The sequence below is a fragment of the Paroedura picta genome, chromosome 3, assembly GCF_049243985.1.
Source record: "Paroedura picta isolate Pp20150507F chromosome 3, Ppicta_v3.0, whole genome shotgun sequence".
In the NCBI taxonomy this organism is placed as follows: Eukaryota; Metazoa; Chordata; class Lepidosauria; order Squamata; family Gekkonidae; genus Paroedura; species Paroedura picta.
This window is the reverse complement of record NC_135371.1, coordinates 66613915-66833584: the sequence shown is the minus strand read 5'-3', so window position 1 is coordinate 66833584 and position 219670 is coordinate 66613915. Positions and strand designations below refer to the sequence as shown.

Below are 219670 nucleotides of genomic sequence, written 5' to 3'. Positions count from 1 at the left end.
TTGCTCGGACACAACTCACTTTCCCTAGAGCCACATAGCAGCTGCAGGGAACTGCTTTTTAGAGGACAATAGGAGTTGGGTTTGGCTTGAGCTGCCCCCTGGAAGGAGAGGCGTTTTCCAGAGATAAAATGGCCCTAGAATTGTTGTTTGCCCCAGTGCATATACAACCCATAAGAGGACAAATCATCTCAGGAGCCGTTTGGGGAAAGGGTGGGATGGAGGCAGGAATCCCTCCTTTTTCCAGACAGTAATCATGAGCTGAATTGGGACCCCATGGTCCTTCAGAAAGCAGTTCTCTGTAGCTGCTGTGTGGTGGCAAGGACAGCAAGTTGGTTCCAGAGATACCTGTATTTGACTAATTAAAAACGTAATGTGCTATTTGGCTTTCAGTCTCATGGGAATGATGGGAGGGTGACCGCAGTGAAACTAAAGGCCCCAAAATATCAACTAGTGTTCTATGAAAGTTATGATAGTCTTTACTAAGGGCAGAGCCACCTGCTAAGGAAGCATACAGTGGCCCAGGATTGGTTGGGAATGCCTCCCTGCCCTTGATACTATAAATTCAGTGACACAATTTTCTTGCCTAGCAATTATCATAAACACAGTCCCGCTTCCCCCATCTTCACTTACATTCAAACATTTCCTCCTTTTTTGTCTTAACAAATCACTGTGCAATTCTAGAATCTTAGTTTTCCACGTGCTTCCTCATTAAATATCTTAGAATATTAGATATAAATATATTAGAAATACCTACCTAATGCCACAACCTTTTAACACAGTTCCTCATGTTGTATTGACCTCCAACCATAACATTATGCACGTGTTCTTTCACAGAACTAAATCGAAACTGACCAATGGCATGAAGATCCATTGTTCATGATTGTAGATAAATTGTTTTTTTTCTGGGGTTTCTCAGTTCAATTCTGCCTCTTGTCCCACCATGCTGATCTCACTCTTTTCTGCTGCTCCAGTCAGACGAATGCTCTATCTCAATCCACCCTGCAAGGCTGTTGTGTAGACCCCCCCCCCCGGCAAAGCTGCTTGCCCTCCCACAACTCATGTGAAAGGGTCGTTCAACCCCCTAAGGGGTCCCGCCCCCCAGGTTGAGAACCACTGTCTTAGTGAATAGTGTGCTTGCAGTGGTGTACTTGGGGTGGCTGTTTTCTGTGCCTGGTATAGCCTTGTAGCTGCCAACTTAATTTACTTGAGCTGGTTGGTTAGTGCAGTAATGAGCATCTTATCAAGCTGGCTTCTTGCTGGCTTTGATTTGTGTCTTGCAGGGGTCCATATGTTGCTGTGGGGGGAGGGTCCAAACCACCCCTAGTGTCTTTGGGGCTGTCTGCTTGTTCTTTCAGCAAGAACAAATTTTCTTCTGCAGAGGATTAGGAGAGGGGGAGAGACAGATTTTTCTCAGGAGGTAATGCATCATCAAGGCTACGGACAAGATAAATGTTGTGGCCATAATCACAAGGAAAGTAATTAGTTGATAATCTATAAGCAGACCTCCGGACAGATGGAAGCCCCAGCCAAACTCATTCATAAATTCTTATTTTGGAGTAGGGAGGCCTTATGGCAACTCAATTCCAGGACTTCTCTTTTGTAAAAGACCAATATTGTGGATACTTAGCATAGGCCTGTCCCGATAGATTTTGTTTTGTTTAGAGTTGCCAGCTTCGGAAGCCCTGAGCAGAAACTGATAGTGTTGTAAGCAGGGGAGCTTGTCATTCAGTCAGGGCTCCTCCCCCCCAGCCCCCCCCCCCCCCAAGATGAGGCCACCTCCAGTTTCTCATGCTTAGAATGCTTTTTGGCTAGAAACTGCATGGGCTTTATCTGGAAGAGCCAGGTGACTGAGAAAAGAAATGCAGTGCTAAGAAAAACCTCACACTCGAAGAAGCTGTGTGTTGGCACCTACTACCCAAGGTGCCATGACAGTCCAGTTATTGCTCTCATATGGAATTGAGGCAGCATCTGACTTCAAGGTCTTCACTGAAAATGTTTTGGAGAAACGAAGCAGGAGGGCTAACAGCAAATGGTTGTGGGCTTATGCCAGCCATGATAGTATAATGGGTAGCCTGTCTTTTTGCTGACCTATAGGATCCTTGATAGAAATCTTAGTAGGGATTCCTAGATCCCTGATCATGACCAGATACCTTTTTCAGTATCAATTGGATGCTGCATGTCACTCGGTTTGCTTCTCATTGCTGTTAATCCACCTCATTAATATGTATTTATTAATTTATATACCGCCCCTCACTGTGATGTCTCGGGGCCTTCTTTGGCAGAGGAGGAAGTTGGGCAGATCCTGCTAGCCTTGCCATCGCAGACTTGAATACTAAATGAGCTAAATGTGTTTCTCCCTCTCCTTGCAGGTAGTTAAACCTGGGTGTGCCCAGTAGTACAAGCAGAAGGGTTCTTGGCTCTTAGCCAATGGCTTGCAGCCTGGGGCCTACATTCGCCATCCCACTGAATCAGGACCCACTCAGATTATTTAAATAATCTTTGCATCAGTGTCACAATGATTTGCTTTGTATTTTTGGAAACTTCTAGCATCCACTTTGAATCCCTTTGTAAAGAAAACAGACTGGATGTACTCTCAAAAATTCTGACTGGAGCTATAATGGAAAACTTGCCCTTCTGGGATCATTAGTGAAATTCAGCAAAAGGCAGAGTATTGCATTTCCCAGTTCCCTATGCATTGCGGACCTCACAACGTCCTGTGTGCTCTGTGGTGAACTAACAGGGTCCCACCAAGGACAGTGGGAGCTGAGCCATGTCTTGTGTATCTAACCAGAGACTACAGTGGAGCTTGTAGAGTGCCTTTCTTCCCCTCCAAGTAACAATCCACAACTGGGATAAGAGCGGAGTTCTTTTACATCCGCTGTCACCGTTTCCAAAAAGTTTGAAAGCCCTGTATCTACTTGCAAGGGAAAGCCCCCACCTCACGTGGATTCTTTTGAAGCCCCTCTCTCTGACTCCCCGAACGTGGTTCAGCCACCCCGCTAGCAGAGGGGTCCCCCGAGATGGCTGAAGCGCTTTGAGCCGGGAGGCGGAGGAGGTGAGTGGCTGGCGCTGGTGGGGAGACGGCCAAAGGGATGGGGTGGGCCGGCACTAGGACCGGGCGGGTTCGCAGGCGGAGCTTCCGTTCCTATCCCGCCCGGCTGGCTCTCGCTGCTCCTGCTGCAGTGTCTCCCAGGCAGGCAGGCGGGCCTGTCTCTCTGCGTCTCCTTCGCCGGACCCCCGACTAGTCCTCGGAGCAGCGTCCCCCTCGCCGGCGGCATGGCTGGCGTGAGCTTCGGCGCCAACCGCCTGGAGCTGCTGGCCTCGTACCAGGAGGTGATCGCGGAAGACAGCCCCACCGACTGGTGAGCGCCCCGGGGAGCCGGTTCTTTGTCCCCGCGGTGGGGACGGGGGGCGGTGGCTTCAGTCGCTTTGTGCAAGGGGGCGTGGGCGGTGTCTCCTGCCTGCTCGCCTGGCCGGGGGAAGTAAGCCGCCGGCGGCCCCCCCCCCACTCCCACTCCAATCATGCCCGCTGGTTGATCGTGGGGAATCCGCGCCCTCCCACTGGCAAGATGCCCCCGAAGCGGGGACAGGGCGGCGGGGGAAGCAGCCGGAGGGAGGGAAGAAGCCGTGAGCAACCCAAAATGGTGCATTGGTAGCGCGGCCAGGCCGGGAGCTGGGGCGAGGCCACTTTTGTGGGGCGCACGGCGGGCACCACTTGAGGATGCTCTCGTAGCCTTCTGTCTAGTTCGGGGGTGGAGGCAGGGGAGGCGTTGAGAACGGCATCCTGGCCCTGGAGCCCATGCTGCTCCTTTGGGAGGGGACCCTTGGAGGAGGCCCCCCCGGAGCGCCCCCCTCTCGCCCGGCTCCGTTTGGGGTTGGAAGCCGCGCCTTGGCACAGATCTCCCCCCCCCCCCCCGCCCCGGCCAAGACGCCTCCTTTCCACCCCCTCCCCCCGGCACAGCCTTTCGGATGCGGCGGGGGCGGGTCCCCGGAGCCTCTTCCACCTGCTCCTGCCTGCAGAGCTGTCCCGATCCCCCCGCCGCCGTCGCCGTGGCCCCCTCGCAAGGCAGACCGGGCCGTCCCGCTTGGCGCTTGGCCCTGATGCGCGCGGATCCCGCGGGCGCTACCTCGCTCCGGGCCCGGCTTCCCCTCCCTTTCGGGATGAAAGTTATCTGATAGAGGGAGACGCCACACAAAGGAAGGTGGGGCTGGTCGAGGAGGGAGGCGGGGGGCTGAAGACTTGAGGGGAGGGGCCGCCTGCTTGGAGGAGGATGGGAAGGAGGGGTTTAAGGGGCAGAAGGCGAGGGGGGGCCCTCCGCCGGCAGCCCTCCCAGCTCGATCAGAGTAGGGCTCGGCCCCTAACTGTCGCATCTTTCCATTGTCGCCGCCGAGGCCTGGATGTGCAAATCGCTGCTGCCTGCATCTCCCTTTCTCCTGGTTGCGGCGGCGGCGGCAGCAGCAGCAGCAGCAACAGCGTGAGGTCTGGCTCAGGGCCGTCCTTTTCACAGACCCTGAGCTCAGGCGCTTTGCAGAAACGACACTGGTTGTGTCAGCAGGCCACCACCCCATTCCTAGACACTCTTGGGCCTGTGCTATATAGGGAAACCTTGATCTGCAGGAGGAGTGAAGCAGAGCCTTGGATATGAAGCGCCCCCAAACAATAGGCATGTGCTCCATTTTTGCAGCTGCTTGAATGGCTGTGTAAGGCCTCTCTGTGTTCCTACTTGCAACCAAGAGAGCTTCTTACCTGGAGCTACACAGTATTAATAACAGCTGGAGACCTATAGCAAAGGATGAAGTCCAGTCAGTTTTCAGGATAACTCAGAGGTTTGTTCAGGATTGCTCAGGAGAAATTCAGGTAATGACCTAAAGGAACAGAACCTGACTTGCCACCTTGTTTTGAATGAAACTAATTCATGTTCCTGCTACAGAGCTATCAATCAGGCACCTGATATGCACCAGAAGGAAGAAATCTTTAGGGTTTAGCTTGGGTCCAAATTCGTGTCTGCTTGAGACCCTGGATAAGTTGCCTTCTTTCAGCTGTCACTTCCTCATTTTAAAAATAGTGACTGGTGGATAAATGTGCTAATAATACCCTGTGAATTTTGCTTTGTTTGGCTTAAGCAATATTGTTTGGCAGACAATATTTAATAGGAGACATGGAGCAAGCCTCACTGGACCAGTCATTTTTGTATTGTTAGAAGAATAGGAGTGGGTGAAAAAACACAGGTATGCTGGAGATGGTTGCTGGAATGGCTTTCCAAGAAACGTACTCAGCTTTTTCACAAGACTTACTAATTCAGAACTTAGTTTGAGTCCAGGGGCACCTTTAAGACCAACTCATTTTCCTTCTGAAGAAGTGCATTTGCACACAAAAGCTTATACCTTGAATAAAATTTTGTTGGCCTTAAAGGTGCCTTTGGACTCCAACTTTGTTCCACTGTTTCAGAGCAACATGGCTGAATCTAATTCAGAGCTTGATCACTGTCTTATACCAGTGTTTTAGCCTGCTTTACTTACTCTTGCTCTCAGTCTCAAGTGAAATGCAGGGGTTTTATTCCTTGCAACTGCTAGCTTGAGTCTCTTGGGTCCCTTTCATACTTTCCTTACCACACCCTGCCCTTGATATTACCCATCACTGTCTGCCAGGAGCTGTGCTCTCTATATCCCTGTTGTGGTTTTCTCTGTCCATTGCAAGCTCTTTGTCTCCGGAAGGCCAGATCCCTATAATAGTGCTGTGTGCTCAGCGATGCACCACTTCAGGGGCCATTTTTCACCACTCCTTCTTGACCAATGTGGCCTCTTTCCAGAGGAGAGCTTTCACATTATAGTGGCTCTGTTGGCAGGATATACCTTTTCATCCTAACTGGTTTCTTCTGACCTGATAAGCTGCCCCTTCACCTCTGCTGCCACATTAGCTCTGAAGATGCCTACATCAGCATTTCATGGCTTGTTGAGGGACAGAATAAGGCCTGGTTCTTGTCAGCTGCCACTGTTCCACACACTGTGCCAGCTTGTAGTAAGGCATACAGGTGGCCAGAGTTTGGCTGGTTATTCAAAACCGAGAGCAAGTTTGTGGTAGTGGTTAGGAGTGTGGACTTCTAATCGGGCATGCCGGGTTCTATTCTGCACTCCCCCACATGCAGCCAGCTGGGTGACCTTGGGCTCGCCATAGCCCTGATACAGTTGTTCTGACCAAGCAGTAATATCAGGGCGCTCTCAGCCTCACCCACTCCACAGGGTGTCTGTTGTGGGGAGAGGAAAGGGAAGGCGACTGTAAGCTGCTTTGAGACTCCTTCAGGTAGAGAAAAAGCAGCATATAACAACCAACTCCTCTTCTTCATTAGAATACTGCCCCTCCAGTTTGACAGCAATACATTTTGTTCTCTTGCTGGCTTCTTTTTAGACTGTTTCCCACCTCCTCCTCTGTCCAGAGCTGAAGGTCTCCAGCTGCTCATGCTTGCCTGATCCTTTCAAGCCTCAGACAGAAAGTTCATTCCTCCTGAGAGGCATCCCATGAAAGTCTCTCACATGTACCTGACGTCAATAAGGAGAGGTTAAAGCACATAATGTATGAACAATTTGTAGTGGGGGCTGGTAGTAAGAAGGATGGGGGGTACACAGGAAATAAAGCCAGCATTGGGTGGACTGCTGTTTGTGCTTGAAGTGGCTTAGGTCTGAGTATGCAAGGTCACTTCATGAAAATGAAGGGCAGGTAATGCCCAATCCCAGTAGTCTTCAGCCTTTCTAGACCTTTAGCCACTAGGTGGCAGTATGTGACCCTGGGATGGGTCATGTGACAGGAAAAGGTGGAGCAGGAGTGATGATCCTACTAGTGGGGGGTCATCAAACAGACATGGAGTATTGAGGGGCTTGCTGTTTGTCTGAGATGGTGGTGGGGGTTTCTTGATCAGCTGGTACGGCGGGGGGGGCAGCAGAAAATGCTAGGTCGAACTTCTGTAAGGAAGAAAGAAGTGTGTCATCAAATCTGCCTTCCTTCTTCCTTGTACAAATTCTACCTTGCATTTTCCTCTTCACTCTACTATACCCCTGTTCCCCTCAGTTTGTGTCCAAAGACAGGCACTAGTGACAGACCTTTCCAAATAACAGCAAAAAAAAAAAAAAAGAAAAAGCCAACTCTTGAATGTCTCATGACTCACCTGGCTGTAGCTCTTGTACCTCCTGAGGATCTCAACCCATGGGTTGAAGACTGCTGCCTTATCACTGCTTCCTTCAGTTCTGACAGAGTAGAGAAGCTGCGTTGACAGTGACAGGGTTCTTTTTAATGTTTTACTAACATTCTAAAAGAGTATAAATATCAGTAGTAAATAATTGCAAATATAAATAAAAATAACTGGGGAGAGCAGCTGAGCAAAATTCTTGAGGACCTAGTCTAAGGCAATTGGATTTCTCTGGCACTAACCCATTACTGAAGGATGCCAGGTAGTTGCAGCTGGGGCCCATGAGGAACCAGCATTGCTTTTCAGACAACTCCAGAAGAGCTTAGGAAAATGCCAGTGGAAGAAAATCCCGTCCCAGAAAACCAGGTCAGTTGCTAGGGTCATCTACAGCTGGAGGTGGGATGAACACTCTGTGTTAATGGATTTGTTTCTAAGGCAATGCTTGAAAAGAAGAGGGCCTGAGGGAATCTCGCTTTGGTAGAGTCAAAGCCCCCTTGGCAGACTGCTTTTGGGGACAAGGGCTGCCCTTAGCTCATTCTGATCATACAGAAGACCTTGTGTTTGTCTGGCGCTTGCCAAGATATCCCTAGGGTCCGAAGCTTGTTCTAGTGACCTTGTTGTGTTATAGTTGGAGTGAGCATTTTGTGAGTGGCTTGTGCCGGAGATGGCTGGGTCTCCCAAATAAGCAGGTAAGGCAACATTTAGCATATCATAGATCAGAAGAGGAAAATCCCTACCCTGGCATTAGTTTGGGGAGGGCTGTGGCACCACTCTGATTTGATTGCTGGGCTCTGGCCTGTGGCAGTTTGCAGAGGGAGGAGATTAACTTCCCTCTTCCAGCTGCAGGATGAAAATTGCTATGACGCTCCCCTGTAATCTGGCAAGAATCTGGATAGGGACTCTAGGCTCTGCCCAGCCTCCCTTGTCTATTCCTGCTAGAATAGCTGGCCTTGCACATTCTGAGCCTAGTGGCAACATTTTTAAAATCTAGTTCCTGAAACTGTCCCCTCCCTCTCTCCCTCCCCCCCTTTCCCACCATTCTTCCTCCCAGCTTTCATTACCACTTCAGTTTCCATTGACGTGCCAGCCCTATTCACAAGAATAGGAGTCTCTAGTAGCTCCCTCTCCCTTCCTTGCTCATGTTTTGTAACTCCCGGCACCTAGGCTGCTTTTCTCCTGCCATTGGCACTGGGATCGCTTGCCTGTTGGACGGCCTTTATTTGGCTCCCAATTGCATCAGACTCTCTGGCCTTCCTTTGTCGCTTCCTATTTCCTGAACAGCAGAAGTGCTCAAACCAAACTGGCCCTTGGAAAAGAAGTCCCTTTTGGCTGCTGCAGCAAAAGTATTTCCTCCTGTAATACGCCTGCCAGCTGCCTCAGGATGCCCATTACTGAGACGTTTCTTCATTTTGAGATCGTTCACTGCTTTTAGTACAGGGGGGCAGGCCTCTGGTGCCAGTCAGCATGGGGAAGAGAAGAACAGACTCATGCAAGATTAGAAAAACTGGGACACTGAGGCAGCTGACAAGGTTTGGGGGTAGCCAGTGCACAGAAGGGATATCTACGTGTTGGGGATTCCCCATTCTGCTTCCTCATTGGCCATGAAGCTTCCATGGGGGAGTTTTTTGCCCTAGCCTTTTCAGCAGCTATCTCCCCAGCATTTCCACCACCGCTGCCATACAGCTGAAGGTGATTTGGGAGGGGGCAATTAATATTGCATGGCGATTGCATTTACTGATCAACATTTAAAGAAAAAACTATGGTGACATAGCAACCAACATGGAGGCTGCAAGAGGCTGGCTCAAGGAAAATGACATCAGTGGGGGCAGGCGCTTGGAGAATGTGACCTTCCTGGCCAGACGGCACAGTAATGGTCTTGAACAGCTCTGTGCTTTGAAGATGGTAGGGAAGCAGGATGGGGAAAGAAGAGCTGGGGTGGGGGGTTGTACTCGCTTTTTACCACCTGAAGAAGTCTCAAAGCGGCTTGCCGTCGCCTACCTTTCCTCTCCATACTGAGCATGCTGGGAATAGAAAAAGGGCGCTTGGAGCATGATTAGTGTATGATGTCATGTGGTTACTCAGTTCCAGTTTGGATGCCAAAAAGAGGGGGGGAAGCCTCAGTGTGGAAGCCGCCTGAGAGACACTTGAAGGGGTAGGAAGAGGTGTTCTGGAGGGTGAGGGGCTTTGAAATAGATGAGGCCAGTGCCTGAGCTCAAAGCCATCTAGTTCTAGAAGTGGTTAGAAGCTGCATGGCTTGGAGCCTGAGGGGGGGGGGGGAGGAGTGTGGGTTTCAAAGGTAACAAAGATCAAAGTAGGATTTGCATTTCCAGCCTGTTCCTTTTATTGTTATAAATCTTCTAGTACCTAATCACTATCACTTTTATTTTGCAAGTATCAGTGGCTCCCTTCTCCTTTTAACTGAGTCTGTCTCTTAAGGCTTTCCCTATTTTAGGGACTTTTTCAGTTCTTCAGATGGATCTTGCATTCCCCATCGTGTGGGTGTGCTCTGTAGCTCCAGAGAGTGGTGTGAAAAGGGAACTGAAAGCGTTTTAGCTACCTCTCCCAGTTCTTGAGGAGGCAAATGAAAGATGAAACACCATGAAGACTTAGCCTCAAGGCACAAAAGCACCTATCAGAGGCACCCTGGAGACAGTGCTTAATTTCTGAAAGTTTAAGCCCTGTCAGGCAATCAAGTTGCTTAATCTCAAATACGTTGAGGCAGATTGTGGTTACTTGGTGCTGAAGTAAAAGCGCTTGGCATGTGCTCAGAGGCACTGCACCCTGAGTCTGAAGAGAAGGGGAGGGTAATAAATGCAATTAATAATAATGTTGCTGATGTTCTGGAGCTTTATCCTTAGTTCTGAAAACAGGGCAACAATCAAGTCCTTTTTGATACTTTTAGGAAGCAGGGCTAGGCAATTCTGCATTTACATTCTTCTTTTGGGGAAGAGTCCCTTGGAAGATGGCTGTGCAGTGGGGCTGAACAATCATTTCTTTATTCCATAAACCCCACCCTGGCAGCCCAGCAGCTGTCAGTGCACCAAAGCATATGGGGTCTGAGTAATTCCATCCCACAATGGAGTGGGAAAAGGAGGGGAGGGCACCTGACCAGCTCTTGGAGCTGAAGGTCATTGGGGTGAAATAGAGTATCTTGGGGAGGGGAGCCGTAAATCCCCAGGCAGTGCTTGACTGCTGCTGGGCTTTGGGGCATCAATTCAATTACCTGGTGAGAGTGAATCCTGATTGAGAGTCCATAAAAGTGCTTAGTGTGGCAGAAACTGCAGCTGGCTGAGAGAAGAGAATGGACAAAGACGGGACCTCTGTGCTGCTGGTTGGTTGGGGGGGGGGATGGCTCAACTTGGGTGATCTTTCCCCTGCCCACTTGTGGCACCCTAAGTGTTAACCTCCCGGGTGGTCTTTTGGTCCTGCAGGTCTGGAGTCACTCCTGGGACTCAGTGGGGACTGTACTTTGCTGAAATGCTCAACAGTCAAACCCACACACAAGTTGTAACGGGGAGCATGAATTGGGGGGGGGGGTGTATGTGAGGATGGGGCTTACTGTCAGACACTTCGGTTGTCCTGAGATTATGCTAGGATTCCCCTCCCAAATAGTGTACTGGCAGATGTGGGAATTTCATGTCTTTTTGAGCCAAAACACAAAAGTAATCTGGGGCAAGTTTCTGCAGCAGACTAACATGGCTACCCCATTGGACTCTGTTAGAGCATAGCTGGGGGGGGGGGGGCAGAGAGCTGTAGGACGGCATAGGCAATGCAGAACACTTTGCTAAAAGGTGAAACAGCTATGGGCTGCAGTGTCATAGCATTGGTGTTGCGTTGCTTTAAAGATGCCTGGAATGGCCTTGTCCCATTCACTGCTTTCCCTATCTCAAGGCCACAAAAGGGGAGCTTTAGTTTGTTGTGTCTCCTCCTTGCATAAGGTCTGGCAGGCCAGGCTGCCCTCCCCCCCCCCCCTTTGCGGAGGCTGCTGGGGCCCATTACTTGATCAGAAAGGAATTTGGTGCCGTTTTTCCCCACGCCAGCTCCCTGGGGCTCATGGTGCATTAGAAACACATGTGGACGGACTAGGGGCTGCACAATAGTGGGGGGGGGAGGAAGCCTGCTCCTCTCCTCTTCCTTTGTGGGGGCAGGGACCTGTTCTTGCTCTGGCTGCGGAGACCTGGTGCTACACTCGGGTATGTAACTTATGCTTGCATTCAGTGGCTTTGGCTACAGAACACGAGACGCTGGCCACCAGGAGTCTCTTAAAGGAGACTGCCTTCCTCCCCCCTCCTAATCCCATTTTAGGTAAGGTTTGCAGTCCTGTGCACCAGGGTTTCCTTTCTGAATGTGGGCCTGGCTCACTGGCAAAGATGTGGTGGTCTATTAGGCTTACTGTTTTAAAGGGGAATGTGTATGATAACAGAGTGGACAGACAGGAGGGATGTGGGGTTGATGAAGGGGAGCAGCTTTGCTTCATCCTCTTCAGAAGGACAATTCTGCTGTTAGGAGAAACACAGGCATGCTCTTAAAACTGAGTCAGCAAGAGTCCAGCTGCACTTGGGCGGGATCATGGTGAGGGATTTCCCCCTCTCTCTGAATGTTCTGGCTGCCGGGGCAGAACACCATTTTGTGCCTTTGTTTTGGGCATTCCTCTTGGAAGAGCCAGAATCCATGCCCCCAAGCCCTACAGCCTTTTTGAGTGCTAAGCAGCATGTACCTCAGAGAAGGTAAAAAGCACTGCCTGTATGGCACTGCTCTAGGGTGAGAATGAGGACAACCAGGCAGGGATTCTCCTTTGCACAGCTCACCCACAAAATTGCCTGCTGCTCAAGCTGGCCCTTGTTGTATGGCTGGGAAGACCTAGTTGACTCCACTTATTGGAGAGCAGCTGCTGCTGGTCTGCTACCATCCCCACCCACAGGGACCAGTTCTATTCCCGAGTGAAGTTACTTTTTGCCCTGCCAGCAGCCTGACATGATGGCCTTTGTGACATTACAAGTTGGTACACCTTAAATTGGGGAGTGGGGGCTGCCTCCTTCTGTTTTAGTCCTTCCACTCTGCTTCAGATACTTTCACTGAAATGCTAGTGTAGGACTACCTAAATGAGATGCCTCTTGTTGCACACAGGGAAGTGTGGGTGGCTGTGATTGTGCTAGGCTGGATCGCTTCACAAAGTCACCTGCAAAAAGGACATCTTACCTTAGCAGCGCCTCTGTGGATTCCCTGTACCCATCTCATCCATTCTTCCAGGGTATAGCAGGACAGCAAGACTCCTCATGAGCTGCTCTCTGCTTTTTAATGCATCATGATCCTTCATGTTCAAAATTAGAGCTCCAGCATTTCCAAGTATAATGTTTTGTCAACTGTATATGCTAAAGTTGGAGATGAACTATTATTTCCTCTCTCCTTCATCCCTATCTTGTTTTTGTACTAAGTCTTGGAAACCTTTCAGACATTTTTTAAAAGGTTCTCTGTGGGAAAGTGTGGCAGCCCCTACAGCATATACTTCTTTTCCATGATACACAATTTTTTTGCAACAGGGAATAAGGGCTAGTGACTTTTCATTTCCCTGATGTAGATGGAGCATGTTTGTGTTTTGCTCTATTTCAACCTTTTGACCATGAATGTTCAGGCTTCAAGGACCCCCACAAGTTCCAGATGGCCACACCTTACTTCCACACCCTCCAGAAGTGGCATAACCACCTACACCCTTCACCCTTCTTCCATTGCCTCCCCCCACTACTTCGAGAGGGGAGAACCCCCCCATGGACCCCCCCATACCAAGCCACAACAGACTCCCCTCCCTTTGGTTTTTACACCCACAGCCTATCCACCGAGTCCTCCAGGTGGCAGCAGCCAGTTCCCTAGCTTGTGGCCAAGTCCATTTAGGTGGGGGGGAATAGTCGTGGACCCCGTCCTTAGCTCCCATGGACCCCTGGTTGGGAATCCCTGCTCTAGATAAGGGGTAGCACACAGTTCTGGTTTAAAATGAAGGTGGGGAAAAAGACATGCATTGACTGAAAGAGGTGGGTGGTTTTTGCAGTGGGTGGGGGAGAGTAAAGTTGACTTGCTGTGATTTGTTGCGAAGTTGTAAAAGATTAGCAAGCTGTCTTGCTATATTGGCACAGCAGGACACTTGCCATCTATATCTATAACAGTTAATATAAAAAGTAACTTTTAAAGAAGGGAATGCAAAGTGGTTCAAGCACATCCCCTGGCCCTTTGCCTGCCTGGGTTGAGTCAAACTCTTCTGCTCCCCCCAGCTCCCTCTGGAAAGTTTCTATTCGCTCCCCTTAGAAGGTCTGGACACCACCTCCAACAAAGGGATATTCAAGATAGCTCTTTCCCAGTCTTTACTTCTTAGGAGTCATAGCAGGATTGTTGTTGTTGTTGTTAGGTGCAAAGTCGTGTCCGACCCATCGCGACCCCATGGACAATGATCCTCCAGGCCTCCCTGTCCTCTACCATTCCCCGGAGTCCATTTAAGTTCGCAACGACTGCTTCAGTGACTCCATCCAGCCACCTCATTCTCTGTCGTCCCCTTCTTCTGTCGCCCTCAATCGCTCCCAGCATTAGGCTCTTCTCCAGGGAGTCCTTGCTTCTCATGAGGTGGCCAAAGCATTTGAGTTTCATCTTCAGGATCTGGCCTTATAAGGAGCAGTCAGGGCTGATCTCCTCTAGGACTGACCGGTTTGTTTGCCTTGCAGTCCAAGGGACTCGCAAGAGTCTTCTCCAGCACCAGAGTTCAAAAGCCTCAATTCTTTGACGCTCAGCCTTCCTTATGGTCCAACTTTTGCAGCCATACAATAGCCTTGACTAGACGCACTTTTGTTGGCAGGGTGATGTCTTTGCTTTTTAGGATGCTGTCTAGATTTGCCATAGCTTTCCTCCCCAGGAGCAAGCGTCTTTTAATTTCTTTGCTGCAGTCCCCATCTGCAGTGATCTTGGAGCCCAGGAAAATAAAATCTGTCACTATCTCCATTTCTTCCGCATCTATTTGCCAGGAATTGAGAGGGCCGGATGCCATGATCTTTGTTTTCTTGATGTTGAGTTTCAAGCCAACTTCTGCACTCTCCTCCTTCACCTGCATCAACAGGCTCTTTAGTTCCTCTTCACTTTCTGCCATTAGAGTGGTATCATCTGCACATCTGAGGTTGTTGATATTTCTCCCTGCAATCTTGATCCCAATTTGTGACTCATCTAACCCCGCCTTTCTCATGATGTGCTCCGCATACAAGTTAAATAGGCAAGGCGACAGTATACAGCCTTGCCGAACTCCTTTCTCAATTTTGAACCAATCAGTTATTCCATGCTCGGTTCTCACTGTTGCTTCTTGACCTGCATATAGGTTTCTCAAGAGACAGATAAGATGCTCTGGTATTCCCATCTCTTTAAGAACTTGCCACAATTTGTTGTGCTCCACACAATCAAAGGCTTTAGCATAGTCAATGAAGCAGAAGTAGATGTTCTTCTGGAACTCCCTAGCTTTCTCCATGATCCAGCGTATGTTGGCAATTTGATCTCTAGTTCCTCTGCCTCTTCGAAATCCTGCCTGTACTTCTGGAAGTTCTCGGTCCACATATTGCTGGAGCCTAGCTTGTAAAATTTTGAGCATAACTTTGTTAGCATGAGAAATGAGCACAATGGTGCGGTAGTTTGAACATTCTTTGGCATTGCCCTTCTTTGGGATTGGAATATAAACTGGCCTTTTCCAATCCTGTGGCCATTGTTGAGTTTTCCAAATTTGCTGGCATATTAAGTATAGCCCCTTTACTGCATTATATTTTAAGATTTTGAATAGTAGCAGGATAACATGTCCCAAATCTAGGATGAACACTAGAAGAAGAATAGGAACATTGCCTTTGTAGAAAATGGGACCCCCTAAAGTTGACCTGCCCACATTACTCCTTATCTGTAGTTCACCTGTAATCAAAAGAAAGCTCTCTTTTGAAAAGAACAGTTCCATGTAAAAGGAGAGGGAGCAAGTTGTGAGAGGAAACATAATGAAACCACAGGCTGCTTCTAGATTACATTGAACCAGAGAGTCCAGTCTCCTGATGTACCCAGTTATTGAAAGCTGGTGTGTGCCTCTTGAGCCACCTGTGCTGGTCTGAGACAAACAGAACCCCCAAGCCTTTCCGTGGGTGTATTCCAGCAGAAGCCAACCATTGTATCCCATTCTCGGTTGAAGCATCCATCTATTCTTCCAATCAATTTCACGTCTAAAGTGAGTTGTATTATTCAGTACCTTTCTTCACAGGGGCCCAGTGCAGAGCACATATGCCATTAGTACTCTCCCAGCTGCATTGGCCCCAGATTGGAGGCAGGATCAGGTTCAAGGTTTTAGTATTAACCTTTAAAGCCCTAAATAGTCTGGGACCAGTATATCTGTGGGACCACCTCTTCAACTATACCCCCCCAAGAGCACTGTGGTCATCAAACGAAAACCTACTAAGGATCCCTGGCCCCAAAGAGGTGAGTTTGGCCTCAACCCGGTCCAGGGTCTTTTAACCCTTGGCCCAGCCTGGTGGAACACTCTGCCAAAGGAGATCAGGGTCCTGTGGGACCTCAACCAGTTCTGCAGGGCCTGCAATATAGCTGTTCCACCAGGCATATGGTTGAAGCTAGGTGGAACAACAAAAATGCTCACTGCTAAAATAGGAGAAGGACTGGCCCTTCGAGAAGATCTGAAATCCCCCCTCCCACGTTTTACAGTATAGGGCAAATAGAATGTATGTGAAGGTTTTAATGAACTTACTGTTTTTTAAACACATTGATTGTTTCAACTCGTGTTGTCACCCGCCCTGAGCTACCAGGAAGGACGGGATACAAGAATAAAGATTATTATTATTCCAGTTCTTCAGATTCAGTATGTGATTTTAAGGCCAAATCACAAAGGCTGTTAGCCTAGAACTGCCTTTATTAACTTTTTTACCATCTGCCTTTATTTACCATTTTACTCTGACACATTCTTTGGGCTTCAAGAAATCCCAGAAATGGTGCAATCGTACAGAATATAGGTTGGAAGCATAGCTGTGTTCATGCCCACCCAGGGCTCCTCCCTCTCCCACCCTCTCCAAGCCCATCAATGGTCATTTTTGGAGGGGCAGGTGGTTTAATATGACCATATATGGTCATATCACCCAATAAATGTTTGAACAAATTTGAAATACACATTAAAATGAATTAACTCTCACCCACGAAGGAGGAGGAGGAGGAGGAGGAGGAGAATTATACCCCATAATTTGCAAAATTCTTGGTTGGCAACTCCCCTACAAAGAAAGATTAAAGCATTTGGAAATTTCTAATTTTGAAAGAATAACTGGGCAATGGTGGGGGTGAACATAACACTGTTTTATAAGATTATGCTTGAACTAAGGAAAGTAGATAGCAGACTTCTCAATCTCACACAAAGCAGGACTCTGGGGTTAGACAACACAAGTAATGAGCAGTTAACTTCAGAAAAGCTGAAAAGAAATACTTCCTTCATGCAATGCATGCTGATGCATGATGGGGCAATGATTATTAGCTATTAGATGGCTTTTAAAATGGGATTAGGCAGAAGAAGAAGAAGAGTTGGTTCTTATATGCCGCTTTTCCCTACCCGAAGGAGGCTCAAAGCGGCTTACAGTCACCTTCCCTTTCCTCTCCCCACAACAGACACCCTGTGGGGTGGATGAGGCTGAGAGAGCCCTGATATCACTGCCCGGTCAGAACAGCTTCATCAGTGCCGTGGCAAGCCCAAGGTCACCCAGCCGGCTGCATGTGGGGGAGCGCAGACTCAAACCCGGCATGCCAGATTAGAAGTCCGCACTCCTAACCAGTACACCAAACTTAGGAAAGCCTTCCATTGCTGTCATGAAACCCTGGTTGAGAAAGTCTGTCCTAGCTTCTGAGAATGCTTGACTTTGTTGGCATGGTTTCTGAGACCAGGAAAGATCCCAGCTATAGGCCATGGTTGGTTTGTGTGTGACAGAGGCATGATAGGGAAGCAGGCATTCCTTGAGGTGTGTGACAGAGGATGTCATGGCTAAGGTCATGGGCAGTAGCTGCTTCCTCTATTACCCCATCAGCTACCTTCCAGGTGGTGCTCACTGTTCAGTGGGCTGAATGCTGGGGAGCTGTTTCTCCAGTGTTCCTAGTCATTTGCTTGGGCAATATCATTTGGAAGGTGCTCAGCAAATTAGTCAGTGGAACACATTTCCTCTCTTCCCTCCCTCTATCAAAGTACATTGTCTGGAAAGCCCCTAACTCCCTTTGCTTTCTGGTAGACCCATATTCACAGCTGCTCTGTCAGACCATCGCCTGTTTTATCTTCATTTTGGGGAAATATGTGTGCTAGTTTAGCTCCTTTGTTAGACCAAAATTCTAGTGACTGCGGCAACACCATCCTTCTATTTCTGATTTTAAATTTATTTTATTTATATGTGCTGCTCAAGGCCACCTAGACTGCTAATATTTGAAACAACATCATACAAGTATACCATAAAACCAGTTTAAAACCCATAACTAAAAGTACATATATAAACCAAATATTCAGCAAAGTAAAATGTCAGGCAAAGAGGAGGGATCATTGCAGAAAGGCCTGACAAAACAAAGTCACCTGTTGGCAGAAGGTATTTATTTTTTTAATTTAATTTGTTTATTATACTTACTAGCTTCAAAGCCCATTTGTAAGCATGGGCTTTTGCCCCCCCCCCCCGGCTGCTTCCCCAAGGGCCGCAGAGTATACCTGGCGCTTCTGCGACCCGCAGGGAAGGCCCCCCTGGTACCCGCCGAGGCTGCAGCTTCCCCCGCAGCCCGCACAGTATGAGGCACCTTGCCTCCTGATCGGAGGGCTGCCATGATGTGCCGGTGGGGTGCGCGGCTCCTAGAGGCGGCCAGCTGACCCGGACACCACCCACCACCCAGACAGGGCTACCTACAAGGCACTTTTTCTTTTATATATAAGACGTATGGTTAAGATAGAATTAGAGAGCTCTAGGGAGGGAGTTGTAGACTTTTGGCACAGTGGTCAAGAAGGCTCTATCTCAGATTGTTCCCTGTCAAACCAAGAAAGCTATGGGCCCTGAAGGAGGGCCTCAGAGGACAAGAATATCAAATAAGCCATGTTGGGTGAGGCTAATAGCCCACCCAGTCCTGTGTCATAGTGGCCAAAAACAAGGTTCCCTAAGGAGACTCAGCAGCGAGGCCAGAGCTCCTGAAGCTCTCCCATTGTTGCCCCCCAAGCACTGACTACAAAGCATCATTTCCCTAGACATAGTGCTCCATCTATACCTTCTGGATAAGAGCCACTGATAGACGTCTGATCTATATGTTTATCTCTTGAAGCTCTCTATGCTTGTAGCAGCCACCACTTCCTATGGCAGTGAATTCCAAGAATTACTCTTTCGATAACCATAACGGTCAGGCAGGTTAGTACAGGGATATGCAGTCCTTAAGGTAAGTTGATCCCAAAGTGCTTAAGGCTTTAGAGGAGTGGTCCCCAACCTTTTTATCACCGGGGACCGGTCAACACTTAACAATTTTACTGAGTCCCAGGGGGGTAGTCTTTTGCCGAGGGATATCACTGCCGCCTGAGCCCCTGCTCCACTTGCTTTCCCGCTGGCACCCCTGACTTCCCGCCACTCGCTGGGGGGCTCTACCAGCAGCAGCTGCACAGTGCCACGCCAAGGGGGAGCCCCAGTCATGGCAGCCGCTGGAAAGCACCAAAGGTGAGCCAGCGGCAGAGTGGCAGGGCAGCCCCTGAGGCAGCAGCTGGGGAGGAGGAGGAGCTGCGGCCCAGTACTGACTGATCTGTGGCCCGCTACTGGTCTCCGAACCGGTGGTTGGGGACCACTGCTTTAGAGGTCCAAACAGCACCATGAATTGGGCCTGGAAATAAATAGGGAGCCAGAGTAGATGAACTAAGACTCAATTGATACTGTCTCTACAAGTGTGTTTGTGAAGAGATGAGGAAGGACCCCATGGTGGCAGTGGGCCTTCATTGCCATGGTCATTATTGAGCTTCTGAGAACCTTGGGCACAATCAAACAATTCCTGACAGCAGAGGCTTTCTAGAGCGGTGGTATCTCAAGGCCATCTCATCGATCTGCGGAATGTCCCCCAGAGCCAGCATTATAGAATCATAGAGTTGGGAAGGGCCATATAAGCCATCTAGTCCAACTCCCTGCTCAATGCAATATCATCCTAAAGTGTCCAGGATAAGTATCTGTCCAGCTGCTGCTTAAAGACTACCAGTGAGGGGAAGCTCACCACCTCCTTAGGCAGCTTATTTCATTGCTAAACTACTCTGACTCTGGGAATTTATTTCTTGATATCTATCCGATATCATTCTATGTGTAGCTTAAACCAATTTCTGCATGCCCTATCCTTTGCTGCCAATCTTTTCCTGCCCTCTTCTAAGTGACAGTCTTTCAAAGACAGTGGTCATGTCACCTCTCAACCTCCTCATCTCGAGACTGAACATTCCCAAATCTCTCAGCCTTTCCTCATAGTGCTCAGTCTCTAGGCCCCGGATCATCCTTGTCGCTGTCTTCTGAGCCCCCTCAATTTGGACCATGTCCTTTTTGAAGTGCGGCCTCCAGAACTGCACACATTACTCCAGGTGGGGTCTGACATGATATACAGCGGGACTATGGCATCTTGTGTTTTTTTAAAAAATTTTTATTAGTAACTTTATTAATAATACATTTCCATAATAACATAAAGAGCCTCTTGTGGCGCAGAGTGGTAAGGCAGCCGCCTGAAAGCTTTGCTCATGAGGTTGGGAGTTCGATCCCAGCAGCCGGCTCAAGGTTGACTCAGCCTTCCATCCTTCCGAGGTCGGTAAAATGAGTACCCAGCTTGCTGCTGGGGGGTAAACGGTCATGACTGGGGAAGGCACTGGCAAACCACCCCGTATTGAGTCTGCCATGAAAACGCTAGAGGGCGTCACCCCAAGGGTCAGACATGACTCGGTGCTTGCACAGGGGATACCTTTACCTTTACCTTTACCTTATAATAACATAAATCTTGTAGACTTCCAATATAACATGATTAAACTTCCAGTAACACTTTATACAATATATTGTATAATTTTTGTACACTGAGACAAATGCAAATAAACAAATTCTGAACCTCCTATTTAAATCTCAACTGAGGATTCCCACTCCAAATTTATATATGTTTTCCCCATATAATTCCAAAATATAATTCCATTGATTTTTATACTTTTCTAGGTTTGTGTCCTTAAACAATGCTGTGAGTCTAGCCATTTTTGAAAAATCCAATAATTTCATTTTCCAATCCTCCAGCGATGGGGTCTCCTTTGTTTTCCAAACTTTTGCTACCACCATTCTGGCTGCTGTTAAGGCATACAATAACAATATATTCAATTCTTTAGGTATTTCACCCCTCGTTATACCTAATAGAAATAGTTCTGGTTTCTTTTTGAAAACACCCAGCATTTTCTTAAGTTCTGCATATATTTTGTTCCAAAATTTAGCCATCCCTGGGCAGCTCCACCACATATGGAAAAAGTGGCCCTCATTTATCTTACATTTCCAACATCTCTTGTCAGTATCCTGAGACCATTTTGCCAATTTTGACGGAGTTAAAGTACCACCTAAAGTACATTTTATAAAAATTTTCCCTCAAATCATAACTATCTGAGAACTTAATTTGTTTCTTCCATAAATGTTCCCAAGTCTCCATATCTATGGGATAGCCTAGATCCTTGGCCCACTTAACCATGACTAATTTAACACTTTCCGTTTCAGTGTCCCACTCTAATAGCATTTTATAAGCCTTTGATATAAGTTTCTCATCCTTGTCTATTATCTCTATCTCAAATCTGGATTTCTTAAAACTAAAGCCCGTTGCTTTGTCTCTCTTAAAACATTCATATAGCTGGTGGTACTGAAACCATCCATCCACTGCCTCAGACATTTCTTCCCACCTCAACATTTTAGTGCCTTCTTTAGAGTTAGTCAAAATATCTCTATCTAATCCACTGATCTCTCATATTCTTTTCTGGTCTTTTAACTATCTCTTTAGGAGAAATCCAAAGTGGGGTACACCTCTCTAACCTAACTTTATATCTATTCCATGTCTGCAGTAAGGCTCTTCTTACAAAATGATTCTTAAAATCTTTATGTATCCTCTCTTTATCATGCCACATGTAAGCATGCCATCCAAATCGTCTATCAAAACCCTCAAGATCTAATAGTCTGGTATCCTGCAATGTCACCCATTCTTTAATCCAAACTAATTTAACAGCCTCATGATAGATACAGGTTTGGAAGAGATAACCCACCTCTTTCCTTTGAATCTGATAAGATTCTATAACTAATTCTTGGTCTTTTCCCTGCCCAAACAAAATTTTGAATATCTTTCTGCCATTTTAAAAATCAATTTTTCTTAATTATAATCGGGATTGATTGAAATAGATACATCATCCTTGGCAACACATTCATTTTTATAGCTGAAATCCTTCCTAAAAAAGAGAGGTTAAGTTTATTCCATAAAATTAGATCTTTCTTAATATCCTCCCATATTTTCTCATAATTATTACGGAATAATGTTATGTTTTGATTAGTCAACCAGATACCCAAATATTGTACCTTTTTTCACATCTCAAATCACTCATCTCCTGTAAATTTACCACTTCTTCATGCTTCATATTTTTAATCAATAATTTCGTTTTACTTTTATTAAATCCTGCTACCTGACCAAAGTCCTTAATAACTTCCAACATTTCATTCATATTGTTTAGGGGATCCTCTAAGAAGAAGACGTCATCAGCAAATGCTCTCAATTTATATTCCTGCTGACCAATTTTAGTGCCCTTAATCCCTTGTTCAGATCTAACTTTATTACATAATACCTCAAGAACTAATATAAAAAGTAGGGGTGAGAGTGGACACCCTTGCCTCATCCCTCTATATATTCTAAATTCTTCTGATAAATCACTATTTACTATAATTCTTGCCTTTTGATCTAAATAAATTGATCTTATACTCCTTAAAAAATGTTCCCCCATCTGCATCTTTTCACAAACTTGCAACATAAAATACCAAGAAATATTGTCAAATGCTTTTTCAGCATCAACAAAAATTAAAGCCACCTTCTTTTCGCAGTGTTTCTCATAATATTCAAGGATATCTAGTACTACTCTCATATTATCTTTAACATTTCTCTTTGGTAAGAAGCCCGCCTGATCTTTGTGGATATACTCGGCCAAAACCCTTTTCAGTCTTTGTGCCAGTATACTCATAAAAATGTTGTAGTCATTATTTAAAAGTGATATGGGCCTAAAATTGGCTATTTCCTCTTGGTCCACATTCCCTTTAGGTATGAGTGTTATATTTGCCTCTTTCCATGAGTTTGGAATTTCACCAAATTTCAGTACCTGGTTCATCATTTCAAGTAGAGGTTTTACCAATTCTTGTTTAAACATTTTATAATAAACCGCTGACAAGCCATCAGGTCCTGGCGATTTATTTAGTTTTTGCTTACTAATGGTTGTCTCAAACTCTTCTAAACTAATTTCACTATTTAATATTTCCCTCTGTTCTTCAGTTAAACTTCTTATTTTTTGTTGTTCGATGTAATTTCTAATTTGATCTATTTTTGGTTCTTCCTGTTTATAAAGATTGGGAAAAAAATTTACAAACTCACTCTTAATTTTACTTGGATCAAATATTAATTCATGTCCCGACCTAATTCTGTTAATAATTCTGCTTTCTTTATGTTTTTTCAATTTCCAGGCTAATAATTTCCCAGGTCGATTTGAGGTTTCAAATGTTCTTTGTTTGAGACACTCCCGATTCCATTCTAATTCTTTGTCCATAATTGCTTCCCATTCCTTTTTAATAATATTAATCTCCTTAACAATAGATCTAGTTTTCTGTATTTGAAGTTGTTTTTCCTTATGTTGAATTAGTTCTAATAATTCTTTTTGTCTTTTTTCCCTCTTCTTTCTAATAATTGCACTTTGGTTGATGAAGAAACCCCTCATAAATGCTTTCCCCGCATCCCATGCATTGCCTATACTTGTATCGTTAATCCAGTTAATTTCCATATATTCTCTAATTTTTTCTTTACCTTTTTCTATCACCTCCATATTTTTTAATAATCTCTCATTCAATCTCCATCCCCTCTTTTTCCTTCTACTTTCTTTATAGGTCATTCCTATTGCTTTATGATCTGAAAGGAACCTAGGGTGAAATTCCATATCAATGGCTTCGTTCGTAACTCTCTTTGTTGCCCAAATCATATTGGAGTTGGAGTTAAATCTATTTGAGTAGTATGTATACTCTCTCTGTCTTGGATTTCGCTCTCTCCATATATCCTTCAAACCTTACCATCTTGTGAAAATTTTGGGGAAGTGATCCATCCCTTTTGTCTTTTGTATTAACTTTTTTTGGTACTATCTCTATCTAGTCCTTTATCTATTACTCCATTAAAGTCACCCATCAAGATCATATCCTCATTGGGTAACTCTAGTAATTTCTTTTCCAATTTTTTATAAAAACACGCTTTCTTATCATTCGGTGCATATATACCAACACAAGTCGTCTTAACTCCGTCTACCACAATCTCAATTATTAAAATCCTACCAATCTTATTTCTCTATAAATCAATTTTGGGCTTAGTTTCTCTTTAACATAAAAAAATAATTACTCCTCTCTTTTTCTTCCCATAACAAGAAGCAAATTCAAGACCTAAATTTCTCCTTATCAACAACCTTCTATCGTTATTACGTATATGTGTCTCCTGTAAGCAAATTAAATCAACTTTTTGTTTATACAAAAAATGGAAGACCCTTCCATGTTTGCTTTTCCCATTCAACCCATTAGGCATCTTGTGGTTTTAATGTGATGCCTTTATTGATACAGCCCAAGATCACATTTGCATTCTTTACTGCTGCATTGCACTCTCTGCTCATATTTAGCTTACAGTCCACAAGTACGCCAAGATCTTGTTCATATACACTGTTACCCAACCTTCCTGTATGTATGCTTCTCAGTTGTGTGAACCAGATGTAGAACTCTGAACTTATCCATATTGAATTGCATCTTGTTCTCATTTGTCCACTTTCCCAGTGTGTTTAGATCTTATTGAACTCTATAACTTCTGGTGTGTTCACTACTCCTCCCAATTTGGTGTCCTCTGCAAATGTAATGAGGTGTCCCTCTACCACCTCATCTAGATTATTGATAAAAATGTTAAAAAGTACCGGCCCCAGTACTGAGTCCTGTACACCCCACTGCTCACCTCCCTCTAATCCAACCCTTCTCAACTTTTTTATTGTTGAGAAACCCCGGAAACATTCTTCAGGCTTTGAGAAACCCCAGAAGTGGGTTTATTTATCTCCCAATAAATGTTTAATGCATTTTAGAAATATAGTAAATATTAAATAACTCCCAACCCAGAAACCCTTCCAGGGCCATCAAGAAACCCTGGTTGAGAAATCCTGCTCTAATTTGATGAAATAATATTGACAACCACTTTTTGGGTACAGTTTTCTAGCTAGTTCCCGATCCACCTAGCCATCCAAAAACCCAGTCTACAGCCTTCCAGCTTACCCATCAGAACATCTCCTGTAGTCTTCTGGCACCTCTCCAGTCCTCCAAGAGGTCCTAAAAATGATGGACAAGGATTCCCGAAACTCTCCTGAATGCGCTTTGAACACTCTTGGGTGCACACTATTCAGCCCACGGAATTTGAACTCACCCAGTGTGGCCAGGTGGTTCTCAACACCCACTCTGTCCACCCAGACACTATACCTTGCCTAGTGCCATCCCTAGATGTGTCCATATTTTTCTGGGAAAACACAGAGGCAAAATAAGTACTCAGCCTTTCTGTTCTCCTAGCTCAGGTAGGGCAATTGAAATGCAAATTTTTTGAAGGGGCCCATCTGAGCCCAGGAGCTTGACTCTCCAGTCTCGATTGCCCTATTGCTTAGGTAGGAGCACCCGAGCCCTGCTCCGGAGCAAGATAGCACACAATTAAGAAAAATTAAATTAAAAAAATTAAAAAGGAAAGAAAAAGAAGAGGAAGAAACCAGCGCAATTCTCAAGAGGCTGAGAGCAGAAGGCAACAATCCTGAGGAAAATTTGAGCTATTTATAAATACCACACCCGGGACCCTTTCTTCTCAGTGGCTTCCTCAAGCAAATCTGGCGGAGCCGCGCCTGGTTATCCGGCTTCAGAAGTGCTGGCTCCCACTGAGGAGTTTAACTGCCAGCAGAGAACCATGACCCTGGAGGAGCGGTCCAGGGTTCCAGAGTCCCGCTCCTCCGAGCAGTGAGCGGAGCAGCAAGGCGGCACAACAAAGAGAAGCGAGCCGGCAGGTAAAAGGAGACTGCACCGAGAGAGGGCGCGGCTGAGACGGCACTCCAGCCTCCAGCCAAGAAGAAGCAAGCCCAGCCGCCGCCAGAGAGTTGAGCAGCTCTCGGATCATGTGAGCGGCCGCAGTTCCCTGAAGCGCACGCTCCAGAGCCCTGAAGCGTTTTGCATTCTGTTTTGAATGCAAAACGCTTCAGGGCTCTGGAGCGTGCGCTTCAGGGAACTGCGGCCGCTCACATGATCCGTGAGCCCAATCACGGCACTCCAGAGCGTACGCTTCACGCAGCCGCAGACTTTGCTACAGCTCGGGAGACCAAGCCGATGGAGCATCGCAGGAGTCATCCGGGGATGGCGAGCCCCGTTGGTGAGAGACAAGCCCCAAACGTGCAGCCCGATTTGCATGCTAGAGCCATTACCCCCACTAGGAACAGCCCAGAAACCCGGGCAGAAGGCCTGTCCAGGCCCTCCCAAAATTGCTGGGCCCGAGCTTCCAAGATGGTGCCGCCCATGCAGACTGCCGCCATGTCGTCCTGTTCACCCGGGCCACTCAGTTCAGTTGCGGCAGTGAGTGACTATGAGTGGGAGGAGCACACCCGGGCATCAGAGGAGACAAGCGCAGCAGACCCCGTTCCATATAAGGAGAGGGGGAGGGGGCAAAGCAGCTGCCCAGCGCCACATCAGCAGGAATTTGAGAGGGATTTTAACGAGGAGGAACAGGTGTTCCTTGACTTCCTTCAGTGGAGGCATTTCCAAGCCGGAAGGGCTAGGATCCAGAATAGACCTGCACATCACAAGGGGACACCATTCACAGTGCCCACCATCAGGCACGCAGCCATGCGCCAAGATGAAAGGGATGGGCACTCCTCAGATGAGGAGGAGGCAAGACTGGAAACAGTCGGCACCTATCCCCAGACAGCGATTTTCCAGTGACCGCAGACGGCAAGCCAGCAGCCCCTCAATTGCCAGTGAGGCTCAATCTTCAGCTTCCCTCCTTGAAGATATGGCAGAAGGAGAAGAGGGAATCAGGAGAGGAGGTTGCTGATGCAGCAGAAACTTCTACTAGATTGTTTTCAGGCAGAGTACCTGCAGCACATCCTCTCTAAGGTGATTTCCACGCTCAAATATGAGATGGAATTCCAACAAAAACCAAGCTCCATGCCCTCCACTAATCTGGATGCTAGAGGTTTCAAAAGACCAACACCTATTCAGACAATGCATCCTTTTTTCCAGATAACTTTGAAGACATTTTAAAGGCAGAATGGGCCATCCCTGGACTTGGTAACTCACTTGCATCGGTGGCCAAGCGACTTTACACTCTCACAGAGAACACAATGGAGGACCTCAAGGTGCCACTTGTGGATGCAGCCATAGTAGCGCTACACTGACGCCATACTGCCAAAGGATGGAGATAATCCCATCAAAGACTCAGTGGACAAGAAGAATGAGCATGTATTCAAGAAAAATTAGGAGGCTTCTTCTATGGCAATCAGGGCCTCCACTGCACTGTCGAATTTCACCAGAGCTATTGTCATCTGGACCGACGACATGCTCAAATCACCTGAAATTGCCACTTCTTCCACCAGACATGCAATTACCAAGATTAAATGGGAGGCGGAATTCACTACAGATGCCTCACAGGATGCTATCCAATACTGTGCCAGGGCACAGGCGGCCAATGTCACTGTACGTCACAACATCTGGCTCAAGCACTGGAGAGTAGACCAGAACACTCTGTCAACCTCTAGGTTCTCTGGTCGTTTGCTGTTTGGTGAGTCTAATCTAGACAAGGTCTTGGTGGAGACCAAGGAAAAGAAGAGGGTGATGCCAACCTCCTATGCCACCAACAAGGGGCGCGATTTTCAGTACACCAGTCCTTTCGTCCTTACCGCTCCTTGGGAAGACCAAGGGATTCCAGTGAGTTCAGGAGCTCCCGGTCTTCCAAGATCAGGCCAGAATTCAACCAGCGACCCAGTCAACCTTTCCACCAAAACAAAGGTCAACAATCAAGAAAACACACCACCTGACTCCCTGGTGGGGGGCAGGCTCCGATTCTTCCACAAGGAGTGGAGTTGCTCCACCATCAATCTGTAGGTTCTGGACATCATCTCTGGGGGGTATCAGATAGAACTCATGGCCAGGCCTTCAGACCATTTGTCCAGTCCCCTGCCCCCAAACTAAAAGGAAGGAAAAGACTGTTAGCGCAAGCCATTCAGTATCTGGCTGACATCTCCGCCATCGAGGAGATTCTACATTCTCAGCGTTTCTCAGGATTGTATTCTGTGCTTTTTGTAGTGCCAAAGAAGTCTGGTGACTGGCACGCTGTACTCCATCTCAGAGGCCTCAACAGGTGGGTCAGGATGCGAAGATTCCGGATGGAGTCTCTTCGCCACATTCTCCAGGTCTTACAACGGGGAGACCTACTTACCTCCCTGGATCTCCAAGAAGCATATCTGCACATTCCAATACATCCCAATTCCAGGAAATACCTTTGCTTCTGTCACCACGGCAGACATTTCCAGTACATGGCGCTCCCTTTCGGCCTCTCCTCTGCACCCAGGGTGTTCACGAAGGTCATGGCCACTCACATTTACTCGTATGTGAACGATCTGCTTCTCAGACAAGGATCAGAGATCAGTGGAGGCCAGCACTGCCCACACCCGTCAAGTTCTACAGCAGCATGGCTTCCTGGTCAACGAGGACAAAAGTCACCTGACCCCGACATCAGACATAGTACATCTGGGAGCAAGGATCTGCACTCGCCTGGCACAGGTCTTCCTCCCAGAAGACAAGCGGGCCAAACTTCAGAGTCTTGGGGCCAACATGGTGAGCAACAGATCCTCTGACCTCATGCACCTGGCCACCATACACGGCCTCATGATTTCAACCATAGACATGGTTCCCTGGGCACGATTCCATTCTCAGCCCCTACAGTAGCTGCTATTACCTTATCATTGTCACATAGCCAAATGACAGAACAAGTCCCTGACCGTGCCCGATCACATAAAGAGAGCGCTTCAGTGGTGGCTATTACCACAACATCTGCAGGGAACGTCCTTTTCCCTTTAAAAGCAGATAATAGTTATGACGGATGCCAGCCAAAGGGGCTTGGGAGCTCATTGCTGGAACCAGTCAGCCCAGGGATGCTGGTCCCAGGAAGAGAGGGGATGGAGCTCCGGGCAGTCTGCTGAGCTCTCCAACATTTTCAGCCTTTGCTACAGGGTGCACACGTTCTGGTGCACATAGACAACATGACCACAAAGGCTCACATCAACAGACAAGGAGGTACTCTGTCACACTCCCTGTATCTCAAGGCATGCCTGCTCCTGAGGTGGGCAGAGCGGCACTTGACCAGTCTTAGAGCTGAGCAGCTGAAGGGACTCGTCAACCAACAAGCAGATTGGCTGAGCCACCAGGACTTAGACCCAGGAGAGTGGAGCCTGAACTGAGAAGTGTTTCAACAGGTAGTGGCCAGGTTCGGCCAGCCCATCATTGAACTCATGGCAATGCCACTCAACACCCAAACACAGTGATTCCTCGCCTGCTTCTACCACACGGCAGCAGAAGGGGAGGATGCCCTAACTTGCCCTTGGCCACGGTGCTTCCTATATGCCTTTCCACCGCTTCCGGTTGTAGGCAGGCTACTACACAGGATACGAACAGAGAAGGCTCTCATGATTGTGGTAGCACCGCACTGGCCAAGATGCCCGTGGTTTTTTGGAACTAGTCCAGATGTCACAGGCAACATCCTGGCTGCTTCCAGCTCGCAAGGATCTTCTACTGCAGGGCCCAGTTCAGCACCCGGACCCCAAATGGCTACAACTAACGGCCTGGAAGTTGAGAGGCGTTCTTTACAACACTTAGACCTTCTAGCAGTGGTTATCAACATAATAATAAACGCCAGAAGGCCATGAAGAATATACGATCATACTTGGAAAACCTTTTCCAGATGGGGCATCAATCAAGGGGTGGTCCCAAACCCTCTGTCAAGAATTTGCTCACATCCTATAGGAGGGCAGGAAATGGCCTGCATGTGGGAATGCTGCAACAAGTGGCGGCCCTGAATGCAATACTGGGTCTAGATTGTGCTCACTCCATCTCTACCAACACATATGTTCGTTGTTTCCTAAAAGGGGCACAACAATTGGACCCACCAGTCCAACATCGGTTTCCTATGTGGAGCATTCCTCTTGTTCTCTGGGCCTTGACTGGACCACCATTCGAACCTCTAAGACAAGCAGAACATTCCTCACACCTTCCTCACATGGAAGGTGGCATGCCTAGTCACCATCACCTCGGCCAGACATGTATCAGAGCTAGCCGCATTTTTATCTAGTAACTTTGCTGCTTCAAAAAGAATGCAGTAATACTTCGCACTGACCCTAGTTTTATCCCTAAGGTCTCTTCCCAATTCCACCTGGAACAACCAGTGGTACTTCCAACATACCACAACAACCCTGGCAACCAAACCGAAAAGAAACGTCACAAGCTGGACGTGTGCAGGGTCTTGCGCATCTATCTGAAGAAGACAACAGAGTTCAGGAAATCCGATGCCCTCTTCGTGTCGTATGGTGTGGGCAGCAGGGGCAAGAAGGCATCCCCATCCTCTATTGCCTACTGGGTCAAACGGTGCATCATCAAGGCCTACATGATACAAGGAAAGAGTCCTCCAGGAAGGATCATGGTGAACTCTACTAGGGCAGCAGCATAATCTGCAGCCTTTTCTAACAGGACTTCGGTAGCAGAAATATGCAGAGCAGCAATGTGGTCTTCCTTTCATCTGGCATTATCACATTGACCAGACGGATTCCCTGGAGGCGAATTTCGGGCGCTGAGTCCTGCAACACGCCACACAAGGCGAAGATGAAGGACTGTTCCCACGCAAGGGATAGCTTTGGCGCAGCTAACCAGTCTGGATGACTTCAGCCACACTGAAGGAGAACAAAACATTGGACTCACCTGAAGGTGTCTTCTCTTCAGTGGGGCGAAGTCATCCACATCCCACCTTTGGGATACTTGCTCGTTTAATCTTGGAATTAGACACAGAATTTAGCAGACGGACAACTGTGAATACGATACTTACTTGACATATTCAAAAACACAACAGGGCTTGGGAGAACTGGAGAGTCAAGCTCCTGGGCTCAGATGGGCCCCCCTGCAAAAAATTTGCATTTCAATTGCCCTACCTGAGCGAGCAGAGGCATGACCTAACCAGTCTGGATGACTTCGACCCACTAAAGAGAAGAAACCTTCAGGTGAGTCCAATGTTTTGTTTTCTCTCCGTCAAAGTCTCTCCATCTTCACCCAACAGCGAGCCTATTGCCTTGTTTACTTTACATTTGCTCCTCACATATCCGAAGAAGCTTTTCTTGTGATAGTGGGCTTCCCTGGCCAGCCTCAGCTCACTCCCAACTTTGGCCTCTCTGATGGCTGACCTGCAGTGCCCTGTAACCTGCAGATACTCTTCTTTAGAGGTCCGTCCTTCCCTCCATTTCTTGAACATATCGTTTTCCTTCCTTAGCTCCTCTTGAAGTTCTCTGTTCATCCAGATAGGCTTCTTGCATTGCCTACCATGTTTCCATCTTGCTAGAATAGTCATGGCTTGAGCAAGCAACAGCTCTTTCTTAAAGAGAGCCTACCCTTCAATTGCTCCTTCCTCTTCCAGCATTCTTATCCACGGGTTGACTCTCATCATGGCTCTGTTTATTAAAGTCTGCCCTATGAAAGTCTAACATGTACATCTGCCAATGAACTTAGGATCGAGGTAAAGCATCCTGTGCTTGAGATCACAACTGATGAGCTCTTTAGTTAGCAAGTTGTAACCACAGGACAGCTCTATGAAAAATATTGCCCTTATTTAAAGTGTTCCCCCAGCATCCTCAGACTGTCTCAGAGCCCTGGCATCTGTCCCAGCTTGCGTCCCTCTGGAGCTAGTTGTGAATGTCCTGGCATATTTACCAACTCTGTCAAGGCTTCTGTGGTGCACGCTGAGCAAGACTGTGGGTTCATGTACCACCTCTCTCTCACAGTTGCCCTTGTCGCTGGGCCCAGAGGTGTATCTGATTGCCGTCTTCTCCAAGAGCAGCTGCAGCCCTATTCTAGGAAAGAGCCTTGTCCTGAGCTTCCAATTAGGGGATTTGGCTTTTTGGATTAGAATCAATCTTGTTTGTACCATTATCTGTGTCTGGCTCCCTGCAGCGTGGCTGCTCTCCCATCCAACCCTGCCTAGGGAATGGCACAACCAACCTGGCATGGAGAGTATTGGGGGGGGGGAGAGAAGGAGGTCTTCTATTGGGGCTTTGCAGTGTGAGCCAGGTGTGGCATAGGCCAGAAACATTGCAGCCCATCTTTACTCTGTTTCCTTGTTACACTTCTGCTTCAACCCTCAGCTCTCTCTTCTGTTCAAACAGCTTTGTTGACAGTTTTCAGTGCCAGTCTATGCCACCTTCAGCTTCTCGACAGCCAGGAGTTTGCAGAGGCTGAGAATGGTAGTGGGGAATCTTCTCCATCTGTGGGCAACCTAGCCCCCCCCCCCTTGAATCTGTCTGTCTTCACATGAGTCCTCTGAAGGGAATGCTCCTCACTAATGTTCCTACAATCCTGGCTGTGGCAATGTGCAGCACCCACCTACACAGACATGCTTAGCAGACACATTCCCTGCACTCTGAGCCTGGTGGGGCTGCTGCTGAAGCTCTTCTGTAGTGTTCACAGGAGCAGAGCATAGGAGCCTCCCATAACTGGGGGTTTCTGCCAAGTGAGGCATGGTTTGCCTGGCTGGAAAAAGAGGAAGAAGGCAATGATCCATGAAAAAGCAAAAGCCACTGTAAGGCTTTAAGGTGCGTGCTGGAGGGAAGTATTCTTTGTCTCTTCCTCTCCCTCCCATCTGCTTTTTTGGGAAGGTCTGGGTATTTACAGCTTTGGGCGGAATTTTCTATGCACAGCTCTCAGCTGGGTATCCAGTGGCTGGGTACTTTGTTCACCCTGTGAAACAGCAAGAATGGTTTGGGGTAAGTTATTCTAGAGGTGGAACTCTAAAATGCCTTTACTAAAGTCATGTAGAAGGGTATGTTTGGTAGGCATTCATAGCATTTGAAAAAGAGAAAGAGTCTAGTAGCACCTTAAGCACAATTTGTGGAAGGAGAAGAGCTTTGGTGAGTCACTGCTCACTTCTTCAGATACTTCAAACTCACAAAAGCTCCTTCCCTAACACAAGTTGTGTCAGTCTTTGAGATGCTGTTGGACCCTTGGACTTTTCTTCTGCTGCACACTGAGTAACACAACTAATATCTTGATCTAAATGGAAGGCATTTATAGGTGAGAATAAACAGGTGGGCATATATAATTTCCTGCTTCATCGATCCCTGTAAAGCCCGTGTGTGTGTGTGTGTGTGTGTGTGTGTGTGTGTGTGTGAGAGGTCCCCACTCCTCCTCCACATGCAGCCAGTTGGGTGACCTTGGGCCAGTCACAGTTCTCTCATAGCTCAGCCCCACCTATCACACAGGGTACCTGTTGTGGGGAGTGAAAGGGCAGGCGATTGTAAGCCGCATTGAGACTCCTTTGAATGGTGAAAAATGAGGTATCAAAAAAACTCCTTTGTGTGATACTCACCTCCCCTGGTTTCCCCCTGAAACTGCCTCCATTCCCAGTTCAACATAATGAGGGAGAGAGATGGTTGGGGACCTATGTAGTGATGCCCAGCGCTGCGTGTTCTTAATATGAAATAAGTACCAATTATGTGTTTAGAATAAATTATTTTGAATAGTTCTGTATCTTCTGTTGTTATTGAAAGAAATTGAAGTCTTTAGGCACAAGCTGGGGTGGTAATGAACAAAGAGTGGAAGGAACAGCTCTAAAGAGTACCTACAGGTTACTAGGCAGTGTAGATCAATCATCAGAAAGGCCAAAGCTGAGAGTGAGCTAAGATTGGCCAGGGAAGCCCATTGTAACAAGAAAAGATTTTTCAGTTATGTGAGAAGCAAACGTAAAGTAAAGGAGGCAATAGGCCCACTGTTGGGTGCGGATGGACAAACTCTAACGGAGGTTGCAGAGAAAGCAGAAAGGCTTAGTGCCTATTTTACATCTGTTTTTTTCCACAGGTCAAAGGGTTTAGGCACATCTAGAGATAGCAGTAGCCAAAGGATAGTGTCTGGGTGGCAGGTAGACAGGGATGGAGAGGTTGTCGAGAGGCATTTAGCTGCACTGGATGAGTTCAAATCCCCTGGGCCGGATGAAATGCACCTGAGAGTGCTCAAAGAACTGTCCGGAGAACTTGCAGAACCCTTTTCCATCATCTTCGGGACCTCTTTAAGGACTGGAGATGTCCCGGAGGACTGGAAGAGAGCAAACGTTATTCTGATCTTCAAAAAAGGGAGGAAGGATGACCCGGGAAACTACAGACCAGTGAGTCTGACTGCTGTTGTGGGGAAGATAATGGAGCAGATATTAAAGGGAGTGATCTGCAAACATCTGGAGGAGAATTTGGTGATCCAAGGAAGTCAGCATGGATTTGTCTCCAACAGGTCCTGTCAGACCATCCTGGTTTCCTTTTTTGACCAAGTAAGAAGTTTGCTGGATCGGGGAAATTCGGTTGATGTTGTTTACTTGGATTTTAGTAAAGCTTTGATAAGGTTCCCCATGATGTTCTGATGGATAAATTGAAGGACAACAATCTGGATTTTCAGATAGTTAAGTGGATAGGGAATTGGTTAGAGAACCGCACTCAAAGAGTTGTTGTCAATGGTGTTTCATCAGACTGGAGGGAGGTGAGTAGTGGGGTACCTGAATAAAGATAAGTGTAAAGTTCTTCATCTGGGTCAGAAAAATGAAAAGCATGCCTACTGGCTGGGGGATATGCTTCTAGGTAACACTGTGTGTGAACAAGACCTTGGGGTACTTGTGGATTGTAAACTAAACATGAGCAGGCAGTGTGATGCAGCGGTAAAAAAGGCAAATGCCATTTTGGGCTGCATCAACAGGGGCATCACATCAAAATCACAAGATGTCATAGTCCCATTGTATATGGCACTGGTCAGACCACACCTGGAGTACTGTGTGCAGTTCTGGAGGCCTCACTTCAAGAAGGACGTAGATAAAATTGAAAGGGTACAGAGGAGAGCGACAAGGATGATCTGGGGGCCAAGGGACCAGTTCCTTTGAAGATAGGTTGAGGGACTTGGGAATGTTCAGCCTGGAGAAAAGGAGGTTAAGAGGGAACATGACAGCCCTCTTTAAGTATTTGAAAGGTTGTCACTTGGAGGAGGGCAGGATGCTGTTTCCGTTGGCTGCAGAGGAAAGGACATGCAGTAATGGGTTTAAACTACAAGTACAACGATATAGGCTAGATATCAGGAAAAACTTTTTCACAGTCAGAGTAGTTCATCAGTGGAATAGGCTGCCTAAGGAGGTGGTGAGCTCCCCCTCACTGGCAGTCTTCAAGCAAAGGTTGGATACACACTTTTCTTGGATGCTTTAGGATGCTTAGGGCTGATCCTGCGTAGAGCAGAGGGTTGGACTAGATGACCTGTATGGCCACTTCCAGCTCTGTGATTCTATGATTCTATGAACTTGAGGCGAGGTAAGAGGGAGGACTTCAGAATATATGGGCAGCAGTCAGGGAGTAGCCACTGTTTGGGTAACAATGGTGTGAGTGCAGGATAAACAGATTTCATCAGTCAGCAGCATTTTTCATGGCCATGAGTCTAACCATCATCAGATTCTGCTGATAGGTATCCACATTCCTTACAACAATGAGAGATAGAATCTTTACTTTGAAAAAGGCCATGATCCTCAAGAGCTCAAATTCTGTGACAGATGGCATATTTTGCATGGATAGAATAGCAGATGACATCCAGCTATTTCTGTTGATGGGTGGCCATCCATCTGCTCCCCCAGATTCCTTAGATAGGTGTCCAGAGGCCATGGTGAGACAGCTTAAGAGGAGTAGGCTGAAGATGAAGATCCTCTGGCTGGGTCAACATGCTGAAGGAGATGTGTTGCAACTCCTGGCTCTTGATGGGGTCTGTTAATACCTATGACCACTGTCAGGATTCTGGTTACCTCTCTATCTATGGAAGTCTAGGTCACAAATGTTTGGTGTAGTGGTTAGGAGTGCGGACTTCTAATCTGGCATGCTGGGTTCGATTCTGCACTCTCCCACATGCAGCCAGCTGGGTGACCTTGGGCTCGCCACAGCACTGATAAAACTGTTCTGACCGAGCAGTGATATCAGGGTTCTCTCAGCCTCACCCACCTCACAGGGTGTCTGTTGTGGGGAAAGTTATGGGAAGGCGACTGTAAGCCGCTTTGAGCCTCCTTCGGGTAGGGAAAAGCGGCATATAAGAACCAACTCTTCTTCGCCAGATGTTCTACCACCTTCACCAGGCAAGACAGTTTGTGCTATATTTGTTGGCACCCAGCCTAGCCACCAAGATCCATACCATGGTCACTTCCAGGCTAGACTTCTGCAACTTACTATATGCAGGGCTGCCCTTGAAGCTGATCTGGCAACTTCAAGTGAATGCAGCAGCTTGAGTCCTTACCAGGACTCAATGGAGAGCACCTATTACACCAGTGCTCTCCCAGCTGCATTGGCTGCAGTTTAAAAAAAATAAGTTTATTATGCTTATATAAACATCTACAAGTAACAACATCACCACTGAACAAAAAAACCCAACATAAAACACATACAAATAAAGAAAACATACAAACATCACAAAATTTGACTTCCCACCCAGCTCACCCTCCTGGACAAATATACCTTCCTCCTGTGCTTAGAGAAATTAATTAGCATTATCTGCTGCTTCACTTTCTTTATGTTTTGTAAAGTTTTGACTCCTAAATGGTCTGAGATCTCTGTATTTATGGGAACATCTGTTGAGGTTTCCCCTCCCAAAGAGCTCTATGCCCCCCGCAGGGCCTTACGCTCTGCGGGTGAGAACCTGTTGGTCATCCCCGGCCCGAAGGAAGCGCGCCTAGCCTCGACCAGGGCCAGGGCTTTTTCAGTCCTGGCCCCTACCTGGTGGAATGAGCTCCCGGGTGATCTGTGGGCCCTGCGGGATTCGTCAGCTTTCCACAGGGCCTGTAAAACGGAGCTCTTCCACCAGGTCTATGGTTGAGGCTGGGGTCAGCAAATCAGGGACATCGCTCCCCCCCTAGGAGTTGGAGTGTACGCTACTCCCCTATCCTTTCCTCTTCACCTCTTAATAATTGGGGGAGGGATGGGATTTTTAGCCGCCATGTTAGTAGATTGATATTTTAATGGGAATTTTAATGGGATTAGTTGTTGTGACCCGCCTCGAGCCTATCGGGAGAGGCGGGGAATAAATCTAATAATAATAATAATAATAATAATAATAATAATAATAATAATAATAATAATAATAAAGATCAAGTGATTAGTACTTGCTCAGGGTCCCCAGGCAAAAGAAGTAAATTTGGCCTCAGCCAGGGCCAAGACTTTTTTGGCATCGGCCCCAGCTTGGTAGAATGCTCTCCTTGAGGAAATCAGGGCCCTCTGGGACCTCAAACAGTTCTGGGAGGCCTGCAAGACAGAGCTGTTCCACCTGACCTGTGGCTGAGGCCAGGAAACTAGCATCAAGCAAACTGTTGACCTCCCTGCCTGGGAACCCCACTCATGAAACATCAATTCACCCGTTAAACCCACCCATCCTCTGTAATAGTTTTTAGGAGGTGGCTTTTAATCATTTAATTTTAATTTTAAATTCATATATTAATTATTTTAATTATGTGAACTGTATTATTGTATATTTTATATTGTTGTCACCCACCCTTAGCCTATGGGGAAGGGTAGGCTACAAAATTATTATTATAGTCCTCAGTCTCACAGTTCATGTGCCAAAGTATCATTCTCTGGTTGTGTATTTGGGTACATGATGAAGATCGAGCCTCAGGACTCTTACTCCATGGTCCAGTTCTGAATTCAAGTTGGCATCAGTCCTGAGGAAGGGGAAAATGCAAGAGACATTGTCAAAAGCATTTGAACTAGCAAATGAGCTACTGAAACTGGACAGGGAGTTTCTGCTTTCCATGTTCCCATCAGAGAAATTAAAGGACATTTCAGTGGAGTAGGAGAATTCTATATTATTCATACAATCACAAAACAGATTCTATAGAATTTAGGGCACTTTCTGGTCAGAAATTAATTAAGAAAGGATGTTAATGATCGCTATTTATCATCTTTTTGTCTTGGTCCCAGGAACTTATGTCATATCCTTTGTTGTCTTTACAATAATGATTTGAGTGGGTTGGTCTGATGGATAGTGAACAACTGGTCCAAGATCATCATCCAGTTTCTAAATTCCAGTTATCTCAAGCTCTGAACTGGGAATGAGTGTGGTTTAGGTGTTAGAAATGGTAGGTGTGGCTTTGAAGCCCACATCAGCTATACAGTTCATTAGGAGACCTTGAGCCTGTCATCATTTCTCAGCCGAACGTACCTCCACGGTTTAACTGGGAGAAGAAAATGGAATACCCCCCACTTACGCATCCTGTGTTTGGGAAAAGAGTGAGATGCAAATGTGATAGATAAATAAATGCAGGCAGTGCTCTGCAAAACTTCATGCTTCCCAATTGTCCTTTGTTTCAAGGGATGACCTTTATTTCAGAACATCATAGCTCTGTTGAGCGCCATAATATTGATGCTACAGTACTTGGGCTTCCTTTCCCCCACATGCTTTTAAAATTTTTCCTCTGGCAAATCAACGACAATACCGCTTTAGCATCATTCTTGTTTATGTTACATAAACATTGGAGTGGCCCTCCAGGATGTTTGGATACAAACATGCTGTTCTAAGAACCAACTGGCAGCCACCTTCTAGCTGAAGAAAATGCTTTGAGCACATAGGTTACCTGTGGAGTTGGTTGCATTAGAAGGCCGTGGGACATCCTGTAATATAAATGGGCTCTCTGATGCTCGGAACTGCTGTGAGGCTTATAAAACATAGATAGAGAGATAGATAGAGAGATAGATAGAGAGATAGAGAGATAGATAGAGAGATAGATACAAAAAGCCTTTATTGGCATAAAAAACAATACAGGTAAGGAGATACAAAATGGTACAATTATAAGAGTCAGGCAGAGTTACTCAATTTTGTTAAAAACAGGGAGTTAATACTAAAAACCTTTGCTAAAAATTTTGCAATGCAGGCGGTCCGCTCGGGATCCTTGCTATCAAGTAGTTTATTGATCGCTGCCGTTTCGTTACTATGGAGTTGAAGGGAAGATAGAATATCGGATATCCCCTGACGGTATAAAGAAAACTTAGGGCAAAACATAATAATATGCGGAAGGAGATCAGGGACCATACAGCCGTGGAAACATAGTCTCTCCGCTAAATGAATGCGGTTAAGCCTTCCTAAAAGAACATTAGAGGGGAAAGAGTTCAGCTGAGCAAATAAGAGTGCTTTCCTGTCAGAGAAAGCTTCGATACTAGTCAGATAGGGGGGGATAACTTTGTATAGCAGGACAATATTCCATACACGGGGAGAGCAAGATGGAGATGTGAATGACAGTAAGGATTGATATTCAATGTCTTCTAGTCTCCTTACTATACACTTATATATACCTTTCTCCTCGTGATGCATCAAAGAATGTATGTCTAAGCCCAATGAGAGGAGTTCGTTAGAGAGTCTATGAGACCAATTGGAGTTATGGGGATCGCTTAGCAGGGCAGCTAAAAGGTTATTTGAATGAGCCCTAAAATGAAGACTGATCCAGTACCTAAAGGTAAGAGACCAGGCTCTGGTTTCAAGTCTCTGTTGGCCCAGTTCAGCAATTAAGATGTCATTAGCCACATTTCTAGGGACTTGGAATAATGACCTGAGGAAGGAGGCATGAAGTGTTTCTAGATCGTGATTAAATGCTTCGATCCAGATTGGTATCCCGTAGAGCAGCTGTGGAACCATTTTAGCCTTATATATTTTCAGCGCTGCATAGAGGTTGTGATTGCCCTTTTGAGAGTAAAATTTTGTTAATAGAGCCAACGGGCCTTTCATGGAACTCCTAACTTTCTTCTTGTGCATGAGCCATTTGTTATTGAAATTTAAAGTGATTCCAAGGTATTTAAAATGATAAACCTGTTCGATGTTATTTCCGCCAATTACCCATGAGTATTTATAGTGCCTTTTTGCAAAAAACATTATTTTGGTCTTTTCAAAGTTAATTTTTAAATTGTTTTCCCGACAGTACTCAGTAAATTTATTAAGATAACGCTTAAGACCAATTCTTGTTCTGGATAATAACACTGTGTCATCAGCATACAGTAGTAGGGGGGTAGGTCTTGACCCTAACATAGGCGGATGACCATTCACCTCCTCCAAATACCCAGGGAGGTCATGTAGGAATAGGTTAAATAACTGAGGAGCCAAAATACAGCCCCGCTTAACACCCATCTTTACAGGTATTTTGTTTGTTAGATTCCCCTGCTGGGAAAATTTTATTTGACAAAAGTTATTGGAGTGCAAACTTTTTAGCAAGGATAAGAGGCGAAGGTCAATATTGAGACTGGCTAGTTTGCTCCATAGAGACGATCTAAGGATAGAGTCAAAAGCCATCTTCAAATCTATGAATGCTACAAATAGTTTACCTCTTGGAGGCTTTATATACTTGTCACATAGGAAGGAAAGAATGGCGCAATGGTCTAATGTTGAACAGCCTTTTTTAAAGCCAATTTGCTCGGGCCCTATAATGTTCTTGCTGAGTACCCAGTTAGATAGTTTCAAGGACAGGTGCGTACTGTAGAGTTTACCAATTATAGAGAGTAAGCTTATAGGGCGGTAATTCATAGGCCGGGTAACTTCTCCTTTTTTGTAAAACTGCAAAATGATGGAGTTTAACCATGCTTCGGGAATTTGACCAGTAGAGTCAGTTGCAGAAAATACCTTTGCCAGGATAGGGGCCCACCAGTGAGCATTATCAATAATGAGCTCTGGAGGGATGCTATCAGGCCCTGTGATTTATGGGGCTTTAGAGATCTTATCAACTCATAGGTCTCTTCCACTTCAACCGGTGCCCAGTGAGGTAGAGAAGAAAAATCGATAGAACAGGACTGGTTATCGAGCTGGAGGGGAGGAGAAAATACATTTAGAAAATGCTCTTCCCAGATATGAGGTGGAATCGGTGGGGCTGAGGGGGATTTGTTGCCCAAAAACTTGGCTATCGTTTTCCAAAACAGTCTACTATTAGGAGAGTTCAGTGCATTATGAAGTGTTGTCCAACGTTTTTGAAAGAAAGATTCTTTTTTTGTTTTAAGTAAAGATTGGTATGTAGTTTTGTTAGTGGAGAACTGAGCAAAGTCTTTCTTTAGCCCTGAGTTGACCGCTACTTTGAAAAGAGCCCTTAATTCTCTTTTTTTCAATAGACATTCTTTGTCAAACCATGAGGAAGGATAATTTGAAGACTTTCCCAAATTGGGCCAATGAATCTATTATATCATCATAGAAATGAATAGAGAAGTCGGAGACGTTTGTTTTACATATCTGATCTCTTATTGAACTAATAGATGGATTCTTTAAAAAGGATTTGATCTGTAAGGCAACCTTTGGAGACCAGGAAATTTTTTTCAGCAGACTGTAGTCTTTAGCACTGGATGGTATAGCGATGAGTGGCACTAGGGAAAGCTTAGCCCGGAAAGATAACAAGGGCATGTGATCACTTTCTGTCCTATAACCGACTTCTAAGTTGCATATATTATTTACAAATTCCTTAGAAAAGTGACACATGTTTTACTTTCCCAATATTGTTTTTGTATTGGACAGCATTTTAAGGAAGCATGGCTTCCCTTTGTACACCACTGTGGTTTGGTTTTTAGCATACACCATATATAGCCCTGACTTTATTTTCCATAAATGTGTTTCCCAGGGCTATATACAACCATAGGAATGACTCTGACAAGCTGGCTCCCAATTTTAAGTATCCTTTAATATTCAATTTTTGAGGGTTTAATATCTAATAAAGTCTCCCATCCATGGTGCTGAAGGAATTGACAATAAATTTTTTTTTAGATATTTGTATTTTGCTTTCTCTCTAATGGGGGCTCAGAGCAACTTACAATATCATTCCCTCCATTTTATTCTTACTACAGGTAGGTTAGGCGGAGAAAAAGAGACTGGCCCAAGGTCACCCCGCAGGCTTTCATGGCAGAACGGGGATTTGAATCTGGGTCTCTCAGATCCTAGTCTGACACAAGAACCACTCCACTGGCTCCCATGTGTTGTCGTAGCTTCCTGTGTCAATAAACAAATGTGCCAAACTTTTCTAAGTGTAAGGGTGACAAAAGAAAAACCAGCTGGCATTCTTATTCCAGACACAGGATTAGGCAAATTAATGGAAGAAAACTGGGCACAAAGCCAAGGATCTGAAGGAGCCAAAAGTACAAAACTTTACTTCTGGCCACCATCAGTCAGCATATGGGAAGACATCAAGCTGTTTGTAGAGAATGGGAGGAAACAGGCAGGGCTGATCCAGTCAAGATGCACATACATTTTAGGTGGGAAGAAAGAGTTCACGCCTTCCCTGGAAACTGTTCCTATTCCTGTAGAGGACAGCCTTGCACTGAGAAGCCCAAACACAAGTGAGTGCAACCGGGTCACTGGCATTTATCCAGTTTTTTGTGCCTAACTAGCCTTGCTCCAAATTAAGTGGCTCTTCTACCACACAGGGAGACTCTTGGCCTGAAGGAGGTTTTCAGACATAACTCAGTGATATGGGAGAATACATGCCATGGCTGGCAAGTCAATCTGTATCCTACAGGCAGATAAAACAGAAATCAAGGGGCACCAAGTGCCCCAAAGTGAGATAAGGAATGCTTCTTCTTATTGGGACCTAACGTCCTGCAAAAGCAGAGGTTGAGTTCCTTGTGCTGCCATCCATCAGGGGTCATGGCTAGAATGAAAAGTTGTGAACTTGGTTGTTTTTCCTGGTTTTCAGGCTTATTCCACCTCCTTTCCCAACAGCAAAATACTAGAAATGTCTATAAGATTGAAGAAGAAGAAGAGTTGCTTCTTATATGCCACTTTTCTCTACCTGAAGGAGTCTCAAAGCGGCTTACAGTCGCCTTCCCTTTCCTCTCCCCACAACAAACACCCTGTGAGGTGGGCGAGGCTGAGAGAGCCCTGATATCACAGCTTTATCAGTGCCGTGGCAAGCCCAAGGTCACCCAGCTGGATGCATGTGGGGGCGTGCAGAATCTAACCCGGCTCGCCAGATTAGAAGTCTGCGCTCCTAACCACTATACCAAACTGGCTTGAGAAAGTAAAGAAAGGGTTGGCGGTGGATAAGATTATTCAGGCACATAAAAGCCAATATGTTCACGAGATGCATCTATACAGCGGATGGAGTCATGGAGGAAGTGCATCCCCTCTGTGTTGGAGTCCTTCCCCTGACTTCAGCAGGGCTCTGGACCAAGGATATGAGGGCATATGGAGCCCTGATCTGTACTAGAATGTGAACCACAGAAGAATTTGGCAACTCAGCAAGCTGAGCACATGATGGCCATAAAGAGACACAGCTCAGCAAACTCCCACTAATGCCCCAGAATGGCACAATGGGGAGGGTGCCTCCCGACCTGTGATGTGATGGCAGAACGCATGGTAGGAACAGCGTATGGCCAAGTGCCAGTGAACACCCCCTCGCACACACTGCCACCTCCCCTGCAAATCACCTCATCATCAAAGAAGCCATGTCGCGGGATGGCAGTGCTGTTGCCATGGTGACAGAGAGATGCTGGTTGCCTCCATAAGCTGAAATTTTAGTCTCTCCACCCACACATCCTGGACTAATTTTCCCTGCTCCCTCCTCCCCCTTCACATGAGGTCTCAAAAGGAGGTTGCGGAGAGAACAGAATCCTGTGCACTTGGGTCAGGCGTAAAAGCGTTCAGAGCCCTTCTGGCTGATGGGCAAGGGGGGAGGGAGGGGACTTTCCTGAGCTGATATGGAAAAGAAGGTGGTATCTTGGAGACTGTCTCCATGGAAGCCCCATCCCACAAATTGTGAAGGTTCATTGATATGCTGCTACTGCTGCTTTAATTTCACTTTCTCCTTTGCGCACTTCTCCCTTCCCACCTCCATGCCTGTTGGGCAGGCAGTTCAATCTTGGAAACATGCGTGGGCCTTGCTCCCTGGGTAGGCAAGCATTACACTGTCTCCGAGGGGAAATGCCTCTCCCCGTCATTAATTTGTCCCTGTTCAATGGAAGCCCCCTTCCCTGCCTCACAGCTTTGCACATGATCTGCCAAACTGTTCCTGTTAATGAAGCAACATTAATGAGGGCAAGCAGTTGGACTGGATTCATAGGGCAACAAGATGGCTTCTTTCAGCATAGGAAAAGATGGGCAGGGCATGGACAAAGCCAACATTTTAGTTCCCCTTCCCAAACTGGTTGCTTATCAGAAAGCAGAGTTGGGAACTGTCACTTGGAACCTTGTGGAACCTCTCTTTTCCTCCTGGTATATGGGGCACATTCTGGGAAACTGGGAGAGCAGTGGTGCTTTGAACCATTAAAGCTGACCTTGTGACAATGAGACCAGGCTCAGAGGGGGAGCATATAGTAAGACTCTAGTGGAGTGCCCCTGGCACTGGAGACTCAGGGGACTAGTCACACATTGCAAAGCCCATGTGTCCTCCGTGGACTAGGAATTCCATGCTCAAAACTTAATTGTGGGCCCAATTTGGATTGGGACTCTGGGGACATGGGACTTACTCCTCCCCTTCACATCATTTTCCCAACCTGCAAGAGCCCCAGAGACCCTTTTTTCACTCACTGGAGAAATCAAAGTAATCAATGAATATTTTTAAGTTTCTCCCACAGGATGCATAGCGGCCCCTCGGGGCTGTTTTGGGTCAGGAAAGTGGATGGGGAGGAGCATAAGCCTCTTCTCCCTGCAGGTCCAGTTTGAATTGGGCTCCGGCATGCCCAGAAATTAAGTCCCAAGCCCAGAACTCCCAGACTATGCCTGTCAACAGTACCTGTGGGAGATAGGAGGACTTTGTAATATGTCTGGAGGTCGGGAAGGCACCTTTCACCTTTGTCCACTAGATCCTGATTGGCAACGGTTTACTTTGTCACATAGAACTCAGTTGAGGCCACCGAATGTTGACCTGGCTCCCAAATATGTTGTGTGCCCCGCATGCCATTTAGAGTGGGATAAAGAATGGAAGCTTGGGACTGGTGGGGGGGGGGTGATGTCATGACGCTAATGTGTTCTGAAACACATTGAATTCTTTTGACAATGCCTTGTTGTCCTTGAAATGAACATAGAAGGCCTTTGGCCTCTACTTTCAGGGCTTTGTGTATGCGGCATTCTGCATAAGCATCACCAGAGCAGTATTTTTCTTGAGACATCACCTTTCTTTTGTGAAATAGACAGTGTAAAGTTGTGGACTGCCAGGACAAGGCCTGAATGGCTAGCTGTCTCAGAGATATCTGGAAGAGGTGGTAAGGGAGACGGATTTCTAGCAACTGGAGATGGCGCTTCCCTTGTTACGGCAGAAGCATAATGGTTGGTGAGAATGAGCCAGCCTAAGCATATCTGCCTACTATACCTATAATATATATAGGTAGCCTGGCTTGGCTTTTCTTAGCATGTAACCTGGCTTCCCTTTTTGCACCACTGTGGTTTGGTTTTTAGCATACACCATGTATAGCCCTGACTTTACTTTTCATAAATGTGTTTCCCAGGGCTATATACACCTATGAGGATGACTCTGACAACCTGAAACTGGCTGCCTCAGGAAGTGAGTATTCTCTCACACACATTCTCTCTCTCTCTCTCTCTCTCTCTCTCTCTCTCTCTCTCTCTCTCTCTCTCTCTCTCTTCCTGCCCTTGCCTCATCTTTCTCCTCCTGTGAAAAATAATACTCTTTTGCTTCTGTAGCCTTGGTGGTTTTCAGTCCCAGCAGCTATGTCCCCCCCCCCCAAAAAAAAACACCCCTCTGTCTCCTTTCTTCAGTAAGGAGTCAAACCTAGTATGGTGTTTCATTAGGAAATTAGGTGGCCATGCTCTATGGCCATGTCCAGAAGGCTGAGGGAGCATTTTCAACCTTCTAATACATTCCTTTCCCATACAGAAAAAGCAAAAAGGGTCAGATATTAATGTGTCCCACTTGTGTGTTTCTGTCTTTCCCCAGCTGGTGGCTTGCAAGAGCTCTCCAGCCATTTTGAGAACCAGAAGGTGATGTATGGATTCTGCAGTGTCAAGGACCCACAGGCCACCCTACCAAAATACGTTCTTGTCAATTGGGTAAGGCTCTTTCCAAAAGGAATACAGACAGGAATTGTATAGTAGTGGTCCCCTCCCCCAAAGTAGCTTTTCCTGTCAGTGTAGTCCTTTGATGGGGGAGGGAGCCACCAGATGGAAATTTTCTCTTCTGAACAGTTTTTACAGCAACAGGAATGGACTATTTTAGAAGGCTAGTTTTGAAAATGTGCTCAAGTTGAATTTGTTGGTACTCAAGGCTGATATGATATGTAAGGCTGGAGGTTGTGTCTGAACTTGAAGGTCAAATCACACATGTCTTTTTCTCACATGAAGATAATCTTAGTGTAGGGAAGGATATGTACACAGCTCTTTATTTGAGAAGGAGGGCATAGGTATTTACGGTGCTGTGGGAACACAGGCACATAAAATGTAGGGCTTGGGGAGAGACCCTAGAGAACTCTTTCATTGGACCTTCATGCATTTGACTGTACTGCCCTCTAGTGGAATTAGTTTTGTTCTAGTTATTGATTGTGTTCATGCCATAAATAACCATTGGCTGTTCTCCTTTGCTCGAACAATAACTGCTTTTCTTTGGCTTGGCCCAACTCCCATTTTAGCTAGTGAGAATCTTTAAACATTTGTTTTGTTTTTAAAGGGCTCTTTTGCCAGGAGTTTTCATTCCCCCCCCCTTAAATTGCACTATAGAAGTGTGCCCAAGATGCATTACAGCATAAAAGAACGCAACAAAGTATTACATAGTAAAAACAAAATGAGAAGGAGAAATTTTAAAAGATAGGTACTTTAAAAAATACAGAATAAAAGTTCAAGTCTGGTATCTAAGAATTGGGGGGGGAGCACTGTAAATGGCTGTTTCCTTGTTTCTAGATCTCAGATCCAGAGTGTTACATTTAAGATGGATTTCAATGAGATTGCATTGTGTGGGTCACCTATAAATTAAGTTTGGGGGGGGTGGCTACAACACTGTGGTTAATTTACCATTGGTCAAAACTGTCCATGCTCCCCCACATGTCTGTTTGGTTATGGAGGGTGGAAGCTGGCATTAGCCAAGATGTAACAGAGAAGGGAAATGCGTTTGTAAGGGATCAGAGCTTCACAGATCTCTGTATCTTCCCTTGAAAGGGAGGAGCTGGTGGCCCTAGCAAGAACCTGCTTGCTTCCCTTAGACAGAAGGACCTGCTGTAGAGAAGTAGTAGAAGACGTATGGTTCTGGTTCACACTCCTTCCAGGGGAAGATTGGGTATTAATGCTCTGGATCTTGGGGTAAAGCAGTGGACACTTGGTGGGAGGGAGCTGTACTTCTGCTTTGCATCGGCATCACCAAAGTTATTGCTGCATTTACTCTCCATTGTGGATTTCCTGTGTGCTGATGCCACCTAGCACTGTCATGCTGCAGTTGCTGCTACTGCTGTTGCAAAGTGCTAACCATTTCTGTTTCTCATTATCCTTAAACTTGACAGGTAGGGGAGGATGTAGCTGATGCCCGCAAATGTGCCTGTGCCAGTCATGTGGCCAAGGTTGCTGAATTCTTCCAGGTCAGTGACAGAATTTGTGGGAAGGGATGTGTGGATGCAAAGGGAAGGAGGGGGGTCGGAGGCTGCTGCTATTACATACAAATGTCAGAGCAGGAGTGGAGCTCTATCATTTGGAAAGGGTGCTTGGGCTTTGTAAAAGAAGAGGCATTGTTTCATGACTGGCATACTGATAAGGAGCTCTTGGGGTCTGTGCTAGTCTGAACGAGCCTGTTCCTGGGCGGCTAGCTCAGCCCCTTGCACCAGAGGACCCCTGCCTCAGTTTCTGTAATTTTAATGCTTGACCCAGCAGGGCGTGGATGTCATTGTCAATGCTAGCAGTGTGGAAGACATCGATCCGGGAGCCATTGGACAGCGGCTCTCCAATGGCCTGGCCCGCATCGCCAGCCCGGTGCTGCACCGTCTTCGCTTGCGCGAGGATGAAAACACCCAACCTGTGGTAAGACTCCTTGCTTCCTCTCCATGAAGCCACCCTCAGGTTCCCTTTGCCCTGGTTGGAGAAGGGAAAGGAAGACCAGGACATGAACAGCTTGTGGATTTTGGCAGTAATCAAGTTTTGTATTTAGAACAAGAAGGGCAGCATGAGGTTGCAGATGTTACTGCATGGTCACAGGAGAACAGAATAATTTTTCTGCAAGAAGCTGTAGACTTCCATGAAGATTTCTTGCCCATCCCTCACACACATCTTTATCTTTCCATTTATTTAGTTACTTCATTTAGACCAGTGGTCCCCAACCCCCGGTCCGCAACTCCCCCCACCCTGCCCCGTAGCGAGAAATTCGCCAGGCTGCAAGCAAATCGGCCGCCAAAGCAGCAGATTAGCTTGCAGCCTGGCAAGCTTCTTGCTGCGGGAGGGGGGGAGAGGGAAGCGTGGCCGCTGGCACGCCGGCGGCACACATGGGCATGCACGGACCTGCCGCGCATGTGCATTTGTGCCCGATGGGGCAGTTTCGCACATACACACATGTGCAGAGCCGCCACGCAAATGAGCATGTGTGGCAGGTCTGCACATGCATGCATAAAACTGCCATGTGTGCGCGTTTGTGGCCCCGCCGGACGCAAACGCGCATTGTGGGGGAGATCCGCGCGGGCCCCGGATCACCCTCTCCCCCCACCCCTTGGCAGCAGTCCGCAACCGGAAAAAGGTTCTGGACCGTTGATTTAGACCACGGTTATCCAAACTGTGGCTCTCCCGATGTCCATTGACTACAGTTACCATGAGTCCCTGCTAGTATGCTGACAAGGGCTCATGATCATTGTAATCCACGGGCATCTAGAGTGCCACAGTTTGGACACTCCTGATTTAGATCCTGCCATTCTCCCCAGTGGGGTCTAAAAGTGGCTAACATAATTATCTCCCCCTCTGTTTTATGCTCGCAACAACCTTGTGAAGTAGGTTAGGCTGAAAGAGAGTGACTGGCTCAAGGTCGTCCAGCCATCTTCTGAGGCAGACTGGGATTCAAACCTGGGTCTCCCAGATCCTAGTCCAACACTACTGCAACTACACTACACTAGCTGAGAACACCAGTGAAAACCAGAAACTAGGCTATTCAAAAGAGGCAACAAATATCTGTTGTCTGTAAGATGGGCACCTGCACAGGCCCTGACCTGACATCTTCATTCCAGGGCACAACCTATCAGAAAACTGATGCAGCTGTGGAGATGAAACGACTCAACCGGGAACAATTCTGGGAGCAAGCCAAGGTAGGTGGACTGTAGAAAGCACGGCCTGGAGAGCAAGACATTCAGGCACAAGGCACTGTTGGGCTGCATCCACACACGTGTCGCTGGTTACTGCCCCTGTAGTTGTATTACAGCATTTACAGTGGGGTCATTTTGCCTGCATCAGAAAATCTGGTTGTGACTGATGGCTATAGGGCAGTGTCTGGAGACAGAGATGCACAGAGGATCCTGGCTTTTGCTATCCGCATGGCCTGGACTGTGGTAGCGTGCTGCTAGGTAGGACAGGCATCAATGCTGTTTCTTTGTCTCTTGTAGAAAGAGGAGGAGCTGCGCAAAGAGGAGGAGCGGAAGAAAGCCCTGGATGAGCGGCTGCGCTTTGAGCAAGAACGCATGGAGCAAGAGAGGCAGGAGCAGGAAGAACGAGAGAAGCGCTACCGGGAGCGTGAGGAACAGATCGAGGAGCACAGGCAAGGGGGCCCTCTCAGTGTCTGGCAGGGGGTGGTGGTGAATGGGACTTAGGAAACAGAGTTGAGACCAAGTGCAATTCAAGCAGTAAGTTATGGGCAAGTCAAGAAAAACAAGTTTTTTTTCTGATGCACATGAGATGCACTCTGTATGCAGAGTAAAACAATAGCTGAGAGTGGTGTTCCTAGATATTACATATCTTAGAAGGTGGAGCTCCAAAAAGAAACACTATGCCAGTATTAGTTGGGGCTACACCTAACAGATTTCTTTTGACCACCCAGCTATACTTCATAATTGGTTTTAGATAAGAGTGCATTATTTAATATTATTGACTACTAAGAAAGACCCAGTAGGGTCAAAATGCATTTGGTCTGTTCGTGTGCAGTTAGATATGTACAGTTTTTTTATATCGTTTTTACTTTGTTTTTAACCTAATATTGGTGCACTTTAATAAATAATTGTTAAAATGTTATATTGTTTTATAGCTCAACTTTTGCATTCCTGTCCTTGCTAAGAATGCTTGCCAATTTCCTTGGGTTAGGCAGGTCCTAGGATCCCGCTTCTGTGTTAGAGGTTGCACGGCTCTCCTGGTCAATACAAAAGTGCCCTTCTGCACTGGAAGACCCTTGGGGACTTTGTTGGCCCTGCTGTCCTCCTGGTTATCTGGCCTATGCAAAGGACTACTCTTACTACAAAATACTGTGTCTCCAGGCCCAAGGCCAACCAGCAAGCTTCCATGGCAGACTGGGGATTACATTCTGGATCTCTCAGATCCTAATCTCACACTCTAACCACTACTCCACACTGGCTACTAGTCATTTCCTGCAGTGTGTAGATGGCAAGAGTTTGTACATTTGATGGTATACTCTTACAATAATGAGACCCCAGGAACTGGATAAATGCTCTGAGCACATGTGAAAACACATCTTAGAATCCTCTGCATCATACAGGTGTGCCAGGGTTCCTGGGCAGACAAGTTGGTTTAGAAAGGATTCCCTGGAGCTATCAAGTTAGACAACATTCTCGGTCAGTGGTATGACTCGGCTTGGTCTTAGCATCCTTTCCCATTTAGATTTGCTCTCCTAGTAAAAAGATTCTGTCTCGTTTTCTGCGTCATTGCTGACTCAACATTATAATTTACAGTAAGGGTTTTTTATGATGGGAAAGTTGGCTCCTTTAACCAAAGTAGAAGTAGTTTTCAAATGGCCGCTAAAAATTGGTTTGAAGGACTATCAAAAGGAGAAACCAGCGAGGTCCCATGCCATTTACATCATACTTCTTTGCATGCAGGCAAGGTGATGTGTATGTGTAATTATCTGCAGGTTGCCATTGCAGCTTTCATGGTTTTGATCTTGTTTTGCATAATGTTGTCTATTTTTATTGCTTCTTAGGATTAAAGGAACTGTTTTAGATCATGGGGATCTGCATGTGCGTGTGTGTTTATGTGATAGCCGGTGCTAATTATTAAAAGATTACAATATTTATTAAGTGAACCATTTAAAGAAAACAGTAGTGGGGAAAAAATAAGTAGGCTGAACCCAGCACAGATGGGGCATTTAAATATATATGTGCATTTCGTTGCCCGCTAGATATCTAAGGGAATCAGGTAGGCCAGAAAGAAGTGCCATTTTCGGATGCAACAGTGGATTCTGATTGAATTTGAAGTGAGCACTAAATTAGGGCAGGATGCCAATATTGAATGCTAGGCTCAGAAAGGAGAATAGCCTTGGTGAACCAGGCATAACTGGAATGCACAGAACGAAGTAACAGTGCTATAAAAATTGGCATGTGAAGTGTCACACAAAGGAAAGGAAAATCAAAATGTAACGATCTAAAAACCAGAGATAGAGATGGGATACAATTCAAAAAGTGATGATCTTACAAAACTACGCAGGGATTTTGGGGGGACATTTGAAAATAATTTTTTCAAAGTGGAGATACCATGGTTCTTGGATCACTGGTGAAGCTGTAGCAGGAATGCTGCTCAGTTCGGAACCCCTAGAAAAAGAGATTTGGAGCAAGCTTTAGAAAGGGCTTGAAGGAGGACCCATGAAAGTAATATCTGGGTGAGGAAATGAGATCTACAGGGGAAGGAGGGAACAAAACTCATCTAGACTTGTTCACGAATGTTGGTAGAGAATGCAAAAGGGATATCCAGGCACATAAACATTTGGAATAAAGAAGCCAGGGGTTAGATTGTTCCTGAGTCGCATAGCAGACAGATAGCAGGAGGCAGCCAAGGCGGCCTACAGGTCTGCTTAAGCCTCAAGAGTTTAGAACATCGAAACCTCAAGTCCTCTTCTTTGCCTCCCTCTCAGGCGAAAGCAGCAGAGCCTGGAAGCGGAGGAGGCCAAGCAGCGGTTGAAGGAACAGTCCATCTTTGTAAGTGATGCTTCTGGAGCTGGGGGAGGGTGGCCCAGTTGTGCCACCGGCTCCCCCAGCGTGATTGTGGCCGAGGTAGGAATGAAGCACCAAGGCTGGCCGGTGATGTTGTGAGCCCATCCTGCAGCTTCCCAGAGAGCTCTTCCTTGCTGCAGCTGTGTGCTAGGTTAGGAAGGAGTAGGGCCTTCTGGCGTGGTCGAGGTGCCCTGGGGCTGACGCTGACCTCTCTCCCTAGGGGGAGCAGGAGGACGACGAAGACAGGCAGCAGCCCAAAAAGTCTGAGTCGGAGGTGGAGGTGAGTGCGGCCCCGGGGCACAGCATGCGTTGTGTAGGCAGCAGACCACCATGCACCCTACAGGGCTATTGCTGCATGAGGATTGTCATTGTTGCGCAGAGTTTTGACGGAGGGGGAGGGGAGAGGCTTCAGTCTGGTCCCTGTTGTCCTGTGAATGAGCTGGCGTGTGATGTTGAGAAGGAAGACCCTGCTTAAAGGAGGGCTGGTTGTCAGTTGTACCTCTCAGAAGCAAGGTGGAGTCTGGGCTGTGTTTGTCTCTTCTCCTTTGCTGTGTGTTTGTTTTGTCGGAAGCCAGTTTTGTGCTGCTGTCTCCATTGTGTGCCATTGTCAGTGGTGGGCCAGGGGGGAGGGCACACCGCTTATGTGTGTGGCAAATACTGTCTTTGGTCACTGTTGCTCTGGAAACTGCATGGGGAGGGCTTGGGCTCCGTTCCCGGCTGGGTCTCTGTATGCTGAGTGACTGTGCTGTGCTTCACAAAGCTCCCTCACCTCTTCCCCTCCTGTATCCCGGCAGGAGGCGGCTGCCATCATTGCCCAGCGGCCCGAGAACCCCCGTGAGTTCTTCAGGCAGCAAGAGCGGGTGGCTTCGGCCGGTTCCGAGACAGCCCCACCCTTCAGCAGAACAGGTAGGGGAGACACGTCATCACAGACTGGGGCAGGAGGAGGAGGAGGCGTTTTGCCACAAAGGGAAGGGTTGCAGGAAGCAATTGTTAAGTTATATGGAACCAGAACTGATTTGGGGGGTGGGAGGCAAGGATCTGGGAGGAGGGAGGTGGGATCCAGAAACCCATACATGAAAGGAAGTATGGACAGTTTTCTTACTGGGACTAGTTTTCTTAGAATAGGAAAGCAGCAAGGAAAAACAACTAATCAAAAGCACATTTTACTATTTATTTTGTTAATATAAATACAAGGCAGCAAGTGCAGAATGTGCCTAGAGATTCTGCTTGGCTACCTTTGCTGTCTTTCATCTATTTCACAATTGACCTTTGGGATCCACTGCAGCTGGATGGGGCTTGGAATTTAGTCTGGGGAGTGGGTATAAAGGTTTTTGGAATCAGTTTTAAGAATGCCACCAAATCCTGGAGAATGATCCTGCCCTTACCTTTGGGCTTCCATTACGTTGTTCTCTAACTTGGATTGGTTAGAAACTGGAGGCAGGTTATTCCTCCATTCTCATGGGACCAGGGTCATAGTGTTTTTCTTGGGCATTGGATGCTGCTACTTCCACAGGAGGGCTGGGGGCCTTTGCTACAGATGAAGCTTAATAAAAGTGTGGTTTTTCAAAGGTGGCACATCTGTCTGTAGGGAAGGGAAGAGCTGCTGCACTGCATTTCATCATTTGATAATGTTGGGGGCAAGCAGATGGCTATTGGTCACACAGTCACTGCTTGAAAATGTTCCAGTCTTGGTTAAAAGTGTTGTGGAGCCATGTTCACAGCCAGCTTCATATCAGGAGGGGGTGACAGAAGGTTTTTTAAAAATTAAGGCACTAACTAATAGAATGGAAAACCGTGAAATACAAGAATTAAAGTAGCTCTCTGTTTCTATCCCTCTGTTTGTTTGTTTATTTGTATTTATAAACCACCCTCTCCTCCCTAGCAAACTCAGGGCGGACACACACACACACACAGAGGGATCTACTATTTTAATTCTTGTATTTCTCTGTTTTCAATTCTGTTAAAAATTAGGCCTTTTTGGTACAATTTTTCTTGCTGTTTGGCTTGGTTTTTCTCAACCCCTTAGTAACTTAATTTGCTTTGGGATTGGTTGCCCCCCTCCTTCACCCCCCCTCTTGGTGCCAGAGCTTACAGATCATTGGCTCCCCAGGAGGGTTGTCCTCAACTAGTGACCCCATGGCAAATGGTCATCCATTTTTGGTTTTCATTTGTAGGCAGTTCTGTTACCATTGCAGTGGAAGCCCGCTGTGTTCTCCTCTCCTCTCCTTTGGCCATCATTGGAGAGGGAAGGATGTAACAGCATTCTGTTTGTACCACAGGACACACACATCCTTCTGCTGTTTAGGGAAGGGTGGAATCAAGACTGAGTTTCTCCTCTTGGCAGGAGACGAGATAGGTGCAATTGGGCAGCAGGAACTGGGCAATAAAAGAAGGGCAGATATACTACTGGGGCCCGAATTGTGTCAGTTGGGCCTGTGACCATGTAGGAGCTCCTGTATCAAATGCACAGGCAGAACAGAGGCAGTGCAAGGCAGTGAGACCCTTCGACTTGTAGTTGCTGTGCCACATGGAGGAGAGAGTTTTGATATATCCCAGCAGCTTCTTGGGTTGGTGAGAAGGATGGGGACTCTCACAGGCTCCTTAAGAGGCTGCTGTTCTACAAGGGTGGGATGTGGAAACAGCACCGGCTGTGTTCTCCCCCCTCCCCTTTGGTTAGAAAACTCCCTGGGACCTGTATTCCTGCTTATTTTTGTCCCTTGGGCCAGTGATCCCCAACCTTTTTATCACCGGAGACCGGTCAACGCTTGACAATTTTACTGAGGCCGGGGGGGGGGGGGGTGTTAGTCTTTTGTTGAGGGACGTTGCCGCTGCCTGAGCCCCTGCTCCACTTGCTTTCCTGCCGGAGCCCCTGACTTCCCGCTACCAGCAGCAGCTGTGCAGTGCCATGCCGAGGGGGAGCCAGTGGCAGAGAGGCAGGGCAGTCCCTGAGGCAACAGCCAGGGAGGAGGACGAGGAGGAGCTGCGGCCCGGTAGCGACCGATCCACGGACCGGTGCTGGTCCCCGGACCGGGGGTTGGGGACCACTGCCTTGGGCTGTTCACTACTTCTCTCTCTGCCTTGGATAAGGGCTGGGCATGGTGTTATTTGGGTTTGGGTTTCTGTAATATAGCTTGGGTTGGCCCTCTTGAGGACCAAATTGTCAATACTGAACCAAAGTCCAGCATGAGCCTGTTCCCCAGCACCAAGTATGTCTCCTTCTGCCTCTTAGCTTCCTCTTCCCCTTTGACTTTCTTGCACTCCCCAGCCTGTCATGTGCCACTCGAGCCCTGGGCACTGATGCACTCCAGCCCTTGCAGCCCCTGGACACCGTGCCTATGATCCCCCTGCACCGGCCTCCCTGCCGTGGCATCCTCCAGTTATCCTGCTCTTCCTCGTGACCCACACCCCTCACATTCTTTCCCTGCCTCCCCAGCCCCCAGAGTGGGCAATGAATGCCCAGTGGCATGAGAGGGGGGCGGGTGATGGAGTGGGCAGCTGGAGGGGAGACTGACCATTCTCTTCTGCTTTCTCTGTCTCCGTCCGTCTGTCTGTCTTTCTCTCAGCAGGTCGTCAGTACTGTCCTTTCATAAAGACACCTGACAGTGGGCTGCCTTCCTCCTCCTCCTCCCCTCCACGGATTCCCTTCCCCTATATCACTTGCCACCGTACACCAAACCTCTCCTCCTTTTTCCCATGTAGGTAGCCAGGCCCAGACTGGCCTCGGGGGAGTTGGTTCGGGGAGGCAGCTGCTTACAGGGCCTTGCCCCTCCGCCCTGTGCCTTTCGGCCATGCCCCACCCACCCTCGCTCCACAAGCCCTCTGAAAGGGGGAGCTGAAGCCCAAGAAGCTGGCCACAGACTGGGCCAGGGAGAATTCAGGGCTCTGATATCTTCCAGGCCTCCTGCATGACAGGGAGTAGCCCCGGCTGAGAGCAGTGGAGCTGGTGAGAGCAGGCACCTTCCATTGTGCATCAGCAGCCATGATTCTCAGGAGGGCTTGCATGGTCTAATAAAGACGCTTGTCTTCCTTCCTCACCTCCCCCACTCACTCAAAAATATCTGGACAGGTGGGCTGCTCTAGGAACCTCTCTGCATTAGGCAGCCAAACCCCAAATCTGAGCACTGGATTCAGGCAAGCTAGGGATGCCACAGTCAGGGTGCTTAATCTCCTTAGTGGAGCATATATTGCTCCTTACTAGAGAAGAGGGACAGGGCGCCTGGTCACACGCGGGCAGAAGGGGAACGACAGCTGAAAATACCCGGCAGCTGGGTCTGTGCTCAGCCAGGGGTGCGGCAGGAGTGAAATAGAGGTGCAGCTCTGAATAGGATGGGGTGCGGGTGGATGCACCAGTGTGGGGCAGGGACAGATCTGATTGGGCAAAGGCAACGAGGACTGGGCTGAGGTTTGGAGGGGCTATACAAAGGGAAGGCTATACACTAATTTCAAGGGCTGTTTGGTAAAGGGATAGAAGTACAGACTGCTACCTTGTATTTGCCACCTCTGTTTCTTGGGCTGTGGTGCCCCAAAGAGCACCCCAGGATGTTAGGCCCATCTCTCCAGAGGCAGTAGAAATGGGTTGAACTTGTTCCATTTTCCCAGCCTGTCTGTTGATAACAGCAAGGGAAGGTAACCTATGTGGTGCAGCCTGCTACAGTCTGTAGAGGGGCTTGATCCGGATGCGCAGACACATTGGAAGACCTCGGGCAAAAGAATAGCTGCTGATTTCAGATGAAGCGTCCGTGTCTTGTGTGCACATTCTGTGAGGGTGCAACATCGGGCTTCTCAGCTTCCTCTTGAGTATCTGCATGACTCATTCACAGGCAGCCAGACGGACACGCACAGAAAGGTCTCTGCCTCTGCCAGCAGCCCCTGCGACTCCAGTACAGCTTCAACGCCGGTCGGCGAGCAGATCGAACGTGCCCTGGATGAGGTAACGCAGCAGGATGCTTTGAAAGGTAGGTACAGTGTCTCCCGCCACCCACTTCTCAAACCTGTGGCCATCCTTGTCCCTTCTGAGAGGTCAGGGCTGAGTGATCAAACTAGCTCTTCTTGAATCCCCTTGGCGGTGTGTGAGGCCCGATGTCCACAGCCCTCTTCCTCCATGTTGCAGATTCCCCCAGCCCAAGCAGTGAGGAGACAGCAGTGGCACTGGCTACGAACTGGGCTCCTCCCAGTGTGGAGCAACCAGTGGAGAAGGCAGAAGAGCCACCCGGGGAGTCTACCTGGCCAGAAGCTGACTGGACGGAGCCTAAGCCAGGCAGGGCAGGCCCCCCAGAGGACCTGGTGTTGCCAGAGTCCAAGGAGGAGCCTCCATTCCCCGAAGCCCCGCCTCCCAAAGAAGAGCCTCTCTTCCCAGCAGCCCCACTGCCTATGCAGAACGAGGAGGCTCTGGATCTGGGGGAGGCCTTTGGGTTTTCTCAGCCACCTGCCCCCCCTTCAGAAAACCTCCTTGACCTGTGGCAGAATGACAGCAGTGTCCCAGAGCCTACTCTGCCTGGCGCCTGGCAGATCCAGGGTGGACCCCCCACTCCTGCACCGTGGGACCTTCACGATGGGCCTCCCGCAGCTGCCCCCATGCTGGTCGAGGTGGGTGTTCCTCCAGGGGCACCGGAGCCCCCAGCCTCCACAGGGCTTTCTGATGACAACCTGCTGAACTTCAATGACCTGCCCGAGCCTCCGGCCACCTTTTGCGATGCTGAGCAGGACGAAGAGCCCGCCAGCATGATTGCCATTGAAGGGCTGCACCAGATGACCCTCAGCTACCAGCATGCCCTGCAGGAAGCCTCTGGGGTGCACCAGGAGCCCCAATTGCTCACCAATGGAGAGACAGCCCAGAAGGAAAGCACGCAGGTGAGGAGGCTTCTCTAGAGTATGAGGATCCAGGACCCCCTGTGCCTGCCCCTTCTGGAGCAGAGTCCCCCCCCCCCCCCAGCTAGCCCTCTTGCTGTGCAGAGAAAATGCCCTTCTCCTCCTTCAGCATTGCTGGGATAGTAATGACTGCACTTCTTTCCCACCAAAAAAAGAACAGAAAAACATGCTCCCCAATGGCATTCCCAGGCTATGTTTATTTCATGTGGGTTAATTATCCCTCAGTGCATCTTAAGAATACAACAAGAATTCCAGCATAAGCTTCCAAGAATCCAAGCTCCCTTCTCTGGACACAAAGGGGGTTTTTGACTCTCAGACGTTTACGCCCTGAAACTTTTGTTGGTCTTTGGGGTACTATAGCCCAACATGGCTGCCCTCTGAAACTACTTTCAGTACCTGTTAACAGAGCAGAGATCATAAAAAAGGATAAGGCCTTTCCCCGCTCCTTGTATTTTTGTGTGTTCATGGGTAGTTGAAACAGGCTGACCTGTGCTAAGGAATGGGGTAACCATTGTTCCAGATTGCCTGGTGGGGAGCAAAAGGAAATGAGCATCTCCCAAAGGACAGCATGTGCCATGCCTTTGCTCTTGTGTTCTTTTCCAGACCAGTGAGGGTTATTTCAGCCAATCACAAGATGAAGACTTCAACCAGTCGGAAGAACCTTCTGCTAAAGCTCCTCCACCAGTGTTCTACAACAAGCCCCCAGGTGAGCCCATAGAGTAACAACCATTGGCTCCATGTTTGCCATGCTGGCCAAGGTGCTGGCACCTTGGCATCTGGCTCCAAAAGAGCATGGTCTTTTGGAAGGAAACTTTTCCGACCTCCAGTTTCTGAAAGCTGGCCCAGACACACTTACTGAGGGCTAATCTGTTTGGTCTCGCCCTCAGAAATCGATATCACCTGTTGGGATGCTGATCCAGTGCCAGAAGAGGAAGAGAGCTTCGGGGGCAACGTTTAAGAGCCGCTCCTGTGCCCAGCTCCTGTATCCTGCACCTCGCAAGCGCAGCGTGCGCAAGCCTGGGGCAACCGCAGTGAGGGCCTGGTGCCTGCTTGCTCTGTATTGTAGCCCTGCGGCCCAAGGCCTCAGTTGGTGCCCCAGGTAGCCAAATAGAATGTTCTCTGTGGTACTCCGGGGTAACTTTTCCAGCGCTCTCTCTCTCTCTCTCTCTCTCTCTCTCTCTCTTTTCTAATGTTGTCAATAGGAAACGTGTAAATCTGCCTGGTCCCCTCTTTGTTGGTAGCTTCCTTGCAGCCCCCTCACCACTTTCCAGTTGCCTCGGCCTGTTGCCCCCCCCCCAGGACTTCCCCTCTCTTCAATGCCATGGATGCCATGTGGGTTCATCTCCTGTGTGTGCTGCTCTTGGGGGAAGGGAGGGGCCCTTCCTCCTCACAGAAGACTCTGCCCAGAGCTTTAGATATTTTGCACGAATTTAAAATAAAATATGGCAATAAGATGGCCCTCTGTGGGCAAAGCTCTGGCGTCCAGCCCCTACCTTCTCCATTTGGCCCCAAACACAGCCAGTGCCCAGGGATGCAGCGAGGGCCCTGCAGAGCTCAGAGCTCCAACAGCAGTCAGCAGCAAAAAACTTGTTCCACCCCCCGTTTGGCTCCACAGCCCCCATGTTGGAGAGCAAGCCCATTCCAGACCCTTCTCCTTAGGCCTTTCTTTGCCCTGGGAGCCTGGGACAAAGGGAGACTCTGGATGGACCCCTCCTCTTCCCCAGCCCTCTTTCCTCTTCCATTCCATGCTTGGTTTCCTTTCTCTCACGTACCGTAACTGTTTTTTTGAAAGCACAAATTCTGTAACAGCAAATGTGCTTAATGTATGTTAATAAATAAACTGATTCCAAGCAGGGCAGCTGACTTTGCCTCACTGGTGCCTTTTTTTCAGAGGAGGACAGTCTATTCCCCCGCCCCCTCCCTCCATGGAGTTACAGTGGGACTGGTTTGTTCTCCTGCGGTGTTCCCCAAGTAAAGAACTCGAGGTCTTTGAATTGCTCCCAGCTCCAGGGATTGTGTGTTGCACTAGAATTCCAGTCCTGGGTTTCTTGACTGTCCTCAGAAGGAGATAATTATATTATCATATAGCCTACCTTTTCCCCTAATGAATACCCTTGTAAGGACTGCTTTGCTCTGAAGCCACAATAGTTAAGAAATGTGTTTCACAAGGGGGGAGGAGATATGAATTTTTCAGATTTTGTGTTTCAAGCAGAAAGGAACTCACATTTATGGCTGTGAACATCAACCTGTAGTCAGTGAGCTGAGGGCCCTGAATTAAGCCATAGCCCAAAGATAGAGAAAATGACACTAGGTGGCGCTAGGAACAAAGGAATGCATTTTAGGGACACAGCTGCCTTCAGGAGGCAATGGGAAGCACAGGACCCTCCATCCCTGGGCAGTGGTCTTGCCTCACTCCCTGCTGCCTTACACAAGAAAAAACAGGTCTTGCTCAAAAAAACTCACCAGCCACCCAGTACCAGGTTTGTAATAAATCAAGTTCCACAAACTTTTATTATTGTCAAAGTGTAACAAACAAAAAATAGGAAACAAAGTTTAGGCCAAGTCAGAGGCCCCCTTGCATTGCAGTCAGCACCAACAGAGCCTGTAGTGGGCCCAGAAAAAAAGGGGAGCAGGTGAGATGGGGAGACCAGCCCCAATCTCACCCCCATTGGGAGGTCATGAGCAACTGAGAAGGCCTGGGCATGGCTGGAAGGCTTGGGAGGAGGGGCATGCTGCTCCTCCAGCCCAAGGGGAGCGGGCTGCCAGGATCCAGCTTCTGTGCAGGCAGCCACAGTCCCACGAAGCTTGTGGCGTGCCTGGCGTATTAGACTGCCGTAGTCCTGCCAAACAAAGGCATTGAGACAGGCAGGTGCCAGGGTCCAGGCTCATAGCTGTCTCTGGTGCTGAGTTCTGAGTCTGTCCAGCTCGGGAAGATGCGCTGTGAGTGCTCAGATTCCAGGTAGATGTTGGTGCAGGTGGGGCCCCGGCTGGTTGAGCTTGGCAGGTGAAGGGCTGAGCCATAGCCCCGATCCAGGAAGAGCGGCTTGTAGCTGGGCGGCTGCTCCTGCTTCTCTGGCTGCTCATGGCTCAAGAAGGGAGTGTGGATCTTGCGGTACAGGCCACGGGTGTCCGTCAAGACTTCACTGTAAGGTGGCGGGGGCTCGGCCATCAGCACTGCTTCCTCATAGCAAGGGGGCTTGGATGGATCCGGCTCTGCAAGCAACACAATCACAAGTGATTTGAGTACAGGGAGCTGCTACACAGACCAAGAATTCCTACTCCAGGCCTCCTTTGGAGTCCAGGTAACCTTTGTCTCTATTTGGTGATATGCAATATCATATGCAAGGTGAGACTCACGTGCTTTTGTGTCCTTGGCCAAAGGACCAGCAGCCTCCAAAGAGACACATGCAGCAGGTCAAGGTAACACCACTGCAGGCTCGGGAAACGAGCTACACCCCACTGCAATAGGAGCTTGGAGGGCAAGCTAACCAGTCAACAGCTACCTTGCCTTCTTAGAGAAACATGTGGCCCCTCTGCCCATCACCAGGCGATGCAGTCCTTTAAGCAGTTAATGGGCACTTGTGCTAAAGAAGTTGGAGTGCCATAGGATCTAGAGGAATAATAGCTGCCCCAATATCCAGCAAAACAGCAGCAAATCTAGGTCCCTCCCCCAGCACAGCCCTCCCAACAACCGGGCAGTGCTAAAAGCTCCTCCTCCTTTGCCCTTACCATGCCTGCAGCTCCAAGGCCTTGGGGGTGGGAGGTGGGGGCGATGCGGCTCAATGCGGATTCGGTGGGGCACAGCAATGCCTGGTGGGTTTCTCATGTAACCGCCTCCATAGGCAGGGCCCCCATAGGCAGGGCCTCCACAGCCCTCGTAGTGCAGGGGCTCCATCTCCAGGGTGCGCAGATGCTGCTCCCGCAGCCGCTCCTCCTGCCGCCGCTTCATGCGCCGACGCAGATAGCTGCAGAAGCAACACAGCAACACGATGAGCCCCCAGATCAGCCAGAAGCCAGCAAAGCAGGTGAGGAAAGTGTAGGTGCCGTGGGACATCACCATCTTCACGCTTAGGGAAAGGTAATGGGCCCTTGGAAGTCTGGAGGCAAGAAGGATCTTCAGTTCCAGCCAGGTGGGTGGGGGGTGGGAGGGAAGCCTCTCTCGGGTCTTCTGCAACGGTCAAGGAAGGTTCAGTTCTGCAGATGGATTGGTCTCCGCTCCCCTTGCTGCCCAGGCATGTTGATTCGATCCAGAACCTCCCCTGTGCTCTCCTCAAATGGATTGTCTCACCTTTCTCTAGGGCCAGGGGCAGAGCCCGCTCTCAGCCACACTACAATTCGGGTGCCATCCTAGGCATTTTCCAAGCAAAGCAGTGGAACTGTGAGCTAAGGCCTGGATGCTGCAGCAGCTCAGCCCGTTCCAGTCACGCAGCCTCCTGCATGCTCTCCGCAGCCGTTGCCATGGAATCACGTAGCTGGAGGGAAGCAGGAACAAACTTGGGTCTTTCACAGAGAGGGGGGAGTTCTTGCCGCTAAAGGTGCCCAGTGGAGAACAGGAGGGTGCTGGGAAGGCTGGTGGACACGGCCTGCACTCTCTTCTTGCAGGGGCAGAGTTCTTGGGTACTTGGGGTGACACGACCAGTAACACCAGCACCCAGCCCAACTTCTTCCCATCGCTGGGTCAGGGCGCTTGGGGACCAGCAGCAGCACTGACAGGAATTCTCTCTCTGTAAACAGATGGACAATGCCATTCAGTGTAGGAGGGAAGCAGCCATGCTCTAACCCCTGATCTGAGGTTATGAACGCTCATGAAGGGGACCACGGTCACGCCTCGGCTGACAACAGTACGGCCACCCCTTGAACAGGGAAGCTCCTAGCATCACCACCACGAGTCACCTTCTGGCAGGCTAACCCAGCAGGAACTTCTGATTCATTGCTCAGCTTGGTGTGCAATTTTCATACAACCCTCTGGGCACCATAGTTGCCTTTGCAATGCAAGCCTCCACCTACCAGATGGGTGTGTGTCTACAGGCGTCCAAGGACACATGGGCAGTCTTGCTCCCACACCCATGCGCGCATGTAGTCATATGCGTGCATGCCTGGCACACACGGAGACCAGCATGTGGCCTTCCTGTTCTTCATGCAGATTTCAGCTAAGCGCAGGACCCCCACTAACCTAGCTATTTCCACCCAAACAACCAGTCCTGTATCTGTAGTGCATCAAGGTTCTAGAGATGCACCTGCCCTTCCAGGAAAGCAAGGCCCAATAAAAGACCACCTCAGTTCTATAGCAAGGGAGGCCGGCACAAAGCACTGCCTCACATTTCCTTTGGGTGGGCCTGGCAGCCCGTGGCACTCATCTGCTCCAGCAACCATCGCCACAGAAGTCTGCTACCCACACACCTCACAGCTTCACCCCTCCAGAGTCTGCTTTCCACATGGCATGTCAGAGAGTTGCCAAGCTGTGCTCAGTTTGTGCTTTGACTTCCAGTAGCCCCAAGCAGGGAACAAATCTCTGACCACCACCCCTTCTCACCACTAATGTTTTATTGCAGATGTATGAGTTATCCGCATAACCTAAACAGGATGAACCTGGAAAAGGCTGGGAGTCTCTGCAAGCCTTGGGAGGTCACAACCTTAGATCAACATTTGACTGCATAGCCTGAACTACCCAGCAGCTGACTGCATCAGTTGATAAGAATACCCTTCTGAGAAACTGGGAATTCAAACAACAGCTCTTACAAAACTGCTACCAGATCAATCATATCTAAAAGGAATTGCTCCCACTTTAAGAATCCTTTATGATTAAAAGAATGATAGAAAGAATTGGTTTTTATACCCCGCTTTTCACTACCAAGTCACTCCAAGTGACTTACCCTCCTGTCCCCACAACAGACACCCTGTGAGGTAGGTGAGGCTAAGAGAGCTCTGAACGAACGAAGACTGGTCCAAGGTCACCCAGCTGGCTGCATAGGGAGGAGGAGTGGGGACTCAAACCTGGTTCTCCAGATTAGAAGCCACTATACTTAACCACTGCACCACACTTAGGATAAGCACCCTCCTGTTCATCAGAGTGTAAACCAGTCACTGAAACTCCATGGTCGAGCCTTACTAGGATCTTGTGTGGTCTGCTAGAATCCCTGTGGAAAGAAAATACTTTGCCCTCAGCTACAGCATTTTGTTTGTGATGGGATGTGATCCTATTGCTTCTGAATGCAAAAAGGAAAGTCTTGTTGGACCAGACTAAGCTCTACCTCTTCAAGTATTGTTTGCATAAAGGAGGCACTGGGTCTGTTTTCTGCTCACCTGACATCTCGGGGGGAGAGACAAATCACAGAGGATGAGTCAGTCTATATCCAAATGGACTACAGCACAATCACAGCAACTGGTCCAATGAGTACATTTCCTGGCCCAACATGATCTCAGTCAGGCACATTTCGTTATCCACAGTGGCCCTATCATTCAAAAGAGGTGTGTTTGAATGGAATGTTTACTATCTACGTGGTTTTCCTCTGAGTCTTGGTGACGTGGTTAAGAGTGGCAACTTCTAATCTGGCAAGCCAGGTTTGATCCCCTACTCCTCCACATGCAGCCAGCTGGGGGACCTTGGGCTAGTCACAGTCCTGATGGTGCTGTTTTCACACAGCAGTTCTGTTAGAGCTCGCTCAGCCTCACCTACCTCACAAGGTGTCTGTTGTGGGGAGAGGAAGGGAAGGTGACTGAGTGCTTTGAGACTCAGGCCGTGAAAAATGGGGTATAAAAACAACTCTTCTTCCTTTTGATGAAATGGCAAATGTACTGCAGTCTGAACCACTGCTGGAGTTAAAATGAAGAACTGTATTGATCAGATGCTTTTATCAATGTAACCTTTCTCATCTACATTTATGCCTATTACAGAAACCTTTTGGAACAGTGAACATTAGACACAGTGGTTACAAACAACTGGGAAAGGAAATTGTCTGGGCGTGGGGTGGGCCATGTGGATCAGAATCTGCAGTGGAGCAGCTCATCCATCTCCATAACTAAGTCAATCCTGGTCATATTATTTGAACACACTTTGCAAAAACAGGTCCTATCCAGGAACTATCACTGAAGCAAAGCAAAGAAGAACATTTGATGCCAATATGGCAGGGGCAGGGGAATCACAACTGCAGATAGTCAAGATATCAGCAAAATGTTTTCTTCCCCAAATGTTTTCCTAAATAGATCCCTCTCCTACAAGAATCCTGAAAGAAAGAGGCCACCATGCACCTGCCATTAGATAAATGTTACTGCACTGACTGAAAGTCCTCTGTATTGCCACAAGTGTGGTGTAAGTAGTGGGCATGGAATCGACCCTTAAAAAACACAAAACAAAGCAAGTGACTAGCCCTCATGCTTAGAGCCAATCCCACAAAGATTTTCAGGGGAGAAAGACTTCAGAGCCCTACCCTGCATACAATGAGAAGAAATTATTTGGGATCAGCAAATAGTACAAATGCAGTAATAAGCTAAGCACTAGATAACTTGCTGCCCATTAAGATACCCCCAACAGCATGTTTCACCCTGCCTAACAGCAGGAATTTTCATAGCATACACACACACACAAATTAGCTTTTCTTGAACATAATCTGATTTTGCCCTGTAGTGCAGAGTACAGAATCAGGCAGTATTCATCCTTCTAGAAGCAGAGTACAGAGAATTCCAAGGCAAACACAAGGGTGCCATTTCAGTTCTCCATATGGAACAACTTTGACTCTGTAAGTTGGTTGGCTGCAACCCAAGAATAAAGGTAAAGGTATCCCCTGTGCAAAGCACCGAGTCATGTCTGACCCTTGGGGTGACGCCCTCTAGCGTTTTCATGGCAGACTCAATACGGGGTGGTTTGCCAGTGCCTTCCCCAGTCATTACCGTTTACCCCCCAGCAAGCTGGGTACTCATTTTACCGACCTCGGAAGGATGGAAGGCTGAGTCAACCTTGAGCCAGCTGCTGGGATTGAACTCCCAGCCTCATGGGCAAAGTTTTCAGACGGCTGCCTTACCACCCTGCGCCACAAGAGGCTCTTATTAACCCAAGAATAAGAGATCACAAAAGCTCTTTGAGTCTTCCTGAATACATTGTAGCACTTGGGAACAGTACAATTCAACTAACTGAGACTAGAAGAATATGAACTCCATGCTCCCCAGCAGGGCAAACACCAGCTACAGTCATTCCTAAGCCAACCACAGAATCCTGACTCACTATTTCAGAACATTGCTACTCTAAAATACTAATGGGACTAAGGCACCTTGGGGAGGCCAGTCTCCTCACATCTTAGAAGCTGAGCAAAGTGGGCCCTGCGTGGAATTTTGAGGGGAGACCATCAAGGAAAGAGCCTCTTGTGGCGCAGAGTGGTAAGGCAGCCGTCTGAAAGCTTTGCCCATAAGGCTGGGAGTTCAATCCCAGCAGCCGGCTCAAGGTTGACTCAGCCTTCCATCCTTCCGAGGTCGGTAAAATGAGTACCCAGCTTGCTGCTGGGGGGTAAACGGTCATGACTGGGGAAGGCACTGGCAAACCACCCCGTATTGAGTCTGCCATGAAAACGCTAGAGGGCGTCACCCCAAGGGTCAGACATGACTCGGTGCTTGCACAGGGGATACCTTTACCTTTACCTTTACATCAAGGAAGGCCAGGGTTCCTACGCAGAGAAAAACCACCTCTGGATGTCTCTTGCCTTGAAAACCCCTCCTGGGAAAACTTTCCATGACCCCCACAAGGCCAGGCATAGATTATGCCAACAGTTTCTACAGGAAAACCTTTCTCTTTCTCACTAGCACCAGTACACTGCTGGCAGGGGCTCATGGTAACTGTAGTCCATGGACATCAGGACAGCCATTGTTTGGCCACCCCTGCCTTCCAAAAAGTGAATAAAAGCACAATTCTTCTGAACACAACTTATATCCAGGCAGCAAGCTCTGGAGCCAATCCACTGTTCCACAGAATGTCCCAGTAACCTCTAGTACTTTACACTTAATGTCCTTGAGGTTTTCTTTAAATAAGAAAAAGAATATTTTCAAACTTGCGAGAAGTCTTTGCATACATCACAAATCCCAATGCTTTTGAGAGAGAGACCCAACAGGGGCCATGTGACACTTGCTGCCTGCCCTCCCTCCCCACCAACAATGGGAAACAGCAATCCTTGCGGTGGCCAGTGTGGATTCCAACACCCAAATCACGACCATAGATGTCAAAGCAAAACCTTAGCATCCTAGCAAGGATGACTCCTCAGCATAAATTTGGCCTAGTGTAAAGCATATGCAGCCATGAAAAGCGGAAAGGGGGGGGAAGAAGAAATGGGAAAGAAAGATCTAGCAGGTTGCATGGGGAGGCAGTGGCACTGCATTAAGGATAAATCCACCTTAACAGCCCACCTTAAGAAGCACAGGCTGTCAGTGGGCCCCACTGGTCTATCCAGGGGTTGAGGCCTTCTTTAACACCTTACAGCTGCAGCCTGTAATAATCTTCATGCCCCCTCCCAATGTAGGAATTGACCATGTGCTGCCAAAGCTTGGCTTCAGAGAACTGTTGAGAACATGGGTTAGCCGCAGACAGAGGCTTCTTTTACAGGTAATGTGTGAGAAGCAGGGCTGTTACATGCTGCCTTTGCAGTGCCTATAGCACACACACACTCAGCTTTTCCCTGTGTACACTGACTCTGCTCATCCATACATATGACACCAACAGCCCTTGTGCCACAGGTAAGCCAGTTTCATGCAAGGAGCACTGCAATGAATGAGAAACGAGCAAGACTTAGATGTACTACAACCTGCATCCTGACCCAAGAGCAGCTGATGCATGCATCAGCACAACAACCCTTGCATGTCTAGCTGCCACCAACACATGCGAGAGAGCGAGCACTCAGTTTTGAAGCATGTTCTGAAGAGCTGGAAGCTCCTGGCATGACTCTCTCTGGCTTCTGGCCATAGGCAGCCACCAGCTCCTTTAGAACACAGCTAGGGCCATTAGTGGGGCTTATTTCATTCCTTATTTGACAAAAAAATAGTGCTGGCATTCGTGCGCCTGACCATTCTGCCTGGAGGCAGGCAATGTTAAATTGTCAGGGGAGGACATGCCATTCCCTGAAGGAAACACACATACCCGGAGCACTTTGAGTTATGATGCACGATCCAAGCTCTGTTCCTGAAAACAGATTCCAAAGCTGCGCTGAACTCTGATACCAATGAAGCTCTGGTGGCCAGGGCCTCCCCGCTCAGGGTGTCAGTGGTTTAACACCAAAGGCTATCCGAGATCCAGACTAGGGTGTAAACTGCACAGAGCTTTTATTCCAGCCCCAGATCGATTCAGTCCCTGCCTACACAGAATGCGATTTCCGTTTGGATTTGGGGCGATTTTAATTTTCCTTCTGCAGCAAGAAGGATTGATTCGGAGTGACTCTACCTTTATTGTGCCATATTTCAGAGTGCTGAAAATCCTCAATATCCATTTGGAAAAGAAAGCTCTGTGGTAGAGAACCTCTGATAGGCCACACCTGGTCATGTGACACGCTTACCTTAAAGGAGAAGCCCCTAATTTCTCTCAACTTCTGTCGGTCCTGGATTTTTTCTCCCTCCTCTGCCTTTTTTGATCCTCTCCCCCCCCTCCAAGAAAAGAAAGAGGCTCCCTGCCTGGCTCCTCTCCCCCCCCCTTCAAGAAAAGAAAGAAAGAGGCTTGGCTCCCCCCCTTCTGAGCCTCCCTAACCACATGCAGAAGACTTTCCTGTTTCAATGGGGAGGGGGGGAAGGAAGAATCGAGTTCAAAGCGATCTGAATCCATAGGATTGACAATGGAATTAAAAAAGTAAGTGCAGACTCTGCCTAGGTCTTTCTCCCCCTCCCCCAGTTGTGCTGGAGAAAGAAGACCTAAGGACCCACCTCTCCTCTGTGCTCTGGTACCATGCCCCCCACCCTCCAACTGGTGTTTTACAGAGGGAGGAAACTTCGTTGATTCCCCCTAGATCAACCCCCTCCGCTCCCAAAGAGCCTCCTGAGAAGACAGCGCAGCTTAGCAGTCCTCTCCCCAACCCCCGCCTTCACTTCCACAACCATGCATGGAGACATGACATGCTCAGAGTCGTGCCTAGTTCTGGGATCGCGGCAGTGCCCGCAGCCGGGCCTGGGGAGAGTCCCTCCAGCGCTAGACACTGCCCCGCGAAGACGCTGCTGCCCCCCACCGCAGCAGGGATGACACCGATCTCTGACTAAGGGCCTGCACCGCGGGGGTTGGCGTTTGCACAGGAACTCCGGCCGCACACACACTTCCCCAACGCCAGGACGGGCGCGCGTTCACACAGACGCGCGAGCGCGCGCGAGTCTTTTCGCCTCCCTCCTCCCCCCCCCCCCGCATTTATTTCTTTCCTCTTCCCTGCTGCCAACCGCCTCCCACCGAGCCCGCCGCCAGCAACAATGCCACCTTCGCCGACCATGCGGAGTCCGGGTGCCCAGAGCAACAGGAGGCCATGAGGCGCCCATCCCACACCGCCTTCCCTGGCCTGGGCTCGGGGTGGCTGGGTGAGCGGAGCTCCCTGTTTCTAGCCTCAGATGGGACAGCCGTGGGGTGGGGTGGGGAGAGAGTGGAGTCGGGCACCTGAGCACGCAGCCCGGGCAGGTCGGTGGCGGCGCCTCCTCGTCGTGGCGTTGACGAGCCCAGGCTGCGACCGGGTCTCTCCTCCTCCTCCTCCTCCTCCTCCTCCTCCCCGTCTCCTCCAGCGCGGAGCTCAAGGCTCGCCCGTGGGAGCCCCATCCTCGGGAGCCGGCAGAGCCATCCCCCAGCCTGCGGTCCAGCGGCGCAGGGACACCGCCTCGGGGCGCTCGGTTGGCGATCAGAGAGCGCGCCGTGCGGCTGGCTGGCCCGCGCGCGCCTTGCCCATGGCCCAATGCCGCGGCCTCCACGCGGGCACTGCCCGGACGCCGCCGCTCCCTTTGTCTGTCCGCGGCGACAGCTCACGCGTCTCCCTCCTTCTGCCGCGCTCCTGCTTCCCTCGCCCGCCCCGCCACCCCGCCCCGCCCTCTGGCTCCTCCCTCCGCCGGCGGCGCCAGCCCCAGCCAGCCTCGTCCTGCCCTGCTCGGGAGCTCCGTGGGGTTCTCCTCCGAGCTATCCCTGAGCCGTCTGGAGCACAGACAGGCGGGGTCGTACTCTTGCGGGCTCCTTTCTGCTCCCGGGGCTGGAATTTCCTGCCGGGCTTAGCTTGGCTCTCTCGGCGGCTTTTGCGATCCGGCCGGGTCTCTCCCTCACTCGCTCGCCGTCACGGATGCAGCTTCGGCCCTGCCAGGCCAGGAGGGAGTGGGGAGTCGCCGGCAGATCCCAGGAGGTCTCGCCTCACACACACACGGGCGCGCGCGCGAAATCCGTGATCTCTCACTCCTCACTTTCCGAGCCAAGAATAGTCCCTCGAACGGAGGCCTTGATTCATAGCCTTCCCCCGCACATGCACACGCATGATGAGATCTATTCCTAGCCTCCTACCTTGTGCAACATAACAAAGCAAAAGACCTCCCGCTCCCCTCAAGGAAAGCTCGATCTGGAGCAAGAGGGGAATTGTTTAAACCTCCACCTTCTGGTTGCCAGTGGTGGGGACCTATAGTCCACATGACCACACAGGCCGCCTTGTACTTAATCACCCTCTTGGTCCATCAACAGTTGAGCTTTCTCTACTTAGCCTGGCAGCAGCTCTCCAAGGTCCCAGGCAGGCAGAGGTCTTTCACACCCAGTAACTGGAGACTGAACCTGTAACCCCTTGCATGCCAAGCAGATGCTCTACCACAGAGCTACAGTAGGTTCTAGATCTGATTGGGAGGCCTTGCCCTCTACCTTGATCAGGGGTAGTCAAACGGTGGCCCTCCAGATGTCCATGGACTACAATTCCCATGAGCACCTGCAAGCAAATGTGAATGCTGGCAGGGGCTCATGGGAATTGTAGTCTATGGACTTCTGGAGGGCCGCAGTTCAACTACCCCTGACCTTGATGGTGGGCAACTGAGCACTGCTCTAAGGGAGCACAAAGAATGCCAAAGGAGAGTAAGGAAGGGACCAGCAATTGAAAACTGTAGGGCCCAATCTATGCACCTCCTACTTCTGGTCACACAAACACACCAGAAGTACTAGCTGCACCACAGCTTGCCAAAGGCAAAGAATGTGGGTGGAAAGATTGATAGGTGACCCCTGGGATTTCACTCTGGGGTAAGGCTGGAAGCTGGCCGCCAAGTGCTTCCATTCTCTCCTCAAAAACTAGTCACGACAAGGGCTCCAGGTCTCCCTGTCGCCACCACCACCCTGGAGCAGATTCTGAGTGGCTTCTAACCGGCTTTACTCCATCATGGAGGGAGGATGAAAAGACAGAAATAACTTCACAGAGCTGACTGGGACGAGCGAGGCACTGCCATCTGTGCATTCTGTTCATTGCTGAAGCCAGCCTGGACGAGTGTGAGTTCCAGGCTCCTGCCGGTCTGCCACATTCCTCCCCAGAAACCAGGCAAATCCAGAGGAGAGACCCCAGGGGATTGCTTGGCTTTAAGCCTTGGGGTGAGGGATGGATTGCTGACTGAGCCAGGGGTGCTGGGACAGGTCCTCAGGGAGCTTCCCCTCAGCCATGTGCTCACCGCAGAGCTGGCAGTTGCCATTCCTGACTGCAGAGGAAAGGGGGGGGGGGTGGCAGCAATAATGCAGCCTGCAGGACTTTCTGTGCTGCTGTCATGGTGACAGAGCCTAGAGAAATACATGAAGCTTCCATTCATTAGGAGTTAATTAAAAATGTCATGCTTGCCTGGCAAAGTCTTAGGAAGTGGGGCTGGGGAGCTCCATCAGGGGGGTTTACATGGAGAGATAACCTTGTCACCTCGCCATTCTCTCTGTGTGGGTGGGGGGTTGCTATCCGGACTGAGTCTGAGAAGTTCATACCCTTAAAATAGAAGGAACCGAGACCAGCAATTGATGACAATGTGAACTTAACCATTGCGTAAGCCTCTCACAATATATCTGCTATACAACTAGTTTATCACACGTTCCACAACACAGACAGGCAAGTTACTAGAGGGACTCAGAAAGTGCGTTTCAAAGAAGGGCTTAGTCCCACACAATTTTCTGAAAGCAAAACCCCCATAAAATTCATATTAGCAATCCTATCCTAAACATAAATTCTCTGAGAGACAGCAAGCAGAGACAAGGCATGTCCAGGTACGTGCAAAACAGAATTTCAGAATGGTTTCATCCTATGCATAAGTTTAAACAGGCATTATATTAAAAGAATTCTGATTCTTCAAATGAAGTATGAATCAATGAGAGAAGTCTCTTCAGTTATGTTATTTAACCATCTCTATTATCCTGCATCTCCTGATCTAGATGGCCCAGGCTAGCTCAATCTTGTCAGGTCTCAGAAGCTAAGTAGGAAGTCCTGGAAGCCACATGTCACCAGAAATGACATCACCTAGACACTCCTACTGGATGTGACATCACTCAGCCATTCCCACAGCACAGGAAGTAACAGCATAGAAATATTTCCAGGTGATCTGTGAACAGAAGCATACAATCACTCTGGGATGGCTACCAGTTTGCTCTTCATCACCAAAGGAAGACTGCAGTGGAAGCCTTCAGAAATAGGGCCAGAGTAGGCCTATGCCACTCTGTTGCCTCCATCCCCACCCCAACACCAGAAACAGGGTCAAAGCAGGCTTATGCTACTTCATTCCTCCCACACGCCAGTTATGTTAAAATGCAAGTACTTATCTGTCTGGAGTACAGTTGCTACCATGTATGATGAGCCTCGGCCAGCAAGGATTTGTATGGCTGGGCCCCCTCCCTTCCCCAGTCCCTCCAGAACCATCATTGGCCATGGGACAGGGTGGGTTGACGTGACCATATATGGTCATACCACCTCATCATTTTTTAAAAGTTATTTGTGACTTGACAACACTTTTACACAAACAAACATTGTACTGTATATGGCTAATAATGGTGATGATTGCTGGAAACATTTCCCATACAATCTCGCAAAACCTGAAAGGAACCTTGTAAAGTTGGCTACCATTATCATTGCTGCATAACAGACAAAAGGACTGAGCAGCTGACGTAAAGCTGTTCAGTGAACTTATCACTGAGCTGAGGGGGCTTCTGGCCTATAGCTGAAGCTCCAAATTCTTGTGATATGTTTCATCAAACCAAAATCAATATATCTAATTGTTAACTTGGCACCGCCTGCAAATACTTAAATCCTCAGAGTGAGGCCAGGTGGAGAGATTTCCCACAAACTTAGGGGACACTCCAGGGTTGCAGAAAAATCTAAAAACTTACTCATAATGGATGGAGGAGGTTAATATTCCTAAATTAACTTCTGGGTTCTGCAGAACCATCAGCTGCCTTTGAGGCAATGAAGCTCCAGCTCTGTAATTGTCGGGGGGGGGGGGAGGATTTAACCATCACAAGCCCACCAGTGCTGTCTCTCTTCAGTGCCTCTGAGGCTGCAAAGTAGCAGTGCTGTGGGCAAGACAATCAGTGATGGAAATACAAGTCCTGCCATTACTGTTCTCTGATAGCAGTAGAAAAGGAACAAAGAGAGAAAAAGAGAGAAGGGGAGAAAGTAGGCATGGAGGCAAAGGAGAAAGAGAGAAAGTAAAACAAGGGAAGGGTGGAGGAGAAAGAGACTGAGAGAAGGAGAGGTGAGTGAGGAAAGGAAGCAAAAGCATAGGGAATGGGATGGCCAGTCCCCTTACATGCCCCTGCATGTCAGAATATCTAACATGGCCAAATCTGTGGATAGTTAAATATGGAAACTGGAGCCATGAACAGATATGGCAGAATTTTTATTTTTTAAATTGAAAATTTATTTTGTTGTTCCCTTAGGAATATTTTTAGAATGGGAATGAAAATAAAATCTAGAAACAAAAACAGAAATTACATCTATGAATCCTTGTAGACCCCATTGCTATCAGGAGTCAGTTGCCTATCTGCAGCCTTCTTTGGTCAGGCCTTTCTCCCTCTTCCACGCCCAACCCTTGCACTTTCCTTTGGAATACGGCAGATCTGTAGTGTGCACGATTCAACTGCTTATGGAGAATCTCCTACAGGGCCACCACCAAAGAGGGCAGGAGGAGGTGGCACAGCAAGCGGGGCTCACCTCCAGACCTGGCCAGCCGCTGCCCCTCCTATTATGTGGAATCCGCTTGTTGCTAGAATTTTACTATTTTACTAGAAATTAAGCCCGCTGTAGACAAAATACAGCAGATGTTAGTGGTTGGGGAGGAAGAATGTATTCCAGGAAGGTAGGAGAGGGAAGGAGGGATGGGAGTGAGAAAGGAGGGCAAGGGGTGGGTGAAGAGATGGGTAGAAGGCAGAAAGAAAGGCAGGAAGAAAGGTAGAAAGGCATAAGGCAGAAGACAGGAAGGGGTAAAGAGAGCAAGTGAAAGGGAGAGAGGCAGGAAGTAGATAAAGAATTAGAGGAAGTCCAGAAGGAAGGAAGAAGGAAGGAAGGCACGCAGGGAGGGAGGTGGAATGGGATGGGGAAGGGGAGAAGGAGGGTGGTGAGTGAAGGGTCCACGGGGCATTTGGGGTGGGGGAAGCATCCGCCAGTCGGGGGGCAAGAGGCGGAAGAGGGCGGTGTGTGTGTGGGGTGGGTGAATGTGTGGCAGAGGGGCATGGGAGCGGCTCATGGGTGGGTGGGTGTTGGAAGCATGCGGTGGGTGGGTGAATGTTCGGCAGAGGGGGGAGCGCAGCGTCAACCTGGGGGAGGTGGGTGGCGGAAGCGTGCAGTGGGTGGATGGCTCGGCGGTTGGGGGAGCGTCGTCGGAAGACTGGTGTGTGTGTGTGTGTGCGTGTGCAGAGCAGGGGGCAGGACCCCCTGAGGGTGAATGGCTGTGTAGGCCGTGCGGCGGCTTACCTGCTGTGCAGCCTCGTAGGTGGCTGTGGGTGTCGGCTTAGAGGCAGCTGGCGGCCTCTGTTGGTGGTAAAGGAACAGGGCCACGGCATCAGTGACTTGGCGTGGCTGTCCCTTCGCTGATTCAGCAGGGGCATGGGCATAAGGTGGCTCGGGAGGAGCGGCGCCTGTCAGCTCGTTCGGCCACCCCCGGAGCAGGTTGTGGCTTTGCCGCCGGGAAAGGAGCAGGGCTGCTGCATCCTTGACGCGGCGGCCCTGCGCCTTTCCAGGCAGTGAAGCATCTTCTCCTGTCCCCTGCACCGTGCAGTCCAGGGTGGGCCAAGTGGCCAATCAGGAGCCGTGCGTGGCTCCTAATTGGCTGCTTAGCCCCAGAGTGACACTCGGAGGAGCCAATTGGGAGCCACTTCGCTACTCTGAGTTTTTATCATGGACGCGCCCCACCTTTTTCTCTGCCCACAATGCCCTTATTGCTTTATTTAATCTGCTCCACAGGAACAGATTTGGGTATAAATCATAAGAACACAATGGCCTTTTCCTTTTGGCCTTTTCTATCCTAATCTGAGCGACTCCCTCTCCTCATTTAGAGGGTGCCTTCCTTGTATTTTCCGGACTTTCTGAAGCCCGCATGGAGAAGAATCATCTGCTCATCAGTGAAGGCTTGGCTTGAACTGCTTTGTTAATCACATCTCTACCAAATAAAAGAAGTAAGCCTTGGCATAGGCAGGAGGGAAAGGGAATATTAACTCACAAAATCACAGAGTAGAAAGGGACTTCCAGAGTCATCTAGTTCAACCCCCTATACAATCCAGGAACTCATAGCTACCTGCCCACGTACAGTGACCCCAGTTTCATGCCCAAGTGATCTCCATCGCCACCACCAAAAATCTCCAGAATCCAGCCAGGCGTGGAAGAAATTCACCTACCATCTTACAGTGATCGGCAAATTCCTGGGTATGCAAGGAAGGGCCACAAGAGACAAACACTGGCACAATCCCTTTTTGCCCACCCACTCACAATTTGCAGAAATTCACAGAATCAGCATCTCTGACAGATGCTATCTAGCCTCTGCTTAGAAACTTCCAAAGAAGAACTCACTACTTCCCAAGGAAGCCTGTTTCGCTGAGGAACCACACTAAGGCCATACGTGGTCTGAGCCTCCCTGCCTATACCCCTCAAAGAGTCTTACGCTCCGCCACCTCCAACTGGCTGCGGATCCCTGGCCACAGAGAATCATGTTGGACCTCAACAAGGGCCACAGCCTTCTTGGTCCTGGCCCCCACCTGGTGGAATGAGCTCCCTGAAGAATCAGGGCCCTGCCCGAACTCCCACAATTCTGCAGGGCCTGCAAAAGGGAGCTCCTCCACCAGGCATTCGACTGAGGTTAATCCGACCTAGAAACATCTGGTGGTCCCCCTTCAAATCATACCCTCCATAACCTGAACGTTTCTGACCTCCTTAGGGGCTTTGTTAAAGTTGTTCTATTGAAATTGTTCAATGAATTAATCATGATAACCTGTTAAACTTATTTTTATTTTATTTTATTTATTTAGATTTCTGTTGGATTATATTTACTGTTGGAATTGTTGATATATTGTTGTTACTGTTAAAGTATAACATTCTATGTACCCCACAATGTTCCCAGGTACACCGCCCTGGGCTGTATGGGAGGGCAGTATAAAATTTTAAAGAAAGAAAGAAAGAAAGAAACAAATAAATAAATCTGTAACTGCTCGGTGAGCGGTATCATATTTGGCTAAGGGCTAAGTGGGCGGAGAGTGGGTGGGGCCTTCCGATTGGGCCCTCACCAGGACAGGACAGAGTTCTAGCCAGTCGTGAGGCTTGAAGCCAGTCAGGAGGCCCAATCATTGGACCAAAGTTCTGACAGGGCCCGCCCACTCAGGGGCAATCTGGAGACATCACTGCCAGTCTGCTCCTGACCACCGCAGGGCCAGGAGATCAGTAGGGCTGCCAAGAGGGATGAGGCTTGGACAGGCTGCGCCAGCCCTTTTCACCTCAAGGCTGTCCTAATTGTCACGTCCAACTGTAACTTCCCTCTCTTTGCCTCAGAATACTGACAGAGCTGGGAGAAGGCTGGTGAGGGCGCTCCCTCCCCCTCCCTTCAGGCCTTCCAAGAAGGAGCCTCTGACAGCCCCTAACTGAGGAGAGGGAGGCATTTCCGAGAGCAACGCAGGGGAGTCTGAGGGCATTCCTTTGGGGGGGGGATTTCTCTTTCTGCAAAACAGTTGGCTGACAGGGAGGCTACAGAAAAGCCCATTCTCACTTAAAATACTGCTCAGGCTAGGGGTTAGACACAGCCAAGCCATGTGTATTTCTTCTTCACAACTCTCTGCATATTTGAGGCCTACTACATTGCGTTATTCTGCAGATGAAACTGGATGCTGTTGTGGAGGTTCTTTTGTCTCCTGTTTCATCTGCACAACAACCTTGTGTAGTGGGCCTCAAGTCTTTCAATTCAACAACAACCTGTGTGGGAGGCCTTACATATTTCTTCTCCACCACAACTCTGTCCAAAGTAGCCCTTTCTGACTGGGGAGCTGATCTTTATACTCTGCAGATGAGCTGTAATTCCAGGAGCTCTCCAGGCTCCACCTGGAGGTTGGCTTCCCCTGGGGTGGAAATATTCCTGGAGGTTTGGAGGTGGGACTTCAAAATCGTACAGTGCCTCAGAGTCCAGTCTTCAAAGGAGCCATTTTTGCCTGCAGTTGGGAGGGAGTGGTGCAGGTGTGTTCCTCCTGGGCTGTGGGCTATGGCCAGCCCTTACCAGCAACTGTTTGCATTTTGGGTCGCAGACAGACAGACCAACATCAGTCCTGTGAGTCTGGAAAGTGCAGGAAGATCTAAATAAAGAATATTTACAGCCTGAAACTGTAAATAGTGAACAAGTAAATGTCTGGAGAGACATTTACAGAGAATATTTACAGCCTGAAACTGTAAATAGTGAACAAGTAAATGTCTGGAGAGACATGGGAACTAAAGTGACTTTTTTCAACTTTGGCCTGGAAAATAAAAAAAAAAACAGTATAAAAAACCTTACTAAGGTCTTTGCTGTGCACAGAGAGACTTCCTCTTAGGGTTGCCAGCTTCCATGTGTGGCTCTCTACCCCACCTCCCTCATGGAGAGTCTGCTATGGGGAGAGGAAGGGAAGACGATTGGAAACTGCTTTGAGGCACCTGAGGCCTGCTGGGTCACTGCGGCCCATTCCCAGTTCTCTCAAACCCCTCACAGCCTCACATCCATCACAGGTTGTCTATTGTGAGGAGATGAAGGGAAAAGGTGTTTGTAAATCGCTTTGAGACTCCTTTGGGTAGTACACAACAGGGTACAAAAATCCAGTTCTTCTTCTAAGGAGCAACCATGAAAGACGCATATGGGCACATAACATTTTATCAACAGTGAGGAATTGCTTGCCATGTAATCTCCTGCTAAGAATAGTCTCCAGTCTGATTTTCCCTTCACATATCTGAAGACATGACTCTGGAAAGCTCATCTGTAACCACTATGCCACAGTTCCCAAAGGCTAGTCCTCTCCCATATTCAACGAACATTCCAAACCACAGGTTTGTGACACCCATATCTCCACACCCATGCCCTCATTTGCCACCACAACCTCCCACACAACACACATTCAACCCCATGCCCTTACAGACTGGACAACTCCTCCACTTCCTCTTCCCACCGCCAAGCTCTAGTGCCAGTTGTATTCCTGGATACAATGGGCTTTGCCCCTAGTAAATAAATAAATGAAATGTGGCATAGTGTTGGCTGGATTGATAGGGAGTGGCTATTCGTCATCTTTGTCATGAAAGAATGAACAAATGGCCTGGGGATGTCAAGATGAACCAAGGGTTGGAGCAAAGGGCTATTTTGCCATAAGTCAGCTAAGTTGTATTGAGGCCGTTGCCCCCTGAGGAATGTGACCAAGAGTAGCACTTCCTTTGTGTGGGAAGGAACTGGGGCTTACTCAGCATCACACAAGGAACACTGCATTCTTACTGGAATGTCTCGTGGAAGTCTATTCTTCAACAAAAAATGTCTCAGTGCTCAGTCCTTCCCCTGTGTTGTCCTAGGTGGACTAGTAGTATACAAAAAAGGGCATTTGTCCCTGTGGTGGATGATCTTTCCCTCCTGCTCTTTGCCATTTGCTTCCTGCAATAATTACTTCTGCCTCCTGCTGCACAAAACAGGGGCATTCACTTATCAGGAACCCTGCAGCATTCATATTCCATGTTCTTTGGTAGATGAGCCACAAGTGGGACATGGACAATAGCACCAATGGTAAATAAGGACATGGAAAACACGCAGGTCTTTTAATGGTATTGAATTGGGTTTGTTGATCCTACCATAGCACTACTACCTGATTCCCAACTTGTAGAGGCAGAATCAAATAACACAAGGACCTGTGCATGTGCTATAGTGTACATTAGAATAGCAGATTCTTAGCTAGCATGTGGCACATTTGCCAAAACCGTTCCCCCCCCATCATAATTCACTAGCAGGTGAGTTCTAACGCTATCATAAGCAGGTACTGCCACCTGAACTTCAAGAGAATAACTGGATGGGTAGATTCCAATGGCTTGAGTATCTACACTTCATTTTGAAAGAAAAAGAATGAATGCTGGCACTTCATAACTTGGAACTTGTGACTCCAACTGAAAGGGGTGGGGGGATACCAAATTTGCTGCTGGAGACTCAGTTGTACAGGCCAAGACTAGAACTAAGAGAAAGGAGGGAATATTAAAAAAGAAAAAAACAAAACCAAAAAACCCACAGCCATCAGCCATGTGCTGTGCTGGGTGAGGAGCTGTTTCTTAGCAACAGCTAAGAGCATCGCTCACCCCTGCCGAGGACCCTCCCACGGCTCATCCCAGGAAAGCAGAACATCAGGCTGCTGCAGGGATAGGAAAGGAGCAAAGAAGGCAAAGTCAAAATGCAGCCAGGGAAGGGGTGGCTTGGAAGTACAGGTAAATCATAGTCTCTGCAGGTCAGGTTAAGAAGACACAGAAGTCTGTGGAGCAGGCTCAGGGGAAGACAGAAATAAATCTGACCACATTTCCAGTTATAATATTTAAATATTTGTCCTCAGAATTCACCTTCTAACACACTGTAAGAGCTTTGGACTTGTAGGACAGCTACTCATCATGGTAACGTTAGACATTAACATTACTATCCTGAGTTACAGTGTTATAAGCTTAATGGCAGAGGCTCAGTTAATTACTCTTAGTGACCCACAATTAAGGACATACCTGCCCATCAAGCTCCAATTTTGACATACTTATTTCCTTCACTAAGTTCCCCCCTCAGAATTAAAACCAAACAAATAGTAACCATATACACTAAGCTAGTTATTCCTGTTTGGTCCTTGAATCTATTAAAATCTTTATTATATATGCTAATTCACTGCTCACCCTCTACCTATATGTATGGACTGGTAATTTCCATTTCACTGTATCTGAAGATGTCTGTGTGCACACAAAAGTTTCTACCTTTAATAAAACTTTGTTGGTCATAAAGGTGCCACAAACCTCATCATTAGCCAAGTTACTTTAATGGTTTTAGAAGGGTGTAACTTTGCTAAGGACTGTATTGTATGTATTTTTTTGTGTTCTTTATTGTCTGCCTCACTTTGGCCCATTATGCACGGCTGTCGAAACGGCGATTTTGGGTCACATGGAAAACGCGGAGGGGAAAGACGCGATGCACACCGGTTATGCACGGGGCGGGGCGCGGCGGCGACAAAACCCAGAGTAACCGATTATGCACGCACCGATCCGGGCGCCGCTTCTGGTTGCGCCCCGGTCACCTGGAAGCTGCGCTTTCTTCTGCGTTTCACTGACGGGGCTTTTTCGGCGGCATGCACCGAAGCTGCGGCCGGTTGCAGTCGGCTCCGTGCGTTATCGGTGATTTTAGTCGCCGCCATTCCACCCCGAATGTGCGTTATTTCCCCCGTGCATAATGGGTCTTTCTGAGACTCAAGGAAGATTCCATAGCATGTCAAATATGATCAACAGGATTGGACATCCAATAAATAATCCAATGGGATTTGGATTGCAGAAATCAGGATCAAAGTAGAAATTTGAACAAAGCTGAAATAAATGCATTAAAATGACATATTAAAGATGGGAAAAAATCAAATAATAGGATTCCACTTAAAGCAGCATTACACGGTTAACGCAGGCTTCTTGGATACGTAACCCCAACATTAGCTTGAATTTTCCAGGAAGTCTCCTGCTTTGTTAATTTTTCAAAGGCTTCATATAATAAATAGACCCTTTAAGGCAATGGTCCCCAACCCCAGTCCGGAGACCGGTACCGGTCCGTGGATCAGTTGGTACTGGGCTGCAGCTCCTCCTCGTCCTCCTCCCCAGCTGCTGCCTCGGGGGCTGCCCTGCCACTCTGCCACCAGCTCACCTTTGGTGCTCTCCAGCGGCTGCCATGGCTGGGGCTCCCCCTCTGTGTGGCACTGTGCAACTGCTGCTGGCAGTGCACCCCAGCGGGCGGCAGGAAGTCAGGGATGCCGGCAGGAAAGCAAGCGGAGCAGGGGCTCAGGTGGTGGCAGCGACGTCTCTCGGCAAATGAATACTCCCCCACGCCTCAGTAAAATTATGAAGTGTTGACCGGTCCCCGGTGATAAAAAGGTTGGTGATCACTGCTTTAATGGATTGGTTTGTATGCTGGTTTCCTGAAGTTGGTCTGTATTGTTGTTGTTTTAGATTAACACTGTAACTCACCTGGAGTCCCTTGTTGGGAGAAAGGCAGACAAAAAACAAAACAAAAAAAACACAAAGATATCCATGTAGGTTGCAGATATTTGTACTGAACTTCTGAATGAAATGTGTGCCTTCCTTTTCTGCTTCATTCAGCTCCTTTGATTATAATGGTGTGAGTCTTAGGCTTTGTACATTTACTATTGTCAGGCATCTTGCTAAAAAGAAATACCTCTGTGCAAGACTGATGGGGCAGGTAACTCAAATATGCTTTTATTTTTCACACTGCACATTTTTAGGAAAGAGGATATCTGGATGGGGCATCCTGAGAAAATTGCAGTGCAGGTATAGTGGTACAGTGGAGTAGCTGTTTGCAGGATAGATTCTTAGCATAGCCAGGATGGGTTAGTTATTAGAGTGGTAGACTATGACTGGGGAGACTCACATTCAAATAAACTTTCTGCCTTTAAGCCAAGGAAGCACCTTTATCCAGTTCACTCTCAGCCAGTTCACAGGGTTGTTGTGAGGAGAAAATTCAAGGCAGAGGGACCAAGAGCTCTTGTCAATCAGACAAGACAATCATGGGCCACATGGGCTAAATTAGGACAAGGCAGCTTCCACAGTGCATCTGATCAAGGCAAGTATGAGATTATGGTTTTCCTAGGAGCCCCAGAGATCCTTTAGATCACAGCTCTTTCCTTTTCTCTATTTCCTAGCCTTTCCACTGTTGCTGTGAATGCATTGTGCATCTCCGGGAGGGTACATGGTAAAAATCTGGACAGTACTATCAGGTCTCCAAGACTAAGACTGATGAAGCTTCACAGTAGAGATTATCCAAGGGATTCTAGCCTAAGGTGCCCCCTTTCCTGCTGGGGGAAAAAATCTTCCCACCTCCGCCTGTTTCTATAGCAACTGTTCCCAAGATAACAAACTGCACGCAAATCAGCAGTCTCCTGCAAGAGAGTGCAGAAAGTCTCTAGGACACAGTCCATAGCTTCAGGATTGCCCCCTTGAAAAAAGAAGTCCTGAGAAGAGCACTGGCTGTTTATGTTAGGCCGGGAGTCTTCCAGAATGACAACTTCCCACAGTCAGATAACTTGGTCGGCATCCTCAGGAGGCTCCCAGGTCAAGTCTCAGTTTGCGAGGGGAACAAAGGAATGAAGTAGACCTAGCATCTGCCATTGGTCCATCTCACTTGACTGGCAGCAGCTCTCCAAGTCTTGCCACCTCTGAGCTCTTGCATTTGGAAATAATTCCTGAGGTTTAGTCATTTTAGTCTGCTGCAGCAAAAGCCAACCAGCCCTCTAGCATCTTTAGCAACATCTTTCATGTATTAGAGGCCGCTTTGTCAAATACATGCTTTTATTGAGAGACTTGGGGACCTTCTAGAATCATAGAATCATAGAATAATAGAGTTGGAAGGGACCTCATGGGCCATCTAGTCCAACTTCCTGCACTATGCAGGACACTCACATCCCAATTGCTCATCCACTGTAATCTGCCACCCCTTTGCCTTCACAGAATCAGCCTCTCCGTCAGATGGCTATCCAGCCTCTGTTTAAAAATTTCCAAAGATGGAGAGCCCACCACCTCCCGAGGAAGCCTGTTCCACTGAGAAACGGCTCTATCTGTCAGGAACTTCTTCTGGATGTTGAGATCTTTTGAATTAACTTCATCCCATTGGTTCTATTCCATTCCTCCGGGGTAAGAGATAACAATTCTGCTCCATCCTCCATATGGCACCCTTTTAAATACTTGAAGATGGTTATCAGTCTCAGTCGTCTCCTCTCTAGACCAAGCAGACGAAGCTCCCCCAACCTTTCTTCATATGTCTTGGTCTCCAAACCCCTCACCATCTTTGTTGTTCTCCTCTGAACATACTCCAGTTTGTCTACATTTATTTGTTTGTTTATTTATTTATTTATACCGCCCTCCCCTACAGCTCTGGGCGGTTGACATAAAACATTTTTGAACATTCACATAGAACACTATCAAAATCAATATAACAGTATAATAATAACAACAACACATCAACTGGGAACAATTAGAATGGCACTTCAACAATAACTTGACAATCCCTCAGCAGGTTCGATCTCTCAGTCTGGGCGGGGGGGGGGGGTACCTGTAGATGTTATGGGTCAGTCGGCCCCACCAAATGCCTGGTGGAAGAACTCCTTTGTGCAGGCCCTGTGGAATTGTGGAAGTTCTGGCAGGGCACTGATCTCTTTGGGGAGCTTATTCCACCAGGTGGGGGCCAGGACTGAAAAGGCCCTGGCCCTTGTTGAGGCCCGACGTGCCTCTTTAGGGCCAGGGATCCGTAGCCAGTTGGAGGTGGCGGAGCGTAGAGCTCTTCTAGGGGTATAGGCAGGGAGGCGGTTTCTCAGATACACTGGGCCCAGACCACGTATGGCCTTAAAGGTGATTACTAAAAAACAGAGTTGCTTACCTGTAACTGTTGTTCATCTTCCGTCTTGTCTGCAGGCACACATTAGGACTGCGCACGCGCAGGCCTGACGCTCGGAACTTCCCTAGCTAAAAGTCTCCAATGAGGGCGCGCCGCACCGCAACTGCGCATGCGCAGGATTTCCTGTGCATCGGTCACGTGGAGATGGGGCGGAGCGCCCACCCTCCTCAGTTCTCTGCCGCCGCTCCTCAGTACCCAAGGCATCTTAAGGACTCAGCGGGGCAGGTGGGAGGGAATGTGTGCCTGCACACAAGACGTCGATGAACAACAGTTACAGGTAAGCAACTCTGTTTTCATCTTCCATCTTGTCGTGCAGTCCCTCATTGGGATTTTCATGACCTAAATATCTGTGGTGGAGGGTGAGTCCATCAGGAAAAAAGCGAATGCAGGACAGAAGTTCCAAATCGAGCCTCTGCTCTCGCTGACAAATCAATCGCATAATGTTTGATGAATGTGCTCTCATTAGACCATGTTGATGCCTTGCAGATGTCACGAAGAGGAACTTGTCTCAGGAACCCAGCAGAAGAAGCCTGAGCCCTCAGCGAATGCGCCTTCAGATGTAATGAGCAAGGGAGAGCTGCAGCTCTGTACGAGACACGAATCACGGACACCAGCCATCTAGAAAGAGTCTGGGCAGATGCCCTGTACCCCTTCTTAGGTCCCCAATAACAAACAAACAGGGATAATGACTTCCTGGTCCTATCCAGATAATAAAGAATTGCACGCTTAACGTCTAAATTGTGTAATTTCTGTTCACCAGGTGACTGTGGATTTGGGGGAAAAAACTGGTAGGGAAACCTCCTGTGAAGGGTGAAACTGTGAGACCACCTTAGGTAAGAACTGCCAATCCGGATGGAGGACTACCATAGAAGGGAAAACCTTCAGAAAGGGGGAATCTATCCTAAATGAAGCCAGTTCACTAACCCTTCTAGCAGATGTAATACCAACTAAGAAAACTACCTTCATAGATAGCAAAGCTAATGAGATGGAATCCATAGGCTCAAAGGGGGAACTCATTAAAGCCTGCAGTACCACCTCTAAAGACCATTGAGGGATTTGATGGGTGTCGGGGTGGAAACAAATTGGTAAGACCCTTAAGAAAACGCTTAGATAACTTATGGGCGAATAATGAGGTACCCTGTATCTCGACGTGGTAAGAAGCCAACGCCACCAAGTGAGTCTTAACAGAAGTAACTGACAGACCAGAGCTTGCCAGTTCCCATAAATATAACAGAACCTGAGGCAAGGGACAAGTAAGGGGACACAGGTGTTGCGACAAACACCATCACTCAAGTCTAACCCACTTATTCTGGTAACTGCGTCTGGCAGAAACCTTCTGGGAATGCAGTAAAACCTCCCTTACACTTGCAGGGAAGGACTCGATAACGGTAAAATCCTCCATGCTATGAGATGGGGCCTGAGTAAATCTAGTGTTGTCTGGGAACCAGTTGTCAGGAGGGTAGGATCCAACAGGAGTCGAATCCAAAGGCCGTTGGCCATCCAATTCAGCCTGGTAAACCAAGGTTGACGGGGCCAAAAAGGGGCGATTAGAATTGCATGTGTCTGCTGACATTTTCGCCAATACCCGTGGCTATAAGAGGTAATGGGGGGAAAGCGTAATGAAGAACCGCTGTCCACATAATCTGGAACGCATCTCCCAAAGACTGTGACTCTATTCCCCCTGGAGAACAAAAACTGCGGGCTTTCGCAGAATGTGCTCTGGCGAAAAGGTCTATTTGGGGGGTTCCCCAAAGGGAAAACAGTTCCGCTAAGACCTGGTTGCTCAGTGTCCAGTCGTGCTCTTGGGAAAAAACCCTGCTCAATCTGTCTGCCCTGGCATTCATGGAGCCTGCTATATGTATAGCTCTCATATCCGCCTGAATTCCGAAAAGAGTTTGCCACACTTCCAAAGCACAGGGCTATAGACCCGGTGCCCCCCTGCTTATTGATGTAGAACAGAGCCGAGGCATATTCGGTCCGAAGAAGAATCCTCTTGCTCCGGAACAAATCTGAGAAAGCGGTTAAGGCCAAAAGCACAGCTCGAAGTTCAAGTAAGTTAATATATAATGTACATTCCAAAGGGGACCAATGCCCCTGAGTCGAAAACTCCCCACAATAGGCACCCCAACCCTCTAAGGATACACCAGTGGTTAAAACCAAATCATGCGTCCATGGGCCAAAAGGTACACCCCTCAACAGAGCATCCTCAGAAAACCACCAGTCGAGGGATCGGACAACTGATCTTGGCACTGAAAAATGTTGAAACGGGGAATGTTGAAATGGGTTAAACCGTCGAAGAAACCAGGACTGAAGACTCCTCATATGCCACCTGGCATAAGGAACAACGGCTGTCATTGAGGCCATCAGACCAAGTGTCCGTTGAAATATATATGCAGGTTGCCTTCAGTTTCGTCTCAAGGAATCGAGAACCGTGACCAAGGAATGTATTCTATGGACTGGCAAGGAAGCAGTAGCGCTAGCAGAGTCCAAGAATGCCCCTATGAATTCCACCTGCTGCGAAGGAGTAAGGCGGGATTTCTCCCTATTCACTACGAGGCCTAGCTGGGTGCAGATAGACAAGGTAAAATGCACATGGTCTGCGAGTTCCAAGGCTGTGGTACCTACTAGGAGCCAATCATCCAGGTATGGGAAAACAGAGTTGCTTACCGGTTCCGGTAACTGTTGTTCATTGACGTCTTGTGTGCAGGCACACATTGGGGACTGCGCACGCGCAGGCCTGCCGCTCGGAACTTCCCTAGCTAAAAGTCTCCAAAGAGGGCGCTCCGCACCGCAACCATGCATGTGCCAGGTTTCCCACGCACCGATCATGAGGACACGGGGTGGAGCGCCCACCCTCCTCAGTTCTCTGCTGCCACTCCTTGAAACGAATCCGATACACTCTAAGACTCAGTGGGGCAGGCGGGAGGGAATGTGTGCCTGCACACAAGACGTCAATGAACAACAGTTACCGGAACTGGTAAGCAACTCTGTTTTCATTTTCCGTCTTGTCGTGCAGTCCCACATTGGGATTTTCACGAGCTAAATACCTGTGGAGGTGGGTGAGTCCTTTAAGAAAAAAGTGAATGCAGGACCGAAGTTCCAAACCGAGCCTCTGATCTTGCCGATAAATCGATTGCATAGTGCTTGATGAAAGTGCTCTCATTAGACCACATTGCTGCCTTGCAGATGTCACGAAGAGGAACCTGCCTGAGGAATGCAGCAGAAGTGACCTGAGCTCTCAACGAATGTGCCCTCAGGTGTAATGGGCACGGGAGTGCTGCAGCCCTGTATGAGGCACGAATTGCGGACACCAGCCAACGAGAGAGGGTCTGGGAAGACGCCCTGCATCCCTTCTTAGGCCCCCAATAACAAACGGACAGGGACAATGACTTCCTACAGTCCCTGGTCCTATCCAAATAATAAAGAATCGCACGTTTGACATCTGAATTGTGTAGTTCTTGTTCTCCCGGTGATTGCGGGTTTGGGGAAAAGACTGGAAGGGAAATCTCCTGTGAAAGATGAAACTGCGAGACCACCTTAGGTAAAAACTGCCAATCTGGATGGAGGACAACCCTGGAGGGGAAAACCTTCAGGAAAGGGGAATCTACCCTAAGCGAGGCTAGTTCACTGACTCTTCTTGTGGAGGTAACCCCGATCAAAAAAGCTACCTTCATGGATAGCAAAGCCAATGAGATGGAACCCATAGGCTCAAAGGGAGGATTCATTAAGGCCTGCAGGACCACCTCCAAAGACCATTGAAGGATTGGTGGTTGACGGGGAGGAAACAAATTGGTAAGACCCCGGAGAACACGTTTAGATAATTTATGGGCAAATAATGAAGTACCCTGCACGTCGACGTGGCAAGAAGCTAACGCCGCCAAGTGAGTCTTGACAGAAGTAACTGCCAGACCAGAGTTTGCTAATTCCCATAAGTACAACAGGACCTGTGGCAAGGGACAAGTAAATGGGCAAAGATGTCATGATAAACACCAACGTTCACACCTAGCCCACTTATTCCCATAACTACGCCTAGTAGAGCTTTTCCGGGACTGCAACAACACCTCCCTCATGCTAGCCGGGAGGGGCTCGTTAATGGTGTAATCCTCCATGCCATGAGGTGAAGTCTGGGCAAATCTGGCCATGGTTGGGAACCGGAAGTCAGGAGGGTAGGGTCCAACGGGAGTCGGATCCGAATGCCAGGAGGTCAGGAGGGTAGGGTCCAACGGGAGTCGGATCCGAATGCCGTTGGCCATCAAATTCAGCCTGGTAAACCATGGCTGACAGGGCCAAAAGGGGGCAATCAATATCGCGTCCGTATTGTCCGCCGACATTTTCGTCAACACCCTTGGGATAAGAGGTAACGGGGGAAACGCGTAATGAAGAACCCCTGTCCATGTGATCTGGAACGTATCCCCCAGAGACTGCGGGTCTATCCCCCCTGGCGAGCAAAAATTGCAGGCCTTCGCAGAATGTGCCCTGGCAAAAAGGTCGATTTGGGGGGTTCCCCATAGGGAAAACAAACGGCTCAGGAACAGGTCGTCTAGTGTCCAGTCGTATTCCTGAGAAAACACCCTGCTCAATCTGTCTGCTCTGGTATTCATGGAACCCGCTATGTGTATAGCCCTCATGTCTGCCTGAATCTCGAAAAGTATCTGCCACACTCTCACAGCCTCGGAGCATAGGGCTAAAGACCCGGTGCCCCCATGTTTGTTGATGTAGAATAGGGTCGCAGTATTGTCCGTCCGAAGAAGAATCTGCTTACTCCAGCATAAATCTGAAAAGGCAGTCAAGGCCATAACCACAGCTCGAATTTCCAGTAAGTTAATGTGTAACGTACATTCCAAAGGGGACCAACGAACCTGAGTTGACAGCTCGCCACAATATGCCCCCCAACCTTCTAAAGACGCATCAGTAGTAAGAACTAAATCATGCGTCCATGAGCCAAAGGGTACACCCCTCAATAGGTTATCCTCCGAAGACCAGTGTGAGTGTCTTAATGGATTAAAACGCCTAACGAACCAGGATTGAAGACCCCTCATGTGCCATCTGGCATAGGGGACCACAGCTGTCACTGAGGCCATAAGGCCGAGGACCTGTTGAAATCTGTATGCAGGTTGCCATCGGTTCCGTCTCAAGGAACCTAGAACCAAAAACAAGGGCCGTATTCTATGGACTGGCAAGGAGGCGGTAGCAGTAGCCGAATCTAGGAATGCTCCTATAAACTCTACCTCCTGCGATGGAACAAGGCGAGACTTTTCCCTGTTCACTGCCAAGCCCAGTCGGGCACAGACCGATAAAGCAAATTGGACTTGGTCCATGAGCTCCAAAGCATTAGGACCTACTAAAAGCCAATCATCTAGATATGGAAATATGGTAATGCCTCTGAGTCGAAGAAAAGTAATTACCACCGCCATACACTTTGTGAAAACACGCGGAGCAGTAGCTAATCCAAAAGGTAAAACGGCATACTGATAGATGTTGGATCTGTGTCGGAACCGAAGGAATTTTCTGTAGGACCTATGAATACCAATATGAAAGTATGCATCCTTGAGGTCCAAGACCGCAAACCAAACATTGCGTCGTAGAGATTTGATAATGGAAGGTAAAGAGACCATACGAAATCTGGAAATGTATAAGCATTTATTCAGCTGCTGATGATCTAGGATCGGGTGGACCCCGCCATCCCTCTTATCCACTAGGAAAAAACAGGAGAAAAAACCCAACTCCTGGGCACCTATTGGCACCAACTCTACAGCTCCCTTGGACAAGAGGTCAGAGAGCTGAACAGTAAGCTCTGGGAAGGGGTTGTCTGGGGCAGAGGAACCAAGACACAAACTGGGGAGGACTGAAACTCCAAGTGATAACCCTCAACAATGATGGACAAAACCCAAGTGTCCTGGGTAATATTGAACCAAGCCTCATGAAACCTGGCCAAACGATCCCCAAAACAAGGAACTGAGGGATCGGGCTGTTGGCACAGTCAGAATTTTTGTTGGGGGTGGTTACGACCAAAAGATTGACTCGAGGGGCGCTGACGCTGAGGTTACTTCCGTCCCTGGAATTGGAGTGGACCGGAACGAGGAGGATACTGAGATGGAGGACCTGCAGGACGTTGAAGATAATAGGGTGCAAAGAATGGAGCCTGCCTCTGGAAACGCTGTTGCTGAAAATTTTGTGAAGGTGGAGGAGGAAAGGAATTTAAGTACCTCGCCGACTGCCTAGTCTTCTTCAATGAAAAAAGAAAATCATCTGTTGTTTTAGCAAACAGGGAAGACTTCTCGAAGGGCATATCCTCCACCTTGATCCTAGTTTCAAGTGGAAGAGATGTATTCCGGAACCAGGAATGGCGACGAAGCACAATTGAAGAGGCCATAGAACATGCTGCGATGTCTGCAGCATGCTTTCCTGAGTTGATACCTTGCTTGGAAGTCTTAATTGCCTCAGCCTGGATCATATGGGCTAGGCTCCGTTGCTCCTTGGGGATCAACTCAATGTATTTCGAGAAACTCCCACAAACACAGTTGATAGGCACCAATGATCGCCTGATAATTGGCAATACGAAAGCTGAGTGCAGAGGAAGAATAGACCTTTCTTCCCAAAGTGTCCAAACGACTACTCTCCCTATCCACCAGAGAGGAATGTTGTCCAGGCTTACGCTTTAACTGCATATCATCTATGATGGATGATGTGGCAGACAGGTGAACAGATAAATATTCCGAAGAATCAGGCTTGACCTTGTATAGGGACTAAATTTTCTTCAGTGCTGGCTGAACTGAAGCAGGCTTGTCCCAAATGGGAACTGTTAGATCCTCAAAACCTTGAATAATAGGGAGGGCATTCGCTGACGGAGTGCTGGAGTACAGCCTACTCAGAATTGTGTCCTTAGGTCTCACATCAGAAGTTGAGACATCCAATTCAAGGGCCTTAGCCATTCTAAGGAGCTGCTCCTCATACATTCTATAGTCTTCACTAGGTGAAGCTGAGGTGGGGTCTGCCAATGCTTCATCAGGCGACGGATCAGATGCTGCCCGGAGTCGGAACCGACTGGAATCCAATAGAACCCGAAGGCACAGCCGAAACGTTAGCTGAGGCATTGTCTGGAAAATCCAAGGAAGGATCCTCATCATCAACCAGAGGACGATCCCATTGGCCAACATATATAGGAGAATGTTCCATTGGAACCTGGGTCATCGGTTTCCACGGCACAGGGGAAGCTGAACGTGAGCGAGGCAAAGCTACTGATGACAGATCATCTTGAATGTCTAAAGAATAAGCCTGGGTCAAAGGCTCCTTCAACGGAGGAGTGGCAGATTGCTGGTTGGAACCCATGGGTCCATGCTTTGGAACAGAAGGCTTGTCCTTATGCTTAGACTTCTTCACCTTCTTGAGGGGCGGGTCAGCTGACACACCCCGTTCCAACAGCGGTAGCGCCGGAACCTGAGCAATGTTTGAAACCTCAGACGCCACTGGAGGTCTCTTAGGAGGTTTTGGAGAGCTTCTCAACGGTTCCGTAGCGGAACGGACAGATGAAGGACCTGACCCAACGGCCAAAGGCACCTTAGATATTGATCTGGAAGGGGTTGGCTCTGATTGAGCTCGAACAGGAGGGTCTGCCGAAAGCGCCTTCTCCCAAAGTGCCACCTTCAATCTTGCGGCTCTATCTGAACGTGCCTTTGGAGTAAACTTCTGGCAGATAATACACGAAGGCACTGAGTGAATCTCACCCAAACAAGTAAGACAGCAGTCATGCTCGTCCGTCACAGGCATTTTCACAGTGCATTGACCACATTTCTTAAAAATCGCCCTAGAAGCCATTTCAAGAACAATCCAAACTGACGCAGCTAAAAATGGTGAGGAGACTAGCAAAGAGATGTCCACTATCCGTGGTGGCAAAAAGAGAACTGAGGAGGGTTGGCGCTCTGCTCCGTCTCCACGTGACCGGTGCATGGGAAATCCTGCGCATGCGAGGTTGCGGTGCGGAGCGCCCTCTTTGGAGACTTTTAGCTAGGGAAGTTCCGAGCGGCAGGCCTGCGTGTGCGCAGTCCCAATGTGGGACTGCACGACAAGATGGAAGATGAACCTTAAGCTTAACCTGGAATTCAACTGGGAGCCAACCGAGTTCTTGAAGTACCGGCCGGATATGAGATCTCCATGATGTCTTAGTGAGAATCCTGGCCGCGGCATTCTGCACCAGTTGTAGTTTCCGGATTGATAAGGGTAGGACTGTGTAGAGTGAGATGCAGAAGTCCAGTCTGGTGACCATCGCATGGATCACTGTGGCTAGGTGCTCTGGTTCCAGGTAGGGCGCTAGTAGTTTGGCTTGGCGGAGGTGGTAAAATGCCAGCCATGCTACCTTTGTGACCTGGGCATCCATTGTAAGAGAAGCATCCAGGATCACGCCCAGGTTCCTGGCGGAGTGAGTCCTTCTTCAACTGGGGTGCCCAAAACTGAACGCAGTACTCCAAGTGAGGCCGAACCCAAGCAAAGCGGTACCATCACCTCCTGTGATTTGGACACGATACTCCGTTTGATACAGGCCAAAATCCCATTTGCCTTTTTAGCCACCGAGTCACACTGTTGACTCATGTTCAATGTATGGTCTACTAAGACTCCTAGATCCTTTTCACACTTGCTACTGCCAAGACAAGTCTCCCCCATCCTATATTGGTGTATTAGGTTTTTCCTACCTAAATGTAGAACTTTACATTTGTCCCTATTGAACTTCATTTTATTCAGTTTAGCCCACTTCTCGAGCCTATCAAGATCTTCCTGTATTCTGATTCTGTCTTCGCTTGTGTTTGCTACCCTTCCAAGTTTAGTATCGTCTGCAAATTTAATAAGTATTCCCTCTAGTCCCTCATCCAAATCATTTATAAATATGTTGAACAACACAGGCCCCAGGACAGATCCTTGGGGTACTCCACTTGCCACTCTTTTCCAAGGAGATGCTGAACCATTAACAAGTACCCTTTGGTTATGATCTGTCAATCTAAAACATATGCTCAACTCTTAGGGCCATTCCGCACAGATTCTTTGTAGCAGGAGTGTGGCAAATTGTAATCGCTACAAAAATGCAGTTATGCACAAAGTCGTAGACAATCTGCCACACTCCTTAAACCGATCTGCAAAAAGCACTTCGTTGTAGCGCTTTCAGGGAAATCCCAAAAAGTGGATTCACCCTCCGGAAAGCGCTACACTCTTGCAACCAATCTGCAACACTAGCGGAAAAGTTCTGTGCATTATCATTGTTGCGGTTTCAGCAAAGTCCCTCCCCCTGGCTCTCTCCTCTGATCTTCTGGCGAAGCGATCGCCATTTTTTTTTCTTTCAATCCGGCGAGCCTTCATTCACCCAGCGAGGCTTCCCCGGCTGCAGTCCCTCTGTTTTAAGTCACCAAGCACCACACAGCCCCGTTTGCTGGTTTATTTTCCCTTTATTTTTCCCTTTATTTTCGACCGAAAATTGCTCCCGTGCACGGGGGGTGGTGGAGGATTTTTTTTCACTCAGGGGAGCGTGGCAACGATGAAACGGCAGCTCACACGCCACCTGCTAGCTAGATGGGTGGCAGATTTGTTGCAACGTGTTTGTTTGTTTGTTTTTAAACCTGCCTTAAAGGGAAAGGGGCTTTCGGGAGCATAATAATGGCCGCTCTTTGGTTGATGGCCAGGGGCAGGACAAAGCTGGGCAAATATCGCTTCCTGGATAGCAATTTTTGCCAAGACCGGAAACTGTGGGAAACGATAGAAATGCAACTGGATTCCACTACAAAGGCAGGTATACATAACGACGGATTCCACTGTTTAAAATGGCGTTTTTTCGTTCCAAAACCAATTTGCAACATTGATCCTGGTGCAGAATGGCCCAGAGCCACAACTTTTTTCCCAACACAGGAGCCTAGTTTAGCCCATCTATTGCAACCTTATTCTATTTTGACTGGCAGCTACTCCCGGAGGCCTCAAGCTGAGATGGGATCTTCCCCTGAGGAGTGTTGCTCCCCAAATGACTATGCAAAGTGCCCATGATTTAAGAAGTGACCTGTGCAAGGTTGAGCAAGTTGACTGAGAACTTCAAACATTCCAGGGATCTTGCTAGGAAAGACTGAAGGGAAAGTTTTTATCCTAAAGCACTTGAAACAAGGTCAGCCAGACATAGGGATGCCAGCCTCCAGGAAGGACCTGGGGATTCCCTGGAATTATGAGGATTTTATTGTTGGGAGATGTTCCTTTGTGAACTGCCGTGAGCCATTTGGAAGTGGCGGTATAGAAGTTGAAATATAAGTAAATAAAAATAAATTACAGCTCATCTCCAGGCTACACAGATCAGTTCCCCTGGAGAAAATGACTGCTTTGGAGAAAATGACTTTCTCAAGGCTGCCATTCATGGGGAGAAAAGACATGACTGATGAACTATTTTTTGCTGGGAGAGTTTTTATTTGAAACATTTGTCAGGGAAAAGATTGTACTACTACTTCCCCCGCATATGCACTGTTCCTCATGTGTAAGGTAGCATGGGAAATAGTGCTGCTGTTTGCACAGCCAAATAGAGGCCATGCCAAACCGGTCATAATCGCTCCCCCCTCCCCCCCTTCAACCACAGCGTTCAGATCTGAAGTCAGTGCAAATAATTCCTGAATTTCAGACGAGATCTCCCTGGGAAGACAGCAGAGTTGATCTGAAGCGTAGGCATGGAAGGTGTGTCGAAGCGACCCTCCTAAACTTTCCTTCCTCCCCCAAACCTCAGTTCACCTTCTTATGTCCTTATGAGGCCCTGTTGGCATCCCTGCCGGATAACGCGGAACAAGACACAATGGTTTCTAAACGACACAGGAAGCTAGATCGAGAGGGAAGATTAGGAAGAACTTCCGGAAGGAAAACAGCATTTCAACAATGGAAGCGACATTGCTTGGAAATTTCCAAGATCGGGAAAGGCAGCTTTGGGGCCAGCACGAAACACAAAATACTCTCTCTCAGGGCAAATGGTTGGACTAAAAGAAGGATCCGTTCTAGATCCGTCAGTCCGGAGTGCACGCTAGTAGTGCGGTGAAAAAAAGAATTAGACATTCTAACCGAAAGCTGTTGTCGCTTTTCAGTCAGGATATTCCCCCTCCCCTTCCGGGGACGGGTGTGTGAGGGGGGCGAAGTCAGTCGAAGGTGAGCATCTTGCCACAACTGGTCTTGTATCGAAGTCTCCTAGAACAGCGGTGTGGCCAATGCTTCCTCCTGGAGCACGCCTGGGCGTTGCAACAACAGTTTCACGGAACTCTGGCACCGCGGCCGCGAAAATTTCCCTTCTAGGTGTGGAATGGCGGGGTGCTGGCCCGGTCAGGGACTTCCCATCCTATCCCTTTCCCTCACGTAACATCCCCCCCCCCCCGGGCGATTGCCTACCCGCTGCTGCAGACGGAACCCGCCTTTCAAGGGAAGAGTCTAGCTGCAGACGCGCGCCAGGCGCCCCCTGCCGCGCATGCCTCCTGCTCCGCCTCACTCCGCTCCGTGGGCGCTGGCTCGTCTACTATTGCCTTGGAAACGTCAGCGGGAGAAAAGGCAGCGAGATCACGCCTCACTCTTTCCAGGCAGGATGAAAATATGAATTCCCAATGAATTTTTTGTTAAGGGGCAGTGGCGTGCCCTTAGCCATGCATGGCCGCGGAGAACAAAGAATATGATCTCTGAATCCGGGACAAGCTGGCACCTCCCAGGCCAAACCTGTTTGGTGGCAAAGGCCCTTAAGAGGTTCTTGGGACAAATCTTATCCAGGCAAGTTGGATTCAGCACTTCCCTCCGATCGCGGTCCCCCACCAAGCCCACCTTCACCAAAACAGATTTACTGTTTATGCCACCAAAATAGTACAATGACACTATGCAAATTAATTAGCTTCAGGAATGTGATTTCTTTAAGAGCAAAATGTAAGTTTCCTTGATACAGAATGTTGACTCTTATTTTTAGGATATAGTCAGCTCCAGAGACAGCAGTTACATGTTATCGCTTGATGGTGCTAGTTTAGCACAAAGTTTACTAGCACTGCCATGTAGAGCAGCAGATTAGGAAAGCCAGCAATCCTGTTCTCTTCAACTAAAAGGTCAAGGGTGGGCATATTGTTCAGAAAAGATGGGCTATGTGTTAGCTGTTAATTTCTGTGAGGCAGCTAAGCAGCCGTTATACCGTACCAAACGTAGATTCTTGATACAATTTACAACCCAAATTTATATATTGAAATGTGGCTTCAGGCACTTCTAATGCTGAAGAAGATCAGGATGTAGATCATAGTACAAGGGCATGCTTTGAACACAATGTAATCCAGTTAAATTATGTGAAGACTGCTGAAGGCTGAAAATTATGCTCATCAAGAACACAGACTAATCAAGTCTCACTTCAGAATATTAGAAATTATGTTGCTGCAGCTGGAGCAAGTGGGTGAGTAAACTGTCTTGGGCAGGAAGATTTAAAATGAAACCCAGTGCCTATCCATTGTGGGTGCTGTCAGAAAACAACAGGTTTGGAATTGGAACATCTTGCAAATCAGCTGGAGGCTCCTAAAATGGAAGATACTTCCTGGGTTGACTTGTTGAATGGCAGGATCATGGCAGAAAGTTTGGCCTCACCAATGCCTGATGCCTAATCTCACTGTAAGGACTATCTGAGGGTGCTGGCCAGCACAGCAGCTTGCTTTTGTACCATGAGTGACATGGACTGCTAGCTGGCTAGCCAGGTCAGACTCCTTCTAGCAAAGCAGCAGTCATTATCACTGCTGATATGTTGTTAGCGATCCTTAGTAGAACCACTTCTGACCTGTGTGAGTGCATACCTACCTTTTTCCTTTGCCAGGGAAGGTTCAGCTCTTGGTACACAAAGTGAAGACATGGCGGCCTAAAATGTCTTAATTTATTTTAACTACATGTCATATTTGTAGAGTTTTGATTTTCCGTTGAAAGAAAGCACATCTCACTATTAACAAAGAGAAGGCAAGCAATTCAATCTCTACACTGTGACATTCCCCTCCTTCCACATATACAGAATAAGATCAGAACTAGGGGCACAGTGGTCATAACCAGCCTGCAGGAGCCAAGGCCACATGGCAACTGCCACTTTATTGTAATCTGTAAAACACTGTAATGGCATGGTACGTTGTTAATACAGGTTCCAACCCAGTTTAATGTACTTTGGCTCCAACAGGACCAGGCACACACAAAGCTAGCTTGTAGTAAAACTAGCTTGTAGTAAACTTGACAGTTAAGTTCCTATGGGTTTCCCACACCCATGCATAGAAAATGTGCCTGAAGCTGTCTTGAAGATAAAAACTGGCAAAACACTAAGCAGTCATATGCAAGGCAGGATTTGGGAACTGGATACTTCACCCCACCAATTTAAGTATTTTAAATAAGAAAAATAAATATTTCATTTATAACCTGACAGTCAGAGTGGTTTCTCAGTGGAATAGGCTTCCTCGGGAGGTGGTGAGTTCTCCATCTGTGGAGATTTTTAAGCAGAGGCTGGATAGACATCTGACAGAGAGGCTGATTCGGTGAAGGCTCAAGGGGGTGGCAGGTAACAGTGGATGAGTGATAGGGATGTGAGTGTCCCGCATAGTGCAGGAGGTTGGACTAGATGGCCCAGGAGGTCCCTTCCAACTCTATGATTCTACCTTTCTCCCAATTGGGAACCCGAAGTGGCCTACAATATCAAAGTGGCCTTTGAGAGGATCAAAGTGGCCTTTGATCCGACTACCCTGTTTACAGAATGAACCAGCTTCCATGGCAGAGCGAATAATTTGAAGCTGGTTCACTCTGCTCCTAGATTGACACTAGAACCACTATACCACACTGTCTCTACTACAGATTTGGTATCACACTTCCATGCAATGCAAGACAGGTATGTCAGCCCCAGAATGCAACAAGCTTGAAACTGTAGAACTGAACTTTTAAACACAGCACACAATTGTTTAAGGAGGTCCTTTTATTCCAATAATAATCCCACTTGAAGGCATTGGTAAAAGAGGGAAAGAGAGAAAGTTCCAGGAAGAGTACAGCCTAGGCAGTAGTAGCCTGCCTCAGTTTCCAAATCATTTAGTGAGTACAGCTGTTATGGTCTATCTCATGGTGGCATCATTCTACATACAGCAGCCCACTGCTGCTAAGCAATGATAGCTGCAGAGGCATCAGAACAATGGAAGCTAGATGTAGCATACAGACGTCCATAGACATGCTAAAGAAAAGTTGGTTTTTATCCCCGGTTTTTCACTACCTGAAGGAGTCTCAAAGTAGCTTACAATCGCCTTCCCTCCCTCTCCCCACAACAGACACCCTATGAGGCAGGTGAGGCTGAGAGAGCTCTGACAGAACTGCTCTGCAAAAGCAGCTCTAAATGAACTGTGACTAGCCCAAGGTCACCCAGCTGGCTGATGTGGAGGAGTGGTGAATCAAACCCAGTTCTCTAGATTAAAGGCCACCACTCTTAACCATGACACCAAACTCGCCAGGCTCGGCTACTGGTGCCCTACCTGTCCCCTGACCACTTGGCCACAGTGATCCATGCGACAGTCACCTCCAGAATAGATTTCTGTAACTCGCTCTACCCAAGCCTACCCTTGTCCCTGACCCCAAAACTTCAGCTAGTGCAAAATGCAGCTGCTAGGGTCCTCACTGGTACACCTTGAAGGGTCCACATCCAGCCTGTGCTGAGGCAGCTGCAGTGGTTGCCAATTGCTGCCCGGATCCAGTTCAAGGTATTGGTTTTAACTTTTAAGGCCATACACCGGTTGGGACCTACATACCTGAGAGACCGCCTGCTGCCCTATGCTCTCCGCAGGGGTTTACGCTCTGAGGGTGAGAATTTATTGATCGTTCCCGGCCCCAAGGAAGTGCACCTAGCCTGGACCAGGGCCAGGGCCTTTTCGGTCCTGGCCCCTACATGGTGGAATGAGCTCCCGGGTGAGCTGCGGGCCCTGCGGGATTTGCCTGCTTTCCGCAGGGCCTGTAAAACGGAGCTCTTCCAATAGGCCTATGGTTGAGGCTGGGGTCAGCGATTTAGGGACATGCCCCCCCCCCCCCGGAGCCAGGGTTGGAAGTTACATCGTTCCCCTCCATTTTCTTGTATTGATAGGGGGGAGGGAGAAGGATGGGATTCTTTCTTTTTGCCACCATGCTAGTATTTTAAATGTCTTTTAATGGGGATTTTAATGGGATTGAGACTATTGTGATCCGCCTCAAGCCTAAAGGAAGAGGCGGGAAATAAATAAATCCAACAATAATAATAATAATAAAACTGTCTGTTCATCAGCCCAAAAGTCCATGAAGACAGAAGGACAGATTACTTTAAATGAGACGGGAGAACACATTGTACAGGCTAAGGAAAGTTGGACAGGAATGAAGACGTAGACCATGAAGAAGAAAGAAGAGACCGAGGGCAACAAGTCACATTGCCATTTTTTGCATTAACAAACCCTCCTAAGAATGGTAGACCAGGAGAGTTCCCGGCAGTCTCCTGCTTTGGAGAGCGGAACAAAGGCCCAGCAATTCGGCCCACCTGGCAGGGATCACACCGCTCAAACCCTTCAGCAGCATCAACAGCCATCAACTCATCCACTGCCTTTTTTTGGGCCACCGTCAATTGCAGTGGTGCAGGAGACAGTAAGAGGTGAGCTGATCCCCACTATTAGCACTGCTGGCCAGAGCTGAGCAGTCCCCTGGCCTGGCTTGCTCCGAGACCATTTTTACAAAGGAAAGCCACTTCCTTTCCACTACAAAACTGCAGCTTTAAGTCAAGTCAAGTTAATAATTATCGAGTTTGGTTCTAATTGACGGATGGGGCTGCCAACTTTGTAAAAAAGACTAGTTCTGTTTTCAATTTGTATTCAAAATTATAATATACAATTTGCCATTGGGAACATGACCCTTGTGCCTCTTGGCACTACAAAGAACCAGTCCTGTCTACCCGAATCTTTCATGTGCACTAATAGAATCTGAACATTTTAAAAATGACTGTTAAAATGCTTAGTTTTACTGTAGTACGAAATATTTTGTACTCCCAAAGCTGATGAAAGGGAATGTATTGAAGAACATGTCCTTCTAGCAACAAACTGTGGATTTTATTACATCAAACAGCTTTATGCTTAAAAGAAACTGTTTCTTCCATGAGTGTTCTGTAATATGTAAATTTTAAACAGTCTTAGGGATAACTCAAATTAAAGAAATTATCAAAAGGACTATAGTTTAAATGACAAAATGCATGCCATCATCTATTGTGTATGGTTCACAGATATTTCTTCACCTTTATTCATTACATTACAATCAGCCTATAGGTCTCACTGTTGGCCTCACTTTATATTTTTCCACTTTAAAAAATTTCAGCTTTTTATCCTAAAGCTTAAAAATTAACCAAAAAGCACGAATCAGCTCTTTGATAGAAATATAATCCATACATGTTCTCAGCAAAGTCCTCAAATCTTAAAATGGTTAGAAACATATAAAGTAGTTAAAGAAATGAAGAGAAGAAAAACTGAGCCAAAAAAGGTGGTGGGATGGGATGCACACACTGAGGAAATATAAATAGCTTTTGTTTGGCTAGTTCCACCAAGAAAAAAGGTCGGTGATAGCAATGTGGAAGCTATCAAGAGCTGTCTAAGAGATAAGGCAATATCCCAGTGACAAAGGCTCTTTCAGACACAAAAGCACTGGAAATAACCTGTTCTCTCTAATTTAAGGGCAAGGCAGGCAGATAACCCCACATTGAAGGGGAGCACCAGGAGGAAACTGCTCAGCACCAGATGATAAAATTGACTGCATTCACCATGTACCACAGCAGTATGCAGGTAGAATTTACAGGTAAAAACATAAAAAACAGTTTCAATAATCCAAACAACAGTGCATGATACACCACAGGTTAACTGAGAGATGAGAATGATTGCCTAGCTGTAAGACGGTGTGTCTACACATGCACACATCCTGAAGATTAGAAATGACCAGGCACCTGAAGTAGAAACACACAAGACATCAGTAGGAGACAGTAAGGCTGAAACTTTTCATATAGGCAATGAGCAGGATCAGTCAGCCAAGCTTTGTGAATGCTCTGCATGGGCCCTAACCATGAAGAACAATGAAAGATTAAAAGGAAACAGGACCAGGACTTTGGCAAAGAACCCAGAGGGCTCAAGGCTCCAGGTTTGAATTTGTGCATGTTCCTACGCTGGCAGGGGTGGCAGGATCCCTTGAGTCACCCTTGTGGAAAACATGACTACAGCATACAGTAGAATTGCTTCAATTCTTGGGGGGAGGAAAGAGAAAAAGGCCTGTGAACTATGTATGCTAGTAAGCTGCCCTGTTCCGTTGTCTCCCACCATCCACCTCTACCAGTGCACGAGACAGATAACCTGCATGGGGAACAGAGCTCCCCTGATGTTTCCCAGATGTTATGGGTATATGGTGACTGCAGTGAGAAGGGGGGAGGGCAGGAAAGGAGAGGGGCAGAGGGACCCCCTCCCTGACAATTAAAAATGTATTTTTATGTACATACATTCATAGATATATCAGTATTCAATATATAAATATATAAAACAAACTCCAACAGATGAGCAGACGGGATGCCAGGGCCAGCCCTGGAATGTTTCACTGGCTCCTGCCATCTTCTCTCGGCGGTGGAAGAGGTGCTATGGCAGGGTGATCCTTTGGTGGTACCCCAAAGGCCTCTGCGGAGGGGCCTGCTCTCCCCAGTCCTGGAGCGCTTCCTCTGTAGAGCAAGGGTCTGCTGCCACCCTGAAATGATGAGCCTGTATCTGTCCCACTAGCATGTGCTGGACTGTCCGCCAAGCCAGTACCACCTCCTGTGTGGTCAGCTTGCTGTCTGGCCAGGCTCTTAGAATGCACTGGCTGCACCTATAGGTGAGTGGGTTCCTCTTCACTTTCACTGCAGTTCCCACAACAGTCCTGGAGAAAGGAGGGAGATGGGGTAGGGAAGGAGGCAGGAGAGGCCAGGGGGAAAGGAAAAGCACACAGCAAGCACAGAATGAATAGTTATTTTCCTACAGGCAGACAGACACAGGATTTTATTCTGTCTCCTAGAGACATACACAATTGCTTAGAAAGGACAATTGCAGCCCTACAACAAAACAAACCAAGTCAGCCGGTGGCATTATTCCCAAGACTAAAGCCCTCTGGCAGCCCACCCACAAGACCTGTGAAAACAATCTTGCTGGGGCCCTTGCCAGAGTCAGAGTAGGATCTGTAGTTCCAGGAACGCATTTTCACTATTAAAAATTTGGTGAGCTCTTATTTAGGTTCACGGCAGCTGGAAGAAGTGGCAAGATTGTCTTTGTTCATTCCAGTGGCACAACTACAATAACAGAAAGAGTACAGACTAGAGGCAGAGAGCACATCAGCAAGTCCTCAGAAAGTATTTAAGGCTTCTGGGTATCAAGCTGGAGAGGGAAAACTCAAACATTTCCTAGGAGCAGGAAGTAGGGCAGCTTCAGGTGCTGGAGAAGAGGGTGGGAAAGACACACCTGTTGCATCCATGGAAAAGGACAAGGTACTCTATGCAATTCAGGGTGCTTTCCAGGAAACATGGTTAGTGGCTTGAGGGGCTATTAATGCACATGTAATCTGGGGGGAGAAGGAAGGGGGAGAGAAAGGGTGGTGCTGAAGACGTAGAATCCACATCCCCATGTCTTGTCTTGTCCACAAGGGAGCTTAGGGTACCAGGGGATATTCCTGAGCAGAGCAGCTGTGAGAGAAGGGGTTGCTCACCTCTGGAAAGAGAAAACATGCTAGTGAGGCCCGGTCAGAGACAGCCATGCTCTCTCCTGAGCCCTCCTCCAGGTTTCACAAGTCCCCCTTGTCAAGCAGAGACAACTGAGCAGGAGCTAGCAGGATGAGGGAAAGTGGAGTCCACAGAGGGTGAGCTGCCAGCACAAACTGACTGTTACTCACGGCATGCTGGAGGAAGGGCAGATCTCGAGCACTGGGTGCAGAACACCTGTTTCTCCAAAAAAGCTACAAGCACATATGATGTGAACTGGGCTATGTTTCCAAATTGCCAAAGTGTCATGGAGCTTCCTGAAGTTACCCTAGCCTAATCCATGCTGCTGGCTTAAAGTTTTAACAACATTTGTACTCTGCCTTTCAGCCCCCATAAGGGCCACCAGGGCAGCTAACAAATGAAAACATAGGTTTTTAAAAAAATCTTTTAAAATCATTTAAACCAACAAACAATGCATCATTAAAACTAGCTAAAATATATAAAAAATAAAGCAATTAAAACATTGATCAAGAAGGAGGAATCACTGAAGCAATGCCACACAAAATCTTCACATCCACTAGTGGGCGATGGCAACAGAAGGGAAAAGGCCAATTTCCCCGGGGGGAGAGTTCCCTTGCCACCAACAAGAAGGCTCTCTCAGGCTGCCACCCTCTGAATGTCAGGAGGTGGGGAAGCCAAAAGCATGGCCTCTGGAAATGCCTGTAGTGACTGGGAGGGCTCATAGGTGGTCTTCCAGGGCCATGGGTTCCAAATCATGCAGGGCTTTCAATCTGGCCACACACAGATTGGGAGCTGGTGTAGATGGGTCAAGACTGTCATGATGTGCTTTGCAACTGTGAAAGAGACTAGTCAGTTTGAGCTGATCGTAACATGAGGCCTATGGATCGGCGGTGACAGGGAAAGGGGCAGAGCACTACAGGCTTTTCCAGGGACTGGTGGAACCGAAACAGCCTATCACCCAGAATCTCAGGATTGCTTATGCTATGCTGCCAGCTAGATAAAATCAGTGGCAGAACACCTGCTTTGTATGCAGAAGGCCCCAGGTTCAGTCCTCAGCACCACCAGTTACGGGATCAAATAGCAGATAACATCAAAGACCTCATGCCAAGACCCTGTAGAGTTGATACTCGTCAGAGTAGACAATACAGACTATAAGCAATTCATGTATTCAATGTTGAGTATTTAAACACACAAGCATGGTGCCTTGTGGGTACCAAACCCAAGACAAGCATTATATTATTCAGGGAGAAAGCTCCCTAAATGCTGTCATCTAGGAACTAGAATCTATACGTAGTTTATGTCAATGAGTTGAACAAGGCTGAGATCCAGCAATATAAAAGAGGGTGTGAGCTAAGGAGTTTGGTTATAGATCAGCAAGAAGACAGAGTATCCCAATACAATAGTGTTGTTTTCCACACCAAATTCCAGATCTTAAGACATACCTGCTTACCACTCCTCAAGAAATTACCTGTCGGCTAAAGAGACGTTGCAGCAGGCCCTTTTTGGGCTGGGGAGGTTGCTGCCCCTTCCAGTCCAGGTCAGGAGGAACAGCACCATCTGGACCAAAGACATTCAGCTCCTTGAAGCACTCAGTCTCTATCATCTAGAGAGGAGGGGAAATATGTGCAATTTGCTACCATTCAGGGACCCATTAACTTTCCATAACTCTGTGATACCAACTCCCAGTTAGCGTTGTTAGACTGCCTCAGCCAGCCAGCCTTTGAACCGCTGTGCATCCACCCTCTGGCAATAACAGCTGACCACGCAGAAGCATCAAGCTGCCTACCTCATTCTGCCAGGGGATGGAGACACTCCCCGTCGCAAATTTATGGTAGAAGTCATGGTCTGTAGGCTCCAGCTCAACACCCTTGACAGTGGAGAATTGCTCAATGTCCAACACATCCTTGCAATAAATTGCTTGAGGCTAGGAAGAATTGGGGGGGGGGGGGAAATTCTATTCAAGAGCTTATTCTCCTGCACAAAGTGAGCAAATTGGCATGAAAACAAGATGCTCTCAGGAAACCAGGCAAACATTCTGAACTCACATCAGGCTTGAATGGTGGGTCCAGCATCCCTGCTTCCAACCGCTTGAAATTCAAGTGTTTAAAGAGAGGGTGCTCTTTCACTTCCTGGGCACCTTCACCTCCACACCCCAGCCGCTCCACTGGGTCTTTGCAGAGGAGCTAGAACACAGAACGGTATGGTCCAAAGGAAGGCCGCAGCACTGCCAGGGAGCCTCAGCTACAAAAAGCAGCAGTCCAGCTTCCAGGGAAGCCAGCAGTAACCATCTCAGACCATTACATTTTGCTTTTAACTAGAACTGAACTCAACCCTTCTCTCCCCTCCTCTGAGACCAAACACAGTTTAGCTTGCTAGCTTGCATATAAGAACCAACTCTTTTTCTTCTAGTTTAAAACATTATGAGTTACAGTGCAATCCTCTATAGAGCTGTTCCAGTCTAAACCCACCAGTTTCAGACTCTGCATAGGATTGTGCCAAAAAGGCTGCTCCCTCAAATCCCTACGCCTACCAAGCCTACAGAAAAAGGCCCCACACATCATGGTTTGCTGGTTGTGCATGTTCCTAGTCCGAGGAGTGGGGCTGAGCCACATTTATACACATGCCCACTTGTCTAACTTTTGTTTGAAATGCAGATAAGAGGTTCTTTGACTATTGCTGTGTGACTACTGGTTAATTAACCAGAGACCTAGATACCTTCAATGAAACTATGGGCTATGAGATTTACTTCCAAGTGCCTTAATCCTGTAAATTGAGACAGAATGAGTCAATGTAACAACATGACACAAGATCCTAGGCAGATTTTCCGAAGCCAGGCTGAACTGGTGTGGGTGGGAAAGTCAGTGATGTCAGGTGAGATTAGTTGGAGTTTAAGGTTTAAGTCACATCTGAGTTCATTGACCGTAGACTGTTTTTACAATGGAATTTGAGCTGGTGCAGAGCCAAAGTGGTGGCTCCATTTCCGGGCTGCACCCCACACATAAATGTCAACTTCAGCATCCTCCTCCAGATAGCTTTATCAAGAAGCAAGATGCAGCTGAGTGAAAGGCAGCGGCACATCCAGGGTGAGGCAACCAGGGCACATGCCTTCTCCTCCCACCCACCTACCCACTACAGCTCTCCACATGAAGGCCAGGCCCAGAGAGAGGGAGACAGAGACACAGAGAGAGACAGAGACAGAGGAGCAGGGAGTGTGCCCAGCCCAACAACCTGCTGCACCAAGAACCAGACCAGCCCCAGTAGCCAGGCCAGGCAACGGGCCAGCTGGCCTCCCCTTACTCACTGGCCCCCTCACATACTACTCAGCTCCTGCCCTGCCTTGGTCTCTGCATGGTGATAGCGCTAGGGTTTTTTTTTTCTTTTTGGCGGGAGGGAACCGGCAAGCCAAGCACAGAACCTGTTGCCGCTCGGTGCTGGCAGGAGGGAGCAAGGCCCAGGCTATGGAAAAGGAACTCAGGCACAGCTGGGGGAGGGGTGTATGAGGAAGCGGGCAACTTTCTCTGAGACTCTTCCCTAGATGGAGGAGGGGGTGGGGGGTGGGGGATTGGCCAGGGTTTGCCTGCCTCCATGTCACCAAGCCCTACCTGTCTGCCTGCCCTGGGTGCTAAAAAGGCTAGATATGCCAGTGCCGAAAGGATCCACCCTGCATCCCTTTGCAATGGCATCAGAAGGCAGCTTGCCAACGGCCAATGAAACAACATTCATACCAAGGAACACAAGGAGCGAGAAGCAGGTGAGAACTTTTCTGAATACTCCTCCTGCACATCCTTCACAAGGCGTTCCACCTCTTCACGCTTGATCTTTTTCTTGCGCTGCTGGAAGGGAGACTGCCCCTCAATCATCTCATATAGCAGGCATCCCAGGGCCCACCAATCAGGGCTGAATGTGTACCGCTCATTCTTCACTACCTCAGGAGCTGAAAAAATAGTAAGGTCTGCATGAGTAAGGCCATGCAGACTCTTCAAAGACACAGAACTGGGATGTGGCATCAAACTCAGGATCCTGAGGCCAAAATGACTCATTTAGCAATGAATATGATCCCCTACTTGAATTTCATCACATCAGATGTGTATTTGCACATGTAGCTAACCCATACTCAGGAATTGTGCCCCACAGCTGGGCTTCTGAGACTGTTCACAAAGAAAAGCCAGTTCAACCATCTAAGACCTTATACATTCTGCCCTAACACTTATTGCAAACTATGTACAGGAAATCTCATCCTTTGTCTCCACTGGAATATCTGCAGAATATTTACTAAAATGCATAAATTAATGCAGTCTAACGTGCATCATCTTAATATTTTATGAAAATCACAGGTTTGCTGACTGCAGAAATTGCATGGCATTGATATAGTTCTTGTTCACTCTTATATGTTGCCAGAGTAACTCTTATATACTGCCAGATTCCTGCACAATGTTGGCTCAGGACACAAATGGCCCCTCTATTACCCAAAATGCAACTTCCTCTGCTCTTTCTCCAAGCAACAGAAAAATGCTTAGGCCAAACTCTCCTAGCAATCATGCCTCAACTTCTACTCTAGCAGGAAGCAAACTAAGATTCCAGTGTTAAATTTGCTTACTCGGAAGTCAGGCCCTCTGAATATCTCTACAAGTGTATGTGCATGCAAAAACACACATACACACATAGTTCTTTACAAAAAAAACATGCTGAGAACGGCACTGCTACAAATTCACAAGGATTTGTTCTTTTCCCTAAAGCCAAGGAATTCAAGAGGAATTGAATTCCTCTTGGCATCTCAGGCATCCAAGAAAGCAACTAGTACTGGGGTCAGAGGAAGGAATGGGGGGGGGGGGATGAGATACTGACTCAGTTGAAGCAAGTAAGCTGGACTGCATAATACTGTAAGTTTGACCTCTCTTTCTTAGGTCAAAAGAAGACGTGATGGCACCCACATATTGGACCCATGAATGACACCACCATTTGAAAGTGGAAAGAGGCGATTTTAAAAATTTGACTTTAAAATGACAGCAACATCCAAAAGTCTTAGTTTGGCCTTAATTCAAACACTTCTTAAAAGACTAATATCTTATAATGCTAATTTTAATGGCTTACCTCTCACTAAGTTCTCTGTTCATCCCTACAGATTTGGGGGAAAGACTGCTTTCCGCACTGTCTTTGCAAGATGCACTTCCTGGCTTCTGTGTTGATCCCAGTCAACTCACCAGAACATGTCTTGGATACTCACCCATGTAGCCAACTGTTCCCACCCGACCTTTTATCGTCTGGCCCTCCGGAACATAAACAGCAAGCCCCAAGTCAGAAATGCGGATGTGACCTTATCAAAGGAAAGCAAATCATGTAAGTGTCCAGTTTGCAAATTCCCCTCAACCCAGAACTAATCCTGTTACAAAAACGGCATCTACTTGCCCATCTGTGAGGATGTTTACTCACCATGATCATCCAGCAAGATGTTCTCAGGCTTCAAGTCCCTAGAATGAAAATAAAATTTGTAAGATATAGAACAACGCTGGGTTTTGACTTCTCAACTAGCATGTGAGGAACACCAGGACTCAACAACTAGAACAGAGGATTCCCAGAAAACTGTCATTCTCTCAAAGCCCTGTTTCATTAGAAATATAAACTATAGTCATATCTCATATCTATGTGGTCTGCATCAAAGAGGACTGTTTTTCTAGCGCTTACTAGCAAAGCTATTCTCATTCTCTGCAGCTTTTTGACAAAGTCCTTTGCAATGTTGTACCAATACATAAAAACCTGAGAAGAGCCATGCTAGATGGGACCAGAGGTCCATTTAATCCACCACCCAGTTTCACACAGCAATCAGCCAGTTGCCCTGGGAGGCCAAACAGGGCACAATGGCCAAGGCTCGCCCTGATGATAAATCCTAGCACAGTGTTTCAGAGGTTTAGCACCTCTGAATATTGATGCTCCTTTCATTAATCATGGCTAGCAGCTAGTGGTGCACCTATCCTTCATGAAGCACTACCCCCACTGGCAGTGGATTCCATAATTAAATATACTCACTGAGTAAAGAAGTGTTTCCTTTTGTCTGCTCTATACTTATTGTCCATTGGCTGCTCCTGAGTTCTAATACTATGGGAGAAGGAGATAATCCCCCTCTTTCTATGTCTTCCGCCTCACACATGATTTCATAAAATTCCCATTCCCACTATGGTTAGTTCTTCTCTTTTCTAGACTAAGGTGTCCTAGACTCTCCAGTCTTTCCCTATAGGAAAGGTGGTCCAGTTCCTGGACCACCTCAGTTGCCTCTTCTCTACTTTACCCAGCTCTGCAGAATCCTTTCTGAGATACAGTGACCATAACTGTACACAGTATTCCAAACGAGGCTGCACAATGGCTTTGTGCAAGGGTATTATACTAATTGCCATTTGATTCTCAATCCTTTTCCTAATAATCCCCAAGGTGGAATTTGCCTTTTTAAACTGCTGCTGCAAACTGGGATGACGTTTTCAGCAAGCTTTCAATCTTGGTCTCACAGAGTTCAGAGTCCAGCTGAAGATTGCACGAATTCGTGCTGGCACTGAAGTTCCCCGAACGCCACTGATGACTGTGAGAAACACTTGTTTTCATCACCTGTATACTATTCTCTCATGGTGAAGGTCTTCCAAGCCACAGCAGATTTCAGCTGCGTAGAAAGTGGCCCGTGGCTCCTCAAAGCCTGCTTCTCCCATGTGATAGATATGGAACTTCAGGTCCCCTCCATTCATCAGGGTCAAGACCAAGCACAGAGCATCTTTTGTTTCATATGCATAGGCCAAACTCACCTACAATACAAGCCAGGTTAGTCAGCTACTGGGAAAAGAAGCAAAAGAACCTCATCCAGGCACAGCAGCCACAAACTAAACACAAAGTATATATAAAATACAGAGGGCTCAAAGTAACAGGCTGCTGGATACTATGCAGCATCCCTACCAATAGAAGGACTTCCATCTGCGTGCAACTGTCACCTGCTGCAGCCCAAATATCTCCTCTCAAATGGGGTGATCAGAGACTATAGATGATCCACAAACAGAAGTTTCTCGATGATAAAGAACTTTCTTGACCCATTACAATTCAGCTCATTTAAAAATGAAATACCCAGGTATCCTATTAGTTGGAATGGACATGTTGAGAACTCCTTGATGATAACAAAGCCAAGGAATGCAAAGCCTACTCATGTTAAGGAAATCTCAGCAGGCACTAAATAGAAAGAGTGGATCCATCTTGCAGGCATGTTGCTACTCCTGTCCCTTAAACCAGTGGTCCCCAACCTGCGGGCCGCGGCCCGGCGCCGGGCCGCAAAGGCCATGGCACCGGGCCGCGGCTCCCTCTCCCCGCCCCCCCCCCGCAGTAAAAAACTTCCCAGGGAATCAGGGCCGGGCCGCGCCCGTGCAGGCCGTGCCCGCTCGGCCCGATCCGTGGGTGCGGCCCGCGGGTGCGGCCGGGTGCGGCCGGGTGCGGCTCGCGGGCGCGGCCCGATCCGCGGGTGCGGCTCGCGGGCACGGCCGGGCGCGGCTCGCGGGCGCGGCCCAAAGCGTGGGCGTGGCCCGCGCGGGCGCGGTCCCTGCGGGCGCGACCCAATGCCCTGCCGGTCCCCAGCCTAATAAAGGTTGGGGACCACTGCCTTAAACCAATCAACCTCATTTAAGAAATCAAGGATTATACTTTATTCTTTAAGAGAAGTTTGGCTTACCTTCTAACCCCCCTCCCAAGTTAGAAGTGAAAAAACATGGCTTGAACACCAAGAAAACTGGAACTGTTTTTAAACGATAAGCAAAATCACGCTTTTCTCAGCTTCCTACCAGTGAAAAAGGAAATTCAGTCACCTGTCAAATGGTGGGACCTTTTTATTTATACCATGTTTTCCTTTCCAACAGGGACCCAAAGCAGCTTACAACATTGTTCTCCCCTTCCATTTTATCTTCGTAACACTCCTGTGACGTAGTTTAGGCTGAGAGAGTGACTACCTCAAGGTTACCATGCAAACTTCCACAGCACAGTGAGGAACTGAACCTGAATTGCCCAAATGCTATCCTGATACTCTAATCCAGGAGTCCCCAACATAGTGCTGCAGATGCTATGGTACCTGCAGCCACCTTTCCTGGCACTTACTAGGAAGGCGGGCAGGGCCAGGTAGGGCTTTTTCCAATGAGGCTTCTGACAGGCCACTGGAAAGTTGATTGACTGTGCAGATAGTTTAAAATGTTGCTTTGACAACATTTGCCATAAGGATCCACTCTGTGTCCGAACGTAAGCAACGGCAGCCATTTTGTGGCTGGCTCTGCCTCTGGTGGTTGCCATTCTACAGTGGCCATTTTGTGGTGGTGCCCATCACACTGTATCAGAATTCTAATGGTGCTCATGGGTTCCAGAAGGTTGGGGACCCCTGCTCTAACCACTACCCCACATTAGCTTTGTCATCTGCTTCTATAGTTTCAAACCACACACTCAGAGATGGAAAGCCCAGTGCCACCAGCAGCAAAAATCTCGATTGCTACCTAGTTGAGAAAAGTGGATGGCAATTGGGTGGGAAAGGCCATGACAATTAAAATATGGTTCTTAAATATTATAGCCACAGGAGAGCACCTCCCGTTTGTCAGGAACTAGGCAGAAGAAACCCTGTAGGAAACCCGTCAAGCCAGGCTTTGAGACCACCGGCTGGTGAAGTCTAAAAGGAAGCTTTATTCAGAGTTCTACTGCAGGGCACTACAGGCAGAGTTCATAGAAGCAAATGTCTTGGCAGACACACAGAACAATGATCCAGAAAGGTCTTTATACAGTTGTCCAAATAGGGGAGGGGGAACGAAGGGAACCTAGGCGGGAAGGTGCAAGGCGAGAAGGTGCGAAAGCGGGATGGACCGTTGGTTCCCAGCAGGACCGTGCTTTGAAGTAGAGAGGTTAGAAGCCTTGATACACTGCAGACACTACAAGGCCATTCGAGGCTGGATGAGAGCAAGCAGAGATAACTCCCAGACGCTTTGGTATGCAAAGGGCGGGGGGTGGGGAGGTGCCAGAGGAGTTTTATGGCTTTATGGCCACAGGCCGGGAGACTCCCAGGATGCTGAGGTCAGGAATCAGGATTCATGACACTCTGCCCCTTCAAAGCCCCCCACCCCCCATTTCAACCTTCGGCAGCCAGGAGAGCGGGCCTGGGCTTGTCAGGAAACTGGTCAGGAAATTTGCGCATCAGATTGGGCACACAGACGTCTTCGATGTCCACTCACTCATTGTTTGAATCCAGAACCCCCTTCTAGGCAACCAGGTACTGCAACCGTTTATGGGACAGCCTGGAGTCCACAATATTGGAGAGCTCATAGTGAGTGTCCTCCCCCACCATCACGGAAGGGGGAGGTGGGAGGAGGGGGGAGGGGAGGAGGGGGAGGGAGTTGTCGGGAGGAGGGGCCCGTTTCACCAGACTAACATGAAAGACAGGATTATTATTATTATTATTATTATTATTATTATTATTATTATTATTATTATTATTATTATTATTATCATTCGATTTATTCCCCGCCACTCCCTTGCGGCTCGTGGCGGGTTACAACATCTTAAAACCCCATTAAAATCCATTAAAACCACGACTACAATTCGACATTATTAGTTAACTAACTAGCTAGCATGGCAAGATTGGCTAATCACTTCCCCTCCCACTACTGACAGGTGGAGGGGGGGGGATAGCAGTCCCAATCCCGATCCCAGATCCCGGGGGGGGCATAGGTGTTAGCCTTGGCCTCAACCGTAGACCTGGCGGAAGAGCTCCATCTTGCAGGCCCTGCGGAACGATGGAAGATCCCGCAGGGCCCGCAGCTCTCCCGGGAGCTCATTCCACCAGGCAGGGGCCAGGACCGAAAAAGCCCTGGCCCTGGTCGAGGTCAGGCGTGCTTCCCTAGGGCCGGGAACAACCAACAGATTTTCACCTGCAGAACGTAAGGCTCTGCGGGGGGCATAGGGCGATAGGCGGTCCCTCAGGTATGTGGGTCCCAACTCGCGTAAAGCCTTGAAGGTTAGAACCAGAACCTTGAACCTGATCCGGGCAGCAATTGGCAACCAGTGCAGCTGCCTCCGGACTGGCTGGATATGGGCCCTCCAAGGTGTACCAGTGAGGACCCTAGCAGCTGCATTTTGCACTAGCTGAAGTTTCCAGATCAAGGACAAGGGAAGGCCCGCATACAGCAAGTTACAGAAATCTATTCTGGAGGTGACCATTGCATGGATCACTGTGGCTAAGTGTTCGGGGGACAGGTAGGGTGCTAGTAGTCGGGCCTGGTGGAGGTGGAAAAATGCCTGGCCTGCTACTTTTTTGACCTGCGCCTCCAAAGTCAGGGAGGCGTCAATGATCACACCCAGGTTCCTGGCCTGGGACGCAATGGTAAGGTGCGTCCCTCCCAGGGTGGGTAAGCACGCTTCCTGATCCCGCCCCCTACGTCCCAGCCATAGGACCTCCCGTCTTGGAGGGTTTGAGTTTCAGGCGACTCTGCTCGAACCATTCTGTCACCGCTTCCAAACATCTGGCAAATGGTTCCGGGGGAGAGTCCGGGCGGCCGTCCATAAGGAGACAGAGCTGGGTGTCATCAGCGTACTGGTGGCAGCCCAGCCCAAAACTCCGCACCAGCTGGGGCAGAGGGCGTATGAAGATGTTAAATAGTGTGGGGGAGAGGACCGCGCCCTGTGGGACTCCGCAAGGAAGTCCGTAGGAGCGCGAGAGCTCATCCCCCACTGCTACCCTCTGGGTCCGGTCCTGGAGAAAGGAGCGTATCCAGCGTAAAGCTGTGCCTCTTATCCCCGTGCCGGCGAGGCAGTGGACCAACAGTTCGTGATCCACGGTGTCAAAAGCGGCCGACAGGTCCAGAAGAACCAGCACTGCCGACCCGCCCCTATCCAGCTGGCGACAGAGGTCATCCAACAGGGCGACCAACATCGTCTCCACCCCGTGGCCAGGTCGGAAGCCAGACTGATATGGATCGAGTGCCAAAGTTTCTTCCAAGAATGCCAGGAGCTGGTCTGCTGCGGCCCTTTCAATCACCTTGCCCAGGAACGCTAAATGCGACACCGGGCGGTAGCTGTCTGGGTCCCGTGGGTCCAGCATGGATCTTTTCAGGAGAGGGTGAACCACAGCCCCCTTCAGCTGCTCCGGGAACTCCCCGGAATCCAGGGAGAGGTTGATGATGTCCCGGAGCTGGCCTCCTATCCTCTGGCCACCTCCCTTGAGGAGACATGACAGACAGGGATCAAGGGGGCAAGTGGTCGCCCTAACCGAACCTAGCAACTTGTCCTCTTCGGGTAAAGGGAGCCGTTTGAAGCCATCGAACGTCGCCCCCAAAGGCGGCCAACAGGTCTCCAGTTCGTTTACTGTATTAACTGTGGTGGGAAGATCACGGTGGAGTAACGAGACTTTGTCCGCAAAGTGGCTCGCTAAAGCCTCGCAGCCTAGTTCCAATTTACTACTATTTTGGCGCCCCTCAAAGGCAGTAAGAGATCTAACTATCCTAAATAGTTGGGCCGGGTGAGAGCTTGCGGACGTGATTTCCGCGGCAAAAAACTCACGTTTTGCCACTTTCACCGCCATCTCATACGCCCTCATAAGCGTGCGATGAGATGTTCTCGTAGCTTCGTCGCGAGTCTTCCGCCACACTCGCTCCAGTTGTCTTACTTCCCTTTTCCTCTCCCGAAGCTCCCCGGTGTACCAGGGTGCCCGTTTGAGTCGAGGGCAGAGAGGACGTTTAGGGGCAATCTCATCTATAGCAGCCGATAGGCGGGACTGCCAGTCCGCCACCTAGGCCGCTAGTGAGTCGCCAGGAGTCATCGGGTCCCGCAGAGCATTCCGGAATCCAGTTGGATCCATGAGTCTCCGCGGGCAGGCTAAAATACGCCCGCCGCCCAACTGGGGAGGGGGTGGTATCTTGATCCGGGCCCACAGGGCATAGTGGTCTGACCACGGCACAGCTAGGGCTGTATCCAGATGCACTCCTATCCCGGCGCCAAAAATCAAGTCGAGTGTGTGGCCGACGTGATGGGTGGGCCCAGCAACAAAATTGTGAGAGTCCTAGTGTCGCCATGGATGACACCAAGTCTCTGTCATGGACTGAAGAGGGCACGTCCGCATGGATGTTGAAGTCGCCCAGGACCAGAAGCCTGGGGTACTGCAACGCCCAGGCAGCCGCCACCTCCAGCAGGCGGGGCAGGATATCTGGCGGTGCGTTGGGCGGACGGTATACCAACCAGATAGCCACACTCTCGACCAAGTCCCATCCAATACCGACACACTCCACCCCCTCGATTTCCGGCGCCGGGAGAGCCCTGTAGGTGAGGACCTCCTGGACCACGATAGCCACCCCCCCTCCCATTTTATGGGTCCGAGATTGGTGGAGGACCGAGTAACCTGGTGGGGCTAGTTCTTTCAGGGCCACTGACTCGCCTTCCCTCACCCAGGTCTCGGTCACGCAAGCAAGGTCCGCCTTCGACTCCGCGATGAAATGTTGCAGAGTCGAGGCCTTGTTCTTAATCGACCTTGCATTGCACAAGACCAATGTTGGACCCTGTACCCTAGCCTCCACCCTCACATTCCTAGGGATGGGCCGGAGGTTAGAAGGGGATCGAGCACACCCAGGACGCTGGCTGTGTCTCCATAGCCGGGCCCTATGCGGGACACCAGTGCTCTCACCCCTTCTCTTGTCCAACCTCCTCCCCCAGCCATAATGCCCCTGGCCAGTGATTGTAGGAATCCCGGCCCCGGTACAAGCCCCCCCTCCTGGTTGGGCCTCCCTCTCCATAATCCTGCTCCCAGAGAGGACAACCCGGTAATCTCCTGTCTTCTCCCCTCACCTAGCTGCACTAACCCACCCTAACCCCCCTGCCCTAATTAAACTATCACCACCCAGCCCCCCCTCCCCCCACCCTAATCTAACTAGCAGCTGTACGGGCTATGCTGCAAGGGTGAGATCCCGCCTATAAGGGGTTCTCTCAACCCTCCCAGTTCGCCCCCCCGCACCACTGAGTTTGTCCTAATGACTAATCCTCTCTGGGTTAAAATCCCTATCCCTATCCCACCTTAATGCCAAGGAGGCTAATCCAAACAGCTACAGGAGAAATAAGAAAAAAAAAATGGTAGCTATTCTCCACTTGGCCACCAGATGGAACTAGAGGGCGCTTTTCAAGCAAGGCCAGGTCCTTGCAGTTCTTCCGGTCGCCACTAGATGGTGTTCAAGGCCAGTTCTTCATTCTGAGTCTGGATCTTAAAGAGGAAGCATCATTGTCTTCGCTCTCCTCGAGGCAGCAACTCCTCCGGTGATGGAAGGCTGAGAGCAGGCCTCGGAGCGCTGCCGGCAGTGAAGTCCCTGGGAACCACCAGCCGCCAGCCGATGGACTTCAGGACACAAGACCGGTGCATTGCTCCAGGACCTCGCGGCAGGGGCCAGGCCTCGGCGGAGCCTCCTGCTGCCGTCGTGCCCCGCTGCCGCTCGCTACGTCGACTGGGCCAACAGCCGCCAGACCAGAAGAGCCCCGCGAGCCCAGGGGAAACCCACAGAACGCGAGCCCCCAGCGAGCCGAGCCCAAGGACCGGCGGAGGACCAGGAAGGCTGAACAAAGGACCAGGAGAGCTGAACGAGGAACAAGCCAGCTCCAACGCCCCACGCCACCGAGCCGGATCTCCCGGTAGGCCGTCGATCTTTTTCGTTCCCTTGTCGGGGGATGTGTTGGGGGCGTGTGAGCATCCAGCAGAGAAGAGCCGTCCGAGGGGGGGGGTAGGTCTTCTGCGGGTATCCCTGGCGTGGCCTCTCTCTGTTGCGCCTCGGGACTCGCGTTGGTCCCCTTTCCCCAGCCGTGATGTTTTCTGCTGGGAGGCATCCAAACGCGAGTCCGGTGGTAATCCGGCGTCTTGAGCCGCTGTCCCCCCCCCCTCTTTCTGTTACCTGCTCTTTCGTCCTGTTGTGGTGCTGGGGGACCAGTCCTGTGGTGGAAAAGGGGGGAGGGGGATGGAACTAACTCCCAGTCCCCTAAAACTGCGTCAGGATGGCAACCCCAAACCTCAGGGGCTCTCATAGCCAAGGCCAGGCAGGAGCTCTAATCCCCAGCGTCCGACCGCGCTGCCATCTTGCCATGATTTGTTTCTTTCAAATGGATGGACCTTCTTGTAGGCAGCGGGGAGTTGGACCCTGACAGCCACCTCATTTACCAGCTCGGTGATTAGGAAAGGGCTCACAAATTGGTAGCTGAGCTTTTTACAGGGTTGTCTATTTTTTGATGCTTTGAGGAGATGAAGACCATGTCCCCTACTGCGTAAGGAGGGGAAGACTGTCATTTCTTGTCCACCCAAGCTTTGTAGTCCTCTTTGGCCTTCCCCAGGGATTTGGAAACCTTGCCCCAAGCCTCCTGTACCCATTCCTCTACCCGGGGGGCAAAGCAATGGCATCTCCTGGGGGCTAGGTGAATGCTGGGAAGGGACGCGCCGCAAAGCCATGGACCACTTCAAAGGGCGGTTTACAGATGCTCACATGCTGCGCATTGTTGTATGCATACTCTGCAAGAGTGAGCAACTGGGTCCAATCATCCTGGAGATAGTTTAGGAAGCACCGCAAATACTGCTCCAGGATTTGATTCACCCTTTCGGTTTGACCATTTGTGGCCGGGTGGTAGGTGGTGCTCAGCCCCCGGGTCACTCCTGCCAGGTCCAGGAGGGCCCCCCCAGAAGCGGGCCAAGAATTGGCTCCTGTGGTCTCTAATCACCTTACGGGGGAGCCCGTGGAGTCTCACAACATGTACAAGGAGCAGTTCAAACAGTTTCTGTGCAGAGGGCAGGCCGGCGAAGGGGACGAAGTGGGCATGTTTGGAGAACAGGTCCACCACTACCCAAATCACCATTTTCCCAACGCTGGGGGGAAAGGTCTGTGATGAAGTCCATGGAAAAGACCTCCCAGGGTTGGCTGGATGTCTCCAGAGATTTGAGGAGTCCCTGGAGCTTCACCCCCCCGGGTTTGGTCGTGAGACAGATGGGCCAACCCCCCACGTACTTCTCTATGTCCTTGTGGGACCCGGGCCACCAGAATTGACGGTGGAGGAGACTCCAGGTTTTGAGGAACCCAAAGTGCCCTGCTGTCTTGTTATTGTAACTGATTTCCAGGATTTTACCCCAGAGGGGTTCGGGGACATACAAGTGATCCCCCTGATACCACAACCCCTGGTGTTCCTTGAAGCTGGGGGCTGGGGAAGGAAGCTCCGGGTCAGAAGCCAGGCCCTTTTTCAGCTTGGTCAAGTCCTCCCCCTCAGGGATGGGCATGGCCCCCCGTGCTTGGTCTGACTGCGGGTTTGTGCCACCAACCCCAGCTGTTGAGGGTTAAAGACCGTGTCCACTGTTTGTCCGTGTACATGCGGGACAGGGCATCAGCCAGAAAGTTAGTTTTTCCTGGGATGTGAGAGAGTTTGAAGTTGAACCAGGCGAAGAATTCCGCCCCCCAGATTGGTTTGAATAAGGGAAGCTGAGCAGCCCGAATCCACACAAACATGCACTTCTGTCCGGGAGTCGTTGTCCTTGTTAATCAGTACTTTGGGAAGGATGAGAGGGGGGAAGAATCCTCCTGGGGGGGGCGGGGTTCCGATTGGTAGGGCCCGCTGAGAAGCACCCCGCTGGGCAGACTGTCATCATCTCCTGAGTCTGCTGGGCGCTCCAGGCTCTCCGGATCTGGGGTCGCCGGATATGGCTGCTCCAGCAGGCACATGGGAGCGAGCAGCCTGCTCAGCTTGCCCATTTTCTGGAAGGGGCAGTCTCCCACCTTTGGGCTATCCGGGCCAGCCCATGCCTTCAGGCCAGCAGACACAGACTCCTTTTGCAAGCACTTTCACGGACAGGATGCGGCGAAATGGCCCTTGTCCCTGCACTCCAGACAGAGGCCTTGCTGGCGATGGTGGTCCCGTTCAGAGGCAGAAGGACGTGTCAGGGCTTTTCCCTTGGGGGTTTACAATGGGGATGCCTTCAGGTGGGCCGCCGTGGAGGAGCGCAACCGGTAGTTTTTGTAGTCCACCAGTTCTGACTCCACCCAGCCCACCATCAGGATCCAGACATCCAGGTCTCCCCCCACCGGAGGCCCCTGGCCGTACATGGCATCAGTGAGGGACTGGTCCAAGCCCATTTTGAAAGCTTCGATTTTCTGCTCCTCACTGAGGGTCAGGATTTTGTCGATGAGAGAATGGACGTCAAGGATGTACTCGGAGACCGGGTGTCTGTTCTGCTTCAGCCGGGTGAGTGCGTTTTGTGCCTTGTACTCTTGGAAGGGATCCCAGAAGGTCCGGATCCGGGTGTCATGGAAAGGGCCCAGTTGAATGGCTGCAGGGCTCCGGACATCATTCTGGTCCACCAGTACCTCACTCATCCCTCAAGGCTGTTTCCCAGGGTCCACACCAGGTCGGTCTCAGATGTGAAAGTGTCCTGCCAGTCAGCCAAAAAAACGTGGATCTGTAGCAAGAAGTACGTCAGGGCCTCGGGGGAACTGCCGAACTTCGCCTGGAAGACCCTCCCCACTAGGTATCCCCAGTCGCAGTGGGGCACTGGCACTGCTGGCAGAACCAGAACGATCGGAGGAGAAACAGGTCCCGGAGGCTCCTTTGGGGCCCCACCCCCATCCAGGGGCTCTGGGGCTGGTGGAGCCAGTGGAGGAAACAGGACAGGTGGAACAGGCAGGGGGAGCACCGGTTTTGCCAGGGGGGGCAGGGGCGACTGTGCCACCGTGTCCAAGAACACTGGTGGCATCATGAAGGGCCAGGCCGAGGGCCATGGTGCAGCCACGCCTCCCATTCCCCAATGTCCTAGGGGTCCAGTGGCCACCATTGTGGAAGGGGGGAGGGAACAGTCCCCTGCGGGGGCGGCCAGTCAGAGGTGTGGCAAGGCGGTCGGTTCAGGGACTGTTATCTTCGCGGCCTTTGAATAGTTTGCCACTGGGCGGGAGGTCGCTGAAGCCCAGGAGTCAAGTGGAGGCCATCCGCATTCCTAGGACTTCCAGGGCATCCCTGGGTCTGTAGTCGAAGCCCCAGGGTCCGCTGGAGAGATGCGACCGTCCGTCCCTGGTAGTCCAAGTGTCTCGGCATCACCCCCAATGGGCTGCAGTCTCCTGATGCTGTTGGGGGGGCCGGGGCGGCGGGATGCTATGCGTATGTGACGGGCCCCCGGTGGCTCCCTCCTACGGCGGGGTTTGCGTCTGGGTCGCCGTCGTGGCCGCCATGAGTCCACAAGTTGGATCCCCCGTCTTGGGTGTCTTTCGGCCTCCTGCCATCTGCCTTTTCTTGACTTCCATGAAGGAGAGATGAAACCCTGACATCCTCTCCCAGAGGGTCTTGATCTCCCACCATTGTTCTTCGATGTACCGGAACATCTGGTCAAGGTCTTAGCAGTAGACCACCTCTTTTGGTTTCCCCTGCGAGCCGTCTTAGTCCAGGGAGTTATCGTCCTCCTCCCTGAGGTCCTTGGGAGTGGGGTCTGGTGGCGGTCGCACGTGGGGGTCGCATTGGGCGAGTAGTCAAGCATACTTGCCCTCCGGCTCTCTGACGGACCGATCCGCTGCCAGAGTCCGCAAGCCCATCCCCGTCCACTCCATCCCAGAGCAGTTCCCCAGTGGGGGATGGGCAAATACATCCCAATCTCCCTCTGGCTGATGGATGAAAAGGACCAGCATCTGATTGCCTGACTGGGATGCGGTCCCAGTATCCAGATGCTCCTCAGTCCCCTCCGAGACTGGCTCCATTGGCACCGGCAGCCCCTTCTCACGCGGCTGTTCGCCAGTTGGGTCTGTCCCTGAATCCTTTCCCTGTGCAGCTGCCATGTTGGGAGAGGTGCTCGATACCGAGGATTAACAGGGGGTAAGCTGGTCTCTGCCAACTTGTTAGGAACTAGGCAGAATACACCCTGCAAGAAACCCGTCAAGCCAGACCTCGAGACCACCAGCTGGTGAAGTCTAAAAGGAAGCTTTATTCAGAGTTCTACCGCAAAGCACTGCAGGCAGAGTTCATAGAAGCAAACGTCTTGGCAGACACACAGAACAATGATTCAGAAGCCTTTATACAGTTATCCAAATAGGGGAGGGGGAACGAGGGGAACCTAGGCGGGAAGGTGCAAGATGGGAAGGTGCGAAAGCGGGATGGACCGTTGGTTCCCAGCAGGACCGTGCTTTGAAGTAGAGAGGTTAGAAGCCTTGATACACTGCAGACACTACAACGCCATTCGAGGCTGGACGGGAGTGAGCAGAGATACCACCCAGACGCTTTGGTATGCAAAAGGGGGGAAAGGTGCCAGAGGAGTTTTATGGCTTTATGGCCACAGGCCGGGAGACTCTCAGGATTCTGAGGTGAAACACAGGTCAGGAATCAGGATCCATAACACCATTCAGCACTCGTAAAGATGAAGACCTTATGGCAGAATATCGGAAGGAAGCGCGAAAGTGTCCCAGCCATCATTTAGATTAGTAATGTGCATGAACTGGCAAAGGAAGTAAATCTTGTCATGAATGTTAGCCTCTTCGGGGTTCATGAACCTAAGTTTGTGAACTGAATGACCAGAACAAACTAGCATGAATTTTGGGCACAATTCGTGATGGTTCGTGACAGTCCATAAAGAGCAGAAAGCAGGGGCTTACTCCTGCTTTTTGTTCTTCAGCAGAAATAGCTGACTGGCTGGGAGCTTCCTGCCACTCCAATGTTTGGTTTAAATGTGTCAGAGCTTTGTGCTCCCCTATGGGTTTTCATGAGGGGCAGAATATAGAGGTTTACATGGAAGGGATGAAGAGATCCAGGAGATCTTCCCTTCCTTTCTTTCTGCTGGTGGCTCCCTGTGGCCAGCCGAGAGGAAGAGAAGGAAAATCTCCCTTCCCGGGAAATCTTCCCAGGACATCTCCTCTTCTCCCTTTCTGCTGGCCAGAACTTGCTGCAACCATCTGAAAGCTAGGAGGAAAGCCCCTTTTCCAGGAGATCCTCTCCCCCTTCTGCTAATACTGTTTTTCAGGCTTCTTCTACAGACCTTTTAACTTTGAAGAGACAGCAAAAGACAGTCTGAAAAAGCTGAGCTCAGCTATTTTCTGGATTTCTGTAAACCCAGCAGTAACTTTCAATGGGGTTTGCAGGACCATAAACTGGTCTGGTCTGTGCAAGGCCAGTATGGTTTGGTGATCAGTACATGGGCCACCAGACCCTTGACTGAACTACCTTTTTTCGGTCTGTGCCCATCCCTAATCCAGACATCCCTTTGGTTACTGGTCTTAAGCAGGAGATGGTAACTGAAGACACCCATCCAAGCCCCTGTTGTTATCAGAGTGACCCCAGGCAGCTAGATACTATTCCAAAGTACAACACCATGGGCTTCTGGTTGACAGGGAGGCTATCCAACACCTGTCTGATTGAGGAAATTCCTAGCATGGCAGTATGAAACTCAAGAGCTTCATTAGGGTGCATGAGAGTCAAGGGCAAGGTCAAGCCCTGTTTCATCCCAAGCACAAAATTAAAGCAGTTCCTATGTACTTACTACAAACCTACTGTTCACTTTTTCCAGTATCTGCTTCTCGTTCAAAGCCATGGCTTCCCCTTTCCTCTTTTTTATTCGCTTCTTCTCGAGCTTCTTGCAGGCATACATCTTCCCAGTAGCTCTTACTTGGCAAGCACATACCTTGAGAGAAGAAAACACCCTTAGGAAAATGTAACTGACAATTCTTAGAATTTTATAACCTTCAGCAATCAAACATTTGTTATATTCTCAAATCATTACTTATACTTGAACAGAAATTAAATTATTATATTGTGATATATTGTGAAAACCACAGCTTTTGGTGGGGAAAAATTGGCTCCTGACTTTGTTGCTGTGTGTGTGTGTGGGGGGGGGATGCAACTCATATGTCAAACGTGAAGAGAACTCACAACAGGCTTCTTAATTAAAGAAAGCTTTATTGAGAAGTACTACACGCTCTAGGACTGAGAAGTCAAATCTGACTAGAGTACAGATTTGCTTCAGCTTATCAATACAATTCTCCCGCTCAAAACTTGACAGTTCCCAAGGGAGGGGAGCCAGAGAAAAGACACATGTGTAATTAAAACAGAGATACATTCTCATGGCCTTGACTAGGTGACAACAAACCCAGGCTCAGCCGAGAGGCCACAACATGTGATAAGGTTACAAAAACAAATTATTCACTTTTATGGTTAGCAAGAATACAGGACCTGGGGCAACCAGGTGCCAAGCAATATAACTGACATGGAGGAACTCAGGCTAATTTATGACAGAGATTCTACAATCCTGACATCATACTTCGGGGCTCAGAAGCAGTTAAACCAAAATGAATAGTTTTAAGATTGTACTCTTATATTACGCCACCCTAGAATCCCTATGCTTGGAGAGCAGCATTTATGGTAAGAGCAGCAGAAACAGCCCAACAGTGTCCTAGTAACAGTTTGCTAGAAGTAAGAGTCATTGAATAGACTTGAATAGGATTCTGAGTAGATGTCCTCAGGATTGCTGAGCATGATACACAGTAAAATACCAAAGTTCAAGTGAGCATTTCTGTACATCAGTGCCCAACCAACCAACAGCACCTACATACAGGACTGAAGTCTGATTCTAGTAGCACCTTAAGGACTGTCAACGTTTTCCAAGATATAATCTTTGATTCTCAAAAGGTTATGTCCTAGAAAACGGTCTTGTAAGGTGCTAATGTACTGAAATTCTAACCTATTATTACAAATTAACACCTGAAAATAACTGCACTAGGGGTGTGTACACAAAAATAATCGAGGTTTTTTTTTATTCAGGTCTACTGGCCACCCCCTCCAAATTCTTGAAATTCCCAAAAAAACCTGAAAAGGAAAAAATCCAGTAACATTCTTTAAAAGCCAGGATCAGCTGGGATAAGGAGCTGAGAGCCCTATGCTGCAGTGACTGAACCCAGGCCGTTCCCCATTACAGCATAGTTTAAACAGAGCTCCAAAGTAGTGGTTCTCACCGTGGGGGTCAGGACCCCTTTGGGGGTCAAACGATCTTTTCACAGGGGTTATGGCAGGGTGAGCAGCTTGGCTGGGGGGGGCACTGTTGCCTCTCCTCCCGAAGGCACCCACCAATTTATATACAATTGATATGCAATCATGAACAATGGATCTTCATGCCATTGGTCAGTTTCGGTTTAATTTTTGTGAAAGCACCGCACCATGAGGAACTGGATTAAAGGATCACAGCATTCAGAAGGTTGAGCACTGCTCCAAAGGAAGGCAACCTCATCACAGACAGAGCAGAGCAGTCATCTCCTGCTGCCATTGCCAATCCTGGGCTGGCTCCCCTTACATCTCAGTTTAAATTGAGCTGCAAAGGGAGCCAGCCCCAGCCTGGCCAATGCTGAGCTGGCAACTCCCGCTGCCTTGGCCCATCCTGGGCCTCCATTTCACTTTCCCCTTCTCCAAATGAAGGGAAGCTAATTGGACTGCTGAAACAGCTGTAAGCCATTTTAAGTGAACCCCCCCTTGGAAGGAGGGGGAAGTGAAACAGAGGTTTTAAATGGCTGCCAGTCATTTAAACCAGTGGTCCCCAACCTGCGGGCCGCGGCCCGGTGCCGGGCCGCAAAGGCCATGGCACTGGGCCGCGGCTCCCTCTCCCCGCCCCGCCCCCGCAGTAAAAAACTTCCCAGGCCGCAAGCTTGCGGCCCGGGAAGCTTCTTACTGCGGGAGGCGGGGAGAGGGAATCACGGTCGGGCCGCACCTGTGCGGGCCACGCCCGCTTGGCCCGATCCGCGGGCGCGGCCCGTGGGCGCGGGCGCGGCCCGTGGGCGCGGCCCGGGCGCGGCTCGGGTGCGGCCCAATCCGCAGGCGTGGCCCGCACGGGCGCGGTCTGCGGGGGCGCGGCCCGATGCCCTGCCGGTCCCCAGCCTCGGAAAGGTTGGGGACCACTGATTTAAACCTCACAACTGACAGGCAGACCAGTCAAGCTCTGAGGTTTAAATGGTTGCCAGCCATTTTGGTGATCCCTTTCATCCCCTCTTGAAAGTGTGTGTGTGGGTGGAGCGAATGTGACAGATGATTACTATAATTGAATATGCCTGAATAAAAGTCAGAAAAAATTGTCAACTACACAGGTAGCCAAAAACAGATTAGTAATATATATTTTTCAGCATTTTTTCAGTTCATGTAAATCGAATACACATTCCAAAACTGCACAAACAGTTCTGATTATGGAACACAATCCCCCCCTCCCCCCCCCACACACGGACACATACTTATTCCATGCTATTGTTTCTTGGAAGCAAACAGGGAAAGCACTGCTGTGTTGAGGCTACATACCTCTCCAAAGCCACCCTTTCCTAGTACACGATACTGGCGAAAAGTGTTCTTCGTCACATGCCGCCTGAGAACAAGGAACAAGGTGTGAACCAGAAGTAATTAACTGAAAAGGTTCTCTGTACTTCCCATGTATCCCTTATTTTGTAAATTAAGCAAAACTTCATTATTACAATTAATCTGACTGCTGCATATGAAGGGACTAGGATCATATAGCTTATAAGGATAAAAGAACCACGGCAAAAGCCAAAACATGCTAAGCATGACTCGTGTTCCCTTCATGGCCACCAGCCAGCAGCATCTTTCGTCTCTCTTGACAGACAGTAAGCAGATTAGGAAGCATGAAGCATACTCTTCTCACCAGCACATCATGCATGGACAAATAAAGCATGCACTGATTAAAATAAATTTGAATTTGAATTTGAAGCATGCACTGAAGCCACAGGCAGGTGGAGTTTACCTTTCCAGATATTTCCATTGCAGAAAACGATTGAAGTAGATGCTGTCAAGGTAGTCAGCAAAAGGTGCAACGCTTAAGTAGTCGTGGATGAGCCTGAGGAAGGAAACAGCCTCTCAGAAATAGTGAGGTTCTACTACGCAGGTTCTACTATACAGAGTGCTCATTACATGTCAAAATCTTGACAATTTCCAAAGGCTGTCAAGGGCTCTTGGCTCATGAGGCCAGGACTGGGCCAGCGATCCTAGACTTCACAGTGAGTCCAAGGATGAGATGTCCTATCTGGGGAGCAATCGAAAGGAACACTTTCCCTTTGCAAAGGTTGGCAGAAAAGTAGGGTCCAGACCAGAGGCTCTTTGTTCCTAGAACACCAGTGTTTATGACACACTGCCAGAGGGTTTTTACAGCTGCAAGGCCTGGAACCATAGCCCTGTATTATGTTGGGTAATGACAACAAGATGAAGAACACAGGAAAAATCTTTCAGGTAATGGCTGTTTTTAAGAAGCTTCTTTCTAGAACTGTTTCATAATCTTCAAATACAGCCATAGCCATAAGCGTGATTTTCTCTCTGGTCGTCTGAGCAGTCCTTTCAAGAAATGGAAGGACTGATATTCTAATAAGGCTATGTAGCAAAAACTGCAACTGTATGAAATGTTTTAGTCACAGAAAAGGCACCCCCCCCCCCATGCTTCTCCGGCGGGACAGAGACCCCCCCCCCCCACACACACTCTCTGGAGCACCATGCTGGGCTGGAGGTCTGCACAATCTTCCCACTCACTTGGTACATTCCTTAAAGAGCTCTTTACATGGCTCCTGCTCCAGACGCTCTGAGCACAGATTTACTAGGTGTGAGGGAACTTCAGGCACATGGTCCACACTCTGAGAACAAAAGATTGGGGTCAAACTTGGGGGAAAAATACACTTCTGTATGAACTAGTAGCTGGCACAGACATTTGTTCCAAGAGGGTAACATTTAGATCTAAGGTTCTGTGCTTGATGCAACTTTCCTTAGGCTAGGTTCAGCTCTCATGACAGAAACTGACCACACAGCTCATCAGTGCAGTAGCCCAAAGTTATCCACCCAGCTCCTTTTCTTTTCTGCTGTAAACTGAGAAGGTTCTCACCTTAGGGTTCAGGTATGTCTCAGTCAGGATCTGCCCACACTCCTTCCGCTTTTCATCAGGTGTCACTTCATACTCTGCCTATGGAGAAAAGAGGAAAGGACAGAAAGTGCCACTTATCAGCTTTAGGGGCTTGTGCTAAGGATAAGATGCAGAAGGCATCCAGATCAACCATCGGAAGCCCATGTGTTGTAGCAGTTCAGAGTGTCACAGCACAGTGGGAGACGCAGCATCAAATCCTAACTTAGCCATGAACTTCCTTGGACCAGTCATGTTCTCACAACCTAACCAACCTCGCAGGACTGTTGTGAGGAGAAAGGAGGGAGGACCATGGACACTACCATGAGTTCCCTGAAGGAAGGGCAAAATAAAGAGGACATGGATAAATAATCAAATGCATTGAGGCAGATGAGGAAAGTTGCAGGACATCTACCACTGGCCCAAATAGTCCTTGCGAGGAATTCTGTATCCATCATAAACACTCAACACACAAGTCAGCCCTGAACAGAACATGTGTGCAACAGATGCAACAAGATGAGAGTATTATTATTATTATTATTATTATTATTAATTAGATTTATTTCCCGCCACTCCCCATAGGCTCGTGGCGGGTCACAATAGTCTTATCCCCATTAAAATACCCATTAAAAGACTTTAAAACAATCCCAACATGGCGGAAGTTCTTATTATTCCCACCCCTGCTATCAGAGCGGCAGGGAGGGTGGGGAGGAGATCTAACTTACTAGGTCCGGGGCGGGGGGGAATGTTGGCACTCATTCGCTGACCCCGGCCTCAACCAAAAACCTGGCGGAAGAGCTCCGTCTTGCAGGCCATGCGGAAAGCTGGTAAATCCCGCAGGGCCCGCAGCTCACCCAGGAGCTCATTCCACCAGGTAGGGGCCAGGACCAAAAAGGCCCTGGCCCTGGTCGTGGCCAGGCGCGCTTCTCTAGGGCCAGGAACAATCAGGAGATTCTCCCCCGCTGAGCGTAAAGCCCTGCGGGGGATATAGAGCGGTAGGCGGTCCCTCAGGTATGTGGGTCCCAACCCACGTATAGCCTTAAAGGTCAAAACCAGAACCTTGAACCTGATCCGTGCAGCAATTGGCAACTAATGCAGCTGCCTCAGCACAGGCTGGATATGGGCCCTCCAAGGTGTACCAGTGAGGACCCGAGCAGCTGCATTTTGCACTAGCTGGAGTTTCTGGAGGTGACTGTCGCATGGATCACTGTAGCCAAGTGGTCAGGGGACAGGTAGGGCGCTAGTGGTTGGGCCTGGCGAAGATAGAAAAACGCCTGACCCGCTACTCTCTTGACCTGAGCCTCCATAGTCAGGGAGGTATCGATGGTCACCCCCAAATTCCTGGCCTGGGGCGCGATAGTAAGTTGCATTCCTGCCAGGGTGGGTAAGCACGCTGCCTGGTCCTGCCCTCTGCCTCCCAGCCACAGGACCTCCGTCTTGGAGGGGTTGAGTTTCAGGCGACTCTGCTCGAACCATTCAGTCACTGCTTCCAAACATCTGGCGAATGGTTCCGGGGGGGAGTCTGGGCGGCCGTCCATGAGGAGATAGAGCTGGGTGTCATCAGCGTACTGGTGGCAACCCAGCCCAAAACTCTGTACCAGTTGGGCCAGAGGGCGCATAAAGATGTTGAATAACGTGGGGGAGAGGACTGCGCCCTGCGGTACCCCACAGGGGAGTCCATAGGGACGCGAGAACTCTTCCCCCACCGCAACCCTCTGGGTCCGGTTCTGGAGAAAGGAGCGTATCCAGCGCAAGGCTGTGCTTCGTATCCCTGTGCCGGATCAGAAGGTCGTGATCCACGATGCCAAAGGCCGCCGATAGGTCCAAAAGGACCAACACGGCCGACCCATCTCTGTCCAGCTGGCGACGGAGATCATCCAAAAGGGCGACCAACACCGTCTCCACCCCGTGGCCAGGACGGAAGCCCGACTGATGTGGATCGAGTGCCGAAGTTTCCTCCAAGAATGCCGAGAGCTGGTCAGCCGCAGCCCTCTCCACCACCTTGCCCAGGAACGCCAGATGCGATACTGGGCGGTAGTTGGCAGGGTCCTGCGGGTCCAGCGTTGATTTTTTTAGGAGAGGGCGAACCTCTGCCCCCTTTAGCCGCTCAGGAAACTCCCCCAAACTTAGGGAGGAGTTGATGATGTCTCTGAGCTGGCCTCCTATCCCCTGGCCGCCTCCCTTGAGGAGCCAGGAAGGGCAGGGATCAAGGGGGCAAGTGGTCGCCCTGACCGAGCTCAGCAACTTGTCCACTTCGGGAAGAGAGAGTAAGCCATCTCTGTACACTCAGCCTGAAAGGCAGGCAGTACCCATGCACAGCCACCAGAGGCCATGGGATCCCATACAGATAGGCTTACCAAAGCATCCAGGAACTTGACACAGTGCATCAGCTCCACCCGGGTTTCACAAAACTGCCGGAAGAGTAATCGCCCTATGGGCTGCTTCTCACACAAGCTGTGGTAGTCTCGCTCTGGAAAGAAAAAGAAATCATTAAACACTGGCCAATATCCATACCAGATCCCAAGGATGAGTCCAGAGAGGAGACTGGAGGCAGACACTTAAACTATCTTCCAGATAACTCATTCAGTTTTCTACCATGTCCATCAGTTTACTGACGAGATGTGCCATCTTTGGGAATCAAAAACTAAGGACAAAAATTCACAGGACTATGCAAGTTCTTCTCTCATTTCCATTTTGAATCTCACCTCAGTCTCTAGCCCTGGGCCACATTTACCTGGAAGATTAGACCTGGTAACAGAGGAGAAATGTCAAATTGCACAGCATTCCCATCGCTCATTGGGAAGTTTGGAAAAGAGGGCCACAAACTACCCCAGAGAATACAACATCCAAGCAAGGAAACTTGTAACTCCCACTGATCCCTAAGAATCTCATTATAGTAGCAGGACACAGATATCCACCCTTGCCCAACCTTTCTTTGAGATAGACATTCTGCATAACTGTTTCCAAGGATTCTCTCTCTCTCTCTCTCTCTCTGTATATGCGTGTGAAATCCATTGGACTTCATACTTCTCCAGTTTAAAAACAAATGCTTCAAAGTCTTGTTTGATACTAACTTGAGGCTCACTTCTTTTTGTGATGTTCTGTTGGGGGGGGGGGTCTCTTGTGTCCCATAAGACACAGAAACACTGCCACCTAACCGGAAAAGCTACAAATAAGGCATGCTAAGTCTTTTCATTCTGATAATTCAGAACACTTCTTTCCTTATTAAGCTCTGTATGTGTGTGTAGGGGGGGGGAATACAAGCTCCTTCCTGTTTCTGCTATCACTAGCATAAGCAGGAAATGAAAGCTTTCCTCTCTTCTTAAAGCTTTCTTCTCATGTTTGTCTTTGATGTATACGTGGAAATGATGTATACTGGAGCAAAAAATCCTAGCATACACTGATAGGCATCTGAACTGGAGGTGACACCAGGGCTTCTTTGTATGAGTCAATGAAAACAGCCACTCAAAGTAAGTGAAAGGAAAATTAATGCAAAAAGCAAAGGAAGAGGACAGGAAATGAAACTGCTGGCATGATAATCATACTGTCTTTATCTCCTTTTTCTCTTTCATTGTGAAATCCAGTTTGTTATACTCCATAATTTGCAAAATTCTAGGTTGGCAACTCCCCTACAAAGAAAGATTAAAGCATTTGGAAATTTCTAATTTTGAAAGAATAACTGGGCAATGGTGGGGGTGAACATAACACTGTTTTATAAGATTATGCTTGAACTAAGGAAAGTAGATAGCAGACTTCTCAATCTCACACAAAGCAGGACCCTGGGGTTAGACAACACAAGTAATGAGCAGTTAACTTCAGAAAAGCTGAAAAGAAATACTTCCTTCATGCAATGCATGCTGATGCATGATGGGGCAATGATTATTAGCTATTAGATAGCTTTTAAAATGGGATTAGGCAGAAGAAGAATAAGAAGAGTTGGTTCTTATATGCCGCTTTTCCCTAACCGAAGGAGGCTCAAAGTGGCTTACAGTCGCCTTCCCATTCCTCTCCCCACAACAGACATCCTGTGAGGTGGGTGAGGCTGAGAGAGCCCTGATTTCACTGCTCGGTCAGAACAGCTTTATCAGTGCCGTGGTGAGCCCAAGGTCACCCAGCTGGCTGTATGTGGGGGAGCGCAGAATCGAACCTGGCATGCCAGATAAGAAGTCTGCACTCCTAACCACTACACCAAACTGGCTCTCAGGCAAGGTCTATCAAAAGCTGGGTTAACCATGGTGGCTAAAGGCAGCATGCCTTTGCATGCCAGTGGCTTGGTGACTGCTCTGATTGGGGCTTTCCCAGGGCATCTGATGGTCAGTGACTAGAACAGGGTGTTGCACTAGATGGACCTTTAATCTGATGCAGCAGGTCTGATGATCTTCTGTTTATGTTACAAGGTGTTAATTCCTGCAAGAGTCCCAGATACCGATACTCTTTCCGAGTGAAAGAAGACAAGTGAGAGAAGTAACTTCTACAGGGACAAAGCAAGGCAGCCTTCTCAGAGTGATTGAAAGATCCAGTCATATCCAGTACAGAGAGTGGAGTCTAATTAGGAGTCTCTAGTGGAGTCTCTAGAGCCTCTTGTGGTGCAGGCTGGAAAGAGCCTCTTCTGGTGCAGGGTGGTAAGGCGGTTGACATGCTGTCTGAAGCTGTCTGCCCATGAGGCTGGGAGTTCGATCCCAGCAGCCGGCTCAAGGTTGACTCAGCCTTCCATCCTTCCGAGGTTGGTAAAATGAGTACCCAGCTTGCTGGGGGGTAAACGGTCATGACTGGGGAAGGCACTGGCAAACCACCCCGTATTGAGTCTGCCATGAAAACGCTAGAGGGCGTCACCCCAAGGGTCAGACATGACTCGGTGCCTGCACAGGGGATACCTTTACCTTTTAGTGAAGTCTAATTTGGAGAAAGTAAGGGTACAGCCATGACAACAACCAAGGAAATTGTAGGCAGACTCGTGGGTGGCTGGGTGGGTAGTTCAGGTTCACAGAATTAATTCTTTTATGTTATCATGCTAGCATTTTTCACAACCCTCAAGTGTCCCCCACCCCAGAACAGAGTTTAGGAAACACTAATGTGGGGAAAATCACAATTATGACAACTGAGATTTCCAATTTTTTGAGGATAGAGATTCTTTCGTCCAACTACCATCCTTCCCCAAGCCTCCAAATCCTCCTTCCAGTGAAGAGGTATATCCAGTTAAAAACCACAAACCTCTCTAATTCACTGATTTAACAAAACTGGAACAAAAGAAAAGTGGACTATTCCTCCAGTCTCCCCTATAGACCACTATCAATAAACTGCATTCTCTTTCCCTGGCCTAAACACACAGAGAATAAAATTAGGGCTGAATTTGCCTATGTGAGACCTTGTTCTTTAATATGGCCAGATATTTATTTTGATTTTCATTTTACTCAGCAGAACATTTTGCATCTGTGCTGCACCCTTTGAAACAGCAGCCAACCACAGTGCCAGCAGCCAGTTAGAAAAGCAGACTGACCCACCAAAAGACTACGGATAGTCAATAGTTGACCCCTTTGATACAACTGTCATTCCATGGAAAGAGGTATGCATGATTAAGAACTTGAGACCATTTGTTCACTGGCTGCACTGGCATCCAAAGTACAACACTACTCCCCTGTAGGTGAAGTTATAAAGTGGTAACCTACAGCTTCACAGGGAGAGGAAGGAGCAATCCCCTCCTAGTAAGGGTAATCCCATGAATGGGCGGATGACTGCAGACCCAGCTTAACGATAATGTTTCAGGTTTTTACAATAAAAGAATAGGGTTTGTGTTTTTATTTAATTCCAACGAACTCAGGAGAGTCCCACCCACCTTGCAGGGACAGTCACTCATTGTTTTCAAGGAGGTTACTCTTTGGCCCTCCTCTCTCATGAAGCATGTTGCAAGGGCACTTCTCTGTGTGGCAGTTTTTCTAAGGAAGTTGTGGTTTCCGGATCTGCGAATATGCTCAGAGAAAACAACGACAGCCGAGAAAGGGCGGAGGGGAAGGGAAAGGGGGCACATACAAGCGACACTGTTTCCTTCTCTGTCAGGAAATGAGTGTGTTGGATGAAGGAAGGTGAAGGGTTCAGCGCCTGATTGGGCTGGAGGATTCTGCCAGGATGCTCAGTGGCCCTGCTGCAGAGGAGCTTGGGGGGTCCAGCTAAATTATTTTGCAAGAGTAAGTAGATGACTCCCATATTAGTCAGACTTCTTCCTTCCCTGGCATAGGAGGAGGAAAATGTACTCTTTGCCTGTCATGAAAGTTGCCCGTATCAGGTATACACTTCTTTCAGAATGTCAGTCTGTTAGACCAGTGGTCCCCAACCTTTTTATCACTGGGGACCGGTCAACGCTTGACAATTTTACTGAGGCCCGGGGGTTGTAGTCTTTTGCAGAGGGACGTTGCCACAGCCGCCTGAGATCCTGCTCTGCTTGCTTCCCCACTGGTGCCCCTGACTTCTCACCGCCCACTGGGGGGGCGCTGCCAGCAGCAGCTATGCGGTGCCACACCGAGGGGGAGCCCCAGCCATGGTGGCTGCCGGAGAGAACCAAAGGTGAGCCGGTGGCAGAGCAGCCCCTGAGACAGCAGCCAGGGAGGAGGACGAGGTGGAGCTGCGGCCCGGTACCACCTGAACCACGGACCGGTCCTGGTCCCTGGACCGGTGGTTGGAACGGCTGTGTTAGACAGTTGCATCGACTATTTGTTTATTACATTTATACCTCATATTTCTTTCATCAGGAAATTCAAGACAGCATACAGGAGGAAATCCCCAGGTCTCCTAACCAGGCCCTGCTCCAATCCAGACAGACTTCCATTTATGTGCCACCTGTACACATGAAGGACTGTGTCTGAATTAGCACTAACTGGGGAAGCGTGTAAAGCATCTTGCATTCTCTCCTTCCCAGCCTGAACAAGTATGGCTTGTGGCTCCTCCACCTGAAGCCTTTTCAGCATGTGGCTAAGCAGGTTCCTCCGGCTGCAGTACCCAGGGTTCACTTTGCTCAGTTCCCCATTCAAAGATGCCACTGAAACCCTTTCAACATTACTGTGGAGAGGTGAGGGAGGAAGACACAGGAGATTTTTTTTAAAGAAAGAAGAAGAGCTGAAGTGATGAAGATGTGGACAAATGGAAAAACAAGGCACCCAAGGAGAATGTTACAGACACACTTCCAGCTGTGTCCAGCTACAGGGCTCTTCCTAATCTGTGGTCTTGCAGGGGACACAGGAAGAGCACTAAAGGAAGGTGGACTCTCTCCCTCTTGGAAACAGAAGGCTCACCCTACTTCCTATCTCCAAGGATTAAGGGAAGGAAGGCCCAAACATCAGGATGTCCTCTTTCCCTTATGTGATAAAATCCACCTTATGGGAGGGAGGAATCCTGAGGACTAGTCCAGTAGCAGCAGTGGTAGAATAAAATGACATGAAAACTAAGCCAGATCTAAACAGAAATTAGATGAGTGAACCACACAGAAAGTTTCAAGACTCAGCAATGGTACATTGGCAGAACACCAGAAGTGAACTTCAACTTCCACCACATACAAGATAATGCACACCGGAAAGAATAATTAAGTGAAACCACTTAAGGAAAAAGCCTGGGCGTCACTGTGGGCAGCACAATGAGACCTTGGCTTAGTCTTGAGTTCGGATCAGCATTTGTGTGTGTGTGTGGGGGGGCAGCAGAGGAGAGGCTGAACAGAACACTGAGCTGTTTTCTGAAAGGTCACATCAAGAGGCTGGACTGGGATCTAAAAAATCAGAATAGCAGTCTTCCATATCATAATGCAGAAATCAGCATGACTAATCTGGCAGTACAACAAACCATCAAGATTTTATGTGATGAACTTCTTACTCAGCTCAGCAACCTTTAGCTAGTTAGAACTGACAATTTCAGCACTATTCATAAAAAGACAGATGGCACATACTTCAGCTTCCCTGAACGGATTATTTTGGCCCCACCAACTGCCAGCTTACACAGCTCTTTTCAGAGGCAGCTATAGAACTGGAAAACAATAGCCCAGAAGAAAATACTAATCTGGCTATATCTGAGCCTCAGAAAGAATAGCTAACTCTATTTCATTCCAGGGAGTGTGGAACTCAAGGTAAAAGGCCTGCTTTTAAAAATTAACAGCAGCAGCTTCAAAGAGGATGATCCAGGCTAGAGGAATCGCCTTTGCCATATGTGAGGAAGCTCATACTTTGCCACACACTAAAACAGTATAGAATGCCCTTTCCAACAGCCTGGATAATCACATGTTCCCAGTAACAAGACACCCTGGCCAGTAATGATCTGTCCTGACCACCTTTGCTGCACCTAAATTTCACTGTGGATGCTGCTCATCACCCCCCCCCCCAAAAAAAAAATTCCTTGTACTGTCAAAGGAATCAGCTTGGCTTTAAAAGGGAATCTTAGAGAGAAACTCGACAACTTTCATCTTGGGATATCCTTGGATGGGCACTCTGATTGCAAAAGTGATCTCAGCCCTCGAGATGTCATATCAGCAGCAAGTGCTGGAATGTAGGACTCAAGCTCAGGCAAAAACACAAGGGCATTTGTTTTGCTGTTCAATTGTCCCCCTCATCTCATCCCAAGAGTCTTTTAAAAACTATAAACAGAAGATGAAACCTGATTCACTTAACAATTGTGGGGTAAAGTAAACTGGTCAACTTCTCGGAGAAGGAGCACTGTCTCTTCTTGAGAGCCTGCATGGTATGGTGGTTAAAAAGCAGCAGCCTCTAATCTGGAGAACAGGTTAGATTCTCCCCTCCTCCCCCCCTGGGTGACCTTGGGCCAGTCTTCATTCTTTCAGAGCTCTCTCAGTCTCACCTACCTCAGAGGGTGTCTGTTGTGAGGAAAGGTGTTTGTGAGCCATTTTGGGATTTCTTCGGGCAGTGAAAAGCAGGGTTTAAAAAAACAGCTCTTCTTCAAAACAAGCAGTCTTTTTTTCCAAATAAGCATTTCAAAAGGCTCTGAAATCAGGGGAAATGCTGTTGATGATTCCCCTCAAGCTAGCAGAAAGATGACAAGCACTTGCTTAGATCTTAGAACAGCTGGAGGCAAAGCACTGATGCCCGCAAATGGGCACACAATCTTTTTGAAGGAAACCAATGAACAGCATACCGTCTATGTAAAATAATATTACGAGGAAGCTCTACAGTGGGGAGTGTATGGGGCATAGCTCAATATATGAAACTACCAGTCTGGTAAATAGTGCTGGACTAGGATCTTGGAGACCAAATTAAAATCTCCATTCTGTCACAAAGCTCCTTGTCTGAGCAAATCATAGTCTCTTCATCAAGCCTCTTTTGCAGGGTTGCTGTGGGAAGAATTACAACTCTCAGGCTGACAAGAGAAGATTGAACAAGAGCTTGTGTCAAGCAACCAAAGTCTCTTCCTTTTCACTCCTGCCCTGCCAGTATCACATCTAGAAGAGCAGGAGGGGACGTGGCGCAGTGGCAGAGCATCTTCTTTGCATGCAGAAGGTTCCAAGTTCAATTACCTGCATTTTAGTTGGAAGGATCTGGCAGCAGGCAATGTGAAAGACCTCTACCTGAGAGCCTGGAGAGCCACTGCCAGGCCAAGTAGATAACAAAGACTTAGATGGACCAAGAGTCCAGTTCTCTATAAGGGAGCTTCACGTGTTCAAGGTGAGGAAGAAAGCTGCATTCACCATTACAGACGTGATCCTCACCCAATGTATGCCGAAGATCTTCACATTGGCTAATGTGTGGAAACTGCAGCATTTGACGCCATTTCTTGCTTTTGCCCTTTCGGTTCCCCCCGCCACCTGAATAAGAAAGAACAAAAAAAAAAAAAACAAAAAAAAAAACAAATATATATATAATGAACAAACCAGGGACAGGATGTAACCAACATTCATACCTTAATAAGTCTTTTATCTAGTTCTCCCCTGGAGCTACCCAAACAGGCATCTCAGAAGAACCATCTCCAATCACAGACAAGGAAACCGAATATCAGATTGGCAAAGAGCTAGTTTCAGGTCACTGAGTGTGTGCCTGTAACTAAGCTTCACTAGGCTGAATATACAGTGTACAGACACATGATCTCCAAGATTTTCTTGTATATCACCCTTACAGTGCACACTGCTGCCTAGTGGTTCCTTGCCAAGTCTTTGTATGCTGAGAAAGGGAAGCTCCTTTAGAAGAATAAACTCATCCTTGGTAGGCAGCCTAGGAACCTACTCAGTGATGAAACTAATTCAAAGGATAGCCACATTAGTCAAGATTTTGCTCTACTTCTCTCCTTCAAGGAATGTGGTGACAGTTAATTAGCATTACAAATCTACACTGCTTATAAGAGGCCTTGGGGTTAATTGCCTAGTCTTTTCTGCCTGTCCTCAGGCTCCTTTATTCGTGGATATAATAAAAGATTAGGAATACTGCCAGTTTTATATGTACTACCTACTCTTCAAGTGATATTAGAAGATGTGAAAATGAACCTCCAGAACAGCCAAATCACATACAAGGAGCATTTTACTGTCCCAAAGAAAGCCTTCCAAACTGCACCTGCCTATTCATATCTCTTTTAAATTTAAATTTCCTTCCCAAGGATTAGAGCAGTTAGTGTTACGTCATCCTCTCAGAAAAGAGGCTTGACTGAGAAGGGATCTGAACTTGAGCTTCCCACATCCAAAGCTAAAGCCAGACTTTTTAGTGCCATACTTATCCCTAGACTGGAGGGGGAAAAATATATCTTTTAAGAAACAGATGGTGATGCATCTTTTTAAAGAAACAACCATAGCAAACAATCAACGTGGTTAAAACATACCCTGCCAGGCAGATTTCCTGTGGCCTGCAAATGCCTTTTACATGCATATCAGAAGGGGGAGAGGAAGAAATAACCATACGGAAGCACAAACAAGGACATGGTTTATCCAACCTACCAGGCATTACATCATATAAGGCAGTGGTCCCCATACGGGGTCCGTGGATCAGTCGGTACCAGGTCACGGCTCCTTCCCATCCTCCTCCCCGGCTGCTGCCTCAAGGGCTGCCCTGCCATTCTGCCACCAGCTCACCTTTGGTGCTCTCCAGTGGCTGCCATGGCTGGGGCTCCCCCTCAGCGTGGGACTGTGCAGCTGCTGCTGGCAGTGCCCCCCAGCGGATGGTGGGAAGTCAGGGGTGCCGGTGGGAAAGCAAGTGGAGCAGGAGCTCAGGCAGTGGTGGTGACAACCCCCGGCAAAAGACTACCCCCTCCCCAGGCCTCAGTAAAATTGTCAAGCATTGACTGGTCCCCGGTGATAAAAAGGTTGGGGACCACTGGTATAAGGAACCTTTAATTTAGGATTGTTTCTGGTGGGCCAACAAGAATACTGTGGTAGTTAGTCCAATGTTTCAGGTTCTGGCACAGAAAAATATTATCTGCACTACTGGGTTACAATGCAGTTCCATAATAATAAATAAAAATATCCTAGTCTTCACAATGGGTACCTAAAGATAATAAGGGGTTCAAGCTTCAGAGAAGCTACTATTTGGCTCAAATTATTACACTGGAAGTAAAAGAACTGAGGCTAGGCAAGCAACAAGGCTGAAGGAAAGCAGCATCTTAATGTGTTACTGATTCCGCATTGGCAGCTTGAGCATGGGTGGGTGAAGCAAACAGAATACATAGGCATATGTATAGCACTTCATGCCACAAGCCTGTGGCATGAAGTGCTATTTCTTTTACTTGGAATCATACAAACAGGCAACCCTGCATAGAGAAGGGCTGGACAACTTTTTCTCAAGGCAGCATTACCTAAAACTGGCCAATCCTTGTGCCATGCGACTGACTGTACAAACATAGGAAGGAAGTGAATCAAGGCACTGGGTACCCAGCTGCACAATACTAGCTTATTACCCTAACTGCAGTTTTACAAAGGGAGGAAGCAATTGGTGAAAGAGAAGACATGTACACTGTTTAAAGAAGTTCCAGTGATGCAGCCTCACAAACTGGCCACTCATTAAGGCCAGTGCCAACAATCCAGTTTCTCCTTACCTAAAAGAAATCCAACAAAGGGGAAAAGCTCAATTATCATAACTTGTTATCACATGTCTGCTGAATATGGCCACAAAGCAGAAGCACTTAAGAAGAAAGGATAAGATTCTCTCTCATGTTCTTTCCTGCATCAAGTCAAAGCTGACCATATCCTTCTATAAATGTAGCTTATAGCTTCATTATCTCCTAATTGTGCCTTGGTAGAGAATTCTAAGTGCATATAGTACAACTAGCCCTGTATTCAGCAACCTGTGCTATTGTGACCTGCACAATTTCAAGTGAGCCATACCCTCATCCTGTTATAGCTCTGCTGCTGTAATCCAAAACATGAAAGGATTTGGGGCAGCAGACACAGCCCCACACTGTTCTGATCTGCCTTGGCTCATGAATAGAATATGGCTGCCTTACTAACTACCAGAACACCAGCTGCAGCAGAGGCCCATGCTAAAATACCTGGAGAGGCAGCATCCTGTGGCATGAAGTGCTATTTCTTTTACTTGGAATCATACAAACAGGCAACCCTGCATAGAGAAGGGCTGGGCAATTTTTTCAGCATTTAGAACTGCTTCAAGTGTAGCAGATTTCTGACCTGGATAAAAATCTCATGTAAGAAACAGCATGGCAACTACAGGTAAAATCTGTACAACAAGGATGCAGGCCTATTTCAACCAAAACACATCTTTCTTGTATATGCATATTATGCATGGCTATTTATTCCTACATAAACATGCTGTCTGTACTGGAAATCTATCCCATTTCAGTGTTTTTGAGAGCCCATCTTGGAAGCATAAGATGAGCTCCAGGGTTCCACCTAGTCTGTGCAGATACTTAAGCCCAACTGCACAATAGCGCATAAAAGATGCATGAAAGGAGCAGATTTCAGTGGCAAGTGGACAAAAAGACTTCCTCTATTATTTATACCCTGCCTTTTCCCATGGTTCAACATGGCTCACAATACATAATTAAAAGAACCCAAGTAACAATAAAACCTCAGTTCACCCCAACTTAGTAAAATGCATGCAACTTATATGCCATTACAAGTTCTGGTGAATAAAACTGCCTTACAGAGCCTCCTGAAAGTTTGCAAGGACAGCCCTCCCATGCTTCACTTAGTCAGGGAGACTATTCCATAAAGTGGGTGCAACCGTAGACCCTAGGTGATGCCAGGTGGGCTACCTTTAGCGAGGAAACATCCAGAAGCTGGGTGGCAAGCTAAATACCATAGTTGGTACATGGAGATGTACAGGAGGAGAGAGTCCTTTGGATATGCAAGTCTCAGGCCATGGAGGCCTCTAGAAGGTCACAACCACCATCTTGAATTGAACACGGAAATAAACTGGCAGCCAGTCACTGGAATTTTCACAAGATCAGTACAGGATACACTAGGTCACCACGTATTCACCCAGTGAGCTTCCACGGCACCAATGGGGTTCTGAATCCAGATCTCCTAGATACTAACCGAACACTGTTAACCACTACACCACTCTGGCTTTCAAAAAAGTGGTAGAAACTTTAAAATGTTAAAGCCAGTATTTTCAGGATTACAAGTAGGCTGACAATACCACTGAAGAATATTTAATAGGCAGCATTTAAATTGCACTCAAGTCCATCTGGACAGTTATGAGGAATTCTGCCAGAAAGCCTCTCTGACCAAAGGCACTGTTTGCCCACTCTTCCTTAAAAAGGTCAATAATTTATAGCAGGGACTCCAAAGCTACCATTTCCGATAATTTAACAGAAGCTTTTACTTCTCTGTAACAGCCTTGTTTATCAGTGATAGCTTCTATCTCCCATCAAGAAACCTGTTGACCTGTGGTTAAGAGTCCTTTCCATCCCAACTTGATCACCAGAAATATTTTGAACTGTCCACACTGCCCACTCCTTTATCAAACATTATGCAGCCCATAATAAATCATCAACTCCTCCCCTTTCATCTCCGTTATGGATGAAAGAAGCACAAGTCCTTTAAAACTCTCCTTTGGCTAGCACTAAAGTCTCACTTCCATTTATAGGCCATTTCCTCTACATAGCAGTTTCTAATTCTTTTTAAAAACCAAGTTTGAAAAGCTGCTCTTTCCAAACATAAGTCATGCCTTTAGCTGGAAAAAAACAGTGAAAGGCTTTTTGGAGGATGGCTGTAAAGCTAAATAAACAAGAATGGCAAGCAACACCACCAACCGGCTAATGGTCCCTGGCCCTAAAGAAGTCCGCCTGGTCTCAACCAGGGCCAGAGCATTCTCTGTTCCGGCCTCCACCTGGTGGAATGAGCTCCCAGAAGAGATCAGGGCCCTGATGGAGTTTAAACAGTTCCGCAGGGCCTGCAAAAAGGAGCTCTTCCGCCAGGCATTTGGTTGAGACCAGGCACAACCAACAATGAATGAAGGGCCCCCACTCCCCCCTTCCTCCCAGAACTCCACCAGAGCGCTCTGGACCTGTTGTGGCATTGCACTGTTGCATCGTTATACTATTTTATTATATTGTTATACTGTTATATTATTCTGTTACATTGTTACAACCAGTTATTAATTATTGTATGATTTTTAACGAAGACTGTTTCATGTATTGTTGATTAGTTTAATGTAAACCGCCCTGAGCCTTCGGGGAGGGCGGCATATAAATCTAAATAAATAAATAACATATAGTCTTATTCTGTCATGCCAGGAGCAACCAATTCAGAATACAGGTGCTTAGCCCCTGCTTACTTCAAACTGTGCTACAAACCCACAATCCAAATAGAGCCCAAACAGCATCTTCTTTCCAACCAGCAATAGTCTACAAAAGGAAATAATACTTCGCACACATCCTTTAATGCAAAGTCATTGCCCTAGCAGAAATAAATCCAAAGCCAAGGATTTTTTGCTGCACAGGTTAGGAGCAGGCATAGAATCCTGCATCTTGAAGATTCCTGATTTCACTGATGTACCAGAGCAGCTTGGTAAAATATCTAGATGGAGCAAGAGGGGGACGGACAAACTTCTATGAATCGGGAAACTGGGTTGGGGAAGCTTCCATATTCTATAACTCCATGCCTTTTTCAGGACTATCAGAAGGTCAAAAGAAAAAATGAATAGAAATCAAGAAAATAAGTAGGTCTACAAATATTTATTTGACGCAGATTGCTTATTTTGACTTGGGGGGGGGTTATTTGGCAAATAATTTTGAGGGTTTAAAAAACATGCTCATATACAGATGAATGAAGCCGTTCAAAAACCCAGTGAAGAGGACTGAAATTTTTTTCAGGATATTTCTAATGTTAAATAGCGCTTTTATGAGACAGGTAGGATTGAAATTGCAATAACAGATTAAAAGTCTTTTTGTGATAAGGCTGTCAACTTTCTCATATCAACAGATCTTCAAATGAAATAGACAGCAACAGGAAACAGTGTAGGTGATTCACATCTCTATTCGAGAATGGCACTTCTGCAAAATGGTACCATTCAGCAGTTAGAGATATTGTTTTATCCATTATTTTTCTTTTATCTACAGATAAAAGTAATAAAAGAGGCTCTCATTTCACTTCACCAGGGATCCCACTAAAATGTAAGTATTCATGCATATACAAAAATGGTAACCCCTCAATGCCAGACTATGCCCTTTCATGCACCACCCAATCCAGAGCATTGTCCAATGAATAAGGGGAATAAGGGGAAAGGCTTGCAAAACCCTTGAGCGCCTAGCTTTAATGCAACAACCAAATACAAAAAAGAGGCCTTGTGTTAAAAAAAACCCAAAAAACAGATACATAAAGCCTTTAAAGTGGTTTTGGTAACAGGCCAAGGCCATAGAACAGCAAACAATTATTATTCTTACAAGAAAACCCACACCATATACTTTCCTGATGCTCCACCTACAATAGTTACACAGTTTGATGTACACAGCATGATCTCATGCAAACGTATCTTATCAGTCTGCTGGCTTATCTAGCTTAGTAGCCTACTCCAACCAGTCTTTAGATAAACACCTGCTAACTGTACTCCTTAAAATTAAAATGCCTGAGGCCTCTTGCATGCAGAGCAGTTGTTCTAGCATTGAATCACAACTTCTCTCATGTTACTAACATGCAGAACCCTTTGAAGAGGAAAAATTCACACCCCTATTGTAATTGTTTTCAACTTCTCTTTTTCTGGAGAGGTGAGATTACATCCTTATGTCTCATTCAAAGATCCTGTTTGTTTTACAACAATACCATCTTTTGCAGATCATGAAACCCAAACTGGAGGCCAAGAACAACTAAAATAAATTTTCAAGCAATAGTCATGGTACACAGACAAGCACCCTTCAGCCACAAAACACTGCTTGTTTATGATTCAAGATGTTCACAGACTGGCTTCCACCTCTTTATGGGCAGCTCCTTTGCCAGGCCTTTCACATACACCAATTGGGGCCTTTGCTGCCAACGAGCCAGGGCACCCTGGGGGCCCGGTCACAACTGTCGTGGCTTGGCAACTGAAGCTTTGCCTCTCACTCGTTAGAGCAGGTATCCAGGCATCCCTGCTGAGCTCCAGAGAAGGGCACCAATGTGGCTACTTTTCCACCACCTCGCAGCGCCTTGCAAGGAATTGCAAAGGGATGCGCTACTGAAAGGCGCGGCTTGACGGTCTCCTGCCTTCCTCTCACACGCCCGGCCTGCTTCCTCTTCCGCCGCCGCCGCTCTTGCTGCCCGGGACATGCCCTCACCCTCGCGCGCCTTGAGCAGCACCGTGTTGGCCACGATATTCTCGAGCTCCATCGGCCCGCCCGCCCGGAGCGCCGCTCCGCTGCCGCTTCCACCGCCTCCGGCAGCTCCACCGTACGGCTCCCTCCAGCCACCTCCGCCTGGCCAGCTCCGGCGCCCCAGTCCCCGTTGTTGCCTGCGCTCCTCCGCCAATCCCCGCGCGAGCCCCGCCCACTGGCCTGCGCGGCTCCCCCGCCTCCTCCCGACCCTCGTTTTCTCATTGGCCTTTGCCCATGAGAATGGGCCGGTAGGAAACACGTGCCGCACTAGACCCCACTGATTGGTTGAGACGCGCTTCTAGGGGCGGAGTACGGAGAGCTCCTACCAATCAGGTCACTGAAGATAAAGGATTGGCTGGGTTCGACCCGCGACGTCCCAACCCCCGAGCCCAACCTTAGTGCTAGAATGCGATTGGGCGAGAAGTTGTTAGTGGGAGATGATCGTAGAAGTGATTGGCATGTTTGGAGGGCATGGAACAAGGTTCGCCCATGTAATTGGTGTCGCGCGGGTTTTTAGGGGTTGTGCGGGATGGCCGGGCCGAGGGGGCCATGACTGAAATATCTACGGGGGAAGAGGAGAGAAGGATGCTCTCGAGGACAGTCCGATCCCACCCAGGTTTAGGTGAATTTAAAAGCGATTTTCGGCTGCATTTCTGCGGCCCTTGAGCAACAGAGGGCTTCATTTTAGATTTCTGTACTGTGTCCATTTGACAGCTTTACCATAGATTTGAAAGAGAATTACCAGATCTTCAAGCCGGCTTTTGACAAGACGTGGCACTCGTCACCACATAGCAAGTTTGCACTGGATTTTGGTAAAGTCATGGGAATATCTGAAGGATGTCTACATCTGCTTTATTGACTACAAGAGAGCTTTTGCTTGTGTGAATCACAACAAATTGTGCAAGCCATGCAAAATTTGGGGGTGCCAGTGCATTTGATTAAACTGATGTAGTCACTCTATGCAAAGCGGGAAGCTACTTTATGTACACCATTTGGTGACAATGACTGATTCAAAATAGAGAAGAGTACACCAGAATTGTATTCTTTCCCCCTTCCTAACTTGAATACTGAGATTGATGAGAGAGACTGAACTCAAAGAATCAAACACTGGAATTACGATTGGAGGAAGGAATATAAATAATCTTCAGTATGCTGATGACACTCCCCTCCTGTCACAAATTAAGGAAGGTCTAGAACAGCTGATTACAAGGGTCAATGAAGTAAGGAAGAAATTTCTTAAATACTAAAAAGACAAAAAACAGACATGTCACAAAAACAATTGATGGTGAAGAGATCAAATGCATTCAAGAATTCATTTTTCTTGGATCACAAATTGATGAGACTGGTGATTGTAGTATGGAAATAAAATGTCGGATTGCTCTGGGTCGCTCAGCAATGATGAGCTTGAACTGAACGTGGAAAAGCAAGGACATAAGCCTCACTACTAAATGTAGATTAGTTAGACCTATCATATTTCCAATAGCCACTTAATAGTTGTGAAAGTTGGACAATGAAAAAATTGGACAAGAATCGATTCCTTTGAACTCTGGTTTTGGAGAAGGCTTCTGCAGGTTCCATGGATGGCAAAAGTCATAAAAAAGAAAATATTACAGCACATGAAGCCTGATCTACCACTGGTAGGCAAAATCACAAAACTCTGGCTCACTTACTTTGGCCATGCAATTCATCTAATTGGGGATAGTTGTGCTAGGATTGGTCAGTGGAAAAAGGAAACCAGGCGGACAAAGAATGTGGTGGTTAGATACGACCAAAATGGACACCAACCAGAACATTGCACAACTAAAAGAAGAGTTGCAAGATCGGAAATCATGGTAGCAGTTGTGCCATAGGCTCGCCAAGAGTCACACTAGACTGAATGGCTAACATCATCATCACTGTGTCCATAATTATTCAGAATGAGGGATGCTGGGCTATCTAAGTTCACAGGCACCTTGTTGGTGCCACCCCACAAATGGGTAAAATAAACAACTGCCGCCCTGGACATGTGTCTCCTCCCTCCCCAACCTGGCCTGATCAGGAAGGCTACCCTCATGCTTAAACATTTGAAATAAAATTGTATTGTTACAAAATAGCTCAGAAGGAAGCTTGGGGTAAAGGAATGGGGACTGTAGTACTGTGTATGGATTATACTATCTGTTGCTGTAAACAAATTCCCACTATATAATTTTTACCTTATTTAATGTAGGGATCCCCAGTATTTCTGAGGCTATGAGCATCTTTGCAGTTCTGACACAGCTGTGGGAGGTGCAGTGACACAGAAACAGCCCACATGCAGGTAACAAGAGGAGTACTATTTGCCGGCGTATAAGACGACTGGGCGTATAAGATGACCCCCCCCCCAACATTTCTACTCAAAATACAGTACTATGGGCCACTATGGGCAGCTATGTCTATCCCAACTGAAGTGCACCCGGCGTATAGGACGACACCCCCACTTGGAGGAATGTTTTTCAGGGGGGGGAAGTAGTCTTATACGCCAGCAAATACTGTAATTACTAAAAATACACTGGAAAAGAGAAATGAAAGAATAAAACTAGCACTGTAGTGGCAACTTGCACAGAAATTTTTTTTATCTTCATCTGCACAGCCAATCAGATCTCTAATGTTCCCCCCCACCATTTTCTTAAAACACATGGCAGATGCCAGGAAAGGCGTTGGAGGGTGTCATGTTGCCCGTGGGCACCATGTTGGGGACCCCTGCTATATCAATCCGTACAATTTCTAACTGTTGTCATGGAGCAACATGACAGAATGTGCCTTCATATTAAAAAATACACCATTTGCTAGTCTGACAAAAAGTGCTTGCACTCGTAAGTTCACACCTTGAATGAATCTTTGTTGGTCTTAAAGGTGCTACTGGACTCTGATTTTATTGTGCTACTTCAGACCAACACGGATACTCATTTGAATCTTTCCACATGGAGAATTATATAAATATATAAGGGAGAAGAATTCTAACCAAGCTCCCCCCCCAATATGCTAAAAAATGTATGAGAGGACATACTATAGAGAGAGTTTGAAGTTTCTACATGAAATAATTGATTGGTGTGTGATGGGAAGAAGAAGAAGAGTTGGTTCTTATATGCCGCTTTTCCCTACCCGAAGGAGGCTCAAAGCGGCTTACAGTCACCTTCCCATTCCTCTCCCCACAACAGACACCCTGTGGGGGGGGGGGAGGCTGAGAGAGCGCTGATATCACTGCCTGGTCAGAACAGTTTTATCAGTGCCGTGGCGAGCCCAAGGTCACCCAGCTGGTTGCATGTGGGGGAGCGCAGAATCGAACCTGGCATGCCAGATTAGAAGTCCGCACTCCTAGCCACTACACCAAACTGGAAGAGAAGGACATTTAGTAAAAAGTTTACATTGGGCTCTTTTAGTACATGTTACAAAATGCATGTATATTGATGGCAGAAGTGAATATCCTTGTGCTTGACAAAGTGTCACAAAATGGACGTATCAGTAATTTAGTTGGATAAGTGTTCATGCCTTGAAAATCCTTTAGTTCAGTCAGCCTGGGAACTGCAGCACATGCCAGGAAGGACAATCAAAAAGGTTCTGAACCTGGGGTTATGTGTGGGCTGTTGCATTTATTTTGGAGCCGTGGGTTGTTTGCATTTTCCCTCCATTTATTTATTTCTATCCTGCTTTTCTCCCCAGTTGGCACCCAAAGTAACTTAGAACATCATTCTCCACTCTTTGATTTTCTCACAACCACCACCACCCTGTGATGTAGGGTAGGGTGAGAGTATGCAAGGGGCCCAAGGTCACCCAGCCAGCTTCCATAGCAGAAGCACAGATTCAAATTCTAGCATCCTAGTCTGACCCTCTCCACTACAGCATGCTGGCTCTCTGTTTTATCCATTGTTATTTTAATACATACATGCACAACAAGCCAGTTAACCACTACTGATATTGCAGAGTAGGTACTCAAGTATGGAAATGGGACTGTACTGGGGCATCCCAAAGCAAAGCAATGCTTGGTCCAGAAACACCCATAAACTGTAACTGTGTAAGGGAAACTACCTTCCATTCAAAACAGGTAGATCTATTCAAAGGTCAACTGAATCTCTGGCCGCCATCTTCACTGTCTAATCCAGGGTGAATTTAAGGGATTTTAGGAATGGCAATCAATCTCCAATGCATACTTAATTAGTAAATTTAGTTGGTGGCACTTGATTGGGCTGCATGTTTGTTAATCTTAATCCAGGCACCTGTTCATGGAACTGAATACAATACCAAGATCTGCGGGATTTGTCAGCTTTCTGCAGGGCCTGTAAAATGGATCTCTTCCACCAGGTCTATGGTTGAGGCTGGGGTCAGCGGACCAGGGACATCGCTCCCCCCCCAGGAGTTGGAGTGTACATACTCCCCTCCACTCTCTATTCACCTTTTTTGATAGTGGGGGAGGGATGGTATTTTTAGCCGTGTTGGTAGTTTGATGTTTTTAATGGGAATTTTAATGGGGTTAGATTGCTGTGACTTGCCTCGAGTCTGTTGGGAGAGGCGGGAAATAAATCTAAACAACAACAATAACAACAACAACAACAATAATAATAATAATAATAATAATCTGAGGAGAAGGAGAAAATACAGCTGGATATGAACAATATATTGTAGACACCTCACCCCAGATCCCTAGACATTATTATCCTGTGGTTTCATGTAAATTTTATCCAATCTAGAGGGTAGTTTGCATGTGGATGAATCTTGTAGGCACCTTCTGTGAGGCAGGAAATTGCCTCTTAATTCCATGTAGGTTCCTCCAGTATTTCTATTGGTGCCAGACTAATACCAAGGCAACCAAAATTATCTCTATCCCTGCCCATCAAAACCAGAATATGTGAAAAGGGATCTTGATGAGCAGCTTAATCTAGAAATGCCTTGAGCAGCTCAGCCACCATGTCACAAAACGGTATACTGCAGTATGGGGTTAGAACTACCCAGATCATTAAAGGGTCAAGCAAGGGACTTAAAAAAATGATCTTATAAGGGTTCAGATCATGTGTTCAAACAGGGAAATTCTTTCCTACTAAGGACAACCAGTCTCCCTTGGCTGGATGTAAGCTGTGAACAGCAAGGGTTAAGAATATTGATGATGCCCCAGACATTTCTGAGTACTGACATACTGGGATAACAAAAACTAAAATGGTACTTGTTTTCAAATATTTCTGTTCACAGACTACAGGCAATAATTCATCCTGATGCTAGCACTCCATTGGAAGATTCACTTGTGAGCAGTGGAGAGTGTAAGACTGCAAGAATTCCTGGGGCACATGGCCTGAAGCATCTGATTTGCAAGAATGTTTACCCAAAGGTAATCCTTGATGACTTCAGAGGGACTTATTCCCAAGTGTGTCCAGCACGGCTACCTTGATTAGAACAGCAAGAATGTGGATCAGCCCTGAGGTAGCCAACATAAAAATAGGCTCACTGCTTTTGTACATCTCCCTCTTGAACCCTGCATGAAAGTTTCTGGAGGGTAAGAGTTCTCTGTCCTGAACACCAGAATACCACAGTGTTTCCCCACCACCACTCACAAGGCTTGTACACAAAGTGAACTCTCAGACATATTAAGTACACGTGATTGTCCTTTGGATGTGCATAGTCAACATTTATACAGCTGAAGATGCTATTTAAACCCCATATTTATCCCAGTACTGGTTCTTGGTTTCATTTATAAAATGAACACACATTGGCTCTTTCTTACAAACAGATGTATGCATATGCAGTCAGGACATCTGTATGTTCATTGTAATGTAACCAGCTTGCCTCCATAAAGGATGTTAAAACATAGGGAAAATGAACAACTGGAACGATGTTCAAATAGTATACAGTGCTCCCGTTCAGTGGGAGTGCTTGTTCTGACCTTGGGTTCATATCTCCTATTGGACACATCCTTTCTTCTGATCTGAGCAAGCTTTCTTTTACTACAGAAAAACCTATTAGTTAAATGGAGCACCAAGCTTCACTTCTATATCTCAGTAGCAAAAGAGACTGGTCAGCAGCAGGATTCTTTTCAGATATAATAGTATAGTTTAATACTATTGTGATCTGAGATCAGCAGTCAAGAATATCAACAATATGTAATACATATTGGGTGCATAAAATAGATATTCTGTACTGAAAATATATAATTCATAATGATAATAAAATAATTAAAACACTAGACTGTTCTTCTGCCTTGTTAAACATGTGAAAGCACAGAATCTTGCTACCTTAAAGGTAGTTTAATTGAAACAGTCGGCAGGAAGTATACAAATAATTTGATATACTTGGATATTTGGACAGAATTGAGGTAATATATGTATTCCTAGAGCCTCTTGTGGCGCAGGGTGGTAAGGCAGCAGAAATGCTGTCTGAAGCTGTCTGCCCATGAGGCTGGGAGTTCAATTCCAGCAGCCGGCTCAAGGTTGACTCAGTCTTCCATCCTTCCGGGGTCGGTGAAATGAGTACCCAGCTTGCTGGGGAGTAAACTGTAATGACTGGGGAAGGCACTGGCAAACCACCCCGTATTGAGTCTGCCATGAAAACGCTAGAGGGCGTCACCCCAAGGGTCAGACATGACCCAGAGCTTGCACAGGGGATACCTTTACCTTTATGTATTCCTAATTTCCTGGTAAAGTCAGCAATGTGAGAGGGCATTTGATTGTTTCTACCATTCCAGACTGACATGGGCATAGATGTTGTACATATGGGATATGTACATATCTCCCTTCAAGAAGGGCAGGTGGAAGGGCATTAAACCGGTCCAGCATGAAGGCCCTGCACTGTTTGGGGAATTCTAATGTATATAGGATATTTGATGGAATAAAAAATTTACTATAGTTTCCCACTGTCAGAGCAGAGTGGGTCTGTGATCTGTCTACTTGGAGGGTTTCAGATACAATGGCTGATGTTCGAGGGAAGGAACCTTCGTACATCCCAGTCTTGTCTGATCTTAGAAGCTACACAAGGTCCAGTACATGGACCGGGGGCCACCAGGGAAGGCTATGTGGAGGAAGGCAAAGGCAAACCACCCCTGCTTCTCACTTTTCTTGAAAGTGGCTTGTGGGGGTTGTCTCAAGCTGGTTGTGACTTGATGTCACCTAATGCTGGACTATGACCATAATAAAGGTCTGTCTGTCCAATGGCATCTACATAAGTATGGCTGCTGATAGCAGGCCATACCTGGGAAATGATTTTGCTGATGGCATTTTTGTACTGAGTGTACTGTACTACACATTTGCATCCTCAACCACAAGCAGCCATAATTCTGCTTCCAATGGCTACACCACTTTATCACTGGGCAAGAAGCATTTTGCTTGCTATTCCCAGTACCAACTTCTGAACTTCTCTTATCACATGAGACCAGCCACACAAAGCCTTTCTGCATAGTAAAAGAAACCCTGCTGTGGATTATGGCTAGTTTGGGGTAGACTTTTAGTTGGTGACATCAATCACCGTAATTATTTCATTGACTTATATATCTCTTTCCTTTTTTCCAATTTGTATTGATATATACCACTTTTCATATTCAGATTCCAGAAGAGAGACCTCCTTTCAAGATTTCTTTATTTTAAATTGGATGAGTTTCAACATAAAACTTGCCAAGGAATCCAATGAATCCAAAGGTTTTGTTTTATGCTCTGGCACAACTGAACAGCAGGGGACACTGTAGGAAAACAAGGGGTGGGGAAGGAAGGCAAAATTCAGCTTGCCAGCTGCTTTCCTTGAAAAGCTAACCCTTCTTGGTTGCTCCATGCTCAGTTCCCATGTATCACAGCTGTTAGTTATCTACTGCAATGAGCTCATCATTCTTTGTCGCCCTATTGAGGGCTTCCCAGAGGGCCAGGAGCAGGAAATGCTCCCATTTTAGACAATGGCTCTTCTTTAGAGAAGTGGCTGTTTCCCAGAGGTGTTGCTAGCAAAGAGGGAAGAAGATGATATGTGATGGTTATAATAACAACACTAATAGAAAATATGGCCAAGCTGAGTCGTATAAATGCCATTCCAAAAGGGAAACGAAAACATGGGAGGGCCGGGCTAAGCTCAATAAAAACACATGGCACTCATGTAGCATTGCACTATCTTGCTCCCACTCCTTGCTAGTAAAACCAAGTGCATTGCATGGCTATGGCTGTAAATTCCAGGAGGCCATGACAAATCAAAACAGCACACAACAGTATGCAAACATTTGAGTTCTCTGGAATTCTTCATCAGGTTGGTTATTAAGAAAAGGGCATGGAAGGCAGTATGTTTTATGCCCCAATCTTAAGTTGGGTGATTTATTGGGTGATATGACCATATGTGATCATGTCAACCTGCCCCCCACTCTCAAAATGGCCAGTGGTGGGCCTAGAGAGGGTGGGAAGAGGTGGGGCTTGGGTGGCCATGAATACAGCTATGCTTCCAAACTATTTTCTGCACAATTGCGCCACTTCTGGGGTTTCTCAAAGCCTGAAGAATGTTTCAGGGGTTTCTCAACAGTAAAAAAGTTGAGAAAGGCTGCTCTAACCAAATGAAAAGTCCTGCAGAACTCAAAAACGTGTATGGTGCTTTATGTTATTTTAGATCATAAAAGGTATTATATGGCTTTTGTTAGACCAAAACAGAAAAAAAGTTGTGGCTAACTGATAAATAAGGTTGCCAGCCTCCAGGTGTAGCCTGGGGTTCTCCCACAGTTACAATTGTGGATGACAGCCTAAAAAAGTGGAACCCATAACATCATATCACCACCCTCCAATGCCACCTTCCCCAGGTACCATCCCCAAATCATGAAGAAATTTCCAAGCCAAAATTGGTAACCCATACCTGAACAGCAGGTATTGAGTTGGTCCTGATAAATGTAGTACATTGACTGTATTCTGTATTGACTGTATTCACCTCCAGAATAGATTTCTGTAACTCGCTCTACGCGGGCCTTCCCTTGTCCTTGATCCGGAAACTTCAGCTAGTGCAAAACGCAGCTGCTAGGGTTTTTACCGGCACACCTTGGAGGGCCCACATCCAGCCAGTGCTGAGGCAGCTGCACTGGTTGCCAATTGCTACCCGGATCCGGTTCAAGGTTCTGGTTTTAACCTTCAAGGCTTTACGTGAGTTGGGACCCACATACCTGAGGGACCGCCTATCGCCCTATGCCCCTCGCAGGGCCTTGCGCTCTGCGGGTGAAAATCTGCTGGTCGTTCCCGGCCCTAGGGAAGCATGCCTGGCCTCGACCAGGGCCAGGGCCTTTTCGGTCCTGGCCCCGACCTGGTGGAATGAGCTCCTGGGAGAGCTGCGGGCCCTGCGGGATCTTTCAACGTTCCGCAGGGCCTGCAAGACGGAGCTCTTTCGCCAGGTTTATGGTTGAGGCCGGGGCTGATAATATAGATCTATGCCCCCCCCCAGGGACTCGGGATTCGGACCCGAAGTAAAACATCATCAGGACCTCCTCTCCACCCGCTAGTAGTGGGAGGGGGGCGGAAGTTGAGCTGCCGTTCTTGCCATGCCGGTAATATTGGTAACATTATTGTTTTAATGGGGTTTTAATGGGGATTCCGGGATGCTGTTACCCGCCACGAGCCGCAAGGGAGTGGTGGGAAATAAATCCAATAATAATAATAATAATAATTATTATTATTATTATTATTATTATTATTATTATTATTATTATTATTATTATTATTATTGGCTTTTTGGATTTTACTAATGGGCCTAGATGGCTGTAAACAAGTTGTCCTTGAGTAGGTAAGCTTATATACTTTTAACAACTGTCAAGTAAATTCAGTAGGTAAAAGCTTTCCTCAGCATATTAATGTGATGGAGGAAAAGCCCACCTGTAAAACTCAAGAGTACAAGAGCTGGTGGTCCTGCCAGCTACTGCGCTAGAGAATCAAGTTGTTTGCTCAGGTGCACAGTACTTGCTGTCAGCCCCATGGCCTACATTAATCTGCTTTTCAGTTGCTCCCTCAGACATTTTCCCAAGGGAGCATGAACAGACATTAAAAGGACAGATGGTTTATGACGTGAGGATTGTACACAGTAAAACCTTAAGAAGAATCCAAGGATTTGTAGAACACAAAGTAAGATACTGTGATCCCTCTGAATCATGTATATTTTAATAGTCCTCTATTTGCATGTGAGACTATTTGGCAGACTGCTAGCATCAGCAGAGTTATTAAATAAAGAAGTAAAGAATTACAGGACAAATACCCATTCCAGAGACATGTGTACATTCTCAAGAGGAAGGCAGTAGTGGGAGGGGGCACAATGTGCAGTCATAGTGATAAAGGTGCTTTGTAGGGTTGCTGACTTGGGAAATTCCTGGAGATTTGGGATTCAAGCCTGAAGAAATGGGGGTTGCGGGAGGAAAGAGACCTTAGTGAGGTATAATGCGATAGAGGCCCCCCTCCAAAGCACCCATTTTCTCCCAGCGGAACTGATAACTGCAATCTGAAAATCAGTTATAATTCTGGGAGATCTCCAGGCCTAGCCTGAAGGGTGGCAACCTGATGATCCAGCCATTACTGTGAGAGAGGACTCATAGTAAGATTAGAACCCATAAAAGGTTATCTTTAACTGCTCCTGCGGAGTGGATATCTTTAACCGCTCCTGCGGAGCTGATAAAATAAAGCAGTAAGGGCTACTGGGGAGGAGTTAGGGCGGGGCCTGTCCGGGATAAAAACTCGGAGGGATTCGCCTTCGCCCCTCCGAGTGGCACTCAAGGGCCAAGCAGCCAATGGGGAGCCGTGCCTCGCCTTGCCTTGCCTCGGCTGCCAGGGGAGTCGCCGCACAGATGGAAAAGACCTCTGAGGCGGTGAGTCCTCCCGGCGGCCTCTCCTCGAAGACGCAGCATCCCTGTTACTTTTCCGCCCCCCCCCCACTAACGCACCCACTCACTGCCAACTAACCCCCCCTCGATCCTTCCATGCGGCCGCCGCTTCCTGCCCACCAAAAACACACATGCACCCACCCACCGCCAACTACCCCCCTCACCCCCCAGACTCCTTCCCGAGCCGCCGCCGCTTGCCACACACCAAACAAGCACACACACATGCACCCACCCACCGCCGATTACCCCCTCACCCCCCAGACCCCTTCGCGAGCCGCGGCCACTTGCCACACACCCAACACGCACCCACCCACCGAGAACTCCCCCCCCAATCACCAGAACCCTTCCCGCACAGCCGGCCCGCCATGACACAGCCCTTCCCACCCCCACCCCGACCGTCCCTTTCCCCAACCCCTCACCATGACCCTACTTACCTTTACGCCATCCTCCGCCTTGCCGCCCCTTTCCTCGCCTTCCCCCAGCACCGCAGCTAGGCCGCACAGACCGCGCAGCCGTCATGGCAGTGGACTGAACCAGGCCTGCGTGGACTCCTGCACATGCCTGGTTGCCCTGGCCGACACAGTGATGCGGCCCCAGCCCCCCAAACACACTGCACCACGCATGCGCTCACTCCCATGCATGCGACCTTGCCGTCCCTGTCCCCCGCCCCCCAGCCCAAGCTGCACTGCGTCCCCGCAGCCACGGCTCCTGGAATCTGGCTTGCCACCTAGAGCTGTTGACAGGTAGGCGGGGGATGCAGCCCTGGGTCCTTGCCTTGCCCTGTCGCCTCCGCTCTCCACTCCACCTGTGGCCCACATCCGACGCCCACCCACTGCCTCCCCCCGCCTTCAAAGCTCGTCCTAGCACCCATTGCATTCCAAGGTGCAATGGGCTTTCTTTCTGGCGGTTCAATAAATCTGTTAGTCTTTAAGGTGCTACAAGACTATTTTCTTCTGATACAGATTAGCATGGCTTTCCCGCAGGAAATGTGACAGCTGAACATATGAAGCAGTATTATAGAGAGTCAGACCATTAGTCTGTCAGGTCAGTATTGTCTACTCAGACTAGCAGCAGATCCCTGGGTCTCGAGCTGAGGTTCTTCACATCACCTACTAGCTGATCCTTTTAACTGAAGGTGCCTTCTGCTCACAAAGCAGATGCTCTACCATTTAGCCATACCCCTTCCCTCGATGCCCATTGAAAATCCCAGGCACAATAGAGAAGAGAGCTGTTAACTTCTCTAACCTTATAACTCATTCCTCAAGAAAGGGATCATGACAATAATAACATGAGTCTATTTTAAAATGGTAGAAGATTGAGACAAAACAGGAAGCAGGGACAGTCTGATAGGGCAGGGGTAGTCAACCTGTGGTCCTCCAGATGTTCATGGACTACAATTCCCATGAGTCTCTGCTAGCATTTGCTGGCAGGGACTCATGGGAATTGTAGTCCATGAACATCTGGAGGACCACAGGGTGACTACCCCTGTGATAGGGGAATCTATCCTGCCCCTGCTGAGTAATTCCTACCCACTGGTTCCCACTCCCACAGAACCAGCTAAGGAACAAGCACTTCTCTTGATGACTGAGACACTCAAGGTATGATTTCTGCCGTATGCTACATTTGGGGTTTCTATAGGGCTGTGAGCTCTGGATCTGAAAATACTTGGAGGTTTTGGGGGTGGAACTGGGAGTGGGTGGGATGTTGGACAGAGAAGGATCTCAGTGGTGTATGAAGTAGCCATTTTCTCCAGGGGAACTGCCCTCTGTTGCCTGGAGATTCCAGGGGATCCCCAAGTCCCACCTGGAGGCTGGCATCCCAAGGTTTCTGGTCATTGCCCTGTAAACAAAAGCTGAGTCTGTAGGGCAACATGCAGCCAATGCACCCATTAGGACAGGCAAAGGAAGCTGAACACTGCAAAGCCGTACTCAGAAAGGGGATTCTGATCTGCTAGGTAACTAACAGGATTCTGCTGAGTTCAGCAGTGTTATGGGCTGGTGAGGACTGCAATGCCAGCCACTTACTAGCTTGAGGGAAAGTCATGGACGGGAATGAAAATTGATCAGATGATCTTTCTTAATAGGACTACTTAATAGGACTTCTTAATAGGACTACAAGAGCGAGCTTAACATCCCTGATGACCACAATGGGGTAGTTACTGACCTGGAGCCAGACATCCTGGAATGTGAAGTCAAATGGGCCTTAGGAAGTCTGAGCAACAATAAAGCTAGTGGTAGTGACAGCATTCCAGTTGAACTATTCAAAATCTTAAAGGATGATGCAGTAAAAGTGCTACACTCAATATGCCAGCAAATTTGGAAAACTCAACAATGGCCACAGGATTGGAAAAGGTCAGTTTACATTCCAATCCCAAAGAAGGGCAATGCCAAAGAATGTTCAAACTACCGCACCATTGCACTAATTTCTCATGCTAGCAAAGTTATGCTCAAAATCCTACAAGCTAGGCTCCAGCAATATGTGGACCGAGAACTTCCAGAAGTACAGGCAGGATTTCGAAGAGGCAGAGGAACTAGAGATCAAATTGCCAACATACGCTGGATCATGGAGAAAGCTAGGGAGTACCAGAAGAACGTCTACTTCTGCTTCATTGACTATGCTAAAGCCTTTGATTGTGTGGAGCACAACAAATTGTGGCAAGTTCTTAAAGAGATGGGAATACCAGAGCATCTTATTTGTCTCTTGAGAAATTTATATGCAGGTCAAGAAGCAACAGTGAGAACTGAACATGGAATCACTGACTGGTTCAAAATTGAGAAAGGAGTTCGGCAAGGCTGTATACTGTCGCCTTGCCTATTTAACTTGTATGCAGAGCACATCATGAGAAATGTGGGATTAGAGGAGTCACAAATTGGGATCAAGATTGCAGGGAGAAATATCAACAACCTCAGATATGCAGATGATACCACTCTAATGGCAGAAAGTGAAGAGGAACTAAAGAGTCTGTTGATGCGGGTGAAGGAGGAGAGTGCAAAAGTTGGCTTGAAACTCAACATCAAGAAAACAAAGATCATGGCATCCGGCCCTCTCAATTCCTGGCAAATAGAAGGGGAAGAAATGGAGATAGTGACAGATTTTATTTTCCTGGGCTCCAAGATCACTGCAGATGGGGACTGCAGCAAAGAAATTAAAAGACGCTTGCTCCTGGGGAGGAAAGCTATGGCAAATCTAGACAGCATCCTAAAAAGCAGAGACATCACCCTGCCAACAAAAGTGCGTTTAGTCAAGGCTATGGTCTTCCCAGTTGCAATGTATGGCTGCAAAAGTTGGACCATAAGGAAGGCCGAGCGTCAAAGAATTGAGGCTTTTGAACTCTGGTGCTGGAGAAGACTCTTGCGAGTCCCTTGGACTGCAAGGCGAACAAACCGGTCAGTCCTAGAGGAGATCAGCCCTGACTGCTCTTTAGAAGGCCAGATCCTGAAGATGAAACTCAAATATTTTGGCCACCTCATGAGAAGGAAGGACTCCCTGGAGAAGAGCCTAATGCTGGGAGCGATCGAGGGCAAAAGAAGAAGGGGACGACAGAGAATGAGGTGGCTGGATGGAGTCACTGAAGCAGTAGGTGCAAACTTAAATGGACTCCGGGGAATGGTAGAGGACAGGAAGGCCTGGAGGATCATTGTCCATGGGGTCGCGATGGGTCGGACACGACTTCGCACATAACAATAACAAATAGGACTACTAGTCCTCTTCTCCAAGAGCTCTGTCACCAGTCGATTTCCAAATGGGAACAGGGCCTGCATGGAGAATTTCCCAGCTCATGTATGGAGTGAGTGTCTGGCAACCATGGTTCTGGCCTCCTCAGAACTGGGCTTCTTTGTGTCTTTCCTCACCACTGTCATCTGTTCCATGGTGACTGCTCAGTGTATCATTCATCTGAGCCATGGCTCTGCTCAGGCTTCTTCTCTGCAGGGACACTCTCTCCGCACCCTCCTGATGGTGACCATCCTGCTCACACTCTGCTTCCTACCATTCTGTGTTGTTTACACACTACACACACTTGGCCGGATTGGCATCCTGTCTTCTCCAGGCCTTCTGCAGTTCACCTGTTCAGCCCAACTGGCTACCATGGCCCTTGCCAGCATCAATAGTGCTCTTGACTAACTAGTGTACTACTTCAGTATGGAACTTGCCCACTGGAAACTGTCCTGCTGTGGCACAGTCCTTCAGCACTGTAAGGGCTGGGGTGGGGCTAGCCCAACAGTGTAGGTGAATCAGAGGCATGATCTAGAGGCAGAGATCTTGCCTAAGGCCCCTCTCCAAAGCAATGTCTGACTTCATTGAGAGCTCCTACTATGCCACATGGTGAAGAGAATCAGCTAGTAGAATGAACTCTGGACTTGGAAAGGGCAAGAAAATAGAAGCATCTTATTATCAGGATTGCTTTGGTACAGTTAAGGGTCCTGCAGGGTGGGATTGCTGGCAGCAAGACCTACAAATTGTATTTGGCCCAAACCAAATTATGGGGAAAAGGATGAGAGTGCTTTCAGAATTCACAGATCTGGGGCTGTAGACACAGAATCCTGCCAGATTGAAGACCATGAAAGTACAGACTTGAGAATGGGGAAACCAATGGGAAACAAAAATGAGACTGAATTATAAAAACAGAACAATAACAAAAGAAACAAAACCATGCAACGCAACTTAATAATGAAACTCCCTTTGGGAATTAATAAGAAAAATGAAATAAAGAAATTAAACTCCCAAGCACAAGTCTAAGAATAACTCATCTATGATAATCATAGCAAGTTCACAGCTCTGAGGAGGCACCACCTGTGAAATGGTCAAGCGGTGACAGTTTGATCACATGTTCCTAGAGAATACCTTGGACGTAATGGCTGGGGTGCCAGCTCCAGTGGTCAAAGAGACCCCTGTTGAGAGTATTGTTTCAACACGAATATTCCTGGGTAGAAATAACTTGGGAGTTAGAGTCCTGGCTCTCAGGCAATGACCTCATAATTTGTATCCAAAACATCCACTGCCAGAGAGAACCTGGCATAGATAATCTGCTCTCCCTGTTTACTGCTTAGAGTACTAATTAAATGTCCAACCAGTTTGACAGGTGGGAGGAGGGATGGGGAATTCTAGCTCTTTCTCCCAACACAGTCTCCAGCTACACTTATCATTTCCTACCTCCTGTAGAAGTACCACCTATGTGAAGGATTTTTGGACCCCTAAGAACAAATGAGTAACAAGCGAGTATACATCGTATTCTCAACAAATCACACGGAAGGACTGATGAACTAAGCTGGACTTTCTAAACCAGTCTTTCATGAAGGGTTTCCCGAATTATATATTTAAAATTTGTAAAACATTTATTGCGTGATATGATCATATATGGTCATGTTGACCCACACACACTCCTCCCAAAATGGCCAATAATGGCCTGGAGAGGGTGGGAAGGGGAAGGGCCCTCTGTGGACATGTACATATGCTTCCCAAACATATTCTGCAGGATGACACCACTTCTGGGGTTCCTCAAAGCCTGAAGAATATTTCATCTGTTTCTCAATGGTAAAAAAGTTGAGAAGGCTGGACTAAGCAATCAGTATTTAAAAGCATTGCATGTCCACTGACCAGATAACAAGGTAAACTTGTCAGAGAGGTCACAAACATGGCGGCAGTTGGCCGCCAGCAGACTCCAGCAGAAGATCCTCTGCTCCTCTGACTGTTGCAGACAAAATTGTCATACCGTGCTGAATCAGAGTGGCTCCACCCACTTGTCCCCCCTTCCCAAAGCCTTCAGTTCCCTCCATTTTATAAGTTGTTCACAAATCAGATAAGAGCCCTGGACAGGTCAGTTTCAGCCCCTGAGCCTTATGTTTATCATCCCTGACTTAGGGCATTTGAGTTCGTCTGACATTGCTTCTCAAACTTTCTGGACATTTCCAAAATTTGGGATCAAAACAGATGACATAGAGAAGACCCATGACTGGATCTTCCATCTCTTTAAATTTCTTTTATTAGCAGCCGCAGGAGAGTATGATAGGGATAGGTTCCATATAGTGCTGGTAGAGGAGTCAGATAACTGTAAAGGACAAAGGAAATTAAGTTGATTGTAGGTGAAATGTCTCTGGGCACAGACTAAAGTTGGTGGCAGCACTGATTGTATCAAATCTATAATACTATCATTTACCAAATTTGAAACTAAAATTTAATTTTTGAATACTGTCTCATTAAGTTGTTTCTGGAATCACTGTAGGAAGTGAGTGAACCACCCTGAGATTCTGGGGAAGGGCAGGTATAAATGTAAAATAAATAAAAATGGAGACAAGGAAGTCTTATGGAAATAAACAATTGTATATGTCTTTGTCACCAAGAAACTTAAAAGCTTTACTGTTCCCTCTTTTGTTTTTTCTTTGCTTTCCATCTCATTTTTAGAATCATAGAATCATAGAGTTGGAAGGGGCCATACAGGCCATCTAGTCCAACCCCCTGCTCAACGCAGGATTAGCCCTAAGCATCCTAAAGCATCCAAGAAAAGTGTGTATCCAACCTTTGCTTGAAGACTGCCAGTGAGGGGGAGCTCACCACCTCCTTAGGCAGCCTATTCCACTGCTGAACTACTCTGACTATGAAAATGTTTTTCCTGATATCTAGCCTATATCGTTGTACTTGAAGTTTAAACCCATTACTGCGTGTCCTCTCCTCTGCAGCCAGCAGAAACAGCATCCTGCCCTCCTCCAAGTGACAACCTTTCAAATACTTAAAGAGGGCTATCATGTCCCCTCTCAACCTCCTTTTCTCCAGGCTGAACATTCCCAAGTCCCTCAACCTATCTTCATAGGCTTGGTCTTTCCATTCAGAATTTTTATCTTTTTGTATTAAAATTCATAATAAAATACTTTATTTAAAAAAGCATAGCCATTGATGACAATGATCTTAAAAGGTCTTAACTGTTTAGGATTGCACTACTATACCCTAAACTCCAGGTTCTCTGCCAGAACAACCCCCTTTGTTTTCTGAGACTTTCACAAATGCAGTCTATATGTTCTCAAGCTTTTCTCTGCAGCAATACATGTTTCTTCCTTATTCCATGAAGCTACAACTGCTGTTCTCACAATACCAAAGGCTGGTGCTAAATAAAGATATGCTTCTACTGCTTGTTTAGCGATGATATATACACACAGAAAAATGTATACAGTCCTGAAGGGAGGAGGGCATGAAATCTTTCTATTTCTGGCTCCCAGCCTCTTTACTCTGTCCCTGGGCTGTCCTCTCCATGCCACCAATTAAATCCCACCCAGAGACCTTTGCTTTGAGCTGTATTGATCCAGGACTGTTTGCTTTGCCTGGAACAGAATACAAACCTCACCACTTCATCCTTGCCCAGGGGCCTCTGCCATGGCATTCCTCCTCCTGCTGCTGCTGCTGGTTCTGAGCCCAGGGGAGCCATTCCCGGTGAGATCCAGTCCAATCCTTTTTTTTTTTAATTGATTCCTTCCTTTCTACTTACATTAATCTAGCTTAGATCAAAATTTCTTGCCCACTAAAACATGGTCACAGACAGAGGGAACTTGTCTCTTAGGCATATAAGACATTTCTAAGGAGTTACACTTAAGAACCGGTAGCTGTGTCAAAAAGGGAATAAGATGGTTCGTAAAAGTCTGAAAGGAGTGATAAGATGTAGGAACAGCTCAACCATGGGAAATTGGGGGGGGGGCACAGTTAGACCTCCCCCTGCCAGTTCATTTCAGCTTTGATCTGTTGCTCATCATCTGGGTGGTGATGTTGAAGGCTAGTGACTCAACAATTAGAGAAACAGGAACCAGGAAGTGTTTCTAGTGTATTGTTTGATTGCACAAGGTATGCAGAGTCGTTGCACAAGTGTTCCAAAAACCTCAATGCTTTCCCCAGATGTCTTCAGTGGAAACACTGTGTTTTCCCAGCATTTAAACCCATGTATTCTGTGGAATGGTAATGACTGGGGAAGGCAGTGGCAAGGCCACCCTGTACTGAGTCTGCCATGAAAACGCTGGAGGGCATCACCCCAAGGGTCAGACATGACCCAGTCCTTGCACAGGGGATACCTTTACCTTTACCTATTGTGTGGAATCAGAAATGTCATTTATTCCTCCCTCACTGCTAATTAAAGTTGTGGGCGGAAATGTGTGGAAGTTCTTTTGTCAGTACCTGTGATATCACAGGAGTCCATCAACACGTTTGTATCCTCTTGCCATGTTTATTAAATTTTGAAAAAACGTTAAAGATTTTTTAATGTTTTGTTTGCTTTCTTGGCTTTAGACACCCAGAGTCCCACTGTGTACTACTCTTTCACTAGACTCTGGGAAACATTTAGGACTACATGGTTCCTTCTTCTGCATAGGGGCATACATCTTTGTCCTTAAGGAAAATGGCAGTAAGGCCACCCTTACACATTTCATGAGGATACATTATGGAACAGTTGTGAGGGTCACTAGAATGGAGTGAGGAGACATCTGGCAATGGAATTGTTCCTTCTCTTTCATGGAGCTCTACTTGCAGACAAGAAGGAGAGATTTCACACCCTCCACCTAGCCATCTGTTCCACCTATTGTTAAAATGGCATAGTGATATAACAATAGTGTTTTTGAAAGAAATGCAACAGTCCCCATGGCCCAGAGAAGGGGGTGGTAGTGGTGGTCACTGCTAGGGACCTGGGGCAGGGAAACCACAGGGAAGCTTGCCATGCGGAAGCCCCATTGCTGTTGTGGTGTCTCTATGGCTGCAACAGTGACAGGGAAACCACAAAAGCCCCTCCCTGTGTAGAAATCATCACAGTCTTTTATCTTTTTCTGGCAGCCTCCACATGGGAATGGACACAAAAAGAAGAATAGTGGTGGTGAGTACCGTGCTTGCATCAGTCAAACAACAGTGGCACCTACAGGAAATTCCAAATTTGGGATCTAACTGAGGCTTTGATGATTTATTTCTAGTTGTTTACTGTGATAAGGCAAAAATCTGTGGCCATGAAATAGATATAAGGGCACAGGGGCTTTGTTGAAGGACAGTTCATCATGTTTTAGGGAGAAATGGCTAGTGACAATTCTTTCTCTTTTTTTTGTAAGAAACAAAGTAGGTTATCCTTGCAGACTTAAGAAAGGGATGGCTGAGTTTAGCACTAAAGAGAATAAACAGGTTCACAAAGTCATAAAGGTTTTGTTTGTGTGTCTTGATAGTGTTTGTTTTAAACAGAAATATAAAAGGCTGGATGTATAATATGGAACACTCAGTTTCTAAAATAGCCAGAAAAACAAAAAGAAATGTTACATTTTTTTAAAAAAAGAATATGGCATAGGCAATAGAGAAGCATGTTCACCAGTACCTTTGTTCTGCGATATTCATACCCAATTCAAAGATTAGGGCTGATTCTGCACTTACTTTGTTTATTCCATTGTGGATCCTGCTGAATTCAGATCAATTTGAACTCAGGTTTTCTTCTCCCCCCATTGAAATAGAAAATTGTTCTTCATGGGGTTAGGGAAGCTCAGAAGGGGGAGGAGTGAGCCAAGCCCAGCAGGAGCCTCTTTCTTTCTTTTCTTGAAGGGAGGGGAGAGGATTGAAGACAGCAGAGGAGGGAGAAAAAAAACCATGAGGCAAATCTCTGCCAAGAGCCGTTAGGGCTTCTGGAGCTTCTGCCGAGAGAAGTTAGGACTTCCCTTTTAAGGTAAGATTGCAACCTGGGAACGAGGAATCCTTTGAAATGAAGCCTTGGCCAATCAGGGCTTTTCTACAACATCAGAGGCTCAGCAGTATCAATATGTCAGACTTGTAAATAAAAACACCTCTGTGTTTCAAGAAGGCTGTTTTATTCATAGAATCATAGAATCACTAGATTTAAAGCCCATTTTAATCCTAAATAAAATGGGTGCTAGATGGCAGTGGCCTCCCCCCCGCTGACTGGCGAAGGCTTCCCCCTGGGCCTGGATGGCATTGTGTGGGTCAAGGAGGCTGGGGGCGGCGTCCGTGGGGCGGCAGAAGGGGAGCGAGGCAGGTCTTACCATGGCTGGTGACGCATCCCGGGGAATTGGCCTAGCGTTGGTTGGCAGGGGCGGCTCCTGAGGGGCAGCGAGGCGCAGCAATGGCGTTTTGCGGGCGGTGGTGAGGTGGCTGGCGACGTGGCACGGCGCGGGGTTGGCAGCGCAGCTGCTGTTGGAGGTAGGGGCGGCTGTCCTCGGGACGGGCCACTTGGCCCTGGATTGCCACTCAGAGGAGCGAATCAGGAGCCGCTTTGCGGCTCCTGATTTGCTCCTCCAAGTTTTTATCCCAGACAGAGCCCGCCTTAACTCCTCCCCACCAGCCGTTACTGTTTTATTTAGTCAGCGGTGCCTGTGGCGCCGCGGGACATTTAAAGATAGAATAATAGAGTTGGAAGGGACCTCATAGGTCATCTAGTCCAACCCCCTGCAACATACAGGACACTCACAACCCTATCGCTCATCCACTGTAACCTGCTATCCCCTTAAGCCTTCAAGCTGTTCTCTCAGGATGTTCTTAGATGAATCTGGGAGCTCCGCCAGAACTTGGCAACGAACTGGGGCCCACAGTCTGATAAATATATGGTTGGCAAACCATGCAGTTTGTACACATGTTCAATAAACAGGGAGCTGTGGAGGTGGCACAGGGGATGAAATGGGCTTGTTTAGAAAATGCGTTCACAACCAGCCATATCACAGTTTTATCATGGCTGGGGGGTAAGTCCGTGATAAAGTCCATGGATATTTCCATCCAGGGTTCACTAGGTGTTGGGAGGGGCTCCAGCAACCCTTTTGCTTTTCTCCCAGGGTTCTTGGCAGTAAAACAGGTAGAACAGCCCTGCACATAGGACTCCACATCCCCCCGAATAGTGGGCCACCAATAATGCCGCCGAACCAAATGCAAAGTTTTCACAAAGCCAAAATGTTCCGCGGGCTTGGAGTCATGGCACAGTTTCAAAACAACCCCCTTTGCTGCCGTGGGAATGTAGATTGTTTTCTCCTTTGCAAAACACTCCCTCCTTCTCCTGGAGGGATGGTCGGAGGTGGGGAAACTCCGTGTCTTGATATAAGTATTTTTGGACCCAACCTCCAGGGGAGGGTCTACCCGCTGACGCCTTGCTGCGCATCACTGCTACCAAACCCAATTGGGAGGGGCTGAAGACCCAATCCACCAATGGCTCCCATTTATTCTCATACTTCGGCAAGCATGACAGCGCATCGACCAGGAAGTTCAGTTTACCCGGAAGAGTAGTGGCCCCAGGGGACAGGCGGGTTCGCCTTCTGCTCTTGGCCATGGTTGACCCATCTCGGTCAAAAAGGTTCTGGCTGCTCTCCGGGCATCCTCATCTCTTTCGTTCATGCAGGCCGTCATCCAGTCGGCCATCTGTTCCATGCGGGCCCACAACTCGATGACTTAATTGGTGGCCGCCGTTTCCACATCAGGGGTGGCTTGAGGCTGCTCATATGGCCACCCAGACACCTTTTCATCATAGTGAGTTGAGGCATAGTGTCCCCTTCATTCGGTGACATATCTGGTATCACCCCATGGCGGCGAGCCAAGCACCCTCGCTACCCCTGATCTACGGTTGCCCAGAATCAGGATCTGCGACCTGACATCAGGCGCTGTTGGTGTGGCATCCCCTGGTAGGAATGGAGCTTCCGCCCCTCTCGTGCTGGCATGCCACTTGCACCATCACCCTCAGTCCCACCACCTGCGGGCTCCTTGTGTCCAGGAGTTGGTGTGCCCTCCTCTTGTTTAGGCTCAGTGGCCATTCCAGCTGTTTGCAAGACTGGTAATGAACACATCAAACTATGAGATTTGTCTAACTGTCAAGATGGCAGACTTGTAAATAAAAACACCTCTGTGCTTCAAGAATGCTGTTTTATTCAAGCTGTTTTCTCAGGACGTTCTTAGACAAATCTGGTATCCAGATTCCAAACTGGTGCACTTATTCCCTCAGATTTCCGGCTGTTCCAAAATCCATTAGTTTTACAAAAGCAAGCCATGCTATCTATGGGTCCAGGTGCAAAGTCCAGGAACTGAGCCAAAAGAGATAACTGGGCAGTGAGCAGTAACCTTGAGGAGCACGCCTAAATTTAATAAGCAACATGCTAACTGGGAAAGAGCAAAATGGTTACAGAAAGCAAAATGCTTTCAGAGCAGGACAAAGCAAACAGTTACAATCCTGGTAGAAACCAAAGGATTCTGACAAGCAGCAAGCAGAGAGCTGCATGCTTTTTCATGCTGATTTTTCAAATATTGAGGGTTATATCCACTCTAGTATATTGTGGGGGAAAGGTAGGATCACTCTGGATCAATGCAGAGGGAAATTTTAAATTGGTCAAAATCAAAATGGAAATCGCATTCAGTGGAGAAGGCAGAGGCTGAATCAACCTAGGACTGGAATAAAATCTCCATGCAGATTCAGCCCAGGACTGGATTTTCCAGAAGTTTCCCCTTAAGTTTGCAGTCTCTCAGGTTCCTGCAGAAAAGACAGGTTCAAAATAACATTGATTTATTAGATTCAGGTGGGTAGCCATGTTGGTCTGAAACACTAGAACAAAATTTGAGTCCAGAGGCACGTTTAAGACCAACGATGTTTAATCCTGGGACTCGAACTCTGATCCATTTATTAGTCAGAAGATGCAAAGAAGACATCGAAGCTCATCCGGTCTATAATTCCAATCAACAAATATAATGGGGAAGCACTCCACTGCATGAGACTAAACCAAAAATCCGAGGAGGAAGTAGACTGTTCCATTGTAATATATACAACGGAGGTAGTCAAACTGCAGCCCTCCAGATGTCCATGGACTACAATTCCCAAGAGCCCCTGCCAGAGAATGCTGGCAGGGGCTCATAGGAGCTGTAGTCCATGGACATCTGGAGGGCTGCAGTTTGACTACCGCTGATATACAATAAACACACTGCTGAAAATATTATTTCCCTGAAAAAGACTGTTCCACAAGAGCTTTCCCCTCCCCCTTTTCATTTGCTTCCTTTCTCCCCCTTAATATTGGCAGTGACAAATTAGAACACTGGGCACAAATCCAGACTCAGATCTAAGCTCTATTTGGGTTGCCCCCACCAATTGTTTGCTGTAGGGAATTTGTCTCAGGAGTACATTGGCTGGTGGGGAAGAGGGTGGAGGAAGATAATTAGATCCCAATTCCACTGAGCTGTTTCTAATAATTACAAATTACCTTGCTTTCCTTTGTACAGAAAATGCACTTCTAAGGGCACATGGCTCAGTCAGGCTTAGGCCACAGTACTTTTCACAAAAGGAAAATTGGGGGTTATTGTTCAGTGCCAAAAGGAGGGGGCATAATATCCAGGCAAGTGTAAACCATGGTCACCTCTGACAACAGAAAAAGAAAGCCTTTGGTGAGAATCTAAATAAATTTTAGCCAAGTATAAGTCTTGCTCTCAATACGAAGACTGCAAAAAGTAAAAACAGCACTGGGCCTGTGCAGAGCATCATTCTACCCAGTAACCACACACATTTAATGACTTAACATTGATGGGTGAGTTTCTAAACTGGAGAACGTTGAGGGCAGATGAACACTGGCTCCTCTTATTTTAGCAACAGCCTTTTATTTGCTGCCTTTCTCCAAATTGTCATGATTCCTGATTCACAGAAAGATTCACATGCATGCCCTCTAACATGCCCTCCAACATCTTTTGTAGAATATATAGGTATCTTGAATAATAACAAAACTGTTGTGAATGAGGGAGAAAAGGGCAAGAGGTGGAAGGCAAATTTGGAGTTCCAGAGACCAGCAGAGTATATTTCACCACATAGAGAGGATTAGGGTTGTTTACAGTGCACAGGGAAAACACACTAGCTCTTTCATGTGTTAACATCTCTTGGTTGGAGGGACCATACTCTGGTGGGTTCAAGCCCTGGGAGCTGGCACCCAGATCGGTAAGGTCTAGGGTTGCCAGCTCTGAGTTGGGAAACACTTCGAGATTTTGAGGGTCAAGCCTGGGTAGGGAGGAACTCAGTCTAGTCCAGTGCCACAGAGTCCACCCACTAAAACAGCCATTTTTTGCAGGAGAACTGGCCTCTGTAGAGGTAGTTGTAAGGTCCTAAGAGGCCCTAGGAGTCCATCTGAAAAAAGAAGCTGTTCCTTTGTTTGATGTTGCATTTGGCTCTTTGTTTGGCTCTTTGAGGGCCTGGGGAAAAGTTTGTGTTGGTTGTTGCTGATGGTTTCATAGAAGAGATTGATGACCGAGGATGCTTGGAGGTGCAACCCTGGGAGCATACACTATGCAAGCAACAGCCAGTGCTGTCCATGGCTGGAACAGATGTTCAAGTTAACTATCCAGTAACCTTTCTTTCATGTTTCTTTTGTTTTGCTTAGCTGTACCTAGTTCTGTCTTGAAATTACCATGGCTTTTTCAGCAGTTGTCTGTATACTCTGAGTTTCCTTCATATTGGTCTCTGGAAGTTGACATGGAATTTGCTCCTGGTTCTCCGCACATGTCGTCTCCAATGGCAGTACTGAGGATTCAGTTTGTGTCGTGCTGCTCATTTACTTTGGAGGCACTGGCAGCCAGTCCTGCCTCCCATGCTTTCCTTGGTGACACGGGTCTTGCCACCTTCCTTTTTCGTTTTGTTTGGTGCATGCACAATAACACTAGTTTGATGTAACACACTTGCGAACTTTGGAAATTATTGGTCCACTGAATCCACCCCCACTTATTCTCATGTCCTGCTCTCATTGCCAACCACCCTCCTCCCTTCCTCCCCCTTCCATAGGACAAGTGCCCAAGCGCTCCCCTTTTCCATATAGAATCATAGAATAATAGAGTTGGAAGGGACCTCATGGGTCATCTAGTCCAACACCCTGCATTATGCAGGTCACTCACATACCAATCGTTCATCTACTGTAACCTGCCACCCCCTTAAGCCATCACAGAATCAGCCTTTTTGTCAGATGGATATCTAGCCTCTGTTTAAAAATTTCCAAAGATGGAGAACCCACCACTTCCCGAGGAAGCCTGTTCCACTGAGAAACCGCTCTGTCAGGATGACACCTGTCAGGATCACCACCTTCACCAGACAGCTTGGGAAGAAATGGTGCCTGTTGTGTAGGCGAGGTAGCAGAGGGCTGAACTTGGGGTCTTGAGTAGGATCCAAGCAGCCCCGAAGTACAGCCAATGAACTGCCAGGTTCCCAACCGCAGGGTCCAATGAGTTTAAATCAATCAGGCTCCGCTAATCCAATCAAGGTTCAGCCAAGGGCATGTCCACCTCTGCCCATGTGTATATATTTGGGAGCTTGTCCAGGCAAGTCCCCAGTCAGCGTGGTTACTTCCAAGCTTGAATCACTATCTTTAACCGCTCCTAGCAGAGCAGATTAAATAAAGCAGTAAGGGCCCTGAGGGCGGGGCCTGTCCAGGATGAGGAAGGGGCCTGTCCAGGATGAGGATAGGCCCCTTCCCCCGAACTGACAATCGAAGGGGCAATCGGCAGGCACGAAGCGCTTGCCAATTGGGTCCTCCGATTGTTAGTCTGGTAGCAAGGGACCAATTGCGAGCCGCACACAGCGCAGCTCGCAATTGGTCCCCTGCCGCTGGACTGACTAATCGGGAGGCGCGAAGCCTAGTAAGAAATAAAAGAGCTGTAATGCACAACTGCGCCTTGCTTATTTCCTATTGAAACCACTATACAACAGTGCCCGTTGCACATCTTAAATGTGCCACTTTAGGCAAGCATCTTGTGTCCACATTTTCCTCCTCCCTCCCCTCCATATAGTGCACATTGTTATTAATTTAAAAAAAATAGTCGTTACCTTAGGTCACTCCTATGTTGTAAAACAAAGAAGTTTTTGTTTGTTTGTTTGTTTGTTTTTGCACTTTGGGAAAACTGTGGGAGGCTGCTGGATGACATTAACAACATTGGTTGCCCCTGTGCCCAAAATTGACCATGGCTCTATTTCTCTTCATGAAATTGAGAAAGAACATTCAGGGCCGTTCTACATTCGCCCAAAATAGCACAATGGTTACTAATTGAAATCGCTACAGTTTTGCCGTTATGCACAACGTCGTTGACAATCTGCAACACTCCTGAAACCGATCCGCAAAAAGCGCTTTGTTGTAGCGCTTTCAGGGAAATCCCAAGGGGCTTTTTGCACGCCTTCAAAATCGCACAATGGTTGCCAATTGAAAACGCTATTGATTTGCCATAACGCACAACGTCGTTGACAATCTGCAACACTCCCGAAACCGATCTGCAAAAAGCGCTTCGTTGTAGCGCTTTCAGGGAAATCCCAAAAAGTGGATTCACCCTCCGGAAAGCGCTACACTCTTGCAACCAATCTGCAACACTAGCGAAAAAGACCTGTGCGTTAACATTGTTGCGGTTTCTTCAAAGTCCCTCCTCCTGAGCCTGTCCTCCAAACTTCCGGCGAATTGTTCGCCATTTTTTTTTTCTCGGACCGAGCACAGATCAACGAAGCAACGAGACAGCGCCTGGTTTTCCAGCACGATCACTTTAGGAAATTGTGCCCGAACAGCACAATAGTATTTCAAAAGCACAGTAGCACACACCGTCACGGTCCCAAAATATGCCCAAAGCTTAAAACCCCGTCTACCATCGGCCAGACCTAGCGGAGTCGCCGTCCCCCGAGCATTTTAAAAAACTTTCCTCTGAGCGTGGCAACGAACATTCGCCGACCGCAGTCTCCTGTTTAGCTTTGAGGGGTTCAATATATATGATGCGATGTAATATCATGAGGGGCAGTTTATGTGTTGTGGGTGTTCGTGTGGTTCCGCGTGCGTGGTTGTGCTGGGGTGCGGACAACCCCTTCCATCGGCGGCGAGACCTCCGGCTAGCGGAGTCGCCGTCCCCCGAGCATTTTAAAAAACTTTCCTCTGAGCGTGGCAACGAACATTCGCCGACCGCAGTCTCCTGTTTAGCTTTGAGGGGTTCAATATATATGATGCGATGTAATATCATGAGGGGCGGTTTATGTGTTGTGGGTGTTCGTGTGGTTCCGCGTGCGTGATTGTGCTGGGGTGCGGACAACCCCTTCCATCGGCGGCGAGACCTCCGGCTAGCGGAGTCGCCGTCCCCCGAGCATTTTTGAAAAGTTTTCTCTAAGCGTAGCAACGAACATTCGCCAATCACATATCATGTTTGGTGGATTTAAGCTTTGGCTGGCGAATATTATTGGGGAACTGTCGAGTACTGTGGTACTTGCTCTGGGTGGACACCGGCATGCGTTTGTGTAATGGCGGACATTTCAGTAAAATGGCTCCTGCTGCATGTCCATACTGCTCTTCTCGCATGTAAACGAATCTGCGCATGCGAGAAGTCAAACAATAAGAGCGCCAAGCTGGCCATTAGGGACAGCTCCGGTTCCCGCGCGAGGAGTTTTGAACGTGACATGCAAAGGGAGCACAAGGTTAGTGTTTGCGGGCCGTGAACCACAACAAGGGGTCCGGCAACGCTAAAGTGGCCTGCCCGTATTTCGAACACCAGCGGGCACTGTACGGCGAGGGGGACGGAGACGGCCGGCCAAAGCGCGTGGGGAGGAGCCTCAAGGTCATCCGGAGGCCGGCTGCTCCTGTGGAGGAACCACCCGCTGCAGAGGATCCCGGAGAGGGCACCTCGTCAACCGTCCAGCCTCCTCCCCAGGTCCAGCAACGCGGTGCGGACCTCATCACACTGGACCTGCTTGCCCTCGTTCCTGGTGAGCCAAACGACATGTCGCAGCAGACGCCCCTTGCCTCCGGTAAGCACTTTTAATTGTATAATTAAAACTGCAGGACAATGTCACAAACCACTAACCATGTGCCCCCTAGGCATTGTTGAGAGTCTTGCTGTGAAAATACGCAAACAAACACTAACCTTGTGCTCCTTTTGCATTGTTGAGAGTCTTGCTGTGAAAATAGGCAAACAAAAAAGCCCACCATGGGCAAACAAACACTAACCATGTGCTCCCTTGGCATTGTTGAGAGTTTTGCTGTGAAAATAGGCAAACAAAAACCCCACCATGGGCACCATGGTCGGTGTTGGTTGTATCAATGGCACTAACGGTTCTGTTTCTCATTTTTACCAACAGAGGTTCTTTCGGATGAGGAGGAACCACCCCCGGGTCCTGCCAGCCCACCACCTAGAGGTGCGCTCCCAGCAGAGGAGAGGCTTATGAGGGAACGCACCCGGCTGAGGCGCGTCTCCCTCTTGACCAACGTGGGCCAGAGCCTCCTGGAACACTGCCAGGAGGAGACACGGCGTGCTGCAGCCGCCGACCAAGCTATGCACACCCTCCAGGCCCAGGAGGAGAAAAAATTGAGGGCAATCCTAAGGGATTCGAATCAATCCCTACGCGAAAGTGTGGAGGAGGTGCGCCAAATAAGGAGACTAATGGATAGGGCGGTCCTGGTCATGGAGATGGCCAACCCGCCACAAATCACTGTCAATGTCCCCCCCCCCCAACACCAACACCACCACCTCCACCACCCACTCCACCAACCCCCTCTCTGAATGCCGCCACCCAAACTAGAAGGAGGACAGTTCTTGGGAAGAGAACAATAAAACCTGCGGACAAATTCTCCCCATCCTAGTTTGGGCCAGTTTTCCTTGTTAATTTTTTCTGTGTTTGTTTTTGTTTGAAAAATAAAGTTTATATTTTTGCCTCTGTCTCTGTGTACCCTACTTTAGAATTAGGAAGGCCAAAAGCGGCCTCTCTAGTGATTGTGTTTATTCTGGTTCTGTTGTGTGGGTTGGAGGTTGGAGGGGTGTCAGTTCAAGGAGTTTTAGGAGTGTGGGGTGAAAGGTGTGCGAGTGTAAGGAGTCACACTGGAGTCTTTTTCAGAACAGTATTACTAACATTTTATTTTCAAAAAACTTTTAACAGGGGAAAAACAGCTGGGAATGTAACTTGGAGCCCCACCACCACCACCACCCCCTCACCAACAAAACCCAAATCAAGTTCCACTACTCCCCTCACCAGCACCTTTCCCTCCGCCCTCTGCCATCTCCCTCAGTCTTTTGCCCAATCGGGTCACTGTGCCCCTGACTTTCCTCCTGAAGAGGTCTTCCTCCTCCTTCTTCTTCACTGTGTGGGGAGGAAAAACAGGTACACATTAGTGCCACAGATATTTTTTAATCTGGAGTTTACATGGATACAGTTTTTAGTGACCTTAGCCACAGTATGCGGAGAGTTGGGCGGTGGGGAACATAACCTACGTTCTTCCTCCTCCCTCTGCTGCCTCTGCCTCTCCAGCTCCCCTCTCAGGTCAGCCACTTCTGCCTGCCCTGCAAATGGGTTAAAAACAAATGGTAAGCCATATATATAGGCATTAGTGACACAACCCACACCCAAGCACAGGTGCAGTACTCACAGTCCCTCCGCTGTTGCTCTACGAGCCCCTCCAAGGATGCCAGCCTGGCCTCCATGCTCCGCATCCTGGCCTCCATTGTTTCTGCTATAGAAATCAAATAAAAGGAATTCAATCACACTTCTAATAAAAGCATCACAGCAGGCTCCCTTATGGCTTCCAGGGGGTACACACACATGGGTCTCCCTTAAAGAATTATAGCTCTCACCTGCAGCCTGTGCTGAGGTGGAAGGCCCCTCTTCCTCTTCCTCCTCTTCCTCACCCTCAATGGCCTCTGCTAATTTTGCAGGAGATTGTGTGGCTGGGCGAAGTAAAAAAGAATTCATAACTCAAAGCACGCAAACCAAAGATAATACACAGCTGATGGCCACACCACAATCAGAGCCAAAGTGCATTGCCAAAGTGGTTTGACTGTACTGGCTGGCGATGTCAGCAGGAGTTGACAGCATCTTAATGCTTTCTCAAATATAATGGAAACAGTAGGGGAAAGAGGCATCTAAACATTCAATGCATGCTTTAGGGTAAAAGATTAAACATAACGAAGGCAGCACTCACCCATATGTCGCCTCATCTCCAAGGGGGGCTTCCCAGCCTTCTCCCAGATCTTCACCATGTGATCGTGGAAGACAGTTCTTCCACTGGGCTGTGGAACCCCCCCCCCCCCCACTGCTCTATACTATTGAGGAAGTCTAGTTTTATCCTCTTGAATTTTGTCCGGACCTGCTCCCAGGTCCGGATGTAGCCCCTCTCCTCCATCCTAGATGCCAACACCTGGTAAGCACCCTTGGTGTGGCAGTGGGTGCTGGCCATAAGGCGGCCAACGCTTTTTGACTGGAGCACCAGCTCCAAAAGTGCCTCAGCCTTGGCGCGCTGCCAGAAGGAGCCCTTCCGTGGCTTCGGCATCTTTGGAATGACGGTTAGGCAACGAATATGCGTTGCTCCCATCGCCCCCCCCCAATTTTAAATGTATCAAAGCTGCCCACCAATGAAATTATTCCTTGGAACATAAGTGGCTTGATCCTCCAGTTTGACAGGGGTCGCCAATACTTCCTGGCTACCCGCCTCCCCAAACTTTCCCTGTTCAGCGCTTCCGTATTGTGTTTGTCAATTTCAGCGGGGAGTTAGCATTTAGGTCTGTCAAAGTGCTTTTGGACTAGAGAATCCCCGTTTTTTTGCTGGCTAAATAGACAAACCGCACAAGACAAGGTTAAACAAAGAACATAAAACTTTATTTAACACCGGAGTAGAAAACACGATCAAACACGTCTCCTATTTCTGTAAAGGTGACTGGCTATAGCGTCCCTAACCTTGCACCCCTCCGCATAGATCCTTTTTTTCCTGGCTTCAGGGATGTCTGCTGTATCCTCAAGGCCTAGAGGGTCTGGTTCAGCCACAGGGAAGGGGATGTTATGTCCCTTGTCCTCGCAGATGTTGTGCAAAATGACACATGCGATGACCAACGGAGTCACATTGTCTATATGCACATGGAGTCGTGACATCAAGCAACGGAACCGAGACTTCAAACGGCCAAAGGCACGCTCCACGACATTCCTTGCCCGGGAGTGACTGATGTTGTAGTAGCTCTGCACGTTTGTCCTTGGCCGCTTATAGGGAGTCATGAGCCAGCGGCGTAATGGGTAGGCTCCATCCCCGAGCACCAACGCCGGTACACGCACGCCCTCAATGGTGGCGGTGGGGTTTCCGGGAACAAAGACCCCTTCGTCCATGGTTTTCCTGAGGTTCGATTCCCTGAAAACAAGGGCATCATGCCTCCTCCCACTCCACCCCACCTCGGCATCTATAAACCGTCCAGAGAAGTCCACAGTTCCTTGCAGGAGAACAGAACAAAAGTCCTTCCTGTTCCCGTACTCCTTTATGCTTCCCTCGGGTGCACGGATAGGGATGTGGCTTCCATCGACGGCTGCAAAACAATGCGGAAATCCAAGCCTGGAAAACCCGTCCATACTCTGAAATAAGGGAAAGAAAAGAATAGAAACCATGGCATGTTAGCGTGGGGTGCATCGCGTATTCGTTGCTCACCTGTCAAACAAGAAAAAAAATTTAAAGGGCAAAGGGGATAGAATGACACTCACCGCTCCAAGCCGGTCTCCGAGGCACACCACTTTGCTGTACAATTCAGCCTCCATGGCGAGGCAGAACTCCAGCAGGATCTCGCCAACCGTTGTGACTCCTAATCCGAATTGCTGGGCTACTGTCCGGAAGTACTGCAGGGTGGCCAAGTACCACAAGGCGGCTGCCACCCTTTTTTCCACTGGAACAGGGCGCCGCATGCCAGTTACTTGCCTTTCCATGCGGCCACGGAGAGCCTCCACGATTTAAAAAAATGTTCCCCTCGACATTCTGAAGTTGGCAATCCAGTGGTCATCATCCCAGCGAGACCACACAAAATTTTCCCACCAGTCAGCGGATCTTTCGTCCACCCAGAACTGTCTGGGGAACCGGACCTCTGCCAGAGCTTGCCAGCGTTTCTTAGCCGCCATGGTTGCCCTTAGAGAACGTCTTCTACTGGTGGTCATCCTTCTGGCCATACGTTGTTGGTAGTCCTCGATAACAGACCTCCTATGCGACACGGTGGTATGGATACGCTGGACTACCGCAAGCATCTGACCCAACAATTTAAAAATAATCCTCTCCATTGCAACGTTAACCTGTGCGGCGGCCAGGAGGCTATGCAAACACAAGAGTGAGGCCGACCACGTGTCTGCCTACGTGCATATAAGCAGGTAATCTGTGGGCGTGTACTGTGGGTGGGGATTCACCAATCAAACATATCAATGCATCAACCTCTAGTTCATAGAAAACAATAGAAAACCCGTTCCAATGGCGCCAATGATTTAACGATGATTCGTTGCTACGGGGTTTTCGGGGTTTTTTTTAAAAAAAGGGGAACCCCACCTATTTCGGCTTCTGGGTGGAGGTCAAAGGTGTCCCTGCAGTTTGATTGCCGGCCACGGGAGGCCAGAAGCGCTAAAAAGGGACCTCCTTTGTGGCGATAAGACGGAGACCGGAAGCCTGTGGGTAACGAAACTGACGAGAAGTGAAAGTGCCAAATTCCGCAAAAACCGCAGCTGTGCGTTACGGGCAATTTTTGCTAGTTAAAGTAGCGATTTCACAAACGGCAACCAAATAGCCACTTTGAACTCTGTGCGAAATGGCCCCAAAAAGTGGATTCACCCTCCAGAAAGCGCTACACTCCTGCAACCAATCTGCAACACTAGCGGGAAAGTTCTGTGCATTACCATGGTTGCGGTTTCTGCAAAGTCCCTCCCCCTGGCTCTCTTCTCCGAGCGAGCGGAGATCAACGCACCAGCGAGCCTTCGTTTACCCAGCGAGGCTTCCCTGGCTGCAGCCCCTCTGTTTAAAGTCACCAAGCACAAGCATCGCAGAGGCCCGTTTGCTGGTTTATTTTCACTTTTTCACACTGTTTTCGGCCGAAAATCGCACCCGTGAGGGGGGGGGGAATTTTTTTTTTCACTCGGGGGGAGCGTGGCAACGATGAAACGGCAGCTCAAACATCACCTGCTAGCTGGATGGGTCTCTCCGTTGCAACGAATCAACGCATATTCGTTGCAATGGGTGTGTGTGTGTGTTTTTTTTTTAAAACCTTCCTTAAAGGGAAAGGGGCTGTTTGGGAGCATGATAACGGCCGCCCATTGGCTGCTTGACGGCCAGGGGCGGGACACAGCTCAGCAATAGTGCTTCCTTTCTAGCGATTTTTGCCGAGACCGGAACCCTATGGGAAACGATAGAAACGCAACTGGATTCCACTACAAAGGCAGGTATGCATAACGACGAATTCCACTATTTAAAATGGCGATTTTTCGTTCAGCAAACAATTTGCTACATGGATCCCGGTGCGGAATGGCCCTGTGAATTCCCTCCCAGGGGAAGGGGGGAATTAATATTTTCTCGGGATTCACAAAATACATGGCAAACAAGGAGTGCAGTCAGGGCTGACTGGAATCAGGAGATTTTGGTGTGAAAGTAAGGAAAGTCTGTGGAGCTTTATGGGTGCAGCTGTGACGTTTTTAGTCACTGTGGAAGTGGCACAAGAATTGTGCCTTTTAGTAATAACATTGTTTAACTAAGGAGCTTGCACACAGTTCCTTAACCATAGCCTTACTACTCTGCAAGTTAATGTAAAGATTCCCATTTGCTGTTGGTTGCCTGGAATGCACCAAGGAAAGGGGAGGGCAATTTCAAGACCTAGAGGTGGTGACATGTTACCAAAGAGGCAAAAGAGAGAGGAAAAGAAAAGTTTTCTGCCCCAACTTCCTGACAGGGCTGTGAGCCAGCAGGAAAGTCTAGGGATACCCCCCCCCTTATCATTTATGGGTCAATAAGGCTGTTCTGCCACAAAAACATACATGGAGGACGTGCTCTATCACTAGACCTTCCCTCCTCAGTTTTTCAGATAACTGAAAAACCAACCACTTCTCAGATACAGTATTAGAAAACAGATTCCCCTTCTACATTACTGTTATATCTCCAGCTATTTAGGGGTCTCTGGCCTCAATACAGTTACATACTCCCAAACTCTTTGACTACAATGGACTTAGAAGGCTGTAACTCTGCACTGTCGATCACTTATTTTATTTTAGGCTGTAGGCCTACCTATCACCACCTGCAGAATACTTTCATGAAACTCTTAGGCCCATTCCGCACAAACTTAAAAGTGGCCATTTGTTTGCCGTTTCCGAAATCGCTACTTAAAGTAGCAAAAATTGGCCATTACGCACAACTGCGTTTTTTGTGGAATTTAGCACTCTCTTTGTGGTGTTTTCGTTACCCACAGGTTTCAGGTCTAGGTCGGCTCGCCACAAAGGAGATCCCTTTCTAGCACTTCTGGCTTCCCATGGCCGTCAATCAAACAGCTGGGACACCTTTGACCTCCCCCCACAAGCCGCAATCGGGGGGTTATTTTTTTTTTAACTCCGAAAAACATGTAGCAACAAATCATCAAGAAATCATTGGCGCAGACGGACAGGGTTTCAAATGTTTCTATGAAAAAAGGTTTTATGAAGGAAACATATACCCCGCCCACAGTACACGCCCACAGATTACCTGCCTATATGAACCTAGGCAAAAACGTGGTCGGCCTCACTCTTTGTTCTCCTTGCCTCGTGGCCACCGCACAGCTAAACGTAGCAATGGAGAAGATTATTCTTGTGTTGCTGGCTCAGATGCTAGCAATAGCCCAGCGTGTCCGTGCCGCCGTGTCGTGGATGAGGTCAACGTTTTGGGAATACAGACAACGTGTGGACATAAGGAGGAGGAGGGCCATCACTAGAAGGGCTGTGATTCACAGCAAATCTCTAAGGACATGCGTAGTGGCTAGGAAACGCTGGCAAGCTCTATCAGAGGTCCGGTTCCCCAGGCAGTTCTGGGTGGACGACAGATCCACCGACTGGTGGGAAAATTTTGTGATGTCTCGCTGATATGATGACCACTGGATTTCAAACTTCTGAATGTCGAGGGGAACTTTTTTTGAAATTATGGAAGCTCTCCGTGGCCGCATGCAGAGGCAAGTAACTGGCATGCGGTGCCCTATTCCTGTGGGGAAAAGTGTGGCAGCCGCCTTGTGGTACTTGGCAACCCCACAGTACTTCCGGACAGTTGCCCAGCGATTTGGATTAGTAGTCTCCACGGTCGGCGAGATCCTGCTGGACTTCTGCTTCGCCATGGAGGCAGATTTGTACAGCAAAGTGGTGTGCCTCGGAGACCAGTTTGGAGCGGTGGGTGTCCTTTTATCCCCTTTGCCCTTTAATTTTTTTTTTTGACAGGTGAGCAACGAATACTTGATGCACCCCATGTTAACTTTGATCCCTGATGTCTATTCTTTTCTTTTTCTTTCCTTAGAGTATGGACAGGTTCGGCTGTTTGGGGTTCCCACATTGTTTCGCCGCGGTGGATGGCACCCACATCCCGATCTGAGCATCTGAGGGAAGCGTAAAGGAGTACGGGAACAGGAAGGACTTTTGTTCTGTTCTCCTTCAAGGAACCGTGGACTTCTCCGGATGGTTTATAGATGCCGAGGTGGGGTGGAGTGGGAGGAGGCATGATGCCCTTGTGTTCCATGAATCGAACCTCAAGGCAACCATGGACGAAGGGGTCTTTGTCCCTGGCAACCCCACTGCCACCATAGAGGGAGTGTGTGTTCCGGCCTTGGTGCTTGGAGATGGAGCCTATCCCATACGACGCTGGCTCATGACTCCCTATAAGCGGCCAAGGACAAATGTGCAGAGCTACTACAACCTCAGGCGCAAGGAATGTCATGGAGCGTGCCTTTGGCCGTTTGATGGCTCGGTTCCGTTGCTTGATGTCCAGACTACATGTGCATATAGACAACGTGACACCATTGACCATCGCATGTGTCATCTTGCACAACATCTGCAAGGACAAGGGACATCACATCCCCTTCCCCGTGGCTGAACCAGAACCTGTGTTCCTTGAGGATGCGGCACCCATTCCTCAAGCCAGAAAAAAAAGGATCTATGCGGAGGGGTGCAAGGTTCGGGATGCTATAGCCAGTTACCTTTACAGAAATAGGAGAGGGTTTTGACTTGGATCTTTTGCTTATGTGTACTCTGTTTTCAATAAAGTTTTATGTTCTTTGGTCAACCTTGTCTTCAGCTTCTTTCTTTTTGATGTTTAACAAAGTTGCTGTCTAACAACCGGTGAGTCTCTAGTCCCAAAGCACTTTTACAGACCTCACTGCCTCACTGTAGTTACACCCCAGTGAAATTGACAAACACAATATGGAAGCACTCTACAGGCAAGGGTTGGGGAGGCGGCTAGCCAGGAAGTGTTGGCGACACCTATACCAGTGGAGGACATAGGCACTTCTTTTCTTTAATGTCCCAGGGAATAATTCCATTGGTGGACAGCATTGATACATTTGAACTTTTGGAGGCTGGTAGGAGCAAGGCATATTCGTTGCCTAACCGTCATTTCAAAAATGTCGAAGCCGAGAAAGGGGTCGTTTTGGCAGCGAGCCAAGGCTGAGGCACTTTTGGAGCTGGTGCTCCAGTCTAAGAGCATTGGCCGCCTTATGGCCAGCATGCACTGCCACACTAAGGGGGCATATCAGGTGCTGGCCACGAGGATGAGGGAGGGGGGTACGTCCGTACCTGGGAGCAGGTCCGGACAAAGTTCAAGCGGATAAAGCTTGACTTTTAAAATAGTATAGAGCAGTGGGGGGGGGGGGGTCCACAGCCGAGTGGGAGGACAGTCTTCCACGAGACCATGATGAGGATTTGGGAGAAGGCTGGGAAGCTCCCCCTCAAGATGCGGAGACATATGGGTGAGTTCTGTCTTCCTTCTGGTTATACTTTTACCTGTAAACATGACCTGACTGTGGTGGCTATGAGAAACCTCTTCCCCCAAATGCTTCTGTCTACTTGGAGACAGCAGTATGATGCTGTTCTTTCCCACAGAGATTACCAGCCACTAATGTAAAACCATAAATGACTAAAAACATGTTTCCCTGTTAATGCCCTGCTTGAAGAGTTGACCATAGGCCTGATGCCATCAACCTTAAGGCTCTGATTGCAGTGTAGTCTTCCAGTGAGTGCAAGTTAGCGTCTGTGTGATGAAGACCTCCTTTCTTCAACACAGCAACGCAGTCACCAGTGAAGATGACACAGCCTCCAGCCAGCCAGCAGGAAGGGGGGAGAGAGGAGGAGGAGGAGGAGGAGGGTCCATCCACCTCTATCAGAGCTTCTTTAAGGGAAACCCTTGTGTGTGTACACCCCATAAAGCCCGAATGAGGAAGACCTTTGTAATCCTTTTGTTTGTATTTTACAGCAGAGACACTGAGGGGCAGGCTGGCAACTATGGAGGCTGTGGTGGAGAGCCAGAGGGCGAGGCTGGCAGCACTGGAGGGTCTCGTGGAGAGACAGAGCAATGAGTGTGAGTTGTGAACCAGTGCTGTGGTGTGGGTTGTGGCGCTAATATGTGTTCATCATGCAGGTATATGGCTTATCATGTGTTTTCCAACTATTTGCAGGGCAAGCAGCGGTAGCAGAGCTATGTGTCGAGCTGGACACCCAGAGGCAGCTCACGGCCGAACTAAGGCAGAAGGAGGAGGATGCATGTAGGTTCAGCAGCCCCCCCTAACCCCCCCCTGCTTTACCACGCACTGCAGCAAAGTTCCCTGCAAATGATCCTAAAGTCTAAAACACGCCTGTGGTGTTAACATGTGTGTGTTCTTCCTCTCTACACAGTGAGTGAAGGAGGAGGAGGAGAAGGAGGAGGAGGAGGAGAGCTGGCAAAAGAAGGCTCGGGGGACAATGTCCAGGCTGGGTCGCCAGCTTAGGGAGCTGAAGGAGGGTGGAGAGAAAATTTCCTCAGAGGCAAAGGTGGCTGTGAGGAAAAATGAAGGGAAGAACTTTAAGGGAAAACGCAGGAGGGAGACACAGAACAAGGTGGTGCTGGAGAGGGGACTAGTGTGCAATAGAAGTGTGGTTTTGGGTGGGGCTGGGGTGGGGGGTTCCCTGTTTCATGGGGGGGGGAGTTTAAAAATGTTTGTTCTGTATTTCTTAAAAATAAAATGTTTGTAAAACTTTTGAAAAACAGGCTCCAGTGTGACTCCTTCAACTCCCACCCCTTTCACCCCCAACCACACAAAACAGTTTTAACCCATTCACCAGAAAGGCTGCTTTTGGCCTGCCTAATGCTAAAGTAAGGCACACAGAGACATGAGTCAAACTTTAAACTTTATTTATCAAACAAAACAGAACAGAGAACACATGCAAAATTACCAAAAATTGAACCTAAGAGGGGGAATATTTGTCTACGGGCCTCACCTTCCTCTTCCCCCAAATTGTCCTCCTCCTAGTTTGAGTGCCAGTGCTCTGAGAGGGGGTTGGTGGAGTCGGTGGTGGTGGTGGGGTCATGGTGGGGTCTCTGCACCCTGCGCTCCTCCTGTGTGCCCAAAATGAAATCTGTAAAAACATAAAGAGAAATGATTTTAGGAACAAAGGGAAGTATGGTTAGCTTCCAAACTGACCACCGGAAACATAAAGGTACCTTCTTCTTTGTCCTTGCAAAGAAACAGCCTCCTGCACAAACAACAAAGCACAAAGCAGTTTACACAGACCCCCCCCCCCCCCGTTTTCACAGAAATACTAACCTAGATTTGTTGATGCCTCTGAATCGCTATCCAGGTCCCCAACTGCTGTGGACTCACAGGGAGATGGCTTATTGGTTGGGAGCTGAGTTTCTGTGGACAACAGGAGACAATAGTGAAAAAGGAGCAAGCCCACAACTCACACTACACAGGAGACTCTCAAAGTAGTACCCAGAAGAAGTGCAGCAGGCCTATAGGTGAGACATGCTGTACATCTCCCAGGGGTTATTTCAACAGTAGCTTTTAAAATCAAGACTATCATAACAAACAAAGCAGTCTAGATACGGCCTAGTATATTAAGCATTGCAACGAATACACGTGAAAACGAATCCTAACCATCAGCTCACAAAGATCACACCTTTTGACAATGCTTCAACTGCTTACCTGAGGCAAGGGGTGTCTGCTCCAAAATGTTGGTGTCCTCGCCAGGGATGATCGCCAGCTGGCCCAGCATTATCAGGTCTGCCCTGCGTGGCTGTTTCTGGGGAGGAGGACGAACAGTCCTCCCCAATGAGGTGCCCTCTCCCCGGTCTTCCTCGACGGCTGGTCCCTCCACTGGAGCATCTGGCCTCTGGATAACCTTCAGGCTTCTCCCGACCCGATTCAGCCGCCCGTCGCCGTCCCCCTCGCCATAAATCTCCCGCTGGATATCGAAATGCGGGCAGGTCACACGAGTGTTACCTAATTTCTTATTGTGGGCCACGGCCCTCATGTATTCTGCCCTCATGGTTTTGGTTTTGGAGCAGCACTCCAGGCCGGTCCTGTGGTGGCCGAGGGCTCGCATGCTGATGGCCACCTGTTTGAAAACCTCCCGATTTCGATGCGAGGATCGAAAGGCTTCCTGAATTCTCTCCTCAGCAAAGATCGCCATCAGGTCCCAGATCTCTGTGTCCCTCCATGTGGGTCCCCTGCCGGTTCCCTGGACGGACGAGGACTGTGAAGCGGAGTCCATAATGCATTCGCAAGTGGCTCAGCAAAATGGAGGTGCGAGGTGCAGTGTGCCACTGGTCATATACCCTCCCGCACACAAAGAAAGAAGGAATTCTCGCCTCCTGATTGGATGGGATGCAGTCGGGGAGACGTAGATTGGACACCTGAGGTCACATGTCACGTTCAAAACTTCTTGCGCGGGAACAGGAGCCGTCCCTAGTGGCCAGCTTGGCGCTCAAAATGGTTGACTTACCGCATGCGCAGATTCCTTTACACACGAGAAGAGCACTATGTCCGCCATTCCACAATAGCATGCTGGTGGTCTACAGCAAGCACAACCACAGTACACAACTGTTCCCTAATCATATTCGCCTCCCCCCCAAGCAAATCATAAGGCAGAACAAGTTTATAAACTGCGGTCAGCGATAATTCGTTTATACGCAACAAAATAATTTTTTTTTAATTCGTGAATGATGACTCTGCAAGACGAAGGTCTGGCCGATGGTGGACGGGGTTCTAAGTTGTGGGCATATTTTGGGACCATGACGGTGTGTGCTATTGTGCTTTTTGGATACAATTGTGCTTTTCAGATACAATTGTTGAACGGGATCGTGCTGGAAAGCCAGGCGCTTTCTCATTCATTGGTATCAGTGCCCACAAAGAAAAAAATGGCGAACAGTTCACCAGAAGTTCGGAGGAGAGAGCCAGGGGGAGGGACTTTGTTGGAACTGCAACAATGAGAACGCACATGTCTTTATTGCTAGTGTTGCAGATTGTTCGCAAGGGTGTAGCGCTTTTCGGAGGGTGAATTCACTTTTCCTGATTTCCTTAAAAGTGCTACAATGAATCGCTTTTCGCGGAACTGTGGCAGGAGTGTTGCAGATTGTGTGTGACGTCTTGCGGATCTGCAAATTAGTAGCGTTTACAATATGAAAGCCTTCTGCTACATTTAAGTCATGCGGAATGGCCCTTATTATTTCAAAAAGTTTTTCTCTCATTTCCAGGTTACATGGAGCTGAGCAAAAACAGGAGGATATGTTGTCTTTTCTATTCCTTTTTGACACAGTATATATAACCCTCACTCTAAGCTATTAATTCATTTTTGCCTTGCAGGGATGGTTTCCAGTGAGGAGCTGTGCCATTTCCCTTTTCGTTACCATCGTGAAATGCACTACTCCTGCCTCCCAGGCAGATTTGGTGATCCTGAGCCCTGGTAAGTATCTGTTGGATAGGATGGAGACAGGGGACTGTTGTGTGGAGCATATCAATCTATGAAGCTGCCTTATACTGACTTATACCGTTGGTTTATACAGTCTTGGTTCATACAGTGGACCGGTACCTGGCCAAGGAGCCTCAATATTGGGCTGCTGTAGGGGGGGGAGGCATGGGTGCCAGCGCACCAGCAGGCGTACCTCCCTCCCACCTGCGGCACAGCGCTCGCTGCACCAGGAGCGATTGGCTGCTTCAGTGGCCGATCGCTCTCGGGCCCCGGCACAATAAGCGCCGCGCTGCAGGGGAGAGAGAGGTACGGGTGCCAGTGGGCGCAAATGCGCAGGTGTGGAACTGCTGCCCATCAGTATGCCAATGCCCATGCCTCCCTCTCCCCCCTGGCCCTTGGCCCAAAAAGGTTGGGGACCACTGATCTAGTATGCTTGGTGTAATGATTAGGAGTGTGGACTTCTAATCTGGCAAGCCAAGTTCGATTTTGCACTCCCTCACATGCAGCCAGCTGGGTGACCTTGGGCTCGCCACGGCACTGATAAAACTGTTCTGACCAAGCAGTGATATCAGGGCTCTCTCAGCCTCACCCACCTCACAGGGTGTCTGTTGTGAGGAGAGGTGTATGGGGAAGTCATCACTTCCAACTTTCCAATTTAACTGTTTCCAGTTAACTGACTCTCAGATTCTTCACTATCAGGTGTGCTACCACAGAGAACTATGACCGAGACCAACAATGGAGGTACTGTGAAAAAGAAATCAGGCCAAGAGGTGAGTCAGTGTTGGGAAGAAGCCAATCTACCTGCAGTTGGCATAAGGGAAGTATATCTCATATACTCAAAATCCTTTCCTGTAGAGTTTTTGACCTCTAAACCTCCACTTCATCCTATCATCTTTATATGTTTGGTCCAGAACAAGAATCTTATTCAGCAGAATCTATGCTTTAATGGGGCTATTACTCAGGACATTTCCGTACATTGAAAAAAAAAGTTATAACAGCAAAATTGTGTTGTACGAAATATTATTGTGCCTCTGGCCGCTCCTCACCTTCTTGCTGTCTTGCTTTCATCTCCTTCCTTTTCACCCTTCTTACATTCTGCAAGCGCTTCTTGAAATGGAAGAAGAGAGCAATGCTTTTTACACGCGACTCTCTTCCACCTGTCAATCATGCAGCCAATCCCCTTTCTCAATGTTTTAAAGGGCCCATGGTGGCCACTAATTTTTTAAATTAATATTTCTCCATTGAAATACCTATGCAGCTAATCATAGATGTATAGTGCTTTTTATAATGGCACCCCTTATAGAATCCTGAATCTGGAATCTTTAAAAAATTAATATCATTCCTGATTTGGGAGCGGATGATTTTAGAGAGGCGTGCTTTGTGTGACAATTTTGGGAAAAAATTCTTTTTGTCTTTACCTGCACGATTATACACCTATTTGTTGCACCAGGTAGTTTGCTTCAAAAAAAGAAGACAAAAATGTCCCTAGGAGAAGGGAGAGGGAGGCAGGTGCGAGGGTGGGACATTGGAGGCAGAGATAGCTCTACTTCACCTCCATACATTTCCTTAGCGTGTGGCCTGCTGCTTGTCCTCCTGTAAGCTTGTGCTTTTTAGGTTGGGGAATCCACTTTGTGTGATTCCCCAACTAGCGCTTTAAAATGGCGGATGTAGCTTTAGGTTTGCTGGCTGGACACGGGAGGTTGGCAATGTCGTGCGAAACACCAACAGTATAGTGTCTTTATGAGGTATGTATGACGCTACATTAATGGCATGCGGAAAGGCCCTCAGTTCCAGCAGCAGAGTAAAGGTATCTGTGCACTCTCATACTTGGTCTGGTTGCAATGAAACTCATTTGATCACTAAGATAATCATTCAGAGGTAGTAAATTTCTGACTACCAGTGCTAGGAGGCAATGTCATGGGAAGGCCTTGGTCACCATGTCACGTTTGGTGGTCTCCCAAAGCAGCTGGTTGACCACAGTATGAAACAAGATGCTGGACTAGATGGACAACTGGTCTGATCCAGCAGATCAGTTTTAATGTACTTAAAACAAGTACCACAAGTACCACATCTTTTTTGCACATTCATGTGGTCACCAGCAGTACTGTCATCCATGGCCAATGGAATGTGGTTCTCAGTTCTTACTGGAGTTTTCACACAGCCAGAATCCTGAGACTTCTTGCCTGTCTGCATGACTGACTCTTACCCTCTTTTTTCAGGACACTGTGAGCCTAACCCATGCCAAAATGGTGCTGTCTGTGAAGCTCGGCGCACTGGGTTTCATTGTGTCTGTAATCCTGGTTTCTATGGGAGACACTGTGGAAAAGGTAATAGAAACTGAATCCTGGAATTATGGCTCCTTGAAAGCTTATTAATGATGTTTAATAATTTAGCAAAATGAATTTTGAACAATACCAATAACAAAAGGGTAAATTTAATACCATCATCCTTCTCCATGGGGCAAAGACCTCAGTCCACCAAACTGAATGGCTTAGAGTTGTTCCTCTAGGCTAGTGCAAAGTGTTCTGTTGGACTTCATATCCCCATCTTTAAGTTTGACACTCTCATCTTATTCTACAGAGGCCAAGCTGACCAAATCAAGCTTTTAATGACTATGAGGTAGTATTGGCCATTCCAAGGAACCTTAGGATTTGTAAGCTAAAGTGCAAGCAAAGGGACTATTATAAACTAGCTTCAAAGCCCATTCATAAGACTGGGCTTTGAAAGCCCCCCCCCCGGCGAGTGTGCAGCTTCCCCGCACCCCAGATGTGCTTGGCGGGGTGCGGGGAAGCCGCACACTCATGGGGGGGCATGGCTTCCCCACACCCCACCAAGCATAGCCGCCACCTTTTCAGGTGGCAGGTGTGCTTGGCGGGCCACAGGAAAGACATGGCCAGTGCCCTCCCCTCCTCACCGGAGTTCCTGTTGTCGGGGTCCCGGTGAGGAAGGGCCTGGGAGCAGGAGCCGCGGCTACAGCGGCCAAGAGCAAAGTAATGGTGGCGCCTCACAATGCTCCCTGTGGGGCGGGGTGGGAAGTGCTTCGTGCCTCCCAACTGGCTAGAACTCCCAGGTTGCCATGGTCTATCTGGGTGAGGACCCTGCCCACTCTCCGCCCCCAACAGCCTTAACCAAATATGATACCGCTCCTCGAGCGGTTTAAAGATGAGAAGCTGCAATAGTTGCTTTTTGGTCTGTCCGATACCCAACTTTGCAGCACCCTTCTGCAAAAGAGCATTTATTTGGAGTTTTGGTGCATTTGTTTGGTGTTTTTCCTCCTTGAATTCAGATCCAACACTCCCCATACATTCCATACTACCTTTGGGTTAGAATTGTGCAGCCATTTTATCATGTACTTCATCAGCAATGTCCTCCCCTTTTTTGTGTATTATAATGTTATAACATCATAACACTGTAAAATAAATCTGTATCATGGTGAACAGCACGGTTACTACCATTTCTCCTGCTCCTCCTTAGTCACCGTCTAAGAAAATGGCTGGTGATAGACAAACTGGATACACCAATTAATAACTGTTATTCAATAATTATGAAGCATGTTAAATGTGTCATTATGTACTTTGTCAGAAATGGGACCTTCTTTTTTTCTTTTTGCATAAACAATAATGTTATAACATCATAACACTGTAAAAAAGAAACTACACTGGGAGCTATAAGGGAAGAGAAGTGTGTGGCGGGGGGGGGGGGGAATGAAGAAACAACACAAGCATATAGCATCAAAACCTATACACCTCCAAAAGATGAAAGGAAAGGAACTTCATGGACAGGTAATTTAATGGAGAAGGCTACATGAAACCTCACTTCCTGTTTTGTCCCAATATTATAATGTTGCTAAACTATAATTGAAAAAAAATGTCATAATGCAATCAACAATATGCTTGAAAAGAATTAGTGGATTGCTCAGGCCCTGATAGCCTCAGGGGACATCCTGGAGGGCGAGGGTCAGCTAGGAGTGAAACTGACAACACAAAGGAACGGTAGGAAATTGGAAAACAGCAAATTCAGGTGGAAAAGATCACTGAAAAAGTGGATTAGGAAAATGAAGGATAATGGGGCACTAATTCCAGATCTTCTACTGGGGAGGCAAAAATTTGTGCAGAAAGCTTTACAAACTTCAATTAATTAAGAATGTCAATATGCAGGTTTGCACTTGTGCGGAAATAGTCTCTGTAATCTTGCTTTGCAGAAAGCTGCTTTGAGTCTCTGGGGCACTTGCACATTGGAGAAAAGGAGACCTGGCTGCGGTATCAACCTGCTGGGCTAGAAGAATGTCGTTGTGCTGGAAAGAAGAAGATTGTTTGCAAGCCCGTGTATGGAAAGGGTCAGATATGGAAGAACCAGGAACAGTGGGGGGAGGGGGGAGATACAGGATAGATTTGTTGATTAGGCCACACACAAAGTAATGCCTGGAGTGGGAGGAGGAGAGGTTAGATGAGAATTGCATTAACCATGTGCTGTTTCCCAGACAGAGATCATTCCTCTTGTCTGAATTCCTATTATGTATCTTAAACCAACCTTCAGGCAACCAAGAAGTTGTTTTTTTGTACTTTGCTTTTAACTGCCTGAAGGAATCTCAAAGTAGCTTACAATCGCCCACCCCTCCTCTCCCCATAATAGACATGCTGTGAGGTAGGTGAGGCTGAGAGAGCTCTGAAAAACTACTTGCCCAGCTGATTTCCAGGGAATCATCAGCCCTGGACCCTATGATCTCAGTGGTAGGGTTGTTGCACCATTCAGAAAGCAGAGAGAGCATAAAGGGAGTGCAAACATGTCCATCTACTAGTGCAGAGGCATCAAACTCAGTTGTTATAAGGGTTGGATTTGACATGCATGTAACTTTGTTGGGCTGGGCCATATATGCCATAAAATGCAATACCAAGTACCTTAGATATAAACTTTATAGATATAAACTTTACAGGCAAACCGAATAAATGATGATTTTTTAAATTCAAAATACAAACAATTGATTTACTGGATAACCTACAAAAGCCCCAATAAATCATATGCAAAAATAATTTTTTCACCCAAGGAATTTCTTTGAAGAGGGTTATCCTACAAATCCATGCAAATCAGTTACTTTTTGTATATATAACACTTTTAGGAGACAGTTCACACACATCCCAACACTCGGAGCCTCAGCAGCCGAGCATGGCTACAACCCATCTCTCATTCTTTGTTTCTTCTCTTCCCCCGTCCTACCACTGGACTCCTCCCTCCCCTGCCCCATCCATACCGCCAACAACCCCGTGAGGGGGGCCAGGCTGCACAACCAGCTCCAGGTGAATCGTTTAAAAAAAGAGTCCTGGCTCAGGATGAGGAGGGTCTGAACCTGGCTCTCTCAGATCCCCTCACCCCCAGTACTTATCCCTCCTGCCTTTCCCACAGAAGTGGCAAATCTGAGGGGAAGGCCTAATATGTGTTTTTTGTCCTGCCACAACTCCTTTTCCCTCATGGGCTGGGAACAAGTGTGGGGGAGGTTACTGTCCTCTGCCACCCAGCTCCATGGCTGTTCAGACATGTGGTAGTGACAACAATGACCCTTTCTCTATGTGAGCCAGTTTGGTGTAGTGGTTAAGAACAGCGGCTTCTAATCTGGTAGGCTGGGTTTGATTCCCCACTCCTCCATATGAATTAAGCTGGGTGACCTTGGGCTTGTCACAGGCCTGATAGTGCTGTTATGATGAAGCAGTCCTGTCGGAGCTGTCTCAGCCTTATTGACTTCACAGGGCATCTGTTACGGGAAGAGGAAAAGGAAGGTGATTGTAAGCCGCTTTGAGACTCTTTCAGGCAGTGAAAATCAGGGTATAAAATCCAACTCTTCTTTGCTCCTCCATTTGTTTTTGAGGCCAGGATATTTTTCTTCTCAGTGTCAGGCACAAGACTGCCCACTTGACTCCCAGTGCATGCATCAACCCTCCCCTCTCCCCCAGTGGCCTTGGCCCTTTGTGGCAAATTGCCACTCCATGCACCTGCTCTTGCTAACCCCCTCCCCAGTCACCATATGGAAAAAAAATGGGAAGCTGGTTGGTTGCCCAGCTCCACTTCCCCATGTGTGTGTCTGCTTGCATACACACACACATATCCAAGTAGCCTCCTGTCTTCTCTCCCTTGCAAGGTCCTACGGTGCCCACCATTTTTTTTTAAACTAATAGTTCTCTGTCGAAACACCTATGCATCTAATAGTGCTTTTCTAACACCACCCATTATGGGATCACGAGTCTTGAATCATTTAAAAATTAATCTTGTTCCTGATTTTTTTTGGGGGGGGGGACTGTAGAGAGGCATGTTTTGTATGACAACTTTGGGGAAAATTATTTTTGGGTATGCCTACACACTTGTACACCTATTTGTTGCTCCAGGCCGTTGGCTTAAAAAAAAACACGGCGGGACATTGGAGGCAGTGATAGCGTTTCTTTGCCTCCATACATTTCTTTAGCATGTTGTTTGCTAGTTGTCCATGAGGGGGAAGTGCTATTAGTTTGGGGGATCCACTTTATGTGATTCCGCAACTAGCTCTTTAAAATGGAGGATGTGGCCAGCCGTTTGCTGCCTGGATGCTGGATGTTAGCAACGTCATACGGAGCAGATGGAATAGAATGACTACCTAAGGTAAGCATTTCACTATACTTAATGGGTGAGGAAAGGCCCTCAGGGTTGAGACATAAAAAGGAGGAAGATATACTTGGCTATTAGGGAAAATCTGGCTTGGTTTATTCTCAGCTGAAATGGTTCTTGAATTTGATCACTGTAGTAGATTCATATTTTTTTTCTTTGATTCACAGAATGTACAACAAACCCTTGTTTGAATGGAGGCTTCTGCATAATGCTGAAGCATGGCCAGGTTTGCGGCTGTCCTGGAAGCTTTTCTGGGCCACTATGTGATTTTGGTAAGGCTATCCCCCAGAGGACAGAAATATTTATATATAATTGACATTTAGGTATTGGGTTGCCAGCTCTGGGTTGGGAAATAACTAGAGATTTTGGGGGTAGAGCCTGGGGAGAGTGGAGTTAGGCGAAGAAGAGAGGAATTTCAGTGGGGTATAATGCCATAGAGATCACCTTCCAAAATGACCATTTGCTTCAGGTGAGCTGACCTGTGGTGCCTGGAGATCAGTGGTAATCCCAGGAGACCTCCAGCCACCACCTGGAAACACTACACAGGCAACAGTTGCCTAGATTGGGGAAGTTATCGGGTAAAGTAACTCAAATTATACACGATCCTGACCTCATTCCAGTCTCCACATAGCAGAGTGTTGCGTTTTTTTAAATGCCAGGCATCTCTGCATATTGTCTAGTTTGGCCCTTAAGTCAGACCATTGGTCCATCCAGCTCAGAACTGCATATTGTGACTGGCAGTGACTCCAGGGTTTCATGCAGAACAAGATATTTCACTGTCTGCTGTAGACAGACAAAACTGAAACATTCTTCTATGGAGCCACAATCTCTTCCTAGCTGAGACAACTAAAGGTTATAGAGGTTTATAAAATTATGCAGGGGGTGGAGAGAGTTGCCGAAGAGACATTTTTCTCCCACTCTCAAAATATTAAAACTTCAGGAAATCCAGTGAAGCTGATGGGCAGTGGATTCAAAAAGGACAAAAAGAAATACTTCTTTAGACAGAGAGTGGTTAAAATATAGGGTGATTCCACACAGTGTTAATGTTGCTGAAATCTTACCATTGTGTAACGCTAATTTTTAACATTATGCATGACGTTGTACACAATCTGCAACACTCCTACAACACTCCCACAAAAATCGCTTTGATGTAGTGCTTTTCGGGGAATCCACAAAAGTGGAATCCACAAAAGTGGGTTCCCCCTAAAAAAAACCGCTAGACTCTTGAGAACAATCTGCAACACATCCGAAAAAGACATATGCGTTCTCAATATAGTGGTAGCAAGCATGTCCCTCCCTAAGCTCTCACACCGTGATTGCCATTTCCCCCCTTAAACCAGCAAAAGCAACAAATAAGCTTGTATAGTAGTGCATATAAAACTGCTATTGTATAGTAGTGCATATAAAATTTTGGTCTAAATGACCGTAAATAAATAAAGAACCGATGCTTGTTTGGCTGAAATCCCTCCACAAGCAATTCTTAATAAAGTTTCCGAATATAATACAGCCCCCTGTTCAACACTGCCTGTAATTTTGGCCAGAAATTGCCCCCAGGGGGGAGGAGGGTTAACTTGAAGAGCGTGTAAACGATTAAGCGCCAGCTCCTACACCAGCAAAAAAGGTCTTTCTGATACATCGAATGAACAAATATGTGTTGCTACAGGTGTTTTCGGATTTTTAAAAAACAGTTTTTAAAGGGAAGCACAAACACGACAGTTAATTGGCTATTCTGTTTGATTGACGGCCAGGGGCGGGAGGAAGCGCGGAAAAATATTGCCTCCTTGGTTGCAATTTCGGCGAGACCAGAAACATGTGCATTACGAGAACAGCGCTAGTGGGAGAGTCTTTTTTCCAAGAAAAATGGCTGTGTGCGTTACCGAGACCTGCTGCTATTGATTGCAGCACTTTTCAATATCGCTCAGATTTAACAACATTGCCTGTTGTGCGGAATGGCCCATAGTATTTGCTGCCAGATGATATATTGATGGCCATAGGATTTAGATAGCTTTAAATGGCAACTTGTTGAGTTTTCCAAATTTGCTGGCATATTGAGTGTGGCACTTTTACTGCATCATCTTTTAAGATTTTGAATAGTTCAACATTTCAGTTGAACTATTCAAAATCTTAAAAGACGATGCAGTAAAAGTGCTACACTCAATATGCCAGCAAATTTGGGAAACTCATCAATGGCCACAGGATTGGAAAAGGTCAGTTTACATTCCAATCCCAAAGAAGGGCAATGCCAAAGAATGTGCAAACTACCGCACCATTGTGCTCATTTCTCATTCTAGCAAAGTTATGCTAAAAATTGTACAAGCTAGGCTCCAGCAATATGTGGACCGAGAACTTCCAGAAGTACAGGCAGGTTTTTGAAGAGGCAGAGGAACTAGAGATCAAATTGCCAACATACGCTGGATCATGGAGAAAGCTAGGGAATTCCAGAAGAACATCTACTTCTGCTTCATTGATTATGCTAAAGGCTTTGATTGTGTGGAGCAGAACAAATTGTGGCAAGTTCTTAAAGAGATGGGAATACCAGAGCAACTTATTTGTCTCTTGAGAAATTTGTATGTAGGTCAAGAAGCAACAGTGAGAACTGAACATGGAATCACTGATTGGTTCAAAATTGAGAAAGGAGTTCGGCAAGGCTGTATACTGTTGCCTTGACTATTTAACTTGTATGCAGAGCACATCATGAGAAAGGCGGGATTAGAAGAGTCACAAATTGGGATCAAGATTGCAGGGAGAAATATCAACAACCTCAGATATGCAGATGATACCACTCTAATGGCAGAAAGTGAAAAGGAACTAAAGAGCCTTTTGATGCGAGTGAAGAAGGAGAGTGCAAAAGTTGGCTTGAAACTCAACATCAAGAAAACAAAGATCATGGCATCCAGCCCTCTCAATTCCTGGCATATATTATTATTATTATTATTATTATTATTATTATTATTATTATTATTATTATTATTATTATTATTATTATTATTATTATTATTATTATTATTATTTAATTTTTAGACCGCCCTTCTCCCAATAGGTCTCAGGGCGGTTTACAACATAAATAGTTAAAACACAATAAAATCCCCATAAAAACCCCAATTAAAAGTTACATATAACATATCACATAACATATAGCGGCGGTGGTCACAATTCTGATCTTAGTTCAGCCTGGTGGAGAGAATAATGTTCAGAAGAGGGTGGCACCAATACAATACATCTAACCATGATCTCGGTGTTAGAGATCTCAGGGCCTTTTTGCACGGGGATCTTTGTTGCAAATTGGTCACTGAATGAAAAATCGCCATTTAAAATAGTGGAATTCGTCGTTATGCATACCTGCCTTTGTAGTGGAATCAGTTGCGTTTTTTAGAGTTTCCCACAGGCTTCCGGTCTTGGCAGAAATCGCTAGAAAGGAAGCGCTATTGCCAAGCTCGTCCCGCCCCTGGCCGTCAAGCAGCCAATGGGCAGCCGTTAGCATGCTCCCAAACAGCCCCTTTCCCTTTAAGGAAGGTTTAAAAAAAAAAAAAACAGACCCATTGTAACGAATCTGGGTAGATTCGTTGCAACGGAGAGACCCATCCAGCTGCCTGGGGTGTTTGAGCTGTCGTTTGATTGTTTGATCGTTAACACGCTGCCTCAGAGTGAAAAAAAAAAATCCCCCCCCTCTCACGGGCCCGATTTTCGGCTGAATGGAATGTGTGAAATGTGTGTGCTTAGTGACTGAAGGGGAGGGACTGAAGCCGGGAAGCCTCTGTTTGAGCTGTCATTTGATCGTGGCCACGCTGCCTCCGAGTGGAAAAAAAAAATCCCCCCCCCCTCACGGGCGCGATTTTCAGCCGAAACAGTGTGAAAAATAAAGGGAAAATACATCAGCAAACGGGCTTCTGCGGGCTTCTTGTGCTTAGTGACTGTAAACAGCTCTGAGGAGGGACTGCAGCCTGGGAAGCCTCACTGGCTAAACGGAGGCTCGCCGGTGCGTTGATCTCCACTCGCTCGGGGAAAAAAAAATGGTGATCGCTTCGCCGGAAGTTTGGAGGACAGGCTCAGGAGGAGAGACTCTGAAGAAACCGCAACAATGTTAACGCACAGGTCTTTATCGCTATTGTTGCAGATTGGTTGCAGGAGTGTATCGCTTTCCGGAGGGTGAATCCACTTTTTGGGATTCCCCTGAAAGCGCTACAACGAAGCGCTTTTTGCGGGTCGGTTTCAGGAGTGTTGCAGATTGTCTACGACGTCGTGGGTTATTCCAAATTAGTAGCGTTTTCAATTAGCAACCATTGTGCTATTTTGAAGCCGTGCGAAATGGCCCTCAATATTGGAGGGGATCCTCTGATGGATTAGTGGGAGAGCTGCCCTGGCCTCAACCATATGCCTGGCGGAAGAGCTCTGTCTTACAGGCCCTGCGGAAAGCTGGTAGATCCTGCAAGGCCCTTAGCTCTTCTGGGAGCTCGTTCCACCAGGTTGGGGCCAGGACTGAAAAGGCCCTGGCCCGGGTCGAGGCCAGGCGAGCATCCCGTGGGCCCGGGACAACCAGTAAATTCATACCCGCAGAGCGGAGTGCCCTGCGGGGGGCATAAGCAACCAAGCGGTCCCGCAGGTAGACGGGACCCAGGCCGCGTATAGCCTTAAAGGTCAATACCAATACCTTGAATCTGATTCGGAAACAAACTGGTAACCAGTGCAGATGACGAAGCACCGGCTGAATGTGGGCCCTCAAAGGTGTTCTAGTGAGGACCCTGGCAGCCGCATTTTGGACCAGCTGTAACTTCCGAGTCAAAGACAAGGGAAGGCCTGCGTAGAGCGAGTTACAGAAGTCTAATCTGGAAGTGACCGTTGCATGGATCACTGTGGCCAGGTGTTCCGAGGACAGGTAGGGCGCTAGTAGCCGGGCTTGGCGAAGATGGAAAAATGCCGTCCGAGCTACATTGGTGACCTGAGCCTCCATAGAGAGGGAGGCATCAAATGTCACTCCCAAATTCCTGGCAACTGGTGCAGGTGTTAATTGCACCCCGTTCAGGCATGGGAGGCGCGCTTCCTGGTCCTGCCCTCTTCTGCCCAGCCACAGGACCTCCGTCTTGGAGGGGTTGAGTTTCAGGCGACTCTGCCTGAGCCATCCAGCTACCGCTTCCAAACAGCTGGCAAATGTATCTGGGGTGGAGTCCGTCCGGCCGTCCATTAGGAAGTAGAGCTGGGTGTCATCCGCATATTGGTGGCAACCCAGCCCATAGCCCCGGACCAGCTGGGCTAGAGGGCGCATATAGATGTTAAAAAGTGTGGGAGAGAGTATCGCCCCCTGCGGAACCCCACAAGGGAGCTCACAAGGGCTCGACATACTCTCCCCCATCGCAACCCTCTGCGTCCGGTTCTGGAGGAAGGAGACCAGCCATTGAAGCGCAGTCCCCCTTATTCCAGCTCCGGCGAGGCAGTGTACCAATAACTCGTGGTCGACCACATCAAATGCGGCCGACAGGTCTAGAAGCACGAGAATGGCGGAGCCGCCCCGATCCAGCTGGCGCCGGATATCATCCGTGAGGGCAACCAGCACGGTCTCCACCCCGTGGCCAGGGCGGAAGCCAGACTGGTATGGGTCGAGGGCCGAAGTTTCATCCAAGAAACCTAGGAGTTGGTCTGCTGCGGCCCGCTCTATCACCTTACCCAGAAACGCCAAATGCGAAACTGGGCGGTAACTGGCGGGGTTCCGCGGGTCCAATGATGGCTTTTTCAGTAAGGGGCGTACCACTGCTTCCTTGAGCCCCTTGGGAAACTCTCCAGATGTTAAGGAGAGGTTGACAATCTCCCTCAAGGGGCCTCCTATCCGCTGGTCGCCCGATTTGAGCAACCAGGACGGACAGGGATCCAAGGGGCAAGTGGTCGCCCTCACTGAACCCAGTAACTTGTCCACTTCGGTTACAGAGAGCCGCCTGAAGCCATCAAACACTAACCCCCTTGACGGCCACGGAGCTTCCAGTTCACTAACTGTATCAATCGTGGCAGGTAGGTCACGGCGGAGCGACAGGACTTTGTCCGCAAAATAGCTCGATAATGCCACACAGCTCAATTCCAATTCCCTTATCGTTTGTCGCCCTTCTTCCAGGGCGGTAAGTGATCTAATTACCTTAAATAATTGTGCTGGGCGAGAGCTTGCGGACGCGATTTCTGCAGCGTAGAAGTCTCGTTTCGCCGCTTTCACCGCAATCTCATACGCCTTCATAAGCGTGCGATGAGATGTCCTTGTAGCTTCATCACGAGTCTTCCTCCACACTCGCTCAAGCCGTCTCACTTCCTTCTTCCTCTCCCGAAGCTCCTGGGAATACCATGGAGCCTGTTTGAGGCGAAGGCGGAGAGGGCGCCTAGGAGCAATCTCGTCAATGGCGGCCGTAAGGCGGGACTGCCAGTCCTCCACCAAGGCCGTCAACGAGGTGCCGGAGGGCATCGGGTCCCGCAGGGCATTCAGGAATCTCTCAGATTCCATGAGTCTCCGCGGGCGGACTAGAATACGTCCGTCACCCAAACGGAGAGGGGGTGGTATCCTCAGTCGAGCCTTCAGGGCATGGTGGTCTGACCATGGAACGATGTTATAGATGGGGAAGAAATGGAGATAGTGACAGATTTTATTTTCCTGGGCTCCAAGATTACTGCAGATGGGGACTGCAGCAAAGAAATTAAAAGACATTTGCTCCCGGGGAGGAAAGCTATGGCAAATCTAGACAGCATCCTAAAAAGAAGAGACATCACCCTGCCAACAAAAGTGCATCTAGTCCAGGCTATGATATTCCCAGTTGCAATGTATGGCTGCAAAAGTTGGACTATAAGGAAGGCCAAGTGTCAAAGAATTGAGGCTTTTGAACTCTGGTGCTGGAGAAGACTCTTGAGAGTTCCTTGGACTGCAAGGCGAACAAACCGGTCAGTCCTAGAGAAGATCAGCCCTGCCTGCTCCTTAGAAGGCCAGATCCTGAAGATGAAACTCAAATACTTTGGCCACCTCATGAGAAGGAAGGACTCCCTGGAGGAGAGCCTAATGCTGGGAGCGATCGAGGGCAAAAGAAGAAGGGGACGACAGAGAATGAGGTGGCTGGATGGAGTCACTGAAGCAGTAAATGCAAACTTAAATGGACTCCGGGGAATGGTAGAGGACAGGAAGGCCTGGAGGATCATTGTCCATGGGGTCGTGATGGGTCGGACACGACTTCGCACCTAACAACAACAACAACAAAAGGCAACTAGATAGATTCATGGAGGAAGGGTCTATCAATGGCTACTATAGTGACTGTTGGCTGCAGAGGAGAGGACATGCAGTAATGGGTTTAAACTTCAAGTACAACGATATAGGCTAGATATCACAGTCAGAGTAGTTCAGCAGTGGAATAGGCTGCCTAAGGAGGTGGTGAGCTCCCCCTCACTGGCAGTCTTCAAGCAAAGGTTGGATACACACTTTTCTTGGATGCTTTAGGATGCTTTGGGCTGATCCTGCGTTGAGCAGGGGGTTGGACTAGATGGCCTGTATGGCCCCTTCCAACTCTATGATTCTATGATTCTATGATTCTATGATTCTATGATTCTATGATTCTATGATTCTATGATTCTATGATTCTATGATTCTATGATTCTATGATTCTATGATTCTATGATTCTATGACTGAGGGGAACCTCTGAATCCTAGAGCCAAGAGACAACATCAGGGGGAAGTTTCAGCCTCTTTATCCTGTTGTTGGCCTTCCAGAGGAACTGGTGGTCCGCTATGTAAAACCAGATACTGAACTAGGTGGACAAATGGTCTTATCCAGCAGGGCTCTTATGTTCTTAACCATATGATGTTCTTAACTACATGTTGTCTTCTTGGAAAAGGGCAAGTAGAGGGTTCATAAGCATTGCCTTCTAAAGCCCCTTCCAGTTTTAATTGTTGGACTTCTTGCTCCCTAGATCACTCCCACACCTGCTTCAGTGGGAATGGGCACCTGTACCGAGGTTTTGCTCAAAACACTTTCTTGGGGGAACCTTGCCTGCCTTGGGACTCTCCCATTCTGTTTCATGAGTACTCCAGCAACACTTTGGAAAATGCTGTTAGTCTAGGACTGGGGTCGCATGCATTCTGCAGGTAAGCTGTGTCTTGAATGTAGTGAGTGGGTATGTATATCACGTAATAGGGTAAGTGTTAGACTTTATGAGAGACAGTAAAAGGGACGTGAAAGAACTGTCTGGCTGAGGAGAAATTCCAGGGATGGGAACAGCCAGAACTGCACCCAAGGAGAGGGGTACAGAAGAAACAAATGATAGGAGGGACAAGACTTACTGAGTGCAGATCTTGTTTGAGACAGAATTGGACACTTTGTTTATGCAGAAACCCAGATAATGACAGACAGCCATGGTGCTATGTGCTGCGAGATAAACAGCTCAACTGGGGATTCTGCAATGTCTCTCGTTGTTCTCCCCACACTAATGGTAAGGCATACCATTCTCTCTAGTAGGAAAGAATGAGGTGTGAGTGAATGAAACAGAAATGAATGAGCCATGCTGCTTTTTCGGCAGACAGTGAGAGTACAATCCATGCGGGAAAGCACGTGGAATCAGTGACAGAGTCTCCAGACAGGGCCAGTAGCACCCAGTCCAGTGCTGGCTCAGCTCCAGTGTGTGGACAACGCTATACGAAGACTGCCTCCCAGAGAAGTCGTGTGGTGGGGGGCATGGTGGCCCATTCGGATGCCCATCCCTACATGGCTGCCATGTATGTGGGGGAGCAGTTCTGTGGAGGGAGCCTCATTGATTCATGCTGGATCTTGACTGCTGCACACTGTCTGGAGAGAAGGCAAGTCTTGCTGCGGTTTCCCAAAATGGCTAAAAGACCAGATATTGAATCTACAGCACCCAGATCTGATGGTGAAGGGCTCTGCTGATCAAAGATTCTGTACTCTAGGCCAGCTGTCTCCCAGATTTCTGTTGTGCTGGGCCAGACCCTCTACAATGTCACCACCAAAGGCTCCATAAAATTTCAAGTACAGGGATATCAACTGCATGAGAACTACTCTGCAATCAACAAGCACCATGACATTGGTGAGAACCTCTTCCTGCATGTCTCCTCCCCCCCCCATGCACAGATGAGGTAGCCATCCATGTCTATGTTCTGAACACCCATAGAACATCTAGTCCCACCCCTGTGCCTGATTTCTTTATGTACCATTTTTTGGTTCTCACTAGATCAACCAACCACAACCTGAAATGCCTCATCTTAATGGTTAACCTTTCTTGAGTCCAATGGATCTCAACCTTGGGTTGTAGGATCAAAAATGAGTCAAAATATAAGCTGGTTCCTCTTTTAATGGAACCACAAGGTTCTAATCAATGCTATATGGTCCCAAAAGGGAAAAGAAAGGACAGTGCTGGATTTTGGTCATGCCAGAAGCCTTGTGGTGGGTAGTTTCTCTTCAGTCTGAGTGTTCCAAGTTCAACAACTCTCCATAAAGATAGGTAATGGTTTCACTCATTAGCTCTATAGAAATCCCCCTCCCCTGCACTCAGTTCACTATAACGAGAGACTGTCATACTAACTGGATGCCTACACTCTCCCAAGCACTGGTACGATTGAAGGAGAATGGACCAGGAGAGTGTGCTGAGTTTTCACACGCGGTCTCACCTGTGTGCCTGCCCAGTTCTGTGGAGATCTATGATGAAGGCAATCGGTGCCAGGTTGCTGGTTGGGGACACCTGTATGAAGGTCAGAAGGAAACACAGCAAGATGTGCTGACAGGCCTTATCCTTTCTGTAAAAATCCAAATCTTGTCCACCATCATATTCCCTACTAGTCTGTACGTGAGCAAAAGGCATGATGCTGTCTTACTGGCTTCTCTGCCCTTTCCTTCTCACACTTTCCAAAGGGGCCATTCATTTCGGAGCAACCTGTTAGCATGATTTCCACCTATAGAGTCAAGAGGCTTTAATTCATATCAGTCTGCCTGAGTCTGCAGGCAGTCATTGAATGTGGTTGTTATGCAGGAGTGGCCACAGGACCAGTGCAAATGACAGCCCTCTTAAGGAGAATCATTACATCCCACTCATAAAATCCGGATGCTTAGCACCCTGTGATATAAACTGACCACTTTTTGTTCTGATATACTGCCTTCTTGGGGTCCTGTTCTTTTCTTCCAGGAGCTGACAAGCTTTCACTGTATCTGCAGGAGGCAGATGTGCCTGTCATTCCTCATGAGCAGTGCCAGGCCATTAATGTACATGGGACTCGTGTTACACCAAAAATGCTGTGTGCAGGATACATGGATGGACGAAGTGATGCTTGCCAGGTGAGCCCACTGAGAAGTAAGGGAAAAGGCAACACAGGGAGGTCTCTGGCATCCCTCTGCCAACTGCCAAGTTTGGGTTGAGTCAGCCATTTGCTCTGGTAGATTCTCCTATGCAATCCCATTTAACTAACCACGGAGAATCCAGGCAATCTACAGGCTAAGCACTGGCTGTATATTCTACTTCACAGACAAATTGAAACACCACAACTAAAAGTGTCAGATTTCTTTACCTTGCACTGTTATTTCCCCAGTCCAACTTTTGCACTTGCTGATTTCAGCTGTTCCAGCCATCCCCTATCACAGTACCTTCCTATATTTCTGTTACTGTGCCTGGTGGCTATAGCCTGCTTATGGGATATTAAACACGGGACAAAGCCACCCTTCTAATATCTTGGAAGGGCTTGGAGATTAGTAGGACCTTATGAGTTTGACAAACCAAGTGCACATTATTCTCAACTCTTCTCCCAGTTCTTCTCACACACATTTCATTCCCACATTTGTACATTATTACGGTATGTTTGGGCTTCTCATACATGTTCCTGATTCCATATAACATTTATTGGCCAGAAATTCAAACAGTTCACTGACTGTTAAAATGTTTTGTTTTGTTGTCCTATTTCCTTGCAAAGAAGCCAATAATTGAAGGGAGATTGTTAGAAAAGCTAAAGCTCAGTATGAGCTTAGGCTAGCAAAAAATGCTAAACATAGCAAAAAAGGGTTCTTTAGTTATATTTCAAGTAAGAAAAAGAATGGGGACACCATATGACCACTGCGAGGACAAGAAAGTGAAATTATAACAAATTTCTCCTCAGTCTTCTCTTGTGAGGGAAATAGTGATCAATATGGCAAAAACGTAACACAACACGGGGAATGGGAATGGTGGCCTAGGATCACTGTTGGAACAGTTCACAAACACCTAGGTTCTTTAAATGAAGCAAAGTCCTCTGAATTGCATCCAAAGGTACTAAAAGAACTTGCAGATGTAATTTCTGAACCTCTGTCCATTCTTTTTGACACTTCTTGGAGAACAGGTGAGGTGCTAGATGATTGGAGGTGGGCAAATGTTGTCCCCATCTTCAAGAAAGGGAAAAGGGACGATCCAGGTAACTATCAACCCATCAGCCTGACTTCTGTACCTGACAAAATTTTGGAACAAATCATCAAACACTTAGTCCTTGAGCAGCTGGAACTGAGAGCTGTGATTTCTAAGACTCAGCATGGGTTTCGCAAGAACAAGTCATGTCAGACCAATCTTATCTCTTTTTTCAAAAAAGTGACTACCTTGTTGGATCAGGGAAATGCCGTGGGTAATAGTTTATCTGGATTTCAGTAAAGCTTTTGATAAGGTTCCACATGATATTCTTGTTGACAAGTTGGTAAAATGCGGTATGGATCCTAATTCTGTCAGGTGGATCAATACCTGGTTGACAAATCGTACACAGAGAGTACTTGTTAATGGTTCAGCATCTTCTTGGAAAAGAGTGACAAGTACCCCACGGATCTGTCCTGGGGCCTGTATTGTTCAAAATATTTATAAATGATTTGGATGAGGGATTAGAGGGGATATTTATTAAATTTGCAGATGATACTAAACTGGGAGGGGTAGCAAAAACAACAAAAGACAGAATCAGAATTCGGGATGATCTTAATAGGCTCGAGAAGTGGGCTAAACAGAATAAAATGAAGTTCAACAGGGACAAATGTAAAGTTCTGCATTTAGGTAGGAAAAACCAAATGCACCAATATAGGGTGGGGGAGGCTTGTCTGGGCAGTAGCATGTGTGAAAAGGATCTAGGAGTCTTAGCAGACCACACATTGAACATGAGTCAGCAGCATGACTCAGTGGTTAAAAAAGCAAATGGGATTTTGGGTAGTATCAAACAGAGTATCATGTCCAGATCACGGGAGGTGATGGTACCGCTTTACTCTGCTCTGGTTCGGCCTCACTTGGAGTATTGTGTTCAGTTTTGGGCACCCCAGTTGAAGAGGGATGTAGACAAACTGGAGCGTGTCCAGAGGAGGGCAACAAAGATGGTGAGGGGTTTGGAGACTAAGACGTATGAAGAAAGGTTGGGGGAACTTGGTCTGTTTAGCCTAGAGAGGAGATGACTAAGAGGGGATCTTCAAGTATTTAAAAGGCTGCCATTTAGAGGATGGAGCAGAGTTGTTCTCTCTTGCCCTGGAGGGACAGACCCGAACCAATGGGATGAAATTCAAAAGAAATTCCATCTAAACGTCAGGAAGAAGTTCCTGACAGTTAGAGCGGTTTCTCAGTGGAACAGGCTTCCTCGGGAGATGGTGGGTTCTCCATCTTTGGAAATTTTTAAACAGAGGCTGGATAACCATCTGAGGGCGAGGCTGATTCTGTGAAGGCTCAAGGGGGTGGCAAGTTTCAATGGATGAGTGATGTGAGTATCCTGCATAGTGCAGGGGGTTGGACTAGATGACCCAGGAGGTCCCTTCCAACTCTATGATTCTATGATTCTATGATTCTAAGCCTGTGCATGAAAAACAAAGGTGTCTTTGATATCCACCTGGCCAAATCCTCCTTTGTCGCTGCTGGATTTATCAGTGACAGTCAGACTGAACTTGTTTGTGAGAAGATTCAAGTGGGTAGCCGTGTTGGTCTAAGTAGCACAATAAAACCAGAGTCCAATAGCACCTTTAAGACCAACAACGATTTATTCAAGGAGTGAGCTTTTGAGTGCATGCACTCTTCCTCAGACTGAGCTGCTGTGTGTATGTGTGTGTGTGTGTGTGTGTGTGTACTTGTTGAGTCCAGGGTATGCCATTGTTTTGAGTGTTGTTTGACCTGTTTGCCCTGTGTAGAGAACAGAGGGGCATTGTTGGCATTTGATGGCATATACAATGTTAGAAGATGAGCAAGTGAATAAGCTAACGGTGTAGGTGATGTCGTTAGGTCCAGTAATTGTGTTCTCTACATAGGGCAAACAGGTCAAACCCTCCGCCAAAGAATTAATGGACAATAGTCTGACATCAAAAACCACAGGACTGAAAAACCTGTGGGGGAACACTTCAACCTTCCAGGACATTCAGTAAGGGACCTCAGAGTAGCTGTTTTATTGTAAAGGAACTTCAAGAACAGACTAGAAAGGGAGATTGCAGAAATGCAAATTATCACAATACTCAAAACAATGGCAACATATGGTAAAGTTTAAATTTGCAGTATAGCCATTTGATAATAGCTAGGTTACTCTTACACTGCCAAATTATTCTTCTCTAACCTAATTAACATTCTTCTTTCATTTATTAGAACTGAACATGAAAGATTTTGTAATTATTGGTTGGGCTTCGGGAAGCAATGAACCTAGCCAGGTCCTCAAATACTAAAAATAGACAACCCAACCTTACTAAGAAAATATTAAACGTGGTGGTTTTAGTAGTAGACTCATAGAATTATAGAATCATAGAGTTGGAAGGGGCCATACAGGCCATCTAGTCCAACCCCCTGCTCAACGCAGAATCAGCCCAAAGCATCCTAAAGCAGGGGTAGTCAACCTGTGGTCCTCCAGATGTCCATGGACTACAATTCCCATGAGCCCCTGCCAGCAAATGCTGGTAGGGGCTCATGGGAATTGTAGTCCATGGACATCTGGAGGACCACAGGTTGACTATCCCTGTCCTAAAGCATCCAAGAAAAGTGTCTATCCAACCTTTGCTTGAAGACTGCCAGTGAGGGGGAGCTCACCACCTCCTTAGGCAGCCTATTCCACTGCTGAGCTACTCTGACTGTGAAAATTTTCCCCTGATATTTAGCCTATATCATTGTACTTGTAGTTTAAACCCATTACTGCTCATCCTTTCCTCTGCAGTAGTCATGGTAGGTCCTAGCCTTTGCTGATCTGTCTTCCCCCTGTGCTGCAGGGAGATTCTGGTGGGCCACTCGTGTGTGAGGAGCAGAATAAGGCCATCCTTCGTGGCATTGTCAGCTGGGGCACAGGCTGTGCCCAGGAGAACAAGCCTGGGGTCTACACTAATGTTGCTCACTACCTTGGCTGGATCCAAAGCAAGATGCACTAGTGAATGAAAGAGCGCAGACTCACTCACTGACAAGGAGTGTTCTACAGTCCCCAAAATGTCATTCCTATATGTTATCATAAAAATAAACCAATTCCCCACCAATATGGCCTAGGATCATTGTCATATGTTGATATTATCTTTTCTGAGATATGCTAGTGCTGTCTGGGATTGATAGATTTCTTGTGTGTACACACACAAATGGTTACTGAAGGCTAAGCCAGAGGCCAGCTGTGGGCTGGAAACTACCTGGAGATTTCAGGGGTAGAGCCTGAGGAGGGGTTGAAGGGGGGGCAGTTCAATGGTGCATAATGCCATAGAGTCCACCTTCCAAAGTGGCCATTTTCTCCAGGTGAACTCTCACCTGGAGATCAGCTGTAATAGCAGAAGATCTCCACCTGCTACCTGGAATATGGCAACCCTAATCTCCACTAGTCTATTAAATAGTAAATTAATATCAGGGGTATTCCAAAAGAAGAGAGGATATTCAACTTAAGCTTGGCTTTGTTAAGCAAAATAAAAATCCAGTCAAAAGGTTTTTAAAGGTGTTAATTCTTCCCATGCACTGGAAGTCTGCATCTTCTTCGTGCCCTTATTCTTCCCCCCAGAGCACTAGCACAGCTGTTTCCCACACACCTCATATTCCAGTGTACTGGAGAGCAACCTCTGTGCTATTCCGGGATAGCTGAGGAAGCGAAATAGAGCCTGCAGAGGAAGGTACAAATCCATGCAGCTAGGTCTGGTATTAGTATACTCTGATATGAGCAGGTGCCAGGTCCTGGAGCTTTCAGAAAGGCCCATTGCTGCCATCTAGGGCATTATACCCCATTGAAGTCCCTCTCTTTTTGCAAACTCTACACTCCTCAGACTCCACCCCCAAACTCTCCAAGTATTTCTTAACCTGGAGCTGGTGACCCTACTGCTAACTCCACTCCCCATTCACTTGTTAGGACACTACCACCTGTGCTGCTAGCTGCCCATAATTTCTGGTGCCACCAGGAAAAGGGTGCAGGAGATGCAGGTGGTGGTGAGCATGGGCAGTGGGAGGTCTTGCAAGCAGCCAAGGAAAAGATATACAGGCAGAGGGAGGACATGAGGAGATGTGGGAGGGAATGAGATCTGAGCAGGGCCTCATGGTGGGCAAAGAAGAGAGAATACTGGGGAGTCTCTGCCGAGGGCCTCCCAAATTCTGGAACCTGCCCTGCATAGAGCCATGGAAACTGAGGAGCCTATGAAAGCTCACCCATGGCTCTCCATGGAACAGCTTTTAGGATGGAACTGCCAAGTATGTAAGAATAACTAAAGAAGCTGATGAAGAAAAAGATAAGGTTGGAAGAACATCCCCTCCATGCCCCTCATTGTCCCAACAAAGTGATTTTTAAAGAACTCTGAACACCAGAGGGCAGCCCATATTCAGATTTACAGAAAGTAAATCCAGTTACTAACATCCTGTTCTGACATGGAGACATACCAGCATTATCTTGACTGCTGCTCAAGCTTGCCAGAAGACAAACCTCGGCTATTCAACCCTGAAATTTTCTCTCCCTGTGCCTTCATCTTTTAATAGGAATCCAGCCTTTATGCTGCAGCATTTGCAGGGCCACACGTCCAGTCTATACCACACCTTTGGTCCAGGGATTCACAAACCTGTAAAAAGAATTGAGAATGCTACCATGGCATGCACTAAGATTTGCTGTCAAGAAAGACTGGTAAACAGCACAAAGACAGAATCCACGTGAGGTCTTAAGCTCACTGCTGAATCAATGTTAGACTTGCCAGATCCCCCATGGACACTGGCAAATGAGGGGGTGGGGTTGTCACTTCCAATTGGGAAACTCCTGGAGATTTGGAAGTAGAACCTGGGGAGGACAGGGAGCTCAGGGGAGTACAATGTCAGTTGTTACCTCAGCACAGGCTGGATATGGGCCCTACAAGATGTTTCAGTGAGGACCCTAGCAGTTGCATTTTGTACCAGTTGTAATTTCTAGGTCAGGGGTAGTCACTGCAGCCCTCCAGATTTCCATGGACTACAAACGCTGGCAGGGCTCATGGGAATTGTAGTCCATGGACATCTGGAGGGCCACAGTTTGATTACCCCTGTTCTAGGTCAAACACAAGGGTAGGCCTGCATAGAGTGAGTTACAGAAGTCTAATCTGGAGGTGACCATTGCATGGATCACTGTAGCTAGGCAGTCTGACGGCAGGTAGGGTGTTAGTAACCTCACCTGGCGAAGACGGAAAAATGCAGTGTGTGCTATACCTGTGACCTGGGCCTCCATTGAAAGGGAGGCATCTAGTATCACACCCAAATTTCTGGGCGAGGGAGTGATGTTAAACTGCACCCTAGCCAGGGTGGGTAAGCATGCTTCCTGTCCAGCCTCCTTGCTGCCCAACCACAGGAGCTCTGTCTTGAAGGGGTTGAGTTTCAGGTGACTCTGCTATAGCCATCCAGTGACCGCTTCCAAACATCTAGCACATGTATCCGGGAGGGGAGTCCGGGTGGCTGTCCATGGGGAGATAGAGCTGGGTGTCATCCACATATTGGTGACAACCCAGCCCATAGCTATGGACCAGTTGGGCCAGAGGGTACATAAAGATGTTGAATAATGTGGGGGAAAGTACCACCCCCTGTGGGACCCACAAGGGAGCCAATAGGGATGTGATAACTCCTCCCCCACAGCCACCCTCTTTGTCCGGTTCTGGAGAAAGAAGCACAGCCACTAAAGGGCTGTCCCCCAAAATTCTTGCCCCAGCAAGGCAGCGAGCCAACAATTCATGGTTGACCACCATGTCAAATATTGCTGACAGGTCGAGTAATATGAGTATGGCCGATCTGCCTCGATTCAACTGGCACCAGAGGTCATCCCACATGGAGACTAGCATCCCTAATCAAGATTCATTTACCATGGAATCTCATGACATCAGGTGTAGTCTGCACTGGACTTTTTACCCAGTCCCAGTTTGAATGAATCCCTCCTATCTATACTGAATTCGATTTGCATTTTGATTTTGGGCACTTTAAATTTCCCCTCTACAACACGCGTGATTGATTCGTGGTCACCCTACCTTTCCCCTGTGATATCCTGGAGTGGATATAAGCCTCGATATTTCAAAAACTGCCATGAGTAAATGTGCAGCTCTCTGCTTTTTGCAAATTAACTCGCTTCCTTATGCCTCTAATGCTGTAGCAAAGCAGGCTTTCCTGATTGGGCAGGGTATCAGTTCAAAGTCTTCCTGGTTGCAAGGCTTCCCGTAAAGTGACTGCCCTCCAGAAGCCCTAACTTCTCTCAGCAGAAATTTGCCTCTTGGATTTATTCCCCCTCCTCTGCTGTCTCCAATCCTCTCTCCCCCGCACCCCTCTTCATTCAAGAAAAGAAAGAAAGAGCCTCCTGCTGCCCTTGCCTTGCCTCCCCGTTCTGAGCTTCCACAATAGAATGCAGAACACTTTCTGTTTCAATTAGTGGAGGGGGGGAAATAGAGGACTACACAAATTCAAATCAATCTGAATTCAGCAGGATTATAACGGAATAAACAAAGTAAGTGCAGAATCAGGACTCCTGTTACCAGCAATATGTGTAATCTATGCCAGATTTAGGAGCTGCCTCCCAGTCAGAGCCAATGAGCTGGAAGGTGGGGTGGGGGAGATCTTGATTAGGTGGGCCTGAGAAAACAGCACTTCTTATTGCAGTATCAGTTACAAATGCTAAAGCATGGAGATGTTCTTGCCAGGAATGTTGTCGAATGTCTGTAATTCTACATGCAAAATGTGGAAGAGAGCCACTAGTAAAAACAAAATGTGAATGCCCCCAAATCCAGTTTCTGATTATTTTGGGCCCCTGTGATTGTAGAACATCTGTCGTAGGCTGTTTTTTTGTGGGAGGGAGAAGTCTCTTCTGGCTAGTCTATGTGTGTTTCACTTATCGTTTCTTATATTAATTCCAATGGCCATGCCAGTTTTACTGTCAGGATATCTAGGCTGATTTCGCATTGAGCAGGGGGTTGGATTAGATTACCTGTATGGTCCCTTCCAACTCTATGATTCTATGATACTATCACTTTTTGCAAAACCAGTCTGTAAAATATAGAAGATGAAATGGATTGAGCAATTTGAGCAAGATTATGTAAATTTGTTAGGGTTACCAACCTCTAGGCCAGTGGTTCTTAACCTTCCTAATGCCTCGACCCTTTAATATAATCCCTCATTTTGTGGTGACCCCCAACCATAAAATTATGCAAGTGTTCTTGAGGTTTGTTTTTCTCAGCACATTTAGCTCTGCCCCTACCGGACCTTAGGATAGGAATGGGGGGGATCTGCTTGCCACCCGGACTGATTCTGCATTTGCTTTGTTTTTTCCATTGTCGATCCTGCTGAATTCAGATCCAGAGAGGCATGCCTGGCCTCGGCCGGGGCCTTTTCAGTCCTGGCCCCGACCTGGTGGAATGAGCTCCCGGGTGAGCTGCGGGCCCTGCGGGACCTTTCAGCCTTCCACAGGGCCTGCAAAATGGAGCTCTTCCACCAGGTCTACGGTTTAAGCTGGAATAGTGCAGGAAGAACAACTGGGATCCCCCTTATGTCAACAATTAATGCCACCTCTTGAGTTGTCTCTCTTTTCTCCTCCCTCTTGTAGAAGGGTGGGGGGGAGGGGTTGAGGGTTTTGCCACGTCATCGCTGCTGTTGTTTTTTGATGTTGTGAGTGTGCATTTTAATTGAGGTTTTAATGGGTTTTTAGTTGGACTTTGTAAACCTTCATGAGCCTATCGGGAATGGCAGTTAATAAATGTACAGCATTTGCTGGCGTATAAGACGACTTTCCCCCCCTGAAAAGCATGCCTCCAAGTGGGGGGGGGGTTGTCCTATACGCTGGGTGCACTTCGGTTGGGATAGACTTAGCTGCCCATAGTGGCCTCCCGAGGCCGCCCACCTCATTCTACATACCATCCAGTATCGCGCAGTATCCAGAGCTGCTGCGGCGGATCAGCCTTTTCGACGTGACCGGCCCGTTCTGCTCGACGGGAAACAGCGGTGCTTCGGCCCGCCCCTTGTCTATGCAGACCTTGCACATGCGCACTTGCACACTAGTGCCCGTCACAGGGAGATGCAGGGGCAGGCCGGAGGCGCTGCAGCCATACAATGGTGACAATGACAGGTGCTGTAATGTAATGTAACAAACTCTATATTTTGAGTGGAAATGTTGGGGGGTCATCTTATACGCCCAGTCGTCTTATACACTGGCAAATACGGTATTATTATTATTATTATTATTATTATTATTATTATTATTATTATTATTATTATTATTATTATTATTACTATTATTTGAACCTGGGTCTTCCTCCTTTACCCCCCCCCCCCCGAATTGAAACAGAAAGGGTTTTGCACTTGATTTGGGAAGCTCAGAGTGGGAAGGGGAGCCAAGTGCAGCAGGAGGCTCTTTCTTTCTTTTCCTGAATGGTGTGTGTGTGTGGGGGGGGGAGGGTTGGGGACAACAGCTCACAGAGAATGAGAAGTGGGAAATAAATCCAAGAAGTAAATCTATGCTGAGAGAAGTGTGGGCTTCTGGAACAGTCACTTCAAAACAGGTCAAAAATAAGGGGCTTTCCGCACCGGGATCCTTGTAGCAAATTGTTTGCTGAATGAAAAATCGCCATTTAAAATAGTGGAATTCGTCATTATGCATACCTGACTTTGTAGTGGAATCCAGTTGCGTTTCTATCGTTTCCCACAAGCTTCCGGTCTCAGCAAAAATCGCTAGAAAGGAAGCGCTATTGCCGAGCTCGTCCCGCCCCTGGCCGTCAAGCAGCCAATGGGCAGCCATTAGCATGCTCCCAAACAGCCCCTTTCCCTTTAAGAAAGGTTTTTTTTAAAAAAAACACACCCATTGCAACGAATATGTGTTGATTCGTTGCAACGGAGAGACCCATCCAGCTGGCAGGTGTGTTTGAGCTGTCGTTTCATCGTTGCTACGCTCCCCCCAAGTGAAAAAAAAAATCCCCCCCCTCACGGGCCCGATTTTCGGCCGAAAACAGTGTAAAAAATAAAGGGAAAATACATCAGCAAACGGGCTTCTCTGTTGTTTGTGTTTAGTGACTAAACAGCTCTGGGGAGGGACTGAAGCCGGGGAAGCCTCTAAACAGGCTTGCTGGTGGGTTGAACTCCGCTCGCTCGGAGAAAAAAAAATGGCGATCGCTTCACCGGAAGATCAGAGGAGAGAGCCAGGGGGAGGGACTTTGTAGAAACCACAACAATGGTAACGCACAGAACTTTCCCGCTAGTGTTGCAGATTGGTTGCAGGAGTGTAGCGCTTTCCGGAGGGTGAATCCACTTTTGGGGATTTCCCTGAAAGCGCTACAAGGAAGCGCTTTTTGCGGATCGGTTTCAGGTGTGTGGCAGATTGTCAACAACGTTGTGCATAATGGTAAATCAGTAGCGTTTTCAATTGGCAACCATTGTGCGATTTTGAAGGCGTGCGAAAAGCCCCTAAGTCTTGGGAGTGAAATCACTGCAGATCAATCATGGATGATGCAGAGGGAAAATTTAAAGCACCCAAAATCAAAATAGAAATCAAATACAATGCAGAGGGGATGGTTTTTGCGAGGCTGGGATAGGATAAAAAGCAAAGCGCAGACTTGACCCTGGAGTCCTCCTTCCACAGAAGGCCAATTCCTTCCTCCTTTTATTTGGTAGACTCCTGGCAAAAACATATATATCTGAAATCCATACATTTATACCCCCCAATAGACATATTTTACTAAAATCTTAACCTGTGAATTTCAAGTATTTACATTGCTGAACCAAGTTAAAATGTTGCACTCCACAGTAATGTAATCCCTTTTGTGCTCTGTGCTTAAATTTCTGCAGCTCTGAAAGATATAGGTCCTGTGGGAGTGTTCTATAACCTAAAACCAGGACTTAGTTTCTTCTCTGAAAAATGTAGGCAATGGAATCACCTATTCAACCTGCCTCATCTGTTGTGAATGGGATCAAACACCTTCCATGAATTAAGTGACATTCTGTTACCTGTGCTTGGCAAACAACAGGAACAAAAAAGGGGGTTGGAATCTGAATAGTAACAGATGCCCTAGAAAATATTATTACAAAAAGATATAGAATAGCCAAAGATATATGTAACATGGTTTTATTTTAAATTATGGCACCAGACACTTGTACAATAACTCCAGATCTTGCCTTGTTTCCAGCTGACATTTTAGAAAGGTGAGTTATTTCATAAAATGATTTAGTGAGGCAGCTCAGTTCAGATGTTCAGCTTGGATGCTCACATTTCTCCAGGTGAAGCTTAACTTTGGCCACTCTGTCCCTGTATGGCCCTGGTCAGCATTTGGATGGGAGACCAGCAGGGAAGTCCAGGGTTGCCACACAGAGGCAGGCAGCATCAAGCACCTCTGTTAGTTCTTGCCTTGAAACCCTCATGGGGTCGTCATCAGGCAAAAACAACTTGACTATACTTTCCAATTGCAGACTAGATAGAAGAGGACATCAGTGATAATGCACAGGTCTAGCTGTGACAAGGAAGGGTAGAGACCAACAGCAAGTTTAAAGAAAAAAGAAAAAGAAAAAGCTCTGAGCCAGCCATCATTTCAGATGTACTTGTCTGTCATTTCTAGTAAAATGAGCTTATTTATTTAAAATATTTATAAGCCCATTTTTCTTTCAAACAAATGGGACTCAAAGCAGGTAAGAGAAGTTTACAAAATAATGAAGCCCTACAGTTCTTGTTTAGCAGACGCAAAACTTGGATGAACACACATCACAGTCCCCTTTCAAAGTCACCACAGTTCTCTGAAAAATAACTTTTTGCCTGTGTCTAGCCTTCAGCAGGGAGTTTGCATCATGATTAGCTCCAGTTAAATGTTTCAGAGTGCACAAAGTGTTTCTAATGAGTACAGGCTACAGCTCCCAGTTGGTATCACAGGAAGAGAGTAGCAACAGTTGACCCCAACAAGAGCCTGTCCCAGACCACAGCTGTAATGGATATCAGACCAATCTTCTGACTGCTCCAAGCCTGTGCCTTATCTTCCCGCATCTCTGGGTTTGGAAGCTCAAGTGGGCGCAGGAGTTTGGAGCTAGGCCCTGGCCTTGTGGAATCCAGCTCCCATGGCGCCAACAGCTGTTTTTAGATGGGTGAAGGGTCAATGTTTCAAGTTTTTCTATTTTGAGTCACAAAGCTGGGGAAATTAGTCAGCCTCTGGCCTCTGGGTGTCTGAGCCAAGCATCCAGGCCAGCCTCATTCTCAGATGTGAGCTGCATTGCTTTAGATTCCCAGGCCACTTGTGCAATCCACTCCATCCTAATTCTCCTATGTCCACTCTTAGTCTTCATCTCTTAGTTTCATTTCTTAGTTTGCACGTAGGGGGAGGCTTCAATCACAGCCTGGTCAGCCTCATCTTCTGGGCTAGGAAATTCTTTCCCAATAGCTGGGCTCCTGCAGCAGACACTCCTTTGTGCCTTGGTGCTGCCCTGCCTCTTGCCTACCCACAGTGGGCACATGCTAGATCTGTGAGAAAGCTACAACCTGTCCCTTTGCCCTTCCAGCAGTTGCCTGATGGTGGGGCTTTCATCTTGCTGGACAGAAACCAGCCACATTATGGTATCGCTACAATCCAAATATGTACGCAGGGTCCTTTTGCTGCTGCAGCTCCCCCCCCCCCAACCAGTGAGTGGAAGAGGAAGTAGAGGAGTATAGAAGGGGAAGAAGGACAGGAGCTTGATCACCTACTCGCCCCATCTGACTAGGCTATTGACCTTGTTCCTCTTTTCTAAGGTAAAGACTAGATCTGGATCCTGAACTGAAGGGCAAAGAACCTTCCAGGGAGAATTCCTGCACTGTAGACATGCCCAAGACATCTTTCCATTAAGCAACACCTTGGCAGGGAAATATCCAAGAACAGGGAAGGGATGTGAGAATAACAATAATGTCAAGGGGCAGTCAAGGAACATCCTGAGAACATATTGCTCTTCCTACCTCCTTGCTCTGCCATTAACTCTACTGCTCCCTTGGGGACTGTCCTTCCACTCAGACATCAAAGTCCCTTCATCCCCCCCCCCCTATTTTTGCCTAGGCCAGCTGGCTTCAGTTCAGAGATGCTGTGTGGGCGGGGTTTATTAAGACAAATATTGGAACGGAACTCCAACCTTCTTGCCTGGGATACAGTCACACAGATGCACCACCCGAGCCTCAAACAACAAGCTGTTCTTAGCCATATCTGTAGAGCACCAAGAGACATGCATGACCCACAGAGTCTCTCATGCCCTGTGCTCTTCAGAGACAGAATTCTGCAGCAGGCTATCCCAGGGCTGGATGGGGCAGAAGTGAATAGCCAATGAAAGCAGAGTAGCAGCAGCCCTTAGAAAGACCTACATCAATCAAATCAAAGACGTTCCAGGGACAGTAGCAGTAAGAGAACAGGGGTACCTAGCCAGCATGTAGGTATATGGATAAGGTGGATCTGGAAGGCTATCTGTCACAAAAGCTCTTGGACAGGTAGTTTCTTAGAACTGTTTCTAGAATACATATGCCAAAATATATTGTTACTGTAACACTTTACTCCACCCACCTCTCTCTGCAAGCAATGTACAAATGTCAAATGGATACTTTGCTTGCGATGTAAACACTGCTAACTCTGTCAGGTGCCTCAAAATCATTTCCCTTTAGTAGGGTCACTACACCAGAAAGAAGCCTGATTCCTTTAAACTTGCAGGGGGGGGGGCAAACTGTGGATCCCCAGACGTTCATAGATTACAGTTCCCATGAGCCCCTTCCAATTAGCCATGCTGCTAGGGGCTCATGGGAATTGTAGTCCATGAACATCAGGAGAGTCACAGTTTGGCCACCCCTGCTTTATTAGGAAAGGCAACCATGGCTTTGGAAGCATGCACATGAAGCTGACCTTTACTGAGCCAAACAACTATCAAGATCAGAATTGCCTATTCTGACTGGAAGCAGCTCACCAAAGTCTCATAGGGACAGAGCTAGGGCCATTCCGCACCGGGATCCATGTAGCAAATTGTTTGCTGAACGAAAAATCGCCATTTTAAATAGTGGAATTCGGCGTAATGCATACCTGCCTTTGTAGTGGAATCCAGTTGCGTTTCTATCGTTTTCCCACAGGGTTCCGGTCTTGGCAAAAATCGCTAGCCACGAAGCGCTATTGCTAAGCTGTGTCCCACCCCTGGCCGTCAAGCAGCCAATGGGCGGCCGTTATCATGCTCCCAAACAGCCCCTTTCCCTTTAAGGAAGGTGTTTAAAAAAAAAACACCCATTGCAACGAATATGCATTGATTCATTGCAACGGAGAGACCCATCCAGCTAGCAGGTGGTGTTTGAGCTGCCGTTTCATCGTTGCCACGCTCCCCCCGAGTGAAAAAAAAAAATCCCCCCCCCCTCACGGGCGCGATTTTCGGCCGAAAACAGTGCCTCCCCCTAGCAGTTTTCTCACTCAAAAACACAAGGGGAGTTATTTTGATGCTCTTGTGTGCACAGATACACAGATACTCCTTACAATTTCAAAGGGCACTCCACACGTGCAACTAACCAATGAACAGAGATCCTGGCACAGTGTTGGTGGGGGGAGGGATGATTTGATGGAGTCATTTCTGCTTGTTTATGACTTGGGAACCAAAAAAGGGGTGGGGGAAACAGTGATAGGGAACAAAACAGCTAAAGCCACATAGAAGCAAAATGAAAGGCCAACCCACCCATGAAGTTAGAGTGATTTGGCATGCAGAAGAGAAAAATATATCCTAGGGGAATACAGGGCAAAAGCTAAGGGAAAAAAACTAGTGCACAAAGGTCCGTTGGTTAAAAAAATTACTAAATTATAATGGAGACTGTTAAACTTGCCAAAGCTTATGGCCTCAGCATACTCAGTCAGCCTTGACCTTTTTAACTAGAAATGCTGGGGACAGAACCTGGGTGCAAATAAGATTCTTTGCCATAAGAAGCTAAAAGATTCATTTTCTTTTCCACACATATTTTCATGTATTCTCTGCAGCCACGCAGTAATTATGCAGAACTGCTTCTTAAAATTAAAAAAAAGACTGTCCAAATATGCTGCTTAGAATGGTGCTTCAAGAGGGGGGCATCCTGCCTCCCCCTAGCAGTTTTCACACTCAAAAACACAAGGGGAGTTATTTTGATGCTCTTGTGTGCACAGATACTCTAACACTGACAAAAATACCTGCCATCAGCATGGTTTTCACATGAGAAACTTGTGGGTGGGCAGCAGAGGAACCTTTCATTCTGTGAGCCCATTGGGGCTCTCTGTTTTTCTACAGCAGCCTCTGATTAGAAGAACCCCATTCCTCCACATGCATCCAGCTGGGTGACCTTGGGCCAGTCACAGTTCTCTTTGGACTGTTTTTACAGAGCAGTTCTCTCAGAGTTCTCTCAGCCCCACCTACCTCATAGGGTGTCTGTTGTGCGGAGAGGAAGGGAAAGGTGTTTGTAAGCTGCTTTAGGACTCCTTTGGGTAGTAAGAAACAGCATACAAAAAAAAGCTGCTCTTCTTAAAGAAGCAGTTACACACAACTACTGTGTGGCTGCAGGAAGTGTGTGTGGGGGGTAATGTGGAAAAGGTAGTGTATATTTTGGCTGTGAGCCACAAGCTATATTTTCCCCATTCCCTTGTATTTACCCCACCTGCTGTGCATACACCTGGGCAGAGTCTGCACTTACTTTCTTTATTCCATTGTCAATCCTGTTGAATTCAGATCGCTTTGAACTCTCCTCACCTCCCCATTGAAACAGGAAAGTCTTCTGCACGTGGTTAGGGTAGTTCAGAAGGGGGGGGGGGAGCCAAGCCTCTTTCTTTCTTTTCTTGAAGGGGGGGGGGAGAGGAGCCAAGCAGGGAGCCTCTTTCTTTTCTTGGAGGGGTGGGGGAGATGATCGAAAAAGGCAGAGGAGGGAGGAAAAATCCAGGACCGACAGAAGTTGAGAGAAATTAGGGGCTTCTCCTTTAAGGCAAGCGTGTCACATGACCAGGTGTAGCGGTTCTCTACCACAGAGCTTTCTGTCCCAATCCAGATATTGAGGATTAAAAGCAGTCTGAGATATCGCACAATAAAGGTAGGGTCACTCCGGATCAATCCTTCTTGCTGCAGAAGGAAAATTAAAATCACCCAAAATCCAAACGGAGATCGCATTCTGTGTAGAGGGCAGGGACTGAATTGATCTGGGGTTGGAATAAAAGCAGTTTACACCCTGGAGTCTTGCTTGCTATAAAGGTGGGGGAGAACTACAGAATAAAACTAGGGAAGGGAAGGCAAGGAAAAGCCATGGCTGGTCTGCTAAAAAATCAGAACAATCTCTGGGCTGCAGGCTGAAAATCCTACCTTTTTACAATCTGATCCCAGTTTAGGATACTGTTAATTATAGAATCATAGAATAATAGAGTTGGAAGGGACCTCCTGGGCCATCTAGTCCAACCCCCTGCAATATGCAGGACACTCACATCCCAATTGCTCATCTACTGTAACTTGCCATCCCTTTGCTTTCACAGAATCAGCCTCTCTGTCAGATGGCTATCTAGCCTGTTTAAAAATTTCCAAAGATAGAGAACCCACCACCTCCTGAGTTAGCCTATTCCACTGAGAAACCACTCTAACTGTCAGGAACTTCTTCCTGATGTTTAGACAGAATTTCTTTTGAATTAATTTCATCCCATTCGTTTTGGTCTGACCCTCCGGGGCAAGAGAGAACAACTCTGCTCCATCCTCTATATCAGTGGTCCCCAACCTGTGGGCCGTGGCACGGTGCCGGGCCGCGAAGGCCATGGCGCCAGGCCGCGGCTCCCTCTCCCCATCCCCCCCGCAGTAAAAAACTTCCCAGGCCGCAAGCTTGCGGCCCGGGAAGCTTCTTACTGTGGGAGGGCGGGGAGAGAGAATCAGGGCCGCACCATGCATGTGTGCATGCGTGAAAGTGCCGCACATGCGTGATTTGGCTCGCGCATGCGTGGTGCGCGGGCGCGGCCCTCGCATGCATGATGCACGGGCGCGGCCCTCGCATGCGTGATGCACAGGCGGGGCAGTTGCCCTGCCAGTCCCCAGCCTCAGAAAGGTTGGGGACCACTGCTCTATATGGCACCCTTTTATATACTTGAAGATGGTTATCAGATCCCCTCTCAGTTGTCTCCTCTCTAGGCTAAACAGACCAAGCTCCCCCAACCTTTCTTAATACGTCTTGGTCTCCAAACCCCTCACCATCTTTGTTGCCCTCCTCTGGACACCCTCCAGTTTGTCAACATCCCTCTTCAACTGGGGTGCCCAAAACTGAACACAGTACTCCAAATGAGGCTGAACCAGAGCAGAGTACAGAGTAAAAGAAACCTGCCCAGTGAGATGAACTACAAAAGGCCAACAAAAGCCTTAGAGACCATAACCTAGTCTCCATATGGGAGAGTGTAAGCTGGGCAGACAGCAGCCAGGCACCAGTTGTTCCCTATTAAGCTTCTGGAAGTGGGGCAGGTTCATAATGGGGCTAATAGGGCCTGTCTCCCTAGATACCTGCTCAATTTAACACCTCTTTAAATTGCTCTGTTTTTGCTTTCTCGCATCTGGGAAGATTGGGTCACTGCAGGTGAGTTAGTTGCTGTTTTCTATCACTTCAGTAATGTTAATGTTTGGAAGATTTAAAATTCAATCTCTCAGTTAGGTATCCATATAGGGTTGGCACAGAGTTCTTACCCTTATTGAAAATGTGATCCTAGGTTCACATATAGAGCATGATCTAGTCACAAGATTATTCTTCTGGCAAAACTTGCAGGGTGCAGGTTGGACAGCCAGCAATACAGAGGGCCTTTTCGCACGGGGATCTTTGTTGCAAATTGTTTGCGGAATGAAAAATCGCCATTTAAAATAGTGGAATTCGTCGTTATGCCTTTGTAGTGGAATCAGTTGCGTTTTTTAGCGTTTCCCACAGGCTTCCGGTCTCGGCAGAAATCGCTAGAAAGGAAGTGCTATTGCCAAGCTCGTCCCGCCCCTGGCCGTCAAGCAGCCAATGGGCAGCTGTTAGCATGCTCCCAAACAGCCCCTTTCCCTTTAAGGAAGGTTTTTTTTTTTAAAAAAAAACAGACCCATTGTAACGAATCTAGGTAGATTCGTTGCAACGGAGAGACCCATCCAGCTGCCCGGTGTGTTTGAGCTGTCGTTTGATCGGTT

At 47.9% G+C, this 219670-nt stretch overlaps 4 protein-coding genes and 1 pseudogene across 18 annotated transcripts; 3 read left to right on the top strand and 2 right to left on the bottom strand.

Annotated features, from left to right (window-relative positions):
- The first annotated feature begins 3147 nt into the window (after positions 1 to 3147).
- On the top strand, positions 3148 to 59550 carry DBN1 (drebrin 1). 7 transcript variants are annotated; one of them, XM_077326218.1, is made up of 15 exons: positions 3148 to 3362; positions 45205 to 45260; positions 45654 to 45766; positions 47203 to 47277; positions 47567 to 47713; positions 48901 to 48978; positions 49273 to 49424; positions 51741 to 51804; positions 52040 to 52099; positions 52614 to 52725; positions 55383 to 55514; positions 56640 to 56774; positions 56930 to 57669; positions 58291 to 58393; positions 58575 to 59550. In XM_077326218.1, exons 1-15 carry the CDS (start codon positions 3277 to 3279, stop codon positions 58643 to 58645), a joined length of 2124 nt encoding a protein of 707 aa, XP_077182333.1. In that variant the 5' UTR covers positions 3148 to 3276; the 3' UTR covers positions 58646 to 59550. The 7 variants fall into 7 exon arrangements, with proteins under 7 accessions (XP_077182333.1, XP_077182332.1, XP_077182336.1 ...); XM_077326217.1 differs by having other exon boundaries at positions 47564 to 47713; XM_077326222.1 differs by lacking the exon at positions 3148 to 3362 and adding an exon at positions 11222 to 11374 and having other exon boundaries at positions 47564 to 47713.
- A 614-nt stretch (positions 59551 to 60164) lies between these two features.
- Positions 60165 to 95162, bottom strand: PRR7 (proline rich 7, synaptic). 4 transcript variants are annotated; one of them, XM_077326214.1, is made up of 3 exons: positions 95140 to 95162; positions 61417 to 62411; positions 60165 to 60900 (listed from the first exon to the last, which is right to left on the bottom strand). In XM_077326214.1, exons 2-3 carry the CDS (start codon positions 61745 to 61747, stop codon positions 60512 to 60514), a joined length of 720 nt encoding a protein of 239 aa, XP_077182329.1. In that variant the 5' UTR covers positions 61748 to 62411; positions 95140 to 95162; the 3' UTR covers positions 60165 to 60511. The 4 variants fall into 4 exon arrangements, with proteins under 4 accessions (XP_077182329.1, XP_077182330.1, XP_077182328.1 ...); XM_077326215.1 differs by lacking the exon at positions 95140 to 95162 and adding an exon at positions 69836 to 70070; XM_077326213.1 differs by lacking the exon at positions 95140 to 95162 and adding an exon at positions 69287 to 69687.
- A 1984-nt stretch (positions 95163 to 97146) lies between these two features.
- On the bottom strand, positions 97147 to 143256 carry GRK6 (G protein-coupled receptor kinase 6). Of its 3 annotated transcripts, none has more exons than XM_077326212.1 (16): positions 143067 to 143256; positions 136063 to 136179; positions 128747 to 128859; positions 126375 to 126452; positions 126029 to 126129; positions 125253 to 125345; positions 124796 to 124859; positions 122004 to 122144; positions 109097 to 109287; positions 107933 to 107970; positions 107727 to 107816; positions 106228 to 106436; positions 104548 to 104685; positions 104289 to 104426; positions 103945 to 104105; positions 97147 to 101670 (listed from the first exon to the last, which is right to left on the bottom strand). In XM_077326212.1, the coding sequence occupies exons 1-15, from the start codon at positions 143116 to 143118 to the stop codon at positions 103959 to 103961; spliced, it is 1710 nt and encodes a 569-aa protein (XP_077182327.1). In that variant the 5' UTR covers positions 143119 to 143256; the 3' UTR covers positions 97147 to 101670; positions 103945 to 103958. The 3 variants fall into 3 exon arrangements, with proteins under 3 accessions (XP_077182327.1, XP_077182325.1, XP_077182326.1); XM_077326210.1 differs by having other exon boundaries at positions 97150 to 101670; positions 103971 to 104105; XM_077326211.1 differs by having other exon boundaries at positions 97560 to 101670; positions 103971 to 104105; positions 136084 to 136179.
- A 9543-nt stretch (positions 143257 to 152799) lies between these two features.
- LOC143831166 (lysophosphatidic acid receptor 4-like) lies at positions 152800 to 158139 on the top strand (annotated as a pseudogene).
- Positions 158140 to 161216: 3077 nt separating this feature from the next.
- F12 (coagulation factor XII) lies at positions 161217 to 205602 on the top strand. Of its 4 annotated transcripts, XM_077326205.1 has the most exons (15): positions 161217 to 161331; positions 162712 to 162751; positions 184432 to 184531; positions 185237 to 185307; positions 186757 to 186864; positions 188739 to 188873; positions 191335 to 191439; positions 197084 to 197164; positions 199091 to 199265; positions 199509 to 199609; positions 199697 to 199973; positions 200082 to 200218; positions 200736 to 200879; positions 201311 to 201459; positions 205345 to 205602. In XM_077326205.1, exons 1-15 carry the CDS (start codon positions 161275 to 161277, stop codon positions 205498 to 205500), a joined length of 1836 nt encoding a protein of 611 aa, XP_077182320.1. In that variant the 5' UTR covers positions 161217 to 161274; the 3' UTR covers positions 205501 to 205602. The 4 variants fall into 4 exon arrangements, with proteins under 4 accessions (XP_077182320.1, XP_077182321.1, XP_077182322.1 ...); XM_077326206.1 differs by lacking the exon at positions 197084 to 197164; XM_077326207.1 differs by lacking the exon at positions 200736 to 200879.
- Positions 205603 to 219670: the final 14068 nt, after the last annotated feature.

Coding starts and splice junctions, on each gene's coding strand:
- F12 (XM_077326205.1), top strand. CDS start 161,275: ATGGCATTCCTCCTCCTGCTGCTGCTGCTGGTTCTGAGCCCAGGGGAG. Junction 185,308..186,756: donor AAAAGAAATCAGGCCAAGAG/GTGAGTCAGTGT, acceptor CTCTTTTTTCAG/GACACTGTGAGCCTAACCCA. Junction 197,165..199,090: donor AACTGTATCAATCGTGGCAG/GTAGGTCACGGC, acceptor CTTGCTCCCTAG/ATCACTCCCACACCTGCTTC.
- DBN1 (XM_077326217.1), top strand. CDS start 3,277: ATGGCTGGCGTGAGCTTCGGCGCCAACCGCCTGGAGCTGCTGGCCTCG. Junction 52,100..52,613: donor AGTCTGAGTCGGAGGTGGAG/GTGAGTGCGGCC, acceptor GTATCCCGGCAG/GAGGCGGCTGCCATCATTGC. Junction 57,670..58,290: donor CCCAGAAGGAAAGCACGCAG/GTGAGGAGGCTT, acceptor GTTCTTTTCCAG/ACCAGTGAGGGTTATTTCAG.
- PRR7 (XM_077326214.1), bottom strand. CDS start 61,747: ATGGTGATGTCCCACGGCACCTACACTTTCCTCACCTGCTTTGCTGGC. Junction 60,901..61,416: donor GCCTTGGAGCTGCAGGCATG/GTAAGGGCAAAG, acceptor TGTTGCTTGCAG/AGCCGGATCCATCCAAGCCC.
- GRK6 (XM_077326210.1), bottom strand. CDS start 143,118: ATGGAGCTCGAGAATATCGTGGCCAACACGGTGCTGCTCAAGGCGCGC. Junction 125,346..126,028: donor CTCTTTAAGGAATGTACCAA/GTGAGTGGGAAG, acceptor TTCCTTCCTCAG/GCTCATCCACGACTACTTAA. Junction 104,686..106,227: donor CTCGCTCCTTGTGTTCCTTG/GTATGAATGTTG, acceptor TCTGTGTTCTAG/CTCCTCTGCAAAGACCCAGT.